The sequence below is a fragment of the Mus musculus genome, chromosome 18 (genome assembly GCF_000001635.26).
Source record: "Mus musculus strain C57BL/6J chromosome 18, GRCm38.p6 C57BL/6J".
NCBI lineage: Eukaryota > Metazoa > Chordata > Mammalia > Rodentia > Muridae > Mus > Mus musculus.
The window spans coordinates 67,751,309-68,039,666 of record NC_000084.6 but is presented as its reverse complement, the minus strand read 5'-3'; the positions used below and the strand labels follow the sequence as shown (position 1 = coordinate 68,039,666).

Sequence of the window (288,358 nt, the reverse complement as noted above, 5' to 3'; positions counted from 1 at the left end):
ATTAAGCTAACGTTTTGACATACAAAGGAACAGCCACAAATAATTCTTAGAAAGTAATACATTCTTTGTAAAAATCCAAAGACAGGCAGCCTGGTGCAGCTCATCACTCTTTTCACCATAACCTTACCTCGCCAGAGTAAACGTGCGTGTGATAGTAACCTTTACACTCTCAGAACCGTTTGCAAACAAATCCACCTACGCCATATTCAATAAGGGCACCGTGGTGTTCATGGCTGAGGATCAGCTGTCAGAGCCAAGAGCAGCAGTAACTGCTTTTAGATCCATTTCAGGCAGTTCAACAACTATGAACACGGTGAACTTGACAGGATAAGAGAGGAAAATCCCCCTCTCTAAGTGTATAGCTAGAAGAGTCCTTGGACAAAGCCAGGGAAGAGCATGCATTAGTAGGTACCATTCTAAAATGCGAACAAAAGATGCCAAAGAGTAGGGGAGAAAAATCAGTACATGGTCGGGAACCACCTGCCTTCAGAGCAGTTATTTAAAAAAAAAAAAAGACAACAGATTCCAAAACATGGCTGACCACAGATTCTAGGTCCCAGATGCAAAGAAAGAGAGGACAGAAGATAAGCAAGAACTGGATACATAGTAAGAGAAGAAAGGAGACAAGGCAAATTGAAGGGTGGAGAAAGAAAACAAGGATTTCAAAACCATGTATCTATTATTTGAGAATATCATAAATGTATAGAATGCACCGCAGTTGTTACTGTTTACCAGTTGATGGTTCCAGACGTTTTTGTTATTCTACCAACCAGACCTCTCAACAGCCATGACCACTAAATCAACATCAAAGCTGCTTTGCCTGAGTAACTCGTCTTTACTGTGCCCGGTACTAAAGAAACTTTCTGGGCATGTGAAAATCAAAGGTCTCGGACTGGTCAGCCTCACGCTGTCTCTTTGCTGACTGGCAAGATCAGCAAAGAGTCTCCTGATCTGTAAGAAAACTATCTCCACCATCTTAAAAGTGAACACACACAGAACCTCTTCTTTCTCTGCACATTGAGGCAAAAGCCAGGTCATAGTGAAAAGGTTCCATGGAGATACAAGTCATAGCTAACTGATGAGATTCAAGGCATCTGGAAGGACTTCAGGTGGGCTCTGACACTTGAAAGGAGGCTGCATAGGGAAAACAAGAAGACTCTGGCCACCACCAGCAGAACACAACCCAAGGATACAGCAAAGGGCTGGGATGAGAGGAGCTGGTGGCCATGGCTGTCTAAGACCAGATGAATTAAGCTTGCAGGAAGCATCCCTCTTGCTACGGCAGCAGGGACAGACAGGCCTAGGCTGTAAAGACTAGAAAGTTGCCCTGAATTCTCTCCACATCACATGACCTCTTGGAAAAATGCAGTAGACAGCTATTGAGAAAGACACTTGATACACCGTCTAGCCTCCACACACATGTGCACATGCCCTTGCACATATACATAGGAACACATAGACACACGTATAAATGAGAAAATTAATTTTTAAAAATGTATTCTATGAGGAACTGGAGAGACGGCCCAGCAGTGAGCAGTACATGCTGATCTTCCAGCAGACCTGGGTTCAGAGCCCAGCTCCCATATCAAGCAACTCACAACCATGTATAATTCTAGTTCCCAGGGATCTATCTCCATCTTCTAACCTCGGGGGGGGGGGGGGAGGAGTATGAGGCATGCATGTGGTGCATACAAATTCATGAACACGTGTGCTTTCACGTGCATACACACATACACACACAAAGAAATAAATCTGAAAAAAAAAGTTATTCTACCAAAAAAAAATATGTGAAAGAAAACCAAAGAGCTGGCCAACAGACAAAAATCACTCTCTACTATCATATTACCTGTGATCAAAGCCACAAACAAATGACGAAGAATAAATTTTAGAAACTTCAGAAACAACCTACCATCCAAGGAGAAAATGAAGAAAAAGAGAAAGCTGGGGAGAAGATTCGAAGAAGTAAAGGGAACCAGATGGGAAAGAAAAGAGTAGTGAGGCCATGCTTAAATATAAAATCCAGGGGGAACTGGCAATAAAGAGAAGATGACAAAAACATTTAGGAGCATAAATGTCACAGAAAAATAGATGCGCTCTACATGGACATCAGTCACAATAGATATTCAGGAAACAAGGGACAAGGCAGGAAGTTTAAGAACAAAGAAATAGAACTAAACCAAGCTACAAAGAGGAAGAACCGTGGATTACATTTTCCCCACCGTCCCACACGTTCTAGGGATCTATATCCCTACTCTACTACCTATCTATATCCCTAAACACTACCCCCCAAGTTATACATTTTGCAGAATGAGTGGTAAATACGACTCAGCATATGTATAACTGTGATCCCTAAAAGGTGACCGTGAACAACAGAAAGAAATATATTCAAGTCTACTATTCAAGAAACACTTCTTGCCGGGCAGTGGTGGTGCACACCTTTAATCCCAGCACTCAGGAGGCAGAGGCAGGCAGATTTCTGAGTTCCAGGACAGCCTGATCTACAGAGTGAGTTCCAGGACAGCCAGGGCTACACAGAGAAACCCTGTCTCGAAAAACCAAAAAAGACAGACAGACAGACAGACAGACAGACAGGAAGGAAGGAAGGAAGGAAGGAAGGAAGGAAGGAAGGAAGGAAGAAAGAAAGAAAGAAAGAAAGAAAGAAAGAAAGAAAGAAAGAAAGAAAGAAAGAAAGAGAAAAAGAAAAGAAACACTTCTTGAACAGAGACGCAACTCTACAAACTAAAAGGGTACCAAAATCTTACATGTGACTCACCAAAAGCAAGCAAGCGTGTCCTAGTAAAATTAATCTCAGCAGGGAATTTGGTTTTCCTTCTCTTTAGTAGTAGAGATCACACCCTGGGTTTCACACAAGGTAGATGTGCACACTCTACCACGGAGCTACGGCTCCAAGCCCTTGTAGAATCTTCTCATTTGCCAAGAGTATCTCACTGAATTGCCCAGGCTAGCCCTGAACTCCTCTCTTCCTCTCCTTCCCTTCCCCCTCTCTATGCAGCCCTGTCATGCCCCTAATATACAACGTTTCTGCCTCAGCCTCTAGAACAGATGAGATTATAGGTGAACATCACCACGGAATATGACTTTAAATACAAAAAAATAATAATTTCCATGGCACTTAGGCAAAAAGAAAATGAAATTAGGTGACCTGTGAGAGGGAAATGTGCTAAGCACACCTTATACTTCTTTCTAATGATAGTCTATATTATACCATAACTCAGAATATTCCTTCATAGTACTTAAAATCCCTGATCAAACTGGGAGCCAATAAACACCTAACCCTTCCCTCAAGTCCAGACACAGCAGGGATGTTGGGGCCTATGCTACAGTGGCTTCATGAGACAAGCAGAGGACGGTGCCATCAGTGAGAGTATGTGGATTCTAGTCCAGCGAAAGCTTCTTGGGCTTATTTAACTCTCTCCTCATTCGGGACCGAGCCTTAACAGAACTCCTAGGGTGTTTATCGGTGCCTACACTCCAGTTTTGTATCCCAAGTCCTTGATACTGCCAGCTTCCTGGCTTGGAAGAATGAAATTCTCTTTGTATTTTACAGCTGAGCTCTTCCCCAGTGCATTCACGATTAAAACAAAGTTTTGTCTCCCAACATGACTTTCTACCAAAGGCTCTCTATTCATGGCCTCGGATTTTTAGAAGCTACTTTCTATCTGGCTTCTTTGTTTATTCTCCTTCCAAGTCCCTTAACAACCAGCAAATACCTGGAGAGTAAAAACATCATAGAGATAAATTCCACCTCTATCCTTCTCTTGTCGGCTGAGATCCTGGTCCCTCAAGTACTAGATACCACATTTTTCTGGCTTTGCTAATTTTCTTTGTGGAAATATTAGTATATAAACCACTCTAGTTAAAAGCAGAAATAACTTTTATGGTGAACTGAATTATGGCTTTCATCTCTGGAGACTCGCAGAATCCATATAACTTCCCTTTTTGCTTAGAAGCTACTCTGAAAGCCCTTCCAGGCACTTAGTTAAATAGCAGCTGAGAGAGCAGCCCAGATAAGCAGCATTCCATTATCCCAAATCTCCACCAGGTTCTTCCCACGTGCTCCTTCCACATCCACATCCTTGTGATTTCCTGGACTTTGATCCACTTAAACTGGGCAACTCCCACTTCTGAGTTCCTCGGTTGCAGGACTTCCTTTCTGTTACAGAAAAGCTTTCCTCCTGCGCCTACCTGGCCCACACTCCCAGTCACCCCAGACAACTTTATGCTGCAAATCCATCACTACCATCAGACCTAGGCAAGGGGAAGGCCAGTGTGTGTGCTTCAAGTTTCTAAAGCATCCCTCACTTCCCTAACTCTCATATTTAAATTCTGTCAATAACAGAACCTCACTTGCAGAGGGGAAACACCAAATGCACAACCGTATTCCTGAAGTAAGCTAAGCTTTCCTTATCGGCGAACTATCTAAGTCTTCTAGGAAATGTGGCAAAATAGACTGTTGCCTACATAATGGTTTGCTGTTTGCAGATTTCCCACACTGATATATCCATCTTCGAGTGGTTCCTCCAAGTCCTCTATCACCCCATCATGAAGAAGGAAAAGAAACTCCTCAACTGTCTTTTAGGGTTCCTATTGCTGCAAAGAAACACTGAGATCAAAAGCAAGCTGGGGCGGAAAGGGTTTATGTGACACACACTTCCGTATCATAGCTCATCACGGAAAGAAGTCAGGAAAGGAGCTCAAACAGGGACCTGGAGGTAGGAGCTGTTGCAGCAGCTGTGAGGAGTGCGGTTCTGCTTGCTGGCTTGCTCAGCCTTCTTTCTTATGGAAGCCAGGATCACCAGCTCAGGAATGGCCACACCCACAACGGTCTGAGACCTCCTTTATCACTCACTAAATAAGAAACTACCTCTCAGGCCTGCCTGTAGCTGGTCTGATTGAGTGCTTTTCTCAGCTGAGACTCCCTCCTCTCTGATGACTTAGCTTGTGTCAAGTAGACGTCAAAGTAGCCAGCATGGCAACTAGAATGTAAAACGAAAAAACAAACAAAACAAAAAACAAACACAAAACACTGCCAAGTGGTTTTACTGTTAACTGTGAACAGTTGAAAAAGTCATTAAGTCTTTCCCCCAGAAAATGGAAATGTGAGGTGTACAGCCTAGGAAGATGGTGACAACACCCTCTCATGGGCTGCCAGGGTCTCCAGGGACTAAAAGCCAAAAAGCATCTACAAGAAGAGGTAAGTAGTGCCCAAGTAATTCTAGCTCCAACAGCAAAATTAAATAAGGAACTTTATAAAGCAGGAGAGGAGTCCAGAGTGCATCCCAGAGGGACTGGGTTGCTTTGGAAAGTTCCCTACTCCCAGTAAGAGGGACGCCTACAGCAGAGTGCGGTGGGAGCCAGAGAGAAAAATGAAGACTGCACACTCATCTGAGAACAGCGGTACCAGCAAAGGAAGATGCTGGGAAACCCTTCCCTTTTCAGTGCTAGGCATTCAGCATCCAGTGGAACAGCCTCAAGAAGCCACTTCCGAAAGACCACTGATAAGGCTGGGACTGTATGTAGCTCAATGGTAGACTGCTTGTCTAGAATGCTTGAAGTCCTAGATTCAATCCCCAGTACTGAAGGGTAGGGGGGCAGGGAGCAGGGGGAGATCCATTGCTGTGTCCATTGACACAGCATACCAAGACCTTCTTTGAGAAATATTGTCAAAATACTTAGAACAAGTATCAAAAGTCCATATCCTAAATCCTAGAAAAGCAACTTTGAATCAGAGCCGAAAACCTGGTAGGAGCCAGAGTCTGCAGGAAAACTTTCACACAGTGACACATACCGGACCATGGGGAGCACCATACATCAGAGATGTCAGCAGAGAGGTCAGCAGTCACAACTTGACTCCTGAAAGACTGCCCAAAGGTGTAACTGGCATCTGAGACTCCAGCTATGAAAACTGACCACTGACTAGACCCCATCTGTTTCAATCTCCCAAAGGAAAACTTATAAAGGAAAGAAATTTCACTAGACTCATAGCCCCAATGGGGTTAGAATTGATTCAGTGTAGCAAGTGTTAGAATTGATACAGTGTAGCAAGGGCATGGAGGTAGGTGCAGAAGCAGCAGATGTCTTCCTGGCCAACAAGGATAGGCTTGGAAGTTTGTCATCGTTCTTGTTACTTTTAAACAATTTCAGTTTCCTCCCTGTGATGGTGTGCATAGCTCAGCCCAGGGAGTGGCATGATTAGAAAGTGTGGCCCTGTTGGAGTAGGCGTGGCCTTGTTGGAGTGGGTGTGCCACTGTGGGTGTGGGCTTTAAGACCCTCATCCTAGCTTCCTGGAAGCCAGTATTCTGCTAGCAGCCTTCAGATGAAGATGTAAAACTCAGCTCCTCCTGCACCATGCCTGCCTGGACACTGCCATGATCCCACCTTGATGATAATGGACTGAACCTCTGAACCTGTAAGCCAGCCCCAATTAAATGTTGCCCTTATAAGAGTTGCCTTAGTCATGGTGTCTGTTCATAGCAGTAAAACCCTAACTAAGACACTTGCCTATGAAATGATAGTTTGGATAATACTATTGCTGAGATCGTGACAACTTTTACAGCCTCCAAACTAGTAAAATTGTGGCAGCCCTGACATCCTTGGTCCTCCACTACACATTTATGAACCTTTGCCTAAGAGGACCTGTGTGTGCTGGGGGACACCAAAGAGAAGCAGACATGATAAGTGAGGTCAACACATAGAGATTTGGTAAGCAGAAGTCAAATGGCCACAGGCTGAGCTGGCCGCCATTAAACTATCTGCTAACAGGTCAGAGTCCCTTAAAAGTCAATTTCCCTGGATTAACACGGCCATCCATCAATCCCATTGACAAGGCAGAGAGAGTCTTCAAAGTACAGAGAGCACTTTTGAGGGAGAGAAGATATGACACTCATCTTGGAGTTCTTAAGGCGGTGAAGGAGATGGGAACCTTGAAGATGTCTGCAGGGAGATGTTTAAATGATAGAACATGACTGCACCTCCAGATCCACACTGATGCACAGCTTACAACCAAGGACAGGACAAAAACTGAAGATGAATTTAAACCTCTTTAAAGGATCTTAGCTGGGGCCTGAATGGCTCAGGGCCTCTCCAGTGGTCTTCTTCTATACTCTGCCTGTGGTCACCTGCCTCTCCCACCCACCTGTGAGAGAGCAATGAGGAGGAGAGACAAGATAACTATCTCCATCTCTTCCCACAAAGCTATGGACACACACAAGCCAACTCCCTGGACATTATTCCAGAGCTAATATCTCCCATAGTGGTGAGCCCACCCTGCCACATATGCACACATGAAGCTGCAGAGATGACCTTTGGAGCAGGGGGAGTCGTGAAAGGCCCAGAGGTCACCAATGTGGAGTTCTGAAGGCTCATTATCACTCCATAACTGTACTTTTGCTACCATTATGAATTGTGATGCAAACATCTGTGCTTTCCGATGGTGAAAGGGTCAAGATTCACAGGGTAAGAATCACTGCTCTAAGGCGATGATGTGCCTTCCCTTCAGCACACCTGGAGACTGCAGCAGCTCTGCTAGTGCAAAGCAAGTCTGCTGGACCATCTGGCTAGACACAGAAGCCAACCCCCGTGAAAGGTAGTAAACAGGTGGCTTCCTGGTCCTTCGGGCCCTTTCTTTTCTGAGCTAGCTCCCGGATAGTTCCAAACGCCCCTTCAATGAGGATTATTGACTAACTCTAGCTGGTGATACTCTTGAACTGTTTTAGTGTCTCTCTTTATTATTAAGTCATTTTAATCATACACACACACACACACACACACACACACACACACATTAATGAGAATATCAGCCACATCACAAAATGTTTTAAGATTACAATGTAAAAGCATTCACAGGGGGCCAACAAGATGGTTCAGCCAGCCAAGGTACTTGGCTGCCAAGCCTGAGTTCAATTCCTGGAATCCATATGGAGGAGGAGAGAACTCCCAAAAAAACTGCTCTGTTACACACACACACACACACACACACACACACGATTTAAAAAAAAAAAAGCTTTAATTTTTTTCCAGAAAACAACTCCTTCCTGCCTTTAATTCATAAAATATTCCACTGCAACAGATCATAGTGTTTCTTTGAAAATCTATTCCGTTCCCTGTACTGAACCCAAGCACTGTGCATGTCAAGCACTGAGCTACACCTTTAGCCCAAACCCTCTTCTCTGATTTATCACCTAGTTACTATCCGGCCATTAGGAGATGTGTCAAAACCACTCCACACTGTATGGAGATAATTCCTTCAAGCCCTACTGATTCCCAAATTCATCTCCAGAATAACCATCTCATTTCTTGATACAAACAATTTAAAAGCAATTTAGACATTGACTTTGGTGTGGTGCTATATCTACCTCTACAGCAGATGCAGGGGTTAATGGAAGTGCTTTTCAGTAGCATCCAATTTCCATCCATCCTGGTTTGCTTTCTATTGCTGCGATAAACACTTTGACCAAAAGCAACTTGGGGAAGAAAGGGTTTATTTACTCTCATGTATCTTAAGCCGCAGTCCGCCATAAGGGGAAGTCAGGGCAGGAACTGAATTAGGAACATGGATACAGGAACTGTAGCAGAAACCTTGCCAGGACACTGCTGGCTGGCTCCTTGTCGACAGCTTGCTCAGCCTCCTTTTTTACACAACTCGCAACTACCTATCCTGGGGCAGCATGGCCCACAGTGGGCAGGGACCTCCCACATCCATCATTAGTCAAGAAATTGCCCCCACAGACTTGTGTACAGGCAAATCTGATGAAGGCAATTCCTCAAGGGTCCTCCTTCCCAGGCTGCTCTAGTCGGTGTCAAGTTGACAAAAGACTAGCCAGCACAATAATAAAATAATCCTTCCTCCATCCCCTTCTTCTCTGGCTTCAAAATGCATAAAGCAAACTCCTCTCCTCCATCAAAAAATGACATCATCAGTCAGGAAATAGAGAAGGCCACCTACGGTGCACACTTGCCTGGAAACGTTCATGGTGCTAATTTTGCACGAGGAACAGGTATGTGTTTTGTGGGTAAATGAGTGGAAAAGCAGAAACTATCATTTTCTTCCTTTTCCTCAAAGTCCTTCAAGCTCAGGAGGGAAAGGAAAACAGCTGAGACAATTAAGAAGTAATACAACAAGAGGCACTAATCATTCCTTTGAAATGCAACTTACACAAAGAAGAAATAACATTCCATACAAGACAGCCTGCCTAGGGGGTAGGCCCTAAAGCTCAGGGCCAGTGGGTGAGTGTTTTAAATAAGTGTTTACCACTGGGAAAAGTGAGTTCACCCCAGAAATAAAGAGTGACCCGAACTTGCACTTTTTTTTTTGCAACAGTTAGAATCCTGTCGGGGGCAGATCTGAATGGTTTGAAACCCTGTTCTCTCTGTTGATTGCACCTGGGTATCCCTTGAGAAAACTTGCCCTGCTGCTGCGAGCTAGCTGACTTTGGGGGAGGCAATCTTTTTCTTACACTTCCAGAAGTAGGGAATAACCGACTTTACCCTCTGCTCTATACCCAAACTAGGCTGCTGTACTAATCCAAGCAGATCTTTTTTACTGCCATCTTTTATGAAGTCTAAGTGGGTCAGGAAAACTCAGATGATCCACCTGAGGAGGTCGCCCTCGGTGAGTTCCCAATTGCATAGCTCTGATTCTTTAAGTATCTCCTTCTTGTCACTATAATATGATTTTTGTGAAGTATTTACTTTAAACGTTAACTCTTTTTATGTTCTTTAGGCATTTTCTTAGGTGTTTTTTTTTTTCTTGTGATCGATTGTTTATGAGAAGGGTTAACAGTAACTGAAAGACAGGCAGCTAGATTTAGGCAGGAGTCCCCACTAGCACGCCCCATCTGGAACTTATTGACTCAAATGACTCTACAACCTCCACCTCTCCAGCTACTGAGGACCACAGACATGTGCCACAGTGGCGAACCCAAACCTAACAAAAAAAAAAAAAAAAAGAAAAGAAAGAAAGAAAAAGAAAAGAAAAAAAAAACCTCTTATGGTTCTAATGAGCATATAAATATTCCTATGGATTTTCTCATTATTCTCCAGATGAGTCAAATGAACAGCTGAACAATCCCATGGGAATTCTGCACAAAGCAACCTCAAAATGTAGACTAGACCTCTTCCAGTCCTGAAAGTTACAGACATAATATTCTCCACATCCAGGCTAACTCACCACAAAACTCCAATGGCATCATCAGTGAGTGGTTACAGTGACTAAGACGTTGTATCCCTGTGAAATCTCCCCATAATAAACTGGGAGGAAGCACCACTCTGTCAGGGGCAATCTGCAGATAGCACTGGAGTAAATGTTATCTTGGCTGGTTAGGGCAAGGGATGGTGACACCACTGTAGAAAGACTCAACAGTCCCTCAGAGTCTGTGAAAGCCAAAACTTGAGGGATAGTAGAGCTGCTTGTGAAAGACCCATACCTCCAGGACTGCAGTCAGGACACAAGATACCCTCTCAAGTGAAGGGTGGATCTGTGGACCATTGGAGGCCCTATGAGTCACACTTGGCCATGTTACTCTAAACTATGTTCAAGTCTGTCACTTTGTGACACTGTGACGGTGAGATGGGATCACATTTGCATATATGTCCATCCATTTAATGTTCTGGCATACACGAATGATCCACTAAACTTGTGTTGATTCAGCAGTTCAGTGTAAGGATGGATGAACATATTTGAAATATAAAATAAGAACAGTTTTATTAATCTTATGTCATCCCCAGTAACAGTCATAGCTTCTAATTTCTTAGCCTTAGAGCAACTCTTTGAGGGGCAGAAGTACCATTCTCCCAGCTGTTCAGAGGAAGGGACTGATTTTTAAAACTTGACTATGACCACAAAATACCCAAGGGCAGAATCTCTGTTTCCAGAGCCTATAGCTCATAAGAAATCATTTCTTCACCGGAAGCCTAACTCTGGGAAACCTTCAAACAAAACTGTAAAAATAGGAAAAGAAAATTTTAAAGAATTCTTTAGACTTTAGTTATGTTTCTCTGACTATGCACTTCAGATGACATAAACCAAAACAAGCCGAGCCAAGCCAAACTGAAGAGCAAACCCATCTGGAAGCCGTTATCCCAGAAGGAAAGAGCAAAGGACACTCAGAAACCTTAGACTAGGAGATGAGGAATGAAGGTCAAGGCGGAAGGAAGAAGAGTCCAGCAGAAGCAAAAGGAGCCAGCCAGCTGAGGGTGGCTCACCACACCTCCTCTGGTGTGTGGTGAGCCTGCTGCTCTGAAGTTTCCACACATCCCATGAGAGCATGGCTGCCCTTTTGGACCACATTTTACTACAGAGTCAGGATGTAGGCGGCATGGTGGTCTCACTTTTGTGTATCATCACAGTGAATACAATCCTCCTTGTTCATTTTTATCTGGCTGCATGCTGAAGTCATACTACTAATATCTCTACTTTTGCTTCTTGGCCTAGGTTGCTCTTCATTGCTATGATAAAACACCATATCTAAAACAACTTGGAAAGAAAGGGTTTGTTTGGCTTGCCCATCCACCTAACAGTCCATCACTGAGGGAAATCAGGACAGGCGCCTGGAGAAGAAGAAGGTGAACAGAAAGCTGCTTACTGGCTTACTGCCCATGCCTTGGTCAGTTTGCTTTCTTATATAAAGCAGGACCACCAACCCTTTGGTGGCACCACAAACAGTGGGCTAGTCCCTTCTATATCAATAATTAATCATAAAAATCCCCCATAGACTTCTCTTTAGCCCAGTGGTTCTCAACCTGTGGGTCACGACCCTTTTGGGGTGGTCAAACAACCCTTTTGCGATGTCACCTAAGACCATCAGAAAACAGATAGTCACATGACAATTCATAACAGTAGCAAAATTACAGTTAGGAAGTTGCAACAAAATAATGTTATGGTTGGGGGTCACCACAACCTGAGGAACTGCATTAAAGAATCGCAGCATCAGGAAGGTTGAGAACCACTGCACTAGATCAATCTGATGGGGGCGCTGTCTGAGCTGAGGTTCCCTCTTCCCGGATAACTCTCTAGCTTGTGTCAAGTGGACACTATCTAAGCAGCACATCTTCAGATCATAATTCCACTGTCTCACTATTCACCTAGCTCTATGAATTGAAAGGTTACATTAGTCTATCAACTGCTTCCAGCTCAGTGAAGAAAGAAACAGAAGAAGGTAGATGCTACGGAATGAATGTTGCATGGCTTCAGTCACAAGGAGACAATATCCACTCCTTGCACTACCACCCCACCCCACCAAGCTCATTCTGAAACAGCCTGATAACTCTCAAGTAGAAAATATCCTCAGGTGAGAATTCTTTGTTCAGTTCTGAGCCCCATTTTTAATGGGGTTATTTGATTTTCTGAAGTCCACCTTCTTGAGTTCTTTATATATGTTGGATATTAGTCCCCTATCTGATTTAGGATAGGTAAAGATCCTTTCCCAATCTGTTGGTGGTCTTTTTGTCTTACTGACGGTGTCTTTTGCCTTGCAGGCTTGTACAACCACTCTGGAAATCAGTCTGGCGGTTCCTCAGAAAATTGGACATAGTACTACCGGAGGATCCAGCAATACCTCTCCTGGGCATATATCCAGAAGATGCCCCAACGGGTAAGAAGGACACATGCTCCACTATGTTCATAGCAGCCTTATTTATAATAGCCAGAAGCTGGAAAGAACCCAGATGCCCCTCAACAGAGGAATGGATACAGAAAATGTGGTACATCTACACAATGGAGTACTACTCAGCTACTAAAAAGAATGAATTTATGAAATTCCTAGCCAAATGGATGGACCTGGAGGGCATCATCCTGAGTGAGGTAACACATTCACAAAGGAACTCACACAATATGTACTCACTGATAAGTGGATATTAGCCCCAAACCTAGGATACCCAAGATATAAGATACAATTTGCTAAACACATGAAACTCAAGAAGAATGAAGACTGAAGTGTGGACACTATGCCCCTCCTTAGAATTGGGAACAAAACACCCATGGAAGGAGTTACAGAGACAAAGTTTGGAGCTGAGATGAAAGGATGGACCATGTAGAGACTGCCATATCCAGGGATCCACCCCATAATCAGCATCCAAACGCTGACACCATTGCATACACTAGCAAGATTTTATTGAAAGGACCCAGATGTAGCTGTCTCTTGTGAGACTATGCAGGGGCCTAGCAAACACAGAAGTGGATGCTCACAGTCAGCTAATGGATGGATCACAGGGCTCCCAATGGAGGAGCTAGAGAAAGTACCCAAGGAGCTAAAGGGATCTGCAACCCTATAGGTGGAACAACATTATGAACTAACCAGTACCCCGGAGCTCTTGACTCTAGCTGCATATGTATCAAAAGATGGCCTAGTCGGCCATCACTGGAAAGAGAGGCCCATTGGACACACAAACTTTATATGCCTCAGTACAGGGGAACGCCAGGGCCAAAAAGGGAGAGTGGGTGGGTAGGGGGTGGGTGGGTATGGGGGGCTTTTGGTATAGCATTGGAAATGTAAATGAGCTAAATACCTAATAAAAAATGGAAAAAAAAAGACATCACAAAAAAAAAAAAAAAAGAAAAGAAAATATCCTAAAAGTTCATGTTTGACAGTGAGATGGGAGAAGACACCTGGAAACTGTACACAGTAAAGCAGGGGGTCCTGAAGGGAGGGACAAGAAGATCCAGAGGACGATAGAGCTTGGGATTGGTCTTCACAGCTGTGTAGCTGGCAACAAAGTAAGAAAAAATGTAACAGTACACAGCATGCAACTGTGCACAGCGCTTCTCTTTGAGAGGGATTCAAGGTTCATTTAGTTACTTGGTCATTGTGTTTGCTTAAAAGACTTACAGCTAAAATAGCTACAACTTACAGACAAGCGCATCAAGTTAGTGTAGCCACAGCTGCCGAGAATACTACCAGTGCAAATAGGTAAGAGAACAGTCCCCGACACACCCCTTTTCAGGAGGAAGATAGGTGACAATCAAATGCTTTACGGATCACCCAGCGTGTGTCTCAGACCAGACTCTGAGCCTGGCTCCCAAGTCATGGAAAACACTTACTAATGGCTATCACGCCTCATGTCTAATTCAGCAATCAACATTGGCTCAAACAGTTTTCAGGCTACACCTAAATTTCCTAAAAATCTCTAAGAAAGATTATTTTCCACTTCAAAAGAGAAGTTATTACTCTGTAAGTTCTTTGACATCTTTAATGTGTAATCATTATCATGTTTAATATATAGTTATGAATACAAAATTATCTGAATGCTGAAACTGACCAGGTGTGGTGGTACACTCCTGTACTCTCAGCACTCAGGAGGCAGAAGAAGATGGGTCTCCAAGTTCCAGGCCACTCAAGGCTGCACGGTGAGACCCTGTGCCCCAGACAGTGCTGGAAAAACACCCCAGGAGGACAGCTTCGCAGTGTCAGCCCAACTATACAGGCATATACTCTGGACTTGACAATTCCGATTCTGGGAAATTATACAAAAACTATCCTTGCACATTTATGACTTGAAATTGACTAAAATAAAATACACAATTGTTTTTGTTTTATTTTAAAATCGAAAATTTGCAAATACAGTTTTCATCTGTAGAGGGCTATCTTAGTCAGTGATGTACATAAATTAAATGGGAGAAGGGAAATGAGGAGGTAGGCAGAAGTATCAGCTGCTTTTCTGTTGCTGTGATAAGACACTATGACCAAGGTGACCTATGCACAAAAAAAAAAAAAAACCAAACAAACAAACAAAAAAAAAACTGTATTTGGTTCTCATGGTTCCAAAGCTATGAAGAGTCCACGGTAGGAAGGCACAGCAGCAAGCAGCAGGCATGGTGGTAGGAACAGGAAGCTGAGAGTTCAAGTGCAAACGAGAAACATAGGAAGCAAACTCCAAGGAGGGTGAGGTTATACATGATCTCAGAGCCTGCTTGCTACAGAAAGACTGCACCACCTAAATGTGGAATTATGATAGCTAATGATATAGTTCTCTGGGTGTTGTTTGTTTACATAGCATAAATTACATAAAGAAACTCTAGAAAGACAGTTGAAAAAATAATAGCATAGTTGAAAGGAAGAAAAGGATAGCCATCGTCTTCCAAGTGAGTGCTTAGTAAGTGGGCTGAGCCGTGTGACAGTGTTACCTAAACAAAAAATAACAGAACACCATGAGATCTATTCCCCTTTCCAGACTCTATATCCAGAGGCAGAAGTTCAGAGTCCCTCTGCCCTAGAGGATTCTTTTGTCTTCTGTAACCATTTACTTTGTCTCAGACCTTAAAGAATTATTAACACCATCTCGCGACACAGAGGTTGGCAGTTCTAAACTCTCAAGTCTGCTTTCATGGCCAATGGCTTTAGGAATGGAATAGACCAGAAACTGAAACAATAGAACTCGTGTTCCTAAGCCTGCACTGAAGTGAGCCTGGGAGGCTAAGCAGCAATGAAATGGACTGGGGCCACGGGGTTTAATGAAATGAATGTGGTTGCTGAGTATATTACTCAAGGATATCCACACCTTCTCGTGTCTGCCAGAGCTCTTCCTGGTGGTCTGATGTATAACCTGTGCTGTACAAACAGACAACAGCCCATTGTTGGCCTGGGTAAGCCTATGCCTTGGAAACCACCCAAGACATAAGGCTATAATGGCCAAGCCAGACCCTGTGTCAAGATCCAGGTCTGACACACATACCAAGGGATTCACGATCTCTGAAATCTGCAGAACATGGGTAGGGTACCCTAATGATTCAACTTCCTGCTCAGGAGATCATCTTTAAAATTTCTCATCCTCCTCTTGCTCACTTTGCCCATCCAGTCATTTAAGGAGGTGACAAGGAACCAGGCTCCCTGCGTATCTAAGGTCCAACTCCTTTACCACAATGAGGAAGACTGGACCAGCGTGAAGAAGCCTAGAAGCCAGCAGAGGCATGAGACTCTCTGCACTGGGACCCATAATAAATAAATAAATAAATAAATAAATAAATAAATAAATAAATAACAAGATGACTCACCTTCCCCCAGAACACTAGATTATAAATAAATAAATAAATAAATAACAAGATGACTCACCTTCCCCCTGAACACTAGATTTGAAGAATTCCATATCAACCCTTAACATGACATAGAACTTGCACTGTACAAGATTGGGTCCAAATTCTTCCACAGAATTTTGCCTTTAAAAATTCCAGAGATAATTTCCCTTGGTGACAAACTACATGGTCCAACAGCACCTCATGTCACAGTTTTTGTATAACTGCTTGGATTCTCTGCAATCAATCTGATTCCCTCTTGACATTGTGTCTTGACACCAGGGCTGCCTGTATAAAAGATGGTTTATTCTAGAACTAAATATGAGAGTCCATGGCCCAGGAACTCAGGTCACCCCCAAATACCATGTTCCAATGTGATAGCAGCTTCAATACTTATTCATGCTATTTTTAATTTTATACAATATATTTCAATCATATTCTTTCCCCCCACACCAACTCCTTCCAGATTCTCTCCACTTAGTAATAAAGGAGCGGGAAGTGATGAATTCAGGCACTTTTTAAATGCATTGGCAGAAACATTAGGCACACAAGCAACAGCAAAGTAGAGAGGTCTGTGCTGGAAGTCTCGTGCTAGCTGACAACATTCTGAGCCTTTCTTTTGGCCACAAATTTTGGGAGAGTCCCTTCATGGTCGCCAGATAATACTGAGAAAATTGGGATCCCCTGTTGGAATTCTAACTCTCACTAATAAAATTTAAGAATGGCCACAAATATAAGTCGAAGGGAAACTCTTATTCAAGTAAAAAAAAATAAAATCCGAAAACTGCTAGGGCAGGCAACCAGTAAATCTCCGCAGCTGCCCGGAAGAGTCCAATGGAGAAGAGAAAAAGCAGCAGCAGCCACACTTTTCTGAGTTAAGCTAGCACGATGTCCAGCGACATGGTGGACAAGCAAATGGCAAGCACAATGAGGAAGCGCATAGCTAGAGCCTTATAAGCTACTACACTAGGGGACAGGAATTCTAGGAGGAAAAGTCCCATATCTCATTAAAGGGGTCATTGTACCTCTTACCATTTTAGCATGGCTTAAGGCATGCTCACCTTCCTGGGGTGATCCGTCCTGCCTGGGGGTTAGTACCTTGGACAAGTGACTGATCCACCCAACTGGAATGAGGCCTCTGCCCAGGCTAGAAATTCTATTCTCTTGACTAGGAGTTTTCCCTTAATGGTTTTTTTTACTGCTACCCTAACATTCCCACCTCTGAAAAGCTACCTTGAGATCCCTCAGGGGGCGGCTAGTATACCATTTAAGAGTACCTGTTGCTCTTACAAAAGCCCCTGGTTAATTCCCAGTACCCACGTGGTGGCTCATAACTGTCTGTAAGTCCAGTCTCACAGGGTTTGAAGGCCTCTTCTGACCTTCAGGAGCACCAAGACCATGTTTATACAAACATGCAGAAAAAGCACTTAAATGCATCATCATCATCAAAACAATGCCTCCAAAAGCTTCCTGCATCTCTGGTCTCTGGCGAGGAAAGAGTTGCAAGGGGTCCAAGAAGAGACAAGAAAAAAATCACTTTGAGGGGGTAGCTTTTTACCCTAAACTGCCTACAACACTTTTCACCTCCTGTCTCATCAGTCCCCACTCTGAGGAAGCAACCCTAACTACTGGAATGGCAATGGGGTAATGAGCAATCTGGTTTCTTCCAAGTGAATGGATATCATCATCATATAATATGGAGCAACTGGACTGCTGTAATTCACTCACTACTAGAATCTGTTGTGTATCTAACTTCTCCAATTGAGCAAGATGCAACAATACACGTACTACCCAGGCATAAGAGAGTTTTATTTTATTTGGGTTTTTTGTTAATTTCTTTTCTATGATTTGGGAGTAGGTAGGGAGACTAGTTTAAAAGACACAGCTCGTGTATCAGAAAATACCTTCCTCTTCATTAAAAGCAGTATTCAGAAAGCAAAGGGCATCTACTTCCCTTTGATGGGTATGAAAAGACTTCAGAGGATGTAGGTGATCCCTGGAATGGCTTAGCATCATCAGGGTAAGCATGGGCCAGCATTACCAGTGTGTGTGTGGACCAGTATCATCAATGTAAGCATGACGCAGCAGCAGCATCAGGGTGAGCATGGGCCAACAGCAGCATCAGGGTGAGCATGGGCCAACAGCAGCATCAGGGTGAGCATGGGCCAACAGCAGCATCAGGGTGAGCATGGGCCAACAGCAGCATCAGGGTGAGCATGGGCCAACAGCAGCATCAGGGTGAGCATGGCATGTAGTCAAACCCACTCTCAACTTAAGTTGCATCCTGCCCTTCTTGAGCTTTCACCATTGGCAACACTGGGGTTGACTGGTTGCTGGAAAGATCCAGAGAATTAGTCAGTCTCTTAAGGACTGATGACCTCAATACATCCTTCTAGAAATAAAGAACCAAATGGCTTTCCTCAGCAGCCTCAGGGCTCCTCTCACTGGGTCACTACAAGCAGCCTTCTTTCAACAGAGGCAACATCAATTTCAAAAGATGCACATGTGTGCCTTTGGCCTCCGATAGATCAGTAAATGTTTGCGTGTCAGTAATACATCTGCTAATAATGATGTAAAATGTCCCCCAAGAGTGGCACCAAAACCAAAGAAATGCTGCAGGGATTAATCTACCCCCAAATCAACCTGTGGTTCCTTAACATCTCCCTCTTCAGGTACTAGCAATCTTTCCTGCAGCAGTTGCTTTTAACAGTTTTCTCTGAAACTAAATATCATCCTAGCAAGCTGTTACTCCCCACCACAGAACTGCTGAGAACTAATAACTGAGCTCCAAACACCAGGCTTGGCAAACTCTGGCTTCAAAAAAAAAAAAAAAAATTAAAAAAAAAAACAAAACATTAATCTCATGATGACATTTTAGAGGTCTCCACAAAAAAAATCACATTTCCAAGTGAAATAAATCCAGTCCCCTAAATTAGGCTGCATTGGAACAAGGAAATAAGCAGCCAGAGCCAGCAATGAATTACACATGGCATGCTAATTACTAGTCTTATCCAGAAATAGCTGAAGACTGCAGGATTTTTGTTGTTGTTGTTGTTAAAATAACTACAGTCTTTATTCAAGGGTTGAGCAAACGCATCTGATTTACTTGCATGCTTCAGCTTCTAAACATAATCACATCTATGTGTGCTTATTTAAGAGGGAGGGAGAGAGAGAGAGAGAGAGAGAGAGAGAGAGAGAGAGAGAGAGAAAACAAACCTCAAGGGCTAGGATACAGATAGCCAGGGAAGACAATGGGTGGCCAAGAGAGAAAAGAGCCTGTAGTGTTGTTGACTGGATACATCCACCAGCATCCTCAGACATGCCGTATGAGTGTGAAGCTACATCACTGCCTGCTTCCTCTGTTGCATCCCACCCAGACTCACTGAGAAATGGGACAGAGCAAAAACGATTGCTGAACATCATCTTTAGACATCATCATCATTTTTCCCCATAGCTCAAGACTTAAAAACAGTGTTGGGGAAACATAACGGCAATAGAAAGACACTTACCCTTAGACACACTTAGAGTGCACGACTGAGAAGATGTTTTTTAGTAAAGTGCTTGCCTTGAAAGTGTAAGGACTCAGAGCTCAGATCCCCGGTACACATGTAAAACCTAGGCCAAGTGGCTCAGGCCTGTGATCCCAGCCCCAGGGAGGCAGAGATGGAGGGATCCAGCCAGTCTAGATGAATTAAAGACCGTCAGTTTCAGGAAGATGTCAAAAAAGATGGAGAACAACAGAGGAAGAGACCTAAAATTGTCCTCTACACATGTGCACACATATGCATGCACACACATGCGTGTACACACATACATTACAAAAGAAGAAAAGAGGGAGGCAGGAGGGAGCGAGGGAGAAAATCAGCTAGCGTGCAATTGTGAGGGTTTACATGAGAGCAACCATGAATAAAACGGATCCATGGATATATTTTACCACTGTCCTGGTTCCCTAGCAACAAGATGAACATCTTCCCATATGTGTGAGTTTGGCCAAAAAGATTAATATCTCAACCCTGGCGAAAGCTACAATGTGGATTACAAGGTTTCATCTGGAGTCTTAGCCCTGTTTAGAAATAACCCACATCTCATTTACTCCCCGCCGCCTCTAACATGACCCAGTTTTTCTCCATCACCACATGCCCAGGTCTCTCATTCTATAATATTCCACGGAGAAACCCTCCTCATGGTTGTTGGCCGTATCCTAAGCTCTTCTGGGATTAATGAAACTGTGGGAAAAAGAGTGTCCTTGATCAAGTAAGTTTAGAAAATTCTAGGCTAAATGACATTAAGGATTTTTTTTAATTACAGAATTGTTTCTAATAAGCTAAAAGCACATTAAGAATCTTCAAGAGACAGAGAGAGGTAATAGACATAATTAATAAGCCCCAGTGATTGGAAAGCCTTTTCTCTACCTCCTAAAATGAAGTTCCTCTGAGCACACTGGCCAGGTTCTGGGCTCACCCTCCTCTTCAGCTGGCAGCACCCACTCTGCCCAGGACATGGAAAGTGCTGAAGATACAAAAATGGAAATGATATAAATATTCCTCAAGCTACAAAGCACAGAGGATTCAGAGACACTAGAAGGCAAGCCACTCCAGCCGAGCATATGAACTAGTTGCCAACTTCCAGGTCACCATGCCATCCCTGAACCTCAGAAGTGCCTATTCAGACTTAGAAATGTCAGCTCAGAGTTGGTTTTTAAAAGGATGTTATCGCCAGCCTGTGCTTTGGCCCCATGAACATGCATCACACCAGTGGTTCTTAATGACCCTTTTACAGGGTTTGCCTATGACCATCGGAAAACACAGATATTCACATTACAATTCATAATGGTAACAAAATTAAAGTTATTAAGTAGCAATGAAAATGATTTTATGGCTGGGGGGTTGGTCATCACAACATTAGGAACTGTATTAAAGGGTTACAGCGTTAGGAAGATTGAGAATCACTGCACTATATCCACTATAATGATTCTGTTCACTGTTAATGTAACGGAGGAATCCTTGGGTAGTGGTGGCTAATAAGGATGATATAGATACCAGATCCCCCTCATTCTGCTGACACTGAAGTCCTTGGCTCATGGCTAATCCTCACGCACACTCATTCCTGCCAATGAGCAAGGTGGAAGTCCAGGCATCTACCTGCAACAGGCTCCAGGGGAGGAAGCATCCACACCACACAGGTCTCCCCTTCAGACCAGAGGTCATAGCTGATCCCATGCGTGTCACATTCCAGAGACAAAGCCAACAGAACACAGGTTGTCCCTCATCCCAGCTCCTGCAGAGGCTTGGGTCTTTACAACACCATCTGATGTTCTTTTGGAGGTTGGCCTCTTGGCTAGAGTAAAGCCACAGATGGGAAGGGACCAGTGGAATTATGGGGAAGAGGCTGCCTCTCTCTCTGCACCGTTCAGTCTTCTGTGGCCCCGCAGATTACATCTGTTCGAAATACTGTTGACCCTCCAATCAGGCCTTGCCACAGACAAGCAAAGACCTGAAGTTGAGGAGGATAGAATTCCCCAGGAGCAAAGATTTTTCAGGCAATAGACAGAGCCACGTGTCCTGTGACCAGCTGTTGTTGGTCCAAGTACAATTTCGAGCTCAAGAAATTCAATCATGTGAGTTCTAGATAAACACTGGTAGACACAGAAGCCCCTTGGTGGGAGAGTTCCTTGGTCTCAACACCTCCCCCGACCCCATGAACATTCATTCGCCCATGGAAGCAACCAGCATCATAGGATTCCTCGCATCAGAGAAGGTAATGATTCTTCTCGTGTCATAAAGCAAAGTTGCACATATACAGATGAGAGTACAAGCCAGCAAATGGTGCACGATGGAAAAGCACAGAGGACCAGACATGTTCCTGAACTACATCTCTGAGAAGAAGCTGTGATCTCTCCTGGCAGATGAAGAAAGGGCAGGTGGAAGAGACTTCCAAAGCCACGTAATGAATAAATGTTATGACCAAAGGAGCAAGCCTGAGCCTCTCACCTAGGACATTCACACATTTTCCCATAGTCGTATTACTACAACCTTGCATATATTATATATATGTATATATTAATTAATATATTACATACCATACATTGTATATTGCATATTGTATATACTATATGTTATATATTATTGGAATAAACTGAAAGCAACTGCTTAGAGAGGAAAATAATGGAATCTTGGGCGACTTCTGTCTTCCTGTCTTTTATTTTATTGTTAAGAATGTGAATTAAATAATAAATACTTCCTGAAAATCAATTTTGCATGTGTGTCAGTAAAAGTATAATTTCCATGACTTTTATTATAATCTCTTAGGAAAACAAAATGAGAGGGCAGGTGTGGTGCCTGCCTGCAATCCTGGCACTGTGGCCACTGAGGTGGGAGGAGTTATAGGTTCAAAGGCAGCCTAGACTACATGGTTCCAGGACAGCTTCGTATACAGCAAAAACCCTACCTCAAAATAATAAGGGAAGGGAGGGGGAGACACTGGAAGGAGGAGGACCATAGAGAATATGGAGGGAAGAAAAGAGGAGGGATAACCAGTGCCTGTCACTGACAGGCATGTGGCGGACAGAGTCCTAAAATGTCACGTGCTACGTCTTTAGCATTGGGTCAGAGGCTTGAGTTATGGACTTGCCAGAGTACACATCCCTGCTTTCAGACACCCTGGAGCTGTATGCAGAGATGGACCTTCTATTAGCTTGGCTCCCACAGTTACAGGAAGGGGAAGTTCTACAGTGCTATGTAACATGGCTAAGAAATAAACCTTTATGTCTGCGAGCCTATTAATGTCATGTTGCTTCTCCTTTTTTCTTTGTACATCCTTTTCCATGTATCCTTGGTTTATGTGTATGAGTATGCAGTATTGTATCATGAACACGAGGGACTCGGAAGCTGGGAGAAAGCATTGGATCCCCTGTACTGTAACAACAGGCAACGGTGCCAGACCTGGGTCCCCAGTAAGTGCTCTGAGCCATCTCTCCAGCTCTTCTTCTTCACCCTTTAGAACATGTATATATTAACTGTGTAGGGGAGGAGGCACGCGAGTCACACCACACATGGAGAAGCCATAGGATGACCTTCAGGAGTCGGTTCCCTCCTTCCACCAAGTGGGTTCCAGGGATCGAACTCAGGTCAGAAGGTTTTGCAGAGCAAGCCTCTCTGCTTTCTGAGCCGTCTCCTCAGCCCAAACTGTTTTTCTTAATTCCAGGCCTGTCTGCACAACTCCTTCATAAAGGAGGATAAAGCAATGAGTCCATAATGAGGTAAAAGATTTAACAAAACTCAATCTGGCTCCTCATAGCTGGGCTACCATGCTCTCCAGCATGCGTGGAACATCACATCCCTCTGTACCTCAGCCATTGCATTGGTAATGCTTTCAATTGAGAAGTACTTGGTAATTATTCACTGGATAAATTAGTAAGTGAATGCACAGGTTAGTATATAAACACCAACACTTGGTCTCATCTTCAGATGGCCATCTTGGTAGCAAGAGGGTTGCTGGTTTTATCACTTGGTTTTATGGAACACCACAGATTGTGCCTCAGCTGGAGAATGTGAAGATGTCTGCCAACACAGCCTGGATGGGGCAGAGTGAGCAGAGCGGAATGGTACACAACTGCACAGACATTCTCTCAAGGGGCTACTTTGCTGTGACTCAGAGGCCCAAACCCCTACCGGTCCTGGCACTTGGCTTTAGTTCCCTGTAACTTTTTATTGCCTGTAAACAGAAAATTCCTCACACTTAGTCAGTCTCAGGAAATTCAATTCCCTATGTGTCATAACAGAGCAGCGTGCAGGGCCCTTGGGCAGGACTTTTCCTCAGGCAGCCAAGATGCAGAATAGGGTCTATAGATCTGCTCATGAGTACTGGTAAGGGTGGGCCTTATGTAGACTGCGCTCTGTACATTTCTTAGTCCTACTATCCTAGAAGCAAAGATTTGATGATAAATAAACAGCAGTTGATGGACAAAAGCCCTTTCCACGTTTGATGAATTCAAATTTCTTTTTTATTTAATTTAATTTTGTTTGTTTGTTTGTTTGTTTTTCGAGACAGGGTTTCTCTGTATAGCCCTGGCTGTCCTGGAGAACTCACTTTATAGACTAGGCTGGCCTCGAACTCAGAAATCCGCCTGCCTCTGCCTCTCGAGTGCTGGGATTAAAGGCGTGTGCCACCACGTCCGGCTTAATTTTATTTTTTTACTTATTCACTTTGCATCCCATTCACTGCTCCCATCCCTGTCACCCCCCCCCCCCCTTTAATACTCTAATTTCTTAAACTGTACCAACTAGTTGATTCATTACTATGATAGCTCACTTGGTGTATTATCATCACAAAAAAATAAATAAAGAGGTAATTCATCTGCTGGTGGACAATAAAAAACTCCCTCAAAACAATCTGAATTTGTATCTTTATGAAAATGAGACTATACATATTCCAGTATAAGGATAAGGGACCCCCAAAATTATCAACAGATGAAAGAAATTATCAGTTCTGGTCAAGCAGAAATTCTGAGAGTTTCAGGATTAGCTCTCCCGGAATAACATATGGAAATACTTGGAGGAATGCTGAGTATCCTACACAAACAAAGGTTAAGCTAGAGGAGATGGCTTCAAACTCTTCAACCATAAGCTAACCTTTCTAGGCATGCAAAGTGTTAACACTTTTCTATTGAGGACAGACAGAAATGACTAGGGTTTTTGGTTTTTTTTGTTGTTGTTGGGTTGTTTTTTTTTTTTTTCTGTCTTTAAGGATCTGAAACATGTGGTCATGGGTCACTGGGAATAAGGAAACAAAGTCACCTACTCTGGTGATAATGAGAGGAACAGCTATGGCACCTGTAAAGGGGAGAGAACAGCTGTCTCCCAGGTACACACAGATAGGCAGCAGCAGGTCTTCCCCCAGGGGTGTGAATCACCCATGTCTGCCCACACATTAGACTATAAGGGACTTTATCAGAAGGACTAACACTGCAACAGCTCTGTTCAAATATCTAGGCATTGGGGCATTGGGGGCTTTAGAAACCAGAACTAAGGCTCTGTCCTTTTTTTAGTTTTTGTTTGCTTTTCAATTCAGAAGGCTCATGTTCAATGGGAAATGAGATTAAATGAATTTGATGGGCTATGTCCTGTGGAGTGTGGGATAGTAATTGCATGCCCTAAACCAAACTCTAGGATGCCCAGCAGCCACTGAACCTCTCCCATGATGCTCTAGCATTTATATGAAAGTCATGGACACAGAAATCCTTCTTCGAGTAGGAGAAACGTGATCCATTCCTAGAAGGCTGGATACCCAAGTTCAGCAAGAAAACATCCAATGAACTATAGCCCGGTCCCTTAAATATTCTCTCTACAGCAGTGCCAATGGCTCAGCACAAGTAGATCTGCAGCTGGGCAGAAATCCCGGATATGGGGATAGATGGCCTTTAAATGATTTTACCAAGGACTCACAGCCGTATTAGTTACTTGGACTGCTGTGATCACTGTTTCTGACAGAAAGAACTGAGAAAGATTGGGCTTGGTTCATGGTTTTAGAGGGTCTTGGTAGAGGAGACGAGGGTAGACTACCAGGAGCACACGGCAGAGGCTGTTCACACCATGGTAGATCGGGAGCCAAAGGAGCAAGAAGAACCAGGGATGCAGCTACAACCCTCAAGGACACACACTCCATAGTGACTTACTGAGCTAGGCTCCAGCGCCGAAATGTCCTGCAGCCTCCAAACGTAGGACCAGACAGGAAACCCATGCTCAAAGGTAAGCAAGTGGGATGCACTTCAGATTCAAACAATAACAAGCTCTCCCACTTTGTAAAGCACTTCATTCGGCCATACAGCAGTTCGTTTTTATTCATGTATCTGTGTGGTGTACACAAGTGGGGGTACGCATGTTTGCACGTATGTGTAGGTGGGTACATGTGCATCCATGTGCCTGTGAGGCCCAAGGGTGTCAGGAATCTTCCTTGATTGCTCTTTCGTCTTATTCAGTGAGACAGGGGCTCTCAACTTCAAGGTCGTCAACACAGCTAGTCTAGCTGGCCAGTTGCTGTAGAGATCTCCTATTTCCGTCTTCTTAGGCTGAAGTCACAGAGGAGCCACCATACCCACCTGGCATTTACATGGAATCCAAACTCCACCCCCTCCTGTTTGCTCTTTAACTACAGAACCAGCTTCCAGGACCCCCCAGCTGGCAATTCTTAATATTGATTTTATTTAGGCTTTCTCTACCAGTCACCCAAAGATGGAGTCAAAACCTTTCATCCCACTATAATTGAAAGATAGGCAACTCTATTGGAAAAGCTTAAACTTAATTGATTAAACAACCAAATCAACCATGCCGAACTAAATTCTACTTACGTATTTTCAAATCCTTAACTAGTTAAATGTCCCATTATCTCCTTTAATCTCTCCTAACACTGTAAACCATTGCACACAAGTTCTTGGTTAGGGTTTCTATTGCTGTGATAGAACACTATGACCAAAATCAACTTAGGGAAGGAAATGTTTATCCATGCCTCAGGTCATCACTGAAAGAAGTCAGGGCTGTACACAAAGCTGGAACCTGGAGGCAGGAGCTAAAGTAAAGGCCAGAGAGGAATGCTGCTTACTGTCTTTGCTCCCCCTGGCTTGTCAATTTACCTTTTTAGATAACCCAAGACGGCCTTCCTGGGGTGGCTCCCAGTGGGCTGAAGTCCCCAAATCAATTATCAATCAGGAAAATGCTCCACAGACTTAACTACAAGCTAATCTGATGGAGGCACTTCTCAACTGAGGTTCCCTCTTCCCAGATGACACTCACTCGTGCCAAGTCGACACAGTAACCAACGAGCACCAACGCTACAGTAGGTCTCACATATTCTCTCGCTGCCTCGTTTGTATAATAAAAATAAGATGAATAAATAAGGTAATAAGGTGAAATCATAAGATTCGGTACCTGAGATGTAAATTGCATTGGGCCCTAGAATGGAGCTCTTTTGAGGACTCAGATACTGATTAAACAGACTCTGGGCACACCTGAAACAATTACTGGATAAGGTGGAGACCGGGACCCTCACAGAGATGTGGGAAAACGCCAAGTGGTGGAACCTTCAACATCAGTGCAAAACAGGGCAGGGCTGCAGTTCCTTGTAAGACCCAATCTAAAAGCCCCAAAGCCAAAGCATCTACAACTCAGGAGAAGCTGTACTTCCACAGGACTCTAGTTCTTCTGCCAACGCTGCATATGTCTTTGCTGTTTTTAGGTGTGTTTTAAATGCTTCTAAGTAAAACATTTACATCAGTAAGCCCTCATGTTTGTTTGTGTCTCAAAGTATACAAGGAATGGCCTACTGCCAGTGTTGACAAGACTGCTATTATGACCCTGAACTCACCCGAAAGCAGTGGTATTTAAAGAGAGCTTCATAGCCAGGCAGTGGTGGCACACATCTTTAATCCCAGCACTCAAGAGGCAGAAGCAGGTGGATCTCTGTGAGGGGTTCTAGGCCAACCTGCTCAATAGAATGAGTTCTAGGACAAAGACAAGGAGAGATTCGTTTGTGATTATGATATTATACTAATTCTTTCATGGGCTTTTTCTTTCTTTCTTTTTTTCAGTTGTTCTGATTACTAATATTTCAGTAATATTACAGCCAAAGTCAGGAATTTCATCCCATCATCAACTAAGACACCCATTGTTGTAAGTCAGATACACTGTTAGTGCTAACAGCTCCAACACAGATGGCCAGAAACAGATATCAATCAAGGCCTGCCCATTACACAGAAGTGGAACAACTCTTTATTCGGATTTTTTGGCTCAGCTAATGGAAGGTATCTAAACCGAAACTGAGGTGGGAACATTTATTTGCTTTTTTTTTTTTTTTTTTTTGGCTGGGTTATATTTCACTTAAATTTAACTGGAGGGTTATCAACTACTTGCTGTAAGCTTTACTGTCTTAAAGAAACCACAAATAACAAAGTTTAACTGTAACAAATTCTTCAGTTCAGAATGTGAAACGAATATAGTTCCCATGCTGTAGTCTTCACGGAGCAATTCTCTTTGGGGAAGGTGACAGTGATGGCTGGTCATTTACCTGATGGCTTGTAGGTCTACGTGAGGTTTTATTTTTTAAAAAAATTAATAAGCTCAAGCTATTTAACAGATATGTTAGATTTCATCTCCTGGTCTCTTTTGACACCACGTTTTTAAAACAGGTTTTCCTGTATTTCATCAATGCTATCAGCATTTCTTCAACTGCACAGCCCTGACTTCTTCACCACAGCAGTCAAGGTCCAAGAAAGATATGCAAGTAAAATGTAGAGAATGGTGGCAATTCAGACCCCAGGAGAGGGAAGGAAAACGGTTCCTTACACGTCTGCTTGTAGACAAACCTCAGACACCTAGTGACAAGAAGGAGCCCCTTCTGGGCATTGTTTGTACTAATCAGCTGCGCATCAGCAAACAGCCTCCGACACAAATAAAGACCACACAGAACAAATCGTCACTCAACTAGAAAGCCTTCGTAGAAGAGACTAGTCGACATTCTTGTTTTGATTGAACTCATTTGTTATTTCCTTTATGTATATTTACGTCATTTCTCCCTCCCTCCAACCCCTTGCATGTCCTCCTCTATCAAATCCATGACCTCCTTTTCTTTGTTACTGAGAATAAATAAACACAAGCTGCTGAGTTCATCCTGGGTTGCCCATGTGTGTCTGTTTTACCAGGTGACACATGTAACCATCTCCTTGTGTTGTTACATCACACGAGCTACAATCCAATCCCTTCCATCTCCCTACCTGTCCTCTGCAATCGTGCCTATATTGTCTTCAGCTCACACTCAAGACATCTCACATCTGACATCGTTAAAATTATTTAATGATAGTCATGCCTCACGCCCGAAAGTGCTCTCTAACCACAGGGGAGACCACTGGGAGAAATTTGCTCAACATCCCCTCAAAGCCCTTCAAAGCCCAGAACTGGATAGGATACCATGGAGTTCAAGGATGCCTCCAGGTTCCCTAGGAATCAGAAATGTTATCTTTGGGATTAGGAGACGGCTCACTGGATAAAGCATGAACCACTCAAACCCAAAGATCCCTAAAACTCCTAAGAATCCAAGCAGAGTAGCTCATGTCTGCAATTCCAGTACTCACACAGAGAGACAAGATATGGAGACAGGCAGATCCCAGAGAGCCAGCTAGCTCAGTGTTGGCAACAACAAACAAGAGACTCTGCATCACAGTGGAAGACTACGAACAATATTCAAGGCTGTTCTCCGACTCACACATGCAAAACTGTGGCACGGGTATTCCCATGCTAACATCAACACACAGCACATATACATAGATTTAAAAAAAAAACAAACAAACTATTTTTAGGTTTTGCTCAATCTTCCTGCCCTTTCTGTACTGAATCCAGAGAGAACTTAGCAAACTACTTCCATCTGGAAGAATCTGTAATAATTATACAGCCTCTGGGGTGACACTTTTTGAAAGGGTGGCCCGTGTACACCACCAACAACAGGACTTTAGGAGGTCATCTTCCTTGAAGGGCACGCACGCCCAGCAAATGCCCTCACAGATGCACCAAGTGTGACTTTGCTGGGACTGCTGAGACACAGTCTGTTACAACTGGCATCAGTTGCCACAAGCAAGCGCTAAGAACCTGACCCTGGCAAAGCACATTTTACACTCCAGTGCTGCTCATCTGGGTGATACCAAGTGGGGAGGCAGGAGGGGGCAGGAAGGCAGAGAAGAAAGTACTGGAGCGTGCATGTGTGCACTGTGCCCAAAGACACCCTGCTGCAGAAACGACTTCACCCACATAGACAGACCAAACCCACGAAACCAAGTTTCCAAACTGCTGCTGAGCATCCCATAAAAAGCAGCTCTCTTTCTAACCCTCCCGCACCGTGGAAAAATACAAATGACACCAAGCAACCGAGAATCTCTGAAAGTCTTATTTTATACTCTTTCCCCACACCCACACCCAAACCTCCCCCACAAAAAAATCTTAGGTGGAAAATTTGCTAGCTTTTTTCGAAGTTTGACAATACTGTGATCATCTGACGAAGCACTTGACTGTAGAAGAAATTTGCTAAAGGCATTTTTCTGTTACAGTTGCAGTTGTCTACTTGATGAAGGAAAATAAAAAAATGTCACTTGGTAATAGAAGGGCAGAGGACTGAAGAGGCAGTTCCATTAGGGAGTGCCTGCCTTGCAAGCATGAAGACCGAAATTCAACCCCCAGAGCCATGTAAAAATTCTAAATTAAGATGTTTTAAAGGTGTCCAGGGTGGCACATGCTTATTTATAATCCCAGTGTCAAAGAGACAGAAGCGGGTGGATCCCTGGGACTGGTTGGCCAGCCAGCCCCTTCTACGTGGCAAGTACCAGTCCAGTAGAAGACCATGTCTCAAAAGAAAAGGTAGACTGTGGCTAAAGGACACTCGAGGTTGTTCTCTGGCCTCCACAAACACAAACATTATGGAACAAAATCATGGATGGAGAGAGAATAAAGCAGACAGAGAAATCCCAAGGTCTCAGGCCAGGGACAGAAGGGGCCCGTGACGTGTGACTGAAGTTCCTTCCTTCTAGCCTTCCTCTTGGCATTTCCCAGCTTTATGAGGACACACCCAGTGTTTATGAGGACACACCCAGTGTTCCTGACACCTGTGCTTCTGCTTCTCCCAGTGACACTCTTAACCGAAAGCTTCTCCCAGTGACACTCTTAACCGAAAGCCAGAGAATGAGGGATGCTACAGCCTCCTGACTCCGGTTCACAGTCCCACAGAGACTGCTACAGGGATGGACAGGCAAGAGGGTGGGGTTTCCAGACAAAGGGAGATCCTGAATGGAGCCCTGAAAGGATTCGGGAGTGGGAGTCCTCTGAGAACCCGGGAGAAGAGTGAAGAGATCTCCCCAGGCCTTCCGGTACCTTTGCTCTCACGTCCCATATAACCAACTTGGAGGATAACCCATCACTGCCCAGCTTCCCATGCAGAGAGCAAATCCCTGCAGCCTCCACAGGAATTGTCTATTCCTTCAAGTGGAGGCACCTCAGGCTCTCCTTACAACCGAGCTCCAATTGCTCTCATTCGGTCCCATTTTCACCATTTCATCCGTATCCTTCTGCACCGCAGAGATCATTTTGTACATACACATCACTTTAGCAGGCACAGATGACGAAACACAAATCTTTTTCCCAGTACGGCTGCTGGTCTTCGATCTTGATTTTTTTTTTCTTTTAACATGATCGCATGATCGCAGGAAGTTCAGGTCAGAGAAGTGCAGTGTTGAACGGAGTTGTTGGTTAATTACTGAGTGTTTCTCAAAGCGGCTCCCTGTCCTCACCATTGAGCAAGGAGCCTAAACTTATGATTTAATTAATGATGTCCCCTCCTACATCTCAGCAGCTCTGTGCTTTGCCCATTTCCTAACACCTGGCTCTAGCAAGATGCCTCGTGCAGTGTTTTAGGAAACCTGCTCAGTCCTGGGGGAAGGCAGACAGCACTTCTGTCTGTACGCCACTAGTTCCCACATGTGTATGATCCATACCCTGACAGCTGGCTAATATCACAATAGAAAATGACAACTGACATTTTACTGACCCTTTAATATGTATCAATGATGAACTAGCCATTCCAAAGATAATTCTACAAGATAAATCGCCCATAAGATAAGACAAACTGAGACTCCCGGTGACAACTTGCCCAGGGTACAGAATGAATGGACCTGGCAGGGCTGGAACTCAAGGAAACGTCTGTGCAAGCGCACTATGACCGAGGTGCGCATACCTCCGGAATCTTCAGGAAGACTGAATCTTTAAAGTATTTAACAACAACCGAAGCACAGAGAGTCAATCAAACCCACCTTCAAAGCCAAGTCCAAATAAATCCACTGCAGGCAGGACCCTCCCAGAGAAACAGAGCAGAGAGAGCAAGCGACACCTGTCCAGCGTTCTCACCACTTAGGAATGTCTCGCAGTCCAGCTGTGAGCTTTACAAGTCACAGAGCAAGTATAAATTCCAGGACAGCCAGCTGTAAGAGCCTATTTTAAAGTGTGAAAGTCCTGACAGCACCTCAGAATCAAAAGTCTGTGCTTGAGAGTGCCCGGGGAATGCTGGAGCAACATGCACTTGTGCAAGCGAGCGCGGGCAGTTCTTCAACGGCTCCCGTTGGCGGGGAGGAACACAGTTTTGTATTTAACCTAAAAGCCACATACGGTACTGTAGTCAAGAGAAAGTTTTCCATTACCAATTTTAAAGTTGCTTAAAATAGTTGACAGAATGAGGTAATCCCATATAAGGAGAGGAATCAGATAACTTATGTAATTTTCAAGAATTATTGCTACTTTTACCAAAATTTTGTAAATCAAATTTCACAGCCCTTTGGGGTATAACTCAGTGGTATGTTCACTTCCTTAGAAAACGACATGGAGACAATTTTAGGCTTGGGTGGGTGAACTTAAGGAGAATGCATGTGAAGCAAAGACAAATGTTAAACTACACTCACACTTGCACAGGCCTTGGGTGAAGACTTCCTCCTACTTTAAGCTGGTAGTAAGTGTGCCAAATTACCATAGGAAAAAAATCACCCGCATTCATTAAGTCAGCAAAAAACAAGAGACTCTCCAGCGCCGTGTTGTTCCATCCAGTTAGTAGAGAGATTGCAGCCGGGCATGGTGGTGCACGCCTTTAATCCCAGCACTCAGGAGGCAGAGGGAGGTGGATTTCTGAGTTCAAGGCCAGCCTGGTCTACAGAGTGAGTTCCAGGACAGCCAGGGCTATACAGAAAAACCCTGTCTTGAAAAACCAAAAAAAAAAAAAAAAAAAAAAAGAGAAAGAGAGAGAGAGGGGGATCGCACAAATATACGTCAGCAGCACAAACATCCACGAGAAGCTCTGGGCACTCCAAATGAACACTTGCCATCATACCCTGCAAGTCAATCCACTGAGGAAGGAACTATGCATAAACTCAACTCAACTCACCCAGAGAGAAGTGAACTGGACCCACACTGAAGTAGAATGCAGTCTGCTGAACAATACGTGATGTTTAGCACTATGGAAGGCTGAGAAAAGCCCATTTAAATTAGGGATCTGTGTAAGTGAGTGAAGAAGTACACACAATCCTTCCTCGTGCTGCAAATCAATCAGGAGCCTCACTGAAGCCCAACCGTACATTTTTTTTAAGAGCCCAGGGATGTTCTCATCAGCTAATGACATTTGACACAAGTTGTATTGAGTTGGGTTAGCACGCCAGATATCGTTCTAGACCAGCCATGCAAGCAAGCCATTGAGAAGGAGGATGGAATAAAAGAGCCCAGGGTCTGTCCTGGACCTTAGAGAGCGAGTGTGGAACTTGTTGTAAGTAATGAGCCTACCTTGTAGCAAATTTTTAAAAAGGAAAAAAGAGAGGGAGAGGGGGAAGAAAGGAAGGCAGGAGGGAAGGAATATTCTGAAACACTGTAGAACACTATAGAACTCCTAATCTTTTTGAAAATTATCAAATGTCTTCGTTTGATGCCAGGAAACATCAAATGTAGACAGCCAACTAGGCAGGATCAGAATCAATAAAATCACTTGAGAGTCAACATAACAGAGGCAAAGGACATCCTTGGGTGAAGAGCAAACAGCAGACAAACTGGAGCTTAGGGACAGACCTTGCATTCTGTAGCAACGTCCAACTCCTCCAGGGCTAGCCTTGAATCTTGCTTTACACTAAAGAATGTCTGAGTCACCAAGACATGTAGTTACCATCTACATTTTACCTCCATGTACCCCAAGTTTCAGTCACTTAGACACACAGATGGAAAACAAAGGTGACTTAAGGGCAGCCAACCACCTCGGATGGACCGGCACCATCAAACTCTATTTCACAAACATCAGAAAGAACTCAGCTCACCTCTGAACTAGGTGAAGCCTGAGGTCCGTTCTTTAAAACAGTCCAACAGGAGAACAGGGTCTTGTACTACAAATGTAGAGTCAGACGTGCTGGAAGAAATACAGAGAAATTCCATGAGTTGACTCTTGATTTCTCTCAGTTCCAAAACAAAACAAAATATTTAAGAGCTGTCACAATAAAAAGCACAAATATCAAAATAAATAAAATGAAAATGCAAACACAAACATTAAGTATTACATGGGGGGGGGGGAGATTCATAGCCAAAAATCTGGAGTGAAGGATATGCCTAAATTGGGACTTTTTTAGGCGCCATTGAGGACAGTAAGTTCTCATCTTTACATCGAAAGACACACTTGCTCCTCCAATGACAGGAAGTTTGTCTTCAATGAGAAGTCACAAATAATGGACAGTTTCTTGCTGGATCATTTTTCTTAAATTATTTTATTTACATTCCAGTTCTTGCCCCCAGTAGTCCCCCTCCAGTTCCTCATCTCATTCCTCCTCCCCCTTGCCTCTGAGAGAGTGCTCCCATTCCTCCTCCCCCTTGCCTCTGAGAGGGTGCTCCCATTCCTCCTTCCCCATGCCTCCAAGAGAGTGCTCCCACACACACCAGACCTCCCCTTTCCCTGGGGCCTCAAGTCTCTTGGGGATTAAGTTTGTCTTCTCCCATTGAAGCCAGACCAGGCAGACCTCTGCTACATATGTGCCCGGGGTGTCAGACCAGCCCATGTATGATCCTGGTTGGTGGCTCAGTCTCTGGGAGCTCCCTAGGATCTGGGTTAGTTGAGACTGCTGGTCTTCCTATGGGGTCACTCTCCCTTTCAGCTTCTTCAATCCTTCTCCTAATTCAACCACAGGGGTCCCTGACTTCAATCCAATGGTTGGGTCTAAGTATCTACATCTGTCTCAGTCAGCTGCTGGTAGGGCCTCTCTGAGGGCAGCCATGCCAGACTCCCATCTGCTCTGTCTTTGGTTACTACAGACCTCCTGGGAGGCACACAGGCCATAGAATGTGGGTGAGTTTGTCTGTAGCAGTGCCGTTGCTATTGTTTTTGTTTTTATTGTTGTTGCTGTTGTTGTATATATGTGTCTGAGTGCAGGCACAAGCATGCCATAGCATGTATGTAGCATGCATGTAACATGTATGTAACATGTATGTAACATGTATGTAACATGTATGTAGAAGTCAGATGATGATTTCCTGGAGCTTCTCTTTGCACTGTGGGATGTAGGGGCCCAACTCAGGCTCTCAGACCAAGCATCAAGTCATATGAGTGGGTCTCTCTCTCTCTCTCTCTCTTTTTCTCTCTCTCTCTCTCTGAAATACGGTCCCCCTTTATAACCTAGGGCTGGCCTCTGACTTGAGACAATTCTGTGTAGCTTGATGAAAAGACCATTTTCCTTCTTTAAAAAAAAAAAAGATTTATTTATTTATTTTTATTTATGACTACGCTGTTGCTGTCTTCAGACACACCAGAAGAGGGCATCAGATCCCATGACAGAATGTTGTGAGCCACCATGTGGTTGCTGGGAATTGAACTCAGGACCTTTGGAAGAACAGTCAGTGCTCTTAACCGCTGAGCCAACTCTCCAGCCCCCATTTTCCTTCTTAACAATCCAAATTACCTTGAGATAACTCAGCCTGCCTAATATTCCACAGGGAAAGGAGGCAAGCCTGAGGGCATCTCATTCCTTCTTGGAAATAGGTATCTAATCCTGTGTAGCAGTGAAACTCTCAACTAAGAAGACACTGTGATTGTACCCACAAGGCTGCCTGCCTTTCTGTGTCCTCCAACCTGAACGTAAAGCATCTTTACTGCTCCAGGGGTTGCCTGGTTTCCACTATCTACCATCAACACCTTTATCCCAACTTAGTGAGCATAGCTCTGTGCGATCCCATGCTAGGTGGGATCCCTGTGTCCCATTCAGTGACTTCCTGTCTTATGAAGCCATTTCAGATAAATCTCTGCCTCTGATAAAATGGGTACTTCTTAATACCCAGCCTGCCAGTACGTAGGATACACTCCATCCAAGGTAGAATAAGCAGCCATCTGTGACATTTGTGTGCCACACTGCACTCTCCAAGAGACTTGTCCCTCAAATCGTGTTCCTACCATATGTCACTCCCCAGTGTTCAACCAATGCAAAGGTATCCAGATAAAAAGTGACTGATAAAGGACATTGTGAGACTCCTTTGGAAGTCTACTCCAAATACAGGTGCCAAACCACCCTGCCTGTTATTATCTATGCCTTCCTATCCATATTGGAAATGTTCAGAATCTAGAACAGGCTACTAAGGCCTTAGTCATAGCCCCTTATATAAGATTCCTGAATTGCAACTGAAGAGTGAAAGGCTGCCTTGCTGAGGGACTGGGGCCACATGGAAAGACCTGAGGGGCCTCTAGAACCTGAGAACAGTCCTGACAGCAAGCAAGGGGACCGTGACATCAATCCTGCGGTTAGAAGAAATTTAATTCTGTCAACCATCAACAAGCTTGGAAGAAGACCTCTTGTCCATGCAAAGCACAATATGCCTAACATCTTAACTTCAGCCCTAGGAAAACTGAACAGAGCACAAGACAGCTCAGCCATGGGAACTGTGAGATAGTAAGTAAGTGCGCTGGTTTAAAACACCAAGTTTAGTATTTTAAAAAGACTATTTTGTTCGGAACTATAAAATGAATACATTTTATAACATAAATACATGAAATATATACTTACATATTAATCACATGTGTAACTCTATTGATAAGGCTCCATCGACCACGAATAAATTTTTTCTCACACGACTATGACCACCCTACAGGAAGGAACTACATTGCCAGCATCCCAAACTCATAGGAGAGCTCTAACTTACTGTTTGCATGTGTGGCTGTGTGTGTAAGTGTATATATGAGTGTAATGTGAGCAGGGATTTGCATACTGAAGCCAGAGGATAACCTTGGGTGTCATACTCAAAAAGTTGTCTGCCTCCTTTGAGACAGGTACTCTCAGTGGCCTGAAAATCACCTTAGCTTGGTGAGCCAGAGAGCCTGGAGGATCCTCTTATCTCTGCCTCCCTAGCACTGGACTCACAAGCAGCACCCATCATGCTTAGGATTTTTAGGTAGATTCTGAGGACCAAACTCAAGTCTTCGTGCTTGTGAGGCTAGCTTCTCACTCCAACAATTAGGATTAGTCAACTTCTACATAACGCAATAAGGTCATAGTACCTGAATCCATTGAATCCTTCAGAGCAGGGCTCAAAGATTCAAACTTAATTTCAAAAGAGACTGAAAGATATTTAGCCTTGAAGCTTTTGCCTGTGAACCCGAGTCAGTGCTTAGGAATGCCTCTCTGAAAGTGGCAAAGTTAAAGCGTAGAAAGAAGTAGGGGACGTTCAGGGAAGGCTGGACTCAATGCAGGGTAGGGTGCATGTATATAAACAAAGTGACAAAAGGTGCCAGACGGAGTGAAGGGGCCAATGGGGTGCACAGGGCTCACAAAGCACAGCAAGGGCAGTGGGAACAGGGAGCAGACCAGCGATGAACTAGAGTAGGGTACAGAAGAACCCACACCAAAAATCACGGGTGAGAAGTGGACCAGACTTGACCCTGGGGTAGCTTGCTCGGGTATGTGGAGACCTGCCACACACATCGGCAGCTGGGAGAATAGGCAGCTGGATCTGATTCAGGGTCTGAGTCCTCTCCGAACATTGCAACTGCCTCCATGCAAACACGGTTAACTTGAAAAGAAAAGGGGGGAAAGAAAGGAAGTGAGGTAGAAAAGGAGAAAGGAGAGAAAATCCAGATAAACTGACTTCAGATGCACAAGTCTCAGTGCAGAAACAAAAACAACACACAGAAGAAAGGCAGCATCTCCTTCAAGAATTACTGACTCCACAGTGATGGTCCCCAATGAGAGTGACTTAGAACTGTCAGACAAAGAATTCAAAGGAAGGATTACAGATAGGTTCAGAAACTCAAAGGAGGCATGAATGTACTCCAAGAACACAAAAACGAACAGCCGAATGAAATAAAGACATCAATTCAAAATATGAAAGTAGAACTCAGTAAAGGGAGAGAACTGCTAAATCAAAGCCAAAGGAAATGACGATGGAAACATGGACCTCCATCAGCCAAACACCGCTCAGTGGACAGCCTTGCCAACAGGACTAACTGATCACATGGTGAACATCGCATCAGGGTTTGAAGGCAATGTGAGAGAATTAGGTCATTAGTTCAAGGTCAATGGTGAATCTTTACATGTATACATGAACAGAATATGAGAGGGTTTGGGGACACCATGAGACCATCAATCTATGGATTATGGACATACAAGGAGGAGGCTTCCATTCCAAAAGTATAGAAACTGCTTTCAATAAAGCCAAAGAAAAAAATTTCCCGATCTAAAGAAAAAGACGTCCATCTGGGAACAATAAACATACAGAATATCAATTTTTAAAAAGATCAGAAAAAGAAACTCCCCAAGCCATAGTATAATTAAGCCACCAAAACCGAGACTAAACAAAGGTTACTGAAAGCCACAGGAGAGAGGGGCAAAGTTACACAGAAAGGCGGAGGAGTCCAACCTACAGCTGATGACGCAGAGCTAGAAGAGCACCCACCTCCCCAGACTGTCACACTTGACTGTCTATCATGACTGAAGGAGAAATAACAACTTTCCACAACCAAAATACACTGAAGGAATCTGTGACCACTAATCCACAGAGACACTGCAAAGATTCTGGACTGAAGAGACTAAACATTCCCAAAAGGCCACAGAAGAGAAGACCAGGACAGTTGGCCAAGAGGAGTTTAAGAAAACACCACAAAAGCGACAAAATGACAAGAATCAGAGCACGTCTTTCGATAATAACCCTATTAATGGCCCCAATTCCCCCCAACAAAAAGACCTAGACTAACAGAATGGATTGAAAATGGGACTCATCTTTTTGCTGCCTCCAAGAAAGGCTGCTTACCCTCAAAGTCAGACATAACCTAAGGGTAAAAATTTAGAATCCAAGCCAACGGAACAAGGAAATGAGCACGTGTTGCTATTGACAATAGCATGCAGCTATTGTCAGCTATCTGACAAAACAGACTTTAAATCAAAATTAGTCAGAAAAGATAAAGAAGGTCATTTCATGCTTACCAAGGGATCTATCGAGAAGATATTAAAATTCTAAACACGTAGACCCCAAAATTCAGGAATTCTCCATTTTACAAAGTAACTACTACCAGATGTACAGTCAAAAGCTAACCTCAGCACAGAAACAAGGGGTGACTTCAACATAACCATTTCACCAGCAGGCAGGAAACTTATACGTGGTAGTGGTGGGGAGTACAGCTAAATAATATCATAAATTGAATGTACCTAATACATATCTATAGAACATTCTGCTAAAACACTAAAAAAATAAAAAATAAAAAAATCACATTTTCTCAGCAGCACATGGATCTTTCTCCAAAACAGATCACATACTTGGGACACAAGGCAAGACGCAACAGCATAGAAAAACTGAAATAACATCCTGTGTGCATTCAGACCACAATGAGATAAAGCTAAATATCAGCAGCCAAGAAAGACTGCAGAAATGACACAAACTTGTAGAGATTAAACCACACGCTAATGAATGATAAATCACAGAAGAAATCCAGGAGGGAGTAAAGATTCCTAGAATCAGATGAAAAGGAGACAGCAAAGGCAATCCTCAGAGTACAGCTCATAGCACTGAGTGTCTACATCTGAAAACCAGAAAGAAATCCAAATAACCGACTTAATGATACAAGAACAAACCTACGCCAAAATCAACTGATGGGAAGAAGTCATTAAGATCATGGCAGAAATTAATTAAATAGAAATTAAAAATACTCAAAAAATTAAACAGTTGGTTCTTTGAAAAGATAAAGACTGGTAAACCCTTAGCCAAATTTACCAACAACAACAACAACAAAAAAAAAAAGAGATGGCATGGCACAGCATGGCAGACATTATGATACCAATAGAATTCATAAAAATCACAGAGATAACCCTATAAAAAAATCTATGTCCCACTAAACTGGAAAATCTGAAAGAAATGGATGAGTTTGTAGGAACACGTTGACCTACCAAAATTAACCCAAACATAAAATAAACAATTTAAACAGTCCTATAACCAGCAATGAGATTGACGCAGCAAATCAAAATTCCTTCAACTAAAAATTGTATAGGGCCAGGGGAATGCACTACAGAATTCGCTCAGACCTTCAAAGAATAAAATTGATAATTCTTAAATGTTTCTATAAAATAGAACAGGAAACAAAGCTTCCACCTCTTTTAACAAAGCCGGTGTTACTCTGACACCAAAACTAGATAAAGATGCTACAAATAAATAAATAAATAAATAAAAGAATAGCTCAACCTCCTGACAAAACATAGATTCAAAATTCACAATAAGATATTTTTAACAATTCAAGATCACATCAAAAACATCATCATCATTATGTTCAAACTTGGATTCATTTCAGAAATGCAGTGATGGTTCTACGTGCATAAATCAATAAATGTGATTCATCACATAACTGGACTCAAAGTTAGAGATCTCATGATTACCCAATCCTTTGACAAAATCCAACATCTTCATGATGAAAGTAATGGAGAGTCAGGGGTGGGAGGATCACATTTAACACGAAGCTATACAGAGCCAATCTATAAAACAATGCTGCCCTAAATGGGGGGGGGGGCGCTCAAAGCATCCCGCTAACACTGGTGTGCCCACTCTCCTACTTTTACTCCAATGCTTGAAGTCTTAGCTAAAACAGTAAGACAAAGAAAGGAAATAAAGGGGATACAGATAGGAAAAGGAGTAGCCCAACTTGCAGCCAATAGGATTCTAGACATGCAGAAGGACTCCACCAGGAAACTCCTCCAGCTGATAAACACATTGAGCAAAATAGCGGGATACAAAATTAACACATGAAAAATCAGTGACCTTTCTATACACCAAAGATAAACATACTGAAAAAGAGCTCCGGGAAACATCCTTTCCCATGGATTCCTTTAGCTGCCAAAGGAATAAAAGACCTGAAAATAAACCTACTCAAGGAACCAAGCCACCCCTGCAATGAAAACTTTAATAAGACACTGCAAAAAGAAACTGAGGAAGACAATGGAAGACAGAAAGATCACCCATGTTCATGGATCAGAAGAATTAATAGTGTGAACATGGTTAGCCTACCAAAAGCAATCTACAAATTCTATGCATCTCAATCTAAGTTCTGGGCCACTCTTTACAGATAAAGAAAAAAAAATCTTGGGCTGGTGAGATGGCTCAGTGGTTAAGAGCACTGACTGCTCTTCCAGAGGTCCTGAGTTCAAATTCCAGCAACCACCTGGTGACTCACAACCATCTATAAAGAAATCCGATGCCCTCTTCTGGTGTGTCTGAAGACAGCTACAGTGTACTCATATACATAAAATAAATAAATAAATCTTTAAAAAAAAAAAAGAAAAAGAAAAAAATCTTGAAATTCACATAGACACACAAAAGACTAAAGCTAGCCAAAGCCATCCTAAGAAAAGAGAATTTTGTAAGAGGTATGACCATACCCGATTTCAACTTACACTACAGGGCCACAGTAATAAACACAGCAGGAGTCTGGCACAAAAACAGATACACAGATCAATGGGATAGACAGAGGGCTCAGAAATACTAAAATACCCACAAGAGAAAAGACAGCATCATCAAAAAGTGGTCCCAGGATACAGGCTATCAACATAAAGGAGAATGAATCCCGGTTCTCACCTTTCACCCTGCACAAAACTCAACTCCCACCAACTCAAAGACCTCAGCATAAGAGATGATACTTTGAAACTGCTAGAAGAAAAAGTAGGGACTGTGCTTCAATACACAGATGCAAGTAAGGACTCTCTGAACAAGATGTTACAGGGAATTCACTGTCTTCAGTGATGTAGCCACTGGTCAGTTAACTCACACTCCAGTGACTAGCTTCCCATCTGTTCCCAATCATGTGGCCCTAGTTACACCCAGTGGGTCACAAAGTAAAAACAAAATAAAAGACATGAATGTGGCATGGAAACTCAATGGTAGAAATCGGGTGCAGTGGATCCCGGAGGAAGATAAGAGAGGGTATTTCTGTGACCAGACTATTTTGTATATACATATGAAATTATCAAAGAATATATCACTTTTTAAAAAGAACTATAACCCTGGATGGGCCCATGGCTTCAGCTACATATGTAGCAGAGGATGACCTTATCTCTCATCAATGGGAGGGGAGGCCCTTGGTCCTCTGGAGGCTTGATGCCCCAGCAAAGGGGGATGCTAGAGGGGTGAGGCAGGAGTGGGCAGATGTGAGGTGGTACATCCTCTTAGAGGCAAAGGGGATGGGGGATGGGATGAGAGTTTGCAGAGGGGAGCCCAGGAAGGGAAACAACATTTGAAATGTAAATGAATAAAATAACCATAAATAAATAAATAAAATGCTATCCCAGGAGTCCACACTTTTGCCAGATATCATCTCTGGAATTTTATTATCTAAAAGCAAAGTTAAAAATAAAAATTGCTTAAGAAAAAGTCTAAAGTAAGACTTCATGATTCACTTTCAATTATCTATTAGTATCAGTCTTTAATTCCCTCCCATTCAAAATGACAAGGTTCACTGAGGGTCAATGATCTGGTTATAATTCTACAACAAGATTCTGATACAAACTCTTGAATAGCTATTTTAAAAATCCATTCATATTTTTAAAAAAATAGATCGTTTTTAAAACTTTTAATTAAGATTTTTGTTTCAATTTGGTTTAAAAGCTGTGTTCTGGGTTGTTGAGATGATCAGTGAGTCGGGGTACTTCCTGCCAGACTGCACGACCTAAGTTCAGTCCCCAGAACCCAACAGTGTAAGGGGAGAACCAATTCCCACAAGTATCTACACATACTCACTCTGTGGTACACACCTAACCACACACACACACACACCACATAAATAAATTTTAATTAAAAAACAAAAACGTTGAATGCAGGGCCAGCAAGATGGCTCAGAGGGTAAAGTTGTTTACCACACAAGCCTGACAACCGGAATTAAATATCTGAAACCTACAATGTAAGACATTTCCTTCTGTAATGGAAGAACGGGAGAATCAACTCCCAAATACTGTGCTGTGACCGCCACATACAAACCGTGGCATGCACACACCTGCACCCACACAAAAATAATAACAAATATTTAAGTTGAATGCATTAATATTTTCAGTGCTCATTCCCCTCAAATAAAAGGTTATACTTTACTGTAAAGAAAAAGAACCATGACTAAAGTTCTATCTGTTGTAGATTTTGAAAGGCTTGATTTTAATAGCGTCAACTTTCTTCAAAAGAGTGAAAATACAAACTTCATTCATTACAGAAAAGTATCACAGTCTCCAAAACTCTATACTCGGGAACTTACTACATATTCCCAGTCTTTCATAAATCACTCAGTAAACAGGAACGTTATCCCCTCACACAGCAGGATTCTCATACCCAAGCCAAGAAAAACTAAAAACATCAGTTCCATAACACAAGGCTGAGAATTTCAACAAACTCAACTTCTTCATCCCTGCAGAATTTCAACCCTCTTGGGCCCATCTCTAGCTATAAAAATAGCAACGGCCCAGGATTAGGACCCTCTTACGCAGGAACCAGGTGGCGAGCTGGCATGGAATCAGTGCCGGGCTTACACAAAAGATGATCCATCCCAAGTCAGAACACAGACATAACACCTCCCCAGGTTTTACTGTTCCCTTCCTTCTAGCGAACACATGCCTTTTTTCATAAGCCCACAGAGCACTCTCAACACAAAACCCAGGACACTCCCAAGCAAAACGACTATGCGTGAATATTTCGTCTTTACAAAAGGAAACTTCGGTTTCAGAAGAACAGTTTGCTCAAGAGAAATAACCAGGAGACTAAGTACAGTCAGTCACAGAAGTGCTGCACCCGGAAGTGCTGCACCCGGAAGTGCTGCACCCGGAAGTGCTGCACCCGGAAGTGCTGCACCCGGAAGTGCTGCACCCGGAAGTGCTGCACCCGGAAGTGCTGGCTGGGTTCCTCATGCACAGTCCCTGCTGCTCATAGTATTTTGAGGATTCCACACGTGTCTTTCCAACAAAATAAAATAGGGTCCTATGGGGCTGATAATCTCACTAACCCCAAACCATCTTGTGAAAGACATGCTCCTGACATTGCAGGCAGGAGCTCCTCCTGTGAGAACCAAGAAACCGGCAGGGTGGGTTGGTACTCCTGAAAATTAACAGGTAGGACTTTTTCTTGCCACAAGAGGAAGACATGTGAAGGAAAGAATACAAAAGCAACAAAGAGAAGTAAGCCCCACTCCCCTTCATCTGTTTATTTCTAGGTAGTGCCTGGGACAGAACCCAGGGCTTCACACATACTAGCTAAATGCTCTGCTTCTGAAATGCACCATGACTTTGAGTTTTGTGATGGGTGAGTTTTGCTGTTTTGTGTTTGTTTTGTTCTGTTTGGTTTTTAAGACAGGGTGGCCTTTCAGAATAGCCTTGGTTAGCATGGGACTTGTTCTAAATACCAGACTAAGTCTTAAACTCACAGTGATCCTCCTGCCTCCCGAGTACTGAGGTACTGGGTTCTTGGCAGATGTGGGTGGAGGTGGGGTATGAGCTTGCCAGAGCTTATGTGGCAGTTAGAGAGTAACTTGTAGGCGTTGGTTCTCTCCTTCCATAAAGTGTGCTCCAGGGATTGAACTCCAGTTATAGGACTAAGTGGCAAGTGCCCTTATCCACCAAGCCAACCTGAAATTTCTTCTTAATTTTCTCAACATTCTCACTCCATCATTAAAGAAGAATAAAATATTTTTAAAAACAAACAACAACAACAACAAACTTGTTTTAGAGAAAGATTGAGAAGAATCCAGCAGGAGACTTCTTTCTTGCTCTGAAATGAGGTTTGTTATACCTGACAACTGTCTTATGAAGCCTTTTATGATACAATGAAGCCTTCAGACAAGAGAGCTATTTCATGAAAATTAGAACTTGGGGTGAGGGTGGGGAGGAAAAAAGCAATTTCCAGAATCGTTAGAGTTACAGGAAGAATAAGGAAAAAGAAGAGGTGTCCTTCCCCAATCCATTTTTTATTTGATGCCATTTTTTCCAGAAATATTAAAAATGAATTCTGTAACACCCTATCTCAGATACAGCACTACATGTGAATTTTGTGTCAGACACAAATGCATGTATACACCAACTTGGTTCACTGAATCCACACGTGCTAGATATTTTTGACTGAAGCATCTTCTTGAACTGGTCTAGGAAAAAAAAAAAATGCTTGCCGGCTTTCTCTCACAGGGCTGCATTGTTTCAGAGTGAACTAATGTTGAGAAATATTCATTACAGGCTCAACTTTTCTAGGGCGCACTTACACTAAGCTTTGCCTCAGGAAGAAGCTGGCAGCTGAAGAGTTCCAAGTCACACAACAGTAGGAAATACAGTAACTGCCTCCCTGCTCAGGGACCCCAGCCTAGCGCACAAGGGCATGAAAGCTGTAGTGTGACTGCACACACCCCTAGCTGACCATCCTTACTGTGATTACAGCTTGAACACCTGTTCTTAATAAAGCAAAGGCAACCATTTCATACTCTCTGATAACGTATTCTATTACTATATACATTAACATTATGTATAGATATACATTAATATACAATAAGGCTGCACTGGGCAACTAACAGACACTAACCTGATGAGGGCAAACAAGCCAGAGGCCAGATATATCACTTGTCTGACCTAGTTGAGTTTTTATCCCCAAATAGAAATGAAGGGCCTCCTCAAAGCTAAAGTGTCCCATTTTGCCCTGAGATAAGAAATAGAAAATGGCAGACACTCTCACAGGTTGTCTCTCCTGGAGCTCAGAGCACTAGACTTAGGGTCTTTCCTCTTGCCCACAAGTGCCCAGTGTCTTCAAAATATCTGACAACCATCTGGAACTGTAGCTTGGACAACCATCTTGTAGCTGGACCTATGGTGGCTAGGGCACCTCAGGCTTCATTGGCTTCAGGGGACCAGAGTGTCCTTCAAAGTATGTGAGGAACACAGAATCGGGACAGAGACCTCATGCTGCAAGCCTCTCTGACTCTCTTGCTCTCTTTGGCCAACTACAGTCTTTCATCAAGGAAAACGCAGGCCATCTACTCTATGCTTGGTTTCCTGTCTTCCTGTGCCTGTGTGGCTTTGGCACTTTATCCAGCGAAGTTCAGAAGCCCCATCCCTGAAGCCATTTAAGAGGAAAACAGAACAAAGCCACCCTCAGGTGATACCATAGCGCTGGGAAGAATTACAGCCAACATGGTACTTCCAAGTCCTTTCCCAACAGCATACAGCTGCACACCAGCTTGCAAGCAGAGACACACAGAGGCACTGCTGAGCCAGGTGTTAGGGGAACTTTAACAGAACAATGCACACAGGAGGAAGTGGGGTGTTCTTGTTCTTTTGTTTTATTAATCATAAATAATAACCAAAACAATAAAGCCTTAAAAAGATAACCTTAAAATAATAACTAAAAAGGGATGGCATCATTTAAGTGACCTTCACATCCAATCGAGAATGCTCTTGAGCAGATTACAACCTAAGACTCAAGAGCTGATGAATAGATAGCATGTCTGCTTTACAGGTCCCTCACAGGGAGAAGGACGGACGAGACCACGGTGCCTTTGGGTTCTGCCTTAAGCAATCGTGTACTTAAGTGTTCTGTGAGGTAGCACATGTATGGATCCAAAGGAGCTGGCTGAATACGGAAGATTCATTCTAGAACCTTCTCCAGTCCTGCTCACTTCTTCAGCATCCACCAACTGTCTGCACATTCCCCGCTCAGGCTCACTTGGGACTCTCCCACCAGGTCAGGTTCCACCCCCAGCATAACCATATCTCCATAGCTGGCATTCCTAGGAAGAGAAACCTCAGGAGAAGCCTCAAATACCCAGCTCCTAACACTTAAAAGGCCCAAATCTTGATCTCTTGGTAAGATAGCAGACCTGTCCTAAAATATCAGACTTCACTAGAATGAACCGTTGATCCATTAGTGATGTCTGCAAAACTCATATGTATACCCCACCCATTCATATAAGGTTATGACACTAAATACATATACAAACATACAAGCATAGAGTTTTTTAAGTTTAGGGAAACATATTTAAGCTTACAGCCTAAAAGATATTCCATCTGTGATTTACAGGTGCCTACTGCAGTGCTAGTTGTAATCTATTGAAATGACTTCCTAGTCAATATTTGACCTTCAGAGAAGGATAAGCTGTAGCCTACCTGGAAAACTTGACTTATTTCTAGGCTCATCCTGCATGATCCATGACTACTCAGAAAACAGAACTCACTCATCTATACTACCTGCATATGGATTTTTTTTTCAAATACATTTGAAACGCAATCTTCTGAAATAGCTTAACACTTTCCTGGCTTTCACAGTTTTAATAGTTTGTAAATGGTCATTCCAGTAGGCTTAGCATAAGCTCAGCTTCGCACACCAGTGAGAGCTAGTTGGACTCTACAGTGAATCGCAAGGCTCTGTGTCTCAGGAAATGTGAGGTACAGATGAGTCCCCTAACAAAGCACACTAGAGAACAGGGTAGATTGTAGGTGGGACCACCAGACTCAGCTTCCCTAGGAATGTGCATTCAAGTTCAGAGCAGCAAGAGCCTGTTTTGATAGAAGCTTGGAAGTGGTATCCATCGGCCTGCTATGTGGAGGCTCCTTGATGGGAAGGGTCATATGGGAAGAGTAGGGTGCAGAGCAGGACCGCGGTGAAGACATCAGCCCTGGAAATGACCAGGTACAAAAACCTCAAACATTCAGAGGATCAGAAAGGAGCATATATGTGGAAGACACTCTTACACAGTCAGTTGTGTTGGACTAAAGGTGTAGGTGCATTCTTTCCAGTGGTCTAGTTTGGGCTTCTACCTAGGAACATAGTGATGATGTCATTCATCATTCACACTGCCTTTACCATGTGGGGGAAATGATCATCTACCCTACTTTAGTCAACATCAGTTTCCAAATAGCCCCATATCCACCGATCACTGTAATCAAAAATAGACGCATGCATCTACTGCCTCGTTAAAGAATTCCAGAACACAACCTCTGACTGCTGAGACTAGCAAGCATGGTTTCACAAGCCAATGCTCATTTCTGTTGGGTCACAGAAGTTTGTTTGGGTTTTTGTTTGTTTGTTTCTTTCTTTCTTTCTTTTCTTTCTTTTTAATTAACAAGTTCCTTTTGTTTATACAATATTCTTAGAAACTTTCCTGGTATTTTCTACACGGGACTATGGAAAAATAACAGGGTGAAAGCCCTGCCCATCTCAGAGGCCACTGTTAGTCGACTAGAGCCTGGTCATGCTGTTCCACATGCTATAGAATCAAAAAGTGTAAAAATAAACTTCCAGAAAAGGGAATGCCTACCGGGCAGCCTCTTATCCCGGCCTTTCCATGAAGCCTTTCCTCATTCTTGCGGGTTTCATTAAGCTAAGAAGCACAGAGCACTATAAACCGGTTTGCTAGTTTAGTTTCCATACTTCCTGCCAATTTTCCACTTCTGCAAAACCAATTTCAATTAAATTTAAAAAAAAAAAAGTACAGTAAAACTCTCACAGTCTGAATTATTTGGGATGTGGGATAAGATGCCGGAATTAAAAAAAAAAAAATTGTTGGCAAATAACGTCAATGCTCATTTATTACGTTTATCCTTAAAATCACTACTTACTCTCAGACTCACTTCCTTCCCCAAGGTCTGGAAAGTTTCTAAAAGGTAGACACTGCCAAACAATTGTCCAGAGTTCAGTTATTTTCAGGCATTTGTTTTACTACCTTGTAGCTGAAGAAGTTCTCATGGAAATCCATCCAAGCCGCTGCCTGTGTTAAGGATTTACACAGATTTACAATAGAGCAGCACGTAGCTTCTAAGTCTCTTAAGGCTCTGCTCTGTTGTGTTACGTTAGCTTTAAATATACGTAAAGCCTGAAGCCAAAGGCAGGGAAGAGGGGAGAAGTCAAGGTGGGAAACCCGCAGTGACTGAAGGCAGCACTCCAGGGAAAACCAAACTCAGAGCAGAATGGGACGCTTCGGCCGCCCAGCAATACTCGAGCAACAGTAGGGCATAAAGCTGCCTGCGCCAGCCAGCGTATTAAAATACCTCCCCTCCTCGGGGTCTCCTGTATAAAACCCAGATACACAGATAAACACCAAGATGCGTCAGATTTCCAGGTCCTCCCGTGAAATCTGCCCCTCCTTGGACAGAATCGGACACTGGTGCTACTCAAATACCTGGAACTCATATGAGAAGTAAGATAGTTACAGCCGCAAGAGCTTGACACGTGATGTGGTTGGCCAACCTCCTAGTGGCAAGAGATGCTAAGGCCAAAAGGAAGAAGGGTCAAGGAAGGAGAGAAGCAAGAGGAAAGAGGATAAGATGAGCAAAGGAAAGAAAACCTAGAGATCCATGACTGGGAGGAAAGCAGAGTCCATGTTATCTCCAACCCATCACCTCATGACTGGTAGGGATGCTACCATGTGTTACTGCGAATGAAGATGTTCACTCCAGCACCACATACAATATTGGACTTAAGGGGAAATTACCTCGCCATGTCTTCTAAAATGCAAGAATTAAGAAAATTAATAAATGAACGCATTGAACTGACCACAGAACTTTAGTTTCAAAAGGGCAGCTGGTGACTCAGAGCATGTGTCCATTCACATTATATCCTAGCTGCTATTGCTAGGGAACCCCTAAAAAGTGCCGATCAATGGCCAAATGGTTTGCGGTCATCCAGTGTGACACTTACACCTCTGGCTAAAACCTCGTGGGAAAAAAAAAGAGCAAAAGATGAGAAGGAATGGAGGGAGCAGGTGAGCCCTGGGCCACTTCAGAAATGAGCCTCTGCTCAGCGCGAAGTTACATGGCAGGAGGAGCTGGGTCTGAGTGAAAACAGACAGCTGGTCTCCAGGATGGGAACGCTGCATGGAGTTGTTTTTAGAAAGTAAATTAACATACACAAGCTCTGCCCCTGGAAAACTTCACAATCCTGATAAAACTGTCCTCATTCTTCTCAGATTCCACCATAAAATGTGACAGGTGGAGTCGGTGCTGTTAGTTTTAAAATAAATAGATCAGACCACTCTTGGGATAACTGCTAATGCTGTAGGCCTGAGCTCACATGTGTGCAGGCCTACATGTGCATGCACATACATACATACATAGAAAGATAGAGAGACAAAGAGAAAGACAGACAGAGAGAGAAACAGACAGGCAGACAGACAGATGCAGTTTCAATTATCATAACTAGAGTCTCCTTGGATGATTTAAAAGTGTAGATCAAAAGAATTTAAGGGCACAGTTCTGCACACCTAACTGTATGCAGTATTTCTAATGGGTTCAGCCCTTGCAAGCAAAGCACATATTGCAAATACAGGTACTGTCTGAGAATATTTATCAACATCAACTCCACCATTTTTCTGTTGACTGTGACCGAAATATAAAGTCAAACATACAAAATTTTATTTTATGGCATGATGAGATTGCATGTAAATGTACAAAAAAAAATTGATCCAGGCAACATGAAAGATTCTTAGTCTTGTTGAGACATTTCAGCCTTTGGTATCATCTATGTATTTCCATCTATCGGGAATCCGTGACATGCCACCCTCTGAGACGAAAATGAAACCCTGAAAGTAGAAACTCCAGAGATAGGGAAGGAACAGTGTCCAGGCACAGGTCAGAGTCTGGCCATGACTGCCTAGCAGACTGAAGGAACCAAGTGTGCAGTGCTGGGCTCGCTCTGAAAGCTTTCCCACTGTAAAAGCCCTTCAGCTGCTTTCCTTCGATCTAAGATGAATATAATATAATAAGTAACATTTCAGCCACGCCCACTTCCTCCCGACTCTAGGAATAGGAACTTCATGCCGGGAAGAAAGGAGGGGAAAACACCCTCCCCGAATCTGCCCTCTTCCTCAGGCGGTCTCCAAGGTTGCCCTCTGAAGAGTGGAGAGCTTCATGTGGGGTGTGGGAAGTGCAGGCCAGGCCCTCAAGGGAGCAGCCATGAAACAGAGAAGCAGCACAGTGAGTTAAGAGGACTAGCAAAATGGCTTCTGTCTTTCTGGGTCCAGAAAAAAGAAGTAGGGAAGAGTCCTAAAAATAAATCTTTGGAGAAGATGGTGGGAAAGGACTCAAAAAAAAAGATAAACATTAAAAATAAAACACCTCAATTTAAAAAAAAAAAATGACCAAAGAATTAGAGAATTCACCAAAGAAGAAATGCAGGCAGCTAATAAACATATTCTAAAGTGTTCAACACCCTTAGCCAACAGGAAAATGTCAATTAAAACTATTTTGAGAATCCATCTCATTCCCATAAGAATGAATATTGAGAGAGAGAGAGAGAGAGAGGAGGAGGAGGAGGAGGAGGACAACAACAAGATCATCATCATCATGATTCAGGCAAGAATGTGGGGAAAAAGGAACTCTCACTGCTGGTAGGAGCATCAATTAGTGAAGCCATTATGGAAATCAGTGTGGGAGGTTCTCAAAAAGCTACCACATGACCCAGCTATACTACTACTGAGAATACATCCCAAAGACCCCACATACTAGATACCTTCTGAGCCACGTTCATTGCTGCTCTGTCCACAAGAGCTAGGAAACAGAATCAGCCGAGATGTCCCTCAACTAATGGATACGAAAATGTGGTACACATACTCTATGGAATTTTACTGAAGAGTTCAGGGGGAAGGAGGGAGCTGGAAATAACCTAAGCGACTGTAACCCAGACCCAGGAAGACAACAGATGATGCAAATCACAGCTTGGAATCTTTAGATTTGTGTGTTTAACTCGGAGTGCTTAACAAGAAGGTAGAAAGGGGCCTTTTAGAGTGGAAGGGAGGAAAGAAGCCCTCGGGGGTGGTGAACAGGCTAGCCCACTGCAATCCGAAAGCAGTGGGTGGGAATGTTGGAAGTGGAAAGGTTTAAGGGAGATGGCAATGGGCAGATGGTGAGGAAGGGCCCGGCAAGGGGAGTTAACCAGAACTAAGGATGTCTGAAAAGCAATACACAGCCTACTATTTAAAAAAAATAATACTAATAACTATTTTAAAAAGCTGGTATGTGGCATACACAGACAGCGTTGCTCCAGAAGCCATCAGTCATTAACCAAAACTGTGCCGGCTGCGGGGTCCAGCCCTGGAAAGTGTTCACAAAGGCCCCAAAGTCATGACTAATATTGATCTTGGTTGTCCTCCAAAACTTGATAATACTCTACTGTTGAAGATCCCATACACACACACATGTATAGACCACATACACACATACATACCCACACATGTATATACCACATACACATACAGTTTAAAAACAGGGAGACGACAGCCTGTCAAGAGAGCAAAGGAAGCTTGGAGGGAGAAGAGGGATAAAAGGGATCAGGGAGTGAATGTGGTTACAGTAATTTACCTATGTATGAATTTGTGGAAGAATAAAGAAAACTTTTTAAAATTTCCCCAAAGGCCTTTGTTTTTCAAGTCTAGACAGGGGTTATCCAAGGTTCAAGCTCAGTACCAATTATGTCCAAAGGGCCCAGCGGCCGCAGCACACACAGGTAGATCATACCTAACAAGTTTGGCTTCTTCTGAGGCTTAGTGTCTGGGGATGGTGTAGTAATTTGCATAAGAAATGTCCCCCAGTGTCACAGGCATTTGAACACTTGGACCTCAGTTGTTTGGGGAGGCCTGGTTGGTGCAGCCTTGCTGGAGGAAATACATCATCGGGGGCAGGCTTGGAGATTAAAAGCCCTAGCACCACTTCCAATTTGCTCTTGGCTTCCTGATCATACGTGAAAATGTAAGCTCCCAGCTTCCTGCTCTGGCCAGCATAATTGCTTCTTGCTGCCATGTTGTCTCCATTATGGCCTCTAACCTTTTGGAACCCTAAGCCAAAAATAAAGCCTTCTTTACATTCTTTTTGCTCATGGTGAGGTTTTCTATTATTTTTTTTAATTATTTTATTGTTTATGGTATGAGTGCTTTGCTTGCATACATGTCTTTGTGTGCCTGGTACCCAAGGAGCCCAGAAGAAGGCTTAAGATACCTTGGAAATGAAGTTCGATAGTTGAGAGCTTCCATGTGGGTGCTCAGTCCTGGGTCCTCTGGAAGAGCATCCAGGGCTCTTAACCACAGAGCCATCTCCCTAGTCCCAGTGCTCATGACATTTTACCACAATAATAGAAAACTAATTCAGATGGCATCTAGGAATCTGCATTTCTAACAGGTTCCTAGAATAATTCTCAAAACATACCAACCTCTGAAATTTAGGGGACTGAGCTCCTATCAGACAAAAGGAAGAGGCAGAGAAGGCAGAAATGATTCAAACATGGAGGAGAGTCGCAAGTAAGGACGGGAGGGGTCCTCAAGAGAGAGATGGGAGCCAGCAGAGGACATCACAGGAGGCTTGAGCTCTGAGCAGCTGGGCAAGAGTTCTCCAGGATTAAATGGAGTATGGCCGCCCCTAGGGGAGATGATTTCAGCAAAGTCTAACCAGCTGCCAAATAAGCAGGACCTGCTGCCAACAGGAAGAGGGTAAGAATGAGTGACAGTTCCTTCAGTGTCCTCCCATGGGGGAGGGGCATCCCCCCCCCCCCCCCCCGCCGAAATGACTGCCAGGAACCCATTCTGCCTTCCTAAACTGGATCACAGCTCAGATGAGATTTGCTTTCATTGCTCTAGAAAGACAAAGGGAGGTGGCATCTCTCGTTTCTGGAGGCCATGGAACTGCTCGTTTCTGTTCCAAATCTCAACAAAATGACAAGAAGCCCACAACAGTGTTCACCTCAGCCAGATGATATTTGTGCCACACAGCAGAGACAGCCACACTAAAAGGCAGGCAGGCTGGAAGGGCAAGGTCAGGAAGCCAGATCCTCTGTGTTACTACAGAATCGGGTGGGGGGGAGGGGGGGCAGCGGGGGGGGGGGGGAGGGAGGAGCTGGAGACTCACACCAGGCCACACAGACAGGTGTGCCCTTCACTGGTGAAGCCTGGCAATGACAAGCCACCCCTGCAGGCAAGAAGGCTGCGGAGTCTTGGAATGGGCACTTGACCAATCCGAAACGCTTTGTGTTAGGCAGCCCTGTGGGGGATTCTGACCACACTACAGTTGGAGAGCTCTGTGCTAAAAATACATTTTCTTTAAAAAAAAAAAAAAAGTCTTTTCTTAAAATAAAAATAAAACCATCCTGGAGGGACAGCCATAGCTCGAGGAGAGATGAAAGCACAGATCAGAGACAGAACCACCCCATTCAGAGGGCTGTTGCAGAGATCCAAGCAAGAAATGTGGAGAAGTGAAGGCAGTAACCAGGGGAGTGGGGAATGGAGTCATGGAAAAAAAATAAAAATAAAAATTTAGCAGTTAAAATGCAGGGCTTAGTGACATGGAGAACAGATTGTGAAGTGTGGGGGTGAGGCAGAAGAACTCCAGCCTTGTGCTTTAGACAACTCAGCTTTATATCAGGTGAAAGAAATGCGAGCTCTTATATAAGTTACCGATCAATTTGCCATCTGTCTCAAACCTGAAACGCTCAAATCTGTTTGTAAGCCAACCCAGAATCTTCCAGATTCAGGAAGACAGTATTTTAAATACTTTTATGAAACAGCACAATTATGAAACACACCCATGAGCCATCTTCCAACTACTCTTTTTCAGCGATACATCTCAGAAATAAAAATTAGTCCAGATCTAAGACTCTGGGAAGAGGAGAAAAGCTAGAGAGAAATTACTCCAGAAACCCAAAGCATGGCCATTTGCAGAGGAGTCCAAACCACACGTTAGCACCCAGTGACTGAGTGGGACGGACACACTGCAGAGTGTTCGATATGAAGTACATGTTAAAGACTTCTCTGTCCTAGAGTGTTTTTTACCTTAGTCATAGTACTGAGGATAACCGTGTGGAAAAGTCCATCTTAGTTAGCTATAGCAAGTACTTTCAAAACTATTCCTTTCTGTTTCACATAGGATGGTTTTATACTTATTAAACATGGGTGTGCCTGGTATTTGGACATTCCCTTTGAGAAAAGCAGAAAACCTCCGAGGATGTGACTCAAAAGATCTGGGAAGCCACCCAGCGTCTGGCCCCACGCTTCAACGGCTGGGAATGTAGAGCTAGCTGCATCTGGCCGCCTCACCACCACCTCAGCTACTCGGGATGTAAGAGGCTCTTTCATCCCTCTACCAGGCCTCTAAAACAGCATGCGACCAATCAGCTAGCAGAAATTCAGGGCTGGGGGAGGGGGGAATGAGTCAGGCCTTCTCTTGACCCTCATAACACCCTTGAACCCACCCTCCCACCCCCAAACACACTGTGCTATACCTAACTCCTCCTTCACAGTCCTTCCAGAGTTCCATTAGAGTTCCCCAAAACTCAAAAGTAATAATGTACTTTAGAAGAAAGGGTGTAGAAGTAGCTTCAACCCTAGGCGTACATAACACAGTAATGAGCTGTTCATAGCCAATATGGTCACTCGCTTCAAAACAAGAATGCAGCCAGGGCTGGCCATGTTTATAAGCACTAGACATTACTGATGGCTTTGAGTTTCATGGGCACTCCCATAAGGAATGTTGAAGAAATGGCTCAGTGATTAAGAGAACTGGCTGCTCTTCCAGAGGACCCTGGTTCAACCCCCAGCACCCACAAGACCACTCACAACCATCTATCAACTCCAGTCCCGAGAGATCTGACGCACTCGCCTGGCCTCTGCAGGCAACGGGCACATAAGTGGTGCCCAGAAATATATGGCAGGGAAAACTCAACATTTTCTAATTTTTATTTATTCACTTCACATCCCAATCCCAAGCCCTTCCCCTCTCCACCCTCACACACCCACTTCCAAAACTCCTTTTCTCCTCAGAGAAGGGGAGCGCCCCCGTCCCATGGGTACCAAACCCATCCTGGCACATCAAGTTACAACAGGACTAACTGAATGCTCTCCTGTTGAGGCCCAACAAGTCAGCCCAGTGAGGGTAAAAAGATCCAAAGGCAGGCAACAGAGTCACAAACAGTGCCTCCCTCGCATCGAATTGTTAGGAAACCCACATGCAGATCAAGCTGCACCATCTACTACATAAGTGTAGGGGGCTTAGGTCCAACCCAAGTATGCCCTTTGGCTGGCTGTTCAGACTCTCTGAGCCCACATAGTTGACTCTGTAGGTCTTATGGTGTCCTTGACCCCTACAGTTCTCTTAAACCGTTCCCTCCCTTGCCCACCACTCTTCCACAAGACCCTGCCCCACTTCTAAAATTTGACTGTGGGTCTCTGCATCTGTTTCCATCAGCTGCTGGATGAAGCCTCTCAGAGGAGTGTTACACTAGGCTTCTGTCTACAAACATAGTAGAATATCATTAATAGTGTCAGGGGTTGGCTCTCTCAGTCTCAAGATGGGCCAGTCACTCACCGGCTGGCCATCCCCTCAGTCTTTGCTCTATCCTTATTCCTGCCCATCTTGTGGGGAAGAAAAAAATTGGATCAAAGGTTTTGTGGGTGGATTGGTGTACCCCCTCCCTTCAGTGGGAGTCCCACCTGGCTACAGGAGGTGGCCACTATAGGCTCCATATCCCCTGCTGCTAAGAGTCTCAGCTAGGGTCACCCGCATGGACTCAGGTCTCTGACTTGTCCCAGTCCATTCCCCCACACCTGATCCCCACCCCCATTCCTCTCACCACCCTATTCCTCTCACCACCCCATTCCTCTCACCCAGTTTCCCCTCTATCTACCCCTGACGTCTATTTTATTTCCTCTTCTAAGACTCAAGCATCTTCCCTTCCACCCTCCTTGTCATGTGGTTTCTTTGCGTGTGTAGATTGTAGCATAGTTATCCTACACTTTATGGCTAATGTCCATGTATAAGTGAGCACATACCACACATGTCCTCGGTCAGGTTGATCTTTTCTAGTTCCACCCATTTGGCTTCAGATTTCATGTATCTTTGTCTTTAATTGCCGATTAGTATTCCATTGTGTAAATGAACAACATTTTCTTTACCCATTCTGCAAGCTGAGGGACAGCTAGATGGTTTCCAGTTTCTGGCTATTACAAATAAAGCTGCTGTGAGCATAGTTGTCTTAGTCAGGGTTTCTATTCCTGCAAAAACTATCATGACCAAGAAGCAAGTTGGAGAGGAAAGGGTTTATTCAGTTACACTTCCACATTGCTGTTCATGACCAAAGGATGTCAGGACTGGAACTCAAGCACGTCAGGAAGCAGAAGCCATGGAGGGATGCTGCTTACTGGCTTGCTTCCCCAGCTTGGTCAGCTTGTTCTTTTTTTGGGGGGGGAGGGGGGAGGTTCAAGACAGGGTTTCTCTGTATAGCCCTGGAACTCACTTTGTAGACCAGGCTGGCCTCGAACTCAGAAATCCACCTGCCTCTGCCTCCCAAGTGCTGGGATTAAAGGTGTGTGCCACCACCACCACCACCACCCAGCTCAGCTTGTTCACTTATAGAACCCAGGACTACCAGCCCAGGGATGGCACCACCCACAATGAGCTAAGGCCCTCCCACCTTGCTGACTAATTGAGAAAATGCCCCACAGTTGGGTCTCATGGAAGCACTTCCCAATTGAAGCTCCTGTCTCTGTGATAACTCCAGCCTGTGTCAAGTTGACACACAAAACCAGCCAATTCAGTAGTTGAGCAAGAAGTGTCCCTGTGGTATGGTAGGACATCTTTTGGGTATATGCCCAGGAGTGGTCTAACTGGATCTCAAGGTCAAACTATTCCCAATTTTCTGAGAAACCACCAAATTGATTTCCAAACTGGTAGTACAAGTTTGCACTTCCATCAGCAATAAAGAAGTGTTCCCCCTTGCTGCACCACCTCACCACCACGTGCTCGCACTTGAGGTTTTGATTTTAGCCACTCTGATGGGTAGAAGATGGACTCTCAGGATCATTTTGATTTGCATTTCCCTGACGACTAAGGACATTGAACATTGCTTTAAGTGCTTCTCAGCCATTCAAGATTGCTCTGTTGAAAATTCTGTTTAGCTCTGTACCCGATTTTTAATTGTGTTATTTGGTTTGTTAGTGTCGAATTTCTTGAGTTCTTTACATATGTTAGATATTAGCCCTCTGTCAGGCGTAGGGTTAAATGTCTTTTCCCATTCTGTAGGCTATTTGTCCTATTGACAATGTCCTTTGCCTTACAGAAGCTTTGGTTTCATGAGGCCCCAACTTCTCAATTGACTGGCCACATTTTAAACACTGAACATCACTGATGGTTTTGAGCTTTTTGAGCACTCCATAAGGAATGGCGACTTTCAAAATTCTGACGCTTCTCTCTGAACTGGACACTGGGTAGAAATAGAACAGTTTCTAACAAGAGTTACGAGTCCAATTCCAAGGCTGAGTGAACAAATAGGCTTCTCTCTAGTTCTGTGAGCCTCCCTAGGTCTATGAGTGCCTCATTGTGTATAAAGATCTTCTACTCGGAGACCACATGGTATTCTTTTCAACTTGGCAACCAGTTGAAATTTTGAATTTTTAAAAATCTTTTCTCAGAATGGAGATAAAAACCATAGGTCTCTCTCAATGTTGGGCACTGGCAGCAGCCATATCTCTTGGTCTACTCCGAGACAGGGGTGACGAACAACATTAGACATCCTGCAGTGTGCTGGACCACTAAGTCCATATTCAACCAGTTACATGTATTCAGTGCATTTCAACTTACAACAGATTTACAGGTGGGCCTGTGTAAAAAGCATCCTATGAATACAGCTGGAGTTGGGGCCACAAACCCCCAAAAGTGATAAAAGATGAAATTGTCTAAGGCTGGAATTTTTAAAATCTAACCACAAGGCTTCTCAGTCCACAAGTTAAACTAAAATAGGGTTTTTTACAAACATTTGCTGAAGTCATCTCTCTCCCAGACAGACACTCTGCTGAGCATTTTCTCAAGACTGTCTTTTCCATAGATGAAAAAAAAAATCTCAGAATACTCTGAAACTGTTCACTAGGAACCAGGAATCCAAGGCCTTGGCTCAGAAACCACATTCTTTCCTAACAAATAAAGCAAAAGAAAACTCATCCTGTAGCAAGCAGAACAGCAAGAAGCCAGCCGGAATTTTTTTTTTTTCACCAGTAAATGGACTGACTGGGAATCCTGCTACACGATACAGCAAAGCCGACTGCTACAGAGCTGCTCATCACTTCTTAACGCCTGTTGTGCTCGGGCTTCAGCCCATTAAGCCCTGAATCCACAAAGCTCTCCCGTCCGTCTGCGCTGGGCACAGAATAAAGGAAGCAGCCGTGTGCCAGGGGCAGAACGGAGAAAGCAAGCCAGGCCTTAGAACCTGGAAGAGAGGTTCCACCTCGGGCATCAGAGTGATGACCACAGGCTCGGCCTGGCCACAAGTCTGTAATCTCAGCATTAGAAGCCTGAAGGCTGTAAATTCAAGACCATCTGGGGCTACACACACATACCAAAGGCCTGCCTTTAAATTTTAAAATCGTCATAATGTATAAAGTGTACTGAAGGCAGCCCAGCCAAGGGGGGACAGTGAGGAGTTGGTTTCTACTGTGTTAGAAAAAGATTCCCAGCAGCAACAGGGTCCTCAAAATGTATCATGAACCCATTCAGCATCATGGCACCCCCATGAAAGGCTGTCTCCATGAACGTCACGGTAGACTTAGTTGAGGGTGAACCGACCATAGTGTCGTCTAAGACGGGCATCTGCAAGAAGGGAAGGGAAGGGTAAGAGAAAGAACAAGAATAAACGAATGGAAAATGAGAAGTGGGCTGAGCAGAGAAGCGCTGTACTGTAGAATCCTGCCACTCCCTACAAAGCATCATATGCCCCAGTCGCCCCCAACTTAAGCAACTTTGGCTAAGTTCAAGTCAAATCAATGCACTCAGCTATCTGCTGAAAATGAATAGAGAGGACCTGTGGAGCTAACACACATCACTTAGGACAGTATGCAACAGAACACGTTCGAAAGCCGACATCTTTTCAGCCGCTGCCCAGCCACTGTGTATTTTCTAAAGTTTACCCAGTATCATCATCCACCCACTAAAACGGGCAATTTTGTTAAAGCATAGTTTCTCTACCAAGGCTTACTGACATCTGGACCTGGATAAACCCCAGTTTATCCTGTCAGTACAGGACATCAGTACCACCCCTGGTGTCTTAGTCAGGGTTTCTATTCCTGCACAAACTATCATGACCAAGAAGCAAGTTGCGGAGGAAAGGATTTATTCAGCTTACACTTCCACACTGCTGTTCATCACCAAAGGATGTCAGGACTGGAACTCAAGCAGGTCAGGAGGCAGGAGCTGATGCAGAGGCCATGGAAGGATGTTTCTTACTGGCTTGCTTCCCCTGGCTTGCTCAGCCTGCTCTCTTATAGAACCAAGACTACCAACCAACCCTGAGATGACACCACCCACAAGGGGACCTCCCCCCTTGATCACTAATTGAGAAAATGCCTTACAGCTGGATCTCGTGGAGGCATTTCCCCAACCTAAGCTCCTTTCTCTGTGATAACTCCAGCCTGTGTCAAGTTGACACTAAACTAGCCAATACACCTGGCCTTTGCCTTCAAGATTATGACAACCAAAACTGTCTACATTGTCAAATGTCCTCTGGGGACGAGCACTCCCTAGTTGAGAACCACTGCTGGACATCACCCAGAGCCATGAAAAACATCCTACATGATTCATGTCCCACTGTCTGAGACCACAGACTTCACCCTGGACCCAGATCACCATCTTACACAGGTCTTAACCAGGTACTAGGCAGGGAAATCTGCTATACTTCGTGGGGTCTATGGTCCACCAACGATGAACTAAGAGCACCGCCCAGAGTGACACAAGTCATAAAAAACAAACAAAAAAATGAAGGGTGTGACGCTGAGTTTCTATCTGCACCATCAAAAAAAATGACTATGCCTCCAACTTATGCGGTAAAAATTGGGGTTTCTGAAGATCCTTAACAGGGACATGATTTTCAAAGCAGGATCTCTGCACAAGAGCCAGGTATTTTCGGTCCATGTAGATCTTGTCACTGATTTTAAAAAACAGACCCACAGCATACAGGCCCGAGACGGCAGAGTAGCATCTAGAGGCTGTGTGCATGCGCAGACTTCACCACTGCCTGGTTTACTAGCAACTGTGCGTTAGCTGGAAATGATCTGTGATGCTCATAAACAGCTCCGAATACAAACCATTCTCAGAGGAGGTATTAACAATTTTTTTTTCTTTACTTCTCGAGATCCCACACGAGTAATTTTCTCTTCACTCCGACAAGAGACATGCTTAAAGAAAAAGCAACAAACAACTTCAGAAATCTTTGGGCAATATTTTCCAAGTAAGTGCGCTACCATATATCAAGCGGCACTCACGGTAGTACAAATGTCTGCCAATAGCTGCACCTGCTCCACATTGCAGAGGCACCGAGGCTAGCCAACCAATTCCATTTTTTATATTTTACTTACTTGTTTTTGTTTTTTTTTTTTTTGTTTTGTTTTGTTTTGGTTTTGTTTTTTTTTTTTTTGCAGTAGTAGGTAAGGCTTTTCCGCCACTCATAGGACTCCCACTAACTGACCCTTTTCTTATAAGTGAGGCGGGGGCGGGGCTTTCTGCTCCACGTCAGCATTCATACAAGATTACAAGGTTGAGGGAGGGTTCACAGCATTATAGAAGGGAGCACTTATGGGGTGCTGCTTTGCTAGAGTTAGTGTTAAGGCTGGTTTGTAACCCGAGTATCCAAGCTGCCCTCAGTTCACACCTGCTAGCATTCATCGGATTTAAACCCAGCTGCCCCCAATAAAATGCTGATCCCAAAGCCAAGTACACTTCAGAAACCTTTCAACTGTTTTAACTCAGTCCTTCTCAAACTTTAAAGTATACAAGAATCGTCCGGGTGGGGTAGGGCTGGGAGGGGGGAGGTGTTCAAAAGCAGGTTATTGATGCAGGATCAGGAATGTGTCTCAGATTCAGTTTCCAACCTGGACCAACAAAGGCGAGCTATGATTCCAAGCAGAGAGAGCTCAGAGAAGGAAAGAAACTTAACTTTTTAAAAAACTACTTACTGCCCAGTCCGGCTTAGGTGATTCGCCTGAATTGATGATCTGTATGCATGGGAACATGGGAAAACCCCACCACGTTTGTGTTTAGGGACCTAAATTAGGAGAAGAACCATTTCCACACCTAAACAGCATGCCTCAAATATCAAGAGGGTGGACTCAAAGATAAACAGTCTATATTTGCCCAGACTTCCTGCTGCATTTGGAGCAGTTGGTCCTGAGTTAGCATATTTTAACCACAGCTCTACAGTTTTCCAAGAAAATAATTAAGTTAAAACCTTGTGTGCACACAGAACTCCTTCTCCTAGAAGAATCAAACCTCTTTAAATCAAACCTTTCCTGCCAAGAAACTCAGTTTGGTTCCTGGACGACCACTAACATTGCCAATGTCCTCAATAAGTGGCAAGTCGTTTTCTACAAGGTGACTAATTGCAAAGGGGGCATATGCTGAAAGTCGGGCCAAAAACCTAGGCTGTAAGACAGACACCAATATTCCATCACCTTTTTACAATAAAACAGTAATGAAACCTGCTCCTTCCCCCTTTATGAACAGGGACAACTACTCTGGGTACTAAGGCAGACTCAGATCCACCCTCCTCTTCCATGCCACACACGGGAGGTTCCTAGCTCTTCCTTCAGCTCCCCAATCTAATCAATCTGGCCTGAGAGGCCTGATGCAGCAGCAGTTCTCACGGCATCCCTGTCCTCCGTGGAATAGTCCACAGAGACCCTTTCCTACACAGCTCCTTTCCCATCCTAGAATGTCATTTCATGCCAAGTCCTGCAAGACCCACAGAATTCACACACAAGCACACACGTGTGCACAACTGTTCGCTTACCTTGGTTCCTCTCCAGCCATCTGACCTTGAATATTCCAGGCAAGCCTTTTGTCTAAGGCCTTTACAGAGAGTTCTTCTGGCCTAGAAATCTCAGTCTACCCATATGGGTCACTCTCTGCTCAAATGCCACCTTATTAATGAAGGTTTCCCTGACCCCTCCATAACAAACCCCATTTTTCTCAAGGGTGGAACTTTCTCCTGGCATGTTCTTGTCACCTCTCTTCTCTTCTCTTTTCTCCCCACCCCAACACAAACCTCAGCACCCAGGAAGAACTCAGCAGTACCCAGCCATCAGCCCTTGCTAGGTGTGAACATATGCAAGCAGCTCCCGAGAGGGCCTCTGCCTAGACAGTCCCGGGGCCTGGAACCTAACACAGGTTGTGTGTCTGTCTCACTCAGCTGCTCATAGGTTCAGCTACTGATCACAGACCGACCCAGCAACTATCCCCGGCAGAATCTGACACCAGATCCTTCTTCTGTGAGCAGGGACAGATGTATCCAGCCCTAGTGTCACAAAACTTAGCATCACATAGTGACAAGTTCTGCTATTGACATTTTATTTAGGATTAATTTTTTGAATTTTCTTTTTCATTTTGACAACTGACTTTGTGATGCTGCATAAACCCTGGGCTTCATTCTCGCTAGACAAGTACTCTGTCACTTAGCTGCATCCCTGCTCCCTATTTTGTTTTTCAAATGCTTATTACACTGGAGCACTTTGGCTCCTGCAGTCACCTTCGCTCTAAGAAAACTTCCTAACTCTAGAACAGTGGTGAATGGCATACAATATTGAATTTATCTGTAAGAGTAAATACTGGTCCCTGAGGTTGGAAGAGCAGCTATCGTCAAGCCGAGCTTTACCGAGATAATCAACTTATAAGGAGGAAAGCCCTGTTTGGTTCTTAGTCTCAGACAATTCATCACTGGCCCTGTTGCTATGAATCCATCCGTCACAGCAACATCATCTCCACAGAAGCAGATGATGGTGGCCTATTCATGTTACAATGACCAGGAAGCAAGAGGGGAGAGTTGTCGGAGAGACATCTCAAGGAGGTGATCTTGTTGAGTTTACTTGAGTTCAACCTCCAGAAAACACACACACACAGATGTTGTGGCATGCAACTGCCATCCTAGCAATCCCATGGTTGAGATAAGAGACGCGAGAAAAGTGGCCAGAAGCTCATGGACCAATTAGCCAATTTGAAGAAACAAGAGCTACCTTGTCTCAAAATGAAAGATTTGTGCTGGCTGGCTTTATACCAACTTGATACAAGCTAAAGTCACCTGGGAGGAAGGAACCTTATTTGAGAAAATACCTCCATAAGATCAGGCTGTAGGGCTGCCAGCCTATAGGCATTTTCATAGTGATTGATATAGGAGAACTCTGCTCATTGCACGTGAGGCCACCCAAGGCTGATGGTTCTGGGCTCTATAAGAAAGCAGGCTAAGCAAACCATGGGGAGCAAGCCAGTAAGCAGCACCCCTTCATGGCCTCTGCATCGGCTCCTGCCTCCAGGTTCCAGCCCTGTTTGAATTCCTGACTTCCTTCATTGATGAACAGCAATGTGGAAGCAGAAGCCAACTAAACATTTTTCTCCCCAACTTGCTTTAGTCACAGTGTTTTATTACAACAACACTAACACCTTATTAAGACAGTGGAGTTGAGGGATAACTCAATGGGTTAAGCACTTGGTGCACAACGGAGTCTGGACAACACTCCCACCCCCAGAACAACATAAATCCCAGCGTGCCTATGGCAAAATTGAAGGTGGAAGGAGACACAAGAACCCCTGTGAGCCTGGGTGCCAGCTGACATGAAGAACCAGCAAACAAGCAACCCTGTCTCAAACAACAGGGACGGTGAGGAGCTACACCTGAGGGCACCTCAGACCTTCATGTGGGCACCATGGCACCCACATGCATTCACACACACACACTCATGTGCACGATGAGAAGTGAAAGTGGGAGGAAGGAAAGAAAGAGGCAAAGGGAGGGACATGTCCCAGTGAGCCCTTAAAGGCTTAATCCCACTAGGCCTGCCTCCTGGATTTGTTAAACCCTGAAAGCACGTGTGCCTTTGGGGACCCAATGAGCAAGGTCTTGGAAAACCCTTTTCCTATCTTCTGGGAACTCCCTCCTCCTACTCACCAGCCCTGGCTCACCATGCTCCCTGCTCTCTCAGTTGCTCCGCCCAGGAAGTCTCTACCCTTCACCATGAAAACCTGTTCCATTCAGCTCACAGTTCTAGCACATGCATTCAGAAATCTCAGCCTCCTCATGGAGTAGATTATGGCTGGTGTTCATATCCCCCCAACCACAAGTTTGATCTCCAAGGCTTTCTCCCAGCTATGGAAGAAATTCAATATTCAGTATTAAAATAGCAATTCTGCATGTATACCCGAGTCCTCGGTTCCTTGGAACCTTCCACAGCTCCATAGCAAGCTGCCAAGCACGCACACTTCCAAGGCTTATCTCCAGGGCTGCAAGCAAAAAGGCAGGTAGAGCGGTCAACACCATCCTTCCTGGTGGAGATTTGCTGTCAAAACCTCGCCAACAGTTTGATGTTCAGAGACTCCTAAGTGTAAAGAGGCCAGGGCAGCCTTGTGACCAGAGATATTCCACTAAGGAAAGCTTGTGTTCAACTCTTTGGAAAAAGGACATACATGGAGAGCCCTGACCACTGCGCCTTTAAGGGAACACAGGAAAGATTCTTCTGCATTCTCGACTTCCGTTTTCTTTCTGAACATTCCTATTTCTACTCCGACCTCCGTTTCCCCGAAAGTTCCTCTCATGACAAATTGACTCCCATTAGTGTCACGCTTCATGATGAATCCAAAATTGAGCCTTGCCTCGGGGTACCAAACAAGCCAGAAGACAGCATTATCAGCCATCCGGATCTTAGTCACCCTCGGCTTAGGAAGCTCCCTGAGTGGGTGGGAAGGAAGAAGAGGTTTAAAGTATCACTCTTCCTAGATTTACATTGTGTTTCTGAGAAGGAGCTGAGCACATGACACACTTCTCTAAGGCGCCTAAGCACATGTTGTGTTCAGAATGGCAGAGCATGGCAAACGATCTGAGTCCCCCACAAGTGCCAGTCATACAGAAACTCCTACAAGGGCTCCAATCAGGCACCGCCTTCCTCAGATCATAACTCCTGGCAGTGTGTGGGCAAGTGTGATGCTCGACACTCAACTCCGGGGTTCAGACAGTTCACAGGCACAGAGCTCCACAGAGAACAGAGCCCAGACCCCTGGTCTACCACAGAAAATGCTTCAGATTGGGAACAGGAGGTGTGTGCCAAGCGTAAGGCAGGCCTGTACCTTGATCCCTGGGGCCCCGGTTTTCCAAGATCATGCGTCTGTCTCATGCCATCTGTTCAATGAAGCCTTGTGGTATGGCCAGTGGTTCGGAAAACTAGCAAAGGTACAAGATGCAAAATCAACAGGACAGAACAGCGCAACAGTATGGATATTGTTCTAGGAACAGGGCGCCCACTCTGCTGGGAGCTCGCAGCCAACTAGCCCTACCCAGAAACAACTCTGGACATCAAGGGACAATGACAAATGTGCCCGTTTCTAAATGGCCCACACGGGACCTCATGATGCTAATACAAACTAATGACATTTTCATCTCTCACCCTGGCTCCTGACTCCTTGCCATTCACAACAAGAGTCCTAGCAAGCCAGACACCTCAGTCAGGACCCATCCCATCTTCACACTCCTTATTTCTACTTGCAATTATCCTAATAATGACTACTGGAGATATCAAAGGCTATCTGAGGTCAGACACCAGATCAGACAAACCCTTCCCGAAAGCTTCCTACACCAATCCTAGCGCCTGCAGAATGTGCATAGTACATCACTGTTGGAGGGGTAAATGTGTATATGCATTTGAACCTTGGCAGTAATGCCACATTTGCATGAAAAAACTTAACTTATGGCAGGGAGACATTCTAATACTGGCTGGAGAAGCTAAATCCTCTGCAAACACAAATAACTCTGTGTGCGTCTGTGTGTCTGTGTGTGCGTCTGTGTGTCTGTGTGTGCGTCTGTGTGTCTGTGTGTGCGTCTGTCTCTGTGTGTGCGTCTGTCTGTGTGTGTGTGTGCGTCTGTCTGTCTGTGTGTGCGTCTGTCTGTCTATGTGTGTCTCTGTGTGTGTGTCTCCGTGTGTGTGTCTCTGTGTGTGTGTGTCTCTGTGTGTGTGTGTGTGTCTCTGTGTGTGTGTGTCTCTCTGTGTGTGTGTCTCTGTGTGTGTGTGTCTCTGTGTGTGTGTGTGTCTCTGTGTGTGTGTGTGTCTGTGTGTGTGTGTCTGTGTGTGTGTGTGTGTCTCTGTGTGTGTGTCTCTGTGTGTGTGTTTTGTCACCCACATTAAACTATCATGTAAGCTACTAACATATTTTGAAGGTCAGTGAGAAGGTCCTCTGCATTTAAATTCTGTTCAAGGTACCAGCCTCTTAAAAAAACGATCCCAAGGGACTACCAGACGAAGCCTCTGGCATCATGGTGGGAAGCAGCTTAACAATGGAAGACTGAGGCCTATTGAGAGGCTTCCAGGAGCAGCCAATAACCAGCAAAACACAAAAATGGGAACTCCTCTGAGGCAAGCATAATGTACAATGCAAAGGCAAACCCTAAAAGCTTTAGCATTCCAGAGGTAGCGTAGGACCCTGACATCTAAGGTCAGAATGTAGGCTAAGATGGTCTTTACCACTTTGACAATTCACTTTAGAATGGCTCTAATCCTCATCTCAAAAGTCCTGAGGTTATGTGGACCTGGAGAGGTATCCCCAACTACCAAGGATAACTAAATCTACCCATCGATTCAAAGGGATGAATAAAGAGAGTTTTCCAACAAACCTGCTATGTATCTCTTGCATCTGAAGCATTTTTCCTGGCAACTGCAACAGACCATGGAGGAAGACCAGACACAATTCTCATCGTCAAGTGTTCCCTCTTAGTCACTCAAGCAGGTTATCAGGGCCGATGGCCCTCAGACAATGCCTCGGCTTACAAGGCAAGACCTTACAACCTTGGCAACTCCCTCACGACGCTTACCGCTCCATGCAGTGCCCCTCTGTGGGCTCTGCTTCAGCTCCTGCCACCAGGTTTGTGTGTAGACTTCCTGCCCCATCTTTTCTTTGTGATGGACGACAAGGTAAAGTGCAATAAGCCTTTTCTCTCCGAGTTGTTTTTTTTTTTTTTTTTTGGTTGGTTGGTTTTTTTGAGGGGTTGTTATTTGGGTTTTTGTTTTGTTTTGTTTTGTTTTGTTTTTTTGGTTTGGTTTGGTTTGGTTTTGGTTTTGGTCATGGAATTTATAACAGCAGTGGAAACTCAAACTTGGAGAGTATTCTACTGCTCTAGCCACCTTGGTTCACTAAGAAGCGTGAATTGCTTAGGGCAGAAAAGTGAGATTAACCACACTTCGCAGAGGAGGACATCAGCTGGGACTCTCTCAGATTCTCTAGAGAGCTTGAGTTTTTACAACAGAGAGAAGTCAAAAATAAAGTTGTATAAACAGTAAGATGTACAATGGCTGTCTTGAGTTAGGGTTTCTACCGCTGTGATTAAACCCCATGACCAAAAAAGCAATTTGGAGGAGAACAGGTTTATTTCAGCTTATGTGTCTTGATCGTGATCCGTCACAAAGTAAAGTCAGTCGGGGCTGGAGTCAAGACACTAACCTGGTAGCAGGAACTGAAGTAGAGACCACGGGGTGTGCTGCTTACTGGCTTGCTCCTCCTCCTGGTTTGTTCAGCCTGGTTTCTTATAGCGCCCAGAACCATCAACGTAGGGTTGGCACCACCCACAGTGGGTTGGGCCTTCCCATATCAATCACTAATCAAAAAAATAAAAATAAAATAAAATACCCAACAGACTTGCCCATAGGTCAATCTTACGGAGGCATATTCTCAATCAATAGCCCTCTTCCCACATGACCCCAGCTTGTATCAAGTCGACATAAAACTAACAAGCTCTGTGACGAAATGCAGTGCCGTGTATTAGACTTCTCTAGGAACAGAAACGGGATGCTCGTGGAAAAAAACGATGAGATCTAGTCACACCTGTGCTCTTCCTCAGCACTGTCTGTAAGTGCACACTTCTTTACTGTAACAAATACACCTGGTTAGGTAAGACGTTAGGATCAGAAGTGTGGGGGTGCACAGAAAACAAGGGTTTCCTGCATTATCTCTGCAAGTCTGCTATAAACCTCGGAATTTCTGAAGGGAGATTTTTTTTCTTTTTCTTCTTCATGAGACTTATTAGTGATGAAAGAGGGAGGGGTGTATGTTTCAAAAAACACAAAAAAAAGGCGTATATATGGAAAAGATTCGTGGGGAGAGTGGGAAGTTGGCAGGGCGAGAGAATCGTTAGCATGCCTTTTATACAGTATGAAAATGTCAAAGAACAATCTTATTTTTTTTTAAAGTTCCTATAGGGATTTCTTTTTTTCAATTTTACAGCCATCCTGAAAGTATAGCCCTATATACCAGCTGCTAGCTGAGATCCTTGAATCCCTTCCTCGCTCCAACTGTCCCTCCCTTCAAAATATAAACTTATGGGTTCTCTCGCTTTGCTTACTACTAGTCCACATGTCTGTCCAATTCCATTTTTTTTCAGAACACAAGGGAACCTCCCAAGAGGTCCCTACCAAACTGCGATACCCACCAGTTGGCACATAATCCACTTGAGGACCCAAAGAACCTGTGAGCCTGTGAAAGACCTCACACCTCTCTTCAAAAGGAAGAGCAAAGTTGTGTTTTGATGATGGGTCAAGACATTTTAAGGTAGACACCTTGAGAATGAGCAAAGTTCATGGCAAGACGCAGGATATAGTCAGAATGACACAAAGCCCAGATCCTAAATGACTTTAGGATTTCAACTTCAGAGAGGGTGTGTGCTGGCAAGTGTCATGTCAACCTGGCACAGACTACAGTCATCGGAGAGGAGGGAGCCTCAATTGGGAAGATGCCCCCATACGACTGGGCTGTGGGTTAGCCTGTGGGGCATTTTCTTAATTAGTGATTGATGTGGAAGAGCCCATCCCATTGTGGATGGGGCCACCCCTGGTCTTGGTTCCCTAAGGAAAAAAAAAGACTAAGCAAGCCATGAGGAGTGAGCCAGTAAGCAGCACCCCTCCATAGCCACTGCACCAGTTCCTGCCCCCAGGTTCCTGCCCTGTTTGAGTTCCTGTCCTGGCTTCCTTCAGTGTTGGACCACAGATGTGGAAGCATAAGCCAAATAAACCATTTTCTCCCCAAATTGCCTTAGTCATGGTGCTTCATCACAGCCATAGGAACCCTAACTAGGACAGGGGAAAATATTAGTTAGCTAGATAGTGATCCGTTAGCCTTGGGAGCCTTGGAGGATAGAGCCCTCTCTCCTGGCCAGTTTTGGATATATATATATAGCTGTACATTTCCTTTGTAATACCAAAAGGAAAGCATCACTACTGCCCCCTCCTTGGGGTTTAAAACACCATGGGAGAAGAAGACAATACGAGAGCTTAGTTGAGGCTCCTTACTGGGAGGCTGCTTCCTCCGGGTCAAAACAACAGGCCCTCAGCTCCACCGCTGGCCCTGTAAGGCTGTTATCTGCTCCAAAGATTAGAACATTGGCTACTATCACCCCCTCCCTTAAGAGTTAGCCCAGCTGGACCTGTCCATCACAAAGCCGATTCACCTGAAGACATTCTAAAGCGACTGGGAGTAGAGAATAATTATCCCCATAGTGAGATAATGCAGCGTCCAGAAGTCCCTCCCCCTCTGCAGCTGCTTGCGGAACTTCTGCCATGTTTAAGTCTGGCTGCTTCTCTGAATTCTAACTCAGAAAGCATAATTTTTTTTTTTTTTTGCCTTTTTATCTTTTCAGACACCTGATGTCCCACTTCGAGTCTCTGTTGCTGTAACAAACACTGAGGAAAACCAGCTGCGGGAGGAGGCAGGGGTTTATTTATTTGGCTTACAAGTTACCGTCTATCCCTAAGGGAACCCTACAGCTGAAACTGAGACCACAAGGAGCACTGTTGCACCAGGCTGGCTTCCAGGCTCACCGCCAACTCTCTTATACAGCCCAGGCCACCTGCTTAGAGACGGTACAGCCCTCGGTAGGCTGGGTCTTCCTACATAATTAGAAATCAAGAAAATGCGCCCCCACAGGCGTGGTCACAGGCCAATCTGATGATGGCAGTTCCTGATTTCAGTGCCTTCTTCCCAGGTGTGCCAAGCTGACACCCAAGATTAGCCATCACACCTGCCAAAGGCTTAAGCGCGCTTTCCCGATAGGCTAGGCTTTCTCATTCTCTGAAGTCTTCTAACCCCTGTCCCGCTCCACTGTGCAGCTGCTTGCAGACCTCCGATGCTGAACGTGACTGCTTCCTTGGTCCCCAACTCAAAAAAGGCATGCCTTTCTCTCTTCTTCTCCCCTAGGCTAGCAGCTCGATGGTACCTCAAACTCTGGGGCCCACCCCTTCTATTCAGGAGTCCTTTCTCTTCCCTTCTCTCAAGCCCCAATTTATAATCTTATAATAAAATTCCTTCCTAAACACACCTTCCTGCTCTCTAAATTCCATTCTCTTGAGTTCATGGGACCAAAGACCTAGAAGTCACTTTGTCCTGGTGTTGTTTTTGGTGGCTGTTGATTTATCCAGGACTCTTAACACCCTCCATCTCCTCTGTGGAGATTTAAATGGTGCCCCTTCCATAGGTTCATATTAGGAACATAAGAGAAAACAGTTTGTGTGAATGGGAATAAAATCATGCTTGCAAGATGTGTTAAGGAGCCAGCCACAAGGCAGCTTCAGTATTAGTCAAGCCTAAGGCAGACAGACTCTCATATGCTAATGAAGCAACCCCAAGGTGATTCTGATATATTAATGAACCAGCCCAAATCTGTAAACCCTAAGAACATAAAACCGATGCTCCCTAAACAATACGAAACGCTGGGATTTGGGGGGTAAGCCTAGGGTGGCACTGCCATGATCCTGACAGAATCTCAAGCCTCTAGACCAATCCACACCAGCAAGGGTACTTTGAGACTGGCTACTGTGTGACTCTGGCTTGGCACCTGTTCAGGTGCCAGCACTGTTGCTCAATTCACATGAGCCCATCTATGAGCACCAGCCACAGGCTGACTTCTCAAGGACCCTCTGGAACTTCCAGCGATGCCATGTTCCCAGCTTGCCACAGCTGAGCACCTCAGAGCAGGTGTGGGTCGAGCCTGCTTCCCAAAGCACCTCCCCTGGAAGCCTGCAGCATTTTCTGCCCTACTGACCATTCCTCAGTGGGTGAGCTATCTTTTTAGATGAGGTTACCATAACCGCTATAATTGTATGGTCTTGTAAGGGATGTTTGTGTGAATAGACTGAGCATATTCAAAAGGCACATCTTCTATGAGCATCCTAGCTGGTGCACCGCATAGCCCACCAAACCATGCTCTCCAAAGCGCGTGTTTGAATATTTGGTCCCCCGATAGTGGCACTGTTCAGAGAAGTTTTTGGAACTTGTTGGTAGCGGAGCCCTGCTGGAGGAAGTCCGAGCGAGCAAGCTCTGACCCCACTTCCAATCCAATCCCTCTGTTTCCCGTGTGACTAAATGTGGACAGTCTGCTTCCTGCACCAGCACCTGTTGCCTCTCTGCCCCCACCACTACGGGCTCTCCCTTTCTCTCTGCAAGTGGTTGGAGGTGTGGTCGTCTCTCAGCTTCCTGCTCCAGACACCTGCTGCCCTGCCTCCCTACTACGGAGGACTCTCATCTCTCTGAAACTGTAAACCAAAATAACTGTTCTCATATATAAATTGCTTTTGATGGTGGTATTTTTATCCAATTTTAGAAAATTACCTAATCCATCCTCCTGACCCCATTTTTCCCATATCAACCGTCTCTAAAATGTCCCAAGAACCCCCATTCTACGGCTTTCCTCCTTGCTACCGTGTCCTTGTCATGGACCAGCGTGCTCCCTTCAGTATGGACCCATTTTACCGGCTGTTGTGGTTTAAGTGAGCAATGGCCCCCTTGGGCTCATGTCTTTGGGCATTTGTGTCCACTTGGTAGTACTGTATGGGGAGGTGGTGGAACCCCTGGGGCTTTGCCGGAGAAGTACATCATTGAGGGCAGGTGTTTTAAGGTTTTATAGTCTGTGCCACTTCCTGCTTTCTCTCTGCCTCCTGTGTGTGTATAAACTGTGGCCACCCTGCTTCCTGACTGCCACGACAGCCTCCTATCCCTATTGTCATGCCTTCCCCACCATGACGGGCTAAAGCCCCTCAATAACTCTAAGCTAAAATGAGCCCTTTCTTCCCTAACTTAAGATTTACCAGGGTCTTCTGTCACAGCAGTACAAAAGTAATGAATATACCTGGCTCGTCCTGATCTAACTAAAAGGCCACCTTTTCTTTCTTTCTTTCTTTCTTTCTTTCTTTCTTCCTTTCTTTCTTTCTTTCTTTTTTGTTTTTGTTTTTTTTGGTTTATTTTTTTGTTTTGTTTTTCGAGACAGAGTTTCTTGGTATAGCCCTAGCTGTCCTGGAACTCACTTTGTAGACCAGGCTGGCCTCAAACTCAGAAATCCGCCTGCCTCTGCCTCCCGAGTGCTGGGATTAAAGGCGTGTGCCACCACGCCCAGCTAAGGCCACCTTTTCAATAGAGCATGATTTTTGCTTTTTCTGCTGCCCAAACAACCTTACTCCTGAACTCAAAAACTAAAATGACTGGCCAGGCATAGTGGCACAGCAGCACTCTGGAGGCAGAGGAAGGTGGATCTCTGTGAGTTTGGGGCCACCCTGGTCTACACAACAAGTTCCAAGCCAGCCAGAGTTACAAGGTGAGGCACTATCTAACTGGACCTGAGAATGCTAGCCATACCCATGAGGGGCCTGCCTAATGCTGAAAGAGAAAAGCTGTTGTCTCTTCTGGGATTCGACAGCCCAGACTAAGCCTGTAATGGAGGGATTCAGCTGCTTCCAACCCCAAGGCATACAGATTCCTCTCTCCCACCAACAGGTAGCTATGGGAAGAGAGTGTCACAGTTCTTCCTTCCTAGACAGTGACTGTGACCCTCATGGGAGCAGGACCAGAAGGTGGGTTGTTATCCTTCAGCTCCTCTAAAATATTTCTGGAACCACAGCTCTCAGCGGTGAACCGAGGGTAGAAACGAGGACAGAGAGCAAGGTCCAAAGAGCCTTACACCAAGGTGGTAAAATTAGCATGTATAAAAAAACAGTTGGCAAAAAGAAAAGCTGGATGCCCCTTCCTTACCCCCCTTCAACCCCCCTGCTGGCCAACTAAAGTCAGCCACCATCCGGGTACAAATTCCAGAGCATCTGAATGTAAGCTACGACTCATTACACGACTGGGTGGAGATGTAAGATGCTGACAGACATACAAATGCATAAAGTTGCATGTATGTAGAACTACATAACACAGAGAATGCGCAAGAAAGTTACACTACGCGCATGAGCCAAATGTCCTCACTATGTGCCATAAAAGCCTCTACCCTTTCTACAGAATGGCCACTCAAGCTTCCTAAGTCCACTCGAGCCAGCTTGCTCTCTTTGAGATGTAACCTTGGTTAAGGGATTCTCTCAGTTTTGCTGTATCCAAAACAAATAAGCCAAAGGAACGTTAAAAAAAACAAACAAAACAAAACAAAAAAAAACTGTTTGAAACAGAGGCCTTAAGTCAATTCAAAATCATTTTTTTTGTTCTTCACACGCCATCCCTATATCCGTGTACAATGAATATTCACTCTATTTTAGAAATTTTCAAAAGAGGAAAAGTATAAATATGAAATTACAGACTACCAGCAACAAAATTAACCTAGCCTTAGAGGGGGAAATGGTTTACTTAGCTTGGAGTGTCCCTAAGAAGAAAGATAAGCCCTAACAACATTTCAACTTACAATCTTTCAACTTCACAATGCTGTTAAAGGATACACTGTATCTCTTTTTTTTTGGCTTTGTCTTTTCCAAGGCTAGCCATACACAGTACAAGTCTTCAGGGATGATGGCTGTTGGCGAGAAACCAATGATTGCGTGCTATGATGTTCAAGGCGCCATCACAGTAAAAGAAACATCTGTATTTATTGAACTATGAAGCCAGGGGCAAGTCTTCCTGACTGAGCCAGCCCAGTCAATCAACAGGGTCTCAAGGGAGGGAGGGAGGGTTGGAAATGAAGAAAAACAATTAGACAAAATGATCACATGACTCCAGCCAGGGCTGAGGCGGGAGCAGCTCTGTTTCCCTCCAGCCTGCTTTCATATCATTCCAGGTACATCCAAAAAGCATGGCCAGTTCTTAGAGCAAAAACAGAGTCATCAATGGAAGTAGTAAACCAGGAGGTTACATAAGATAGTAGTTAAGTAAAGTAGTTAGTACCCAACGCCCCGTGGTCACTGTTTCTACTATTCTTACCTGAACCAACTTCCTTGCCTGAACCCAGTCATGTCAGTGTCACAGAGAGCTAAGACAGACAGGAAACTCGCCCTGGAGACCAGTTTCCAAGTCACTGGCAAAATGAGAGAATTCTCTGCCACTGATCAAATTTCCTTCGTTCTCCTGCCCTGCCATAGCCCATACTCAGCTAGCCTGGCAGCTAGGAGGGCCAGGGAGTCTGCCCTTTAAGTGGCAATTGATTGACTGAAGAAAACAGATGCAGTGCCTCGCTCTCAGAAGGAGAAGCACCCACGAGCTACAACCCCTTGCCTCAGCTTCAATCAAGCTCTTTACAAAAACCTGACCACAGCCTCCAGGTAGTGGCATCCCGTACCATGATGAGTCCCAAAATCAAGAGTGCTGAGATGTATCGGTATGTGCATCCCTAGATTCCAGGGACCTCAGAGCAGAGTGGTCTCAGCACAAGCTGATGGAGTGAAGTGTCAGAAATGGCTACAGACTATCCAAACCTCCACAGGCTACCATTAACTCTGCAGTGAATGCTTAGTCGTGGATTCTGGCAATGTGGGCTATCTGATTTTACCATTCATTTTTCAAGCACTTTAATTAGCCTCTCAAAACACAGGGACCCAACCTTCATGCCAATCTCTGTTCACACACTGAATCGGTTTTTAACAAAGCATTTTTAATTTGCTCTTGAGCATCCACTCTTACATCTGTCAGTGCCTGCCTTGTAATTCCAGGGAGAGGCCATCTCCACAGAGAGGGGAGTAAGAGCTGCTCTGAGCCCTGGTCACCATTCCATGAGACTCGAGATGAGCATTTTACACATTGGTTTCGAGGTCAACCTCGAAAATCTTACTTCTCTTCACTCCCCTTGATGCAGAAATGACCTATGCTGTCTATTGTTCCTCAATTGAAAATTGCTGTCCAGATTTCCTGGGGATCTCTCAGCCACAGTAACATAGATAGAGAGCTGGGGTCAAAGATATGGGGTGGAAGCTGGGAGCTCACTCAGTGGGTAAAGTGTTCGCTGCACATGCAGAAGGACCTGAGTTCAGAATCTCAGTGTGCTGGCACAAGTCCATTACCTCAGCACTGGAGGGCATCCTCAAGCACACACTCACTCACACAGGCAAGCACACTCACACACATATGTATCCATACAACACATACACATATATGCACACATACATCTATATATACACACATGTACATATGTACACATCATATATGTGTGTACAACACATATATACATATATACATACAACATGCAAACATATATACACATATGCATATATATGCACATACACATATATAATATATACAAACACAGACACACATATGTATCCATACAACACATACATATCCATACAACACACATATATGTATGCACATATACACACATTTACATACACATATCCCTACATACACACATATATACACATGTATACACACACAACACACACACTCATATATATATATATATCCATACAACACACAGTCACACATGTACACACATACACATGTACACATATATACACACACATATATAACCACATACACACACATATATACACACACATACAACACACACATGTAAATATTCATACAAAACATATGTGTATAGCCATATAACATATACATGTATGTATCCATACAACACACACATTCACAAAAGCTGGAAGGAAGCTCAAGTCCACTGCAGCTGGGTTGACTTGGGCCCATGACTTAAACCCCCTGAGTCCCAGATTCACATTTCAAAAGTGAGGGTGGCAATAATACACATTACAGAAAACATCTGGCAAAACCTGTGTGAATATTGATTCATTTTCTGCTGTGACACATTCAGAGAAACCTGCTGGCAGCCCCCAAAGTCGACCTAACTTACACCCAGTATGAAAAAAATCTGCCCTCCTCCCTGCCCGTCTCATCTCAACTCTCCCTCATTATTTCTGTAATGAATAGATTCTCGAGAATGGCAGGGCTTGGAGGGAGTTCTGTGGTCACCCTCGTGAGCCACCTGCCCCTATCTGAGTTCCCTCTAGACTCAGAACCAAGCCTACTCACCCCAACGCTGCTTCTCTCTTTGCAGAGCTCCCAGTGATGCAAACCCTCCACTTCTCCAAAAAGAGGGTTGGGGTACCAAGTCAGTCCCTCTGCCTTCTAAGGCTCACACTTGTATGAGAAGGCGTGCCCCAATCATGTTCCAGAGACACAGACGCTGCAATTCACATGTTCATGTGTGCCTGTCTGCTTCCCCAGAAGGCATGGCTATGTTGCTAATGAGGCATATAATACAGATGTTCTTGATATTTATTAAATTGTACATTCAAGAGAGCAATTCTGTCTGTCGTAGAAGACAGAAAAATCCCAACTGTGTGGTCAGTCATGTGATCTGTTGCTCTATAACCTCTGCCAAAAGCTCAAACTCCACACAGAAACATCCAGAAAGCCTGCTGGGGCTGGGGGGCCAGGGGGGCAGTATGTGTATGTGCGCGCCCATTCATCCATCTGTGATAGAGAAGGGAGGAGGAGACACCTAAGCTTCTGGTGGCCACACTTGTAGATGTAAATGAGTATAATATTTAACCACCACATGAATCCATGTAGATCAATAAATATGCTCAAAGACTTCAAAGGTCAATTAGCAATTACAAAACCCAAAGAAAGGCATAGGCAGATGAGAAAGGAAAAAAACAAAACAAAACAAAACAAAACCGAGGGCCTTTATCTTAACATTAGGTTTGGAAATTAAGTGATAGGTTGGAGACAAATGATTGGATGCACAGACAGACAGACAGACAGGCAGGCAGGCAGGCAGGCAGGAGGGGTGATGGGGAACAGAGAGAACTTAATGTAAATCTTTAAATGATGACCCCATACTTTGTCTTAGTTTGAGATGTGTTATTCTGTCCACTCACAGAAGGTTATGAGCCAGAAGTGGGAGTGGGAGAGACAGCTTAATCCCTCACCTCTCGTTTCTCAGGGCACCCTCACACCCCAATGGCAGGAGGCTTCACAAGAGCTCTCTGACCTGATAGTGGGGAACAGGTGCAGGAGATGGGGGGAAGACACAAACTTTCTCAGTACTTTCAATATGAAAGAGCCCAGATAGGGGTGCTGAGCTGAGCAAAGGAACAAAGGTACAAGATGATAGGTGTACCAAAAAGAGGGACCTGGCAAAAAGAGGGTCCAGGTACAAAGTTCCCGGGGCCAGCAAGACAGGGAGATTATTCAGATCCAACCTTGGCGCTAATTGCTTAACAGCTGAAAGAACTAGGAACCATCGGGGTCGGAGCTGTGTGGGAGGCCAAAGCTGCTGGATATGATTTTAATAACCGCTTGGGAAAGACTTTCATTAGAGGCTAAGTAAAGAAATATGTTTTTAGTGTTTCTTACGTCTTTTTCTATATACCATGCAGACTCCATACCATATTAAGGGGCAAAATTTTATCAATCTCCATAGCATCCTAAAAAGCCCATTTCGTTAATGAAAACCATTCGTTAAGTATTTAGAGGTAGTTTTTCCTCCACCAGAAAAAAGTCTGTAAGGTTCTTGTCAGCCCTACTTTAATTAGTCACCAATCACCTGAGCACAGTTCCGGGCATAAATCAAAACACCCCTAAGAATTAAAGGCCTGTTTGCTGTAGCTTCCAAAACCAAGTCCCTCAGCAACACACGAAGGAGAGGCAGCAAAGCAAGCAGTTGGGTGGGTGGTGGCAGCAGTGCCATTGCCTGAAGCTTCCTACCAGGGAAGATTTGGAATGCTGGATGTTTTGGTGGACTTCGCTGGACATGTGGTAATAAATGGCTCTAGGAAGTCACTGCATCTAAAGACCTCCGTTCATGTAACCAAGCCCTGATGTGTAGTCAGTCACTTCTTGCTGCCTCAGCACAACACCCTGAGGAAAGCAACTTAGAGGAGAAAATGGATTCCAAAGAGGGTACAGTCAGTCCATCATGGCAGCAGTATAAGACATGCAAATAGGAAACAGGGAGATCACATCACACACACACACACACACACACACACACACACATGAAGCAGAAAGAGAAAACAGAAGTTGTAACAACCAGGTTATAAAACACTGAAGCCCAAGCTGGGCATGGTGGTTGCACACCTTTAATCTCAGCACTCAGGATCCTGAGGCAGGAGGACCTCTGTGAGTTTGAGGCCACCCTGGTTGTACTGAGTGAGTTCCAGGACAGCCAGGTCTACATAGAGAAACCCTATCTCAAATAACCTAAAGAAAACAAAAACAATCAAAGCCCATGGCAGAGATACAAGTCCTCCAAAATGCCCCACCGCCTAAAGATTCTATCATCTTCCAAAACTGCACCACCAACTTAGGGACCAAGTGTTCAAATGAGCCTGTAAGGGACAGTTTTCATTCAGACCAAATCACCTGTTAAGCTCACTTTTTCCATTTGTCCTGAGTATTTTATTATTGCCCTGACATTGGTACTTCAGTAGTTTTCACTGAATTACTTCCAGAAGGATTAAAGCTGCAGAAAGTGCTTCCCAAAGGTTCTTGTGAGAGCTGCATCCCTGAATGTTCTCCTTTGAGGGACAATGGGAACAGATGCCAGGGGAGCAGGGCTTCACTCCCAAAAGGAAATCCTAAAGGGCTGAGTTAAGATCAGGAGCCCTGCATCACCAGGGCTCTGCCGGGAGGAAGCTCTGAAGCTGCTCATCGTGGTGGCAAACAGCAGCTTTCAGCATGAAGGCCTTCACCTACTTCCCCTGCTCCACTACATGCCAAAGACATGCCTTGGGTTCCAATATAGTCATGTGAGTGTTTCCAGGCATGGCTATCTACTTCCAGGTGTGATCCCTGCCTATCTCAAGTTACAAGTAGCAAACAGGGCTGTTTTCAAAGTGATGATAAATTTCAGAATTGCTAAGACAGTGCAGAAGGAAGCCACCCTAGGGGAACACTGAATGGTTTTTGGTTTGGTGGTGGTGGTGGTTTGGTTTGGTTTGGGGGTGGGTAGGGTTTAAAGAGAAGGTTTCTCCATATAGCCGTCCTTGAACTCATCTGTAGATCAGCAGGCTGGCCTTAAACTCACAGTGATCTGACTGCCTCTGCCTCCCTAGTGCTAGGATTAAAGGTGTGTGCCACCACCACCCAGCTGAGGACACTGGATTTCGAGTAGACACAAACGATGCCAAGGAAGCATATATCAAGCATTTGGAATAGGGCTATGTTGGGTGTATCTTTGGGTCTTCATAAACTAGGATTCTTTGAGGTAGCATATGAAATAGCATAAAACACAGTCAGTTTTTTTTCCTAGATAGACATATATACATGCACAGGCATACATACATGCATCTGTGCATAACTGAGCACATGTGTGCACATGAATGCATGCACACATACACGCATACACTAGGAACAAACTCAAAGCACATAGAAGCCAGGAGCCAATACTCTTGGAACACTTAGTAGTGAAAACTGCACCTCCCAGTCTAGAGAAGCCACAGGAAGGCCAAGAGAGTCCCATGAAAGGGCTGGAGCCAAGATGGGCTCACCAGAGGGTGGGACAGTCTAAAGGCACTTCCACGACCATGCCTACAAGGACATGGGACCCTGCACTTATAGGCTGGAAGCCCCTGCTTAACCAGAGAGCTGACCATTCAGTGGGACAGGGGACATCCTGGCTGTTCCACTTGTAAGTGAACCTATGACCCTTTGCAAAACACCCCAGCTGGTATGTCCACAGACGGAATGCGTTAAGAAGTTGGCGTTTCCAATATTCTAGTCATGAAGCAATGAGTATGTCTAAAGTCCACTCTAAAACATAAAATATGTATATGTTTGTCAGTGCCTTTCATGGGCCAAGTGACAGTGAGATCCGCAATGACTGGCATGGGATGGATTGCATGGATCAGCACATTGCCACAAGGTTTCCCCACACTACCTTCTGCAAACATGTGTGTGCATTCCCAGGACCCTGATGAGGCTAGCCCTGGTGAGATGGCTACACTCACTTCCTTTGGCTCCGTGGTGTGATATCCCAGAAACAGCCTACATGCACATCACAGGGCGTCTACCACAGTGTGTAGGGATAAATCCCTGCCAGCAACAAGCTCTGAACAATGCTCTTCTCAGGACCACCCAAGACAGTCAGGGCATCTTTATCCTGTCCTTGGTCCACACAGAGGATCCAATGAAGGCTTCATAAAGGTAGAGAATAGAATATAAAAGACAGAGAGCTGGGACTGGAGAGATGGCTCAGCACTTAAGAGCATTGATTGCTCTTCCAGAGATTCTGAGTTCAAGTCCCAGCAACCACATGGTGGCTCACAACCATCTGTAATGGGATCTGATGCCCTCTTCTGGTGTGTCTGAAGACAACTAGAGCAAGCTCATAGAAGAAGGAGGAGGAGGAGGAGGAGGAGGAAAAAGAAGAAGAAGAAAGAAGAAGAAGAAGAAAGAAGAAGAAGAAGAAGAAGAAGAAGAAGAAGAAGAAGAAGAAGAAGAAGAAGAAGAAAGAAGAAGAAGGAAGAAGAAGAAGAAGGAAGAAGAAGGAAGAAGGAAGAAGAAGGAGGAGGAGGAGGAAGAGGAAGAAGAGGAAGAAGAAGAAGAAGAAGAAGAAGAAGAGGAAGAGGAAGAGGAAGAGGAAGAGGAAGAGGAAGAGGAAGAGGAAGAGGAAGAGGAAGAGGAAGAGGAAGAAGAAGAAGAAGAAGAAGAAGAAGAAGAAGAAGAAGAAGAAGGCAGAGAGCCTTTCTTAAACCACTGAAAGTCTCTCCAGGCCAGATAACCAGGACTTCCATTTGCTTAAATATAGTAATCGTTAGTACCTGTAAGTTATTCTGATTAATCAGAACCAATACTAGCTAATTTGCTAGCTAATTAGAATTTAAAGGGTACCGTTGCCATTCAGGGAAACTCATTTAGAGCTAATGAAATTCCTATAAAATATTTAGATGAAAATGGAGAGTAAGTCTGTTTAAACTTCTAAGTGGCCCCTTCAATGCTCGTTTTTCAAATCCGCACACTAAGGAGGCTAATCTCGCTGGGTTAACATTTCCGGTTGTGACTTAACACCAACACTGGGTCACCAGCAGCAGTGCCTGCCTACGTCTGGAGAACAAATGTCTCACCACAGTTGCAAGCAGCCATCTTCAAGCCAACGTTCTGATGAGAGATTCTGCAAGCCTCACAGCCAAAGCAGAGGCTGCCTATAGGCTCTGGTCAGAATGTGTCTCAACACACTCGCCCAGGGGTCAGTTTTATCAACATGTACTACCATGCTGGTAACTAACATACTAGTGTGGCCATCATTCATGGTGCAGTTGTCCTATGCAGGCCTCTCCCAGGCCATCATTATGTGGAATTTCTCTTGGCTCCTTACAGGTAATACACCTTTGACCAAAGATTTTACAGAAATATGAGGCCAAGTGGATAGAGTTTAAATTATTTCCTCTCTGATACTATCTTTCAGAGCTGGGATATATCTTATTCCACATCCTCTCACCTGTTCACCCTTTTTCTAAAGTTAAAAAAAAAAAAAAAAAAACAGCTCAGCTTATAATAGGCAGTCAGCAAAGTAAAATAGAGGTTTCCCTTTAATACTGCTTTTGTTCCATCCAAGAGCACTTCAGATTTGGAGAAACAAACAAAAACAAAACAAAATCCCCGCACAGCATGGGAGACTCCAACACTGTTCTGGCTGAGCTAAGTATGGAAACACCAACTGCCCATCATATATAAAGAGCATAAATCCAACAATGACATATTTTTGAGACTCTCTTCTGCCTCCTTTCATGATAGTTAACTTCTATCCCAGAAAACAAAAGAGAATCCCAAGCATTTCATGTCTGACCTGACATGTCCTGGCCTGAACAAGGGTAGACCATCTGGACCACGTTGTTAGAAGTTGAAGCTCCTAGTGATTCCTGGAGTGCTACACAACTCCTCAGAGCAAGCACATACCAGGCAGGGATGGTCTGAGTATAGTCCTTATCGCACGGTTTCCTTTGCAATCAGCCTCACAGAATGTGATCCTTGAAGACACAATCATTTAACTCAAGGGGGAGCCCAAGGAGCCACCAGGCTCTACCCAGCCTGTCATTGCACACACAAGATCTTAACAGCAAGTGACCTCGGGCCAATTGAAAAAACCCTCTAGACCTTACTTCTCCATTTGAAAAATAAGAGCGAACATAATACTTCCAATAAAGTAATCCAATCAATCAAAGTAAGTAACACATGGAAATAGATAGCAATGGAAGTGTGGAGGGGATTCTCAGTGGGGAAACTGAAGTCAGACAGCTTGTGTGCCCACGGTATCTAGCACAAGTTGTTCATCCTGCATGGGGACAGAGCAAGAAACTAGAGGCCACGTTCCTCGTGTGTCTTCTAACTGCTTTTCTCATTAAACAGGATCACCTCTCTTCCATTTGGCCTTAGGGATGGAAGCAAACCCATCCCCTCTGTCCCCAAGGCAATAAGAAACTGGCAGCCACTCTCCACGGGCCCACTGTCCCTAGCAACCTTCCTTGGTATCAAGCATTTGAGCTGCTGGCAGTCTCGTGTGCAAACAGCCCGTTCACGAGGGTTTCGTGGAGCCTCCTCCAGTCTGCTCACAAGAGGAGGTGGGCACGATACAGCTGAAACAAGGAATTGAAGGTCTTCTTCATTTCAGAGAAAACACTTGACGTTCCATCTCGTGGTCATGGTTATGCTGTGAGCCATGCAAATGTTACCCCACCCCACCCCCACCCCACCCCATTTTCCAGACGAGGAAATTGAACTCTGTGGTCTAAGATCACATCAAAAATGAGACCGAAGACTGCACCTATACATGAATCCTTCACAACATGTCGGATGCCTTCCCTGGGTTTCTGAGAAGACCCACCCATTTGGGGGCCCCCTTTATCCCATATCTATGACATTAGTACCACATGAGTTATTCTTCCAATACCCTAAGAGCCACAGACTGAGAGCCCCCCCACCCCCTGCTTATTTAATGCCTGAAGCCTGGCAGTCCAAGTCTGCACCCTCACCCCCAGCTCTGCCCCTCATGCCACTCTCACCCTGCTGTCTGCCACTCAGCCTAGCCATGACCCAGGCATTCCATGCCAGTCTCTAGCTCTGAACCACTTGAAATGTTCCCCAGGTTTCCCAGGCCATCTCTCTGTACCCATCTCTATTAAACATAAAGCCTAACTGAGGCATGCACAATCAATACGCTCCTGGCCAGACGATTACAACCATGTCTCCAAGTTGACCACATTGGTTCTAAGCCAGGGTCTGAAGGAAGGGAAATGACCTCATGATTTCAAGGAGCGAAGAGGCATGAAAATATCACCTCCAAGAAAACGGTATCAGTGCTTGTGCAAATGGATATCAATTCCAAGTCCAACCCTGAAATACGGCATGGACCATCTTAGACAGGGGACAGAGCTTCCAGACGGCAGACTAGCCTACCAGATCATACAGGTAACCACGGCACACAGAAGGGTTGGCCCCGAAAAAGAACTTGGAACCTTTCCCTATTACTAGATCAAAGCTAGACAGCAATCTCGAGGGAAGTATGGAATAATGATTTGACATGTAACTGTTTCCCCATCTCATAAGAAATTCTATCCCACACAAGGCTGCCCAGCTTGGCTCCAGGAGCAAGGCAGGGCCAGATGGAACCGCTCTGTGGAAAGCAAACCTTTCTACCCCCATAGCAACTTCATCCCTGCCTCCAAAACACTTAAAAAGATACACATCTAATTGTTTTCCACGATTTTTAAGAAACTGACTTTTGTTTCCACGCCCTGTACCAGGAATGTTCTCATTATAAAAACAGAAACACAAGATCTTTTTTTTAAAGGTTTTTTTGTTTTTTTTTTGTTTTTTTGTTTTTTTTTTTAGATCATCCTTAACATTACATTTCCGGAGTCTTTTTTTTTTTTTTCATTTGTTCTAAACTGCCTAGTCTGTGGTTCTTATTTTTTTTTATGATTTTTTAATTAGGTATTTTCTTCATTTACATTTCCAATGCTATCCCAAAAGTCCCCCATACCCTCCCCTCCACTCCCCTACTCACTCACTCCCACTTCTTGGCCCTGGCATTCCCCTGTACTGAGGCATATAAAGTTTGCAAGACCAAGGGGCCTCTCTTTCCAATGATGGACGACTAGGCCATCTTCTGATACATATGCAGCTAGAAACACGAGCTCTGGGGGGGTACTGGTTAGTTCATATTGTTGTTCCACCTATAGGGTTGCAGACCCCTTTAACTCCTTGGGTACTTTCTCTAGCTCCTCCATTGGGGGCCCTGTGTTCCATCCAATAGCTGACTGTGAGCATCCACTTCTGTGTTTGCTAGGCCCCGGCATAGCCTCACAAGAGACAGCTATATCAGAGTCCTTTCAGCAAAATCTTGCTAGTGTATGCAATGGTGTCAGCGTTTGGAGGCTGATTATGGGATGGATCCCCAGGTATGGCAGTCTCTAGATGGTCCATCCTTTCGTCTCAGCTCCAAACTTTGTCTCTGTAACTCCTTCCATGGGTGTTTTGTTCCCAATTCTAAGAAGGGGCAAAGTGTCCACATTTTAGTCTTCGTTCTTCTTGAGTTTCATGTGTTTTGCAGATTGTATCTTGTATCTTGGATATTCTAAGTTTCTGGGCTAATATCCACTTATCAGTGAGTACATAGCATGTGAGTTCTTTTGTGATAGGGTTACCTCACTCAGGATGATGCCTCAGGCGTCTATTTTTTAGTGTTTATGTATATTTCCTCTCAGTCTGTCTTCTGGGTGTGTGGAGTGGGGGTGAAGAGGTATAATTCAAACCAGATTCTAGCAAAGGTAAGGACAGCTCAGCCTTATTCACACCTTCTCTGCTCCAAGCAAGATTGTCTCCTGAGTGAACAGACAAAGAAATCATCTCGTCCGTGGTCACTTTTCTCCTCGGGAAGCCTGGCTAGCGCTATGGTCTAGTACACGTGGGCTGGAAAACACGTCAGTGGCTCGAACCTGAGGCTCCTTAGAACTCACCCTTCTCGGGCCCTCTTCCCCTTGTCCTGCTATGTAGTTGACTTTCACAGTCTCTCTGTTGATTTTTAAACCAAACACAACACAATAAACAAACAAACAAACAAACACACTCAGGAAATCACCTGTCATACCAGAACACAAGCACAACGCACTTAGAAAGTGAGTCAGAAATCCAGGAAATAGTCAAAGGATTAGTCTGTTTTGAAAAGATAGAAAAACAAAGAATCGTACACCTTAACCATCTCCACTTTGAACTTTTCCTGCCAACAGAGGATGTCTATAGGAAAAAAAAATACCTCCATAAGGTGATTTCTCGAACATTCATAAATCTAATTATATTTCATGGCTTGATGGATTTGCTCTAAACGTATAAACAATATTCAACTCGCCCATAATTGATAACAGAGATTTAAGTCTGAGAGAGTAGAAAAGGAAGGCAAGAGTCAATCTAGAAAAGAGTTGCTTCTTCTGATCTCTAGAAAAAAGTTTACTTTGAGGAGGAAAGTGGAAAATAAGAATTAAATGTAGGGGTTGGGAGTGGAGCTCAGTGGAAGGGGCTTCTTAGCGTGGATGAAGTCCCAAGTTCAATTCCAACCCCAGATGGAAAAAATAATGTAAGTCTAAACCTAGCCCTAGGAAGCAGGGGTGAGAGCATTGAATGGCATGTCCCCAAGTCTGTCGCTGTCACCTCTGCAGCTGTACTTTACCCCTTCCATTAGAACTTACTGTTTGCATTGAGGCCTGACCTACCCCACAGTGACAGAGGTGAGACAGCCGTGTACTCACCCCTGGCAGCCACCTAGGCATCAAAAGACAGACAGGAGTCCATGAAGGGCTCTACCTCAGCACCAGAGCTTCACCAAGCCCTGGGAGTCTTGAGGACCTTCTCTGTGCTCCTACCAAGCAAGGGCTCCTAACTCCCATGCTCTCTCTTGTCCATGTAACTAGCAATACTGAATTACTGCTGGACAACAGACAGGGCAGTGATCTGTCTGCTCTCAAGGGTTTTCTAGGAAGAGGTAACCTCCAGCATTCCATCACAGGATGCCATAGACAGGAAAAAGCACGGTAGAGAGGCCACCTTGCCAAGGTAGGACACCTGTCTGAAGGCCAGGAATATGGATACATCAAGGTTTCAGGCAGGGAAACCACAGAGGCCTGGGATAGGAACTACTTGTAAGGAACTTTGAAGGGAGGCAGCCAGGCTCCCTGGTGGAGCACACACAGGGTGTATGCTGTGAAAATTGGATTTATTCAAAGACTGAACTGCAGGGGATTAGAGATGTCAAATGTGAAGCCTGAATCACTGGGCAGGTGGAATTGCCAGTGATCAAAATGAGACAGTGAGAAACCAAAGGACAGTGGGGAGAAGACAAGGGGACATTAGAAAACACACAGGGACTCCATGGGACAATGATGGACAGGAGAGAGGTCAAAAGGATCGGCTTGAAGTGAGAATAATTTTTGTGTCTCCCTTCCCTTCCCTTCCCTTCCCTTCCCTTCCCTTCCCTTCCCTTCCCTTCCCTTCCCTTCCCTTCCCTTCCCTTCCCTTCCCTTCCCTTCCCTTCCCTTCCCTTCTCTTCCCCACTACCTTCTTTCTTCCCTCTTTCCTTTCTTCCTTCTTTGCGGAGCTGCGGACTAGACTTCAGGCCTTGTTCATTTGTGGCGAGTGCATTACCTCTGAGCCACACTCCACTCCAGTTCATTTTTGTACCCACTGGCTGAGATACTTGGAAATGAAACTACCCAGCAAGCATACCGAGGTAAGAGCTCTGAGCCTGAAAATCAGGCTTACGTAAAACATAACCACTCCAAGTTACAAAGAAAGGACTCTGCCTCCGTCTAGAAATATCTCCACACACGAATAAAGTGGAGCCCCTGTCTCCTCCTGACACTGATACCTCACAGGCAGGGTTCACTGGCCTGCCATGCTGCCGTCAGAGACCCAATACCCAAAGGTCACTTTGCCTACACACTCAAAGTGACAACCAGGTCCTTGAATGAATATGCTTCTAGAAAGAGGGTGCTAAACTCTCCAGCCTGCTTTCAAGAGTAGTTCTTAATTCTTTCCTGGCTTTAATGAGACATCCTTCTCTAACACCTCCAGGAGCAAGAAGAAATGCCCCCTTGATGTCTTACCATATCCTAGCAACAGTAAACAAGAAAGTGAGCCTTGCAGATCACAGTTGCTGCCATGTCTTCCGATCACGGGCAGTATATTTAAAGAGTAGACAAAATAACAAGTTCTCTATTATAAAGACAACCCATACCCAGCTTCTAAGCAAATGCAGAGTGCATTTCATCTGCAGTGTCCTGCAGGGCAGACCCCTTCATCGGGGGAGTCTCCCCCACCCCCTCTTTTTTTATTACAAGCCCTACACCAAACTCTCTATAGGTAACTATGAGAAAAGCTCTCTGCAGAAGTTACTCAGTACATATTGATCACACGAACTAATTACCAGCAATCAGAAAGTACTTCATTTGCCACCTAAACTATTGACCAGTGACCTCAAGCGCTTCAGCAGAAGAACCTGTCGTTGCTGTCCTCCTTGGAAACAAGGAGGGACTGACCCGAGGAAAGCCAGCACACAGGCCAGCCTTCGGACTTTATCATCAGCATGAGAGAAAGGATGGAGTCTGCTGTAACCCTCCCGACACTGAAACCTTCAGCAGCAGCTTCGTGCAGTTGCAGGAACACATTCACCAGAGGCGACAACTCCTGGGGCTTCAGGGGAAAGCGCAGAAAACCGTGGCTGCAAAACAGCAGTGTGAGAGGCTTACGCTTGTAGCCCAGGAAGGGCCCTGGGATACTTGGCAACAGCAGTCAGTGAGGAAAAGGGCATCTTACACAGCAGGATGAGCAGGGGAAAGATGCAGCAGCAGCTAGCAGTGCAAACTCTTCCAGGCCTGGACCAGGGACCAGGGCCACACAGCAGGCAGCAGGGACAGAGAACAGAAGCAGTTTTTGTCAAAAGGGGAGAGACAGAGCTGAAGGCAGCTTGTATCTCCACAGCTGAACACGCTGTACCCAGTCAGAAGCCAGAAATACGTTAGGGGATTGGGGGTGGTCGGCGGAAGAGGCTAGACTGTGGACGGAAGTCAGTGGGAAGCAAACCCAAGGAAGGTGGTGTTGCTGCCCAGCTCCCACTTCACAGCCAGCATCAGCAGGAACTCATGTTTGTCCTACGTTTTCTGTGGCCCTTTAAAGAGCTACCAACACCCTGCCCCCAGAAAGCTCTCGTTTAATGTGGAAAGGAAAGGGGAGTTCACTCAGTGGCCCTGACTCATATCTGCCCCAGGGATGTCTCTGTTCCTGATGGGCATCCTGGAGAGGCAGCTCTGGTCCTGGAGAGGGCAGCTCTGGTCCTGATGGGCATCCTGGAGAGGGCAGCTCTGGTCCTGATGGGCGTCCTGGAGAGGGCCTCACAGCCTGTTTCCTTTGCTCACACTGGTTTAACCACGTATACTTTCAAATCCAATTTCTGGTGTTTTTACCCTCCTGGCCTCTCAAAATTGCATAGACTATGTGTCTGCTCTGCCACCAACTGCAGTTCCTCAGACTTGACGGCCCTCAGGACACAGCCTATTGTGTAGCTTGGACAGTAACAAGAGATTAACTTCCAATATGGTTTTGCACATTAAAATAAAATTAAAAAAAAAAACCCTGAATTCTACTCTCAGCTAAAAGGTACACTGTAGAAGGAATGAATCTATTAATTACACTTCTATGTACACTTCATGAATTATTTTGTTCCATAAAGCCAAGGAACATAAAATTAGATGTTGTCTGTGAAAAGCTTCTAAAAGTTACGAATGTTTTGCAAATAGAAAGTATGATTATTCCCCACATGAAAGTGATCGATCTGGCTTCCTTGTGTGAACTGTATGGGGTATGAAATTTAATCATTTCAGAAAATGTGAACAGATAGACCGTCTTAAACAACCACAGTTGTCATAGTCTCAGCTCATAGTGGGAATACGGAGGTATGACCAAAGTAACTTCCACAGCAAATGTCTATTCCCAAAGACTTGGTCTTCAGAGCCGCAGGACCGGAACACAGTGGGAGGTGCACTCTGCACATGGATGTCTTTAGGTCTTGGCGGGCTTTCCCTCAAAGGCAATGGTCAGAGCACGTTTTCTTCTTTGCCTGCACTCTCTGGTTATGACATGAGCTGCTTTGTTCTACCACATGATCCCTTCCCATGATGCTCTGCTTCTCCACCAGGCCCCAAACCAATGAGACTAGAATGTCCAAAGCCCCGGGCCAAAGTGATTCTTTTCTCTTTATGGGCCAGTTATCACAGAGGTTTGCCACAGTCCAGAAAGCCAGCCAGCACTGTGGGTATACAACAGGCTCTTTTTTTTTTTTGTTTTTTTGGTCAGTCTTGATATGTATGGTTTTCGGGGTGTGGGGGGCGATTGGAAGAGCCACATCAGAGCCAGTCCTGTGTTTCTGTGGCCCCGCACCATGACACAATATGAACAATGGCCTGCCAGCTATGGTTGATGTTGACTGAACATATGCCCCTTGTCCTTGGTTAGTCTTCCAACAAAATTCCTCACCCTGTGGGCCTTTGAGAATTGGCCCATCTTTCACCTGTGGTGTTTATCAACTATAAAACCTGCATGGACCCCTCCATGCCTGGTCTATCCCGGGAATATTTTGCCCCTTCAACATCCCCAATGCTAGACTGTCTCCCGCCACACTTGTCTTGAGCGTGAATACCCACAAGTGTCCCATTCTCTTGCATCTTTCCCATGAGGCATATTCCATGAAGCCAGTGAAAGAAACATCTCTCTATGCTCCTTGCATTGAACATATGGACTGAATGTACACCCTAAAACACCCCATTCTTACAAGCTAAAACAGGGTCAGTGCTCCAAGCACAGGTAAATAATCCCGATATTTTGATGACTATTTCCTTGGGTCAACAAAGCGCTAGCCTTTCATGTTGCCTAAGCTGTGGTCACCTTGTGTCCCACTAAACAAAACTTGGGAAGGGGGGCCTTAAGTGTCCATGTGGCAAAACAATGAAACATGATTTTGAGTTGTTGGCACATAAAAGTTACAGACATGGGAGCTGGGGGTGTAGCTCAGTGCTGATGGAGCTTCGTAGAGACCATGAGTTTGTTCTCCAGAGCCTCAAAGGAAAAACAAAACTTAATAAATTAAATAATTGGGGCTGGCTCAGCAGTTAAGAGCACTGACTACTCTTCCAGAAGTCCCAAGTTCAATTCCCAGCAATCACATGGTGGCTCACAACCATCTGTAATAGGATCTGATGCCCTCTTCTGGTGTGTCTGAAGACAGCTACAGTGTACTCATATATAATAAATAAACAAATCTTTTTAAAAATAATAATAATTTGAATAATTTAAACTTCAACTCTTACATTTCAGGAGCTGTAAGCACTGATATATGTCTATGATGCCCACAGGAGACACCCACATACATTACCCTTTCCCTACATCAAGCCACATACTCCTGGCCTGTGCATTTAGTTCTTTCTTACTCCACTTCCCCATTGCCGGCCTGATGACCTCCTAACACAATGGTTCTCAACCTGTGTGGATCACAACCGTTTGTGGATCGAATGACCTCTTCACAGGGATCGCCTAACAGATACCCTGCATGTCAGATATTTACTTTACAATTCATAACAGAAGCAAAGTTACAGTTAGGAAGTAGCAACAAAAATAATTTTATGGTTGGGGGTCACCACAACACAAGGAACTACATTAAAGGGTCGCAGCATTGGGAAGGTTAAGGACCACTGTCATAAAAGTTCTGGCTTTCAATACTATTCACACTGCGGATTATACTTCAACATGTGAACAGGGTGGTGGGAGACAGTGAAGAGGGACAGTCAGAGCACAACCTTTAGCCCCTCTTAAGGTCTCCTGGCATTATCCAAAGCCTCCCTTTCTGCTGTAGTGGGGCTGTCACTACAGTGTGCGCATCTGTCTTCTATCGTTTGGGGACAGCGATATTTGCACTCTTGGTACCTAGTGCTTGGACAGAATATGAGTTCTAGAAAAATATGGGAAGATGGCAAAAGAGGACGGACTGAGGAAGCACCCACGCACACCAGCTCTGGCCCTTGCTCTCATCCATGTGCAGTGCTTTTCTGAGACTAGACTTGATTATAAGCTGGCTCATGGAACTGCCCTGAGTCGCCAGCTAATTCTTATACCATATTCCATTTACTTCTTCGTCTCTCAGTCCCCAAAGACCAGGAATTGGGCCTCTGACCACATTCCAGCTCTGGGCGGGCACTTCACAAACACTTCATATTTGGCTTAATAGCTTCCATTTAGGAAGCAATATGTACGTAATGAGCCTCTCCCAACTGGTTGCACACGCCCTATCTTAGTTGGTCCTTCCAAAATGTAAGAAATGGGCAAATGGTTATGTTGGACAACCACAAAGTAAGGCACGGAGCCTAGAGACTCCCTAGAGTCATCAAACCTCCAAGCCCTTGCTTGCCCAAGCAGGACAAGAACCCTAGGAGGATGCTCAGGAGGATGGTCAGAGATGCAGCAGGAAAAGCCCAGGGGTGGGACCTATGGGGATCTCAGGGACACAGATCTGCCTAATCCTCCACACGCACTGTGGGCAGCTACCCCAGGGCTTAATGCTCAACTCCCTGTGACAGCTCGGCTTTCTCAATGGCTCAGGCAGAGACAGCCTCATCCATCAAGACAGTGATCAATTCCTCAGTGATCGAAGTGTACCCAGGTCTTTAAAAATGGGATACATATGTTTTATTATAGTAATTAAATAATAAATTGCACTGCAGACCAAATCACAGAAAGCCCTATTAAATAATTCTACCTAAGTTTATTTCTCACCTTTATCAAAAACAAATAACACAATTTTTCTGCATTAAATATACTAATGCAAAGCTAACTATAACTACAGAGTTATAATTACTATTATAACTAGTTGGGGTTACGTTTACTAAGGCTATGATGAGACCCCATGACCAAAAGCAACTCAGGGAGAAAGGGGTTTATTTGGCTTTTGCTTCCACAGCCATAGCCCATCACTGAAGGAAGTCAGGACAGGAACTCAAACTGGGCAGGAACCTGGAGGCAGGAGCTGATGCAGAGGCCACAAAGGGGTGTTGCTTAATGGCTTGCTCCCTATGGCTTGCTGAGCCTGCTTTCTTATAGAACCCAGGACCACCAGCTTACGACACCATCCACGATGGGCTGGGCCCTCCCCTATCAATCACTAAATAAGAAAATGCCCTAGAGCTGAATCTTAACTTAAAAAAAAAAAAAACAAAAAACAAAAAAAAAAAACCTAACTTTTTTTCAGTTGAGGTTCTCTCCATTCAAATGACTCTAGCCTGTGTCAAGTTCACCTAAAACTAGCCAGAACACTGTATCTGTACAATAGCAACCACACTCAGTACCCATGAGACTAAGTATGTACCACAGGAAGGATTTGGCACTCACTGAGCCTCCAGACACACAGAAAAACACACCCTAATGTCCAACGCTCAGGCAGATGGGGCAGAGTACCTCCAGAAGCAGCCAGTCACTCTAGCTGGATTGCAGTCTGTCCTTACCATGTCTGTACTCTCTTGAACACTTCTGGGAAGGCTTCACATGAAACAGAAACTGCTTACTCAGTCCCATGGAGCCTGCCCACTGTCTACCAGGCATCAGGGCACACTGAGTCATGCCCCAGCACACACCCACAGAACAGATGACTGCTTTACACTGTGCAGGTGCCTAGGAAGACAGCTACACCACACTAATTGCAATCAGCCCTGAGATAGTGATGTCTTCCTGCCTATCCTGTATCCTTCAGCTACTGAAACAGCTACTGAAACAGTCGGCCACTCTAGGTTCCAACCTCTCGATGAAGGCTGACTTTGATTAAGCAGAACCCACTCAAATGACTTTCATTTCTTTCAAGATTTAGGAGCAGTTTGAGAGACAAGGCATTGTTGAGCATACAGGTCTGGAAGGGTTGAGACCTTTGTCCAACACTTGAGTACAAGTATGAAGAACATGAGGTGTCTTGGCAGAGGACACAAACATTGAACCCCGAGAAGCACACATCAATGGATAGATCTTAAGTCTATATCCTTAGAGGGAGACACAAGCACACTAGACCTATTGCTCTCAAAAAGTGGTCAAAGACAACTGACTGTATAAAGTATTGCATGGCTATGGCAGCAGTCAGATGTTGAATCCATGCCCTCTCCTGGCCTTCATTTCTTTACCATTACTCCAAGTGCATGCTGAGAGAGAGAGAGAGAGAGAGAGAGAGAGAGAGAGAGAGAGAGAGAATAAGAAAAGGCCAAGAGCAGTCTACTGCCATGAAATCCTATAATTATTCACATATGTACATGATAGATAGATAGATAGATAGATAGATAGATAGATAGATAGATCAGTTAGTTGATAGATAAGATAAATAGATTGATAGGTGATAGATGATAGATTAATAGGTGATATATAGATAATAGAAAGACTGATAGATGATAGATAGATAGATAGATAGATAGATAGATAGATAGATAGATGAACAAATATAAATTATTAGGCTATTAATGTACCCTTAATCTAAGTAAAATTAACTTTATATTTAAAACATCATTACATTTGCAATTAACAATTATAATAAGGTCTACACCCAGAGCTGATCCTGTGCCACAGTTCTCCATACCAAAAAGCCTTCAGGAGAGAACTGGTCTCCCAGGAGAGCTGACACACCTGTGAGCACAGTAAGACCACCACTTCTGCTCAAATTCCTGGCCCAAGAGGGACCTGCCCAGAGCCATCAGGACACAGGAACCAAAGAACAGCTGAGGACAGGATCCTTCCGGTTTCTGTCTCCATCCTAGAGCTGACCCTGTGCTACAGCTCTCCATACCCAAATTCATCCTGGAGAGAATCGGTCTCCTAGGAGTACTGACACACAGGCTCACAGGAGGGACAAGCCACTGTCAGAGACAGCAAGACCATCTAACACCAGAGATACTCAGATGACTAGAGACAAGGGAAAGAACATAAGCAACAGAAACCAAGGCTACTTGGTATCATCAGGACCCAATTTTCCCACCACAGTGAGCCCTGGATACTCCAACACACCAGAAAAGCAAGACTCTGATTTAAAAATCACTTCTCATGATGATGATAGAGGACTTTAAGAAGGACATAAATAGCTCCCTTAAAGAAATACAGGAGAATACAGGTAAACAGCTAGAAGCCCTTAAAGAATTACAGGAAAACACAACCAAACAGGTAAAAGAACTGAACAAAACCATCCAGGATCTAAAAATGGAAATAGAAACAATAAAGAAATCACAAAGGAAGACAACTCTGGAAATAGAAAACCTAGGAAAGAGATCAGGAATTATAGATATGAATATCACCAAGAGAATACAAAGGATAGAAGAGAGAATCTCAGGTACAGAAGATACTATAGAAAACATTGACAGAACAGTTAAGGAAAATGCAAAATGTAAAAAGCTCCTAACCCAAAACATTCAGGAAATCCTGGACACAATGAGAAGGATAATAGGTATAGAAAAAAATAAAGATCCCCAACTTACAGGGCCAGTAAATATCTTCAACAAAATTATAGAAAAGAAAGTCCCAAACTTAAGAAAAAGATGCCCATGAACATACAAGAAGCCTACAGAACTCCAAATAAGATGGGACCAGAATAGAAATTCCTCCCATCACATAATAATCAAAACACTAAATGCACTAAACAAAGAAAGAATATTAAAAGCACTAAGGGAAAATATCAAGTAATATATAAAGGCAGACCTATCAGAATTACAATAGACTTCTTACCAGACACTATGAAAGCTAGAAGATCCTGGGCAGGTTTCATACAGACCCTAAGAGAACACAATGCCAGCCCAGGCTACTATACCCAGCAAAACTCTCAATCACCATAGATGGAGAAAACAAGATATTCCATGACAAGACCAAATTTACACAATATCTTTCAACAAATCCAGCCCTACAAAGGATAATAGATGGAAAACGCCAACACAAGGAGGGAAACCACATCCTAGAAAAAGCAAGGAAGTAATCTTCTTTCAACAAACCCAAAAGAAGATAGCCACACAAACATAAAAATAACATCAAAAATAACAGGAAGCAACAATCACTATTCTTTAATATCTCTTAACATCAATGGACTCAATTCCCCCAATAAAAAGACATAGAATAACAGATCAGATATGTAAACAGGACCCAGCATTTCACTGCATACAGGAAACGTACGGCAGTGTCAAAGACAGACACTACCTCAGAGGAAAGGGCTGGAAAACAATTTTCCAAGCAAATGGTCCCAAGAAACAAGCTGGAGTAGCCATTCTAGTATATAATAAAATCAAATTTCAACCAAAAGTGATTAAAAGGGATAAGAAAGGACACTTCATACTCATCAAAGGAAAAATCTACCAAAAAGAACTCTCAATTCTGCACATCTATGCTCCAAATGCACAGGCACCCACATTCCTAAAAGAAACTTTACTAAAGCTCAAAGCACACATTGCACCTCACACTATAACAGTGGGAGACTTCAACACCCCACTCTCATCAATAGACAGATCATGTAAACACAAACTAAACATAGACACATTGAAACTAACACCAGTTATGAACCAAATGGATTTAACAGGTATCTATAGAACATTTCATCCTAAAAGAAAAGAATATACCTTCTTCTCAGCACCTCATGGTACCTTCTCCAAAACTGACCATATAATCAGTCACAAAACAGGCCTAACAGATAAAAGAAGAATGACATAATCCCATGCATCCTATCAGATCACCATGGACTAAGGCTGGTCTTCAATATCAACAAAAACAACAGAAAGCCTGCATACACATGGAAGCTGAACAATGCTCTAATCAATGATAACTTGGTCAAGGAAGAAATAAAGAAATAAATTAAAGGCTTTTTAGAAATTAATGAAAATGAAGGCACAACATACCCAAACTTATGGGACGCAATGAAATCAATGCTAAGAGGAAAACTCATATCTCTGAGTGCCTCCAAAAAGAAACTGGAGAGAGCATATGCTAGCAGCTTAAAAGCACACCTGAAAGCTCTAGAACAAAAAGAAGAAAATACACCCAAGAGGAGTAGATGGCAGGAAATAATAAAACTCAGGGCTGAAGTCAACCAAGTAGAAACAAAAAGAACTATACAAAGAATCAACAAAACCAGGAACTGGATCTTTGAGAAAAATCAACAAGCTAGATAAACTCTTAGCCAGACTAACCAGAAGGCACAGAGACAGTATCTAAATTAACAAAATTGGAAATGAAAAGGTGATATAACAACAGAAACTGAGGAGAATCAAAAAAATCATCAGGTCCTACTACAGAAGCCTATATTCAACAAAACTGGAAAATTAGGATGAAATGGACAATTTTCTGGACAGATACCAAATACCAAAGTTAAATCAGAATCAGATAAACCATCTAAACAGTCCCATAACCCCTAAATAAATAGAAGGAGTCATTAAAAATCTCCCAACCAAAAAAAGCCCAGGACCAGATAGGTTTAGTGCAGAGTTCTACCAGACCTTCAAAGAAGACCTAATACCAATACTCTTCAAACTATTCCACAAAATAGAAACAGAAAGAACACTACCCAATTCATCCTATGAAGCCACAATTATGCTGCATATTCTCTCTTGGAGATGGAACGGTTTCTGTCTAATCAGGAACCTGTTACAATTTCCTTTCATAGAGGACTTTATAAGAGATTTTTTTCTACTTCTATCATGTTTAATGTTCCAAATAGATTTTTAAAAGTGGTTGAGTGCATATTACTCTTAGCTTCAGAAGATAGCATGCATATTTAAGAGGCATTTAACTATTATAAATTATTTTGATGACTTAAAATATGTCAATACTGAGTTATATATTTTAAAATAAATTTTATTAGTTTAATAAAAAAATTTAACCCCCCCAAAAAAACAATTATAATAAATAGTCGGTTTTCCACCTTTAACTCAAATGATATAAACCAAGATCTTTAACAGTAAGAACAAGGAATAGAAACATTAAACTCATATTATTCTACTAACAAGCATCCAAAGATGTTGACACTGATGGTCGATGTCAACATAGCACAGTCACCCTGTAGCTCCTGCATCTTTGGGGGTGTGAGCTGCCCCACCCTTTCTGAGAACCAACTGGCCAACTTTTGGAAGACTCGAAAAAAGTCTCATTATCCATTGACTCTCCTTCAGAAAACTACTCAACATCTATATGTATTACAGAAATGTTTAAGGCAGCTGTAGTAGCTCGTACCTATAATCCCAGCACTCAGGAGGCTGAGGCAGGAGGATTTCCATGAATCTAAGCCCAACCTGGCCTACAATAGTTAAGTTCAAGGCCAGCCTGAGCTACTGAGATTTTCTTTTAATAGTTTTTCAGTAAAATATTATTTATAATGGAGAAGACTAGTATCAGTCTCGGTGCCCTAACAGAGTTCTTTTAAAATAACAACAAAACCAGAGAGAAGGGGCTAGAGGTGGGGCTCAGCAGGTAAGAGCAATTTCTCCTCTGCAACGGACCTTGAGTTCAGTTTCCAACACCCAAGTGGGTTGGCTCACAACTTCCTGTCACTCCATCTTGAAGGAATTATCTATAACTTTCTTTTAGCCTCCAAGGGTACCTGCACACATGGGAACATACTCACACACGGACACCCATATACAATATTAATAATAATTTTCTAAAGATTCATAAAGATGAATACTATAGACAATGCTCATTAAAAATGCAGAAATATTTTGGGACGATATTTAAATCACATTTTTAAATGTTCCTGATTGAGTACAATGTTTTGAAAGAAAAGGATATGCAAATTTGACATATGATTTTTGCAATCGATCAATAAAACTCTCTCTATAAGTTTATACTAAGTTAATAAACTGAACAGAATCGACTAAACTGTTTATACTGGTCAACTCTAAAGATGGTAGAATGGTAGGCAATTTCAGCCAATTTTATTTTTCTTCTCTTTTTCTGTATTTTCTATTTTCAGGAGCAAATGAACTGAGAGGGAAAAATCTTATTTCTACCCAGATACTGACAGATTCAGCTACTCTAGGACAGGCTCAAGTTCTAGGTACTCACAGTGTTACGGATATAAGGAAGACGGAGGCTAGACCAAGATAGTCACTGAGAGAGCTCTCTCCCCACCCGGAACCTTCGAGACCAGCCTGTGGACCAACACGACAGAAGCTCCAACATGCATGGCAATGAGTGGGTGCCAAGGTGCACATCGTATAGGAGCTGGCACGTATTCCATGCACCAGACTCAAGGAAACGCCTGCTGAATATTGACCTTAGAGCCCGCCTGTCCTTTCCGTGGTCATGAGAATGCTTCCAAACACAGCAAGGGCTGTTCAATCAGGCCCAATTTTATATGCACATCCCTTGTAAGCTTAAGTATTTACAGGGTGTATACACATCTCTCTGTGTGTGGCTAATTGATTGATGCCCTGTGGTGCCCAGTCCAGAATCTTCACTGCAAGTTTCTTCAAATGTAAGCCAAAGGGAAAAGTATGGTACTCCATGATTCTTCTACATAAATAGACACTTCTACATAAACAGCCTCCCCTTAGCCCCACTTGCCCTTCTGTGAGCCTGTTTTATCCCTAAGTGGGCAGTCAAGTTCCTCCAGACCACTATGGAAAGAGGAAGGTACATAGTTCTGAAGGGTATAAAAAAAGTACTAGCTAGGGGGCTTGTGCCTTCCTGTCAAGGAACTGAAGTTACAATGTAGCAAACACAAAGCCGCTGCTTGCCCTGTTCTCAGAACTGAGCCACTCTCGAGAGCCCAGACAGCAGCAGAGAGCAGAATCAGAACAAGGAGGCTACTAAGAAAACACGGAAGTTGGGGAGCGGACAGGAGGACCCTGGGCATGCTAGCAATCGAGAATCCCACTGCAATTGGCCTACCCAGAGACCAGCAGAGAAATGGCGGGGCATTCCTTCTCCAACTCTTATGGCCTCTGCTGGCGAATGCATGCCTGCCTGGGTAGCCCTTTTCCAAAGTGTCAAAGCCACAGATCGCTTAGCCCCGTGGGTCCAAGCTGTTCAGGTCTCCACTGCTTTATATGACGTTGGATAACTTTTTGACTTGCATCCATACAACTCAGCTGTGTCTGTCACAGAGCTGCTCTGGAGATTATATTAGCTTATAGATAGATGCACAGCACTTAAGAAGAGAACCCAGCAGAGAACACATGCCCATAAGTGAAATTCCGGCCATAGCGATCTGACCAAGTGCCAGGGTCCATGCAGGTCTGGCCAGGTTCAAGGAGCCCTCGGGCTTTGGCCTTAGACAGTGAACTTATACTACAGAAATGGCTGCCCTAACTCTACACACAGGTTACCAGTCCCCGGGGCACAGGCAATAAAAACAATACTGAGTTGTGCCTGTCCCAGCAACTGCCTATATCTGGAGAGCAGTGGCCGTCAAGCACACAGGAACCAGCACAGTTGGCAGCAAGCCTAACATTCTGCAAACCCCAAGGGCAGGAAGTCCACACACACCAAAGGATCCCCCACCACACCCTATGAGAAGGAAGGGCCAGCCAGAGGGGGTGGGATGGGATGGGTTATTTCCTTTTCCAAGGAAGGCTTTGAAGAGTCAGTCGCTGCAGGGCACTTAGAAACAGCGAGGCGAAGGGCACACACATGTTTCTCACACCCACCCGATTCCTGACCTTAATGTCACTTAATAAGCCAGGCCCAGAGTCCTATCTGCAAGGAGAATTGCAAATCACTTGGCCAGGGCTCCGCAGATGAGGTGGCTTTGTAATATGAGCAGTGTGTCCACTAACTAGAGCAACCATTACACCTGTCACTCTGCCAGCTGAGTTGCCAAACTGCCATGGTGAAAGTACATTATGCCCAAGGAGTGCCACCCAGCCCCCCTCCCGGGCAGCACACACTCAGCCACTGCACAGAGAACACCAGTGTAAACGGAGCTCCACTGTAGAAGACCTCAGGCTCTTAGCAGATACAAATGTATCCCTTTCCCAGGAGGAGGACCGTGGGTATGGACCAGAAGAAGACCAAAATGGAGACAGACGCCAGGGATCTAGTTAAAAAAAATAATAATAAATAATAATAATAATAATAATATAATAAGGGAGGTGGGGAACAGATATTTGGTAAATGGATTCTACCATAAAGCCCAAAATAAAAGTGTGAGACACACCCTTTTCCCCTTTAAACCAGGTCCAGTCCTGTAGGCAGCAGGCTGAGGCCTTCTGTGCAGTTATACTTCCACCAGGCCCCCAAGAAAAGCACACAGGCAGCTGGGCTGCTCAGTGGGCTTGCAGCACAAGCGTGTTGCAGACAGCAGTAATTTATTTATCCCTGTCATGGAACATTAACAATCTGTCTGGGGCTTGGCAGGCACCAACTTGCACTGTCCTATAAACTGTCTGACAAACCTAAAAGTTCCATAAAGGCGTCTCTTTTCCCAGCAGACAACAAAATATCGTTCCTCTTTAAAAGTTGTCATCTTTCCTGTTTCTTTTTTCTCTCTCTCTCTTCCTTTTCCAAAAACTAAGGAAGAGAGAGAGAGAAGAAGAAGAAAAAAAAAAAACAGCAGCGAAAGAACTTGTGCAGTCACATGTGATCTGCCGGCCATCTCAAGCACTTCGCTGTTTTCCTATAGCAAGTAAGTAAATGAATGGGGTGGGGGTGATGTGGGGTCAGCTGTGAGGCTACTGGGGTACTGAAGCAAACTCTGCAAAACAAAAATACAGTCATTAAAAATTAATAAAGGGTGTGGACATCCAGCCCCCACCTCGTTCCACTCATGGGAATTTGAGCCAGACATTCTGCGCCCTCATTAAGTGAATGCTGGCAGGCTGGCAGGGTTTTAGTGGGTTCTGGGAATGCCAATATATTAACCAGAAGACTTTTTGCAGACCCTTTAGAGTTTTTATTCTAGAAAAGTCAACCATTTGGCACAGAAGAGCCTTATTTTTGTCCAGGAAAGCTCTCGGCTGCCAATCAAGGGAGAAATTACAGCTACATCCTTCATAATTTCCAAGACCTAACTGGAAAACAAGCTTGGTGGAGAGAGAAGTCCTCAAAAAAAAAAAAAAAAGCCTAAAAAGGTCAAAGTACCATTTTTAGTGGAAATTCAATGAAAAGCAAACTATCTTTAAATCAAATGGATATGTAACAAATACAAACATTATTCTCAGTCTTCCTGTAACAGAGGAAACTCACTATTAATTGGAAATTTGAACCCAATATAACTACATCTGGGAACAGTTCAGGCAGTTGCTAGTTTCCTCTTGTTGTCCAACATGCACACAAGTAGTACATCATACATGTACACATGAGCACGTGCACACACACACACACACCAAAAAAGTGGCAGGTGCTGGGGTTATAAAATTCAAATAGTATGCAGATTCCTATTCCTATTTGTGTTGGGTGAGATTGTGTGTGTGTGTGTATGTGTGTGTGTGTGTGTACATATACATGTGCATCAACATCAGGTCTTTTTTCAATCTCTCTCCACCGTATGTTTTGAGTCAGGGTCTCTCACTGAATCTAGAGTTCACCGATTCAGCCACACTGGCTGGCTAGCAAGTCCCGAGTATCTGCCCAACTCTGTGCCTTCAACACTGGCTTCCACACGGGTACCAGAGATGTTGACTCAGGTCCCTGTACTAGCACACCAAGCATCTTACCGACTGAGCCATCTTCCCAGGCCCCCATTTTCTTATTTTAAAACTCACTTCTCCTGTGCCCTCATAATATAGGTCAAGATGGACTTCCCATCTAACAGCCCATGTTGGCGGTAAGTAACTTTGACATCAGAGAAATAGTGCCTTCTGGGAGATTTTTCTACAAAAGGGAATGCTGAAGAAGCAAGGAATGAGCACGCCAAGGAGAGATGGGGTGGGGGGGGGACCAAGAAAGGAGGGGGGAAGAGAGGGACACTGCAAGTTTGCCACCATTAACATGTAATACATGTGTCCACACGAACAACATTGAATATCTCTGATGTTTTCCAGGTTACAATGCTATGTATGCTCCTTTCACCACTGTCACTTTCTGAGCATTCCCTTCAATTCTGACCCTAAAAGAGACACATATCCTAGAGGCTCCATACGCCCAAATTCAGAAGAAAGAAGAGGGAAAACATGACCAGGATTTCTATAAAGATCTAACTCGTCTATACACTTGAAAGTATTCCTCCCCCAGAATCCTATGACCTTTGGCTTTTTATGGTAACAGGACAACCCTGGATACCACTATAAAGTGACTGACTTAATCTGGGAGACATGCACTGGGATCCAGAGTTTGGGGTCTTTTCTTGCCAGCCAGCCAGAAACTACCCACAGGGCACAGAAGTCATCCTTCCCCCTCTGCGTTCCTGCCAGGCTAGGAATCAACTCCAACAACCCGGATAAAAAAAAAAAAACAGAAAGTGACCCATGAGCCACAGGACTTCTCTGCCAGGCTGTTAAGTCAAGCAAGACTACAGCACAGCCCCAAACTGTAAACACCTCTGCAGACAGGTCCCTGCTCTAAACATGCCTGACAGGAGAACTATTCTTGGAACAATCCGAAGTTGGGGGCGGGGGGTGGGGGGGGAACGTTGGGGGGCGTGAGAAGAAACATTTGCCTGTGGATGTATATATTCTAATGAGAAGAGTGAAGAAAAAAAACTGTTGAACCTGAAATGATGTGCCAACAGATCCCCACAAAATCCCGTAAGAAGCAGCTGGCCCTGGCTGGACTCCACTGCAGGATCATGGTCATGAAAACCAAGCACCCAGGAGGATTCAAGAGATGGCCTTAAATACCTGCTGGCAAGAGTCTTTCCAACACAAATGCAAACTTACAGGAACTGGAGCCATAGACAAGGGCGGCGATCTCGTCCAGGGGTAAGAGCGGACAACTAAGAAACTAGAGAGGTTTTTCTGTTTTAACAAGAACGGTACCTACCATTCAGTAAATCTGTGACATTTACAGGTTCCAGCTCTATCTAATTCTTATCCGTGTTCTACGTTCATTGCAAAGTTAATCTGTTAAAGAATGAAGCTGTCACTGGGATGGCAGAAAGCAAATAAGAAAATTCATATACAGGTAATATTCAGACCCATTATTGTCCACATAATGACTCAAGTTTGGTACTGTTTCTCTACTGAACACAGATTCTATATTCCAAAAAGAATGTGCAAAGGCAGATTCATGATGCCAGTAAGCTGAATTTAAACTATAGAGGAAGACTGTAACTTCTTCCATACAAAATGAGGCCCTCGCTTGGTGTGTGTTCACTTCATAGAACCTTCTATGAAATCCAATACACTGTCCTGAAGGCCCAGGGTAGATACAGACAAGGGTTAAGGTTTGGGGTCACCCAATAAAAACCAATAAAAAGAGCTATTCTAAGGTGGGCCTGGCAGTACTAGCCCAGCCCAGGCCCTTACTTAATGTATCTGATGCTAGGAAGGAAAGCCAGAGGTCTCAACATGCTAGGAAAGCCACTGAAAGCTAACTCTCCACTTCAGAACTCTACTTTGAAGATCCAGTAGGGTTCACAATCTCTACCCTTCACACCCCACAATGCAGAAAAGGTCACTAATAAATATCACAGTCATAATCAACTCTAACTTTTAGTGAGGAGTTCGGGGATGTCAAGATGGCAAAAAAAAAAAAAAAAAATTAGAAAACAAAACAAAGGAAACAAACTCCAAGGAAAAGAAAAAGCCAATCAAAATAATCCGCTCTAGCTCATTAAGAGTCTCTGTGGAAAAACAAAACATGATGTTGACTGATGTAGCCACTGACACTCAGCAGTCACTCCCGTGCTGGGGCAGAAGCTAGGAAGTCCCGCTTGTTTTAACGAGTTTCTCACTGTCCTGACTGGCCAAGGAGATGCCTCTCCAGGTAACCCGGAACAGACGCGCCTGGTGCGGGCTCTTGGAATGACGCCCACCCACCATGCGTCCCTTTGGCCCTAAATCCTCTCTGCTCACCGAGAACCCACCAATTTAAAAAAAAAAAAAAAAGAAAGAAAGAAAAGAAAAGGAAAGGAAAGGAAAGGAAAGGAAAAGGAAAAGAAAAAGAAAGAATGAAAGAAGAAAGAAAAAAGTTTAAAAACAAGCAAGCAAATGCTCTCTGTGGCGCCGCAGCTAGTTAACGCACAGAGAGCCTGCTGTCTCCCGCAGCGTACTCACAGGGCGCGCCCCCAGCCGTGCCCAGACGGCACACCGGGCAGGGGTCCCGGGAAACCTCCTTCAGTCTATAGATCGCAGAGCCCACAACAAATGCAAGTGCAGGGCCCTTCGGCTGGGTGCTCTTCGCTTCCTGTTTATTCCACCGTGAGGGTCAAAGAGAAATTCAACACACGCCTGCTTCCTCCCGGCCCGGAGACCCAGCCTAAGTGTAACAGCAGCCGCCCCAGACAATCGACTTTGCCAGCCAATGCCAGGAGCCCCGGGCAGCCCGCGGCCGACGTCAAAGCGCGGGGGGGTGGGGAGGGGGGACCCGGGGAGACGGTCTGAGGTCTGGGAAGCCTGGAGCCTGAGAGCCCAGGCGCAAGGTGCAGGGGGAGCCTACGGTGCAGACTTGGGGCCGCTCCCGCGCCGCCTTCTCGCTGCTGACTTCCAGCCCCCCAAGACTGCCGTAGCTTGCATGCAGGCCTAGAAGTGCCACCGCTTGGGACAAGCACCCTTGAGCCCACCCGGGCGCTGGGTGCTGCAGGATGAAGCCACTATACAGCGGGACACTCTAGAGCACCAGGTCCCGGTCGGTGGGCAAGACTCCAGCCAGCCAACGCTCTCTCGGAGGATGGGCAGGCGCCCAGGCAGCCCTCCGCGCCCACCCGCAACACAACCTCACAGACCTGGAGCGTGGGTCTCGGGGACGCGGGGACGGGGAGAGCACTGGCCGCCCGCGCAGTCTGGCGGGCATCCCGGCCCGTCCCCCGCCACCCCTCCCCCGCCCGCTCCAGCTCAGAGGTGAACTCCGGCCAGACGCGGAGATCGCGGCGGGCGGCACTCACCTGCCGCAGCCCCTGGATGGGCGAGCGGGACCGCCCACCGCGCAGTTCGGCCACCGGCCCAGTGGGCTGCGGGGGAGGGGCAGCGCTCCGGGTGGCGCGACACGGCGCGGCGTAGCTCTTTAAGAGGGACCTGCCACCGGGCTCTCGGAGCTCCCCGCCCCCCTTTCGCCTTCTCGGGACTTGCAGCCTGTCTGGCGGCGGCCGCAGCTCCTCCCCGGCTAGCTGGGGATCCCCTCCGGCTGACGGGAAGGAGGGAGGGAGAGCGCCGGTGCTGTCGGGCTGGGGCCCCGAGTCCCGCCACCGCGCAGAGGCCGGGTCTGTCTCAACTCAGCCTCGGCCGCTCCTCCCCCGGCTCTGCGGCGAGGACCCGGCGTGCGGCCAGACGGCGGGGGCGGGGGGCGCCGCCGGGGGATGCGGCCCCGCCCAGGTGCACACACCCCACCCCCAGGCTGCGGGTCCGGGGCTCCCAGGAGGAGAGAGGGGAGGTCGCAGCACACCCGGTACCCTGAGCCCTGTAAAGAGCTTGGAACTGGGGCGTGAGACAAGCGCTCGCTGCGGGTAGGGTAGGCCACAGGAGGTTTGAGGAGTGGGTGGGCATCTACTGCTTCCCTGGCTGTGAATGCCTGCCTGCAGCAGAACTTGATCCTCTGTTCTCAGGCACACAGTAGGACCACAGGACAGTTAGTGGGAAGGGTTAAACGTCTGGGGAGCCCCCTCCTCCAGGCTGGAAAGAATCCTCTGGACTCCCCTGGTATCACGCCCTCTTCTAGGGAAATGGGTCTGGACTGGACAGTGGAGTAGATCCTTTCTCCTGGAGCTATGACCCTTTGCCCTTGAAGAAAGACCTCCAAGTTCTACAAAACTCCTGGACAGGACCTACACTGAATGCAGACAATAAATAGGTCATCGGTTCTCCGGAAGTATGAGCACTGACTCTGGTCTACCCAGCCATGTTTGATGGAGATTGCTGCCACTGCCAATTTTATTGCAGCCAACACAATTAGAGAGTTGAGTTCTCCTCCGCCGAAATTATCCTCCCTGCAGACCGTCAAGATACATGAACCCAAGTTTCAGGTTTGGTTTAACAGAGATGGAAATTATTAAAAGGGTAACAGTTTTTAACACACACACCATTCCCAGCTCATACTTTTATGATACCAGAGAGATGAATATTTTGAAACGTGCAGTTAATTTATCATCGACCTTTCCGCTAGTGGAATATTATCTTCATTCAGTTTTTCTTAAGTCTTCAGTTCTACTCAGCCATCATAGCGACCCATGTTTGCATGTGAACTGCCACAATGGACAAGCATGCGATGAGCGTTTCTCACAGATTGCTTTTACTTAATCCTCACAAAAACAGTGAGCCATTCTTCACTCTACAGATGATGTTGAGGCTGTGAAACATTTGGTGATGTGCCCCCATCCCCAAAGATAAAGGTTTAGCGTTGCTAACCGGCCCCATCAGCACCGGGTGTCGAATCCACATACTATGCTGCCACCTACCTTCAGCAGCTTTTACATCCAGCTCTGTTGAGCTCATCCCAGGCAACAACCAAGGCAGCTTGCTCCACCAGGCACTGTTCTGGCTCGCAGCCGCTCAGGTCCCAGCTAAAAGAGGAGCAACGTAAAGGGGGACGGGGCGGGGCTTGGATTCCTGTTAAATGGACAAAAGGCAACCTAGGTTCGTCTCTCCTTGTAGCTCCACACTGCATGCCCCCCACCAAACCAACTTCACTTCCAACTTTATCCCACCAGCCAGCCTCTACCTCCCTCAGTAAATCTAGTCCCCATCTTTTACAAAGGTTCTGCTTTTCGGATCAAATTATGACAGAGTTAAGTCGCTGTGTGTTTATCTCCTGTCTTAGCTGAAGACTGGAGAGAGCCTGCCTCTCTAAGCATAGTTCTCCTTAAGGGAGGGTGTCTGATTAAAAAAAAAAAAATGGTGAGCTACTGTAACAGAGACTTAACAGTAAAGAGTTCTAAATGGCCAATAAGCATGTGAAAACATGCCCAACGTTCATGGAACTCGTGAAAAAAAATGCTCACCATAATAGATAAATTTTCAAAACCTGACCTTTCTTTTATGTGAGCGTGTATGTTTAATTTTTTATTTTATTTTGTTTTATTTTAATTAACCATTCCATTCGTTTACATCTCAAATGATATCCCACTGCCCAGTTACCCCTCCACTAACTCCCCCATCCTACATCCCCCCTCCTCCCTCCCCTTTGCCTATATAAGGGTGCTCCCCCACCCACCCACCCACCCTCTCCTACCCCACCCCTCCAGCAGCCCCCTACAGTGGTGCATCAAACCTCCCAAGGGCCTCCCCTTCCATTGCTGTCAGGCAAGGCCATCCTCTGTTACATATGTATCTGAAGTCCCTCCAGGTACACTTCTTGGTTGGTGGTCTAGTCTCTGGGAGAACTGGGTGGTCAGGCCAGCCAATGTTATTCTTCCAATGGGGTTGCAATCCCCCTCTGCTCCTCTAGTCCTTCTGCCAGCTCCCTTACCAGGGTCCCTGAGCTCAGTCTGATGGTTGGCTCCAGGCATCCACATCTGCATTGGTCAGTTTCTGACCAGCCCTCCCAAGGACCCACCACACCAGAAAACCTGCCCTTTTAAATGTTAAATAAATGTATTAGAATGTACATACCAGGCAGCTCCTCCTTCAGGGTAGTTCAAGAGAAGCAAATGCAGAGGACCAAGAAAAGACAAAAGCAAGGAATGTTTTACCAGTCAGTTTGTTAAAATGCAAAAGGAAACCTGAAAACGACCCACTGTCCTAAGTGCATGAAGGATAAGTAGGTTTAGGCACTTTCATATAATCAAGGATTAAGTGCAGCACTGATAGACACAACACGGATAAATGTCCCAAATATTTACTTGACTCACAGAAGATGGGTCAAAAACAGAATACATGTGAATTGATTTGATTTAGATGATGTTCCAAAGTATAAAAAGATGATAGTTATTGATAGGAGTTAAAACACTGGGGAGATGGCTCAGTGGTTAGAGCACTCACTGTCCTTACCGAGGACCTGAGTTCAGTTCCCAGTACCCACACCACACCGAGGTTCACAACAGCCTGCACCTCTGTTCCCAGGGAGGATCCAGCACCATCTTCTGGCCTCCTGGAAAGGGATATTGAGTCCTTGGCCTCTTCTGATCACTCTCTGCCGATGGTTCTTAGCCTGTGTGTCCAGATCCCTCTGGGGTGTCACACATCAGATAGCCTGCATATCAGATATTTATATTACAATGTGTAACAGTAGCAAAATTACAGTTACGAAGTAGCAATGAAATAATTTTACAGTTGGAGTTTCACCACAACAAGAGAAACTGTGTTGAAGGGGCACAGAGTTAGGAAGGTTGAGAACCACTGCTCTTTGCTTCCAGGCCACGTCTACCACATGCTACCATGGGGTACACTGTGCCAGCAAGGCAAAAAGCAACATGTAAAGCAACTGGACCTGAATCTCTGAACCCTGGAGGTAAAAATAACCTCCTTTCCAACTGATTTTCTCAACTTTGTCATCAAAGAAATGGAAAACTACCACAAGCACCCTACTATAGCCCCAGATATCTGTCACCTTGTCCCTCTTGCCACAAAGGAGGTATTGACTCATTTGTATGCTGTGAATGAATGCTGGTGCTGACAATAGGTGAAGCTCATGTGCCAATACTATGCCTTCCTCGTGGTGTTAAATCTCCTTTCTGGTCCATGCCAACACCATGTTACTCAACCTGTCCTTTGCAGTTCCCTTGGAAGCTTCATTGAATTTTCCTTCTACCTGGTCCCAGTTAAAAAGATGGAGACATGTAAGTCTAAGGTCTGTGTCAAAGACTCCGCCCTCAGGGTTTCCATGATGTGTCTGCTTTATGACACAAAACTCAAGAACCATGTGTTTAATTTAATTTTGAATTATAAGTTGGCCATCAGTTAATATGTCAGTTAGGATAAAAATGTGAAGTAGAAAGTGCCAACAAACAATATCTCAGTGTTACTCATATGTATATATAGGCTGAGCATCATAGTTTACTAACACCATTATATCAAAAATCCCAAAGGTTACATAGCTTATAAACTAAAAAAAAATAAATAAATAAAAATATATTTCTTATAGTTCTGAAGGGTTGAAGGTTCAAGATCCAGGCACCAGCAGATTTGATGTCTACTGATGGCCTGTTCATCATAAATGACACCTACCTTCTTTGTCTTCACAAAATAGAGAAGGCTAGAAGAAATTGGCTCGCTCCCTCCAGCCTTCTGTAAGGACAGTAATACTATTCATGAGAACAAAGTCCTCATGTCCTAACAGATTCTGCAATGACTCTTCCTCTTATCATCGACACAGTGGGAATTAAGATTTCGTGTAAATTCAGAGAGACACATACTGCCAAGCCAGAACACTGACATGTTTTTGTTTATCAGAGCTTTTACTAGAATTATGCCTACAACAGTCTAGAAGAGACAGAGACAAAGACAGACAGAGACAGAGACAGAGACAGATGGACAATAATGTCTTAGTTAGGGTTTTATTGCTGTGAAGAGATACCATGACCAAGGCAACTCTTATAAAGGCAAATCTTTAATTAGGACTGGCTTACACTTTCAAAGGCTCAGTCCATTATCATCATGGTGGGAAGCATGACATTGTGCAGGCAGACATGGTGCTGGAGGAGTCAAGAGTTCTATATACTGATCCAAAGGCAGCCAGGAGGAATATTCATCCACACTGGACAGAACCTGAGCATAGAAGAGCTTAAAGCCCACCTATACAGTTCCTCCAACAAGGCCACACCTCCTCCAATAAGGCCACACGTTTTTACCTTTTCTGTATATCCTCAAATGCTCCTCTAAGATTTTGCAGACCGGAAGCCAGGGAGAAAGGCTCTCAAGCTGTTTTCTTTCTCCCACTCCAAAAGCCTTGTATCTAAGGTTTCAGAGTACAAAACAAGTTGTCTGCCTGGATGAAGAGAAGAAGAAAAAAAGAAAGAAAGAAAGAAACTACAGGAATGTGTTTGTGAAGTCAGAGAGGCTGCACGGTCATGGGTGAACGTGGAGTGATACTGGCCCTGTACCTGCACACCCTTTTATGTATAAGTGGAGCTGGCACAACGAATCAGGGCACAGTTAGTAACCACATTGCTACACATGACCTTGAGGTACCTGAATTACTCTTCTGAGCCTTTAAATATCCGGCTGGTGGGAGGCCAGAGAGTGACAACATAACAGTTATTGAAAGCAGAGTAGCTCTTCTGTGTAGCCTTTGAGGACAAAGGGCAAGCCATCGGCAGGAATGAGGGCAGCCTGTGGGATCTAGGAGAAAATTCAGGTGTCACCTAATGAGCATCATAACGATGGCTCAAAGGAACCTCACCCATGTCATCCTCGAGAACTATGCCTCTAAGAAGACCTTGGCCCCAGTAGGTACCTTGATTGCAGCCTAAGGTGGAAAAACTGAGCAGATAATCAAGCCAGGGCAGACTTCTGCAAAGCCGTGAGCTCACCACTGAGTAACGGTCTCTTAGGTCACTGACCTGGTGGCAACTCGTTTACTCAGCAATAAAGACCAATATAAAATAAGTTAGCATATAAAAATGTTGTCCAGACAAATGTTTTGTTGTGCCTCCTTGATAGTCGGTGCTTCCCTCCATCCCTCCTCCTAATCATCTCCCAAAAGGAAAAGGAAGAGAAGGTAAAGCCCTAAATATGTAACCTACAAGATGTCAGCTATAAAGACATTCAACCAGTTCCTAAATCAATTGCTATTGATTCCCAGAGCCCCGGCCTCCTCCTGCTGATAGAATGAGATTGATTCGTTTGTAGTGAGAAGTTGACCCTAGATGCAGAAAACAACACCTAAGGAAGCTCACCGTTCTTTTTAAGACCTTATGTGATTAAGCTTTCTGTTACCGTAACAAAATATCAGAGGTAATCAAGTTAACAAGACGGAAGGTTTATCTTGACTCACAGTTTTATAGATGGCCCATAATCATTTGACCTGGTGTTTCCAGGGTTTCCAGGCTGATCTGAGGCAACACATTGTGATAGGAATTTGTGGCAGAGTACTTTGTTCATGTCATGACAGACAGGAGTCAAAGAGTAGGGGAGAGACATTGGCTGTTCACAATTCGCCTGACAGGCAAAGCTTCAGTCTCTCTCTCTCTCTTTCTCTCTCTCTCTCTCTCTCTCTCTCTCTCTCTCTCTCACACACACACACACACACACACACACACACACACACACACAAAATTTCTTACCTGCCAATGGTTGCAACCTAACACAAAGGCCACTGAGAAACATTCCAGATTCAAACTATAACAGAGCCTGCAATAAAAAGGAGAAAACTGGGAATCGGAAACTTCAACTCTGTCACTACCTAAATATGTAGATGTAGGTGCATTACTTCTTCATGAGACTTGTAGCAACTAGAGTTTAAGCAAACCCCCTTCAATTCACTTAGTCACTGAAGGAGAAATAAATACATTCAGAAGCAAGGCCAATTTTTTTTTGTTGTTGTTAGTTTGTTATGTTTTTCAAGACAGAGCTATTCCTTGTAACAGCCCTGGCCATCCTGAAATTCATTTTGTAGACCAGGCTGGCCTTGAACTCACAGAGATCCTTGAGCCTGGGATTAAAAGTGTGTGCCACCACTGCCTGGCTCTGCAAGGGCCAAATCTTGTTCAGGCCAAAATTGTTAAATAGGCAATTTGTCCTCAGCTGACCGTGCTTCTCCACTGAGGCTCAAGCTGATAGCTCTGTTTTCATCAATGTTAGAATTTCCAGAGTGTTGTCCAAGAGGGTAAGCCACTCTCAGAAATGTGTGTAATTACATTCTTATCCAGTGGGTTTTCAACGTCCTCAAACACCTTTCCAAGAGCAACCCCGGCCACTAGGAAACCTTATTGAGTTTGGGGAGTTTGATCAGACATTGAGCCAAGGCCTGGGTTTTGGTGTGGTTCCTAGGAACTTGGCTTGCTGTTCTGTACAGGCAGAGAAGCTGCAATCGTCTGTCATTTGGGTCCTCCAGCTTTTCTAAGCCTGCCAGCCACAGCTTTGCCAGCCTCTCTCCATGCACTTCCCATCTCTGTCATTCTCGCCATTGTCCTCTGAACACTTACAGCTGACCAGCCCCTCTTTATACCATGACCCCTCACAGTTGGCACAATGTCATGACTGGATACTACTCTTTATACAGGTGTCTCACCTTGGTGGACATGGCAGCTTTGTTTATGCAAACATTTCCATGATTCATCTCGGGAGTCAACCTTCACCTCTAGCCACTGAAAGCCCAAAGTCCATCTTTAGGATTTTTTGTTCTTGTTGTTCACAAAAACCAAGGCACGGGGCTGGCCAGATGGCTCAGTGGGTAACTGCCACATAGGACCAGTGATCCAAGCTACTACCCAGAACCCACATAAAGGCAGAAGGAAAGAACCACCTCCACAAAGTTGGCCTCTGACCTCCACAGGGTTGACATGGCATTTGCCCATTCCCACTGTAACGACTGATCAATTGATGTAAAGAAAACATTTAGTTTTTAGAATGTCAAGGCACCCCTTAAACAACTGAGGCTGGAAGAAAATGTCTTGGCTCTGGCATTCTCTCTCTCTCTCTCTCTCTCTCTCTCTCTCTCTCTCTCTCTCTCTCCCTCCCTCCCTCTCTCTCTCTCTCCCTTTCTCTCTCTCTCTCTCTCTCTCTCTCTCTCTCTCTCTCTCTCTCTCTCTCCCTCTCTCTCTCTCTCTCTCTGTGTGTGTGTGTGTGTGTGTGTGTGTGTGTGAATTACAAGATGCTAGCCGAGGCTTCAAATAGGTTTGAGGTTTTCTTGTGATTGGTGTATGTGTGCCCATGCATGCTTATATGTATATGGTGTGTGTGTTGTGTGTGTGTGTGGTTGTGGTGGGTAGTGTGTGTTTGTGTATGTACACAAGAAGTTACTCTCAGGGGTTTCTCGGGTGCCACTCACTTTTCTGTTTTTGTTGCTTTGTTTTTGTTTTATTTTGTTTTTTGAGACAGTGTCACAGGCCTAGAGTTCCCCAAGTGACAGGCCAGTAACCACCAAGGCCCCCCATCTGTCTCCACATCCCCAATGCTGGCATTATAAGCATGTGCACAAGGTCTAGCATTTTTACATAAGTTCAGGCAATCCAACCCAGGTGCCATGTTGGCATAGCAAGCTCTTTACCAGTCCCTAAAGCCAGGTGTTAAAGAAAGTTTCCATCTTTCCACCCCTATTCCTGCTCGGCCAATCTCCACTGGGTTTGATTCTCAGCTTGGACCTCCCCGTGGGTACCTCCAGTGGCTCTAGTCTCCTCCCTGCAGACAGGTTGGCATATTCTTGTTTCAAAGCTCGAGCTATCTTGCTGCACCTTCACTCCTAGAGGGCCAAGGGCACTCCCATAGACTCTTTCATAAGAGTCTAAACCTATCAGGACACCAGAAATCTTTAGGACTTAGTTTCTTAACTGGGCTTCCTTAAAGTCAGTTCCTATCCTCACAGAGAACATGCAGGACACCTGCCACCCTACCCTGAACATCCCAGTCTCACTGGCTCAGAAGCAGGGTTGAGCCTGGTTGGTCACCAGATGGTGGGATCCAGAGCTCTCTCTGCATCTGCTCAATATTTGTCTCTCTACAAAGGTCAGGAATTCTTGGAAAGTCACTGATGCTACATTAAGGGTAGTGACCATCAAGATGAGCCTAGTATATCCGTGACTGGCAGAGAATGTTCTGTATACTGCGATTTATTGCTAAATAAAACAAAGAGTTCGTTCTAACCAAACTGTATACCAGAAAAGAATATGCCCATTTTAATACACTGGCAAACAAGTCCATAAAAAATTATGAACCCATACTTAATTCCAGATGGGAGTTAACAATTTTTACTAAACCGATATTAGCAATCTCCAAGTTATATAAACAACATAAAGAGAATTAGGGTAATCTTGAAATATTGTTAGTATTTGTGTCCTTGTAAAATTTTAGGGAGAAACGTTGACACTGTGAGGACGAAGTGACCCCACTACTAAGGGAAAGGCACATGGACAAATGGTAATCAAGTGAAACTTGTATAAACAACTTTTAAAACGAAACTGCTCTTACCCTATGACCCTGCATCTGCTTCTCGATTTTTACCCAAAGCATCCGAGGGCTTACAGTAGCTTTATTCGTAATTGCCCAAAAAAAAAAACAAAAAAAAAAAAAACAAAAAAATCCTGGAAGCGGCCAGGATTCATAGGTAAATGGGACCTAAACTATATTGCATAGGAAAACAGAATACAGAGACCGAGAGAGAAACATCACTAAGTGAAAGGACAGAATCTAGCAGGCTGTGTCTGTGCAGCTCCAAGTGTGACATTCCGGGAAAGGCGGAGCTATGAAGACAGCAAGGAGATGCGCAGGGGAAAAAAGAAGAGAAAATTTCGTGAATGCCAGAGGTCAGGACGTGGGAGGTCTGAATGGGCTGTGCCCAGAAGGCTTGTGGGCACAAAATGAAATACTATTCTAAAAGAGATAGAAGCTCCTAGATCTACGTGGATGCTGTTTGACTATAGATAAGAGTCCACCAGAAGGTTGCAATGGAGTGCAAGTGGCTGGTTGGTTACCTGGCAGTGTAGGGCCCTGGTTGGTTACCTGGCAGTGCAGGGTCATGGGGTGTGGCAGTCAGCTTTGGAACCCCCACCTGGCCTCATAAAATGACCCTCCCCTGCCAGCATCAGCCTGTGCTAATGAAAGAAGGCAGACCACTGATAACCCCACAGTGCAGTTCACTGGGCAACAAAGACCAATGCTAAACGTCCAAAACTTCCGGGGCCCACTGTTCCTTATACCTTTTCTAAATTATGAAATGTGATGTGACCATTGCATACACTAGCAAGATTTTATCGAAAGGACCCAGATGTAGCTGTCTCTTGTGAGACTATGCCGGGGCCTAGCAAACACAGAAGTGGATGCTCACAGTCAGCTATTGGATGGATCACAGGGCTCCCAATGGAGGAGCTAGAGAAAGTACCCAAGGAGCTAAAGGGATCTTGCAACCCTATAGGTGGAACAACATTATGAACTAACCAGTACCCCGCGGAGCTCTTGACTCTAGCTGCATATGTATCAAAAGATGGCCTAGTAGGCCATCACTGGAAAGAGAGGCCCATTGGTCACGCAAACTGTATATGCCCCAGTACAGGGGAACGCCAGGGCCAAAAAAATGGGAATGGGTGGGTAGGGAAGTTGGGGGGAGGGTATGGGGGACTTTTGGGATAGCATTGGAAATGTAATTGAGGAAAATATGTAATAAAAAATATTAAAGAAAAAAGAAAAAAAAGAAATGTGATGTGAAATAAAAGCGTAACAGCACCTATATCACCAGCAAATGAGAACAAGACTCGTGTTCTTGTTTTTTATTGTTTTTAACTAGCTGCGGATGCATGGTTGTATGCATTCGTGCAGTAGCAAGCCAACCGAAGGCGCCAGGTGTCCTAGAGCTGGAGTTACAAGGACTTGAACACTGAGAAAACAACTTGGGTCTTCCACAGAAGCAGTGTGCACCCTCAACCATTGAACATCTCTATATATCCTTAATTTTTCTTTTGAAAAAAAAAAAATTGAACCAGGCATGGCGACACACACCTTTAATACCTCAACTCAGAGGAAGGCAGAGGCAGGCAGATCTCTGTGAGTTCAAAGCCAGCCCGATCTACACAATGAGTTCCAGGACAGCCAAAACTTTGTAGAGAGACCCTGTCAAAAGGGGTTGGGGATGGGGAATGGGCACCTGGATAGATGGCTCAGCAGTTAAGGGCACTGGCTACTACGCCAGGAGACTTCGAGGTTCAAATCCCAGCACTCATGTGACAGCTCACAACTATCAGTAACTCCAATTCTAGGGGATCCAATGCCTTCTTCTGGTCTGTGCATGTGTCAGGCACTCACCAGACTTACTTGCGGCCCAACAAGAGGGCTACTGTGTCTGGTAACTGGACACCTAGCTAACTAATCAGTGCTAGTGAAATCATGATTATTGGAGGAGAATCTAGATCTACAACTTACTAAACCTTAACAAGTATCTATAAACATTTTTTCTTATGCCCATAGGTAAGTGTGGGCTTCACTTCTTATCAAGGAAATTTCTCTTTACAACAAAGAGACCACTACAGAAAACTACAATCAATCAATATTCAGAGTTGTAAGCCCAGTTCCAATGGCTAGATCCACAAAAATGCTTCTACCCACACCTAAGTTTAGCTCAGGGAACATTGTGGAAGAGAGGGTGGAAAGAGTGTAAGATCAGGGAGTTTGCTGTGAGGTTGCGTCCCCTAGTAACATCAGAAGCCACACCTGTAAAGTCTCACCAGCAGGACTGTCCAAATGTAAGCTGAACAAGGATGACATGTCAAGTCACACAGGGAAGAGCCCACAAAGTCTCAACCCTACACGCAGAACTACAGGCCATTGAGGAAATCTGGGAGAGAGAGAGAGGTGGTCCTCCCCAGGGGAGAGAGCACACCAACTGGTTGCCCAGTGCCAAGTGATTAGCCCTGAAAACATATATACAAGTAACACAGCATACATACAAGCAACTCAACAGGTTAGATTCGGAGCTATATGTGTATGTGCAAATACATATGTGCAAGCAATCATGAGTGATGAAAATAAACCGAGAGTCTGAAAGAGAGCGGAGAGGACATATGGGAGGATCTGGAGTGAAGAAAGAGAAGGGGGAAATGTTGTGGATAGCTCTGGAGCTAATTATATTTAATGTTAATTCCGTTCTCCTGTGAGTGGCTGTGAACGAGGAATGAGTCAGCACTCAGGTGATTTCCTGTAAACCTGCTTCCCATCTTAATTTGTAAAATAAAGGAGAGCTGCTGATTGGACAGATAAGAAGGAAGGTAGAGCAGAAGGTAGGAGGAGAAAATGGAAGAGGGAGAGGACGCAGAGGAGAAAGAAGGAAAGCAGAGTAGGAGCACATGGCCTGGAGAAACCGCAACTTCCAAGGGGTCTCATAGATGTGGAAGATGGTAGTGTAGCGGTAGATCTGCCCAATCAAGGTGCACAGCATATATTCATATTAACTGAGCTGTGTTTTCATTTGCCTGGGCATATTTGAGTTGGAGAAATGTGCTTGACACACAAAAAATAATTTTTAAAAATTGGATGAATGGAAAAATTGATGTTTGAAAAGAAAGAAAACTTCCTTAATGTAAATCTAAATGCATCAGAGCCATAATTTTGGATACTGCATGCCATGTAATTCTGAATCATTTGATAATTCACCTTAGAGCATTTAAAAAAACATATAATCAGACTAATTGCCAGCCAAGTCAGTCATCCCTCTGGGTATATAGAGTCCCAAAGTTAGCGTTCCTGTATCAGGCTATTTCAGTTTTAGGGAAATCATGACAGTGTGGAGAAATAATGACATTAAAATGCTAAAGTCAAAATTTATGCTTTAACTGGGATATTTTTTGCGTAACCACTCAACTAGATTATTGTATACCTGGTCAGTGTATGTCAGTACACATGGGTATTAATTATCATTTATTGTCCAATTTTTTATCTTAAATTATAAAATAACTTAGGAATTTATGAAAGTTAACTTAGGAACAAAGCGTTCATCAGGGTTGATTGATATTATTTTTACATTGTCTGGCAATCCACAGAAAGAGAAAAGCCTTAATTTTTAAAACCCATTTTAATCATTTTATGACAATTAAGATTGTTTAAGAAACATCTTTTTTCAAAGAAAAAAAAGAAAGAAAGAAAACGTCAAGAGCAGCTGAAATCTTTCTTTCTTCACGGGGAAGCATGGGCAAGACGTGAGCAACATATACTGTATGGCACCATTCACATATGCTAAAAACACATTCACAAACTACGAAGCCACATTTCAGATTGTTCCTGGGCAGGGAAAATGTGCAGTAAGAGCCCAGCCCACACCTGCACGCTCTATGCATTCACTAGAACATAGAATTCACTAGAACATAGAATGCCCTTTTAATTATTGGGGAGAGTTACAGGCTCATTTCAGGTAGCCCTCTACTAGAACAGCGATAAACATTCAAATAGCCCTTGCCCTGTACCACTCTCCTGTAGCCTAGAGCACCTTCTTCTGCTCCTGCTGACTCCACACTGGTGATGCGGGGATCAGAGGTATGTGTCTCTCAAGAAACAGACAAATTCATTGTCTTTCCACAGCAGACTTGAAAGTCTTTAACATTCCATGTGTCGGGTATGTTTTGCCTGCATGTATTTCTGTGTACCACCTGTGCGCCTAGTATCTGCAGAGACCAGAAAGGGGCATCAGATTCCATGGGGGTGGAATTACAGATGGTTGTGAGCTGCCATATGGGAGCTGGGAATCAAACCTTGGTCCTCTCAGAAAGTTGTCAGTGGTCTTAACCACTGAGTCATGTTTCCAGCGCCATGAGAAGGTTTTAATATGCCTATGTGCCCTACAGTCTCAGTTCATCCTAATGAATCTATATGATAGCACACTTCCTCCTCGCAAGAACAAGCCCTTTGTCAGTCTGAGCTGCGTGGTTGGTACTAGACTTATCCGCCAGATGCACAATCACTCTCCAACCTCGAAATGAAGAAAAAGGCTTCTGGTAAAATGGAAAGGCCAGAGTGGCTCAGAGCACACATGGTGTCCTCTCAACAGGGAGCCACACCTGGTTCATGCAGTGCTGGGAATCCAGCCAGGGTCTTGTGCACGCTAGGCAGGTACTCAGCAACTGAGCCTCCCCCTCCCCCTGTATACAGCCCTATGATATATGACCTGCTACGATACCTATAAGAAAGCAAGTCACAGAGAAGTCAAGTAAGTTTTTCAAGGGCACACAGCCAATATTTAAGACAATGTTATCTTTTAAACAATTGAATGACACTAAAGAAGTTTCCCCCACCCCCAGTTTTCCACTACTATACAGAGTGAGATATCAACATCCTAGAATAGATCTCCTTGTGTACGTATGAGTCTCTCTAAGGTAGACAACATAAATGGAATTTCCAGGCTGCAGTGTAACTTCCTAGTTAAAATGGCAAGCTGACCAGTGGTCAGAGATAGCCATGCCCTATTCTGTACAACTTGTGGGTGATATTTTTACTTACCTATGGAAAGGAATTCTGAAGTTGTTGTTAACTCGGGGACTTTGACATGAGATTAGCCTGGAGTATCTGGATGGACCCAAAGTAATTATGAGGGTCATAATAGGAAAGAAATATGACAATCAGAGTCACACACACACACACACACACACACATATCATATGACAATGGAAAGAGTGATTTAGGGAGACAGATGGAAGATGCTAGGAGCTAGCTTTGAATATGCAGGAGGAATCCGTGAGCTAAGAAATGTAGGCAGGTTCCAGAAGAATCAAAAAGAAAACCTAAGAGAAAACTCTAACCTTGACATGGTAATTGTTAAGTGCTCTGAAGCGTGGGATATTTTACATTATTTGTGAACTAATATATTAGCCTGGTACAGCATTTAAGATGCTGGCAGAAGACACCAACTGCAAGGTCAGGAACAAAGGATAGTGTGCTCCACAGCAACAGGACCATCAGCATCATTGCAGCAATACTCTGTATTCCATCTTCCATAGAGCAATGGGAAGTGAGCCAGCAGACACCTGCACACACAGGGGAGGTATTAAAGGAAACAAGTCCTGGACTCAAGGTCTTTGTTCTGATCAGCAAGCATGCCCGAACTTTATCTCAGCAGAAGACACCTTTAAAATGTTCTAAGTCTGCTGTTGAATACACAAATAGTCTTCAAAATGAACCTGCTCCTGAACAAAGCCATCACTGACCGACTTGCGAGACACCCTGATGTGTGAAGGTCAAGGGAGAGTCATCTCCAAACATGAGCTTACTCCTTTCTCCCCATGCTTTTTTTTAATGCTGTATATAAATTTCTTAAACCATATGGTATTGCTCTGTGTGCTTTTAAGCCCTGTATACTCTAGTTAATATGCATTTCACCTTTTCCCCTTTTATGACACTGTCAAAACTCAAGTTGATACCTAAAACTTTAGTCCACCACATTTAACCTGCAACAGTGTCTCACTGTGTAAATGTATCACAATGCATTCACCCAGTCTCCACTGGCTAACATGAAACAGAAATAAACAAACAAACACCACAGAGATTGCTCAGTGGTTAAGAGAACTTAGAATCAATTCCTAGTACCACCTGGAGACTCACAACTAGTTGTAACCTCAGTCCCAGGGGATCTGACATCCCCTTCTGGCCTCCACTGGCACTGCACACAGGTGTTGTACAGATATGTTTGCAGGCAAAACACCCATACACATAAAATAAAAATGAAGGGGGGGGGGAACCCACAATAAAGCATGAATGCAATGAAGACCCTCTTTGTAACCAAGTGTGACAGTTTTTACTAGTATCTTACTAGAATGAGATTTCTATGCCTTAAAATGCGTTCATGCTCAGTTTTAAAAACTTTTATTGACAATTATTACAAATGTGTGTGTGTGTGTGTGTGTGTGTGTGTGTGTGTACCACAGTTATAGAGGAAACTTAATCCAACAGTAAAGTTGCTCTGGCAAGGGATCACATCTAAAGATATGAGCAGTGGTGGCGCACGCCTTTAATCCCAGCAGGCGGATTTCTGAGTTCCAGGCCAGCCTGGTTTACAAAAGGCTACACAGAGAAACCCTGTCTGGAAAAAAAAAAAAAAAGATATGAGCCAGCTAGAATGCAGACACACACTGGATTACAATATAATCTGGTTGGAATACAGACACACTCTTAGTACATACCTTTAATCCCTAACAGTGAAGGTAAAGTTAGTTTGTAGAAGGAAAAAGCCATATTTGAAAGTGATATCTAACTGAGGGGCAGACAAAGTGATGAATCAGAGAAAGATTTGACAGAATGAGTCACAGATTGTATACACCCAACTCACAAAAGAACAGCAGAGGAAGAGAGGTTACTTAAGGGGGGGTGGGGGGTGGGACAGCAGTTTTACCAGAACAGTTTTACAGAAACAGGTTATAGAGAGAACAAGCTAGACACAGGTGAAGACAGAATGAGCTAGAAAATGAGAAGGGAACAGAAGATTAGAACATATTGTTAAAGTTAGTATGAATCCAGACAGAGCAATTCAGTCAGAATCCAAGAGAAGCCAGATTGAATCACTCAGCTTGAAATACTAGACTGTATGATTGTAAGGAGGATAGAAGATTCCAGGCCTAGACCTAGGGGTAGTTAGAACAGAAAAGAAAGTTCTCTAGGCTCAACCCAAGCCATTTATTCACACAGCTTGGGTATGGCTCTCATCTCATCACTTCATCTGAGGAAACAAAAGTGACATTTACATGCAGCGCACATGTAGAGATCCCAGAACAACTTTTGGGAGTCAGTTTTCTTCCATCGTGGTTCCTGGGGATTGAACTCTGGTTGTCAGGTTTGCATTCCAAGTGCTTTTAACCAAGGAGCATCTCATGGGCCCTCATCTTGCTTTTTTTCCTTAGCATAATCTTGATCAAATTAAAATTTTAGCAGCCACTATATACAGCATCATCACTCTTTCCTACCAGCAACCTTCTCTTTTTGTGTAACATTCTACTCCTGCCTATTCAATAATGGGGAATGTGTAACCTAAACCAAGGGTTTCATTGTGTGGTTCAAGGTCAGAGGAAGGACTACAAGGTTAGTTTGTTGAGAGAGATGCATCAAACGAGATTAGTAATTCTGGGTGTCTCCCTTCAGAGTGTACCTAGCACCTGTTTCTTCCTCTGCCACTGAGATGGTGTCAGTTTTTCTGTTGAGATGCCAGAGCTTTTACATTCAGACTCCATTTTAGAGAACCTGACCTAAGTTTGAACTCAGGTAGACTAACAGACCAATCTAGCATTAGTTTCCAAGTTGTCCTAGACTAACAGACCAATCTAGCATTAGTTTCCAAGTTGTCCCCCTCAACAGAACCTGAGCCTAGCTCTAGTCTCTAGGCTAATCCTCAACAGGAGCAGAGTTTCCAGGTTACACTCCCCGCCCCCAATCTCCAGGTTATTCCCCCAACAAACCTGTACATGCCCACCCCCTGCCTAATGACCACCAATGCAGAGGAGAACAGAAATTAAGTTTATGATATGACTCCCAACACCAGCCAATTATGTTAAAGGCCACAGGAGCTTTCCAATTAGATGCTTGCACATTTATTCCCCAGTTGCTGCTTTCTATAAAGCCTTGCCCCAATAGACACTTGGGGCTCCCCCACCACCAAACCTGTCCTGCATGACGGTGGTGCGTTGGGAGGGACCCGAGATAGAATAAAGAAATCCACCTTCCTCTGCCTCCTACATGCTAGGATTAAAGGCATGCGCCACCACTGCCTGGCCTGTGTGTGTTTTGAGGAATCACTAACATTTCCCTGGCACAACACTGTCAACTGTCTGCCCCCTGTAAGAACTCTGGTTGATAAAGTGTGAGAAAGCAGAGGACAGGCAAGTGACAGAGAGATGGACAAGGACAAAGAAAAGAGAGGAACCCTAGTCGTGATGCCACACACCTTTAATCCCAGTGCTCAGAGGACAGAGTCAGGCAGATGTCTGTGAGTTCAAGGCCAGCCTGGTCTATGAAGTAAGTCTCAGGACACCTAGAGCTGCACAGAGAAACCCTAACAAAAAAATTAAAAGGGGATGGGAGTGAGAGAAAAGAAAGAATGAATAGCCTTCGGGGGTTTTTTCCTCTTAAATTCTGAGAACAGACTTGGTCAAGCAAGCGAGGAAAGTGTCCCTTTGGCAGTGTACTGGCTAGTTTTGTGTCAACTTGACACAGCTGGAGTTATCACAGAGAAAGGAGCTTCAGTTGAGGAAATGCCTCCATGAGATCCAACTGTAAGGCATTTTCTCAATTAGTGATCAAGGGGGAAAGGCCCCTTGTGGGTGGGACCATCTCTGGGCTGGTAGTCTTGGGTTTTATAAGAGAGCAGGCTGAGTAAGCCAGGGGAGGCAAGCCAATGAAGTACATCCCTCCATGGCCTCTGCATCAGCTCCTGCTTCCTGACCTGCTTGAGTTCCAGTCCTGACTTCCTTTGGTGATGAACAGCAGTATGGAAGTGTAAGCCGAATAAACCCTTTCCTCCCCAACTTGCTTCTTGGTCATGATGTTTGTGCAGGAATAGAAACCCTGACTAAGACAAATTGGTACCAGCAGAGTGGGGTATTCCTGTGACAACCTGACCATGTCCTGGGGAGGACTGTGGAAGGACTTTGGAACTTTGGGCTTGAAGATCCATTCGTTGTTAAGAGCTCTGTCAGATGTTGTGTAGGAGCTTGGAAGATAATGTTGAGAACAGTGCAGAAGATGGAGGTTTGGTTTGTGAAATTTCAGAGGGAAAATTAAAGACTCTTTTCAGGGCCATTGCTGTTTTGATTGTGAAGATTCTGTAGTTCTGGTTAGCTGGGGCTGAAGAATCAGCTGTGATTAACAAGATACCAGAACTACTAAAGCAAAAACTTTGCATTACTGGGACTATTGATGCTGGTTAGCTGGAGCTAAGAAATTAGCGGTGATTAAGAAGAGACCAGCATCATTGAGGTGACATCTTCTGGGAGGTGTTTTCTGAGAGCACAGTGGCTGTGTTCCAGATATAGCCAAAGTTGTACCTTGTGCTGTGGCTGGACTTGGTAATGTGTAAGGGTCACCCAGGTGGTACTGGTTTTGAAGGCATGAAGGAGTTGAGCAGAGCAGCTGAGGATTGGCACTGTGAGAGACCATGGAAGGCCATTGGTGAAAGTGCAGCCTCAGTTGCAATTGATGGCCCAGGACTGAAGGGGTCATGCAGTGTTTTGGAGATGCCAGTACCATGAGATGACCACCAAGAGCAGCAGCAGCAGTGGAGTACAGGCATCTGGAGCCTAGAGGATGACACATGTGCTACAAAGGGCCTGGCTGGAGAAGTGACCCAAGCCCTTGGAGGAGCCCAGAAGATCGTGAGTTGGATCCCAGACATTGGACGGTTAGAGATTGACTTTTGCTTTTGATTGTGACTGTGCCCTGATATTTTCCCTCTTGAAGGAAGAAACTGTTTTAGTGGAGCCCACAGTTAAGAGACTTTTAATTGTAAAAAGACTTTGGATTTTAAAAGAGATGGATATTTTAAAGAGATTGAAATTTTAAGAATATGTAAAGGCTGTGGGACTTTTAAAGTTATTTAGATCTTGGGGATGAATAACATTGTAAGGGTTGAGGCTTACTAGTGATGTTTTTGTGTGTCAAGTTGACAAGGGGTCAATTGTACTGGCTAGTTTTGTGTCAACTTGACACAGCTGGAGTTATCACAGAGAAAGGAGCTTCAGTTGAGGAAATGCCTCCATGAGATCCAACTGTAAGGCATTTTCTCAATTAGTGATCAAGGGGGAAAGGCCCCTTGTGGGTGGGACCATCTCTGGGCTGGTAGTCTTGGGTTTTATAAGAGAGCAGGCTGAGTAAGCCAGGGGAGGCAAGCCAATGAAGTACATCCCTCCATGGCCTCTGCATCAGCTCCTGCTTCCTGACCTGCTTGAGTTCCAGTCCTGACTTCCTTTGGTGATGAACAGCAGTATGGAAGTGTAAGCCGAATAAACCCTTTCCTCCCCAACTTGCTTCTTGGTCATGATGTTTGTGCAGGAATAGAAACCCTGACTAAGACAGGCAGTATTAGGAAGGATTTGCTGCCAAAAGTTTCAAAGGATGTAAAGGGATCATGAAACCAGAATGATTCCAAGGCTACCTGCTAAAATAAGAAACGATGTAGCTTACTTTGCAAAACAAGGGTCACTATCTCCAGCCAGGGCTTTCATTCCCAACCAACAGTGTCACACAGCTTAACTCTGACTTCATCTCCAGTCTTAAGCCATTTGAAGTCCACCAGTAAAGGAAAGGTAAATAGATTAAGATGTTATTTTTAAAAAGAATTGTGTAAGGTAAGAGTGGATGGAGACGATGGTGGTGACCATGGGCTTAGCTTCTTGATGAATGGCTTAGGACTTAGTAAATAAGTAAGTACGTTTTTATTATGTACCCATCTTTGTTAATGACTTAGGTAAGTTTGCGCTGCACACATGGCCTCCAACCACCAAATGCTTGGCAGTGTGATTGGATATCAGATAGACTAAACCTGTCTGGCTATGGCTTTTTGGGGCAGGGGTGTTGGTAGACTTTTAATTACTGCTTCTATTTCACTAGGGTTATAGGCCTGTGTAAATTGCTTATCTGATCTTGATTTAACTTTAGTAAGTGGTAGGTATCAAGAAAATTATCAGTTTCTTTTAGATTTTCAAAAATTGATGGAATATAGTTTTTTAAAGTATGTCTTTATGATTCTTTGGATTTCTTCAGCACCTGTTGTTATGTCTCCCTTTTGACTCTAATTTTGTCAACTTGGAGCTTCCTCTGCCCTTTAATTAATTTGGAAAGGGTATTGATGTTCTCAAAGAACCAACTCTTTGTTTCACTGGTTCTTTATAATGTTTATATTGTTTTTCTATTTGTTTTTATTTTATTCGTGCCAGCCTTGCGTTTGCTTGTTTCTTGTCATTGACTCCCTTTGATGGGAGTGGGGTATTGTAGTCTCCCACTTACCGGTGTGTGAGGGTCAGTATATGATTTTAGCTGCAGTAGTGTTTCTTTTATGAACTCGGGTGTCTCAGTGTTTGGTGCATACATGTTAAGAATTGCAATATCCTTTTGGTGGATTGTTTTTTCCTTGATTAGTATGTAGTGTGTTTCCATATCTCCTCTGATTAGTTTTACTTTGAAGTCTGTGTTTGCTTCTTAGGTCCCTTGCTTGGAACATCTTTTTCCATCCTTTTACCTGGCAGTGATGTCTATCCTTGATGTTAGGGTGTGTTGCTTGGATGCAGCAGAAGGATGGATCCTGTTTTTTTGTTTTTTTGTTTTTTTGTTTTTTGTTTTTGTTTTTGTTTTTTGAGACAGGGTTGGATCATGGTTTTGCATCCATTCTGTTAGTCTCTATCTTTTCATTAGGGAATTGAGATCAATGAGTTATCAATGAGTACTGTTTGCTGATTCCTGTTACTTGTTGTGGTGTGTGTGGTTGTTGTCTTTTGTGTTTATGTGGGTGTTATCTTTTGTGTTTTCTTGGGTGTTAACCTCTTCAGATTGAAGTTTTCCTTCTATCACCTTCTGTTGGGATGAATTTATAGACAGATAATACTTACATTTTGTTTTATCATGAAATCTCTCTCTCTCTCTCTCTCTCTCTCTCTCTCTCTCTCTCTCTCTCTCTCTGTTGTGAATGAAAGTTTGGCTGGGTATAGTGATCTGGGCTGGCCTCTGTGGACTCTCAGAGCTTGTAGAACATCTGCCCTGGTCCTTCTGTCTTATATAGTGTCTGTTGTTAAGTAAGGTGTTATTCTAATAGGTTTGCCTTTCTCTATTACTTGGGTTTTTTTTCCCTTGCAGCATTTAATATTCTTCCTTTGTTTTGTACATTTGGTGTTTTGTTGATTATGTGATGAGGGGAATTTCTCTTCTGGTTCATTCTGTTTGGTGTTTGTGTGTTTCTTGTACCTTGATAGGCAGCTCCTTCTTTAAGTTAGGGAAATCTTCTATAATCTTGTTGAAAACTTTTTCTGGGCCTTTGATCTGGTTTTCTTTTCCTTCCCCTATCCCAATTATTGGTCTTAGATTCGGTCTTTTCATAGTGTTCCAGATTTCCTGGATGTTTCATGCCTGGAGATTTTTAGATTTAACATTTTCTTTGACCAAGGTATACACTTCTTCTATTTTGTCTTTAATTCCTATAACACTAAATCACTACAATAATGCATCACCATGGATCGCAAATATCACTGCATTAGAAAACTCCACACGGTTGTTATTTCACTCATAAACTAGAAGCATAGAATCCTAAACAATGCATACAGGTGTCTTATCACAAACATATAGTTGTGCCAGAGGAAGGGTTCCTGTGACCCCCAGGAATCAGGATTTAGAACAGCAGTGAGGTCAGGGTATGATTAGTTAGCCTCAGAAGGATGTCAGTCTTCAACCCAGGAGTCTACAGTTGTGGATACTGAGTCTCAGCTTTCCATGTGACACAGGGCAGCCCATGAGGCACTAATGGTCAAGTCGGCCAAGGTTGGTCCTCTGGGACGGGGATGGCCCAGAGACACTGTTACAGAGTCTCTTAGTTAGGGTCTTGTTGCTGTGATACACCATGACCACAGCAGTTCTTTAAAGGAAACCATTCAACTTGGAGCTGGCTTACAGTTTCAAAGGTTTAGTCCATTATCATCATGGCAGGAACCATAGCGACAGGCAGGTATAGTGCTGGAGAGGTAACTGAGAGATAGATCTACATCTTGATCTGAAGGCAGCAGGAGGAAACTGCATGCTATACTGGGTGTTACTTGAGCATATATGACCTCAAAGCCCACCCCCATAGAGACACACTTCCATACCAACTAACAGCTACTCCATATGACCAAGCATTCAAGCACATGAGTCTATGGGGGCTATACCTATTCAAACCATCACACAAGGAGTTGTGAAATTGAGACAGAATGCATATCCCAAGTAGAAGGGTTTCTGAGCTCTATGAACAGGACTCTTAGCCATAAAAACAATAGGGAAGAGAATCTAGGTTTTTTTTGGTTGACCTTGTCAAGACCTTGTTACTGGAAACAGGAAAATCTCTTTAGTCCAGAGCAGAAAATGTCTGGTCCAGTCCTCTAAAGTCAGGTATAGTGATACATTCAAAGGGGGACTGAATCTATAGTGTCACAAGATCCAGGTCAGCCTAAATTATGTACCTAAACCCTGCCTTCCCTCCTCCAAATATATATATACACATACATACATACATACATACATATATATATATATATATACACACACACACACACATGTATATATATATGTAACTAGTTTGAATGGATGAGTGGCAGATGTAATGTTGTGAACAGTATCTGATGCCCTCTCTCTCCTCTGCATCTCTCTCCTCCTTGCAGTTTAACCGACTGTGCTTTCTAGGACAAAACGCCCTTCAACATCATACTTCTAATTATCTCTTAAGATTCATGAGCAGATACTTTGATTGAGTCCCTCTGTTTTAATTAATATCATTCATAGAGGCTCAGTAAGAATCCATCTTTCTTTTTGTCAAGATATAACTGGACAAATTGGTCGTCATCAAATTGCTTGCCCTTCTGTAGAGTTACGTCTGAGTGAATTTCATTTGATTGAGTGTGACAACCATCACCGAAGGAAAAAGGTTAGACTTTGGATGCAGTATTCATGCCTCTAGGGCCTGGCCTGTGCTCAGAATTGCCACTAAAGGCTGGAAACATGTGGGGAACAGCTGGGGGTTCCTTCTGGAAATTTGCCTTGAAAGACAACACGCAGGGCGTGGGGTGCATAGAGCCATCAGAAAACAACATGCAGAAGCGCTGTGTGGGTAGCTGGGGTCTAACCCAGGTCTTCAGGCTCAATAGCAAGAATCTTCACCTGCTGGCCATCTTGGCCACCCTGACCTGCTTTACCTCATCAACTCGGATATACTTCAGGAACCATCTTCTCCATTTATGTCCTCTGTAGCCCATTGGAGAGGTTTCCTGCCATTGTGGTACATGTGGCTATTGTAAAGATAATGGGGTGTGGCTCGACCTTAGAGAGGTTCACACTCACTGACTCCACTGAGCCTTACTCCTTCCCTGGGGGCCTTGCTCTTGACCTTAAGCGTGTGCTGAAAAGAACAACCTGGGTGCTGGGGGAGACACTGTGGAACAGTGTCCCCATTCCCACTGTTACTAGTGAGAGCCATATGTATCCCTCGATGACTTCCTGGACTTGGGCACTCCCTCAGCATGTCGTTACACTCCCTCAGCATGTCGTTACAGCTGGCCAAGCTGCCAGTGGGCTTCTGACTTCTAGCTCAAGAAGAGAAATCTTTCCCTCTTTCTGCCTCCTTTTCAGACACCAGTCGACAGCCAGGGGCAAACCTGCCCTGACAGTCTGGCCATCCTGGCTCTTTTTTTTAAGATACCCCGCCCCCCATGAAGCTGCTCCCAAAAGCATCTTCCAGCTCTCTCTCTCTCTCTCTCTCTCTCTCTCTCTCTCTCTCTCTCTCTCTCTCTCTCTCTCTCTCTCCTTCAGCTCCCTGCTCCCATCAGCTGCTGAGATTCACCTCTTTTCTGCCCTGTTGTGTGTCTTTCAAGCTCTGATAAAATGTCGTATAGACTTCCTCCTGAGTGCTTTTGTTTTTATTGTTGCTTGTTTTGTTCTTTCTTTCTTTCTTTTTTTTTTTTTTTTTTTTTACTTAAAGTTTTTACTTTGAGACATCATGGGGAAAAAAATACAGGGATACACTGAAGAGAGAGACATGATCACAGAAAAAAAAAAAAAGGATAGAATAGAAGCATCGGTGCCTGTCAGCCAGTGTTGAATGTGAAGCTCTGAGAGTATGCCATGCTACAGGGGCTCAAGGGACTCCTCACCCTCTCCTTCAACAGGATCCACACCAACCTCCTCATCAACCTTCTCCAGGTCAGCCATGTCCTCATCGGCTTCAGAGAACCCCGCCCCCTTCTGCATTGCCCTCACCCACAGACCACTGCACAAAAGAACACAGGGTATATATCAGGTCAAACATACGGTCTAGGCAAGCCCAGGCTTCAGCAGTGGCTGTGGTGTTGCTCAGCCAGGTCGCTTTCAGGTACCAGACTAGAAGGCTTGTAATTAATGCCAATCTTGAAGCCAGTGTGGCACCAGTCCACAGACTGCATGTTGTGCTTAGTCTAAATGGTGACAGTGGCAGCATTGGCATCTGTGGCTACCATATCACTAAGGTGCAGCATGCAGAAAGTCATGTATTTACCACGGCAAGGGTCACATTCCACCATCGGGTTGGCTGGCTCAAAGCAGGCATTGGTGAACTCTGCTACAGAAAGCCACCCATGGTAAGATTTCTCAGCAGAGATGACAGGAAAATCTGTGGCCAGCAGGAAATGGTGCAGAGGTCACACACCAGGTTAGCCTGGAATTCCGTCAAGTCAACATGCAGGGCCACATAAGATCTGAGGGAAGCAATGACGGAAGACACAGTCTGGCTAATAAGGCTAATGTTGAGGTTAGTATAGGTTGGGTGCTCAAGATGAAGTTTCTATGACAGATATTATAGATGGCCCCTTTGCCTATCATAAAGACACCATCAGAGTGCTCCAGAGTGGCATGGGTGGTGAGGATGGAATTGTGAGGTTTAATGACATTGGCAGGAAATGGCGAGAGCAGGCCAGGCAAATGGACATCTTTCCATAATCAACAGAGAGCCCCTCCATCAGCAGGGAGGTGAACCCAGAACCAGTTCCTCTGCCAAAGCTATGGAAAACCAAGAAGCCCTGAAGCCCTGTGCATTGCTCAGCCAGCCTGCAAATTCAGTCCAAGGCAAGGCTAATAATGACTTCCTTGCCAGTTGTGTAGTAGCCACAGGCATAGTTCTGGCAGCATCTTTTTTGCCTGTAATGAGCCACTCAGGATGGAAAAGCTAGTGGTAGGTACCAGGGCGAACTTCATCAACAGGTCTATGAACGCTGCCATGGACTCATGCTTGCTAGCCGCTGTCTCACTGAAGAAGGTGCTGAGGGACTCAGCTCTAACAGCAATGGTCTTGTCACTTGGCATCTGGCCATCCAGCTGGATGCAGCGTTCTAAGCTGTGTAGCTCCTTGCGAGCACTGCCAATTTGGACTCCAGCCTGGCCAACATGGATGAAGATGCACTTACACTCTGGTTTAGGAGGTAAGAGTGAGGGACGACGTAGTTACCAGCTTCCAGTTGCCATCCCTGACAAGCTAGGGGGTGAGTAGTCAACAAGATGTTGGGGGTTTGTTTGGTTTTGTTTTATTTTTAAAGATTTATTTTTTATTATATCTAAGTACACTGTAGCTGTCTTCAGACAGCCCAGAAGAGGGCATCAGATCTCATTATAAATGGTTGTGAGCCACCACGTGGTTGCTGGGACTTGAATTCAGGACCTTTGGAAGAGCAGTCAGTGCTCTTAACCACTGAGCCATCTCTCCAGCCCGATGTTGGTTTTTCTAGTCGACATGTAGTTGCATGTCAGGGGTGGAGAGCGCATGTGCCACCGTGCACTTCTGACATTCAGAAACAGTATGTGTCAGTCCTCTCCTCCCACAGGTTGAACTCATGCCATCAGATCTGTGCAGCAAGCACCTTTGCCTACGGAGCCCTCTTGCCAGGCCCTGAGTCCATTTTTAAAATCTATTTATCAAGAGAGACTGAGAAGTAGTCACAAAAGAGAACCCAGATTCCCTGTAAAGAGCAGAAGGGAAGATATTCTAAGGAGAGACACATGGGCTCTCTCTTTGGTGATCAGACTGTTGAAATAATAGTCCTAAAGAAATTGGAACGGCCCAAGGACCTCACAGTAGGAGAAGGACGGGGCTGAGCCTACAACCAGCCCAGAGAAAGCCATCTCAGAGGAAGAAACTTCATACAGGTCTGACTTGTCAGGCCAACTTGCAGGACTAACTAAACTGAAGGCAATGATGGGTCGATGACAGGTAGGGCCACCCCTCCACAGGACATGCTTGGTTACACAGACCCCTTGCCTTCTATGTGCATCTAAACCTCATGTTGGTACCATGAAGATCTACTTGATGGGTCACAGCATCTCTGTATTTGTTCTCTTCACACTGTAGCCACCCTGAATGCATCTCCTATTCCAGCTCCTCACTATTGCTATTTTCTTTGATCAGTCTCTTGATGGGGGGGCTGAGCCCAGATTGATAAGGCTGCAGGGTCCGCCATGCTACAATAACAGTTGGAAAGTCCATTGTCCAAGCAGTTTTTCTGTTGCTGATAAACTACTCCAGCAGAAGCAGTTTATGGAAATGAAGGGCTCATCTTCTCTCACAGCTCAAGATCCAGCCTGTCTTGTTGGGGAAGTTAAGGCAGCAGAAGCTGGAAGCAGGCATCTCCCACCCACAATCGGGGGTGGGGGTGGGCAGAGATGATGCTTGAGCTTAGCTGGCCCTCTCCTTTTGATGCAGTCCGGCATCCAAGCCCAGGTCATGGTACCGCCCACTTTTAGTGTAATCCCTTAGAGACTTAACCAAAGGCCATGTAATGCTTGCCTCCTAGGTGATTCCAGGTTTTGGAAAGCAACACGAATCACCATCACGTTCATCTGACACTTCTGACCTACCAGACATCACAGCTTCCCTCCCCGGGACACTGCAGGGTCCTGGTTGCTTATTGCTGTTGTCCTACGGCTGATGACAGAGCAGTTGAGTCTCTGCCATGTTGGACTATACGTCACTGCGCTGGGAGAGGAGGCAATTCAACAGTTTACAGAATGCAGACCTTAGTAGAGAACTTTTCACTCAACCCCTTGTAAAGTGGGGACTGTCTGTACTGTGGATGTTTGGAGGACACAGAACACAAGACCTTTCTATCCCAGGAGACCTGTAGCTCCACAGACGCACACCAGAGGGAGCAAGAGATCATAAGCTCCTGAAGGAGAAGCCTGTGGGTAAGACTAAGGATACCATAAACCCATTGATAACAAGGCCCTCAAAGGTTGCAGAGCCAGCCAGCATTTCCAGCTAGACTGACCGGTAAAGGCCATTCCCTTATGAAGCTGCTCTTCAGGACTGTGACAGAGGGCTGGTTCTGTCAGATGAGTAAAGCAAACCAAAACCCAAAATAGGTGAAGTCATAGATAGACGTAGCTGAACCAAAGGAACCAATCAGCTCCCAGAAACCAACACAGACCTATGAAGTTCCTGGTAGTTCAAAATGCTAACTTCAAAAAAACACAGTGTGCGAGAGAAGATAGATGAGTCGCTCAGTAAATTAATGGGGAGATAAAGTGAGATCACTAACCCAGAGACAGAGAACATCAAAAAGAGAAGGAAATAGGAATTCATGAGCTACTGAACACAATAAGTGACGTGCAGTTTTCCCAGCACAGGAATTTCACAGGCTCATATGATCGGTAGAAGAAATCAGAAAAGTCACCGATAAGCCATTTGGGATTATTTAGAAGCAGCAACAACAAAACGAAGCAGAGGGAAGCCTAAGGAAACACCACAGTAACATCTGAGAGACCGATACGTGCCTCGTGGAAGTCTCGTACAGAAAGAGAGAGAGAAGGGACAGGAGAGTTTATTTAAAGAAATAATGCCTGAAAATTCAAATCTGAGCAAGCAAATAGACATCCAAATCCTAGAAGTTCAAAGGAGTCTGATAAGACTGAACCGGCGGGCTGGCAAGATGGCTCAACCAGTAAGAGCACTGACTGCTCTTCCAAAGGTCCCGAGTTCAAACCCCAGCAACCACATGGTGGCTCACAACCACCAGTAATGAGATCTGACACCTTCTTCTGGTGCATCTGAAGACAGCTACAGTGTACTTAGATATAATAATAAATAAATCTTTAAAAAAAAAAAAGAATGGCCTCGTTGTTATTATTAAAAAAGAAAAAAAGACTGAACTGGCAAAGGCCCGTCTATCTGATAGAGTCAAAGTTAAAGAGGCTGCCAGCAACATCGAGAAAAGGTGACCAGCCACACACAAGAGCACTAGAAGGATGCTGTCAGCAAGTCTCTGGACACAAATGTTAGAGAGGGACTGGAAAGACGGTTCATGCTGCTGTGTCGGAGGACTGAAGGTCAGACGCAGCATCCACCTGTAACTCCAGTTCCAAGGGATCCAGGGCCCTCCTTGGGTGTGGTGCACACATAATGCACAGCCATCTATGCAGACAAAGTGCCCCATACACGTGCAAAAAGAATGAAACTTTAAGAAATAAAATAAACATACAAAGGAAGGTGAAACAAAGATTTTAGAAGATAAATAAAAGAGCCGTTCTTTAACCCACAGGTCCTCTTGCCAAGCATTTCCAGAGTGCATTCAAGTTAAAATTATAGCAGTGCAGAAACATAATGATCGATCTCTCTGCTGGGCATAGATCTATGAACTAGTACAGGCTACTGTGATTCTATAGTGATGGTATATAAATATCATTTGATTCTGATTGAAAGATAACAATACAAAATAACTGTCAGTATGAAATTATGTTAAGAGGTACAAATATGGAAAGAGAGTATTTGTGGAATTTTCTTTCTTTCTTTCTTTCTTTTTTTTTTTTTTTTTTTTGAGAAGGGGTCATTGTAGCCTAGGCTGGCCACAAACTACCTGTGTAGCTAAGGATGACTTCGAACTCCTGACCTGCCTGTTTCTGCATCTCAAATCCGGGGATTACAGTCATAGGACACCAAGCCTGGCCAATTTGTGATATTGGTAGCATAGAAAAGAGAGAACAATACAGCTTTGTATGTGACAACAATTACAAACAGATTATTGTAGCTAGGAAACGTTGCACTAAATCTGGGTATTTCGTTGCAAGCCTGTAATCTGAGCACTTAAAGGCTGAGGCAGGAGAATAATAAATTTAATGTTACCTGAGCTACAAAGTAAGACCTTGTCTGAAAGCTATCATGTTAATCAGATTTCAATCTGTGCGAAATAAGCTTAAGAAGAGAAAAGGTTTAATTTGGCTTATACTTTTCAGTCCATGGTCAGTGGACTTTTGAACCTCTGGCTTTTGAACCTTTGAGGGGTCAGACTTCATAGTGGAAGCATGTGGTGGAAGACACTAGTCATCTCATGGTGCACAAGACGGAGAACAGGGAGAGTAGTGATCGCAATATCCCTTCAAAATCACAGCCTATTGGAATGAGAAACTTCCAGTGGGTCTTGCAACCTCAATATTCCGTTGCCCAACAGCTTCATGGGCTAGGGACCAAGCCTTTCACACATGGGTCTTTGAGGGACATATACAACTCACAACGGAGGTTTAATGCCATCCTCCTGATATACACAGATAAAATACCTATTGAACAAGATAAAAAAAAAAGCATACTGATATGTAAGAATCAATGCAGGGTAAGGCACAAGGAGAAGGGAAGTGAAACATAATAACTATAAAATAACAATCATATAGAAAGCACATGTTGGGACTATGTTATTACTGGGAGTGTAAGTGGATAACATCTTCAGTTAAAAGGTAGAGTGGTCGAATGGGTTATAGGAGCTATGATCCCATGAAACAGTGTCTACCGCAGACTGGCTTTAGAGAGAAGAGAATGTATGAGAGTAAAGGGCTGGAAAAATATAAACATGTGGCTGGTAGCCAAAAAAGCATGGCCATAGGAGATCAGACAAAAGGGATGTATTTTTACAGTTTCATACATATACACAATGTATTGTGATTCTATTCACCCACTACCCTCTGGTATCTCCCCTTTCTTTCCCTCTGAACTCTTTCTTCCTCTGAATTAATCCGCCAGTGTCTACACCATTGAAGAAAACGGCATTGCTTCCTATAAACATTAACAGTCAATAAATCCTCTGGTACCTCCTGTATCCATGATGGAAGGGCACAATCTTGTTCAGGTATCCACGGCTGCTGTGTGTTCCTGAACGCAACAGCCTTATCATATCTGGATCTGATATGTCATGATATTTCATGACATTCTTTTCCTCCCTCTAGCTACGAAATTAATTTTGCCCCCTCTTCTATCATGTTCCCTGGTCTCCGGGAGGGGAGAGTGATATAGACGTTCCATTTAGAGTTGAGCATCTGATGGTCACTCAGCATTGAAAGTCTTGGAATTAATCACCCCTCTCTACAAAAGGGAGCTTCCTCAGCCTAGCCTGAGAACGGCACTAGTCTATGAATATAAACATAAATCTGTAGAAGGAAGTCGGACAGTATATCTAGGGAAACATATGGGGAAACAATGGCAGTATAATCCCTACTTGGGTCCAAGATTCTCAGTCTCAGGCATTGGACCAGGTTTATGGTATCAGGCGCATATTCCCTCTTATGCACCAGGTCTCCAATGTGATCACAAATTGGTTGGTTACCCCCAATATAGTTATGCCACTATTGCACCAGTCGGCATATCATGCCTGGTGAGTCAGTATTGTAGCCAGCATAACAGCTGGATGAGACCATTGAGAGTTTGGGTTTTTTTTTTTCTCTCCAACAGTCTGAGTAGAACCTTCAGGCACTGTGAGAGCTCACAAGCAGAAAAGGAATTTCTAGCTTAGTTCCAATCTAATATATCCTTGTCCTGTGACCAAAGTTGTGTGGTATCTGCAGCAATGGGGTCTTGCTATCAAGTTTTGGTGGCCAACTAAGAGGGATGTCAATACCCTATACTGTTTTGAAGTCCACTGGGATCTCTCTGGCCAACAACTCATAAGGAGGTATCCTTCATCCTTCATCCTTCATCCTTCATCCTTCATCCTTCATCCTTCATCCTTCATCCTTCAACACTAGAGTGTTTATTTAAACGCCTATGAGATCTGGGAGCTGCATTATCCACCACTGACAGATACTACCATTTCAAACTCTTCTTATTGTTATTTTTTTCATTTAATTATGTTTTCAGTCTATAAAACTAGTAAAATTCTTTTTATGGATTTTTTTATGCCCCTTAGTTTTTGTTAGCCATCCTCTGTGCCTCTAAATTCCCCCTGCCCCAATTGCCACTCCAAACCCATTTAAACTTTCTATGCCTAGTATTTCCTTCTGCCATGTTTCCATTTCCCTTGTGTGTTGCTACCTCTTGCTCCCCCACCTACTGCCTCCCTTTCCCTCCTCCATTCCTCTTGTTTCCTAGCCTCTCTATTCACCCCAATTTAAATCTACAAATTGAAGCTAGGATCCACATATAGGAGAGAACATATGATGTTTGTCTTCTAAGCCTGTATTCTTCACATTAAATAACTTTTTCTTCCCTTCCATCAATTTTCACGAGAATTTCATTTTGCTTTATAGTTTAATAAAATTCTGTTATGTATTCGTGGAACGCTTTTATTATTCTTTCTTCAGTTGATGGACATCTAGCCGATTCTATTTTCTGTCTATCATAAATAGAGCTTCAAGGAATACAGATGAATGACTTTGTACAGAGTAAGATATAGAATCCGTTGAGCATATACTCAGGGGTGATATAGGTGGGACACACAGCAGAACTATCTTAGTGTTCTGAAAAACCTCCACATCAACTTCCATATTAATTATACCAATCTGCATTCCCACCAACAGTGAATAAGGGTTTCTTTCCCCTACTTCCTTGCCAACACGTCATTATTAAATACTCGGGGCCTCTTCAAGCAGCAAGCACTCTTAACCACTGAGCCCAATCTCCCGCCAGACTCTCATGAACCTTGAAGGAGACAAACTCAGAACCTTGTCCAAATTCAAGCAAGGATATTTAACCTCATGGTTATAATTCAGTCTTAAGTAAAAGAAAGGCAGAAGGCTCAGTTTAAAGAGGGAAAAAGAACAGTGGGAATGTCATTGTCCCAGACTATGCCTTCACGTCTGTGGCTTCGTTTTTTCAGCTGTGACAGATCAACATGAGGAAACTGCTCAGTATCTGGTGCACAGATGGGCCTCAAGACATGTAATGAATAAGTAAGCCACCACCTCCCCAGATTCTATTCAATTTCATGTCTTGGTAATTATTTTAAGCTCACTGTCTTTAAAAGTTATTCCCAAACACAATATGATAAGAATAGCTACTTTTAAATCATAGAGCAGAATGAAAACCAAAAAGGTTTTAATTTTTATGTACCTGAGTGTGCATGTGTATGTCTGAAGGGGTGTGTGTGTGTGTGTGTGTGTGTATGTGTGTGTGAGTTCATGCGTGTGTGCCTCTGTTGTTTGAACAGCGGGTAAGTTTGTCTCACATCTATGGTTGAGAAGCAGTCATCTTGTTAGTCAAATCACATACCGCTGAGACTTTGGAACCCATGTGCAGGCTTCATTGCAGACCCTTCAATGACTGCAGAAGGGTTTCACTGCCCTCTGAGGTTTAGAGAGCCTATGACCTCAGATCCAGGTCGGCCACCAGCACCTGGTACCTTCAGGAGCTGGAGTCTCTGTGTAGCTTCTTTCCCTCTTTCTCCTCCTCACCCAGATCACTCCTCACTCTGCTTCAGATCAGCTTGCAGAACTGCATGGTGGCAGCGTTCCAAAGACAGAGTGCCCCAGGGCCCACACAGCCTCCGCAGCAGCATCTCAGACCAGCCGAGCCTGGTGTCTTAGTTCAGCTTTCTATAGCTGTGAAGAGTCACCTTGACCACAGCAACTCTTATAAAGGAAAACATTGAATTGGGGCTGGCTTACAGGTTCAGAGGGTTAGTCCATTGGCATCATGGTGGGCATGGAGGCAGACATGGTACTGGAGAAGGGGCTGAGAGTTCTCTGTCTGGATTGACAGGCAGCTGGAAAAGAAAGTGAGCCACTAGGCCTGGCTTGAGCTTCTGAAACCTCAAATTCCACTCCCGCTCCCAGTGACACACTTCCTCCAACAAGGCCACACCTCCCATAATGCCACTCCAAACTCCCCATGAGACAGTCTATGGGGGCCATTTTCTTTTTTCTTTTTTTTTTTTAAGATTTATTTATTTATTATATGTAAGTACACTGTAGCTGTCTTCAGACACTCCAGAAGAGGGAGTCAGATCTCGTTAGGGATGGTTATGAGCCACCATGTGGTTGCTGGGATTTGAACTCTGGACCTTCGGAAGAGCAGTCGGGTGCTCTTACCCACTGAGCCATCTCACCAGCCCATATGGGGGCCATTTTCATTCAGTCTGCCACACTTGGCAGAACATTTTTTGTTTCTTGGCCATGCCTTGGCTTAACAGCACAGCAGCTGCGGGAAGGTCAAAATGCTGTGCTTTTAGCTAAAATGTCACCAAATAAATGGAGGAAATTTTCTTATCCTTTTCCAAAGTTCAAGGATTGAATGAGAGTGGGTGGGGAGGAAGAAGTGTGAATTAGGTTTCCAATCCTGGGAAGGTGTAAACAGAAAGTCATTCATAAAACCATACAGGTCCACAACAGATAGAAGCACTCTATCTGCCTTCTACCCTGTGCTGGTTAGTTTTTGTCAACTTGACACAAACTGGAGTCACCCAGGAAGAGAGACTCTCAATTGAGGCATGGCCTCCATCAGATTGGCTACGTCTATAGGACATTTTTATGATTGTTGTTGGCTGAGAGTGAAGGGCCCAGCACACAGTAGGCCATGTCAGCTCTAGGCAGGTATAAAGTTATACATTATACATGCCAGACCTAGGTTGTACAAGAAAGGTAGCTGAGCAAGCTTGAAGAAGCATGCCTACAAGCAGTGCTCCTCTGTGGCCTCTGCTTTGGCGCCTGCCTTGGCTTCCCTCAAAGGTGATCTGTCACCAGTAAGTCAAATAAACCTCTCCTCCCCACGGTGTTTTTGATCCAAGTGTTCAATCCCAGCAACAGAAAGCAATTAGAACACACCTGTCCTCTCACCACCGGGGACACTGTCCCCTTGACCATTGTAACTGTCCTGTTTAGCATTCTCCTTGGCTCCAGTTTGTTTTCCCTCCCTGCTCTCAAATCTGAGGTACTTGAGTGCCATAGAGAGGGTAAGATGCCCAGGTGTGCCAGACTTCTCACCGTGGGACCCCTGCAGTGTGGCCCCAAGCTAAGTTTGCTTCTGGCTTTCAGAATGAGACAGCCCCTTTCATGGAGAGATGGAAATGGGGCCTCCTGTAGGGTAGAGGCAGAGCCTTTCCCACTGAGTTCTAGGGGGTTCATCTAGAGCCTCTGTGCGCTTTTCTATGGCTCATCTGCAGTGTTTCATAGAGGCAGGACACCAGGGAGTGTTTTGGGGTCTGTTAAGTCCCAATGAACTTCAGAATACGTCAGAAAGTCAGGGCCATTTCAGGTGGACTGATAAACGCTGGAAGACTAGATAGGTACCCAGGGCACAGTCATATTCACTAGCTCTTCTACCCCAAGCAGCAAGCAGGGGTCCCCTCTTTGCGCAGAGAGGAGGGCCCTTCAGTAAAAAAAGCTGCCCCTCCTGTCTGAGCACTGCCACAAAGCCCTAAATGGGACCCCTGAGGGGTTTTGTCTGTAAAACCTACAGAGAATAAAAGCCCACAAAACTCCCAGGGGGGTTGCGCAGCAGCTCATGCCTCACGGAGGCTGTGTGTGGTTTTGACGCTCACATGAGTTCAGCCTTCCAGCTCCAAAGTAAGAAAAGGGAAGAGTGAGGCTCGCAGGGCTGAAGACTGTGATAGGAATGTGTGGATCTGAGCTGTCAGTGTGTCTGAGCTATCAGTATGTCCGGGCTGCAATTAGGATATTCACAGGAATCCACAAAAATCAAGCAAGTGGCCTAAGAGTAGCCCTTGGTGCTAAGTGGGTCTGGTTTCTCCTTTAGCTCCCACAATGGCAGGAATGGCCTGGTACAGTCAGAACCCATCTGGGTCAACGTGTCACTCGCAGCTAGGGACAGACCATTGGCCCAGGTATAGAGACCACAACTGGATCTTTTCTCGGTGAGACAGGAACCGGAAGAGATTTTATTTCTGAAAGCCTGGGCCTCTTCCTGTGACTGATTTTCACTTAACACTAGAAAATGGGTTTAATGGCTTCCTGGAGGTGGCTGGTGACAGGCTGCTATGTATAACTTTATTCTTTCTACTTACCAGTTTCTTGAAGGTCACCACCCCCCAACAAGCGTGGGGTGAAGTGTGGAGGCAGGAGCACATACCGGAGGCTTTGGCTGATCTGTTGCTCCTATGAAACTGGGAGTGCCCTACTGGGGCCTGCCAATGTCCCGCAGAGTGGTAGTTCGGGTCAATACACTGGTTTCAGCTCTCCGTAGATTGCAGGATTGCATGGTTGGCCTCATTCTGACAGCCACAGGCTGGGGCTGGAATGTCTCAAAAAAGGCCAATGCAAATGGTCTCACTGGAACTACTTATCCAGTATTCATGATAGAAAATGAGCCTCTGAATATTTATTATGAGCACTCGGCATTTTTCCCCCCTGAGAACATACAAAGATCCCGTACCACAATTATCTTGTTCCAGCCTTAAAATATTAGCTGTCACTTCTTTCATGGCCCTAGTGAAAAAAGGATAGTTCTTTCTTTAAATCTCTTTTTCCCTTTTAACACAATTACCTCCTCATTCAGGGATCGCTTTGTGGTCACCTAATCTTGCCGATTATGCTGGTGACACAGTCACAAAGCGGCATGACGGACAGCTCCCTCCGGCTGGTGACAGGGTGGCCACAACGTGGGACAGATTTGGTGGGATGAATCCCACTGCCTACAGTCTCTCCTGGGAAGGGGCAGGAAGGTATGAACAAGAAAAGGTGATGCAGCCACTTCAACCATACCCTTGGAGGGTCTTGCTTTTAACTTGAGAGCCCGAGGTGTCAGCTAGGAACAAGAACACCTGGAACGCCTGCCTGATGTCTCCACTGTTGCCTAAACAGCAAGCCCAGGGGCTGACGATTTCTCAGTCCCCTAAGGCTCATCATGTGACCTACATCTGTCAAGCTGGGTGGGCAGCTTCATATTTCCTAGCTGAGTGCCACTGGGTACAGACACTCTGTATGCAAGCAAGTCCTGGGCATACCAACACTACAGGCATACTCTGTGCAGGCATGATGCACACAGACATGGCCTATGGAAATATGCAATGTGCAGGCATACCCTGGACAGACACACTACTTATGGGCCATATCAGCAGGAGATTCTGTATATGGACTGAACCCCTCAAAGAAATAGAGTCTGATGTGTACTCTAGGCCCTGATCCCACCCCTCAGCACTGCCTTGGGTTTAGACGTTAGAAGGCCTCACTAGCTCTGTTGTACTGGCCCAGTCTCACTGATTTCCTTCATACTTTTCAGGCCACATTTACTCATTATCAGAGGGATAAGTGTGACAGTACCGAGTGTGTCAATGCCTTCCCGCAGGCAACCTTGTGTCTCGGTAGAGACGGATCCTGAAAGGAGGCTCTGCTACATTCACTCAGGTCCAGCATTAGCAGCATTCCTTGCAGGAAAGGCTCACACAGCACACAGTTTTCATTCATTCTGTCTTGGCCATGTGCACAAGGCTCCAGATAGCTTTAGGAGACAGTCCGGGATCTCTGTAGAAGGGACCTGGCCACTGCCATCACAATCAATACTCTAGAGAACAATGGTGTGAGTGTGTGTGTGTGTGTGTGTGTGTGTGAGAGAGAGAGAGAGAGAGAGAGAGAAACCTCTTCTGCTGCTTTAAGACTGACATCAGAGAGCAGAAGTGAGAGAAACTCGTCTTGCTACACAGCAGTCAGCAGCAAAGCCACTAGAGCGTGGTGGCAATTTAGTTTCCAACTAGGCAGGTACCCCGTCTCTCTTCCTGGGGTGTCTCTGGGTGGAGTTCTGTCCTTGACAGTAATCACCACTGAGCACACTCAGCCATTTCCATCTCCTGAACTACATATTAGGAGAAGAAGTGACTCTAAGAAACATGAGAATGTTCCAGACTCAGAACCAACAGTCTTAACCTTATCAATTGATGTCATTTCCACAGCCTTTCAAGAAACCTTATCAAACCAACGGGCAGCATTTAAACAATCCAGACAAACATCTCAACACCAGTGACGTGTTCTTGTTAGCTCGCTGAACACTGGCATGTTTGGAAATCTCTTGGGTCTCTTGACTACACAAAGGGTGGTTGCTATCCTTCGCCTGGCACTGGCGTTTTTGGTAGATGTCTATGGCTCCAGTTCAATGGAGTCTTTGTTGTGTCTCTGGACAGGAGAGATCCTCCTAAAACCAAAACTTCTAGGTCAGAAAAACTTAAGTTCACTTTTAAAAGGAAGAAAATGTTTTCCTTGTGAGTCACTAGGGGTGATAGTGAATGGAACCATAGTCCCACTTTCTACCTCCTTGTTTCCTGGACTCATGAATCCTAGGTATAGAAGAAACCCTATCTGTTGGATGCTGGTTAAAAGTCTACACAACCTTCTGAAGAACCCTGCCCCAGCCCCTCAAAAGGCCATTCCACTGTTCTATCAAGCTAACTGCTTCAGGATGGTGGGAAACATGGCGAGACCAGTGGGCCTACTGTTACACTTCTCTGGTTGTGGAGTGAGTTCTTTGGTCAGAAGCAATACTGTGTGGAATACCTTGACAGTAGATGAGGTGTTCTCTAAGAACACGGATGGTAGTCTTGACAAAAGCATTACATGAAGGAAAGGCACAGTCAAAACCAGAATAAGTATCTAGTTCATAGGGACAAAGCATTGTCCTTTCTACAGAGGAAGGAGTCATAAGTGGTCAGGCAGGTCACTGGCTGGTCACCCTGGGGAATGGTGGCATATCAGGGGCTCAGTGTTGGTCTCTGTTGCTGGCAGATCTGAAACTCAATAGCTGCTGGGTCAGCTTTGGTGAGTGGTGCTTCATGCTGCATAGCCTCCGTCTCCTGCTACTGTGCTCGCTTTGTTATGAGCTCATTGGACAATGCCAGGAATGGCTAGGGAAGCAAGCTGAGTGTTCACAGAATAGTCATCCTATCTACTTGATTATTGAACTCTTCCTCTGCTGAAGTTTGTGGGAAGCGGGTGTGGTCGCAGGCCCAGAGAAACCCACTTGTTTACTGCCTGGCCCGAGCATGCGCAGTGAGGCTGCATGTGTGGGCTGCCTGCCAGGCTGGACAGTTCCTCGTGATCCAAACCTATCAGCCTATCTGTGAACGACCTGAGCTCGTACCTGGAGCGTGTGTGAATTCTGATTGGATGAGGTGGGGTGGAGCTAGAAGAAGGTGAGTTGGCATGAATAGTAAGGAGTTGTTTTTAGCCCTTGCTCTAGGTAGAAGCCAGAAGTAGAATAGGAGTAGTTTAGCCCTTGCCCTAAGAAGAAGCTGCTGGGGAAGAGAGCTGTAAAAGAAAAAGCCCGAAGTAAAGACGTTGCTGTGTGAACCTGACTTGGTGTCTGTGTCGTTCCTGTCGCCGCGGGCCGGAGACTGCAGAGACCGGGACAAAGTCATCTTTTGATGAGCAGTTACATGGGACACAAGTCTCTTTACATCTTTCATCCATTTGGAGAGACCTATCCACATACTTCTTCCCCAGATAGCTTCCTCACCAATTGTCCCATCATGTCCTTTCCAAGTCCCTGGCCATCCAGTCAAAATGTTGGCTATATTCCATGAATCAATAAACACAGTAGCTATTTCTCTTTCCAAGAAAAATGTACAATCATGCACACTGCTTGATGTTTTGCCCACTGAAGATTTCCAAAGTCTTCCAGAGTTGTCCCAGAAAGGGGCTATAACAGTGCAACTGTTCATTTCTGTGATGTCTGCATATCATATCATGGAGAATCATTAGTAAGACAGGCCCTAATATTCTCTATCTCTATGATAGTCAGCCTGTCAGAGAGCACAGGGTGCTTGGAAACACAAGGTACTATAAGAGGAGTAGAAAACATAGGTATCCAGGCAACTTTTTTATGTAACTTGCTTGCTCCCTCAGGATTTGATAATGGATTGCTACTGTGAACATCCTAGTCTATGGCCTGGTAGCTCAGATAATACCCAGCTGACCATGGGCAGCTTAGGTCATATGGTAACTAACTTAGCAGCCCATTATCAAATACTCACTTTCCACTAATGCCCAATAACAGGCCAAAAGCTATCTCTCAAAGGGAGACTAGCTATCTGCAGATGATGATAGAGCCTTACTCCTAAATTCCAGGGTTCTCCACTGTGATTTACCTATAGGATCCTGACAGAAGCTCCAAACGGCATCCCTACATACCATAGACACCTCAAGTACCACTGGGACTGTTAGGTCATATGGTCCAAGTGCTAAAGAAGCCTGCGCAGCAGCCTGGACCTACTAAAGAGTCTTTTCTTGTTCCAGGCTTCAGTCAGAGCTAGCAGCTTTCTGGGTCATTTGGTGTATAGGGCAAAGTTACACTCAAAGTTAAGAATGTGCTGTCTCACTGAACCCACTAAGCAGTGTGTTTCTTCTGTGGCAACAGGAGGTTCCAAGTACAATAACTTACCCTTCAATCTAGAAGGACTATCTTCCCAGGCCCCAAAACACTGGAGTCCTAGAAATTTGTAGAGAGAATCTTCTGCGCCATGTCTGAAAACATTCACCTGTCAATAAAAAAGGTGGGACATCCAGAGGGGGGGGGTGGGAGGATTCCAGGAAAGAGTCAGGTGAGGGTGGGGGGAATGATATTCGCCTGGAACTCTGAGGAAATGATCACATAAACCTGAGGGAAAGCAGCCAGCCATGTGGCACTCATGGAATAGAATAAAAAGGATAATAAGGTAAGAGCTAGTTGAAGAACAAGCAGAAGTTTATGGCCTAAGCAATTATTAGTAAGTAATTAGTCTCAGTGTCATTATTTCAGGAAACTAGACAAGGGTGGAAAAGTCCACAGTTACAAAAATTTTACTGAGGTAGAAGAAAAGCCCTTGCATTTTTCTTGGATTAATTTCCCACATTCCAATCAAATATATGTTACCAACCAGTCCACAATGCTTGCTACCTCCTGCTCACTGGCCCAATTAGCATGATGTTGTTGTGAGGTAATTCCACCAAGAACATACAAGGCACGTTTAACGCCTAATAGAAAGTCTTTATTACTGGCTGGTGACTGCATGAGGATCTCACCCACATCAGGCAGCTCACTGTTAATTATTTACCACATCTGGAATCAGCCAGAAGCCAAAAAGCAGGAACAGAATGGGTAAGATACATAAATATATAATCTACTAATATCTATTAATAGCAATAATACAATAAATTATGTATGTATATGTGTATATATGCATATACATACATATATGTGTGTGTATATGTATATGTGTGTGTATGTATGTATGTGTGTGTGTGTGTGTGTGTGTGTGTGTGTGTGTATGGAAGAAGAGTGGTGTATAGGTCTGGTTAGTCCAACAATGGCTGTCTCCTGACAGAAAGGCCAAGCATCTGCTAATTGTTCAGTCCAAAAAGCTGGATTTCTCAGCTGGTCTTAGTCTATGTTGGAATTCTGAAGTAGGTTCTAATACTGGCAAAGGAATTCTTCAGCTAAAAAAAAAAAAAAAAAAGAACTTGCCAGCCAGAGTGAGGGCAAGCAGGCAAAAGTGCAAAGCCAAGGCTCCCTTCTTCCATGACTTTTTATGTAGGCTGCCACCAGAAGGTGTGGCCCAAACTTAGGGCAGGTCTCCCAACCTCAAATGACCCCATCAAAGGAAAAAAAACAAAAACAAAAACAAAAACAAAAACAAAAAACCTCATGTCTGTGCCCCCAGCTCCTTGGGTTTTAGTTGATTGCAGATGTGGTCAAGTTGACAACAAAAGTAGCCGTCATGCTAAGATAATGGCACCAGGTTTGAAGTGTTAACATACCCTTGATGTAAAACTTTAAAAGCACACAGCTGGCCCTGCTAGCCGAAAGCATGTTGCTTCAGGTGGTCCTGGGGAGTGAGTATTGGCAAGTGGGAGAAGCGTTTCCTAAACCAATAGCTGCATACCAAGCATCCAAAGATGTGTTCATCTGCTCAGGTAAGGACGCCACATCTGGTACACCAGCTGCAACCGGAGTCACACCTGATTAAATTAGTGACGGTCAACTCTCATTCTCCACTACACACCTGTCCTCCGCATAACCAAACAGAAGAGTTAGAGGGAGATGTTGGGACTGCAACCTGTGCATCTTTCAGTTCCTTGATAGGGGCACTGATTTCTGCAGTTCCTCCAGGGATGAGATCTTGTGTTTGGTTCATTCTTTTCCCAAGGAAAGGCTATTCCATTGGCTTCCATTTGGCCTTTCCAACCATAATCGCCCTCACCCCAGAGGTCGGGGAAACAAGATAGGGATTCTGCCAACTTCTAAGCATATCTACCCTAAATTAAACATTCTGGCACAGAGGAAATAACCACAGAACGAGTGTAGGGATCAGCTGAACCACTGTGAGTCAGACTTCAGCCAAAACTTCATCATCACTTGACTTCCGTAACCCCCTATTTTAAACAGAGGTGGCTTGCTTTTGGAGTCTCCTGAAATCAATGTCAATCCAGAACCAGTATCCAATAGACCCCAGAAAATTAGATTACTTCCTTTTCCCTAATATACAATTACCCTAGTAAAAGGACATAGACCCCTCTGGGGAAGGATGAGGGAAAGGCTAGCTGTAAAACTCTTAGGTATTTTAGAAAGAAGTTCTTTTGGGGACTCAGCCTTCCCTTCACTCAAGAGGCTCTGGGTCTGAAACTGACTCAACTCTTGGTTGACAGACTGAGAGTCCCATTGTTCTAATCAATGCAGCCTTCCTTTCTTTCAGTTATTGAGAAATTTTCCACATAGACAGATCAAACAGAAACTTAGTAGGTGTCTTACATTTTATTCCTGGAAACAGCACAGAAGCAGGATAGATGAACTCACCGGCAAGAGTGAAAGCAAGCAGGCAAACACCAAAGCTTCCTTCTTCCGTGTCCTTTAAGGGGTCCATCAACAGAAAATGTGGTTCCAGATTTATAGCATGTCTGCTAGATTCAAATAACCTGACTGAGAAAAATCCCTCACAGGTGTGCCCTGCGGCTTGGTGTTTAGTTGATTCCAGATGTAGATGGTAGCTGAGAGAAGTCATCCCAACAGCTAGGCAATCATTGTCACCCATTCAGGCTCATTGTCAGCCCTGGCTCATCTCTCCTCCAAGTGGTCTGACAAGCTGTTAGAACCTATGACGTCTCTTGTCAGGAGACAATCTGCCTCTCCAGCTGGCACCAAGCCCCTGGCGTGAAATTCCTAAGGAAATTCCAGTAGTTACAACAGTGTGATAGTCAAAGAAAGGGACACAGAGACTCTTTAGAGTGTCTTCATTCCTGTCAGGATGGTAACTGGCCTTGAAAAAACAGATGGGTGGGAGTTGGTCAGGCAGAAATGGGACATGGAGAGAGAGAGAGAGAGAGAGAGAGAGAGAGAGAGAGAGAGAGAGAGAGAAGAAGAAGAAGAAGAAGGAGGAGGAGGAGGAGGAGGAGGAGGAGGAAGAGGAGGAGGAGGAGGAAGAGGAAGAAGAAGAAGAAGAAGAAGAAGAGGAGGAGGAGGAGGAGGAGAAGGGGGGAGGGAGGGAGAGAGAGAGAGAGAGAGAGAGAGAGAGAGAGAGAGAGAGAGAACTGTAGAGCTTAATTTCATAGAAGAGTTTTATAATGTCCCAGTAGAGGAAAACACTTTGGTGGTGGCAAGATTACATTGTTGCCAGCTGGGTTAGAAACATTAACCAAGGTGAAGCGCTTGACTGCACAGAGAAGCTCCTCTGGTTAAGGCCTTTGTTTATGAATAGAAATATGTTTACAAGGCAGTTGATGCTGTATCAATTTAGGTAACCAAAACTCCGTTCTCCTGTAGGGATTCGCACTGCCCAGTAATAGGGTTTCTTTGGCTGACTTTGCAGGTCCCAGATGTGAATTCCCTCCTGCAGAGCGGCCTCAAACCCAATCAGAGAATGGTTGTGATTGAATAAAGGAAAAAAAGACCAGTAAGAAACTTAGATACTGATTTTCTTTTTCAGTGATTTACTTAAAGCACTGCTTGTACTGTCTATTTGCTAAGCATAACTTCACTTGCCACCTGGAACAAAACGACCCAGAGAAACTGCTGAACCATGGGTCACTGCCTTTAACAGCACATGGGCTTCTCTAAAACCCACCTTGTGGTTTTAGAGTATGAAACGAGAATTGAAAAGAAGCCTTTCAGGAGTTGTTCTGGCTTCGGTCCTCCATGACATCTCCCCCCTTCCACTCACCTTTGTGATGGAACGTTTCTGGAGAAATCTCCTTCACTAAGTAAGACCACACATTTTGCAGAAAAGCCACTGCTCCAGGGCCTCGTGGACCAGAAGGTCTGTGGAACTGGGAAGCTCATTTCTCCCAAATGATTTCCAGGGTCCCTTTCCAGCGAGCAAGGGGACAGTGAGACCCAGGTCTAGTAAAAGAAGACTAGACCATGTTGGCTGTCCAGACACAGTAAGAATCCTGAGGGAGAGCTGGCGGGATGGCTCAGCGGTTTACAGCACTGGCTGCTCTTCCAGAGGATCCAGGTTCAATTCCTGGCACCCACGTGGCAGCTCAAACTTATCTGTAACTCCAGTTCCAGGGGATCTGATGCCCTCACACAGACAGACACCAGTGAGCATAAAATAAAAATAAATTATTAAAAAAAAAAAAAAAAAAAGAGGGGCTGGTGAGATGGCTCAGTGGGTAAGAGCACCTGACTGCTCTTCCGAAGGTCCGGAGTTCAAATCCCAGCAACCACATGGTGGCTCACAACCATCCGTAACGAGATCTGACTCCCTCTTCTGGAGTGTCTGAAGACAGCTACAGTGTACTTACATATAATAAATAAATAAATCTTTAAAAAAAAAAAAAAGAATCCTGAGGGAGATGGGAAGATCCAGCAGGGGCTTGATCACCCCAGAGGACATTGCCTCTGAATCCTGGATGGAATAACTGAGGTGGCACTGACCTCAAATTTAATTAATTAATTAATTAATAAAAGAGGAAGAGGAACAGCGGCAGTAACTTCAAAGGGACACCTAAGCACTGGCATCAGTCTCAAAAAAAAAAAATAGATGAGGGATTTTAAAATGAAAATGTATAACTTTTGAATAAATGGTAGATGCATGTATAAATTCCTGTAATGGTCCCACAGCTCAGTGGCTATGGCATCTGACGGGGCCTCAACCTGCAGGTTCATTTCACCTGAACCCGCACTCACCTCTGGTAATAGATGACTGAGCATAGGGATTTGTGGGGGGAGCCTAAGGTAAGACCTCTTACATTGCCACGAAGCAGCCAGGCAATGGGGGCACTCACTTGAGGTAGAAGCTGGCCTTTTGGACCCCATCCAATGCACCATACAGTGCTTGGTGTATATAAACTCCCCAACTCCTGGTTAGGGAACACTTCTCGAGTGGTGTGCACTGTACAGATGTGAGACCCACATAGTTCTATAAATCATGCCCAACAACAAGAGGAAGCACTGCTGATTATGAAATAATGAAGCCCCCCAAATTAAGACTCGCTGTGAAACTGGCCTTCCTTCCATGTTGCCTGGCCATCTGAGGCTACCTACAGCTCTGACCGTCTGAGAAGTCTGTGTGGGATGCATGGTGTCTCTTGGCCCAACACCCTTCAGGATGGCTTTGCCGTATCGGCTGCTAAGACCAAGCAGTGGACAACAACTTGCCTGGCAGGTTGGTGCACTGGATTACAAAGTGTAGTGAGTATTTTGGTTCCCTTAAACAATACAGATATGTTATGGGACTATGTTTTTATTTGAATCCGAGGTGTGGGATATGGGGCTGCCTCTCATTGTCCACAGCAGCTGATTATGATTTGTCTCGTGCTCTGGCAGGGGCGTGATTCTGCCAGCTGAAGATAGTTTACATTTGGAAGTCTTGGGACTCTTCAGAGGATATAGAAATGCCAGTGCACCAAGAGGCTGTAGCCCATGGTGTTCCAGCTGTGGATCCCCCTGCTGCTCTGGCTCCTGTTGCGGTGAATCCAGCTTTTGCTATTTGCTGGATTGCTGGATTACTGTTTTGTGGTTGGAGATATTCTAATGACCAAGATTTAACTTGCCCCAAGGAACTTGAAGGCCCTAAATAGGAGGAAGTTGTCTAAAGAGATCTGTGTCCTCTTTCCACTCTAACCTTCTTTCTTTCTTTTTCTTTTTTCTTTTTGGTTTTTCGAGACAGGGTTTCTCTGTGTAGCCCTGGCTGTCCTGGAACTCACTCTGTAGACCAGGCTGGCCTTGAACTCAGAAATCCACCTGCCTCTGCCTCCCAAGTGCTGGGATTAAAGGCGTGCACCACCGCTGCCTGGCTTAACCTTCTTTCTTGTCTACCTAGTATTGAGGGTGTTGAAAGGGTATGAATGGGAGTGTAGAAGGGTGGTAGATAAAAGAACCCAATAAAGTAGCCAAAAGAATGGTTACAACAGGGTTCACAGCTGGATAAGACTACTGGTGCTTCCTCCCTCCCCCAACAGCAGTCTGCACAGCACCCTTCTAGAATTAGGAGAGTCGTCAACTGGGAGAGAGACTCCAGCTCATGATCAAGGTATGTACTATCTTCAACAGTAGGATTTAGTTAGCTAGTTCTAAAGGGCAAGCGAGAGGAACATCACGAGACTGTGTTGTTTTGGGGTGCTCTATAGTCTCCCTGCCCAAACTATAAAGAGGTATGATATGCATGGCACCAGGATTTTCATTTAATAACATATGGCTTCTGAGAGTAACATTATCTGGCCATGCGAACATCTCCTTTCTAAATCAATTTTTTTTAGTTTATTTTTTAATTGGCCTACAAAATATGTTTCAATGTTTTTTTTAAACCTTCAATTTGGCTTTACCCTCCTCGCACGCCCACTGCTTACCTTCCCAACCCCTTACCCTACCCCTGTTTAAACATTCTCAGCCCCTCTACTTTCCTATCACCTCTGCTATCCTCCCTCCCTGAAGGCATCCTTTCTAGTTTCCCCTGGTTGCTCAGCTCGCAGCCTATACCTTTTGTATATAGTCCAGGCCTACCTGCTTAAAGATGATACCACCCAGAGTGGACTGGACTCTTATATCAATTAGCGATCAAGAAAACGTCCTCACATTTAACCACAGGCCAGTCTGATGGAGGCAATTCCTCAACTGATCTTTTCCTATACCTAGCCACAGTAGGTGTGTAGCCGGGAAAGGTATAGCTGGGCTATGGTAGTGCTGTGTCTAGCTTTAAGAGCCTTCGCATCGACGGATACAGTGACTTTCAGGAAACATCTAAGATCACATGAAGAGGAAAAAAAGGATGCTGTGTGGGAGAACAGATCAAGGAAGACCTCCTCTCCCCCCCCCCCCCCCCCGAAGCAAACACATGAGCCTGGAGCCCAGCGAGATGAAGACTGGACTGTGGACACAGGGACAACAGAAAAGGCCTGGCAGCAGCTTCCAGAAGGAAAAGCCACCAGGAACTGCTGCCCCTACTCTGACAGGCTGTTATTGCTTCAGCAGTGGGGACAGACAGGCTCAGGAATCAACTGTTCCTATCAACCGCTCTGAGAACCCAAACATCATGTTTCTAAGACAGTGAGGCATAAGAAGAAGGAGATGGTCTAAGGAGGCAGAGACACTTGTAAAGTGTTCCACGGGTTTTTCTTTTTCTCCTCCTGAGTATAGCAGAAGGCAAAGCAGTAGTTCTACAGAAACAAACAGCACAAACCCTTAAGAAATGAAGGCCCAGGGGGAACATTACAAAACATGCACTATTCTTAGCATCTCTAAAACTGAATGTGGCCAAATGCCCACACAAATGTCACATCCATGACATAAAATCTACAACTGGCTTAACTTGTTGAAAACTCTTTGCAGAGACTCAAGTGTGGCAGTACATGCCCTTAATCCCAGCACTTGGGAGGCGAAGGCAGGTGGATGCCCGTGAATTCCAGGCCAGCCTGGTCTACACAGTGAGTTCTAGAGACACTGCCTCAAAAACCAAAACAACAAAACTAAAACAAATTTTCCAAACCCCCTTCCCCTCTACCCTTTCTTCTTTCACCGGTTCTCACTGCATCTCAGGTTGGCCTCTCACCCTCTTGCTTCAGGTTCTCAGTGCCAGCCTTACAGGCATCAGTTACCACATCTGGTTTTGCATGTCTGATCTCTAAGCAAGAGAAAAATGAGAACGCAAAAGCAGAGATTCGATTTTCTATCAAATTCACAATCATGCCTTTTAACTGTCCTTGTGTGTAAGCTGTCTGGGAAACTTCATCCAAGCTTAAAAATGCTACCCAGCCGAGATCCCAGGGCCACAACAACAGCAACACCTATGCTGAGGGCTATGTGTTCCACTTCCCAGAAGGCCGCATGCTCAGGGCATGCCCCAGTGACTAGCCAGAAAGCAGTCACTCACCTTCACCTCCTGGGTGGCATGCTGCCTTCCTGACCTCATATGCCCAGCTCCTTAACCACTCCCAACCCCTTTCCATCCCCTGTGAATGCCACAGAATTTGCCTTATCCTATGGCAAGTACATGACTACAAAGGTCATGCCCAAACTGGATCCAGGAGCAACTGTCCTGCCCAGCACTGAATACGGCGAACAGGAAACAAGCAAGCTTTCCCACCATCTCTAAACAGACTAGTAAGACTATCTCAACGGCCAGCTAACAGACAGAGGCTGTGCAACACAGAAGAAACCAGAAAAGACTCTGAAGACTCTTCTTGGGAACAATCAGGACGATAAAGCAATATTCTCATTTTTATAATGTGGCATCACATTATAAAATACAAAAAGGACAAGTTCAATTTAAATATCAACTTTATTTGTAAATACACCATATCAAAACATATGCCACATTTATTCAGAATGTCATAATCAATGTAAAAATAGAACTTCTCCCTTGTAAATGTTAATACTGTGAGCTAGGTACATGATATTTAGTGAGGGCTTCAGAAATAAATTCTTTATAAAACAAATCTATAATTTATACACATTGAATTTATCGTACAAAATATATACAACAGCATAATTTTGGTGTAGAAAAATGAGATTGCCAAAATATAAGCAGGTCATTTACACAATATGTATTCTAGTTAACTTTTTCCAAGGGATTCACCGATTAGTCGAATAGCAATACTCTTGCCTTCATCTGTTTGGATCACAAGTAAAGCTTCAAATCTGCCCACTGCCTCTGGTCTGAAGTGCACCGGGATGTGGATATAATGTCGGGCCCTGTGGAGGAGGACATGGGAAGATGAGCAGTGACATTGGCCATCAGCTGCCTGCCCCAGCACAACGCTGGCACAGCACAGGCTCCATCCAAGAACCATTTTGCTTCTCTGCATCCATATACAAACTTAAGCCACTATCTACCTACAGCTCTACCTATATAAAAATCCTGGCTTTCCCAGAAGAGGGAAAACCAAAGTGTGGATGCTTCAGTTCTTAGAATGGGGAACAAAATACTCACAGGAGGAAATATGGAGACAGAGTGTGGAGCAGAGCCGGCCATCCAGAGATCACCCCACCTGGTGATCCATCCCATCTAGTTGCCAAACCCTGACACTATTGTGGATGCTGGCAAGTGCTTACTGACAGGAGCCTGATATGGCTGTCTCCTGAGAGGTTCTTCCAAAATACAGAGGAGGAAGCTTGAAGCCAAACATTGGGCTGAGCGTGGGGTTCCCAGTGGAGGAGTTGGAGAAGAGACTAAAGGAGCTGAGGGGCTTTGCAGCCCTATGGGGGGAGCAACAGTGTCAACAGGCCAGATCCCCAGAGCTCCCAGGGACTAGACCACCAACCAAAGAATACACATGGAGTGACCCATGGCGCTGGCCACATGTGTGGCAGAAGATGACCTTGTTGGACATCAGTGGGAGGAGATGCCCTTGGGCCTGAGGTTGTTCGATGCCCCAGTGTAGGGGAATACCAGAGCCGGAAGGCAGGAGTGGGTGGGTGGGTGGGGGAACACCCTTATAAAGGCAGTGGGAGAGGGCATGGGATGGGGGTTTCCTGAGGGGAGAACATTTGAAATATAAATAAAGAAAATATCCAATAAGAAAATTAAATTTATTCGTTAATTAAAAAAAAAACTCCTGGCTTTACTTAATTCAGGTACCATACTATACTGTAAAAAAAAAAAAAATACAATGGCTACCATTCTTATCAACATTACTGTGTAAGTTTGCTCTAAAATCTGAATAAAAAATTATTCTTGAAGCTTTTTTTAGATATATAGACTGGCAAAGAGGGCCTATGTTAAAGAGCAACATTAACAGAGGCGTGTCTTGTCCATAAAACTGCCCCTGGATATACTTTATGGCTATAGTGAATGATCTTTCTATACGTTACGCACAGCCTGCCCATATGTAGTCAGCAACGTTGGTGTAATCACTACAAGTCAAAGCGAGTAGCTTTTAGACTCTCCCTTATGGCACGGGTCCTAGTCCCTCCTCAGAGGGACGCATTTGAAGTCTGGTGATCAGAAGCAGCTACACTCTTACTAACACGTCCAAGTGTTACTTTGTTACTGAACACTGTTACCAATGTTTTCTAATGAAACCCAACACTGGCTTTCAGATGCAGAAGAGCATCCCAGGCTGGAAAGATGGCTCAGTGGTTAGGAGCACTGGCTGCTCCTGCACCAATCCCAGAGGACTTAATGCCCTCTTGTGGATTAGCTGGTACCGGGCACACAGGTTACACATATATACACGCAGGCAAGGATTCATACACAGAAAATACAAATAAATCTTTTCAGAAAGCAGGAAAGAACTAGCTACTGAAAAATTGTTTGCTTATTTTCATGTGTGGTGAACCCCTTCCCCTACATACACATGATTAAAAATAAAATGATCTTTAAAAATCAAAACAAAAAAGATATACTCTCTTGAGTTTCTAAGTTTCTTTAGCTGCGGTAAATGTGATTCCACTGAGATGGCTAACACTGCCATCACTGAAGAGACAACGCCTGTGAGGGAGACCGCACAAATCATGCACAGCGCCAACCCTGGGCCGCGGTCCTGGACTGCACGATAAGCAAGCGCCCTGAGCACCAGTGCTGTTCTTGCTTGTGGCTTCCTGGCTGTGGCTGCAATGTGACTAACTACCTCACCTTCTTCCTGCCTCTGTGACCTTCCTGCCACAGTGGGACAAACTGTGAGATGAAGTAAGCCCTTCTTTCTTAGGTTGCTTTTTTGTTAGGTATCTTTTCTCTTCTTTTTTTTTCTTTTTTTTTTTTTTTCTCGAGACAGGATTTCTCTGTATAGCCCTGGCTGTCCTGGAACTCACTCTGTAGACCAGGCTGGCCTCGAACTCAGAAATCCACCTGCCTCTGCCTCCCAAGTGCTGGGATTAAAGGCATGTGCCACCACTGCCTGGCTGTTAAGTATTTTTTCATTTCTTCATAGAAAGGTAACAAACACCAAGACTGTACACAAAAGTAGGTTCAACTTAAGACAACATTCTCTCACTGGAAAGAGAGGCCCATTGGACTTGCAAACTTTATATGCCCCAGTACAGGGGAACGCCAGGGCCAAAAAGTGGGAGTGGGTGGGAGGGTATGGGGGACTTTTGGGATAGCATTGGAACATTCTCTAGCTCTAAGGCAAGAAGTCTACAAACTCATGTCAATAATAACATCTACTTTTTTCACCTGTGTAACAATGCGCACCTTTCTTTTTCAGGGACAGAGTTTTATTATGGAGTCCAGGACAGTTTCCAAGTGCTCCACTCTCAGGGTGCAGAAATTGCAGGTGTGTGCCACCCTAACTGTCTACACTTTCTACACGTTTTTTTAAAAAAACTATTTACTCCATTTCTATAAGTACACTGTACCTATCTTCATCAGAAGAGGGCGTCGGATCCCAGTACAGATGGTTGTATAACCAGTGCTCTTAACCGCTGAGCCATCTTTTGTCAACTGAGTAAAATGCTATCTCAAACAAACATATATAAAAATTGAGATGAAGCAAAACATATGAAATAATCTGACATTTCAATTATCAAAATCACATCTGAATTTAGGTGCTGTCAATATTTAACAAATGCATAATGTCACAAACATTCTCTACCACCAACAGACTGAATGCTGTGGCCCTACCCCCAAAACTTGTCTTAGACCTGGTCATTTTCTGGCTTACACCTGTAATGGCTCAAAAACAAAACAAACAGCAAAACCCCAAATCATTAACTTCCTAGTAAAAAGAGCACAGAGTCTAGACTTAAGAGTGCCCAGTGGTGCCTGAAGGGAGACAACTGGGAAACATAACAATGACTGTCCCTAAGTCACTGCACCGTTCCTGTGTCACTCAGTGAAAATAACCTGGTGACCTCAGTCCCGACTGAGGAGAGCAACACTGAGCAGGGACAGCTACGAGGCAGCCCTGGACTGCTAAGCTCTATCTGCTGTGGACACAGCGAGCAAAAGGGATCCACCAGACTGTCAAGTGGCCCACACAGAGCCATGACAGACGCTAAGCAGGATTCTTCCATTGCTTGGCTACTTGTGAGAGTGAGCAGATAGGCTCACTGTGTCTCCAATGAAGAAAGGAAGCTACAGAGAGACTTCTCCTGTCCTTAGTCCTGTCCCCCTGCCCTCGGAAGCACAGCAACTCTTGCCACACTCACCTCAAAGTGTACTTGGAGTGTCTAATGTGGAAAGGTTCTCTGGGGCTCAAAAACTTCAGCTGGAAATTAAAAGGGAACACATTGTAACAGTAGGAAAATTTGAAATTTGTCATATATAAAACTTGGCTTGACTTTAAGGATTCACTGAGTAAATTTAGGTTCAACTAAAAAAAAATTAGAGACTCATAACAGAAACACAGTTAAAGAGTTTTAACATGAATTTTCTCTATTTTGATAAAGTAAATGTTATCTAGAAATGTACTGTGTAGCAGGATATAAGAAAAAAAGTTAAAAATTTTAAATTTGATTTTCAAATTAAAAACCATGAATTGCAAATAAAATTCTTTTCAAATACAGACAGCATTAAAGCATTTTTAAAAATGCATTACAACTGAAATATACAGAATATATCTCTAGTCATTAAGAAAATAATCTTTTGAATCCTACATAATATTTTCAACTTACTGCATGAGTGGAAAAAGAATTATTTCTCAAATTGATTTTCAGTGTCCTGGATTCCCCAAGTTTGGTTGGCAGGAACGTGTAGACATCCTTTGGGGCATATACTCCATGATGGCTCGAGTTGAGCTGCCTGCTTTGGGAAGAGGTTTACAAAAACAATTACCAAGTCTGTAACTACAGTGTTCCATGCACTGTACAGTGCGGGCGACAGTGCAGCTCACAGACTCCTCTGGCTTATCTAATCATGTGGACGATGCCACTGGAGGCTCTTCAGGCGGGCTGGGTTAGGGGCACTGTGAAGGTGACTTCTTTCCCATGTTTGCTTCAGTTCTTTGTCACCTGGAGCAATCCTATTTCCATGGGCTGTTCTGAGTTGTCCACAGATGCTGACCTTCTGAGAACCTTGGCTTTCTGAGTAGAAATGAGGGTGCTGCTGCCTGTTTCAGTCCTGATTCTATATACTGACCTGCCAATCTGTTCTCTAACCACTCTCTGGACTTCACTTCAGAACTGCTAGCATGACAATCCCAGGCAGCTGTCTGTCAGTATTTCCTGCTTACTTCCTCAGTATTTTTCAGGCTATGATCAAACTTACCAGTGTAAAGGCAGGACTGTCAGGGCCCCGCCACTGAAAACTGTGGAGGTGAGACTAAGGCAACCCACCATCACCCTACCCTCAACTTTAGCATCTATGGGCATCATCAGAGCTCAAAGAATATGAGAGGAACAGATTAAGTGGACAGTAGGAAAAGGATGCTCTCTATAAAGCGTTCTAATTCTTTAAAACAAAATGCATTATTGCTACATTAGAAGACAGATGACCAAATTTATATATTAAACTTAGTGGGTTTTAGCAGACCGCCTTCTAAAAATTTTCTTCTAGAAATAAATTAGACTCAATTATTTATCTCTCTTAAGATTTTCATTGGATATGATAATTAGTACCATTAGAACAGTATAAATTAATGATATAAAAACTACTTTTAAAAATGTTAAGAATATACTTTCAGGGCTGGAGAGATGGCTCAGTAGTTAAGAGTACTTCCTGCGCTGACAGAGGACACAAGATCGTCTTCAGAGAGAACATGGTAGTTCACAACTGTCTGTGACTCCAGCACTAGGGGATCTGATGCCTTATTCTGGATTCCAAGAACACCTGCACTTAAGTGGTATATACGCACACAAGCACACACTCATCAAATAAAAATAACATGACTCTTAGAAAAATGATGATCATGTACTTTCAATCTGGGCATGCTCGTGGGAGGTGCAGGTGGGAGATGAGAAGTTTCACATCATCAGCAGCAGTAAATGCAGGTTAGCCTGGCCAAAATAAACAAACAAACAAACAAACATCTACTTTCTTAAGGGTTTGGTTGTTTTTACTTGTGTGCCTGGGCTGACACTTACAGCAGTTCTAACTGCCCAGTAAGGGCACTGGGCTAGACTCCAGTTCCCCGAAAAAGCAGCCAGTGCTCTTAACTGCTGAGCCATCTCTCCAGCCCCAGAATCTACTTTCATACTCTTAGAGAAATATAAAACAGCACAATCATTTTGGGAAAACTATTTGTCAACTTGCTTTAAAGTTAAAATATGCTTATCATGTGATCCAGCAATTTGAGATAGTAATTAGTTATTTTTATTCAAAATTAATAAAAACATTTATTCTTTAAAACGTACAGAAAGACAGGCATAGTAACTAACCATGCCTTTAGTTTCTGCACTCAGGAGGCTGAGGCAGGTGCATCTCTGTTAGTTCAAGGATGGCCAGACCTATATAATGAGACCTTGACTCAATGCCCCCCCAAAAGAAATATGCATAAAATAATGATCATAGTACTTTAGTTCATAGTATTCCAAAATTATAGGATACCCAAATGTCAATGGAAAAATATAGTTCACAAAGAGAACGTTAAACAATACAAAAGAATAGCTGTGTATGCTCAACAGCACCAGCGAATCACAGGAGGTGTAATGCTGAAGGCGGCAGACACAAAGACGGGCATGCTTGTGAAGCTAAAGCAAACTTCATCCTACGGAACAGAAGCCAGACCAGAACACATTTGACTTCCAAAGGATACATTAGAGCTTTTCAGAGGAGAGACACTATCTTGGTGAAGAATGGAAGTGACTCTTATACGTACAAAGGTATGCTAGTGCCACATCAGTATCTCATCGACATGCACACAGTCTCAAGATGGACACAGTCTACATACATACCCAGGCGTGTGAGCAGCTGTCTCAGACACAGCGCGCCTCCGGGATGTGACTGCGGTATCTACTTTAATGAGGGCATCTCTGGAGGAGCATGAGTCTTCAGGGTCATTCTCTGCTCTGATGCTCTGGTTAAGAAAACAAAACAAAACAAACACAAAGTGGGAGGAGAAAAGGAGAATACTCCAGAAAGAACAAAGACATTTCCTCATGAGAATTTCATTATTAAAACAAAAACAAACAAACAAACAAAAAACTGTAAAGACATGATTATTTTTAAATCCTGCAAACTCTGTTCTGTATACTGTCTAGTTTTGCTGCCCCCAATGCAAATGCCCATACACATACATACACATAGACAGTTACTTACATAGTTAGGTCAACCATGGTTTATGTGGAGTTTAGACAACAGAGACTGCAAAGACAGCAACTAATAAAGTCTGAGAAGAATCTTAAAGCATGAGTGAGGCCACGCCACATATCAGCGAAAGCTGAAACCGTATCAGGGGATAACTGTGTATTTTGAGATGTTTTTTCATTTAGGGTTTTAATAGACACATACTTGCTTATTGTATCCAGGAGAATACTCACCTGGCCAGAGAGCTGGAATCTCAATGTATGTTTCATGTGAGGTTCTTTAGCAGGGTGGCACTCAACATCCCAAAACTGGGCATAATTCCCTTTGTCTCTGGGCAAAAATATGATGGAGACCTACAAAACACACAAGGCAAGGCATACAGGCCCCAACTTTACACACAGATTAGGAATTCAAAGTTTAGTGTGAACCAAGTAAAGTAACAAATGTTTTTACATTGGCTAGTTTTCTCTCTGAAAAAATTTGATTTGAGGGCTAGAGACGGCTCGGTGGTTAAGAGCACTGGCTGCTCTTCTAGAGAAGCCAGGTTTGAACCTCAGCACTCACAGGATGGCTCACAACCGTCTGTAGCTCTAGTTCTAAGGGAGTCAATGCCCTCTTCTGGCTTCCTCAGGCACTGCATGGGTGTGGTACACAGACAAAAAATTTATACACATAAACTAATAACTTTAAAGAAGGATTTGAATAATCTTATCACTACTATGATATATCTAAAATATACTTCCGTTAAAGCTGTATATAACATTTCCCTCAAATGTGCAGTATATGCATTTATGGAGGAATGGAGCGTTACAATATTAGAGCTATGTCACACAGATCCTGGAGAAAATCCCACCAGGAAACCAATCTCCTCTTTCAACCTCATCAATGAGGCCTTCTCAGAGAGACATGAGAACAGAGGAAGGTGAGGGTCACCAGCCAATAGAGCAAATGGCACTAAACTGTAATAGCTCATACAGTAAGTCATCAGAGTGCTAGCTTGTCAGAATTAGCTGCCCTGCTCACACAGCTTAGCTACACTCAACCTGAACATGTACAACCTGTGAATGCTCCACTAAAGGACTGAAGGGCTAAAGGGCCCCCAGTGGCAATTCTGGTTGGTGACAACAGGAGAAAAGCTCCCACCGGTGATCAGAGGTCTGTAGCATTATCCAGGGCCCAAGAAACCTAGGTGTGAAGACAACTGGACCTTTACAGCAGCAACCATAAACCCCTGCTTCTCATACAAGGAGTGTCCAACTGCAGCCCACAGTCATAATTGACTAGATGGGCCCCAGCAACCAACAAACAGAGCCACCACTTTCTAACAGTCAGGTATTAATTATTTCCCTACAGCTGCTGAGGCAGCAAGGGAAATGAAGCACAAAACAAACAAACACACACCCAGCTGCTACTGAACCCATGTAAGATAACACCAAAGCAATAGGCTATGTTTGATAGCCTTATCTGTGAAAGGTCCCAGTGTCATTGCCGTGGTGACTAGAATGAAGCAAAATCCCATTAAACAAAAGCTGACAGGAGCCCCAAGTGCAAGTGAAGTGGGGAAACAGACTGCCCCCAATGAGTGAAGGTCAGTCTGCTCTCTGAGGAGATTAACACAACAAAATGGCTCCTGATAGAGTAAGTGAAAGCAGCCCCTCTCTCCACAAAGGTCATTAGCCACCCACAGCTGAGGAAAACTTGGGGTCCCCCTTTGACAGTTAAATATCTGCTTCTTTCCACTTCAGTGGCAGAGAATGGAGCCTACTGACCTAGTTGAGTATACCCTTGAGTGTTGCTAAGCTCTCTTGCCCCTCCTGGGTTTGATGGGAAAGCAGAGCTCGAGAGAGACAGATATATGGGTTAGACTGTCTGAGGGGGAAGAGAAGGAAACCCGTAAATCCTGGCTCCCAGCCAGCATCCACTCAGCCTGCTCTGCAGCCAGGAAAGAAAACTACCTTCAAGACAGATCCATTGGTAGCTTGCTACAGCAGCAGCTTCTGCTTCAAGTAAGGCACTCACTGGAACTCCTAATGGTCTGCCTTCAAGGAGTCAACCTACAGCTGTAAGTAGGGGAACTTATTCTTACCCCAGACCCAAAGATGCAAACAGGAATCCATTTCTGCACCTGTCTATAGCCTTCAAGATCTGCCAGAAAGACAAGAGGCTGCTATAACCTATTTTCTGCAGACTTGCTCTGCAAGGAACTGCTCTTGGTTGGCATCCTGAGATGCTCTGAAGGCTTCAAGCTGTAACATTTGCTGATAGTCTCTGAGCTGGCACCCTGTGTAGGGCAAAGCGCTGTCCTCTACAAATAAAGCCCCCGCCATTTTCCCTCCACTGCCCACTCCATTCTTGGATATCTTGGGACAAGAAAACTCACCATCTCACTATAACAGCGTGACAATATTTTAAAGTAGTACTTTATAAAGCCAGTGATTAAAAGTTGTCTTTACCAAAGAAATCAGTTAGTAACAGTGATCACCAGTGACTCAGCGTCTAACACAGTATAAAGAGATTTATTTATTTATTTATTTATTTATTTAATGTAAGTACACTGTAGCTGTCCTCAGACACTCCAGGTTGCTGGGATTTGAACTCCTGACCTTCGGAAGAGCAGTCGGGTGCTCTTACCCACTGAGCCATCTCACCAGCCCCACAGTATAAAGAGAACCCAGATTCTGAGAGCTTAGAGGGAAAACAGAACAGACCCAGATGAGAACACCCAGTCCCAGGCCAGGAAATTAAACACTTAATGAAACAGAGGGGGAGCAAGCATGAAAAGAATAACATCCTACTCAGGTACAAAACAGGCCATTTGTCTAGAACCAGGAAATGTCAGGCCCCTTAAAAATTAAACTCAAAGCAAAACAAAGTGGGGGGGGGGGGCAGCATCACTGTGCATCACACACTCAATACGCATCCTGAAAACCTCCACACTTATTACCTCAGTCAGCCTTTATATCACACTGACCAATACTTCAAAAGATTATTGACACTACTGATACTTTTCAATCATGCAACTGCCCAGGAGTTACCCTATATTCCTACTTAGTAACTTCCAATACTCCAGGCTAAATGGTGGGATTGTTTCTTTGGTATATTGTCAGTGTCCTATCCAGAGGGAAAGTGTATCTGTTCACATTTCACTAAGAAAAGTCACACAACAGTAAAAAACAAAATAAAAAAATACCATGGTGCTTACATTTCTAAGAAAGCAAACATAAACACACACACACACACACACACACACACACACACACACACACACACACACACACAAAGTGAGAAGTCCTGGCTCTCTACCCACAGTGAGTGCAGCATTAAGACCTCCTCAGAGAGGCTTCTTTGGACAGTGGACAGTGGTTAACGCTGAAACTCACAAATGGTCAAAGTGCGGGGACAAGTACCAAGGGAGTTCGCAGTCACAAATGGGACTTCTGTACAACCACCCTGTCTAGGTTCAGAGACCATATATGGGAAGATATATATTCTGATCTGGGAAGAGAGAGTTCAGAGGATGAAACCCAAACAGTGTCTTCTGGACATGACAGGGCTGCTGAGTCCATGAGCTCACAGCAGGGCTGTGACAGTGAAAATCCCACTCCACTCGCAGGTAGCTCTCAGCACCTGATGCTTGTGGCTCAAAACACTAAGCTCTCAGCTCCTGCTGCAGCATGGCTGCCTGCCTACTGCCATGCTCCCTGCCCTGATAGCCATAAACGCTAACCCTTTGTAAGCCCTCAATAAACTCCTAAGTTGCTTTGGTCACAGTGTCTTATCACAACAATAGAGAAGAAACTAAGACAGCAGGCCTGCCTGCCTTGGAACTCACTAAATAGAACAGGCTGCCTCAAATTTAGATCCACCTGTTTCTGCCTCCAAGTGTTGGGATTAAAAGTATGTGCAACTATGTGCAGCAGCCATTTGAGTTTATCCACAAGTATATATCCAGAAGTACAATTGCTAAGGCATATTGAAATTCTATGTTTAGTTTAAGAATTGTCAAACTTTACTTATATGACTATACCATATTATAATACATTCCCAACAGCAACACATGAGAATTCTAGTTTCTATATGCTTATTAAAACTACTGCTTTTTTTTTGTTTGTTTTTAAGATCACATCTTAAACATTTTAGTAGACTAGCAAGTGACAGCTCATTTCTGACTTTGATTGTATTTTACTAATAACTAGCAATTCTAAGCATTTTGAATTAATGGAGAAACATCTATTTGAATCCTTGGCTCATTTTAGAAATTGAATCATTTGTCTAAGGCACGTTAAATATTCTAAATGCAAGTTCTTTGTTAAATACATGATTTTCAAATGATTTCTCCCACCTTGAGGATCTTTCCATTTTATGGATGGAGTTGTTTGGATGCATAAGTATTACTAATTTTAACAAGTCACCCTTCTTTGACACCTTGACTGGTGTCATATGAAGACTTGCTGTATGTATCTTCTGAGGGCTTTATACTTTGCCTTGACATTTTATATCTCAGACCATCTGAGCTAACTTCCTGTATCGTCGCTGCGGTTTGCATGTGTAATGTCCGTCAGTCTCACATTTGGACACTGGTGCCCAGTTGGTGGTGCTGTCTGCAACCTTTAGGAACTTTGAGTCTAACTGAAGGAAATGGATCCCTGGGACTAAGCCTTGATGTGTTATAGCTCAGCCACTTCCTGTTCACCCTGTGCTTCTCATTCTGCTAAGAAGTGGGGCAACGGGGAGTCCTCTCCTCCATAAAGGGCTGGATCCCCTCAAACTGTGAGCCAGAACACACTTCCAGCCCTCAGGCTGCTGCTTGCCAAGTATTTTGTCACTGCAATGAGCAAAGTAACTAATGCTGTGGCGACCAGTGAGGCCCACGTTTGACCTGCGCAGATCATGTCATCCAACTGTCATTTGCTGTATTTCTCCACTATGTCTCAGTTCCCTAATTAAGAATATTAGCTGAGTACAGACATGAGGGCTGAGTTCTCTGCCCTAGTCACTGTGTTCAGAGGGTACTTTGAGGTTTGAAACTGAGGACTGAGTCCTACCCACGGGACTCTTCTCATGAACGTTAGGACCACTCTGCCAACTTAAAACAAAGTTAACAGGAAACAACAGTGTATGAACACGGAGAAGTAAAAAGGTCAGATAGGAACACACAATCAGTAAGTAAATGCTTAGACTCAGAGATACTGACACTGACACACACACACACACACACACACACACACACACACACACACACTCTTTTCCTGCTTATTTGTGATATAATACATAACATATTGGTACCATCTTCCCACACCCTGGTTTACGCCAATATCAGCTTTTCTATTAACTATGAAATTTTCTATTAATCTCAAGATAGGTTTAGTACCATCAATGATGGACTGTCAGTATGTCAAGTGTAAGTGAAACTAAGAAACTGCCCTGAAGATCAGTGACTCAGCACAAGTGTTACATTGTGGCTGCAATTAACTGATCCTAAATAAATCTGGAAGAGCCTGGAGTTCCTGTCCTGTAACTTTCTAACCATGCATACAACATCAAATGGATACCAGGTTAATTATGGAGCCCTTTATTCTAATTCTGAGATGACAAAGTTCCAAGGCCTTCCTTCAACTAACTTTCTCTGTTATCAGCGTATATAAAATTCTATAGCATTTACCTATTTGCTATGAAATGAGTATTTTTTAAAAAGCAACTTTTCTGAAAAGTAAAAAGTAAAAACAATTAAACCCACAAATAAAACAGAAACAGCAGGAAGTATTCCTAACCACTGATCTATTTCTCCAGGCCTCTGGCTAGGGTTTTGAGTAAAACTATGTATGTAACAATAATGGGGGCTGGAGAGATGGCTCAGAGGTTAAGAGCACTGACTGCTCTTCCAGAGGTCCTGAGTTCAAATCCCAACAACCACATGGTGGCTCACAACCATCCATAATAGGATCCAGTGCTCTCTTCTGGTGTGTCTGAAGACAGCTTCAGTGTACTCATATACATAAAATAAATCTTTTTAAAAAATTAAAATAAATAAATAAATAAATAAATAACAATAATGAGAAAGAAATCATGAATCTGAAAAAGAATAAGGAGTAATGGGAGGCTTTGGAGGGAGGAGGGGAAGGCGGAAACGGTGTAACTATTAAAATCTCAAAATAAAAAAGAAATAATTTGGGCTGGAGAGATGGCTCAGTGGTTAAGAGCAGTGACTGCTCTTCCGAAGGTCCTGAGTTCAAATTCCAGCAACCACATGGTGGCTCACAACCATCTGTAATGAGATCTGATACCCTCTTCTGGTGCATCTGAAGACAGCTACAGTGTACTTAGATATAATAATAAATAAATCTTTAAAAAAAAAAAAAAGAAAGAAATTTAAAAATCATACTTTGAAAATAAAAGTTCACAATAGTGGGAAGGTTTTGCTACCCATGAAAATATACTGGAAACTAGACTGTGACTGTTGAATTTCAATGGCTATGGCTGGTAGACAGCACTACTGTTGATGAGTGAGGTTTGACTTTATAACACCAGCAGCTGCTGCCCTTATCACCAAGCCCTGTACTGTTTAGCTGACACTTCTCTGGAAGCAGACGCCCTGCCACAACACAACAGAAGGTGCTTGTACCGAGCAGACCTCCTCTCCAATGGAAAGCTGGTCTGAAGGAGACAAACTCAAGTGACGAGGTCACATGATTCATTCCTGGCAGAATAATATCTCACTCTTACCAGCTGTCTATAAAATTCCAGAACTCACCTTTTGGATTCCATGGCCTTCTAGTGTGCCAGAAATGGGAGAACATCTGAAGGTTGTGTAGGTAGCTCGAAAAACATCTTCAGTTTCATCAACTCCCTGGGAAATAATTGTTTAAAATAATTAATGGCTATTTAATTGACTGTTTGCCCCAAATATCCGGAGCTCCCTGCTAAATGTGCAGTTTAATACTACTGCAAAACTAAATCATTTTTGCAATATATCCAGTAACTGTCTACCTCAACTGTGTCACAGGCAGGCATAGTAGCAAACACCTTTGATCCCAGCACTTAGGAGCAGAGGCAGGAGGATCTCTATGAATTTAAGGCAGTCTAGTATACATAGTTCTAGGCCAGGCAAGATTACATAGAACACTTGTTGTAAAAAAGAAAACAAAAACAAAAACTAAAAAACCAACAACAAACAGTGTCACAAAATACTGAACCACACAAATGACAAGCTGTTCTCTCTGGGCAGTAGCGCTGGAAGAGCTGTACAGCAGGTGGCATGGGGACAAGCACAGCAGTGACTCAGCCCACCTGCAGCAGCTCCCGAGGGTCGACACAGGACAGACACAACAACAAGTCAACACCAAGCACAGTGCACATGGAAGGAAGCAGTGTGTGCACGCAGGCACTATAAAGCCCTCAACATTTCTCAAATGAAATTATTTCAGATAAAAATCAGGACTAGGAAAATTAAATGGAGTAAGCACTTTGTTTTGCATTTTTAAATTCATTTTCCAAGTTGATTCTCAGAATTATCTGGTGAAAAAGACTGGGTACACACCATCTCCACCTACAGAAAAACACAAGTGAGTGAACTGGTGGCACACACAACCAAGATGCCAACCTGCACTTGCATTCGGGGTCTGAAACAGCTCAGAGTCTCAACAGCAGGATGACTGACCTTGACATACGGGGGTGCAAAAGATGACAGGTGCCACTTTACATCTGTGGGGCCACAATTCTCCAGTTCCAGATAGTTCTCTGAAAAGAAAAAAAAAAGTACCACTTGACTCTGAGAGGTTAGTGACAAGCAGTTCTGTGACAAACTTCATGACCTTACAGTCCAGTGGAAACTACAAAATTTTCTAAAGAATTAGATGTGTCAGATATCCTGTATTTGGATTTTTTCAAAAGCACAATGCAAAGGCTGAAGGGCTGAAACATGAAAGCACAATTAAATGGACTAGGACAGGTGTCCATGACGCACATGGTCAGACTGGAGGAGAAGCAGGGTCTGTCCTGGGTCCAACACCTCTACAAACTCATCACCTGAGCACACAGCAAGCACCAGCCACAGTTTACAAGCAGTGTTCAGGGAAAGTACAGGGGAGGGGGAAGGGGGCAGGGGCAGCAGAGTACAGGGCATCAGTGGGCCCAGAGCTCAGGTGACAAACTCCAGAAGCTGGGTTACAGGAGTAGCACACTGTGGGCTCACTGAAAGGAGCTTACAAAGGAGGAGAAACGGGAGGCAAGCAAAGGCCAGGGCCAGGAAGAGTCCTGAAAGAGCAGACTAGACAGGCAGAACCCAGAACCACATTTCCTTTGTAAGAGTTGCTGTGGTTATGGTGTCTCTTCACAGCAATACAACCCTAACTAAGACACCCATCTCACTTCCTCAACTACTAGGTCAGAGATCTGGTTGGAACAGGATAGTAATGACCATCTAATGAAACCTAAATGCACAGTTATTAGAGCCCGAGCTTCGATTTAAGACTGTGTTTTCAAATCCACCCCATTATTGAAATGACTGCCAATGGCCCCATGATGCTCTTCTTAAGTAGGAGTAAAATTCGTACTTATTAACTCAAGGTGGCCTTTCAGCATAAGGGGCAAAAAGTATAGTTCAGCAGGAAAGCACTACCATGTGTGATGCCCTGGCTTTGATCTCCAGCATATGAAAACAGTTGAATACTTAAAACAAAACAAAAGAAAAAAAAAAAAACCCAAAAAACTAAAAACAAAACACCAGACTGCATGCAGCGACTGCCATCTGACACGACTGCCATCTGACCCACCTGAGGTTCTACCAGGTTCTGTTGGAGGAAAAATCACTGTCTTGCTTCTAATTTCAACTTTTGTGGAAGGTGGTTTTGTTATTAGTTTTGTCAAACGACTAATGGAAGGCTCGGGTGCAGGGGCAAGAATTCCAGATGTACCGGAGGAGGGCAAGTGAGGTAAAGGTTCTTGAGTCAAATCTTCTCGAATTTGAACTTTTACAATTTTCTGAAATGAACCAAATGAGTAAGACACAGATGTAGCTACCAGTTTAAAAGGCACATTCTGGTTTTTAAATTATGGTAAAGAAATTCCAAACAAATAAAACAATGAGGAATTTAGAAATTAAAGTTTATTCAGACTCTTTGGCTCTATTTCCGCTCTCAGCAGTAGCCTTTCTTCCCTCCCTCCCTCCCTTCTACTATCCCTCCCTGCATTCATGTGCTATGTATGTGCGAGTGTACACATACATATATGTGCCGTAGCACTCATGTGGAGCCTGCAGGGACTCTCCTGCCTCTGCCTCCTTGCTCCTGTGGGCTCATGGGGGATAAGCAGATGCCCACTCCTGTGTCTGGCTTGCCCTAGGATCTCAGCTCTGAACTCAGGTCTGACGCTTAAAAGGCAAATACTTTACCCAGTAAGCCATCCCCCAGGCCTCCCTCCTCCCTTACTTTTTGATTTAAAAGAAAAGAGTTATCAGGCTCTTACTTTCTATCACTTGCCTCCCAAGAAAACTGTTCGGATCACAAAGGGCACAATTCTGTACTAAGTGCTCTGAGAATACCTACAAGGGTTTCATTTGACATCTGATTTTTTTTTTTTTTTGAGACAGGGTTTCTCTGTGTAGCCCTGGCTGTCCTGGAACTCACTTTGTAGACCAGGCTGGCCTCGAACTCAGAAATCCACCTGCCTCTGCCTCCCAAGTGCTGGGATTAAAGGCAAGCGCCACCACTGCCCGGCTCTCATTTGACATCTGAAATGTAATAGTTGATAAGGATTGTGACATACCTTCTGTCCGTTATCACAGTGTATGTAGATCAAACCAGTCCATGGGCACACTGACTCTTTTGTGGACACGGAAAAATTAGGACTCACGAGAATTTGTATTTTACTCCTTAAAGAAAAAGTAATAATGCACACTGAGAATATTCTTTACTTTTACAGTAGTAATGACAAAAGCGAGAAATACTGTTGGGGGGGATAAAAAAAAAGAAATACTGTTCTGCCAATAGCCAATCATTTCCTGTGGCTAGGGAAAAAACAACAAACAAACAAACAAACAAACAAAAAAACAACCCAGAGAATGTGGTTTTCTCTCTCCTTAATTTCCTGACGCAATTCTTCCGGCCTCAATATCTAACAATGACAAACAGAAAGCAAACTGACACAAATCCTCAGCCCAGAAGAAAACTCACTGGAATACAAACCACTGAACAGAAATACTATCTCAGAATCAACTCCATACTACACAGACCCTGAGCCAACTTTCCAGTAAACTGAAAGAAAATGTGAAAGAGTGTGTGTGTGTGCTGATAAAACCAGTTATTGATCTCTGTTCTCAATTTCTCTTCCAGGACCATGTATGCTAAGGTAAGTTTAAATGAAAAGATCAGACTTATGTCTATGAAAAATCACACATGGCAAAATAGCATGGCAAAATTATTTTCCATTGCTAGTAGTCAATACACGGGGCCCACGGTCATCTGTAAAGTAACTGTTTCACCATCCCCCTTTCTGTTTCCTCATTGGTGGCAAAGGCCTGCTGCGTGTGCTCAGCACTCCGTGCCAGCTGAGTTGGTTGCTTTACTCCACAAATACGCTGGGTACCCTTGTTCTTACATCAGCTCAGAGCATTAGTCCCGCAAACTCTACAAATACTCAGTCATACTGTTGCAAATGTAAATGAACTGTGTTGTTCTTCTGCAATGCTGATAATTACAAATACTGAGCACCTTGGATCTATGGGAGAGATCTATGCTAACCAGATAAAATCCTGAGAAAGCTGCAGAGCTGTGGCTTTCATCTTGTCCAGAATCAGGCTGTGTACAGAGAGTACCCGAGTAGGCATAGCTGAAAGACCCCATCTTAGAACATTTTATGTAGAAAATTATAAGCTAGGTTGTGGCTTAAACATGTTACAAATCAGAAAGTTCTGGCCGAAAATGTCTTCAGAAAAAGAAAACAAAAATAAACAACAACAAAAAAAAAAACAAACAACAAAATGGAATGCACATGTCAAACCAAGGAGACAGAAGGCAAACCAGCCAGGCTTTACAAGAGACTGCCGACCCCATCACATACCTGGCTTTATTTCCTACACTGTGAATATGTTAGCGGAGTAGTGTGTCAGAAACACTTTGATATCTTCTATTTCGGGGTCCCTTTACCACAATAGAGCACTCCACCTCGCTACGTGTATGATCTACTCCAGGTAAAAGGAGCGATTCTTAACTGTGTGTTACAAAACCACACGTGAACTTTGTTGGCACAAAGCAAACTTCTACTGAATTACTTTATTTGCTTGTTTGTGCAGTGCTGGGAACAGAAACCAAGTCCTTATACCTGCTAGGCTAGAGCTCTAAGACAGAGCTATCCATTAACCCAGAACAAAATGATATAAGGTGAGTTGGTGTTTTAGTTGGGACAAGGAAAGCAATCAATGGGAGTGGGAACAGAAGAGAAATATGATCAAAATACATGTGTGTTAATACACATGAAAATGTTTATACTCATGACATATAACTAATACATTATTTTAAAAGGTCTCCAAAAATCTGGGCATGGTGGTACACACCTTTATTCCAAGCATTCTGAGGCAGAGGCAGAGAGATCTCTGAGTTTGAGGACAGCCTCATCTACAGAGCAAATGACAGCTAGGCCTACACTGATAAACCCTGTCCCCCAAAAAACTAAACTAAAATGAAATAAAATAAAATAAAATAAAAAGCCTCCATGATGGCATTTGAATAAAACACAGAAGAAAAGAAAAAACATACTTACTCTGGCATGATACATCCATGTTGTGGTGTGACTGTCAGGCAATGTGCAGGCCAGTACAGCTCAAATTTCAGTAAAATAACAGAATTATTTATAATTTGGAAACATCCAGTTTTTGCCAAATCACCTATTGTATCAGACAAATAACATTAATTGCATTTAGCCATAATGAAAAAGATACATGTTAGTAACAGTAACTCTAAGTTCCTGAGTAAATGCGCTTGTATAATAGTTTGTTTGTTTGTTTGGTTGGTTGGTTGGTTGGTTTTTCGAGACAGGGTTTCTCTGTATAGCCCTGGCTGTTCTGGAACTCACTTTGTAGACCAGGCTGGCCTCGAACTCAGAAATCCACCTGCCTCTGCCTCCCGAGTGCTGGGATTAAAGGCGTGTGCCACCATGCCTGGCATAATAGTTTGCTTTACTTTTCTCAACAGTTCAATTGTAGGAATTTTGAGTCTATGTTAAAGTAGGTCTTTCTGATAACCTGGAAACTAGAAAGACACTGGCTACACTAAACCAGGTTAGAGGGACTATAAACTTGAAAATGCTCTCATCTGATTTCACTGTGGGAAACACACATGTACAGTTTTTCCCTACTCTGAACCCACAGTATCAGTGTTAAGTCAATAAGCAGCAAGCAGAATTCCTTAGGTGGAGTAACAACCATCTGTCAGGTCTCAGAGGTGGGGCCAGTCTAAAGTGAGCCACGACGCAGAGATGCAGACCTCACTCCTAACTCTAAATGCATTTCTGAGAAGTTCTTACCAAAATACTCACAAGAGGAAGGAGCCACCAGAATCAAGTGTTCTGGATGGACAGCCCAGCCTTCTTCAGAGGCTGCTGTGTCCTGGGCTGGGTGGGCAGACTGTGAGAGAAAAGGAGGGCCTTGAGGGCCTTTAACCGGTAAAACATCCAACAGGACATTGCCACTTTGTTTTCCAGAAGTTTTAGAGTCACTGGAGAAATTACTTAAAAACAGAAACGTGAGAAAGATACATTAAAATATTAGCAAATCTAAATGTTTCACATTTTTATATCATTGCTTTATAAAATAAAAATTATGACAGGTGTAAAAGGGTATGATATACCACATGTATTTCAGTAAATACAAAGTCTCCATGTTTTTTATATACTTAAAAGTATTTTGGGCTGGAGAGATGGCTCAGCGGTTAAGAGCATTGACTGCTCTTCCAGAGGTCCTGAGTTCAAATCCCAGCAACCATATGGTGGCTCCCAACCATCTGTAATGAGATCTGATGCCCTCTTCTGGTCTGTCTGAAGACAGCTACAGTGTACTTACATATAATAAATAAATAAATAAATAAATAATTTTTAAAAAAGTGTTTTATAGGGCTTAGGATGTAGCTCTGACAGGGTGGTCACCAAGCATAACAAGCCCTGGGACTTGACCCTAGCATTACAGGAGAAAAGACAGAGAATTCAAAAACAAAAATAAACAAAACAGTGTGAGCTACAGAGTACATGTGTAACTTTAATCAAACAAGTTGGTGATTTCCATCTTGTTTTCAGCCTGATTTCTGTATCTTAAATCTCTTTTACTGGAAAAATGGCCCAATAGAAAGAAAAACAAAATTCACTAAGCATGGTGGTACATGCCTTTAACTGCAACACTTTGGGGCAGAGACAGGTAGTTCTCAGTGAAGGAGGCCCAAATAGGCATACCCCGGCCAGCAAGAACTACAGTCAGACTTTGTCAGAGAAAGAACAAAGAAAAAAAGAAGAAAGAGAGGGGGAAGGAGGGAAAGAAAGAGGGGGAAAAAAGAAAAACCAAATTACTTTTTAACATGTGTGTATGTGTTTGTGTGTGTGTGTGTGTGTGTGTGTGTGTGTGTGTGTGTGTACATCTGCACAGTGATAACTGGTTTCACACAGTGACACCAAAATCCATAAAACAGCAAAGTCTTCTGTAAAACCATGAATACAGTCATGGAAGACTCTCTATTCTCTAGTAAGTCTTGTATCACAAAGGCACAAAGCACAGCTGAAGTTTTATTGTGCAGTGTCTCGAAATTCTTCCTGACACATGGAACCCAGCTCTATTTCCAATCAACACCAAACAGAAAATCAGAGGGGAACCTCCTGCCTCCCTTCTTATTTGGAGACTGGGAGACTGAGTGAAACCTTAAGGCAAAAGAGGACAATGAGGTTAATTGAAGAAAAATATGTAATTATGGGAAGGATATACTATAGTGTTAGATAGGAATTGGAGGCACTGACATAAACTCATTTGCTTTTTTCTTTTTGACATATAAAAGACATATTTCTGCACAAACCCATGCACTTCTTAGCTTTTTCACTATAACAGCATGGGCACATGCAGTGCCATTCCTGGATTTGCAATGTTATTCTCTAAAAAAAGGAACTTCTAGGAGAATGGGCATTGTAAACCTGGGCCAGGGATGTCAGATAAACCCTGATTCTCTTGCTGTGCTAGTGAGTTAAGAAAACACGTGAGGAGGGTGGAAGATCCATCAGAAGAAATAATGAGGCAGAAGGAGATGGGGAAAAAGGTCACACTGACTCTACAAGCCACCTGTCGTTAGTAAGTAGCCAGCAAAGTCTGCTTACAGTGCACACTCAGCTAATAGACACTGACTATGAAAAGAGAGGGTAAAAAGAAACATCTTTGGCTACCTGACAGGATTAACATCAATCAGGCAACAATTACAGAGGTAAAAAAAAAATGTGATAACGAAATAATTTATCATATCTGAATATTTGTTCAAAGAAACTGATTTTGTAGTGGAGAACCAGAGACACTGTTTTAACCAAGTGATAGAAGCATTGCTACTGCTGACAAGGGGGCACATACTTCTAATCCCAGCACCCAGGAGGCAAAGACGGTAAGTCTCTGGGAGTTTGAGGCCAGCCTGGTTAATACATGAGAAAACAAAAACCAAAACCACCAGGACAGGTCTATGCCACCTGTGAAAATGCACAGAAATAAAATTAAACTGTGTCATTTCTGTGAATTTGCAAACTAAAAAGCCATTCATAGGGAAATGGCCAGCAGAGGGCTGTAAACTATTTCTCTATTTTACTAGGAATACTCAGCAAAAGAGAGATGACCTGGGCAGACCTGGTAATCCCACGGCCAGGACATTAATGCCTTTGTCTACGGGATGCTTCTAGTAGCGTGTTTAGTAGTACTAACTTTATACAACTGTCTGTGGGAGAGAAATCTGAAATTCATGAGCCTGTGGGATATCCCTTTTTAAATTATTGTATAAATTAATTAATAACCAAACTATAAAACAAAACTTTCATGTTTGAAATAGCTCTCTTCTGCCACACACTGCTGGACACAGAGAACCTGTATTAAACTAGACTAGTTTCAACATAAAAAGTATCTAGTAAGCACCAAAGACAATCTCAAACTTGATCTAAAATTACAATCTCAAACTTGATCTCAACTTATCAGCAAAATTTTAGTATGGAGCTCTGTTGGCTGAGGTTCTGACTTAATGACCCATTCATATCTCATCTATGAACGGTAAAGAAGGATAGACACTGTTCGTTACTGAGAGACAAGTCATCAAAATACAAAATAATCTTGGATTCTAGACAAGAGACAAAGTTCTTCTTTCACTGTGGAGAGCTTTATACTAACACTCAAAGATGTATGAACAGATCCAGGCACTGGGGGTATCTTGATGTCAAATGTCCTTATTCTGATAGGTTAATTATAGGAGTCATATTAGCACCTTAGGGTTCCTCATTCCTAAAATTCACTGTAATGTAACTAAGACAAAAATCTCTATAAATAAAAAATGGCAACAAAGTGTGGTAAAATGCTAACAAGTAGGATATCTGAGGACTGGGTTTTTCAAAAATAGTCTACACTATTTTCAAACTTGCCCAGGAATTTTAAACAATTTCAAATTAAGGTGAACACCCCAGAGAAAGTAACATGGCCTAGAGGGGAGAAGATGGACTGCAAGATGAATCAGTCATGGAGTCAGGGGAAAGGTTGTTTGTTTTACCTTTTGGATTCAGCACTGGAGGAAGGCTGAAGAAATTCTCGGCTACAAATGGTACCTCTGAATTCTCCAATTACTGACAGGGTAATTTTCCGCATGCTTCCATAGAAGAGCTCAATGTCATTAGGCCGCTGAGGAAGATCACACACTGCAAAAAACCAACCCTTTCAAACACATAAATCCTCACACAATCATGGCACTGACAAACAGCCGCACTATCTCCTTAGGTCTGGGTAGGAAGTACCTCAGTTATTATACCACTGACTGGGAGAGACCTTCTACCATCAGAGATGACAAAATCTGAACCAAAATGTAAACCATCATCTTTGCCACTCTGGGCCCTCTGTAAGTTAATGGACTTCTCCGAGCCTTAGTTTTCCTTAGCTATCTGGAACAGTAGCGATGTTCTATCTCAGAGGTACTGTGAACAGTTTCCAAGATACATGGTGAGAAGGCACCATTCTCCTTCTTCAGGTTAGCTAAATTTCCAGAGTGACACTTTGAGGTAGGTATTATGAGGTACATATTTAAAAGGAGGAATCTGAGGCACAAAAAGGTTAAGGGCAAGTTTCACAGTTAAGCAAATCTAGAAACTAATCACTAAATATTTCTAGATTAATAAAAGTGTGTACATCATGAACATTTTATGTTAGGCTACATATATATATATATACATACATATATATATGTGTGTGTGTGTGTGTGTGTTTGTGTGTGTGTGTATGAAACTTTAGAGTGTATTTTTCATTTGATCATTCATTAAAAGCTATGTATTTTAAATGAAATTCATAAACTAACAGCAAATTGTTTTGTTTTTCCTGAGTCAGAATCTCATGTAGCCTAGATTGGTCTTGTACTTCTGACCCTCTAACGCCACTCCCCAATGCTTGCAAGACAATCATTTATCACAATGCCACGCAGTAAATTTAAATTTATAACAACTATGCTATGACTATAAATTATGAGGATAGGTTATTTATTACCCACTTTGTAAGAGACCAAGGCAAGTATTTATAATAGTGATTATGTCCAAACAGATGTCACTAACATAATCACAGAGTTCTGCAACCTTCTCACAGGCACCCATCAACACAACCAGATGGGACTGTGTCTATTCGCACCACAGAACACCTCAATGTACACCGTATTCTGATGTCCAGAAAGCTGGTCAAAGTCCCAACTCACATCACCTTAGATGAGTGATCTTGAAAGTTATTTGCCAAAACATCTCTTCTCACCACACATTTCTTCAGTTTCTGGACAAGGAGCTACCCTGAAGCTTTGTTCCTCATCCTGGTCCATCTTCTTCATTGTGTCTACATTTCTTGTTCTTCAATTATTATTCAACAGTCAACTCATTCTCAGTGACTGGCCCTTTCTCTGTGCCTCCCCATTTTACGGCATAAAAAATATGTATGCATTTCTACAGAGTTTGTATGTCTTAGTACATTTATTCCGTGTGGATAATTAAACACAATTAAACATCTGAATGTTCCTCTCAAGTGAGACTAAGAATCCAGGCTAGTGCTCTGAATGTCTATCTAGGATTTTTTTTTTTTTTTTTTTGGACACCACTACATCTCTAAACACCATCATGAAGCCTAAAACAATATGAACCTGAGTGTAATAATGGCCCACATCCTTCTTCCATTTATGAGCCTGAGATCTGATTCTTTACCGATATCTAAAATATTTATAAAGCAAAACAACTCTCCCATCTTCCATCTGATTTGCAAAACAACTCTTACAGATAACAAACCAGAAGGAAACTGAAACTCACTGATGTGGTTTGTTCAAAGTCAGAAGCTCAGACTCAGAAGGACACCATATCCAAAGGAAAGTCCTTCCTGTTCTCACTCCATGCCTAGCTAACACCACAAGCCACCCAAACATCAAGGCTGTCACACTCTCACCTTCATCAATGAGAGGCTCATCCTGAAATGCCTCCGTGAAGTCGATGTGCTGTAGCACACTGTGTTCTGGAAGGATCTGCTTTAGGATTCCTGGTGTATGCATCTGAGCTCTGCCAGAAAACATTTTTATTCACTTGATGTACAACGTGACCTAAACCAGATTTTAATTACTTGGCAAACCCCACTAACAGCAGGATACATTCACACATAGATCATAGATCTTAAGTAATAAAATGAGTACTGTTCAGAGCCAAATCTGCTTTAGAGCTTAAATGGTAGTGGAATCATTAATTAATAGTAGTAGCAAAGTAGGGGCTCTTTAATGTAAGAGTAGAAAGAGAATTGGATTCTTTCCAGGGCTTATCTTGTCATTATTTGTGACAATTTGGTCAAAGAACTTGCCTCAGTGAGGAGAAAAGAACAATAAAAAACTGTTTATGGAAATATTTAAGTAACCACTTAACTACTATAAAAATAGGCACCTTCCAAAGAATCTTTACAGTGAGAAATAAACTATTAAAGGTCTCTGTAATTCTCAGATGTCCACAAACAAAGGAAATTTCAGTACGTAAGTCTATGGTAAATAGAAGTTATGAAACAATACACTGGGGTTGTTTGTTTGTTTTTTTTCTTTTTATGTTTCAGTATAGAGAAGGGGAAAAAGGAAATGTGACTATGTCCTGTCTCCAAATTATTCTAAAATAAGTAAGAAGCTGGGTTTAACAGGCTTGGTAGTAAACACCTGTAATCACAACACTCAAGGTGGTAGAGGCAGGTGAATCTCTATGAGTTCAAAGCCAGCCTGGTGTATACAGGACAGACAGGGCTATGTAGAGAGACCCTGTCTCAAAAAAAGAAAAGAAAAGATAAAAAACAAAAACAAGACCGGGCTTGGTGGTGCAAGCCTTTAATCCCAGCACTCGGGAGGCAGAGGCAGGCGGATTTCTGAGTTCGAGGCCAGCCTGGTCTACAAAGTGAGTTCCAGGACAGTCAGGGCTATACAGAGAAACCCTGTCTCGAAAAACCAAAAAAACAAAAAAGGAAGCCAGCTTCAAAGCATCACAGAGTAGTCATTCATCGCTCTCAACGTGAGTTTGAGTTTTATCTATCTTGTATTAGCCCTAAAACCTCCATTTTGCAACAAGAAGCATCCAGAACTTAACACATAATAATGCATCAATATTTTAATCATACTTGACCTAGAAAAATATTCCACTTTCCAACTCTATATATTAAATCACATAAATATTGGATATATCAAATTTTATAAAGTATCTATAAAGTAAACCATTCACACATTTCTAAAATATAATGATCCTTTCTAGTAACTTATAGCCTTCCTAGAAATGTTAATTGTATTAATTTTACATATTAAAAGTAATCATGTAGGTTTAAACTGGGGTAGGAAAAGCATGATGTAGTATGCTCTAAGTATGTAGGAGCAGTGTGAAGCATGATGGGCCTATTGGATAAGGGAAAAGCATCCATATGTCAAGAAAGAAGTCAGAATGTAGAAAACACATTTATGTTTCTTCCAAGTATCTCAACTCACATGATGCCAACTTACAAGCCACACAAATTTTAACAATGTTTCTCTTTATCTGTCCTCTGACTGATAAATAGTGAGGTGTGTTCACCAGTCAGCTCCCAACATTGTCTATGGCAAGTTCTACCTGCGATACTGCTGTCTGGAGATTTCATCACCACCAAACATGTAGACAGTTAACAGCTCTGTTGCAGGTTTTTCGCCATTCTTTCTGCTTGATGGAGTGTACACTAAAGTAATATGCTGGTACAACAAAAAAAGAAAAGCAGGAATATGAATATTCAGTATTTTTCCTTAGTAAATTATCTCACTCTGGATAAACAGTCCTACGATACTAAGGAGACCACAGACAGAACACTTGTACACTCAGAAGGCAGAAACTGGCCAGTCTCTGAGGACAAGGCCAGCCTGGTCAACAGTTCCAGGATAGCCTGGGCTATACAGAGAAACTCCCATAAGGAAAGGGAAAGGGAAAAAGGGAAAAAGGGAAAAAGGGGAAAAGGGAAAAAGGGAAAAAGGGAAAAAGGGTAAAAGGGAAAAAGGGAAAAAGGGAAAAAGGGAAAAAGGGAAAAAGGGAAAAAGGGGAAAAGGGAAAAGGGGAAAAAGGGAAAAGGGAAAGGAAAAGAAAGGAAAAGGAAAGGAAAAGGAAAAGGAAAGGGGAAAGGAAAAGGAAAAGGAAAAGGAAAAAGGAAAGGAAATAATAAATAAATATGTACAGCAGCTCTCCCAGAAAGACTAGAGTCTTCTATTCCACACTCCCTCCCAGCACGATTTTATACTTGGCCATAAAATACTAATATTAATCAAAATATAACTTTATTTTTTAAGGCAGATATTGTATACTTACTTCTTGGGTTCTTTCCTTAAGTACAAATTTATCTGGAAAAATCCTCAATACTTTAGGATCCAGCAAAACTTTTCTTTGAGACTCTTTAAAACATACTGCTCTAACAAAGGCTGCTCTGGAGCCAGTGTTGCGAATAGAAAAAACAACTTTACTTTCTTTGCCAGGAATTAAGTCATTCATTGTTATCAAGTAACTGTCAGATAATTTCTTAACATCTTCTAAAATAAGATTACTTGTTCCTCCATATCCAGACAATGGTATCTAAAAAATAAAAAATATACACATCCCCAATTATTTTTATATAACAAAGCAGAAAATTTAATTACAGCCAAAAGACAACATAGATTTAATACAATTAACGTTTCTAGTGTTTGCATCCTTGAGCTAGCAATGACAGGTATGTGCATGTGTATAGACATTTGTAAAGGAAATACAAACAGCACTTCCATTAACCTTCTGCCTGCATACAGAACAGTCATTTCCTGTTACATAACTCAAGCTTAAGCAAAGAACAATAATATGCTTCACCTAACAAATGAGTGCAAGCATAGCTATACTAGTAATACTGTAACTTATTGTGAAATGCCTAAAGACATAAATGTGCTGGTAAGCGGTCAACTGTGATAAAACTGTGGAATGTAAGTGGTATTTTTGCAACTTCTCTGTAATTCAGAAACTTTTCATAATAGAAAACTTTAGGAGAAATATAATTATCTCCTTTCTCCAAATTATTCTACAGTAATTAAGAAGCTGTGCTCGGTGGTACACACCTGTAATCACAGCACTCAGGGAGGCAAAGGCAGGTGAATCAATGAGTTCAAAGCCAGCCTGGTCTACACAGGACAGCCAGGGCTATGCCATCATCGCAGTGTTTTGCAAGAGCTACTGTCAGAGAGAAGCCCGCAAACACAACTAAACTGACGACTGATACTCAAAACTCCAGGCAAGCGAGCGAGCGAACTGGAATCCTGAAACTGAAGCCAGGTTTGAGAGATACTTGCTGCAGTTTTCAACAGGAGCTGGGCCTTCTAAACAAGGAGGGCCTACAGATACCTTCTTTATAATGGAAGTAAGGAAAGAAAGCATTTACCTTGCTGTAAAGTAACTTTCTATGCTGGTCAACAGGCATCTCTAAAACTTACTTTTCACAGGTTCCAAATAGTCCATGGAGAACATGGAAAATTCAACAATTGATTTTGATTTGCCTTATGCACCTACCTAATCGAAACCACACATAACACTAAAGCTTGCACCAGGAGAAGACGTGGAAAAAAGAGGTGCCATCTCTGAAGCAGACTGCAGCGCCTTGCTAGACAGTCAATTTGCTGGCACACTGAGCTTGGACACCCAGCTTGAGAACTGTAAGGAGTAAATGTTTCAGAATTATCAGGTGTGGGGCTAGAGAGATGGCTCAGCAGTTAAGAGCACTGGCTGCTCTTCCAGAGGACCAAGGTTCAATTCCCAGCACCATGTGGAGGCTCACAGCAGTCTGTAACTCTAGTTCCAGGAGATGCCTCGCCCTCTTCTGGCATCCACAGGCACTGTACACACATGGTTCAGAGACATGCAGGCAAAACATTCCTACACATAACATAATAAAATAATTATCTAGCTTGTGGTATTTGTTGTTTATAATGGACCAAACGGGCTAAGACAATATTTTGCTGAGTTGACTAGTTCTGTTTGCTGAGTTAACATGGATACTGTTAGGTATGTTTCAAATTTCTCAAGCAGAAATGAAACTTTAAAAGCATTAGGATTGCTTTTTATATGAACCTCACAATGGTTGCTTATAGTGACTTGATAATTGTTCGATAATTTTTAAAAAAATCTATAACTTAGAAAAATCAGAATACATAATTTACCACAATATTAAAGCAATGGTTATAACTTCATGGAAGAAAAAAAGCAGTACACTCCTCTTACCATAAACTTAATGCCTGGCTGAGATCGACTTCCAAGTTGCTTGATTTCAAGTTTAGCCAACATGCAAGATAATCGAGTAGGTGCAAATAACACAGAGATTACAAAGTCCTCCCCTGGGCAAATCCTGATCTCACAATTGCTGGTCAGCCGCTCTTCTGAGCCAAAAGTGTTCTGAATCTGCAATTGAAAAACAATCACTGTATAAACTCACACACTAGCACAGATGGAACACGCACAAATACAAACTCTTACAGGCCATTAGGAGCGCTGCTAATGCAGAGGACCCAGTTTAGTTCCCAGTGCCTACATGGGACTCCCAAGCCTCTGTAAGTCCAGTCCCAGAGAATCTGACACCTTCTTCTGAACTCTATGGACATCAGGTATACACATGTTGCATAAACATACATGCAGGCAAAACACTCATACATGTAAGACAAAATTTAAAAATCTTTAAAATCTATAAACAAACAAAAAAGAGTTGGTCTGAATATGGAGACAGCCTAGTCATAGAGCGCTTACCTAGCAGTTATAAGACCCTGGGTTCCATCCCCAGGACTGCAAAAAAAAATAGATATAAAAGTACTTGGTCTGGGTTCAGTGCAGTGGTATATACCTATAATCAGCGTTTGGGAGGCAGAGGCAGGTAGATCACTGTAAGTTCAAGGCCAGGCTGGTCTACATATCGAATCCCAGCCAGCCAGAGCTACATAGTGAGAGCAATCTAGACACATTAAACAACAAATGGTCTGCATATATTGAGTGTTCTGTACTCATAAAAAACAACAAACAGAAGCCAAAACATATGTAGTGGTGCAGGCCTGTGGGAGCCAGTAGGATCATGAATTTTAGGCCAGCATTGGCTATACAGTGAAACCCTGCTGCATAAACAAAACAAAATGGTTTTTAAAAAAGTGTTTAAATCAGACAAAACAAAGATCAGAGTACAAACCTGAAAGCAATCCTGATCTTGTCCTTTGATAAATAGTCGCAAATTTTGGGCTGTAGTTGTAGAACTGTTTCTTAAAGCTAGTTTCTGGAGCCTAAAAACAATTACATATTTTAACTTTCTTTTTTTTCTATGGATACTGCTACAGTGACAAACACAAAGCCAACTAAACCTGACCATGGTGTGTAAAGATAGGATGATTGTACATGTCACTTTAATAGACTAGATCATCTCTCCACAATTATGGGATTTGTTTCTTAAAACATAAAGCTCATCTTATTAAGGTTCATCTTAACAAGGGAAGGGTTTTAGTTTAGTATCTCTGATTTATTCATTATATACACACACACACATATACACACACATACACGAATATACACACACACACACATATATATAGTGTAGAATATATACATTCTATACTATATATTTGTGTATATTTTACATATATATTTTTACAGTGTAGAATATGTAGATAATCTACACTGTAAAAAGTCTATCGACGCTACTGGAGAAAAGTCTCAGGTCTTTAATAGAGCTGCAATTCTTTGCTCAGTCTTGCTTTCAGAGAAACGAGCGGTCAGAGCTACCAGGCTTTATTTGTACAACATGGCCTTTCAGCAGTATGTTGAATTCACTCTACTTTTTAAAGACATTAGAATGTAAGTGGATATATAAATAGCAGGTTGCTAGTATGAAAAACCCTGCGTCTTTGAAATTATTTCCTCTCTTCACTTACTACAAAATAAATGTAGAGATCCCTGTTGTGCTCAAGAAAGGAAAACCACTATCACTTAACGTGAAGTCTGTTCTAAGTATCACATCTAAGTATCAACTGGACTGTGATCTCCCTGAACAAGATACAGTGCCTTTATTATCTTCTTTCTTACTTTCCATAAAGGAGCTCTCATACTCTTAAGACTCAGAGCCTAAAAAATTAAAGGCACTTTGAGATGCATTTTAAAAATCAGACATAAATTTTTATAATTTTTTTTAAATTTTGATTCATCATTAAGAAGATTAAGCAAATATATTAGTTTTACCTCAAATCTAAAAAGAATAATACAGTCATATTTAACATCTGAGAAAATAACATTAGAGAATTAGACAACAGAATCTCAGTCCTCTTAGCTGGTTGTGTGAATACTCACTGTGTCCTGCCGAGAGGGATGCCACCCCAAGTCAGAAACTGCTTATTGGACAGTATCAGTGGAATATCTGAGCAGTGAGGCCCAGGTGGCAGAGGTTTACTCCCAGAAGAAATGACTTCACCTCGTAACACCACTTCATACTGAGGTCCTAACGGCTGCACAAATATTATCAGGATCCTATCCAGAGAAGAAAAGAGGAGTCGAGTGTCCCATAGTCAGCTTTTTACAGCCTATCCAATCCCTTTGTCCAAGCAACTGAGTTTGTGATGAAAACAGTGTATGTTCCCCAAAAGCGTATGTTCCAGGGGAAAGACCACACAAAAGTGATAATCCCAATAAGGTCTGCATGGCAGCACAAGAGACGTTTCTTGAGGAATTTGGCAAGAGTTGACAGCAGCACGGTTGAGGACAAGCACTTGAGGCACAAGTACTTAACTAGTGACCCCTTTTCCACAGGATTCTAGTAATAAACTCCCCAGACATGGGCATTCTGTACTCCACCCTGGAGAGAAGCAGTGTGTGTGTCTCTGTGGGTACTTCTGAGGCATATACTAAGCTGGCTCCACATAGTCAAGTTCAAACACAAACAACAATGATATTCTGACTGAAAATTACTAATAAATTAGAGGTCAAAGTCACAGGTCCTGAAGGAGACCTGGGAAGAATTATAAAGCAATAAATAAAAAGCCAAAGTAAAGAATTTTCGGAGCTATATTATTATTTTTGTCAAAGTATACCAGAAATAGAAATTTTAAACTTTGATTTAGTTGGTTTAAGAGAACCATTGTACTGACAAAATAAAAAAGACGGGCAGTGAGATTATTCCGTGGGGAAAAGCACTTGCTACATAAACCTAAGGACTTGAATCTGGTCCCAAAGCCTGTGGTGGAAGGAGAAACAACGGCTGAAAGCTGTCCTCTGATCCACACACGCACCATGGCAGTGATGCCCATACCACACACATCATACTAACAACAGTGAGAATATAAATTACTATGTGTGTGCATATATCTTGTGTGTGTCTATATAAATTACATATGTGTACATAGACTATACGTGCATGTTCTTACACACACACAGACAAAAGGAGTTACTGAAAAGATTAAAGCGCAGCTGTATGACTTAAAGCATGTATTAGGTGACATACCTGCACATGAGTGAAAAACTGATAAGCAATTTAGCAAAAATAAACATTTTCCCGTTACCTTTCCTCACAGGCTTTGGAATCCTTTGGTGTAAAGGAAATTGTAACTTCATGTTCTTCTCCAGGTCTAAGAAACAAACTCTCTGGGTCCACTGAAAACTGACTTCCTTGCTCAGCGACCTAAGCAATTACAAAACCACAATGTAACTCAGGCAAGCAAACTCTCCCTCGGGTGTCCTTGTATTGTGTTGTGTGCCTTTGCTATTTTTTAGATTTTTTTTTTCCTTCAAGCTCACCTTAAACTCAAAGATCCACCTGCCTCTCTGTCCGCCTCTGCCTCCCAAGTACTGAGATAAAGGCATGTGCTGCCGCCACTGCCCAGCTATTTTTAGATTTTAAATTTATGTACGTAAGTGCTTTTCCATCATGTATCCATGTGCACCAGGGTACATGCAGTGCCCACAGAGGCCACAAGAAAGCGTGAGATTCCTGAGAACTGGAGAGAAGTGTGAGCTGCCATGAAGGTGCTGGGAACAAAATTGGATCCTCTGAAAGAGCAGCAGATGCTTTTAACTACTGAGCCGTCTCCCCAGCACCTCATGTGTCCTCCTTATTAACCAGGCTATGCTGCTGCTCTTTCTGCTTGCTCTTTACAATCCTAACTTGTCTTACTGGATTTCTTTCCTCCTCCCTCCTCCCTTTCCTCCTGCCTCCTACCCCATCTCCAATGCTGACAGCCAGCCTTCACTCACCTAAGGATCTCAGAAATAAAACCATATACACAGACTGTTCTTTTCTAACAATCACGGATGCCACACAAACTTCTCAGCAACTATTCAGGAATTCCTATAGTCAAGCATTAGGCTTCAGCATTAACCGTCACATATACTTCAGGGTAGTGTGACTCAATTTACAACACTGGTGGCAATTCGTAGCTTAGTTCTCCGAGCATCCTGACAAGGTTGCCCACAGAACGGCCATTGGAAAGAAAGTAAGGGACGCAAATGCTACGGTACTTTTGCAGACATTCTTACCTTGATATCTAGATGAACTTCAATATTCCCAGCATTTTTCAAAGGCAAGGGATGCTTTGTTGAGGAATTCACATCAGCCAACAAATACACAGTCTACAGGGAAATGCATTCAAAAAGCTGTCACAGCTAAATACATAGTCTACAACAAATGCACAGTCTACAGGGAAATGCATTCAAAAAGCTGTCACAACTAAAGGAATCAACCTGGACACAAGAGTATAAGAGCAGAGAGGAGATGAGGCTACCTGCAAATCCCGAGGGGCATGGATCCTAGCTACTCCTGCTCGTGCTCGGAGGGCCACGCTTCTCAGAACAGGAATAGGGTTTGGGCTGTCCACTTCTATATCCACTCTGGCCAAGAATTCTTCTGCTGAGCCTAGAATTTCTATAAAAGTTGACTTTAGTTCAGTAAACAGATCCCAAATCTCACCAGTCATCCACAAGCATGTCTTTAGGGATCCACAGAAAATTCAGGAACCAGAGAAATGGCTTAGTGGGTAAAAGCAATTGCCATGCAAGTCTGATGACCTGAGTATGATTCTCAGAACCCATATAAAGGTAGAAGGAGAAAAACAAACAATGTCACACAACTGTTCACTGACCTTCACACACATGCCCACAGACATACACAGTATTAATACAGTAAACAAATTAAAAAGAAACCTCAGTTAAGGCTTTTAAAACAATCTGTACTGGCTGGTTTTGTGTGTCAACCTGACACAAGCTGGAGTTATCAGAGAAAGGAGCCTCAGTTAAGGAAATGCCTCCATGAGATCCAGCTGTAAGGCATTTCCTTAATTCGTGATGAGGGGAGAGGAGAGCAGACAATTGTGAATGGTGTGAATGGTGCCATCCTATGAGAAGGCATGCTGAGCAAGCCTGGGGGAGTTGGGGGGTGAGGGAGATCAGTCCAGTAAGAGCATCCCTCCATGGACTCTGCATCAGCTCCTGCCCCCAGGTTCCTGCCTATGTGAGTTCTAGTCCTGACTTCCTTTGGTGATGAACAGCAATGTAGAAGTGTAAGCTGAATAAACCCTTTCCTCCCCAACTTGCTTCTTGGTCATGGTGTTTGATTTCAGCAATAGAAACCCTAGGTATGACTAGAGAGATAAGTGGAGAGGAAATGAGTATTCTTCAGCTCTCACTTAGGTTTGACCCAAAATATCATGCCATCTTCCCCATTTTCCAAACAACATAAAATTCTTGGCAATAGCTTAAAATACTGTCATTTTCATTAACAAAGTAAACTGTAAATTTGAAGTTAAATTATAGGATAATCTCCCCCCCCCACACACACACACAAAAGTATGATACCTGAAGTGAGGAGTTTCTTTGGGCTATGGAAAATAACCCAAACTACCAGAAATTCTGGATCCTATAAAATGAAAAACAAAATTTTAGTGTATATTAAGACTGAAATCCCAATGAGCTAAAAGTAGTTTGAAACTTGTTCTTCGCTCCTAAGCCAGTTTTGTTTTTAAACTGATTCAACTTACCTTTCCGTCGTAACTGGCAGGCATCACGTGACTGACTACGGACGGGGCTGCTAGCTGAGCAGTAATGTCAGCATGCGGAGCAGCTTTCAGAGACACATGGATGGGCTCTTTGGAAAACGTGAAACAGCGCCAGGCTACGGCATTCTGTTCAGGACACAAAGTCAGTTCAGCAAAGGCAGAGCAGTACAGGTGTGACCAGGCTCTCAGCAGTATAATTTACTTTTACAAGGAAAAATTAACCAAGAATATTAGCACTGCCTATAATTTCAAATCAATATACTCTGTAGGTAGTCCCTAACTCGAGGTTAGTACTTACAGCATTAATAATCAATCTGATTGGCACAGTAGCATGTGTCCTATTTATTAACTTGAGTGGGAGAGCTTTCCAGCCTGCATAGGTCAAGTCACCAAAATCCAGAACACCTTTCTTTTCTGTTTCTACCTAAGTATGAAGAAATAACTGAGTGAGAAAAGCAATATATTACTAATGAATTCTCTTACCTACTGCTTCTTTTAGCCACAGTTAAGAGTCAGCATAAACTTAGACCTAAGTTTTCCCATTCTATTGTCCTTTTTATTTTATTATTATGTACAGAACTAAGAGTTAAAGTCTTCTTTTAAAGAAGGCTACATATCCAAGTATACTACAGAATAAGGCAAAGTGGCTACTGCTACTCTGAAAAGACTATTAGATCATAAGATGGAACCAACATTTTATAAACATAAATCTCCTTTTAACTAGTTCTACCATTAGATTAACTCCTTAGTTCTTTTCTCAACTTCATAAGATCTTGGTATACTTCAGATTCAGTCTGATACAAACAGAGTATTTAAAATGATATCAATTTAAAATGATAGATACATCAAAAGTTAAAAATGGAGCCGGGTTTGGTGGCGCACACCTTTAATCCCAGCACTTGAGAGGCAGAGGCAGGTGAGTTTGAGGCCAGCCTGGTCTACAGAGTGAGTTCCAGGACAGCCAGGGCTACACAGAGAAACCCTGTCTCAAAAAACAAAACAAAAACAAACACAAAAACAAACACAAACAAACAAAAAAAGTTAAAAATGAGTGTATATGGTGTAATCAACTGATTTGTCTTTAGCATTAGAGAACAACCTACAAATTGGGTGAGATTTTACACAATATTTAAAATGTATAAACTTTTATAGTTTATGGAACTACAAGGAAATAAAAGATATATCAGCACATGGGAGCTGAATTCCACAATGAACAATGAAGGTCAAGAAGTCCAAGACAGTTGAGGTTCGACACTCTCCAAAAGGTAGTATGTTTTAGGCTCCTGTGGATAGGGCAAAACTGGAATAAAATGTAAACACCATAAAGTCCTGAAATTCAGTGTCCTTTCTAGGTATACTGCTTTTAAAACCACCTGAAAATTCTGTCCTGATGTTCAAAAAACAACAGGGAACCTTCCCAGGGATGGGTACATTTCAAAAGACTGTTTGCAGCTGAGACGTACAGAGCCTTTCACACCTTCTTTGCATTTCCACAACATGCTCTTGGGATAATAAAGACGCATGAAAATGAAGGGAAAAAAATTGGCTGAATTTTAAAGAGACATTGTAGCAAAAAGATGTTAAAAGAAATTGGAATCCAAACAAAAGAGAAATGGCAGAAAGATCAGCCCTGGTCAAGTCAGACTTTAAACAAAAGGGATGAAAGAACCGCCCATTTTCAGTGCCAGCTTCTAAGACAGCAACTCACAAGGCCTAGTGTGCACTGACTTGCACCTACCTGCAGTCCTTCTCAAAGTTCACACACATTGACACTGGCATTCCTGAGCTTGCCAGGTGAGGACAGGAGGCCCCTTAGTTTAGGACCCAACACAGCCACACAATGCAAAGTAACCACTGATGGAAGCCACTGGTGACAATGGCATGGAAACCTGAAATACTGTGCAGTCATCACTTTTCCCATCTGCTAGAAAATGCAAGCTGCTCAAGGGCAAGTCCAGGCCTCACACAGCGGGATGCACTGACCTGCAGGAAACTACAAGCATTCTCTCGGGGCTTCTTAACAGCATCTCAACTGTTTGTGAAGGCAAAAATTGAGATGTTTGTAGACATTTCTGGTTGTTACAACTAGGGAAAGGGACAGTAACTGGTTTCTAATGGGCAGTGGTCAGGGAGAAAGCTGTGCATTCTACATTGCCCAAGGCAGGCCCCTTGTATCAATAGTTTTAAAAGTTGAAAACCTAGACCTAGCAAATGGCAAACACAGCAGAGCGGATGGAGTTCTTAAGACCATGTCCAAGTTCATTTCCTTCTCTAACAGAATAAACTGCTGAATTTATTCCCGTTGAAAGCATGAAGTATGGAAAGTCTCTGAAGTCTCTTCAGTCCAATCTCTCAAGAAGGCCGCCTGGCCCTTCATTCACCCTCCACACCTCTGGCTTTAACTATAAGTCACTATGTCTTTGCACAATTAAGTGATAAATGACAAATTAACCAAGAGCCCTGCATTTCAACAGGTACATCACCTAATTAATGGTTATTATCCCAACATGGGACGACGAAAGAGGGGAGGAAGAGGAAGAAAGGAACCACTGGAACTTTGCTAAGTATGTATACAAAAGAAATCATAGAAAAATAGCTTAATGTTATACTCTAGGATCCTTTTAGTAAGTCTATTCATAGTTCCTATTTAAACAAACCAAAACAGTAGTTTCAAACCTTGGAATAAGAAAATAGGGCTTAATGAAGTGCATGTCTTTAATCCCAGTATTAGTGAGGCAGAGGCAGGTAGATATTTAGGCCATCTTGGTCTATGAAATAAGCGTCTGTATTTAAGAAAAAAAAAAGGAAGGAAGGAAGAAAGGAAGGAAGAGAGGGAGAGAGGGATGGAGAGAGGGAGGGACTAAGATTTAGCTTGAAACACTGTGACAAATCTGCCCACAAATTCTTCCACTACTAAAGCATCAGCAAGTGAGACTCATTTACAAATAGTTACCTCGATAACAGGGGTTTCAGCAATGGCAGTGAGAGTAACTCTGCTTCCCAGAGCCTCTGCCTGCCCTACCGTGTCAGCATCTGCTGAAAACAACCAAGAAGCAACACTGAACGTGCATCTGAAAATCCCAGAACTTGTGGGGATAAAAAGAATTTTTATCTCTTCTGTAGCTTGAGGTCTTATCACAACTTTATTCTTGAAAACTAAACAGGTCTGTGTTGAAAGATCCACCTGTAAAGAGACCATGGAAGTATGTTAGAAATGGATTTACCTTTCAAGGTTAATCATCTAGTTTAAGATTCTTTTTCAGTCCAACTATGAAATCTAGATGTTCATTACATGTTTAAAAAAAAAACTCTTGTAACTCATTACTTGAAGGATATAATAAGTCCAAAAACAAAAAGCTTTTTGAGGCTGGTAAGAACTTGTAGGTAACAGGTAATTAATACCAAACTTAACAACTTGAGTTTGACCCTGGAACTCATAAGGTAAAGGAGAACCAATGTCTACAAGCTGACCTCTGACCTCCACACCTGTACTACGGTATGCATATACCCACCCGAATCTATACGTGAAAACTAATCCATTCTCACTACATTCTCTCTCACTACGTAAGAACTACACCCACTCCTTTACTCCTCTGAAAAGACCACCCACACAGAAGTCATTCTCAGCCCGGAAGCCTGTCTAGGATAGGATTCTAGTTCTACAAGCTGTGTCAACTCTCACCTTCCACCTACAATGCCGTCTGCCAGTTATTTTATTTTATCTCATTAAATGATCTGGTTACAGATGAGGAAGTGAGGAAAGTAAGAGACAGAATGCAGATGTGATAGTTAATGCTGTCAACTACAAAAGTGCCCTAGCAGGTGGGCGGGTCTCTGGATGGCCTGAGGAGATTGCCTTCATTTCTTCATTTGCTGTGGGAGGACCCACACTGAAGGTGGTGCCTCTCCCTGTCTGCGATTCTGGACTACATGTGAAAGAGAGTTGAGTGGCAGCATGCATCCAGTGCTCCTCACTTGCACATTATGAATATGATGCAGCCAGCTACTTCAAGCTCCTACTGCCCTGACTGCTGCCATGATGGACCATACCCTTGGACTGTGAACCAAAATAAACCCTTTCTCTACTAAGTTGTTCTAGTCAAGAGTATTTTACCAACATAGAGACAATATTATTTACCAGGTAAATAAGGTTAGTGAGAAGAAAAAGGGAGAAAACCCACCCAGTGTTGGCTGGCAAGTAGCAGTAACAAAGTCTGCACACGTCACAGCAGGACTTGCTGACCCTGTTCCCACCCTCCTACCCACAACTTAGACATCAGAGTGAAGAAAGATTTATCATCTCTTCAGAGCAGCTGGAGTTGGTTATTGTGAGGTCCTTGTTAGACATTAAAGCTACTCTTTCCATGGATTTCAAAAGTTCATATGAGAAAATTAACAGATATATTAGTGATATTCCTGTAACCAAATGAAGATTAGGCCCAAATAAGTGCCTTAGTTCTTATCTTTCCTTTCTTGATACATTACAATAGTTTATAGTCAATAGTGCTCTATTTCTAAGCACCCAGGGATTAAAATAATAGTGTAAAGGCAAATTAACATGAGTTTATAGATGAGAAATAATGATTAATAAGTATTAGAACTGATGAAAAATGTAAAATATATTTAGATGTCTTACAATGTAAATGCTGTTACAACAGGGGGCTTAAAAAAGACTGTGAGCCAGGCAGTGGTGGTGCACGCCTTTAATCCCAGCACTTGGAAGGCAGAGGCAGGTGGATTTCTGAGTTCCAGGCCAGCCTGGTCTACAAAGTGAGTTAAAGGACAGCCAGGGCTACACAGAGAAACCCTGTCTCGAAACAACAAAACAAAACAAAAAAAAGACCACGATCCAAAATTGTTCATTTAGGTTCATTCAAGTTCTATGTGAGCAACAAAGATATAAAGGGCGAGGGGGTGGGGTGGGAAGCTGGGTATAATAATGCCTGCATATTAAATCCTAGCACACTTTGGAGGTGGAAATCAGGTGCTCAAAAGTCTAAAGTCATCCTTGGGTACTTGGCAAGTCTGAGCTGGCCAGAGATACATGACCTAGCCTCACAACAAACAAACAAAATGAATTAACTGCTATCTGCACTGGCTCTGTACATACCCACCATTTATAAACAGGAAATAAGAGACTCATATTTGTATTTCAATGTGTGTTAGAGAGACGGGAACAGTACAGACATAAGCAAGGGAGTGAAAAGGCCAGGCAAGGTGGTATATATGTATTAACTATCCTAGCACTTGGAAGGTAAACACTAGAGGATAACCACAAAAAAACCATGGGCAGTCTGATATACATAGCAAGCTGCAGGCCAGGTAGGGCTACATAGGTAGTCTGTTCAAAAATAAAAAAAGAAACAAAAGCAAAAGGAGGCCAGTAGGATGACTCTGTGAGTAGAGGCTCTTGAGCTCACACTCACAATGTGGCCACCCATGCAATAGCGGCGGCATGACTGCTAGCAGGGAATAACCACTGTCAGACTGAAACTGAGACCCCTTAATAAAAGGAAATCCACACCAGGTACTGTAAGCCAGATAAACTCATTAGGATGGAGGTCCTAAGCCCTCCTGGGAGAACTCACTACACTGTTTAGCTTGGCTAAACATGGGACCAAACTACACGCTAAATATTCAGGTTTAAAACCCAGAGACAAATGTTACCTTCAGCCTTACTCGGGGAAACTTTTCTTTGCAGAAAACTGTGACGAATGCAAAGATTCATGGCTGTTCAAGGTGCTCAGAATAAAAGATAGCTGAGTTCTCAGCCCTAAACAGAAAGACATTTATATCAACCCCTCTAAGGTTCTGGGAACCTCATAAAAGAGGAAGCATGAAAAAAAAATGGTAACCGGTGGGAAGAAAGGCTGAAAACTACTGTCTTCTAGGCATGCCGCTGCAAACCTGACCAGCTGAGGTTGCCTGAACTGGGCCTGCTGCATAAGACTGGCTACCAAGGCCAATCATGAATTGGGGAGGGAGGTCTTCATGGGGTCCTCCTTTCCCTGCTCAACTATTATTGGCTACCCATAGATTCACATATCCTTAGCTGTATACCCAGCCATGAGCTTTACACATACATATCAATAGATAGTTCTAAACCTGTGGTCACAAGCCATTCGGCTAACACCAGTGAATCACACACAAACAAAAATGAATATAGGAAAGGAACTTGCAAGGGGAAAGAGAATGACAACGTGAGAGGAAGACAAGAGAAGGAGGGTAAACAGTGACCAGGGTGGATAATGGACATGTAGAATCATATATCAAAGAGTTTAATACTTAAAAAAACAAACAAACAAACAAACAAACTTCAAAAGGGGGGCTAGAGAGATGTCTCATGGCTAAGAACACTCCTGCCATAGATTGGAGTTCAGGTCTCTGCACCCACATAAGTGCTAAAAGCTGTCTATAACTCATGGTCCAAAGGATCTGAAACCCTCTTCTGTCCTCTGTGAGAAATGCAGAGTTTTGGTGCACAGACAGACAGACAGACAAAGCACTCATATGCATAAAAATAAATAAACCTTAAAAAAACTTTCAAAAGAAAAATGTAATCACTTAGAAAAAGGGAGAGAAGAGGGGTGGCTTTGGAGTAGTTAGGGAGACATGGGCTACAATACATAGTCTGTATGTACGGCCAAAGGACACCAAAGGACAAGTCATTAACATGCGTAGAGAGAAACTCTTTTTTTTTTTTTTTTTTTTTTGGTTTTTTCGAGACAGGGTTTCTCTGTGTAGCCCTGACTGACCTGGAACTCACTTTGTAGACCAGGTTGGCCTCGAACTCAGAAATCCGCCTGCCTCTGCCACCAGAGTGCTGAGATTAAAGGCGTGTGCCACCACGCCCGGCTGAGAGAAACTCTTATAAGTAACACCTATCAATAAAAAAGCTGATGGCCAATGAGCTGAGGAGTGGCAGGAAGAGTGAGGCTTCTGGGAAAGAGTGAGATGGAGGTAAGCCTGCAGGGGACTGAGCTCAGGAGAGATGAGACAGAGACTGAGGAAGCAGTGGGTCAGGGCTGAAGGAGCGGTAACTAGCCATGCTAAGACTTACAAGAGTTTAAATGGGTCAAATAAGTTACGCGTGGGTCAGGGAACGAGCCAAAGCTATGGCCTAGGCATTTAATAATAAATAATTAGTCTCAGAGTTGTCGTTACGGGAACAGGAACTGGGAGGAAAAATGGATTCATTTATTTTTAACCAAAGTACAACAGTGAAGCCCAATGAGAAGACAGGAAACTCACCTTCTCACCATTCACCCAGATACTGAGAACTCTGATGCTGACTTGCAGCCAGTGGTCAGTGGGGTTGAGGACACTAAGGAGGGTCTGTGAAGCAATGCCTACACAGCAAGCGTGAGGGAACCTCAGCTCCTCGGGCACTCTGGCATTCCCTGCATGGAGGAAGACAGATGCAAGTTACACTAAACCTCTGACTACAAGCACCAACGGTTAAAAGGAAGCGGTTACACAGGATTCCTGATTTTACCCAAGAGCTACAGAATAAATGCCCCAAGGGTCAGAATCCTTGACACAAAAGGTCACAGTGGACGTTACTAACAACACAGGCTGTTGTACAGCTTTGGGAAGAAGAACGCAACACAAGTAAAACTAAGCAAACTCAGTGAGTGTACAGAGACAGCTCTTTGTGTCCATCAGTCTGGCCCTTTCTCCCTCCCAGGTTTTAAGGCACTGACAGGTGAGGAGGAGCTCCAGAGGCTCTGCTTCCAGTGAGCCTGGCTACAGCGGCTTCCCAGAGCTGTCTGTACCTCTGTCCCTCTCCTGTCACGCGGGTGGGCTGTATGCACACTCTCCAGCTCCACAGAGCCAATGTCTGCCATTAGTAGAGGAGGCTGTGGACGAGAGAGAGCCCTGCTCCTCACTACCATCATGTCACACTCATGAGGAACCAGTGGAGGGTAACTCATTCTGGGAAACCGTCCTAAAGAGGACATTTCCTAATTAGGAGAATAGCAAAATCTAGAACAGAGGAAAAAAAAAAAAAAAAAAAAAACCACAGGGACAAGACCTAGGAAGCTACCAGCACACAATTTACTGTTGTCCTAAGCCAACTTCAGTAACCCCTTCATAGAAACATTCTGAAGCTCTCAATAAAAGACGAAGGAAGAGCTTATTATAAGAGATAACCCAAAATAAACTGTGTGATACATGCCTACATGCCTATAACCCTATCACTTGGGAGGTGGAGACACAAAGATCAAAAGCTCAAGGTCATTTTCCCTACATAGCAAGTGTAAGGTCAACCTGACATCCTGTGTCTTTAAATAGGGAAAAACAACTAACTAAAGGGAGGGGGCTGGAGAGCTGGCTGCTCAACAACAAGGACCTAAGTCAGATCCCAGCATGCAGGTCAGGCAGCTCACAACCACGTGCAACTCCAGCTCCAAAGGATCCGCTACCCTCTTGTAGCCTCTGTAGGCACTTGCACATGTGTGTGTGCATACATGTGCACATGTGTGTGTGCATACACTCATAAACACACACACACATAAATAAATCTTAAAGGTTAAAAAAAATTAAAGAAATTAATTCCGAACACCATTGCTTTAGAAAAAAAAAAAAAAACCTCGCTTTGTGGACCCATTTGAAAAGAAATCAACTTTTAGGTAGTAACAACAAGCAGTACTAGAGAAGAAAATGCATCTTACCAAACGCAGGCATCATCCCTGAGTCCCGTGGCTCAGTTTCACAGTTTGTAACCATAGGAAATGGCTTTGCTGTACTAAGCAAGTTCTGGGGTGCAGCAGTAGAGCACAGGTTGTAAAGAGAAGAGGGAGCCATCAATCCAGAGGCAAGACTTGGTCCTAAGTACAGCCCAGAAGCCACAAGCTCTGGTGCAGCAGCAGGATACGGAGAATACCCTGAAATCCCACAGACCTGCATGCCTGCATGGCACTGTGACAAGGTGGCATTCCCAGATGGGGCGCCAGGAGCTATGTATAGAGAGTGCCCAGTCCAGAGGGCAGGACACACAGCAGGCTGGTTCATCACCTTAGCAACAGAAGCATGAGCTGAAATGTGGGGTGCAGGATTGTGCTGGGTTCCAGAGGCACCCGGATTAGGAACCTGGCTGCTAGCTTCACTGCTGGCAGCTGACAGACGAGTAGATGATAATCTTTGACCTTGATCCACAGTCTTCTGGATCAACTCAGGGAGGTTCGGTACAGCTGGCCCAGACCGGTGGTTTAGAGCTGGCTTGTCCAGGAGAGCTTGGCCAATCAGGTCCTGCTCACTGGAGCCAGATGTTGAATCCATCATCTTACCAGCTTCCAAGGGTTCCCTACTTTCGGAAGAAATATCTTGACTGGATGTAAAGTTAGGTTCTCCATCTTCAAATCCGGTCCTCAGAGAAGGAGTTTCTCTCATGTTTGCTAAACCAGATTTACTCTGGATAACCCAGGGCATGGATACTTTTTCTGCATTCTGACCTGGAATTTTGTCTCTTGGTTTTTCCACAGCTTGTTCCCTTGGTGGAGTAGGACTGGCTCGGACAATTGTGGTACTCAGCTCACTGGTGAGATCACTCTGAATGTGACAAATTGTTTCTTTAATAATCCATTAAAGAATTAAACAAAATATAACAGATTCAAACACTGCTGGTATAAATCTCAATGTGAAATCTACATGGTCTCCTGAAACACAGAGTGTACAAAGAAAAATATCTGCAAATATAAAATGCAGGCTTACACAAGTAAACTGCATCTATTGTTTTATAAAAAGCCTTACAGCAGGAAGGAAGTAAAAGATGCATACCAATTACATATAAAACACTGACAAGGGCTGGTGAGATGGCTCAGTGGGTAAGAGCACCCGACTGCTCTTCCGAAGGTCAGGAGTTCAAATCCCAGCAACCACATGGTGGCTCACAACCATCCATAACGAGATCTGACTCCCTCTTCTGGAGTGTCTGAGGACAGCTATAGTGTACTTACATATAATAAATAAATAAATAAATCTTAAAAAAAAAAAAAAACAAAAAAAAAAAAAACACTGACAAAGAACCAAAGTCATCTAACATTTTTCAAATTAGGGATTCTCTGTTAACTTTATAAAATAATATAACTTAATAAAGAGTAAGGGGCACAGAAACTCAGAATACCCAAGATACAATCTGCAAAACACATGAAACTCAAGAAGAAGGAAGACCAAAGTGTGGATACTTTGATCCTTCTTAGAAAGGGGAACAAAATCCCCATAGAAGGAGTTACAGAGACAAAGTCCAGAGCAGACACCGAAGGAATGACCTTTCAGAGACTGCCCCACCTGGGAATCCATCCCATAAACAACTACCAAACCCAGACACTAGGCAGATGCCAACATGAGCCTGCTGACAGGAGCCTGATATAGCTGTCTCCTGTGAGGCTATGCCAGTGCCTGGCAAATATAAAAGTGGATGCTCGCCGGGCATGGTGGCGCACGCACACCTTTAATCCCAGCACTTGGGAGGCAGAGGCAGGCGGATTTCTGAGTTCGAGGCCAGCCTGGTCTACAGAGTGAGTTCCAGGACAGCCAGGGCTACACAGAGAAACCCTGTCTCGAAAAACCAAAAAAAAAAAAAAAAAAAAAAAGTGGATGCTCACAGTAATTTATTGGAGGGAACACGGGGCCCCCAATGGAGGAGCTAGAGAAAGCGCCCAAGGAGCTGAAGGGGTTTGCAGCCCTATAGGTGGACCAACAATATGAACTAACCAGTACCCCGAGCTCCCAGGGACTAAACTACCAACCAAAAAGTACACATGGTAGGACTCATGGCTCCAGCTGGACATGTAGCAGAGGATGGTCTAGTTGGCCATCAATGGGAGGAGAGTCCCTTGGTCCTGTGAAGGTTCTATGCCCCAGTATAGGGAGTGGGTGGGTTGGGGAGCAGGGGGGAGGGAGGCTAGGAGATTTTCAGAGAGGAAACTAGGAAAGGGGATAACATTTGAAACGTAAATAAAGAAAATATCTAATTAAAGAAAAATAAATTTAAAAAAAAAAAGATTAAGGGGCAGACAAGCTACCAAACAATATAGACAGGGTGCTGGGATGAATACAAAGCCAGCACCCAGGCCCTCCCTTACCTATCATCTGTCTACACTATAATATGCTTCAAGAGTTAAACATCCTAATTTGTGCGCACACTAAGCCTTCTCTAATTTGCTGGCTATAGAATGATTATTTTTTATTATTTCCTCATAATGTACAACCTGAGGAATAAGAGCTATAGATCTGCAAGACGAACAGTCTAAAACTAATCCCCAGGCACACATTTAACTCTCCCTTACTACTTTTGGTTGCACTGGAAATTACTCCCAAGCCAAAGCTTTAAAAACAAAGATATAAAGAGAGACCAGATTACTGGTCAATTACTAATAGTATCAAAAAAAAATATGTCCTCGTGGATTAAATTACTACGTGATAAGCACTGACTTCACACCACAAGCCTTCACAAAGGTGAAAATGATGTGAGTAGAGAGGGCTAGCAATCTAAGAAAGTAGCAGAGAGGTTGCCAGGCCCCATCATTTAGCAGTTAAACACTGTTTGAGAAAAGAGACTCAGGGAACAGGGGACAGGAATGGATTATTTAAACTAAAGATATATATCAAAAGTGCATGGAATCCTACTGCTTTGTAAGCTAATTAAAAATGTAAGCTTATTTTAAAAGGAGTTTGACTGCATGGGTGAACAAAGCTTTCTCTAGAAGATAAGGGTTTGAAAATTCCAGTGCTAGGTTAGAATCCCTTCCTATGAGCTAACAGTCAGGGAGACACTAAAGATCCCCAAAACAACACGGCTACTGCCACTGCTTTTGGCTGCTCACCATAACTAGATGGTAAGAACCTATTACTGAAGACACAACACACTTTGGTTGCAGAGCATAGGGAAATCAAGCTAGACCTGACCTAGAAACTTCCTCCCTGTTGAAAGATGTTATGCCAATCCCAGGAGAAAGTCATCAAGCTTGCACAGTGGGGATCCTATCTGCGACAACACTGATCTACCAAGACAGAAGAACTCATGGGGCAATAGTGGCCTAACAGTTATTGGGTTAACTAAATGCTTTCTAACTGCATCTGAGGGCTGCTCCAAGGGAAGGAAGTCAGACCTGATATTGTAATCCTGGTCAAAAGCCCGTGGCTAGGGAGGTCACAGACCCTAAGGGAACCTACTACTAGTGTTTTGCTAAAAGGACATGTTGTCAAAGTGCCTCCTAAATATTTATGTTTACAGCTGTAGATCAATGCTGCTCTCAATCTCGGTCAAATATACTTCTTTTGAAGTGGGCAGGAGCCAATGTAGAGACATAGGTACAAATACATACACATATTAATTCATTCTAAAGACACAGAACAGCAACACAAAAGTTGAACAGTCTGAGTCAAGCATCACTACTTCCTTTGGTCTCAAAGCCTTATTAAAGAGACAGTCCAAGTGCCACCCACCTTGTGGTCCTCTGAGCTTTCATCAGCAGCTGTGACAGGAAAGGTATTTTCCTGCTCAGATACGTAAGTCAGCCTGCTCATGTCAGCATGGGAACATGCCAACTGAGACAACTCACTCTCTAAGTGGGGTCTCTGGTGGTAAGCTGAATCAAGAGACTCCAGAACACATCTGAAAGAAAAATGCAAGGATGGTGTTAGATTTGTCTAAGCAAAGGCCACTCCTGTCTATCCACAAGCTTGAGGAAACTCACCCACAAACTTACTATCTTTAATTAAAAAGATCAGTTATATTCCTGCTATTGACCTAGCTGGTGAGATACCATTGAAGAAAAGGTTGCCTCAGTTTCATTAGTAAATACCAATACAGACAGGTAACAGCTGTTATTCATTCAGTAAAAAAGGATTAGCCGGGCGCACACCTGCACTCGGCAGAGGCAGAGAGGCAGAGAGGCAGAGAGGCAGAGGCAGGCGGATTTCTGAGTTCGAGGCCAGCCTGGTCTACACAGTGAGTTCCAGGACAGCCAGGGCTATACAGAGAAACCCTGTCTCGAAAAAACAAACAACAACAACAACCAAAAAAAAAAAAAAAAAAAATCCAGGGGGCTAAAGAGATGGCTCAGAGGTTAAGAGCACTGACTGCTCTTCTGAAGGTCCTGAATTCAAATCCCCACAACCACATGGTGGCTCACAACCATTCATAACGAGACCTGGCGCCCTCTTCTGGAGTGTCTGAAGACAGCTACGGTGTACTTACATATAATAAACAAATAAATCTTAAAAAAAAAAAAAATCCAATGGATGAACCTAAGAATGTGGCACAGTTGTAGACCATGCTTAAAAAACAAACAAACAAACAAACAAACAAAAAAAACAAAAACAAAATGTGGGTATCTATTACTAGGATCCATACAAAATAAAATAAATAAATAAAAAAGTAAAATGATAAAGCAGCCTTTGTTATGAAACCCACATCTATTTAACACACACACACACACACAACACACACACACGCACGCACACACACACACACACACACACACACACACACGCACACACACGCACACACACACACGCGCACGCACGCACACACACACACACACACACACACACACGCACGCACACACACACACACACACACACACACGCACGCACGCACACACACGCGCACGCACACACACACACACACACACACACACACACGCACGCACGCACACACACGCGCACGCACACACACACACACACACGCACGCACGCACACACACGCGCACGCACACACACACTGGTGTTACTTTTAGCTTATTCTGTTCTTCATCAGCCACATCAGAGCCATTAGCCCAGATCTGGAAAGAAAAGGAGAAAGCTGACCAAGCAGAGCTAGGGAGGTCTTGCTTCGATGGCTCAGCAAGTAAAGGAAAGGTGCTGCCGCCAACCCCTACAAGCTGGTTTGATTCCCTCAGGACTCACATGGTAGGAGGAGAAAACCAGCCTCTACAGATGGTCCTCTGATTCCCTACACACACTGAGCCATGTGCACCTCATGAATGTGCATACAGTCACCACATACCCACAGATAAGTGCAATTTAAAAATTTTTAAATGTATTCCACAAATGTATCATGAGAATTCCCTCCTAAGGGCAGAAGGAAATGAGTTAAGAGGCCAGCCTGGTCCTCAGAGGGAGTTCTAGGACAGCCAGGGCATAAAGAAACTTTGTCTCATAAATAAATAAATAAATAAATAAATAAATAAATAAATAAATAAATAAATAGAAAACAAGATAGTAAAACACAAATGATATACTAAACATTACTAGAAAAACTGAATAAGCCACGAAAGTCCCTGTTCTAGTTAGCATTAAACTGTCAACTTGACACAGTCTAGAATGACCTAAAAACAGTCTTATTGATCTTTATTGGGTTGGTATGTGAGCATGTCTGTGAGGAATTGCCCTCACTATCTTAAGTGGCACCGTCCCTAGGTATGGACTGAGTAACAAGGCTAGCTTAGCATGACTCTTGCAGCAAGCAGCCTTGAGTTCCTGCCCTGACTTCCCTCAGTGATGGACTGCAACCTAGCTAGCAGTGCAAGCTGGAATACACTTTTTCCTCACTGGGGAAATGGCTCAGTGGGTAAAGTGCTTGTAGGTTCCTGAGGAACTGAGTTTGAAACCCCAGCACCCATAGAAAAAAATACAACAACAATGAAAACACACAAAAAACCCACCAGGTATGGATGGTATGTATCAGCAATGCTGTATGGGGAATGGACAGGAGGAACCTAAGGGGCCTGCAGTAGGCGTCATCAAAAACCCTTTCTCAGTATAAACTAAGGTGGGGAAACACCTGAAGTAAAGAAACTCAAAGTACTTTAGGTACTAACTTTAATAAACAAAACTAAAAATTGGAATTCTTTTCTTTTTGATTTTTTTATAATTTAATTTTCCTATACATAGTATAAATTTTTGAATTAATAATTAATAGGGATTGATCTGATCAAAACACGTTATATGCCTTTATGAAATTCTCAAATAATAGAAATAAATAAGGCTGAGTTAAGCACTTACCCTGCGAAGTTTCCAGAAATTTCACTGGGAGAAGAATGACTGAGTGGTGACAGCCTGAAGCTCTCCTCGTCTTGAAAGCCAGATCTACCACTCTCAGGAGAGGCAGTTTTCAAATCTAGGAGAAGGGGTATTCTCCATTAAGAAGAGAAAACACCACCAAACAACAATCCCACACATCTGCAATATGATCAGCTACTATACTTACCAACACTTTTAGGTAAGACCACAAGACCGTCTTCAAAGGTGACGTGCTTGTCACTGCTGCTTGTCTCGCTGACACACTCTTTCTTCCTTCCATGGTCTCGGTTATCTTGTATTTCCTCACACTGTTCTACGATGCTAAAGGAAGGTACTCTGGGGTTCCTCAGTAGTGAGTCACTCCTGGACGCTGCAATGGAAACTGAGGCAGCTTTCTCACTGTTCCGCACATCCAGTAAAGTGTCAACAGAGGGTGGCATCCTCCCCATGGCTGAGTTTCTATTCTCTCTCGTGCTTGTGAGGACTGAATCTGAGGAGGCTATTGTTCTAAGGGATTCTTGAGTATCACTCTCTATATTTTCTGCACAGAAAATAGCAGCTGTAGTTTCTTCTGCTTCCCTTGAATTAGTAGCACAAACGTTCACCATACTCCTGTCTTGAACAGTCTGCCGTTCGGGCGAACATAAATCCCACATGTCAGATGTGCCTGCTCTTGAAAGGGGCTCTCGTGCACCTTCACAGCTACTAAATTCTGTTTTTGTAAGGTATTTCTCCATATCAAATGCATTGGATCTATTACTTTTTTCTAAATCATTAAGTAAGACATGAGAGATGTTTGGACAGTCCTCTTGTGTCCCATCATCCTGAAAAGGCTTGCTTCTTCCCTTATTTCTGAGTGCTTTCATCATGGTAACAAGCTGGGCAGGATCAGTGCTCACTGACACGTCTGCGAAGGCGGAAGCAATGGTGCTTATTCTAAGTACAGAATCTTCACCACCAGACAGTGTGTTCTTATATTCCTGAAGCTTGTTATTACTACAGAGAGTGTCCTAGAAGTAAGAAACTTGAATTAAATTAACTCACTCTACATACAAGGACATGTACAAAGTAGTTTAATCTTTATTTAGTGTATGTAGTCTTCTCTTATCCAAAAACTATGTTCCAAGGCGGCATACCAAGCTATATATATGCTTACCCCTAGACAATATACAAACTTATGATAAAACTTTAAAAATTTATAAATTAGGCACAGCAAGACATAATGGGAACTACAGTATAAAACTGAGATGGGCCCAAGAGCAAAAACTATAAACAACTACGGTAAACACATACCAAAACATGTACCTCTAGTGACAACAGGATGGGTAATGCTAACTTCCTGCTGAGAGTAACTGGAACCCAACAGCTTATGGAAAAGCAACCCATTTGCTCAGTGTGCTGGCACGGATCTATAATCTCAGCACTTGGAATGAACAGGCAGGAGGCCAGTTCAGTCATCCTCAGTTACACAGTAAGTTTGCGGCCAATCTGGGCTACGTGAGAGACTGTCTCAAACAAACAAGCAAATAGGAAGGGAGGGAGGGAGGGAGGGAGGGAGGGAGGGAGGGAGGGAGGGAGGGAAGGATGGATGGATTACAGAGTGGAAAGAAGAAAGTTAGTTTTATTAAACATTATTTAATCAAGGAGACAGGTTATAGTTTCTTGGATAACTGCTAATATAGAAAAAATGTATGAAATTAATAGAAAAAAACTTCATATAACATACAATCCAAAAGAATACCAATAAATAAACAAAGCAAGCTCAGAGGAAACAAGCAATAGATAGAAAGGATTCAAACAGATTCTCGGACTAGTATTCCACTAAAGAAAAGGACAAAAGCTATAAAACTGATTCTTTTTTAAAAATCTTTTCCTCTGTTCTTAAATGAAAAAAAACATTCAAAATGAGAGTAAGAAAAAATTAAAAGTAAAGGGCTGGCAAAATGTCTCAGTGAGCAAAGACAGTTGCCTCCAAGCCTGATGAGCTAAACAAATTCAATACCTGGAGACCAACATGGCACAGGGCAGGAGAGAACGCACTCCGGCAAGTTGTCCTCTGACCTTACATGCATATGAACACAAGCAAACAAATGTATTATGCTTGACTATAAAAAAAATTATGGGTAAAATACAGCATGACAACCCTAAGGAAAAAAGTTTGTATTTACGTGGCTGATAGCAATCTTAGGAGTAAAAGAACAACAGGAACAGAAGGAGATGCGTAGAATGGTAGAGTTGACCAGGCAGACAATTTTGATTTGTATGAACCTAAACTACAACCTCAAAAAATTTAAAGTAAAAATAGACTGAAAATGAAAACCAGATAAACAGGCTGGCAAGATGGCTCAGCGGGTAAGAGTATTGACTGCTCCTCCAAAGGTCCTGAGTTCAAATCCCAGCAACCACATGTGGCTCACAACCATCTGTACAGTTACAGTGTACTCATATAGATAAAGTAATAAATCTTTAAAAAAAAAAAAGAAAACAGATAAATATAGTCAAAGTGGATGTTGTCAAAACCTAAGTAACTGAAGGACTATAGCACAATAATTTTAAGATGCAACCAACTGTCATTCTTATTTAGCATTAATGAAACAAAGGCAGCAAAAGCAGGCATCTCCTTCAAGGGAACAAAATGCATTTTCAAAGACTGGACAAATCCACACACACTGAAGATGTCTTAATAAAATAAATGACTAAAGGCAAAAATCTTGAAACAAAACAAGCAACATAAAACCAATTACTTTAAAATCTGGAAAACTGGACCGGAAAGACAGCTCGGTGATAAGAGCATGAACTTCTGACAAAAGACCTGAGCTCATTCCACACCATGTCAAGTGGTTCACAACTGCTCACAATCCCAAAGTCCAGGGGGTAGGTACCCACACACATATGTCCAGACCCTACCCTCAACATACACGTAATTTAAAAAATAAATAATTTAAAATAGTAGAAATAAAATTAAAAATCTAGAATATCTTATAAATGCTTGAAAACCTAATTAAGTTTTTTTCAAAATATGTTGAACAGGGATGGGGCTATCAATCAGTAGACGAATACTTGCCTAAGAATGTGTGGAGCCAGGGGTTCACTTCTCAGCACAACCAAAATGGGAAGGAGGAAGGGACGGAGAGAGGGAGAGAAAAGCTTTGATACAGGTGGGTTGGGAAGGATGAAGCAAGGAAACTGAATAAAGAAAGCATGATATATCAGAACACGGAATGAAAGACGAAACACAGATGCAGCAGAAGCTGTGCTCTAGGAAAATTCATCCTACTAGGTAAGTGCTCATCCGAGGAAAATACTGGGGAAAGACAGAAAGAATTCAGTGAGAAACAACCAGTGAGCTACACATTCATCTTACAAAGTCAGGGGACACAAAGAGGAGCTCAAGCAGTCTAAGCTACAGAACAACAACTTTTCCTAAAAACAAATTAATAATAAAATGCCGGCTAGTTGGCACACATCTCTAATCCCTGCAGTAGGGAGGCTGAGATAGTCTTGATGAGATCAAGAGCAGCCTGGTTCTCATAGTGAGTTCTAGGATAGTCTGAAGTACATAGTGAAAATTTGCCTAATCATAAAATATAGAGGAAAACTACAATGATTATAAAATGTTCGTGGGTTAGAAGATTCTATTATAGAAATGTGGATTTTACTGTTCTATAGATTAAATTAATCTCATTAAAAGCACACAGTTGCTGATGGGTTAGTTCTTTGGTATATTAAAACTGTATGAAGGGGGCTGGAGAGATGGCTCAGCAGTTAAAAGCACTGCTCTTCCAGAGGTCCTGAGTTCAATTCCCAGCAACCACATGGTGGCTCACAACCATCTGTAATGAGATCTGACGCCCTCTTCTGGTGTGCATGAAGATAGAGACCATGTACTCATATACATTAAATAAATTTAAAAAAAAACTGTATGAAAATGATTTTAGTATATACCAAAGCAACAATAGTACACATCAAAGCAACAATATGAGTGACATAACACAGAAAAAAATTATTATCTTGCATATCTGACTTATGAAAAAGTCAACCCACTGGTGAAATAAAGAAAGCATGAAGTAATTAAATGAACAATAGTAGATACTACTGAGTGAAAAGGCTGAGGCTGGAAAGCTGAGTAAGCAGTTAAGAGCACTGGCTACTCTTTCAGAAGACCCAGGTTCAATTTCCAGCACCCACATGACAGCTCACAACCATCTGTACCTCCAGTTCCAGGAAATCTGACTTCCTCACACCAATAAAATACCTCATAAAATAAAATTAAAGAAGTAATTTAAAAATAAAAAACGTGAAAAGGCTAATAAGCCAGGCATGGTGGATCCCACATGACATCACAGCATCAGGGAGGCTGAGACAGGAAGACTCACAGAAGTTCAAACCCAGCCTGGACAACAGAGTTCATCCAAGTCTAACTAGAGCTATACAGTGAGACCCTATCTTGAAGAAAAAAAGGGGGTCGGGGGGACAAGTCACAGACTGAAAGGAAATAGGTAAAACTTTCATGACCTACCAAAAGATATAAGGAAATCCATGAAATGGAACTTCACAAAGAAACTACCTAAAAGACCAATAAAAGTATAAAAGTACTTAACTTCATTAGCAATCAGAAGAATACAAATCAAAACAAAGAAGTCCCACTACAGAGCTACTCAAAAGGTATAAAAAAAATACCACTCTGTGAGGAGAGGTCATATGTCAACACAAATCATTACAGACCACTGGGAGGCAACTATATTGGTGTAGCTGCTCCAAAAACTATTCTAAAGGAACCTCAGTGTAAGTCACGAACCTTATGTGTGAACCATCAGTTGCACTCAACAGAGACACGCACAGGACAGGGGTGGTGGAGTGGGTCAGCCGACAAGGCACAGGCACTAGACTGTTCCAGCATATCAAATAGCCTAAGCATTCACTAACACTCATAGAACACAACACAACACAACACACTAAGGAAAATGGCTGACTACACAGTCCTTTAGCAAGAAAAGGTAAAGCAAAAAAAGCCAAAGAAAAAGAATGCATGCTGCATGTCTTTTATACAAAGTTAAAAACAGGTAAGAATTATAGTATTGTAATACTATAACTAGTATTACTAGTTACTACTAATGCTCTGGTAATAAGTACGGTTTAAAAGAATCTTTTTAAAAAGAATTCTGAATTATTGACAATATTCTCTATTTTTTTTCATTCTTTTTTTTCTTTTCATGATTCTGGAGGTAAACACTGACCGTCTGTCTTGGCCAAGTGAAGAGGAACATCAGACGGGAAGAAACAAGGGTGGATGTACATGCCTCAGTGTTCTTCTCCATCGGGGACACACAAACTGGGATAATGCATTCACTCTAAGTCTTATACATTCTTCTATATGTACATTATAAATTATTTTTTAAATATTTCTCATTTAAAGGACACTGTAACAAAACTGAAGCCAGAAAAATACGGGCATACATTTTCCACAGATGACCTTGGTCCATCTTATTTGAAAACCATTGCAAGATAATCTAAGACACCCTTTAGGGAGAGCTTGAGCTACCTCTGTCTGGTTTCTGCTGGCAGTTAGTGTAATGTCATCTTCATCCACCTGGGAATTTCTCTGCAGTTCTTCAGCCTTGAGCATAACCGATCCTTCACTTAGCTGTACCTGGGACTGTTCATTTAAGTCTCCTATAGGAAATAAACAATATTCAACTTAAAGGCATGTAGTTACCCTTTGGAAACAACCTGATAAGGAAGTACAGTCCAAATGATTAAATGCCAAGGGGAAAAAAGTATCTTTGTACTGTAAATGTTGAGTTGTCCTCAGTAAGAATGTTTAATTGACAGACATTTGGACAAAGGACAGGTTCTGAAGGAAGTCTGTGGATTTATATCTCCCCTAAATTATTTATGTAAACTAATTTAATATATTTGGGCTTCAAAACTTGATTTCAAAATTATATACTTCTTCAGAGTAATAAAAATGAACTACAACAGGCTTTTTATCCTTCATCCTGTACTGAAGCACAGGCATATCCTGGGGTGTAGAGATGGTTCAGTGGTTAAAAAGCGCTGGCTGCTCTTCCAGAGAACCTGGAGTGAATCCTCAGAGACCACCCAGCAGCTCTGTAGGCACTAGGTAGGCATGAGCATGGTGCATAGATACACAGAGACAAAATACTCAGGTACATACAATAAAATAATTTAAAAAAAAGAATGGGGCACTATTATGCAACTTCATAATTATGCAGCAAAAGATACTGGATTAGCAAAAAGGTACAGTTCGGTAAAGTTCAGTAACTTAGCTAGCAAAGAAAGTCTGACCTAAAATATCTCCTATTAGTTGAGAGTGGTAGCACACACCTTTAGGATCTCTGAGTGCAAGCCAGCCTGGTCTACAGAGTGAGTCCAGGTGAGCCAGGGATACACAGAGAAACCCTGTCTCAAGAAAGGAAAAAAAAATTCTATAGATATTGCAGGAATGTTATATGTATTCTACTTTAAATTTCAAAGCATCTCTAATTTCTATTATTCCATAACAGTAATAATTTGATAAGCCAGATTTAACTAGGTCATTTTAAATTATTCACATTTGCTATAGTAGTTTATAAAAAAACTTAGGTGGATTTTATCTCTCTTCTCTACTTTCAGTTGAAAAGGAAATGTGAGTGCCGGGCAGTGGTGGCGCATGCCTTTGATCCCGGCACTTGGGAGGCAGAGGCAGGCGGATTTCTGAGTTCGAGGCCAGCCTGGTCTACAGAGTAAGTTCCAGGACAGCCAGGGCTGCACAGAGAAACCCTGCCTTGAAAAAAAAAAAACAAAAAAACAAAAAAAACAACAAAAAGAAAAAAGAAAGAAAAAGAAAAGAGAGAAAAGAAAAGAAAAGGAAAGGAAAGAGAAGAAAAGGTGAAAAAAAAAATCCACCTCTCCCACCCATGTGGAGATCTTATAAAGCAACACTGTGTACATCTTCACGCAGAGAACATGATCTCACAATTACAAAGTTAAGTCAACAGATCCTTGAAGTCTTCCATTTAATCCACTACCTGAAGAGAAACCACGGTAAGGCTGAGTTGCTTCTTTCTCCAAATCACTTCTTGACAAATCAGATTTTATTAACGCAACAGGTTCTCTCTCCTCTGGTGATCTAATAAAATAACCAAATGATGGCTGCAAAAATAATTAAACACAAATTAGTTTTCCTTAATTTCCAACCACTTTGAAAAGCTCTAGATTACTTTATCTACTACTACTAAAACATCCAAATGACTTCATTCTTGCCATTTAACTTCAAAAATCTAGAGGCAAACTTTAAAAGTCCATCTAGAAGCTTTGAGCTGGTTACCGGTGATAGCACCTGTCTGCTCGTGGAAAGACCTGGGCACCACATCCAACATGGGGAGAAGAGATGCCACAGACAAAACCTTTTGCTTCTTCAGTGACAGCTACCGTTTAATCACTGTAACTGATGTTAAGTAAGCCTTCCTAAAAAGTCAAAATCAAGTCAGAAGGGGCACTTCAGTAAGTGTTACGGACACTCACTGTTTATTGGCGTTGTTCTGAATGGGGGCTGGTAAAAATGTTGTAGAATTTAAAGAATGCCTATCTTGCTCTGTAGATTAATCTGAAGAAAACGCCTTGAGAGGAAATATACTCCCACTGACTTTCGTTAAGTTTCAGAAAGATCTAGGTTCAAGGAACTTACTAAAGAGAACTGAATTTGCACTTTCATGAACTGAATTTACATGACTTTCGTATCGCACACAGATCTAAAATGACTTAAGATTCTAGTTGATATTCATTTGGAAGTTTCTTCCCAGGATCCAGTAAGCTGAATATATGAAACTTCACAATACCAAAACAAAACCTCTGAGTCAGATCTCTTAGGAATTCCTAAGATCTAATGCTATGTTCATCTATTTAGGAAGGAATTCAGAAAGCCATGCATGGCTTGTAATCCCAACACTCACTTAGGAGGCAAAGACAAGTCTATGACTTCAAGGCCAGCTTGCTCTACAATTTTCAGATTAGCCAGAGCTAGCTACATCCCCTATATTAAAAAAAAGAAAGAAAGAAAAGAAAAGAGAAAGAAAAGAAAAAAAAAGAGTTCAGAGCACACAAGTACAATTGAACACAGAGTAAGATGAGACGAGAAAACTACAAGTTCAAGGCCAGCCTGGGCTACAAAGTGAGATACTATCTGAAAAACAAGACAATACAAAAGGAATGGTTATTTTTCCATTTCTTTCATAGTCTCTAAAACCCCAATCTACCTCTTTCAAGCATTTCATTTTTTAATTCACTACATGGATCAGATGGTTCAAAAGCATGGTTTCATGTTTAGGTTCTGAGGGGCTAGATAGAGAAATGGCTCCGTAGTTAAAATGTATACTGCCTGTAACTCCAGCCCCAGGGTGTGACACCGCCTTCTGGCCCCTACAGGCACTATATGGATGTACACAAATCCATACACACAGACACATGCATATACACATAATTTTTTCAAATTAATTCAGGGACTGGAGAGATGGCTCAACAGTTAAAAGAACTGACTGACTGCTCTTCCAGAGGACCCAGGTTCAATTTCCAGCACCCTACATGATGGCTCTGTTCACAAGTTCACGTAACTTTAACTCTAAGGGATCTAACTTCCATGAGCACCATGCAAGTGCACTGTGCACATACACATATAAAGCAAAATTCTCATAAACATAAAATAAATAAATCTTCCTTAAAATGTTTTATGTTCTACTTAAGTTGAAGAAACTGATGTCATTACATTGTGCCATAGTTGGCCAGGGCCTATGCACTAAGGACCTAGAGAGCAGTGTGGCACTCCTGGAAGGTGGTGGAACTTTAGGAGGATAGAAGGACATTCTATCACTGAGTGCATGCCCTTGAAGGGGACATGAGGACGCCAGCCACTTCCTTCCTTGTCTCTCTCTCCCTGCTCTGCCCTCTTTGCTCTGCTGTCTCTTTTCCTTCTTTTTTCTCCCCTCCCGCATCCCTAGCTCCCTCCTAGCTGCCATGAGGTACAGTTTCCTCAGCCACACTCCAGCTATGATGTAAAGTGCTGACTCAGGCTCAAAACAACAAAGCCAAACCACCATGGAGTGAAACCATAACTCAAAATAAGCCCTACTTTCTTTAAATGAATCTTAGCCATTGTACTACCGTCTTACTAGGAAGCTAACACATGCTCTTAGTGAATTCAGCTTTAATAAACACTCTGTAATATACATTTAACAAATTATGTTGCAACTCAAGTTCCCTGTGTAGAATAAATCTTAAATCCTTACAACTTCCTGTTACAATAGGTCCTCCTTGTCCCCACCCTTCACTGACTTGACTGTCTCTTCTCCCTGACTAAGCCTCGGCTGTCTGTTCCTCTGTGTCTTACTGGCTTTCACCACGATGCAGGCTCCTGGCAAAGGGAGTGGCAATGTGGAATTGAACCTAAGCAACACGACCAAGCTACTCACTCCAAGTCCTTCCCGGAAGTTCAACTGAGATACCACCAATCTCCTACCCCACTTATCCTCACCCTGGCCCCTCACATTAGCTCTTTCTGCCTTCGATGAACCACTTGATACCTGTTCTCTGGGCCTCACACACATGGTTTTCCTTTACCAGGAACACTGTTCCTCTGGATCTCTGGATGGCTGCCTCTTTGTTCCGTGTCATCCCCTCAGACAGGATTCTAAACAGCAGAGTGAAGCAGCTTTCTGCTCAGGCATTCCTTATAATGCTTACCACTACATGAACTGCTTGCATTTTAAAAATCTATGTAACTATCACTTTTTAAAAATCAAAACATTCTAACATTTTAAAACATCTTATAGATGGATAGAATAAATGAATCCTAGAATTCTTCCTACCAATTGACCATGATACCAAAAGTTACTTAGTGCATACCTGTGTTGACTACTTTACACGTAGCAAAATGTTTCAACCTTACAAAAATCCCACAAAGAGCACTACACTTTAGAAATGGAGAAATTAGACACAGAAGATAAACTGTCCAGTGCCATAGAGCTGGTTTAAAGGCAGAACCAGAACTGAAACCAGGTCTGACTGACCACAAATCCTAAGCTTTTAACCACTATTCTGCCAGGCTCCCATTCTGCCTATGCCTTAAAGTTGCTATACTCTAAATAGACCATCATAACATTCTAAGTAAAAGAAACCTGGGATTGTGCCTGTCCCCACAAAAACTCATGTTGAGGTTTGGTCCCCAAGATTGTGAGATGGGGGCTGGCGAGATGGCTCAGTGGTTAAGAGCTCCAACTGCTCTTCCGAAGGTCCCGAGTTCAAATCCCAGCAACCACATGGTGGCTCACAACCATCTGTAACGAAATTTGATGCCCTCTTCTGGAGTATCTGAGGACAGCTACAGTGTACTTACATATAATAAATAAATAAATCTTTAAAAAAAAAAAAAAAAAAAAAAAAAGATTGTGAGATGGTAGGATCTCTCAGGGGCTTATGCTCTAAGAGAGATGTACCCTCAGGAAAACATTAGGGGAGGGTGCAGTGAAAGTGGTCAAGTAAAGGGAAAAGAGGGTTATTTAAAGTAAGTATGGTTCTCTTCGATTTCTCTTACACACATCTCTTTCACACGGACCATTTCCCCACCCACTAAGAGTTGCTACAACAGCTTATCCAGTCTTGGGTCTTGTGGTCCAGCACCACACATGGACATGAGTGACTCTACCATTTTCATACTTACTCTTTTCACATCCTTACCACCACCAAGGCAACCAAGAGCTTCAGATCTTTCTGCAAAGAACTCTCCTAATGAAAGGCGTAGATAACTGCCATTGTCTTTATCAAAATCTGATGTGCCAAGTGATTTTCTCAATAAATGGTAATTAACTGTCGCTACCCAGGAATTATCACCAAGTGCCACTGGAGTGTTCTGAACATCTATTTTTTCATCCTAGAAAAAGATAAAGTTATTGTTTCTTTTTTTGTTTTTTCCTCAAAAAGGCTTCTCCTTGTTTTTCTAATGTGTGAAAGTAAAAATAAAAGAAATAGGAAAACTTAAAAACTAGCTTTTTCAAAATGTGGTACAAAACATTTAGATAAACTTAAGAATGAATAACTACTAAAGTCTACAGAAGAACTCATTTTTGTATACCGGTTACAATATGTACTGTCTGAATAAGTTACTTAAACACTAACTGTCACAAAGTAGAATATACACATCTTTACCACACACAATAGGATTACCTTCTGTAAACCGTATTATTTTAAAACACAAAGAGATCCATGGAAATTTTAGAAACAATTTTAAGTAAATTAAAGATAAGCTTAGGGGCTAGAGAAATGGCTCGGTGATCAAGAGTGTGAACTATTTCCTATAGAGGATCCCAAGACCATTGCCAGTACCCACATGTATCCGATGGTTCATAGTTGCTTGTAATTATAGCTCCAGAGAGATCTGGTACTGTTGGCCTCTGCAGTGACCTACTTCTGCATACATTCACATAACTAAAAGTAATTTTATTTAATTCTTTTTTAAAAAATTTAAGCCACTAGTCTGACAATGACAACATCTCCTTGGACCCCAGGACACATGGTAGAAGAAGAAAATCAACTCCCAAAAGTTGTTCTTTAACCTCTATACATGTGCCAGCACACACATGCTGGCCCTAAACATCCCTACCACAGGCACACAATAAATAAACAAGTACAGACCTTTAAAAATAAAGATAGACCAGCCGGGCGTGGTGGCGCATGCCTTTAATCCCAGCACTCAGGAGGCAGAGGCAGGTGGATTTCTGAGTTCAAAGCCAGCCTGGTCTACAAAGTGAGTTCCAGGACAGCCAGGGCTATACAGAGAAACCCTGTCTCAAAAAAACAAAAAATAAAATAAAAAATAAAGATACAGTAACTGTACTGTTGTTATGTACAGCACTGGAAATGAAGGGCAGGGTTTTATATACCAGGCAACTGCTATGCCTGTAATCTACATTCCCTTACAAAGATATATTTTAGTCTATCAGTTTTCAGCTAGTAAGTTTTTAGCTAGTAACTTAGAACAAAAGAGTTAAAGTTGCCATCCCATGAAAAAAAAAAGTGAAGTGATTCTAGACTAACTGCTTGGGGAAGTTTTTTATCTAAATTTAAATTAATACAAGAAAAATTTAAATTTAGGTAGGAACAAGTAATTTCAGACCTGTATAAATGGATGTTCTTTATTGAATTCTTCTTCATCTTTTGCAATTAAGTCCAATGCGTCAGCTTAAAGGAAAACAAGTTTATATAATTACACTCATGTCAGCACACACAAAAAGCAAATTTAAAAAATGAAATGATAGGAAAACACTTTGTCATGGGGACAGGTGCACACGTGGGGGAGGTGCACCTCTGCAGGTGTGCCTGTCAGCTAGAGAGGCCACAAGTCACCTGCAGGTGTCTTCCTCTAGTGCTCTAAGTCTTGTTTCTGAGCTGACATTCTCCTCTTTAGGATGCTGTCAATCCCCTAGCATCTTCCCGCTTTACCCCAGCACTCACTGGGTTGTAAAGTGCATACCACTGCCACCTTCCGATCCCAGCTTTTACATGAATACTGGGAATCAGAATGCAGGCCTCATGCTTGTACAGCAAGCATTTTTATCCATTACACAACTCCCTAGTTCACGAAATACAAATATTTTAAAGTGTGTAAAACTTCCATTCACATGATTTATACAATTATATTAAGTATGTAAGATTGTCAAATTTCCATTAAAATGCACAATACTCTGACTGGTTTCAGTTGTAAAAATTTGCCCTAGTTGATTTGTGAAAAGTATTTAAACATAATTCCAACTGAGTACAAGCATGATACCATGTGCCTATAGTCCCAGCCATTCAGGAAGCTGAGGTAGGGGAATCATTTGAGCCCAGGGGCATAAGACCAACTTGTTAATAGCATAATCATATAAGAAAAATATAATCATATATAAATCATAATCATATAAGTATAAATCATAATAATATTTTTTAAATCCATAAGAAAAATTCCAGACTCAGGCAATGGCTAAGTGGGTAAAGCACTTTCCATGTAAGCAGGAAGACCTAAGTTCAAATCCTAAATACCCATATAAAAGCCAGCACAGTAGCACACATGCCTATAACCCCTGTGTCCTGCAGGAATACAGGAGAATCTGGAAGCTCATGGGCCACCTCAGCAGTGAATAAGAAGATAAGAGAAAACTTTATCTAAAAGAAAAAAAAAAAGAAAAGAAAAGGAAAGGTAAAGGTGAGGGCAAACATCTGGAAGGAAGGAAGGAAGGAAGGAAGGAAGGGAAAGAGAGAGAAAGAATGAATAAATCCGTCTAGAGCTGGGGAGATGGCTCAGTGGTTAGCACCATGTACTACTCTTCCAGGGGACCAGAGTTCAATCCTCTATCAGGTGACTCACAGTCACCTCTAACTCCAGCTTCAAATGAGATCCAATGCCTCTATAGGCACCTGCGCTCATGTGTACATACTTATACAGACATACATATAATTTTAAAAATAACATAAATCTTTAAAAAAGAAGAAAAAGAAAGCAAGCTGTTTGTGTATACTCAAGCTTTTTATCTGACTGAAAAGCCTCTCTACAAGTTAGTTACAAAGATGACTGCTAGAATTCCCATCTACTTGTGTGGTCAGAAACGTACCAGACTCACAGAGTCCCACACCCCAAAACAAACAAGAAACAGGCATTCAGTCCTGTCCTATCTGACCTTAAAGATCCTCATGATCACCTTTGCTCTCACAGGGGACCTGGGCGGGGGCTGGGGGGGCCTGATCACACATCCTAGTCTCTGGGCCAAAGAGAAGAAGGAGCCACAGCACTAGAGTGCAGAACTCTACCTGAAGGGGATTTTAAAACACACATGAGACCAGGGTCTGGCCTGCTACTTCAAGATTGTGAAGAAAGGGGAAGATTCAAGAAAGGTGAAGAGTGAACCAGAAAAGAAAGTCCTTTTATGACCCAAACAAGGATATTGCCCTCTCATGTGTCCACAAAGGACTAATTAGAGTCAAACTATCCTTTCGGTCAAGTAGACAGTCTCATGTTAACAACCTGAGGTACAAATAGAACAGGCAAAATTCTTCCAGTCAGGAAAATCAGAGTGCAAAACACAGCTCAGGAATTCTACTACACGAACAATGCTAAGTATGTGTCTGCGGAAGCAGTCACCGGAACAGAGGACCTATGACTGAACATCAGGAACCACGAAGCCCCCAAAATTGGATGCAAAATAGTATAATCTATACAGGCATGTTTCTGTGAATCTACAACTAAAGAGCTAAAAACACTATGGTAAAATGTGAAAGCAGCAACCAACCAAATCGAACAGCCAAGGAAGGATGGGGAGGAAACTCTGCCCATAGGAGGATAGCACAGATGAACCCTGATTCGCTTGTGAGTTACCACCATGCAGTGTTTACTCCATTGGCCTGGTCCCTCAAATACCATTATACTTCAAAGTACTTTTCCTAAGGAATCGCCCACTTAATCTGCAATGCTCTAGTGTTGCCTTTTGTTTTGGTTTGTTTTTTTGTTTTGTTTTGTTTTTTTTCGAGACAGGGTTTCTCTGTGTAGCCCTGGCTATCCTGGAGCTCACTCTGTAGACTAGGCTGGCCTGGAACTCAGAAATCCACCTGCCTCTGCCTCTCAAGTGCTTGGATTAAAGGTGTGTGCCACCACCGCCCAGCTAGTGTTAACTTTTCTACCCCTCAAAAATCAGCCATGGACATTAAGGAAGAAGAGTTTCAGACTTTTAGAAAAAATAAATCTAATTATCAGCTAACCTAAAATAATAATCTTGTCATTTGTCACCTGACTTCTTCACTGGTTAAACACTAAAGCAGGCCCCTGTTTCCCCCTCAAGTTTACTTGTTAGAACAACAAACAGAAGTAATGTAAAACCTCATCTGTGTCTCCTTCTACCACACCCTATAACTGTTGGCTGCATCCTTTGTAGAAAAGAATTTACAGAAGGCAATTGTATTTATATGACTGACCAATACAAGCCAACTAGATTCAAAACATCATCATAAACAATGAGTCTGGCACAATAAAAGTAGTTATCTCCATACTTACAACCAGATCTGAAGTCTTCATTCATTTCATTATTTGGAGACATCTGTAAATCTTGTTGATCAATAAAAGATGTGTAGTAGGCAAGGTCAGTGACCCATCTTCCGTCCTCACTTTTGTAGACGACATTCTGTGAGAGCTCTCCTTCTAAAGGGTAAATTCAAAATCCACTGATTGATGCATGGAACAAGTAACTTAACAATGGTGCACAAGTCTGCTCAAAATCAGTTTAACAAAGAAAAACCCACTTCCCCAAAAAGAGAAATACCTCTGATGGCACCAACATAAGCTTACCCTCCAGTGTGTAAGAATGGGGTGTAATGGGGGAGAGGAAGGGACAACTGCACTAGCTGTCTGCTTAACTTTATTATTTCTGAGCAACAATCATGAAATATTAGTATATTTTTAAATCTTTTAAAACCCATAATAACATAGGGAGGAAGTCATGGGGTCCTCTTCTACACAGGGGATCCTCTGGCATTCAAGGGCTGATAGGGGGAAGAGAAAATTTTCTTTAGTAATGGAATTACTAGGGAGTTATTGATACTCCAGAGGACAGGCTTCCAACCATGCTTACTGGCTCCAATTAAACCCAAGGAACACAAAACAAAAACAAACAAGACACGAAGGTGGGACGGGGACTTGGTGGGGAGGAGTTTGTGGGTGAAGAGGGCAAGGGAGGGATGAATGTGACCACAATGTATGACATGGTTGTTTAGCCTGAGGCTTTAGTGGGAGTGGGACTGACTCTGACTCCTTTGCTTGCCTTTGGGAGCCTTTTCCTCTTGTGGTTTGCCCTATCCAGCCCTGATATGAAGGAAGGTTTGTGCACAGTATTGTACCTTCTTTTTTTTTTTTTTTTTTTTTTTTTGGTTTTTCAAGACAGGGTTTCTCTGTGTAGCCTGGCTGTCCTGGAACTCACTCTGTAGACCAGGCTAGCCTCAAACTCAGAAATCCGCCTGCCTCTGCCTCCCAAGTGCTGGGATCAAAGGTGTGCGCCACCACACCCAGCTAGAATTGTACCTTCTTATACCATGCTCAGCTGACATCCCTGTTGGGCTGCTCTTTTCTGAAGGGAAATGAGAAGTTGATCTGAAGGAGGTGGTTAGGAGGATGAAGGGAGGAGAGGCTGTGGCCAGAAAATATTGTTTATGAATAAAAAGAAAACTGTTAAAGAGTATTTTTTTAATTCATAAAAACATTTAAATACTTCAACATAAATAATCAGAGAGTTCTATGTGGAAGCTTAGCCTAAACATCTCACACACTTCTTTAATTCTATTTAAAATTAAATAGTCTACTTACTGTCACTAGTCTTTGAATCGGACTCATAAAGTCCACATGCTCTCCTTTCAGAAGTTGGTGACCAAAGCGTATCAGGAGAATTAATTCCATTGTCACCATTAGTCTTCGAAGATGCAGCAATGTCTCCATCTTTTTGAATAAACACTGTAGGAGTCTCTGTATTTAAACATCTATCCACGTTCGGAACTGTTTCTAAATCTGAAGCAAAATGCTTATTTTGGTGAGGAGATTCTGAATCCTGTTTGATATAGTCAGCTGGGTCAAAGCCGTCTTCTGTTTCTGTGCTGTGACGATAAGTAGATCTGAGGGTCTCATCCACAGCACACAGCCTCTTCACCACAATCTCCTCTCCTCCACATCCCTTTAAGAGTTATTAAAGGAACAATAGTAAGCTTTGTTTTTCCCACTCATCTTGACATTTAATGAACAAAGCAATGCAACTACTATAAAATGCTTATTATATAAATAAATGGCCTATATAGTATTCAGTATATCCTGGACTATGTATGAGCTAAGCAGTTTACCAAAACCCAAGTTTAAAATGTGCTCAGGCTCAAGTCTATTCACAGATGAACTGTGAGGATACCAAGTTTTCATCTTGGTTATTAGAATTTAAAAAATAAGATAAAGGAGAGAAGGGTATTCGTGGCATGACCGTGCTAATGTGCCTTATCAGCTGAGGCCCAGATGAACTAGACGAATCCAGAAGCCTTTCATGCCTTTAAAGAAGATGGTGTCTGCCGATAACTGTCAGAAAGCATCAACGTAAGAGGCCCAGGACCAAAGCACCCAAGATTCGGCATCTTGTCACTTACCAACTTGTCCTACAACTCGAACACCAATGCACTGCTCTGAAGAAACAACATACTAAGAAAAGGGAGGAGAAGGCAGCAGAGCAAGAAAGTGAAGAAAGCCAAGGAAAGACACCAGGAACCAGCTGCCAAGAGATGGATGCTACTCTCCTTATTCTGAGAGCAGTCAAAAGTAAATCTCTAAGACTAACAAAGAAATGATCAGACCTTAAAAAAAAAAATGTGGTCATAGCAATTACACACATCAACAGACTTACAAACCAAAAGCACAAAAGCAGCCCTCTCTGTCCATCACATCACAAGACAAAACTGTAAGTTACACATTTGTAATTACCAATAAAAGTCTCTACAAAAGCAAGCCCATTAGTGTGACAAGCTGCATAAAACTAGTATAAGTGAAAGCCTTCAAGTGAGCCAGGCAGCAGGGTGATACATGCCTTTAATTCCATCATTCAAGAGGCAGGGGTAGGTGGATCTCTGAGTTCAAGACCAGCCTAGTCTAAATTGTAAATTCCAAGACATCCAGGACTACAAAAGAAAAAAAAAGAAGCCTTCCAGTGAAGGACTGCATCTCCTCAAACCACCTGCCAAAATAGCCCTTCTTTAAGCTGCTTTGTTAAGTCTAGGGGGCAAGTTATTTTTTATCTCATGTACATTGGTGTCTTGCCTGCATGTATGTCTATATGAGGGTACTAGTTACAGTTTTAAGCTGCCATGTGCGTGCTGGGAATTGAACCTGGGTCCTCTGGAAGAACAGCCAGCGCTCTTAAACCACTGAGCCATCCCTCTAGACCCCTAGGGGGCAAGTTATTAATACAGCCTTGGATTGGTAAGTCGATTTCAGTCTAGGAAAGGGAAGGAGGGGAAGAGAGCCAGGCTAGACAAACACATACAAATACTCAGACAAAAAAGGTGAGTCAGAAATGCCTACCATGTTTCAAGACAGGAAAAACCAGGTGGCATCAGAACAAAGAGAAAAGTCTTAATATGAAAACATCCTTGAGCAAGGTAAAAAACAAGTGTTTGCTTATGGTTTCTTATTTGTTTCTTTTTAATTTTGTTTTTAGACAGGTTCCCATGTATCCCACGCAGGTGTGAACTCAGCTATACAGTTGAGTCAACTTTCAAGTCCCAACCCTCTTGCCTCTACCCAAATGCAGGAAATAAATGCATAGACCACCACACCCAGCTATGTGTTTTACTAAATGACTACATATTAAGCTAAAGAACTTTTCAAATGAACAAGGAAATGCATGACAGCACACGTTTAAAGCCAAGAAAATGTATACACTTGTATAATCATGAAGTCAATAATATATACAATCAAACACAAACCATAGGAATAGTAATTTTATATTTTTTCCATATTTTTCAGAGGTCAACAATTTTCTTCTGAAAATCTGGTATCATACAAACGTGAGATTACTAGGAAGTTAAATAAAATGTTCATCAACTTACTCTGCTTTGATTTGGAACAATATCCTTCAAATTGTGTGCCGCTTCCTTCTCATTTCTCCAGGCATGAGAATAAAGTGACATCACATTATCTACCTGCATTTTATTATCGACAGTACCTACACAGCCACCTAAAATAAGGAGAAGTGGTTAATGGAGCAATGTCAAAGTCTAGGTAGTCTAATGCAGTAGCTGTCTTCTTAGCTGTATCCATCTGACGTATTCTGCAGGTTGGAAGCAAGGGAAAACAAGCATCATACGGGATGGACATGGGATGGACACATGGGATGGACATGGGATGGACATAGGAAGACCGGGAGCATACAGAGAACTGATCTCTCATTCTCCAAGGTCTGAATAGGATACAATCACTTAAAACGGCCACCCAAGAACATACTACTGAATTTCTACGAGTACCAATTCACGCAGACATGATTACAATTATTTCTAGTGTCTTTATACGCAGAACTGTTAAAATTAATGACGACAGCAGTTTCACATTAACATATAAAACAAAACCATTCTAACAAATTTAACCAGGAGGTAACTGACCTCTTGCTCAGACATTAAAAACTCTTTTCAAAGGTTTTAGGCTAAAGATTCGAAAGGAAAAGGAAAATAAACTGAAAACTAATCACACCAAAGTTTTTTTTTCCCTGAAAAGGTAAAATCAAACCCAAATTAAGAATAAAGGAGAGCCAGACACAGAGGCTCATTCCTAAACTTTCAGTAGTCAGTAGTCTAAGGCTGAAAGACTGCAACCTGGAGTGCACAGTAAAACCCAGGCTAGCCTAGGTTACTATATGAAGTCTTGTATCAAACAAACCAAAAAAGGAGGAAAAAAAAAAAATCACATTTCAACACTTACTAGTTCCCGGCGGACAACCATGGCCTCCCTCAGACTCTGTGTGAGCAGTAGGAGAATTTCCTGAGGTGCATGCATCATGAGGAAGCCGAGGACTGTTATTTTCTGATTGAAACTCACAGTTTAAGATACTGTCTTCATTTGCCTGTTAAGAAAGTATCTGCTTTTAAATTAAAAGAGAACATTTTGAGGAAAACAGAGTGTCTGCCTTACTGAGGGGTGCTACTTAGACAATAAGAAAAAAACCAGAGCCGGGCGTCGTGGCGCATGCCTTTAATCCCAGCACTTGGGAGGCAGAGGCAGGCGGATTTCTGAGTTCGAGGCCAGCCTGGTCTACAGAGTGAGTTCCAGGACAGCCATGGGAAAAGAGAGAAACCCTGTCTCGAAAAACAAAACAAAACCAAAAAAAAAGTAAAAGAAAAAAATCAGGAAAACCACCCTGGCAAACACCAGCGGAGTGCTTGATTCCAAGAGGCTTCAGTAACTAAGCTAAGCAACAGTTTGTTAGGACTTGCTGGAGACAGGATGTTTACAAGGCTTTGCTGTGTCATCCCACAGATGACTTAATCACGAAGAAAAATCCCCTGCATAAGAGACATGAGCAACATTACCAAAGAGCAGCCGGGGAGAGCCAACGTCAAACAGAAGGCTGGCAGAAGCACAGATGCATCCACTGCCGTGAGGCGGGGCTTACACAGCAGCCGGTCCTAGCCAACTTAATCAGGTGGAAAATGGATCACTAAAGTTCTTGCCAAATGTCTAACTATTCTAACTAAGGGACACACTGATCAGAAGGTCCACATTACCAGTCTACAAAACAAAGAGCCTAAATTGTATAAAATGCTTAATGCATGAACAAATTGCAAGCTAAAATAAAGAAATCCAACAACCACAGGTGGATTAAACTATGAATCACAAACAGTAAAAATAAAGAATATTTTAGAGATAACTGAGCAAGTTTGAATATGGTCATTAATTTAAACCAATGTATCAGGGACTGGAGAGATGGGTCAGTGGTGAGAAGCTAGTCTCAAGAGTTTGGGTTTGGTTCTAGCACCCATATAGTTGCTCACAACCATTTGTAATTGCAATCTCAAGAGATCTGACACCCTACTCTGGCCTCTTAGGGCACCAGGCATGCAAGCAGTCTAGGCATACATGCAAGTAAAACATCCATATGCATAAATTTTATATCTTAATTTTAAACTACTGTATCAAAGGTATATAACAGCATGTGGCTATGTTGGAAAATGTTCTTATTCATTGGTGACAAATTTTAGTGTATAGTCATAAATCATTTGCAATTTGTTTTCAAATGATCCAGAGAGAAAAAAAAGCTATGGCAACAAAATGATAATTGCTTAATGAAGACAAAGGATGCCGACTGCCTACGCTTTCCTCATTATCCGACCTTCTTGCATGGAGCCCATGCTGGCCTTGAAGTCCGAATCCTCCTGAACCAGCGACTCAAGGGCTGGCTTCTTAACCTCCTCTTTTACTTTCATAAGGGAGACGAAAGGGAGAGGAAATAGAGAAGACAGTCCTTTTTTTTTTTTTGTGGTTTTTTTCAAGACAGGGTTTCTTTGTATATCCCTGGCTGTCCTGGAACTCACTCTGTAGACCAGGCTGGCCTCGAACTCAGAAATTCGCCTGCCTCTGCCTCCCAAGTGCTGGGATTAAAGGCATGCGCTACCACGCCCAGCTGAAAGTCCATTTTTTCATCCATTTGAAGTCCACAGGAAAGCCATAGACTTAAGTCTATAACATTAACATGGAATGAACCAGGTGTAGTGGCAGGACACTCATCCTAGCAACTGGGGAGACGGAGGAGTTCCAGGTGAGTTGTAGACCAGCCTGGTCTACATGAAACCATAGCTCAAAACAAAACAACAACATAAAAAAATCTAATAAGACAGTGATTTACAAGGTCAAATTTCTTTATAAACACAAACAAAAACCAAAACCAAAGACTAGAACACACTTGACTGGCATCACTTACGGGGAACTTAAAATCATCTGCTGGCGACTCCTGTCCTCCTGCTTCATACATCATCCCTGGAATGGCTAGTTGCTCAAAATATGCTTCTAAATGATCATCATAAAATTCTTCATCATTAATATCATCATCTATTGATAAAGTAGAATGAAAAATAAGGTAGGTTTTTCAAGTAAAAACTGAACTCCACATAATTTTTAATCATAAAGGCTGATAAAACATGGCAGGGCAGTGGATGACATAATTTTACTTTTATGCAAAGCATAAGAAAACTATCATAAAGCCAGAAGAGGTATACCTATAAATTCCTAGCACTTAGAATGTAGGAACTGGTCTGGAAAGATGGCTCAGTAGTTAAGAGCACTCCAGAGGACCCAGGTTCAATTTCCAGCACCCACATGGCAGCTCACAACTATTTGTAACTTCTGGTCCAGGGGATCTGACACCCTTAAACACTCATACATGCAGGCAAAACACTAATGTAAATTAAATAATAAATGGAAGGAAGGAAGGAAGGAAGGAAGGAAGGAAGGAAAAGGAAAAGAGAAGAGAGGGGAGGAGGAGAGGAAAAGAAAAGGAAAAAGAAAAGAAGAAAAAGAGGAGAGGAGGGGAGGGGAGGGCAAGGGAGGGGAGGGGGAGGGGGAAGGAGGAAGGGGGAGGGGGAGGGGGAGGGGGGAAGGGAAAGGGGAAGGGGAGGGGAAGGGGAAGGGAAGAGAGCTGGAGAGATGGCTCAGAGGTTAAGAGCACTGACTGCTCTTCCAATGGTCCTGAGTTCAATTCCCAGCAGCCACGTTGGGTCACAACCATCTGTAATGGGATCTGATGCCCTCTTCTGGTATGTCTGAAGGTACAGTGTACTCATATGCATAAAATAAATAAACATATTTGGGGGGGGGAAGAAATCAGGGAAAGGGGGAGGATTAAGGACACAACTTAATGGTCAAGTGCCTGTCTAACATACAGGAGGTCTAGCACTGAAGACCCAGGACCACAGAAGAAACAAGAAAACAGACAGAAAGAGATTGACTGATTTAGTTAACTGTGACACAGAAGATCCTGAACTCAAGGCCAGTATGACATTTCCTCTTACTAATTAAACAAAAATAATGCCTTTAACGCCAAGACAGAGGCAGGCAGATAGATGTCTATGAGTTTCTGGGCTGCATAATCTACCTAGGGAGTCCTAGACCAGCCTACACAGTGAAACCACAAAGAAGTAAAACGATAAATCTTGCTGCTCAGAATAGTCAAGAAAAAAAGCCAGTCATGATGGCACACGCTTTTAATCCACTCAGGAGGCACTCAGGAGGCAGAAACAGGTGAATCTCTGTGAGTTCAAGGCTACATCCTGGTAACAAGGCTGTTACACAGAGAAAACCCTATCTCAAAACAAAACAAAACAAAACAAAACAAAACAAAGCAAGTCAAGAGAGTCTTGTTACAGGTAGAAGGAAACGACAAAGAAGACAATGACGAAAAGTGTACTAACTATTGCAATACAGACACAAAGTGAGGTGGCAAGGGAAAGGCTGAGAGCATCACTCATTCTGTAGTACCAGAGGAACTGTCCAAGTTTGTCAGTGTTAACAGTTTTTCATTGTCTAATAAGCTGGTATGGCTGAAATCACGGTTTGGATTCACGGCTTCGAAATGCTTCTTAGGATCAGGCATGGCAATCTAAAAGGAAACAAATGGTACACGGCTATAAAGAAGACCAACTATTTAAACTGCAGTACAGTTAATAAATGAAAACTACAGGCTAGTCAATGAAGAACTCCATTTTGCATGGAGTAGTAGCATCCCTTCCTGTCCTACTCTACTTCCCTGCTCCACCTTAAAACGCAGGACACTATCGAACTGCCTCCACAGCTTACAAATCCAGTAACATGGTCAACATACCTCACAACTGAATTTGGGCAATACAAGGCTTGCTACAGGAAGTGAATACACTACAAAAGCTGTAATAAATATTCTTTTTTTTTGGGGGGGGGGGGAATACAGGGTTTCTCTGTATAGCCCTGGCTGTCCTGGAACTCACTTTGTAGACCAAGCTGGCCTCCAACTCAGAAATTCGCCTGCCTCTGCCTCCCGAGTGCTGGGACCAAGGGTGTGCGTGCGACACCACGCCCAGCTGGAATAAATATTCTTAATCCAAGCAATCTTTCCTATCATTATTTAGAACTACCTATTTCTCTTCTCTCAGACCCAAGGTCCAGCTAACACCAAAGGGCATGCGCAGTTTACCACACACAGTCACGTCCCAGAATGAAAAGTTAACACTTCCTTGTCCATGGATACCAGTTTAAGAGTTGACTGCAAAACGTGCCTAATTTTGAGATAAGAACCATTGCATGTCAATGGGATTTTACATTAATACAGGATGGGCTCAGCTAGTGCAATAAATACATAAGATACAGGTTAGTGCCATAACTATCATTTTTTTATTATTTTTTGAGGCAGGGTCTCACTATGTGGTAAGCTTGGAACTTGATATGTAGAACAAGCATGAAGTTGTAGAGATCTGCCTGCCTCTGCCCCTCTGCCCCTCTGCCCCTCTGCCCCTCTGCCCCTGCCTCTGGAGTGTTGGGATCAAAGGTGTCCACGACGACATCTAGACAGAACTATATTTGAATCTCCACATTACCAGAGGAAAACTACTCCTTTGTTTTTAAGGCAGAAGGTGATAAGTGTTTCAACCTGATAGAAGTTAGACTCACCTAGGAGGTAGGTCTCTGGGGTTTTGTTTTGTTTTTTTCAAGTGTGATGATGCACACCTTTAATCCCAGCTCTCAGGAGGCAGAGGCAGGCCGGATTTCTGAGTTCGAGGCCAGCCTGGTCTACAAAGTGAGTTCCAGGACAGCCAGGGCTATACAGAGAAACCCTGTCTCTAAAAATCAAAGATTTATTATTATAAGTAAGTACACTGTGGCTGTCTTCAGAAAAACCAGAAGAGGGCGTCAGATCTTATCACCAGTGGTTGTAAGCCACCATGTGGTTGCTGAGAATTGAACTCAGGACTTCCGGGAGAGCAGTGTTCTTACCCACTGAGCCAACTCACCAGCCCAGTTATCTGCTCTTAAGGACCTTGATTAATAAATTGCAGAAGGACCCACCTCCTGTAGGTGGCACCACTCCCTAAGCAGGGGATCCAAAATAGTATAGAAATCCCAGCGCTCTTGAGACAGAGGCAACCTACATAGTGAGTTCCAGGACAGCCAAGGCCTCACAGAGACACCTTGTCTCCAAAAACAAAACAACAAAAACCCTAGAGAAAGCAACGTGAGCAGGAGCATGCATGCACTCACTGGTCTCTGCTCCTGATTATGGATCTGATGCAATCAGCTCACTCAAGCTCCTGCTACTGTCAATCCCCAGTTATAACGGACTGTAATGTGGAACTGTGGACTCAAATAAAATCTTTCTCCCCCTCATTTTAAAAGGGTATTTTTATCACAGCAGCAGGAAGAGAAACTAAGACACAGAGTCTTCCCATATAGCCCAAGCTAGCTTCAAATCCACAGCAATTTTCACACCCCAGCCTCCCAAGTGCTAGGAAGATTGGAATATACCACCAAGCACTGCTTACTAAATTTCCATGTTTACTGTAAAAGTTCTGTTATGTACCAGCTTCTATAGTGTGTTCTCGTTCGTTCTCTCTCTCTCTCTCTCTCTCTCTCTCTCTCTCTCTCTCTCTCTCATCATGTGTGTGTGTGTGTGTGTTTAATATAAATGTTTCTTCCGACATAGCAGGGTGTGTAACATAAACTCTTCCTCCATTCCCGCACCCAGGAATGGATAATGATGAAAACTTACTTTGTGCTCTTCATGATTTGTTAATAATAAATAATATTATTTGATAATAATAAAAACTTACATTGTGCTCTTCATGATTTGTCCATGATTTTAAGTGGAAATCAAGAGCTGAATCTGTTAAAGAAACAAAAACAAAAAAATGAAGGCACAGATTATTTTTCAATCTAATCATATTTAAAAGTGACAAATAAAAGAACTAAACATTTTTTATCTTGAAACAGAATAGATAGTACAGGATGATAATACAAGAATCCATCCCTGCCCACCAGGAGTCAAAGACTTGGAATCTCCAGGCCTACAGCAATGCAACCAGCCAAATGTGGACAGAAACCAGGAACTACAATAAATCCTTTCTCCAACTAAGGTTTTCCAGAAACTTGTCTTATTAGGCTGGGCAGAGGTGGCGCACACCTTTGATCCCAGCACTCGGGAGGCAGAGGCAGGCGGATTCCTGAGTTCGAGGCCAGCCTGGTCTATGAAGTGAGTTCTAGGACAGCCAGGGCTACACAGAGAAACCCTGTCTCAAAAAAAACAAAACAAAAACAAACAAAACAAAAACAAACAAACAAAAACAAGTCTTATTAGTATATATCTTATTAGTATATATCCTAGTCTATTTTATTGTTTTAAGTCCTGTCAAACTCATTTCCAAAACAGGTCACCATTTCCTTTCTCTCTCTTCATTGTTGTTGTTTTGATTGGTTTGCTTTTGTTTTTGTGTTTTTGAGACAGGGCCTCTCACTATGGAGTCCTGGCTGTTCTGGAAGCTAAGCGTTATAGACTCTCTGGCCTCAAACGCAGAGACTCCCCTGACCCTGCTTCCTCATGCTGTGATTACAGTGTGTGCTACCACACCTAGCCACCATTTTCCATTTCTACCATCAAAGTTTGAGTTTCAGTTTCTGTAACTCTTGAACAATGTTTGCTGTTTTTTCCTTTTTTTGTTTTTTGTTTTGATTCTATGTGACTGTCTATCTGTATGTCTGGGCACCACATCTGCAGTCCCCTCAGACATCAGAAGAGGCGCTGGGCCTCTTTAAAGTGGAGTTGTGGGTGGGTGTGAGCTGCCAGGGAAGTAGGAGGAATCAATCTGGGTCCCTGGGAGAACAGCAAGTGCTCCTAACCCCCGAGTCACCTCTCAGACCCGTCTATCTCTGTGATGTGTCTATTTTGGGTATGAAGCAGTATCTCATGGTTTTGCTTGCTTTTTTCTTATGACTCATGCTATGAAAAATCTGTGTGTTTACTGGACCTTGCATACAAATTTCTACAGAGAACTGTCTACTCAAACCCTTTGCATATTTCTCTTTTCAATATTAAAGTTCTTTATATATTTTTAGTACTAGTACCTTGTATATATAATATGTAATTAATATATACAGAAAATAATTTAAATAAATAAACTATAATGTAATTATATACAGAAAAATATCTTTCCATTTTTGGTTGTTTTGTCACTTTCTTGACAGCTTGCAAGTGTAGCTGATACTAATCTGTTCTATTTTCATAGATAATTGAAAATTTACATCAGGAGAAACACAAACATACCTAAAAATTATCCAAACTATAAATGTATATTACTCATCAACCTTCTAACACTCAATCATGGTATTATAAGTACTGAATTATACCTCCAATTTATATCATTGCTATAGCAAACCAAAAGTATATAGTTTTCAATTTCTGGTTTTGAGTTCTTTCACAAAGGGAAAGAACAAGTTGTGGGAGGAGAGGAAACATAGGTGTGGTGAGACACATCTGCAATCCTGGCATTCAGGAAACTGAAGCAGGAGGATTGCTTTAAGTTATTGCTAGCCTTGGCTACATAGCAAGGTACAAAGCCAGTCAGAGTACATAGCAAAATTGTCTTCAAAAAACACAAGTGGCACCAGGCAGTGGTGGCACACACCTTTAATACCAGCACTCAGGGGGCAGAGGCAGGTGGATTTCTGAGTTCAAGACCAGCCTGGTCTACAAAGTGAGTTCCAAGAAAGCCAGGGCTATACATGGAAACCCTGTCTCGAGGAAAAAAAAAAAAACAAACAAACAAAAAAAAACAAAAAACAAAACCCACAAAGGGGCACAAGGAAAGAAAAGTAGAAAGAATTAAGAGTATCACACAGGAGCCACAAGCAGGAGAATCCTGTAATTGCTGACAACACTTCACACTTTGACAGAGCCTCACACTTTGTAGCTTTCCTACTTTATCTATCTATTTTAAAATAAAATTTAAAAAAGTATAAAATTTTTTTAAAAAAAAGTATAAACTTGATTGTCTAAGAAATAATAATTTATTTTAGAATTTCTAATTTATCCATTATATTAATACAAAAATCTGGTGGGAGGAAAAGTGAGGAATATTAGCAGTGGAGTCTTTGTAATGAACAGAACAGTGGGGGCTGGAGAGATGGCTCAGCAGTTAAGAGCACTGACTGCTCTTCCAGAGGTCCTGATTCAAATCCTAGCAACCACATGGTGGCTCACAACCATCTGTAATGGGATCTGATGCCCCTCTTCTGGAGTGTCTGAACACAGCTACAGTGTACTTACATATAATAAATAAATCTTTGAAAAAAAAATAAAAAATAAACAGGACAGTGCTTCACTTACCAACAGCATGGTTCCCAAGACAAAGGAAATTCATCAAGAAAGCTCTACAAAAGCCCGTGACAAACCAAAACACTGCTTACCACAGGATAAAAGCAGAAGACAGATACCAAGCAAAGGACAGGGAAATTAAAACCATTAAAATGTATACATGAAATAATTTCTAACACTCCATACCTGGTACCTGTTGCAGAGGAGAAACTCCACCCAGAAGGCTCTGGCCCTGAACAGACGCAGCGTTAGCTTGCTTCTCTTCTGCTCTTGGTTTCATGAGAGCATGTGACAAATCTGGACTTTCTATGTAGTTCTTTTTCCTTAGAGCAGAACTTTTTGAGGGAGTAAAATTATGATAAAAATTTTAGTTACCTTTAGGTAAATCTATAAAAATACCTGTCATTGAGTTCTGTACTCTATCTTCGTAGAAATGCATTCTGGGGACTGGATAAGTATGTGGGCTTCTGTGGCACAGAGTTCCCCAGCTCCAAAGAGAATAATCACCATCACCCTGCCTCTCATGAGAAAAAAAAATGTTTTTTTTCTTTACACTTAAGTATTATGCCTAGAAGACAGACTTCCCTTTCTTCTCTCTCTCTTACTTATTTTGTTGTTGTTGTTGTTGTTGCTGTTTTCAAGATAGGTTTTCTGTATGTAGCCCTGGCTGTCCTGGAGACTCTGCAGACCAGGTTAGAACCCAGAGAGCCACATGCCTTTGCCTCCCAAGTGCGCCACAAACACCTAGCTAAAAACCTAGCTATTCCTAACAATGAGTTATACTTTCAGATACTAGACCAGCGTTCGCCAAGACAACAAAATCTCTGAATTAATAAAGGTTTTGTAGTTATTTGTTTTTGTTATGATAGAGGGTCTCACTGGGTTCTTGGTTGCCCTTGAATTTACATAAAGGCCTGGCTAGCCTGGACCTTTGATATTCCTGCTTCTACCTGGGATTATAGTATGCCAACATGACCGGGAAATAAAGTATCTTAGTCAGGGTTTCTATGCCTGCACAAACATCATGACCAAGAAGCAAGTTGGGGAGGGAAGGGTTTATTCAGCTTACTCTTCCACATTGCTGTTCATCACTAAAGGAAGTCAGGACTGGAACTCAAGCAGATCAGGATGCAGGAGCTGATGCAGAGGCCATGGAGGGATGTTTCTTACTGGCTTGCTTTCTTATAGAACCCAGGACTACCAGTCCAGGGATGGTACCACCCTCAATGGGCCCTCTTGCCCTTGATCACTAATTGAGAAAATGCCTGACAGCTGGATCTCATGGAGCCATTTCCCCAACTGAAGCTCCTTTCTCTGAGATAACTCCAGCTGTGTCGACTTCTTGCGTGCGCTCAACTGGCCAGGAAGAACACCGCTGCAACAGGATCCTTCTGCACACGTTTATTCAGTCCTGTTTCTTCTTTCTCTATATCTCCCTTGTTTATATCTCCCACTAATAATAATCCTCTCACTAACCCGGGCCTCTCACTCTTATATACGCTCAGTTCCCATCCACGCACAGCAGGCCACGCCACGACCTCACCAGGCACGCAGCTTCAGCTAATTAGGGCAGCAGGGGCATATCTCCATCAAAATGGATTCACCGGTATCCTGGTACACCTGCACAGCTCTCAAGATGTTTGTGGCTTATATGAGGAAGTCAGGTGCAAGTCATACGACTTAGCTGCAGTCCCTGGCGCCTTTGGGACTGCCGCCACACCCGCTCCTCACATCGACACAAAACCAGCCAGGACATAAAGGTTTCACAAGCTGTATTTCTACTCCTGCCTCTCTTCTCATACCTAACTTTCTATAATTTCATATTCAGATGAAAATGTTTTTTGTTAATAGCAATTTTCCTTCTGATAGAGACCAAGGGCCAAGCTTAAATAAATTCAATAAGGAGATCAACAAAAACAAAACAAAACCATGAGCTTCAAGTTAAAGAGGTAACGACCCTGCCATGCTGCCATACACAGCCTTTGCCCTAGCTACAATTTACTTCCTATTCTTCTCTACCCCCCTTTATTAAAGCTGTCATGTATCAAATACCTCTAGCTTAAACCAAAGCACACTCATACATAATACAGGGAAATCTCACTTTAATAAAAGAGCACAGGGGTAAAAATACTGTAAACGACATAAAAGTCTCAAATGAGTAAACAAATAGAAAAACAAATAATTTCTTTTTCTTTTTTTTTTTTTTTTTTTTGGTTTTCGAGACAGGGTTTCTCTGTGTAGCTCTTAGCCCTGGCTGTCCTGGAACTCACTTTGTAGACCAGGCTGGCCTCGAAACTCAGAAACCCACCTGTCTCTGCCTCCCAAGCGCTGGGACTAAAGGCGTGCGCCACCACACCCGGCTTAAATAATTTCTAAAAAGAAAACATGTTTATAACGTCTATCAAGAGGCAATTTACAATATAAATGAAAGTAATGAATAATGTCTTAGCTCATTCAACCTTGCCAATAGTAAAATGCAGAGTTAAACAGAAACCTTCAAGACTGTCTACACTAAAACCACCAAGAACGTCAAGTCAAGCTTTAGTTTTAGAGATTCTGGTTTTTCAGAATCCGTGTATGCACACAAATGTATAAATTATTTTTACCTCTAAAATGAAAGATCAAAAATCATACTAGGCCAGCAAGATGAATCAATAGATAAAAGTTATTTGCCACCAAACCTATTTCCCAGGACCAGTACAGTGGAAAGAAAAAATAGACTCCAGTAATAGACTCTCACATCCACACATGTGCCATGGCATGTTTCCATGATCAAGCACACATGTCCATCACACACACACACCCTCCCCTGCAATGTAATATTTAAAAAAAAAAAAGAAAGAAATGAAAAGGGAAGAGAATGTAATCAGCATCTGTCTCTTCTCTAGTTAACAGATAATTACCATTGTCATCTTAACAACTGCCAGTATTTTTACTTTTTTCAATGACTGTTTCATTTACAATCAGAAAAAAGAAAATTTAAAGGCTAAAAATGTAGTTAAGAGAGATGTACAGAAAGATCTTTCTTACAGACACTAAGAAGTAATAATCAAAGACAAAATCATCCATTTTCCCCAAGTCTAAGGCAAGAACTCACTCATCACCCTGAAAGCTGAGTCGTAATCTTTCTCTTGGCTCAGGGTTGTCACTCTGGCAACTGGGAGATGATGCAGAAGGAACTGAAAACCTCTCTTCAATTAAGTATGATTCCTGGACATCAGGACACCTACACAAAATTGTTAGAATTTAAATTCCTTACAATTAAAACGCTGCTGGGAGAACAGTATAGGACTGTCAATAGAGCACTTGCCCACTATGCATAAAACTCTGGGTTTGATCCCAACACTACACACTCTGGGCATGGTAGGAGAGGCTTATTCATAATTCCATGTAGAAACAGGAAGATCAGAAATTCAAAGTCATCTTGAGCTACAGTAAATGTGAGGCCAGGCTGGTCTACTTGAGACCTGTCTCAAAATTAACTAATGTCATAGGGCTAAAAAATAAAACTAACCGCCATCAAATAAAAAAAAACACAGAAGCCCCAGTGTTACCATAACCCCTTTATCCCAAAGGTCAAAATGCTATCCCTCATTAAATTATTACATTGGAAGGTGTTCAATAGTGTCAGATATTTAACTACAATCAGAATTGACACACTTCGAAGATCATACATGAAACCATGTGTACAAAGTACATATATCACATGTGGACTAATAGAAATAAAATGTACTAAGCCAAACATGTACTTGGTTATAAAACTAGACTAAGAAATATTAAAATAAAATAAAATAAAGTAAAAGATGGTTTGGTTCCTAAAAATAAGAAACTTGATCTGGGCGAGGTGGCCCACACCTTTAATCCCAGCACTCAGGAGGCAGAGGCAGGCGGATTTCTGAGTTCGAGGCCAGCCTGGTCTACAGAGTGAGTTCCAGGACAGCCAGGGCTATACAGAGAAACCCTGTCTCGAAAATAAATAAATAAATAAATAAATAAATAAATAAATAAATAAATAAATAAATAAAAATAAGAAACTTGATCTGAGTAACTTAAAATTATTTGAATACAAGATAATTCATAATCATAGAGCAAGGGCTGGGGGGACATAAGGGTAAAGTGCTTGCTTAGCGCGCACACGGCCCAGGGATCAAGCCGTAATACTAGGGAAAGAAACACAAAAATCAGAAGCATTGAATAAGCTTAGCTAGCAGGGAAGGGCAACCACACAAACCTAGGGAAGCAGGAAACTGACTGAAATGAAGGAAAAAAGGAAAACAAGATGCAATGACTGCCACAATCGCAGGATAAGAGAATAGCAGTTATCCAGAGAGAAGCACTAGGAGCCAGAGGCCTAAGACACCCCACACTCTACCCTCTCAGTATACTGCAGGGTTTGTACACCTGAAAAAAAAATATTTGTTCAAGTGAGTCTTACCTGTTGTCAGTGCTGGGTCTGCTCCTGGCAAGTGTAGAAACAGCAATGGGCAAGCCAAAATTTGATGAAAGAGTGACATTTCCCAAAACCTCACTATTACCAAGTAGTGAATTGGCTAAAAAGCTTGGAAATGACTCTTCTGCTATTCCTCGGAAATCTTCCATCTCACTACAACAACAGCATTTGAAAAATAAGTTGAATATTTTATTACCATAACATCTTTCAACAATTAAAAGAACAATGTCTCTTTAAAAAAAAAAAAAAACAAAAAAACAAAAACAAGATTTTTGTAACATCAATAAGAATGGTTACTAACACACACTCTAACTAAAGTAAGCCTCAGACCCCCTGGCCACCTCACAATTAAGAACACACACCCCAAACACTAAACTTACCTTCTTATAACCAACAGAGCACACAAATACAAGTTGGATCTACCCACTGTGGTGGTTTGAATAGGAATGGCCCCTCACAGACTCTTGTGTTTGAATGCTTGGTCTTTAGGGAGTGGCATAGTTAGGAGGTGTGGCCTTATTGGAGGAAGTGTGTCACTGTTGAGGCGAGTTTTGATGTCTCATATGCTTAAGCTAGACCTGGAATGTCTGTGTCCCTCTGCTGCCTGTAGATCAAGATGTAGAACTCTCAGCTCCTTCTCCAGCACCATGTCTGCCTGCATGCTGCCATGCTTCCCACCATGATGATAATGGACTAAACCTCTGAACTGCAAGCCAGCCCCAATTAAATATTTTCTTTTATAAGAGTTGTCATGGGCTGGTGAGATGGCTCAGTGGGTAAGAGCACCTGACTGCTCTTCCGAAGGTCCAGAGTTCAAATCCCAGCAACCACATGGTGGCTCACAACCATCTGTAACAAGATCTGACGCCCTCTTCTGGTGTGTCTGAAGACAGCTACAGTGTACTTACATGTAATAAATAAATAAATCTTTAAAAAAAAAAAAAAAAAAGAGTTGTCATGATCATGGTGCCTCTAAGACACCCATGGTTTAGTGGAGGAAGGAATATGAAGAATCACAAACTTAACTAGTAAGAAAAGCAAAGACAGTATAAAACTAATGACTTTTAGGGTAAGTTTACAATTCTGGTATTGAGAGCTGGTGAGATGGCTCAGTGGCAGAGATGCTTGCCGTCAAGCCCAATGACCTAAGTTTAATCCCACACAGTGGAAGGAGATAATCAACTCCCATAAGTTGTCCCCAGATAGGACAACAAAGGAGCTGTGGCATACATGGGTACCTCTGATGATTCTAATTCCTCCTGCTATATCAGTTATCAACTTCTTATGTTTCTAATTTCAAATGCCTCTCTAGAGCTGAGACCCAGTACTTACTCCCAGCACATGTTGTCCATTACATTTTGAGCCACTGCTCAAGGGTTCCAACTATCCTGCCTAAGTCTAGCCTTTATATGCTAGCAATCTAGGAGGCTGAGACAAGACTGCCTCAGGTTTCAGACCAGCCTGGGCTACATAGCCAGTACCATGCCAGAAGAAAGAAGGTCCTATATTAAAGGTTTTTGTTTGTTTGTTTGTTTTTTTATGCAAACTAACTAAAAACACAAGCCTGAGAACCTGAGATGGATCTCTAGGACCCATATAATGGGAGGAGAGAGGTTATCCTCTCTCCCACAGGTTATCCTCTGGCAATGTGTATGCACACATGTAATGATAACAAATTTCCAAAGCTAACCAAAACAAAAAACCCCATCCATGCATAAAACACATACATTTCTAAAACATTCCTGGGCTGGAGAGATGGCTCAGCAGTTAAGAGCACTGACTGCTCTTCCAAAGATCCCAAGTTCAAATCCCAGCAACCACATGGTGGCTCACAACCATCTGTAACAAGATCTGACGCCCTCTTCTGGTGTGTCTGAAGACAACTACAGTGCACTTATATAATAAATAAATCTTTAAAAAAAAAAATCCTAAATAGGAAATCGCACAAATTTCCCTTAGCATTCCATTATCCACCATGTATTGTGAAGAAAATACAATGTTATTTATTATTCTATTGTATTTTAAACAAGTAGCCACCTATGCAATGTCTCCTGCTGTTTTTTTAAAGGAGTATAGTGGCTTCAATTTTCACACATTGATTTACTTGTATTTAATGAATCACATTCATGGGTACATAAAAGATTACTTCCTGTAGTCACTACAGGCCTATGTACTTAGTTACACACATACATTTTAAAAGTACACGCTGTACAACCAGAAACACTGAATTGCCAGCAATCGTCATATAACTATTGGCACCCTGTGACACATGTCAAAATTGGGTAGCCATTTCGTATATAACTTTTTAAAACTTACTGTGAAGTTCGCCCACAACGCTGAAATCTGAAGAAAAAGTTGGTTCGGTCGAAATGAAAATACCAGAAGCATGTCTTCAAAAGGGTAAGTGCGAACGAATGCACTGTCCTATAGACAGCTGGCCTCCAAACGACTGTGTCAGAAGGGACCTCATGTTTCACGACACAAAGTCTGAAATCGAGAGCAGAGCAGATGGAGGGGGGAGAGTAAAATCAGTCTATCATTTTGCATTAGCCGTTAGGGGTAAGTGTGCAGGAAGCTTAGCAGACACTGATTGACATAAGAACCCTCCCCTCAGAGCGAACAAAAATGTTACTTCCTGAAGCAGAGTCAGGCAACAGGACAGGACCACCCACCACCATACAGCAAAGCAGGCGCCAGAGCACTTTGCAAGAAGAAAACACCACAGAGCTCAGAGGCCTTGGGAAGTGAGCAATCCCTAGCCGGACCGGAGGGAACAAGGATGCGGCCGCTCCAAAGCCCGGGCAGGGAGCCTGGGCCACACGCCGGCGCCTGATCTCACAGAGCAGCCCAGCCTCCGGCCCGTGTCCCCACCAGGCCGGGCAGTCACCGCCGCCGCCTAGGAGCCACAGCCTTGCCCTCTCCCCCGAGTCCACCGCATCGACGACCCCTCCTCACCCGGCCACGACCCCCAAGATCCGCCAGCCACGAGCGCCAGGAAAACGTCCGCTAAAGGGGCGGATCCGCGGCGCGGCAGTGCGCGTGCGCGCGCCCCGGAGGCCCGCGAGCTCTCCCTCCAGTAGGAAGCGAGGGCGTGGCCTCTGAGCCCGCCCGGGATTGGGCTAGGCTCGGGGAAGAGGCGGGCAGAAGCCTGTGATTGGTAAGAACCGCGTGTTCCTGGATTTGAAGGCCCGAAGCCGCGCAGTTTAGATGGGAGAAACCTTCCCGTAGGCGCCGTTGTGAAAACCATGGGATTCATTCCTCAGTGTGAGATCTCCCCAAAGGTCCGTAAGTCGCCTCTCCCCACTAGGCTGGTTTTTTTTTTTGTTTTAATTTTCCTATCGCCGGTGGACTCATAGCTTCACGGTTTGCTTTTAACAAATCATTCCTTGGGGTACACACGTCACGAAAGTTAGCTACACCTAATCGCCTGGGAGAAAGCTGGGACCAACAGGGGGAAATTTATTTCCTTAACTGCCATTCTTCCAAATCACACAAACCCCATCACCGTCTTTGCTCCGTACAAGTTTTGTTTACAAGTTTTGTTTGTTTGTTTGTTTGTTTGTTTTGGGGTGGTTCGAGACAGGGCTGTCCTGGAACTCACTCTGTAGACCAGGCTGGCCTCGAACTCAGAAATCCGCCTGCCTCTGACTCCCAAGTGCTGAGATTAAAGGCGTGCGCCACCACCGCCCGGCTCCGCACAAATTTTATCTGAAAAATGTATCGAGTCTGTCTTAAAACGTAACCGTCTCAAAGGGGAAAGGACTCCTTCTCTTCCTAAACAAACTCCTTACCTTCAACAGCTTTTGAATGTCTATTTAAAAACACTTAGCTGGGCGTAGGAGCACACGCCTTTAATCCCAGCGCTTGGGAGGCAGAGGCAGGCGGATTTCTGAGTTCGAGGCCAGCCTGGTCTACAGAGTGAGTTCCAGGACAATACAGAGAAACCCTGTTTTGAAAAAAACAAACAAACAAACAAAGAAAACTGAGACTGTTTACAAAGGAAAAAAAAAAAACCTATCTTCCACTCTGCTGTCCACCTGTCCCCTTCTCATATTTTTTCCCTTTTGTGATAATTGTATGTCACATCCAATGAAAACCCAAAATCAAACAAAAACTTAACAAACCCTCTGCTATAGGGCTCAAAGCAATCTATACAAACTACCCTTCTTTCACAAAGATCTTAACCCAATTGGAGGTGAGCTGTGCAATGGGGTTGAAGAGTTCCTTTGTGTCATTCACTCTGTATCCCTGGGTTCCCAATGCAAGAACGATCCACAATCCTCAAGTCACTAGAACTTATCCTAAAACACTCAGCAACCTGTTGATTCTCCAGAGATGGACCAAAGTCTATGCAAGCAATTTTTTTAAGACTTATTTTAGGTATGTGAGTACAATGTCACTTTCTTCGGACACACCAGAAGAGGGCATTAAATCTCATTACTGATGGCTGTGAGTCACCATCATAGCCACCAGTGGTTGCTGAGAATTGAACTCAGGACGTCTGGAAGACCAGTCAGCACTTTTAACCTCTGAGCCATCTCTCCACCCCCTCAAGGCAGCTCTTTGGTTTTTGACAGGGTTTGTCTTTATAGCCCTGGCTGTCCTGGAACTCACTCTGTAGACCAGGCTGGCCTCGAACTCAGAAATCCGCCTGCCTTTGCCTCCCAAGTGCTGGGATTAAAGGCATACGCCACAAACCGCCCGGCCCAAGCCTGAATGAACTCTTAAGGCTAAACTGCCTATATGTAAACCAAGTCTTCCTGGTCTTGGTTATGTGCCTTCATTTGTAAAATGGGGATAACTGGGGCCTTCAATTCACACACCCAAGAAAGCACCGCCCACTCGACAGATCAGTGCTCCTACTGTCTTAGCCTGTACCTTACCTTACTTTGCCAACTAGAAAGAAAGACTGAAATTCCCAATGTAGTCTGCAAGGCATTTTTAGAACTTAGCCAATAGAGGCCCTACAACCAGTAGTGCCTTCCAAAGAAACAGAAGTGAAACCCATCCAAAACATAAACAGGACAGCTCCAGTCCCAAATGCTGTCAGTGGACTGCCTCAGCCCAGTATCCAATCTCAGTTACAGAATATGAATTCAGAGTAATCTCACTTTAAATATCATGTGTAGTAAGAATTTTGGATTCTTTAAAGGTCCAGGTATGTGAATATCTTTGTTTTAACCCCGGGTGTGGGATAAGAGGCTGCTTCACAGCAGGTGGCTGGTTTGCCTCTTTCACCAGCAGGGGTGTGCTGTATGCTAGCTGCACATAGTTTAGTTCTCAGGAGTCTGGAGAGGGTATGAGAGAGGCTGTGGAGGCTGCTGCTCCTGGCTACTGTTGTGCCTTGGCATTTGTTTGTAAGCAAACCAATGAGAAGCGGGAGATGCTAAGATTGGACTGCCCCCTCACACCACCACCAAACCCAGTGCCCCAGTCAGCAGGAAGTTGTCAAGAGGTCTAGATCCCCTTTCCCCTTGTAACCTTTCCCTCCTACCTAGTGTCTGGGATTGGAAGCGAGGTAGAGGTAGACTAACCCAATAAAATAGCTTTATTAAAAAAAAATATATACCAATCAACAGTCGTGTTCCCTGAAAACAGCCCTATTTCTCCACCTTAGCCAACCTGTGAGAATGCCACATCCCTTCCACATTCTCCCAGCTAAGGCAAGTCAGTGGTTTTAAGTCAGTAGTGCAATCGTGACTATAAAGCAGAGTCCCTGTTATTCACTATACTACACAAGTGTTTTCTCTCACTAAAATGCATCTGCAGGCTGACTGATCACCTTTTTTATTTTTCATATATCCTCTAGCGTACACCATTAGTATACTGGACATGCTAGCTAAGAAATACTCACTACATTAAGTTGGAGAATGGTCGGTCTCAAAGTCTCATTCTAACTCTGTAATAGAGCCACTGAAATCTCGAAGACATAAACTGTTAATTCTGAGAATTATCACAGCATCCCAAGTGCTGGAATTACAGACATGCACCACCATGTCTGACTTATTTGGCATTAAACACAACTCAAATATTTAATTAAACTAAGATCCCTTCTATCTAGTCTTTATCCTCTCCAAGTTAAGATGTTCTATAAATAATGTTTTAACAATGTCACCAGTATAAAAAAAATGTACATGCACATATGAAATGCTTCTTAAAACATCTCTTTGGCCACCAAACCCAGACACTATTGCATATGCCAGAAAGATTTTGCTGAAGGGACCCTATTATAGCTGTCTCGTATGAGGTTATGCAAGTGCCTGGCAAATACACAAGTGGATGCTCACAGTCATCTATAAGATGGAACACAGGGCCCCAATGGAGAAGCTAGAGAAAGCACCCAAGGAGCTGAAGGGGTCTGCAACCCTATAGGTGGAACAACAATATGAACAAACCAGTACCCCCAGAGCTGGAATCTCTAGCTGCATATGTAGCAGAAGATGGCCCCTAGTCAGCCATCACTGGGAAGAGAGGCCCCTTGGTATTGCAAACTTTATATGCCCCAGTACAGGGGAATGCCAAGGCCAAGAAGCGGGAGTGGGTGAGTAGGTGAGCATGGTGGAGGGAGGGTATAGGGAACTTTTGGGATAGCATTTGAAATGTATATAAAGAAAATATCTAATAAAAAAGAAAGTAACATACATTAAAAAACATACATCTCTTTGGGCTGGAGTGTTTAAGAGTGCCTGCTACTCTAGCTGAGAACCCAAGTTAGGCTCCCAGCTCCACTGTCCATCAGCTCACAACTGCCCAGCTCCAGAGAATCTGACGCCCTCTTCTGGACTCCAAGAGCACCTGCATTCATTCATGCACGTACCCAAACACAGACATAATTAAAATACAATTTTTAGAGAAGATAACCTTTTGCCTTAACAATTCAAAAGAAATGGTCAAAATAAGATTACTAGCTCCACTGTTTTAAAAAAGCTTGATTTCTAACTTCATCTACAAAATAATGCTGAGTTGGGCATGGTGGTGCATGTCTATAATCTCAGCATTCAGGAGGCAGAGGCAGGCAAATCTCAAGAACCAGCCTGGTGTACACAGTGAGTTCCAAGACCAAGGCTATGTAGAACGCCTGCTTCAAAAAGAACTAATAATGATAACAATGCTGAGTAATGAGACTGAAAACACTTGTCAGTTCTCAATGTTAATTTGCATGTTGACATTCTATCTTTAATGACATTCTTATTTATTTTATGTTAGTGTTTGTGTGTAAACTCACTCTCAATGAGATATTTGTGTGGAGTCAGAGAACTGCCTGCAGGGGTTGGTTCTTTCCTACCACCATGTGTGTGGTTTCTAGAGTGAACTCGGGTGGTCAGGTCTGGTGGCAGGCATCTTTACCCACTGAGCCATCTCACCTGGCACTGTACTTTTTAAGTGTAAGACTTGCTTATCCCCTGAGGTTGTTCTGGCTTGTGTTTTCTTGTGTTTGGTTTTGTTTTGTGACATGGGAAAAGGACGCCATGTCTAAATTATCTTAAAGTGCATCCATTTTAGCCAGGTATGGGGACAAGCCTGTAATCCCAGGGAGGTAAATGTAGGTTATGTGAGGAGCTCAAGACTGTGCTAGGCTACATATTCACCTCCAGGTCAGCCTATACAGACTCTCAAAACCCAAGTACATGTGGCTTTTTTATAAGACAACAGATTCACATTTTTAAAAATATTTTTATTAAATAACCTACTTGGAGGATAATTACAAAATCCTTAAGTATTAATTCCCAGTAGTGAAAGGCATTTTCCTTTAAAAAAAGAAAAAAAAGACAAAAATATCCTTATGATTTGCTGCTTTATACACAGGAATGATTTATTTTACAGTCATCTGTAACATCAGCGTATAAAATTCAAAACATTTCTTAATGTCTGAAGTCCAGAGTGAAGTTCACAATGATACGCTCTCCTATGAAGCTACCTATCAACAGACAAACCTGAACTCTATGGTAACAACTCCACACAGAATTTACAAGGCAGGCACTTTGAATCAGATACTGGGAATCTTTCACAGTTAATATTGCTTTTTCTGAAGCTCCTCTCATCAAAGGTAACCAACTAGTGAAGCCAAGGCTTCCTTGTGCAGAAGTACAAAAAAAGGTTTGGTTTCAAACACTTGAGTTGTGATACATGCAAGACATGCCCTAAATAAGAAGGATCTTCTAAAAGAAAATGAAGAAACCAAAAAGCAGCCCAGAATAAAAGCATTTACAAGCATCTGGATAAGGCCTTTACGTCAGTATTTTACACCCCTTCATTCTCAGGTAAGGGGTTAAGAGGCCGAGAGAGGTATCCTCTGCGAGGGTGAGGATACTGGAGGTTGGCATCGCAAGAGTGCTCTAGCAGAGGAGCAGGAGGAGGAAGGAGCTGGGCACAACTGGACCATCTTGATCCAGCCCGTGGGGAATCCAGAGGGGGAAAGAAATACCTGAAATAATGAAGACAGGAACAAAACACCAAAACAAAAACAACAGAGGGGAAAGGAGGGAGGGAAACAGAAGAAAAAGAGAAAAGCAGTAAATACAAAGAGAACCAAAGAAGAGAAAACATGCTGGAAGGAAGGAAAAAAAGCTTGTATATTCATGCCACAACCGATAGAACAACAGTACAAATCAAGACTTGCACTTGAATCAAGGTTGCTTAAGAAGTATAAAAGTTTGAAAAAAAATACAATATGTTAAAGTTAAAATGCCCCCCCAAATTACCAGTACCTATGTTACAGAGACATTCATTTTATAAATGTGAAGCCTTGTCTAATCCCATCTGATTCTTTCATTTACATTGCTTTCCACTGTCAGCAGTCCTGCATGTGCTGCAGCGGCAGGCACACCTCCTAGGTGCGTACATGATACTGAGAACCAACTCCAATAAACTACACGGGAAAGCTGGTCATGCCACAGGCTTTGAAAAATACAACCATTGGACAGCCTTAGTTTCCTGCAAAAAACTTAGAATAGCTACAGAATTTTGGTGCAAAAAAGGCTCATAGAATTATATCTACCATCTTATAACTTACCCGTAATATGTATGCAGTTTAGTCAATAAAAAGGTGTATAACTTTGTCATCAAAGTCAAAAGTGTCAAAAGACAGGAACTCATTGAAACAACACATTAAAAATCCTGAGACATGGAATTTCAATTGCATGCACATTTTCTGAAAAATGTCAACTTATGTTTCCAAATTGTCTTAAAAGAAACGAAGATGTGTAGGATCATACCATAAACATTCATGCATATATTAGAAACATCCATCTTTGTAATGGGTATGAGATGAAAACTTAGAAGTGTTTCCACTTCTAAACTAGCAAATGCTAATGTGCTGCTTGGCTACAAACCATTGTATAGACTGTGGTGCCAGGTTACTAGTATTTTTAATTACAAGAAAAAGTCGTTGTGTGGATAATATCACCTGTAAAGTGGTTGTGTGGATAATATCACCTGTAAAGTCATTGTGTGGATAATATCACCTGTAAAGTCGTTGTGTGGATAATATCACCTATAGAGCAATTCTACAAAAGGTAAACACATTACCACTCAAAACAATCTTTAAGAAAATATTTATTCGATTTTCAAATTAAAATTATAAAAACTCATCATTTTAGCTTATTGTTTTAGAAAATAAAAGACATATTCCTATATTCTCCAAACGGAATAAAATTATATTTTCCCTCCTCCCAAATGCTTATGAGGATAATAGCAATGCTTTCCCAAGTTAGTCTCCAGAACATCCCAAAAAATTGTTTTGGTGATGATGTGTCAACAAAAAGCCTTTCCATTTATAGTGTCAGGAGGCTGACTAGTACAAAAGTTATATACACTGTCACTTTAAAGGCCTTTTGGACTGTGTGTAGTAGTGAACGGGCTGCTGGTGCATCTTGGAAGAGATCAAACGGCGCTGGGGAAGGGGAAAAGGAGTTGATTTCCATTCCTGTGTGCATGCAACAAGCAGCAAAACAGCAAAGTTACTCCAGCTAGCTTGTACTCAGCTGTGCTTTCTGTTAAAGGACACAACACAAACGGAGAAGGAGAATGCATCACAGATCTAACATAGATGGTTATTGGCACAATAAGAAAACAGATCAAAGCTATTTATGGAAGAAAATAACACAGAACTAAAGCTGTAACCTAAAACCAGATTTTTAAAAATTAACTCTACTATGCTTTCCTTCATAAAATAATTTGTTCTTCTCCATAGTAACTGGAAACACTTTCTATAGTTGCAAATACTTAAAACCTCAAAATCAAACAGCAAAATTTCTTGATTAAGAAATAGGTTACAATAGGGTAACACAGAGCCATTTTAAAGTGGAATTTTGAAGTTTCCCAACCTCTATTCCAAATTATACTCAAAGGCATATTTTAAATTTTTTATATTGCAAATTTACATATTTGAAATATGAATGACAAAAACTGACTCTAGATTATGTCAAATTTTGTTTTAAATGTATGCAGAAGAGCCTAAACTTCAAAATCTTGTATTTTACCACTATTATACACACTATTATACACACAAAAGACCAATCATTTCACACACTGGTCTCACAAAGCTGTAGTTATGGACTTTATTTAAAATTTCAATGTGATTTGATACAAAGCCTACCCAAGAGGCACTAAAAACATCCGAATATTTATCTAAGAGTCAGCTCTATTAAACAACATCTCCTTTCACTGCTGCAGAAAAGAACACAGAATCATAAAACGACTAACATTTTTACTGACCACTGAATTCCAGAATATAATTCAATGGACTTAAAAAACTGTCCATACTATAACCAAGGAAGCCACTAAATACAGACAAGAGTGAAATTCCAAGAGTAAGTGTCACAATTATTGGTGAATTACTTTATTCCATCTTAAAATTCACCTTTTAGTATGACTACCAGGAGAGGTGGCTCAGCAATTAAGGGCCCTGGCTGCTCTTGCAAAGGACCCAGGTTTGATTCTGAGCACCCACATGGTGGCTCACATGAATCCGTAACTCCACTTCCAAAACACTTGACTCTTTGGCCTCCCCAAACATTGCACACATTATGGAGCAGAGATATACAAGCAGGTAAAACACCCTACACATAAAAAGTGTGCATGGGGGCAGGGAAGGAGGTTTCTAGTTTTTCCCACAGAAGAGCCTACCTGCTAGCAGAAGTTCCATTTAATGAATTTTGAAGATTTGGAATATTTGAGCTCAGTGAAGGATTTGAGTTTCCCAGCTGAGAACTCCCATTTACTGGGCTCCCGTTACCTTTCAAAATACCAGTACACTTCCAATTGTCCATGTAATTAGCTGAAAGAAAAAAAGCCAAATGTATTAACATGACTAATATTTATCCATATAAATACATATCTTCTCCTACAGGAAATGAGACAAAGTATGGGCTACATTTTTTAAAATATTTGTGTATAATGTATGCCTGTATTCCCATTCATGTCCATATGCACTTGCACAAACATGCACGTGGAAGCCAGATGTTGACCCTGGATGGCTCTCTTCCCCTTGGGCTCCCCATCTTGGTTTTTGAGGTAAAGTCTCTCTCTGAACATATAGTTCACCAATTTAACCACACCAGCTGCCGGGATAGCTGTAAAAACCTTATTGCTTAAGCTCCCTTGAACTAGGATTACAACTGCACACTACTAGGCCTGGGTTCCGCATAGGTGCTGAGGAGCTGAGCTCCGGTCCTCACGCTTTTACAGCAAGCTCTCTTTTTGTATTTGTTGTTTTTGTTTTTTTTCAAGACAGGGTTTTTCTGTGTAGCCTTGGCTGTCCTGGAACTCACTCTGTAGACCAGGCTGGCCTCAAACTCAGAAATCAGCCTGCCTCTGCCTCCCAAGTGCTGGGATTAAAAGCATGCACCACTTGGGAGGCCAACAAACAAACAAAACCAAAGCATGTACCACCTCTGCCTGGCTACAGCAAGCTCTTTACCAACTGAGCCATCTCCACAGCTCCAGCCAGCTACATTTACTTCTAGATAAGTACAATCTTTAGAAGAAATACATTAAGGTTTTCAAAGAATTACTAATTTAAACCAGCCAAGATGACTCATACTTGAGGCAGAAGAATTGGTCTCAGTTTGGGGCTAACCCTGGGCCACACAGTGAGTTCCAGATCAGCCTAAGCTACAGAATAAGACCCTGTATCAAAAACAATTAGCTGTTTAAAAACCATGAAAGCTTTTTACTATTTCCTTCTTTCAGAGACGATTCGATGTGACAATTATCTAAGCTCAGAGATAAAGAAGTTACTATCTGGGCTGGAATAATAATTCACTCAGTGAAGTGCTTGACTTGCAGCCACGTGGACTGGAGTCAGTGACAGAATCAACCAGGTACAGTGGTATGCCCTTGTGATCCCAGCAACAGACTATCAGGGACAGACCAATCCCTGGGGCTCAACAGCTGACCAGCCAGCCTAGCCTAGCCTACTTGGTGAGTTTCCAGGCAAGAAAGACCTTGTCTCACACACAAAGGTGAGTCATAACTGAAGAACAATACCCAAGAGTGTCCTCTGACCTCTGCAAACACAAGTTAATACCAAAACAAAGTCTTTAAAAGAAATAAACCCAAATGCTTTGGCTTTCTTACAATTAATCTAAATAAGGATTGGAGCTGTCTTCTTGGCTATGCACATTACGTGGCACTGTGTAGATTATGCTCAGAGATGTGTACTGATAAGAAAACTTCTGCATAACAGTTTAGTGGTTCATCCAGCATGGTCTCATTCTTTGAATGCAAAACTGAAGTCAGTAAATCAAAGTTAAAGAGCCTAATGGGAAACAACGAGACTAAAAAGGACAGAAGTCCTTAAAATCAAATTGAGGATAGGAAAGTTTGGGCTGGTCCTACTGAATATACTGTAAGACTGAAAATGGGAGGCCATCAAGGCTTATCCAAACTGTATTTTATGAAGCAAAAACTGAGGGCAAAAGACCCACTGCAGTTGTATAGCTGATGCTCAGAATGGAGTCAGCCACTGTGATGCTACAGGCATCAAAGGCACTGTCCACTGATTGTACCAAGTCCCCTCAGTGTAGCACAAGAAACTCACAATCAGAAAAGATGATGGATTTAGTCTTTGAGTGAGAGACAGAAAGTGTGTGCATGTGTGCGTGTGCGAGTGTTTTATTTCAGCGTGTGCCACAGCACCCTTGCAGAGGTTAATTTCAGCTGTCAGCCCCCATTTCCACCTTGTTTATAAGGACTCTACTGGTTTTTTTCACTGACCTATGTGTACCAGATAAAGGACCCTAGGCTTCTTAGAAGTCTCCTCTCTCTCCGCCCCCAGTTCCCTAAAGGAGCAGGGGGTTGAAGACACTCACACTCATGTCCTTACTCAAGGGAGGCAAATACTTTTACCAAAGACAAACGGAGGCCTCTCCAGGGTTTAATAAAGCAGTTACCCACATTAGCTTTTCCTGGAGATACCCCATGTTCTAATTAGTTTTAAAACTGGCTTTCTTCCACATAGAAATAAAACAATTCAATTGGCCATTAATTCTATGAACTAGGTTATCTGATATTCAAAACAGTACAAATATAGCACAATTATTTTAAACAATATTAAAAAGAAATTTAAAAATATATTTCAGAGTTTATACTTTTAAGTAAAAAGTAACTATAAGGAACAACTACCCCTCTGTTAAACTTTACCTTTCCACAACCTAACACAGCCGTCATCTCCTGAAGACGCCAGGACTGTCCCTGTTATGTTCCAACTCACCCTCCAGACCTGAGAATTATGATTATCAAACTGAGCCACAATATGGATTTCAAATTTTGTTGGACCACCAGAGGAAGTAAGTTCTTTCCTAAAAAAAGATTTTAAAAGTTTTCAAAAAGTGTTTTCTGTGCATATGTACTCATACATAAACACACATTTGAAGTAAGAAATACAAATAAATACACTTAACATATTCTTTCCTGATGCCCACTCCCCCACTCCCTACTCAACCTTCGGACTACTTGAACATCATTCCATTTGACTTCTCCAAAATCTGGACTTAACTTCACCCCACAGATAATACTCAGTGCCTCTTTTTTTGGGGGAGGGGGAGAAGAAGAAACAAAAGAGCACATTACTCTCTCAAACAAGGTTCAGAATCTAACAGATGTTACATTTTACAAGACAGAGTAGCAGAAAGAAAGCATAGAATCAAGGAACTGAAACAATTCAAACTAAACCCTCACTCCAAAAAGCCACATAAAACAATCACAAGAGGACTCTGTCTGCAGACCTGTGCCTTTACTGTTCTCTACAAAGGAAGAGAAGCAGAAGGAAAGAGTACTTTCAAATTCCTCATTTTCCTACAACTTACCTCAGAGGTTTTAATGTGAAAATTCTTACATCTTTGGTTGCTACTGCCAGGATGTGGAAAGATCTTCCCAAATTTGGAGCAAACGCGATATCATGGACGGGGTCTGTGACTGTCATAAGAGTCTCAGCTTTCGCATATTTCCTAATTCAAAGAAAAAGGAATTAAAATTTTCAGAAATAAAACTCACAAAACTTGAGGCTGGAGCGATGGCTCAGGGTTAAGAGCACTGGCTGTATCCAGTGCCACAGCTGGATTCCCAACACCTACTTCAGGGGGTTCACACCTGCCTGTAACTCCAGCTTCAAGAGATCTAAATGTTGTTCTCTGGCCTCTGCAGGCACCAGCAGATAGGTGACATGTACTCACGTATACACATGTAAATGAACAAGTATAAATCTTAAAATAGAAAGTTTCAACCAGGCTTGGTGGCATACCGCTTTAAGCCCAGCACTGTGGAGGCAGAGAGGCAGGAAAACCTTCTATGAGCTCCAGGCCCACCAGAACTATGTACATTTCAAAATAAATGAATAACTAATTTTTTCTTTTAAATGTCAGAAACGTGAAAAAGTTCATCAACATATCTCAATGTTTCTCAGAAAATGCTTGCCTTTTGGGGGCACTCAATAGTGGCCCCCAAATGACTTAACTCATAGGCCCAAACTGGAATAACCTTATTCCAAAAAAAAAAAAAGTTTTTTATTTATCTATTCCTTATTCATTATCACTAGAGTAGGACTGACTCTAAAATTCAATGCCCTTAGATAAGACAAAACAGGATAAACAGGGCAGTGGTAGCCCACGCCTTTAATCCCAGCATTAGGGTAGCAGAGGTAAGTGGATCTCCAAGTTTGAGGCTAGCGTAGTCTCCCGAGTAAGTTCCAGGACAGTCAGGGCTACACAAAGTAAATGTTTCTAAGAAAAAACAGAGTGAAAAAATACAAAGCAGGGGAGATGCCTAGAATGGCTGCCACAGCCCAGGATTCTGGGCTCAATCGCTGGAAGAGCCAGCAAAGAGCACAGCCAAGAAAGAGCACAGCCAGGCCAACAACTGGATTTCAGAGCTCTGGCCTCCATGGACAGATCACTAATAGGTAAAGAAAAAAATTCTGTCGGATTGGCCCAAGAACCAAAATAAGGCCCAGTCTGCTCCTTTACAATTTAAGTGTATCTTAAAATACTTAATCAAAACTTATCTAAAATAAAGTCTCGGTTTGGACTGGAAAAAAGGTTCATCCGTTAAGAGCACTGACTGCTCCTCCAGAGGTCCTGAGTTCAATTCCCAACAACTACATGGTGGCTCACAACCACCCATAATGAGATCTGATGCCCTCTTCTGGTGTGTCTAAAGACAGCTACAGTGTACTCATATATACATAAAATAAGTAAATAATCTTTAAAAAAAAGATTTTATTTATGTAGAAACCCTGTCTTGGAAAAAAAACCACCAAGTATAAATAGCACAGAACTTGGAATCTCTCAGGAAACAGTGAATCAGGTAACAGTGAATCCCGTACAACGCAGACAATAAAGGACAGCCGTTTAAGACGTAAACACAATTTGGAACAAAGCAGTACTGACCTGGTATTTTCATTGTATTCAAAAATCTGAACCTTGGCCATTGAATTTGGACTGCTATCATCACTTCCCACAGCGATCATGGGGGGATGAGCACGAGAGCTAGGAAGGAAGGCAAACACTTATGTAATACAATAAGCTGCTGGCTTAACAGGATTCAGACCTGGACTCCAGGAGACAGACAACCTACAAGTGCCTGGCCTCCCCATCACATCTGGATGTTCACCACAGCCCTGCCGCACTACATGTTTGTGTGAGCACCTCACACACTGTCCCTCACGACTGCTTCTCAAGAAGCGCTTCTTCTAAACAAGGGCATTCCAACAGTTAACACTGGGAAAAAACTAAACTAGAGCTTTGTTACTAAAGCATCACATAATTAGATCCACTAATCTAAACAGAAAACTTGATAAGCTACAAAGAACTATGGTGAGAGAGTATATCTATAATAAATATTCACATAACCTGGCTGCTAAGGTTCAGAGTCAACTAGAGCTCACAGACAAAATATCTATACCCATGTTAATATTTATAGAACCCAAACATTATAAATATTCATCATGTATTTATAACAATGTAACAGAATTGAATAGAAAGAAGTCTCAGCATGAAACAGGGGCAAAATAAGCTCATTCATTCTCTACATCTCTCGCCTCTTCCAGGTTATCAAGACAGAATTTCTCTGTGTAGCCCTGGCTGTCCTGGAACTCACACTGTAGACCAGGCTGGCCTCAAACTCAGAAATCCACCTGCCTCTGCCTCTCTGCCTCTGCCCCTCTACTTCTGCCTCTGCCACCGGAGTGCTGGGATTAGATGCTTGCACCACCATCACTTGGCTAATTTTCTCCTTTGTAAGAGAGGAATCATTGAGACTATATAGATGGCAACCAGGTTAAGAGCACTGGCTGCTCTTCCAGAAGACCTGGGTTTGACTCCCAGCACCACATACATGGTGGCTCTCGGTGGTCTACTACTCCAGTTCCAGAGAGTCTAAAGCCCTCTCTGGCTTCCACAGACACTGCGTGATGGCAGTGTAAAGACATAAACAGGAGAAATACCGATATACATAAAATAAAAATTCTTTACGTTTTTAAAAATTTAAAAGAGGAATCATATAATCTAAGAACTAATCACTAAGTACAGATAAATTTAAAACTTCAGTTACCAGCATAACAACTAAAGATTACCACAAATAACATATATACCAGTCATATTCCGCTATCAGTGCATATAAACAGTTAAAATCTAAGAGAGCAAGAATAATCATCTAGTATGTAACAGTGGCTACCAGAATTAAAAGCTAGACTATAAGCTACTGACAGCATTTCCTTTCAGAAAAGAGAACTTTCGGGTTTGATTTCTACTCTTCTAGTTATTTGCATATTTTCTTACCAAGTAATTAAAATAAATAATAAATAAAAAGCAATCATGGACTGGGCGGTGGTGGAGCATGCCTTTAACCCCAGCACTCGGGAGGCAGAGGCAGAGGCAGGCGGATTTCTAAGTTTCGAGGCCAGCCTGGTCTACAGAGTTAGTTCCAGGACAGCCAGGGCTACACAGAGAAACCCTGTCTTGAACAACCAAAAAAAAAAAAAAAAAATTGATAAACAGGAATAACGAAGGGACAGACATGATGACCAACACTCAAGAGGGTGAAGCAGGAAAGTTCAACACCAGAGCTGGCTGGTTACACAGCAAGTTCTATACCAGCATAGTCAATAAGATAAGGATCTTTCCAATCAGTACATTAATTAATTGATTAAGGGATTCACTAATTGGATGCTTTAAAATAAATTATATACTAAAATGTGAAGAAATGATCACAAAGTATTTTTCTGTGAGAAAAAGATCCTTGAGGAAAATGGCTGAGTTCTATGCATGACTGAGTATAGTCTGTCTTCTTGGGTTGGTATGTATCTGGTTATTTGCACAGAGCTGTCTCCGAAAAATATCCTAACTTATTTTTATATACATAGAAAATTTGTCAGAAGTTCTCACCAAACGGTTGATAATGAATGGGTTCCTCCATTTTATGGAGCTAGGAAAGTGGAAACTGTCTTCTGGATAATATTATCTAATTACAAAAAGCATCTGAGAAATTCAAGCAGTAAATTCTTAGCTTGCAACCTGCCCTGGCCACTTTAGAAGGCCGCGCTTACCTGGAAGGGTTCCAGGAAATGCAGCTGCAGCACAGCTTACACGAGACCTCGTGCTGCAGAGACCACTGGCTGAGGTTCATCACATCGGGAGCCTCGTAGACCCTTACTATACCATCTGCTGAACAGGTGGCCAACATCAGACCCATATGTTTGGGAGCAAATTTCACATCAGTAACAGAGGTTCTGCTGTCCACTAGAGTTGTCCTCTTCACCTGGAAAGAAAAATACAATTTAAACCATACATGAAAAGGACTGTGATGGATCTGAAGAGGCAGTGTGTTAGATTCACAGGCAACTCTGCCATTCATTATGTTTTCATTCTTGCATCAGAAATGTAAAGCCACTCTTGATCTCTATTTCCAGTGAAGCACTTTGCATATACAATCTCTAAATAAATTAATGAATACTTATGACTGTAAGAGAGAGAAAGGGGGCTGGCGAGATGGCACCGACTGCTCTTCCAAAGGTCCTGAGTTCAAATCCCAGCACCCACATAGTGGCTCAGAACCTTCTGTAATGAGATCTGATGCCCTCTTCTGGTATGTCTGAAGACAGCTACAGTGTACTTACATATAACAATAAATAAATAAATAAATAAATAAATAAATAAATAAATATTTTAAAAAGAAAAAGAAATTGAAAGGAAAATAAAACACTTCATACAATAAACTGGAACGTCTTATACTCTAGTTTATTTAATTCTCTACTTTGAGAGTCGAGGAACATGAGCAGCACACAGGCTAACGATCAACTGAGGTAGAGTTTAAAGCAGACAAAGGAGGGGAAGCTTGGAATAGTGCAGCTCCGTGACTGACAGTGCATGAAGCCTTGGAAGGACTACAAATCAGAAGCCTAAAACTCTACACTCAACTACTGTACAAAATCATATAAAATACACAAATACACAAAATCTGGTGCAAAGAAAACCCTATGGGCTCCCCATTGGAACAAGGAAAAGCCTGGTTACCAGTGTGAGCCAAGCCAAAGTGAAATGAACAGGAGAGAATATGGGAAGAAGAGCAAGGAGCTAATCTCACCCAGTGACTCTGTCCTCGAAGTTTATCGTTTGATTCTCCCACTATTTCTTCCCATACAGCTGCTGTTCGGTCAAAAGAACAGGAAGCCAAAACTTGTCCAAATTCAGGATGAGCCCACGTCACACGCCATACAGATCCACTATGTGTCTGTTTGAAAAGCAAAACTGATTTTACTCACTTCACACATACCATTTTACTTGGGAAAATAATAGAACACAAGTAGTTTTACTTCAGTAAGACAAGAAAGACACAATGTAACATTTAAATAAAAAGTTAATTTCTAAAAACCTAGAACTTTTGTAAGATATTTAGGATAGTAGACTTCTGGACTTGTACTTATTATTTATTCTTTTCATATGTATGAGTGTTCTGTCCACACGTACACCTATATGCCAGAAGACAGCATCCAATCCCTTAGTAGATGGCATGAGCCATCATGTGACCTCTGGACAAACAGTCTTCTTAACTGCTGAGCTATCTCATCAACCCCTAGAGTTGGTATTCTTTTTAAATTAATTTTTATCTTATTTTGAATAAGACCTCCTGCTCTTCCAGAGGTCCTCAGTTCAAATCTCAGCAACTACTCAGTGGCTTACAACCATCTGTAATGGGATTCGATGCTTTCTTCTGCCGTGTCTGAAAACAGCTACAATGTACTTACATATAATAAATCTTTAAAAAAAAAAATTGTTGTCAGGCAGGCATTGGTGGCACACACCTTTAATCCCAGCACTTGGGAGGCAGAGGTAAGTGGATTTCTGAGTTCAAGGCTAGTCTGGTCTACAGAGTGAGTTCCAGGACAGCCAGGGCTACACAGAGAAACCCTGTCTTGAAGAAAAAAGAAAGAATTGTTTCTGAGACCTGTAACTTCTACAAGACAGTATCACAACAAAAAGCAAACCGCCCACTTCTCATCTGTTCATCTAATCTTCTGGGCTCCACCTTTAATTCTGACTTTTAAAAGCTATCAACTGGACTGGAGAGATGGCTCAGTGGTTAAGAGCACCGCCTGTTCTCTGTGATTCTGAAGGTCCTGTGTTCAAATTTCAGGAACCACATGGTGACTCACAACCATCCGTAATGAGATCTGATGCCCTCTCCTAGGATGTCTGAAAACAGCTGCAGTGTACTTACATACAATTACTTTAAAAAAAAAGCTATCAACTAAAAGACACACTGTGCTACATATTTGATTAGCCAAGTGTTAGATTCTTATTTTAACTAAAGAATGAGGTCTGCACAAAGATGTCACCACAATTTTTAAAAAATTCAATAATCAGGCATGGTGGCATATGCCTTTAATCCAGGCAGGTCCATCTCTGTGAACAAGGCCAGCCTTGTCTACACAGCAAATACTAGACCAACCAGGGTTTAAAAGCAAGATCCTTTCTCTCTCTCTTTTTTTTTTTTTTTTTTTTTTTTTGAGACAGGGTTTCTCTGTGTAGCCCTGGCTGTTCTGGAGCTCACTTTGTAGACCAGGCTGGCCTCGAACTCAGAAATCCGCCTGCCTCTGCCTCCCGAGTGCTGGGATTAAATGCGTGCGCCAACACGCCCGGCGCAAGATCCTTTCTCAAAAATTAAATTATGAAGCCAAGTGTGGTGGAAGGTGCTTGTACTCTTAGCAGATGGAAGACAGATATAAACAGGACAGCCTGCTTGATTTACACTGCAAGCTCCAATCTCAAACAAACATAACAAACTTTTAAATCACCATCCCTTAATCAACACAGAATATTTACTGGATGTTTCTAAATAGCCTTCCAAGTCACAGGACAATACTAAACTGAGACAGGCGCTTCTTTTGCACATGGCATGTTGATGTACATAATAGGAAGCTGAGAAAGAACTACTACTGCAAGTTCAGAATAGCCTGGGCTACAGAGCAAGACCCTGGCTCAAAGAAACAACTGGGGATCTGTGGAACAGCTTAGTCAGTAAAACGTTTGCCATGCAAGCATGACTTTCTATTTTTGATACAGAGCTGCAAAATGTGTGGGGACTTTAACCCATCTATTCCTACCATAGACCCAAAGCAAAAATTGGTTAATTAGCCTACCCTATCATTTACACGGTGGCTCATAACCATCTGTAATGGGATTTGATGCCCTCTTCTGGCTCGTCTGAAGACAGCTACAAGTGTGTTTATTTATAATAAATCTTTGGGCCAGAGCGAGCCAGGCTGACTGGAACAAGCAGGGTTGACCGGAACAAGCAGAGGTCCTAAATTCAATTCCCAACAACCAGATGAAGGCACAACTATCCGTACAGCTACAGTGTGTACTCATATACAAAAAATAAATCTTTAAAAAAAAGAAAAGAGAAAAGATGAAGACATACATAAAACACAACATGGATGAAACTAAAAAGTACGCTACTGGAAACTAGCCAGGTACAAAGGACTATATCTACACTATTACAGTGCTATGTGTCTCTTCTTAGGGGTATCCAGTAGAATTCTATCCAGTGGATTCTATCCATGTCTAGCTGAGCAGACCAGTGACTTTGCTTGGGTTACTTACAGGAGTATGAGAGTGGGTTAGCACAGAAAGATAACTGTATCACCAAGCCCCCCATCAGCCTGGCTGATCACTGCATGCCACCTTCAGTCAACCTCCTACCTTGTCTATATAGAAACACCCAAGACCAAGGTCAGCTTCAACGGAGGGTGTGCTGACTCTTTCCCAGCTCTTTCTAAGAAAGAATATTAACAGCTCTACAGCCTTCTGTATTAGCATAGAGTCAGCCATCACTGTGCTATCTACTCATTCCCTTACTGTGACTACAGGGCCAGGGTATTCTGGAAGTCACCAAGGCAACTCGGCTTTGTGACGGCAATAGTCATGTGAGGCCAGGAGAAAATAGCACTGCTACAAACTATGGTCACATAACAAATACTCAGAAACTGCTTTTGCGAAAAATTATGGATTCCGGGACTGGAAAGATGGCTCAGCAGTTAAGAGTACTGACTGCTCTTCTTCCAGAGGTCTTGAGTTCAAATCTCAGCAACCACATGGTGGCTCATAACCATCTGTAATAAGATCTGATGCCCTCTTCTGGTGTGTATCAAGACAGCTAAGGTATACTCATATATAATAAATAGATAAATCTTTAAAAACAAAAATTTTTTTTTAAAAATTATGGATTCCTCAGAGGTCCACAAGGTAACTGAACAGAGGATGGAAAAACTGGCATCTCTGCCTTCGTCTGAATAGGTCAAGCTCTAACAAGAGCAACAAGCAACAGCTCTACACAGGCATGCTAAGTCACTGAAAGGAGTATCTGTCTAGTTCATCTGATCCCCCTGTCAAGGCTGAAGCCATGGAAAGAAATCTGTCCTCAGTGAACCTGTGTCATGTTGGGTTATGAAAATACCAACCATTCCAGGACAGACCACCCCACGCCCCTTTAGGACAATCAATTATCAGTAAGTATAAGGCAGAAGTATACATTCTGTGAGGACCAGGCTGAGGAGGAAACAGATTGATCTTCAAGCAATGACAGTCCTAAGGGCCTCTTTAGACCAATTTTTGAAACTTAAGAAAAGATAATGATTTAAATCTAAAACTCATGTTAGTACCTGAAAGTCATAGTTGGGGCCACCGAGCTGCAAATCGTGTGACCTACAAGCGACCTATCTGCAAGATAGTATTAGAGCAATAGTGGCAAACCTACTGTGGAAGAAACCAACACTTTCTAACTGACTCGACACTGCTAAGATGGCCAAGAACCTACGCCTAGGTGGGTCACTTACAGCTACGATTCTGACAAAGGATCTTAACACTAAAGTGACTCCTAATAACAGACTGCTATGCCCATAGATCAGAGCCTTGCTCAACCCTCAACAGAGAAGCTGCTTCTTGCAGTAGATGGGAATTAACGAGACCCACAACTGGACAATGTGCACCCACAACGGACTCTGGGGCACTCAGTCCTACATGGGACGTTTTCATCAAAGCGTCCCTTCAAGGCTAAGGCTCTGTACCGAAGATTTGAACAGCCAGAAGTGATAGACGACACCAAGCAAACAGGGACTTCTAGAACAGGAGCGATGCACATACGAACTCATACACTAAGGAGCATACAGGGGTTCAAGCCAGAAGGGTCCCAGGCTGAGGGAGAGAAATGGACACAGGGTCCCACCTCTAAACAAGACATTATCTATAACTGATACCTGTTAACAAAGGAAAAATCCGTTTTCTTCAGTGGAGTCTCACTGTGGATATCAACCACACCTCAGGCAGCCCCATGTACAGGAGCAGTTGGCCAACACAAAGACCTCCATGGACAGTTTATGAAGTTTTTGTTTTCTTTTGGCATTTTTTTTTTTTGTCTTAGAGTCTTTTGCTTGTTCTAATTTTTATTTTTGTGGTTTTATGGATTTTTTTGTTTTTGTTTGAGAAAGAACATAAAGTTGGGTGGGCAGTAAGAGGAAGGGAAAAAACATGAACTATGCTCAAACCCTAGAGGTAGTTATTGCAGAATGATACAAAAATACTATTTTCCACTCTATGGTTTTGTTTTGAGACAGGGTCTCACTCTGTATCCAAGCTGGCCTCTAACTCACGGCAATCTCCAGCGTCAGCCTCCCAAGGCACTGAGATTCCATGCCTGGCCAGAACTACAAATATTCTTATTATCAAATTTACTATTACTCTTATAACAAAACAGTAATTAAAAAAACAGGAACTATATTTCAGGAAAACACTGTATCAGGTTTATCATTTTCTCAAAGATGAACACCAAATTATTAATACCAAAATAGCAAACATTTCAATTTTCTCAAACCATGTAAAAATAAACACTAACCTTCCAGCTAGCTGTACAATGCCAGTCTCCGCTCTCGCTCTTATCCCACACCTGTAAGAAAACAAAGGTAACTGAGTGTGGACACAAGGGACCCTCAGTTCCACAAAGGACGCACCAGTGAGGGAGCACTCGCCCTCAGGCTGACAGTCAGTGAAAACCAAACTGAGCTCAGACAAAGGCAACCATATTCCCCACTTCTTCCTCCTGCCACCCCTTCCTCCCAGCCCTGGTACTGCCATTAGGGGCTAGTGGTGTAATGAAGACTAAGCCCAAAGTCCCATGCAGAGACTTTGCAAAGTCAAATGCTCTACTGAGAACTCTGACTAATGAAAACACTGTTCCTAGCAGTTTAGGTTCCTCTATCAGATAGAACATTTTTTACCAACCAATCAATATATAATCTTTTTTAGTGTGTATTTCTGTTTAAAAACACCTGATTTGACATAAACTGGCCATTCATCAACACCTAACTCACAGCCTGTAATCATGCCTGAAGGGCACGGATCTGACACAAGCCACACCACACCTTGCTTGTGCTTCAACAATAGAAAGCATTTCAGTACTGCCCCTGGAAACCATTTTTAGCCTTGGAGCTCACCAACAGAAAGGATAAGAAAATAAATGCACAGCTCCTACCTTCTTACGCTCTTGCCTCTCTCTCTTGCTCCCTTACTCCCAATTCCCTTCCCCCTCTCCACGTGGCCATGGCCGGTCCCCATTTCTCTACTCTCTCCTCCTCTCTGCCTTTCTCTGTCTCTACTACCCTCTTAACTCCCCTCCCCATGCCCTGAATAACTGTAGCACTAAGTGGATTGTGAAAAAGAATTTGCTTACAGCATGAACCAAATACAAAGGAAGTCATCCTGTTCCATCTAAGCCAGGAAAACGTAACCAGGAGACTTATGCAGACAGGAAAAGAAGTGCTTGAATACAGTGTCAATCTAGAAGTGAAAATCTTCTACAGATACACTGCAGCCTACATTTCTGTAACTGATTGCAGAAGCACAGTGGGGCCAAGCTTGGTGGCATAACCTTTAATCCTAACTCCTGGGGGACAGAAGCAGATGGAGCTCTAAGTTCCAAGCCAGCCTAGTCTAGACCAGATTGGGGTGGGGTGAGGGGGGCTGCACACAGTGGCTATTCACTTTGAGGTAACAAATTGTAATGAGGTAAAATGAAATAAAATAAAATAGCAGCAACCAGTCTCATAGATAGATGTCTCAGCATATAAGAGTACTCAGTGTTCTTCTACCAGGACCCAGGTTCAATTCTCAGCACCCTCCACCATCTTCTGACCTCTGGAGGCACTGGAGGGACAGATACATGTGCAAGTATTCATCCATTCACACAAAATAATAAAATTAAACAAGATAACATTTATCAGTGGTATGTAAAACAAAGCTAAAGTAAAATATTCAATAAAAACACCAAGAAAATCATAGACTATAAAAAACTTCTAATTTAATCTATCAAAAATGTATTAAGAACTAGTTACTAAGAAAAATGTAACAATATTGGGAGAGAAAGTAATTCATCACAAAAAGCTTACACACACACACACACACACAGAGACATTCAATGAAGAGGTTAGAAAGATGGCTCAGCAATTAAGAACACTTACTGCTCTTGTAGTGGACCCTGGTTCAGTTCTCAGCACCCACATATGGCTCACAACTGCCTGAAACTCCAAGGGATCAGTTCCTTCTGACCTCATACAGGCACACATACATGCACATATACAAATAATGAACCTTATAAAGTCAGCACAGGCATTCAACTATCCCAGAATGAACTTGACAAAAATCTGTTTGTTTTGTTTTGTTTCACTATGTAGTCCTGGAACTCACTCTGTTAACCAAGCTGGTCTCTACCTCTTGAGTGCTAGGATTAAAGGCATACACCACCACCTCCCAGCCTTTTGTTTTTAAGACAGGGTCTCTCTACATAGTGCTGACTGTCCTGGAACCCACTATGTAGACCACACTGGCCTGGAACTAATCCAACTACCCCAGCCTCCCAGGAGCTGGGATTAAAGGCGTGTGCTACCACATCCAGCTTGAGGACATTCTTTAAAAGTAAAAAAACATTCAAAGAACGGAGAAGATTGGTAAATACAGTGAGTTGTTCAGATAGCAAGGAACTTACTAGTTACTTTTTTTAAAGAATCATTTACATGTGTAAGTGTGCATGCACGCTGAGTGAAGATCACAGAGAAGCCAGAAGGCAGCACTGGTGCACGGGATCTACTGGAGCCGCAGTTACAGATGGTTGTGAGCCGCGGACTATTAGTGCTGAGAGCCAAGCTTAGTTCATCTCAAGAGGATACTCACTCTTAATCATGAAGCTATCTCTCCAGCTCCACAGTAACTTTTTCCTAAAAGAAAGTCTATCATTTACACAGATTTTTTAAAAAAGTGTGTATAAACACAAACCTCTTGAGTAAGATAAAGTACTAAAGTAGTGGAGTAGTGGCCCACACCTCTAATCCCAGCCCTTGGGTCTCTGAGTTCCAGGACAATCTATTCCACATAGGGAGTTCCAAGACAGCCTGAGCTACGATGTAGTATCAAAAAAGAAAAAAGAAAAGAAAATGTACTCTGGACAACCTGACTGCCCTTAATCCAAACACCAACTATATAGAACTCTCCCACAAGTCCAGAGAAAAGTGTCCATGACTACACCTGACTGCAATCCTGAAGGCACAGCTCCAGCCCAGCTGCCGGCACTTTTTACTCTCTCACAAGCTTTGAGGAACTCTGGAGGACCGTCAACCATTTCCACCAGGCAATTCCACCTAGTGACCTAGCAGGGACTGCTGTAACAGGTGCTAAAAGGTTGAGGGCTAAGTGGCTCAAAGACCACTTTCTCTGGTTCTCCAAGCAGGCTACTCAGGCTCACTAAGTCAGTCAGCTGTAGGTCATCCCTCCTAATGTGATATAGGCCTCATAAAAGGCTTGAGAGATGTCTTTTTCTTTTTCAATAGCGTGAACAGAGCGAGCACACAAAATCACCTGCAGAGATGCCAGAGGGGTGACTACAGCAGAAGCAGCAGAGACGAGCAATCCTGCGACCAAGCTGTGAAAGCCACAGGCAGTTTGGTAGCCTGACAGCTAAAGTAGCCCCTTCACTGGTTGTCTGTGCACGGAAGCAAGCATCGAAATGCAGAAGTACGTTCTCTCCCAATATTGCTGTATTACCTTAGTAAATACCATTCCTAAAGGCTATAATTTGATGTCTGCTACATAAATCAGCTGCACTCCTTGGCCAACAAAGGACCCAGGATCGGTTCTCCCAACAAGATGGATCACAATCTTAACTCCCTCTTCTGACCCGCAAAGACACCAGGTAGTGCACCTTCATACACGCAGACAGAACACTCACACGAATAAGTCTTTGAAATTGTGGGGTTAGGGGAGTGGCCTCGTTCCTGGTGGCGCACATATTTAATCACACCACTCTCGGCAGAGGCAGGCAGATCACTTGGGGATACAGGACTGAGACCCTGTCTCCCAAAAAAAAAAAAAAAAAAAAAAAAAAAAAAAAAAACATCGTAGCACATTCAACGCACACTTGTGATAACCATCTTCAGAGACCACTTGAACATGAACAAGAATTAAAACCTGGTGTCCAGCTATTTTGGCGTTGTGAAGGAGTTCAGACTTGGAACCCCAGCGTGGTGAAACTGAGACTGGAGGACTACAGCCGGGTCTAGAGTCTAAGATAATCTCAGAAAACGTGTGTGTGTGTGACTGGCGTGTATTAGCCCTTCAGGGCATCCCATGTGTCCTGGGCAGAGGAACACAGGCGAGGCCCACAGGAATGACACACACAGCGCCAGAGGAAAAAGAACCCCAAAGTCCGCACAAGCGCGACAGCCGCGGCCCACGCCGCAGGCCCAGCATGCGCGTGCGCTTAGCGAGCGCCCCAGGCCGAGAGCCGCACCGCGCAGGCGCGGTAGGAAGACGCCGCGAGCGCGGGAGGCCGTGACCCCACAATCCGCCGGCGGGGAGGGCTCTCGCCGCTTCCGGCGTGGCGGCGTCGGCGGCTGCGGCTCGCACGCGCCTCGGTCCGGGCTAATCCCTTCTGCGCCGCCTCCCTCCCCTCCCGGCCGGGCAGCGGCGAGTGCCGCGCGCACCTTGACGCTCTGATCGCTGGAGCAGGTGGCCATCCGGCGCCCGTGGAAGTCGAAAGACACATCGTGGATGAGGTCCTTGTGGTCCGCCGCGATGCTGCGCGCCACAAACATGGCCGCCGCCGTCTGCCGGGCCCGCCTCCGAGAGGGCGGCGGTGCGGCCCGCAGCCCCCGGACCACCGCGGAGGCACGTACGGCACGTCGGCCCTCGCCTGCCCGCCCGCGTCGGCCCCGGCGCGCCACGCCCCGAGGGACACGCCCTGCGCGGGCGGAGCCTGCGTCCGGACCTCGCTGCAGCAGCAGACGAAGCTGGGAGACGGAGGATGGAAAAGTGAAAGCACCTTCCGGGGTCAGCCTGGGGGTGTGCGCCTCCGAAAACACGTGATCCGTGCACAGAGCTAGTAGACACTTCCCGCAGCCAATTTGAGTGGGTGGTTCAACCGCGTAACCAGAGCTTCTTAGGAATGATGGGGACGCCCAAAGTTGTGGCTTAGGGAGTCCCGCTCAGCGAGTGCAAAGTCCGCCCGAAGGATGAAATTGAAGAGGAGTGGAGAACCTGAAGCAGCAGTCAGTGATGAAAGATGGCACAAGTACAGCAGGCTCAAGGGTGTCAGCAAAACAGAATGTGGAAAAAGACTTTCTAGAAAGTCACCTGGGGTGATGGCAAGACCCAGAAGGATATCCAATATTTACTTGAATGGAGCCAGTCTTTAATGGAGAAGTAAGTAAAACAAACAAAAATAGCCTGCAAAGAGAAACGTGTGAAGGAAAGTGCTCAAATCAGGAGAGTCAGTCAAACTCGGGAAGTGGTGGAACATTCATTCTACAAGGGTTTTAGGTGAGAGAGAGGTTGTCTGTCTAACTCCCACGAGATCAAACTCTTGACTTTGGTTCCATGAGCGCCAGGATACACTTGGTGCACAGACATATATATAGGTGAAACATGCATACAGAGAAAAATAAGGATGTTTAAAGAATGGGAATCGTTTTAAAAGGCAGACTTTAAAGGGTCTCAAAATAACTGGACCCACTTGTTCCCTGATGGAATTGTACAGAGACCTGCAGAGACCGATAGTGAAATGATCTTACCAGTCTTGAGTTTTCCTTACTCATCTTTAAATTAATAAACTCTGGGGCATGGCTTGAATGACTCACCACCTTTATTTTAGTTCCAGCTCCAGAGAATCTGAAACATCTGGATTCCTTGAGGATCTTCACTCTTCCTGCACACAACAGATAAACATACACACAGAGACATAAATAAAAGTAATCCTTTCTGAGATTTTATTCCTATTTTAGAGGTAGAGCCCAGGTCCATCAGCTGTGTGTAAAACTAATAACTATTCATTAATTCCCAGAAACAAAACACACTATAATAAAAAAGTACAATTAAGTCTATACTTTTAAAAGTAAACATTTATGAAAGCTGTTTATCATTTTTTAGAGATGTATTTATTTTTATATGTAAGAGTGGATTGCCTTCGTGTTTGTAGTATAGCATGTATATGCAGTACCTGTAGAGACTAGAAGAGATTGTTGAATCTCCTAGAACTGGAGTTATACAGGGTGTGAGCTGCCTGGTGGGTACTGGGAGCCCAACCCAGGTCCTCTGCAAAAGCAGCCAGTAACCTTAACTGCTGAGCCATTGTTCTAACTCCTCAAAGCCAAGTTTAAAGACAGTAAACATTTACTGAAAGTAGAATATGGAATAGAAGGAATAGAACTTTTAGAAAATCAGACCTGCTGGGCAGAGGTGGTACTCTTCTTTAATCCCAGCACTCATAAGGCTGAGGCAGGAGATCTCTGTGAGTTCAAGGCCAGGCTGGTCTCAGAGTGAATTCCAGGACTACACAGAGAAACCCTTTCTCGAGAAAAAAAGAAAGAAAAGAAAAGAAAAAGCAGACATAAGTTTTTAAATCACAGGCAGGTATATGCATTATTGTTAGAGTCAGTGAACCTACAGTGAGACCATAAACAACAGCATCCTAGTCTGTAATTGACATTAGGGCTCATCCTTGGCATATATTCTATAGGTTTGAAACAAAAAATGGCTTGTATCAATCATTGCAAAATCATACAGAATAGTTTCATTATCCTAAAAATCCTATGCTACTAGAAACCACTCCCTGTTCATCAACCCTTCCACATGTGATGCTGTCTCCAGCCATGCCTGCCGAAGTGTGGCTTGATATTGTGCAGGCCTTGTGCAGACAGTCACAGCTGTTTCCCATTCATGAGAGCAATGTCCAGAAAACAGTTTCACTGCAGTCCTCCCCATACCTGGCTCCTGCAATCTCTCCATCCCCTCTTCTGGGATGTATCCTGAGACTTGGAAGAGAGGACGAGATTACCGCTGCCCTGTTTATGGCTGAGCATGCCACAGATAATTATTCTCTGCACCGTGACCAGTTGTGAATCTCTGTATTAAGCCCCATACTCAGTAAAAAAAGAAGCTTCCCTGGCAAGGACTGAAAACAGCATTAGTCTATGGGTATGTCAATTCAGCAAAAGAATACTAGCCCATTGGCTGATGGTTTCCCCAGCAATGGTCTCCCACCCCATTTTATACACTAGGCATGAGTTCCCTCCTGTGGAGCAGGCCATAAATCCAATCAGAAAGCAGTGTGTTACCCGGTAACATTTATGCCACTATTGCAACCACAGGTATATCTTGCCAGACCAGTAATTAGTATAGCTTGCGGGCCTCACAGCTAGGTAAGACTATTAGTTTTTCTTCCATAGCAGCCCATATAGCACCTTCTAGTAGTACCCAGCAGGGGAGAAGTCTGCCATTCAGCTAACAGCTTGATTTTTCCAGGCCTTGTGACCAAAATGATGTCTTCAGCAATAGAGTCTTAACCATCATCAGCATTCCGGCAGGCAGTTAAAAGTAGTGCCATGTATTGTTTTAAGGATCTCTGAGACACCTGTAATTTTACATATATATTTTTAATGTCACTGTATTGTTTTTGCTCATTAAGCTTCAACAGTGACTCCCTTAGATAGATAAATTTAAAAAACAATTTGAAATTGATGTTATATATATATAAACATCCAGTCAGAAGGACAGATTTCAAATTGAGACTCTGAAACACATACACACAAAAGTTTCAAAGGTGTTGGAGGAGCTCATTAAAATAAAGAGAACAATTCTGGGTGTGGGGATGCATCCCTGTATATCCAGCAGCACTCAGAAGGCGGAGGAGGGGCTGCAGAGATGGCTCAGTGGTTAAGAGCACTGACTGCTCTTCCAGTGATCGTGAATTCAGTTCCCAGCAACTACGTGGTAGCTCACAACCATCTGTAATGGGATCCGATGCCTTCTAGTGTGCATCTGAAGACAGCTACAGTGTACTCATATGAATAAAATAAGTAAATGCGTGCTTTAAGCAGCTACTGGAATCACTTTTTAAAAGAAAGAAAAGAAGATGGAGGCAGAAAGAATACAGATTCAGGGCTATAAGCAGATCTTATCTAGAATCAAAAACAAAAAGAGCAAAAGTCTAACAGGACACTATCCAGGTGTGTAAGTGTGGGATACTGCTCTCTACCTTCAGGCTGGAAGAATGGAAGTAGTTTTATCCCCTGGTGCACTGCTGACATTGTCCCTCAAGGTAGCAATAGCCGCAGCAGTCAAAATCTTTGAAGTAAATGTTGACACGGTGACTCACACTAATCCTAACATTTTGGGAAAGTGAAATGATAGAATTGCTATCAGTTGGAGGCCAGGATGGGCTATAGAGTGAGACACTCTAGTACATCCTCAAAAATCCAGAGACACAGCCGGGCATGGTGGCGCACACCTTTAATCCCAGCACTCGGGAGGCAGAGGCAGGCAGATTTCTGAGTTTGAGGCCAGCCTGGTCTACAAAGTGAGTTCCAGGACAGCCAAGACTACACAGAGAAACCCTGTCTCGGGAAAAAAAAAAAAAAAAATCCAGAGACACAATATAACACATTCTCCAAACAAAGAATCCACAAACTACAAGCATGTGCAAGTCTTGCAGTTTCTGCTGTTCCCACTTTCCCACTCAGAAATGAACACTACTGCAGCTGTTGACCCCTTCCTGGGGTGAGGAGCAAGGCTCATGGTAGAGTGTAGAGCCATAACAAGATAGGACCTTGGGTTCATAGACACACACGAGCGCACACACACACCCTGCTCCTGGGAGCAGGAAGCTGGGCTCCTTCTTTACCAACACTACTTTATAGCCTTCTAAGAATCAGATAGGAAGTCAAGGTTTCATTGTTCCTCCCACATCCCAGTCCCCTCCCAGTCCCCTCCAAGCTGAAACAAAGAAAGGAAAAGAAGAGCAGCTAGCCAGGGGCGGCGCACGCCTTTAGCCCCAGCACTTGGGAGGCAGAGGCAAGCTGATTTCTGAGTTCAAGGCCAGCCTGTTCTACAGAGTGAGTTCCAGGACAGCCAGAGATACACAGAGAAACCCTGTCTCGAAAAACCAAGAAAAGAAAAAAGAAAAAAGAGCAGCTAAGAGCCTAAGAACCTAGCTAGGCGATTGGCATTTCCAGTTGTCTGTATGGCAGGAAGGAAGAGAAATGAAATCCTGTGTGTCCAAGAAATGTACTCTTCTGTGGCAGAGGATACAGAAAAAGAAAAAAAAAAAGGAAGCTAACCCCCTAACTGATAAACCTGTTATTCCTCTCTGTGTTAGCTTCAGTGTCAATGCAAAACACAGCTGTTGTTCCAAAACCTTAGAGTAGGCTACAGCCCCAGCTCAGGACTTGGTGGAAGCCAGTGGTATTCTAAGCTAGTGCTTTACCTGACAGTCAAAAAAGGCACCTGGGCAGAGGCAGAGGCAAGTGGGAGATAGCTGGTAGCTACAATGGAAAGGGGCCAAAGACAGCCTGAGGGAGTTTTTGTCTACTCTGGCCTGCAACTTTCCAGCTCCCCACAGTCACACAGGTCTCATTAGTCTGAAGAATCTCCAATGCAAGTGGAGAATGCTGTCCTGTTCATCATTGAAAATCTTCAGTTCACCTCTGATAGTTCACAAGTGGGTTGGGGAGGTTTGATTGTTTGGGGACTGGTTTGGTTTGGTTTGCTTTGCTTTGCTTTGCTTTGGTTTCCGAGACAGGGATTCTCTGTGGAGCCCTGGCTGTCCTGGAACTCACTCTTTGAACCAGGCTGGCCTTGAACTCAGATCCACCAGCCTCTGCCTCCCAAGTACTGGGATTGAAGGCATGCGCCACCACCATGAGGCTTCACAGTGCTGCAGTTGGGATTTTTGGCTCTGTGGGGGGTTTTGGTTTTGATTTTGGTTTTGGTTTTGGTTTTGGTTTTGGTTTTGGTTTTGGTTTTGGTTTTCCAGACAGGGTTTCTGTGTAGCCCTGGCTGTCCTGGAATTCACTCTGTAGACCAGGCTGGCCTCAAACTCAGAAATCCACCTGCCTCTGCCTCCCAAGTGCTGGGATTAAAGGTGTGTGCCCCCACCTCCGGCTTGGCTCTGTGTTTTGTTTTGTTTTTGTTTATTTTTTGTTTTTTTGTTTTTTTTTAGGTATTGTCTTCATTTACATTTCCAGTGCTATATCCCAAAAGTCCCCCATACCCTCCCACCCCACTCCCCTACCCACCCATTCCCACTTCTTGGCCCTGGCGTTCACCTATACTGAGGTATATAAAGTTTGCATGACCAATGGGCCTCTCTTTCCACTGATGGTCAACTAGGCCATCTTCTGATACATATGCAGCTAGAGGCACGAGCTCCGGGGGGTACTGGTTAGTTCATATTGTTGTTCCACCTAGTGGGTTGCAGATCCCTTTAGCTCCTTGGGTACTTTCTCTAGCTCGGCTCTGTGTTTTTAAAGACTCTTGGTTGTTCTGTTTCCCATTTTCCCCTCACTGCCAACTCTCCCCCTCCCTCTTTTTGGGGGCAGGCAGTTTGTTCTTTTCTTTTTAAAAAACCAGTCATTTCACCAAGGTTTCAGAAGTTGCCCATAGAGTTACAAACAGCAGGCAGGCCTTTAGCCCAGCGCTCAGAAGGCAGAGGCAGGCGGATCTCTGAGGTGGACTACATTTCCAGGAGAGAAGAGGGACTCTTCACCGCAGTTATGACACAAACGACTGGGCCTGGTGGTGCAAGCCTTTAAGCCCTCCAGGGGCAGAGACAGACAGAGCTTTGGAAATTCAAGGCCAGCCTGATCAACACAGCTGATCAGCAAGGACCACATAGAAAAACCCTCTCAAAATCAAACAAACAAACAAGAATGCCTGCACCAGAAATCCTGCCAAGGTGCCTAGTTTCCCAGACTCCACAGTCATGTCCCTTTAAAATGTCTCTTAAGACAGACATCTAGCTAGGACTATAGCTCTCCTATTTAATTTTTCTGGAAAATTCTGCCTCAACTAGTCTCGATGCTTTTTTTACACTCTATAAATTTAAATGTAGTGTAAATTTCCAACCTGTCTTTTTGATGAGGATCATCCACCCCCCACCCCCACCCCTACCCCCACCCCCACCCCCCTTTCTCACGGGTCCATCCAGGGCTCTGGAGTGCCCTCGCTGACAGCAGCCGGTAGGTGGCACCAAAGCATCTGATACAGAACTGTGAGCCTCAGTAACTGCAGCCTTAGGGATTTATGTGATCCCTGCCGATTTCCATGGCCTGTGAGAGTAGATAGTTTCATTAGACTGGAATCTTTACATCTCCAAGTTCCACATCGGCTTTCTCAATAAATTCAAAGTGCCTCTTGATGACTTGATGATAAGAACAGCCTTCTTCTCCTCACTTAGAGCTGAAAGTCAGCTGTGGTAGGTGGAGAGGACCAACCACCTGGAAGGCTCTGAGATCATCCTCTTGGCAGAACTGGTAAGCATTGATGCAGCTGAGATTTTAGTACACATACTGTCCTGCTCCCCCTGTGGCTTGGGGACTTTGCATATCTGTTGATGGAGGAATAAGCCCGCCCACGCTTGTGTTCCTGCTCCTATTCTTTCCAGGAGTGTGACATCTTGCCCTGGCTTAAGGGAAACACACTATTGTTGCCAAGGCTGGTTGCTATGCTCTTCTTCAGAACTGAGGGCTAAATCCAGCTAGGCTCACACATGCCAAACAAAACTGCTATATGTACCACTGAGCTGAACCCCTGTATCTTCTTGTGAGATAAGGTCTCACTAAGTTTGCCCAGGCTGGAAGCCAGTCTGGTCTACAGAGTGTGTTCCAGGGCAGCCAGGGCTACACAGAGAAACCCTGTCTGGGAAAGAAAAAAAAAAAAAAAAGATTGCCCTTGAACTTGCCCTATAGCACAGGTAGGCCTTGAACTTTTGCTTCCCTTACCTCGGCATCCAAGGTCGCTAAGATTACGTGCTTTTGTTACCACTTTGATTGCTATCCTTTGTATGAAGTATATTAACCTACAGTGATTAGATTTTACACATTTTACCTGTCCTGTCAGTTTAAATAATACAAGTAACTTTGTGGTAGGTAACATCCATAAAATTATGGTTAAAGCCTTTGATAGAAATATATAGATAGTTTTTCTTTACAAAAAAAAAAATGCTTTGATCCGGGCAGTGGTGTCGCACACCTTTAATCTCAGCACTTGGAAGGCAGAGGCAGGCAGATTTCTGCGTTCAGGGTCAACCTGGTCTACAGAGTGAGTTCCAGGTCAGAGGTATACAGAAAAACCCTATTTCGAAAAAAAAAAATGCTTTGAATATGGGGCCTCTAATTTGCTATGCAATCATACATGGCTTCAGACTTTTAGTCAAGTAGTAAGACTACACAACTCCTAGTTTATACAGGGCTGGGGATCGAGCCTGAGGCTGGTGCATGCTAGGCAAACACTGTACCAACTGAGGGAAAGCCCCAGTGCTGAGATTTCTTTTAACTTTGCTGTCTTCAGATTTTCTTGCAAAGGTAATCTAGAATAGAGTGTAGGGGGAAGCCATATCTGAATGTAGAACTGTGAGACACTCATGGATGCCCTTCTTACGGGATAGGCAAGGTACATATAGGATCCCATGCTTGTGGAAGGTTTGACAGGGAAGAGAGAGATGAGCTCTGCAGCAGAGGGGCTAGCAAAAGAGCATCCTTCAGGCTTTTGAAGTGAACCTAGGTCCTTAGCCAGGCTTCAACCTGAAGCCCTAAGGATTTCCCTGGAGCTCAAGTGAGACATTTGAGAGCTGTGTCCCTTCATGCCCGAGGAGGCTGCTGTGAAACAAGTGTGTTCCTGATCCTGAGTTCTGAATAGAGCAGAAGGGAGAAGAGGACATGGGGTGGCTGCTGGGAGGGCTATAGTGTGGGCCGAACAGAGGGAAACCACAGGGTCAGTGGCCAGGGAGAGAGGGAGCTGAAGGGCTTGGTTTCTCTCCTCAGAGGGGATCAGAGGGCCTTGTTGATTTGAGTTTTTAGAGGGGCATATGGGGTAGCTCAGAGGTAGTCCTTGCAGGGGACTTGAGTTCAGTTCTGGTATCCATGGTGGGCAGCCCACTACTGCCTGTAAATGCAACTCCATAGGGGATCAAACACCTCTGGTCTTCACAAGTATCTGTGCTCACATGCGTCTAATCTAACTGTGCCACCTACATACACACACACACACATACACACACACACACACACACACACACACAGAGGCACACACAGGCACATAATTAAAAAGAGTAAAAGTAATGTGTTTTTGATACAGTGTCTTGCTTGTGTGGCACTGTTTGTCCTGGTACTTATTAGGTACCAACCAGGCTGGCATCGAACTCACAGAGACCTGCCTGCTTCTCAAGTGCTAGGACTAAAGGCATGAGACACCACAATCAACAATAACAATGAATCTTTTTTTTTTTCTTTTTCTTTTTTTTTCTTTTTTTTTTTTTTTTTTTTTTTTTTTTTTTTTTTTTTTTAGGTTTTTCAAGACAGGGTTTCTCTGTATAGCCCTGGCTGTCCTGGAACTCACTTTGTAGACCAGGCTGGCTTCGAACTCAGAAATCCGCCTGCCTCTGCCTCCCGACTGCTGGGATTAAAGGCAGTGCGCCACCACGCCTGGCTACAATGAATCTTTTAAAAAGGGTAAATGTTACAGGCCTGAGTCATTTGCTGTGACTGAGAATGAGAAAAGGGCAGATCTTCCCCAATGACTCTTCCAGAACTGTTATTTCCCATGGAGGTTGGGGTCATACATAAAGTCACAACAGAACCCAGGCAGTGGTGGCACATGTCTATAATCCCATCACTCAGGAGGCAAACACAAGTGGATCACTGGAAATTCAAGTCCAGCCTGGTCTACAGAGCTCATTCAAGGACACCCAGAACAGAGACACCTTGATTTAAAAAACCAAAATAAATAAATATAAATAATAAAAGTCATAATAGAACCAGTATGCTGGTGAATACTGCAGTCCTAGTGCCCACAGGGGATGGCAGGATTGCAGGCCCAAGACAGCCCTACGTGATACCCTATCTCAAAAAACAGACTCAGAAGCAACATTATAAAAACAGTGGTAAAGTCACAGCCGATTTTAAGTTAATTATTAATTTATTTTGCAGTGCTGAGGTTGACGCTCTGGGGATGTACTCTACCACTGATGTTTACCACCATGGTCCTAACAGGTTTTCACAGGCAGATGGGCCTCTGCAATGGGCGGTAAAATAATGTCTTAGCTGAAGTCCAGGGCTCCTCAGCTGAAGATGCATTTCAGGGTTCTGCCTTCTCCTAAGGGACTCAGTTGACTTTCCAGGAAGAAGTCTGTCACTTGGGAGCAAGTAAACTATTAACAACACAGGACAGTCATGGACTTTGGGCAAGAAATCTGTGTGGCAGGACTGGGGGGGGGTGCAGATGTGGTCCAGTGGGAAGAAGAGGCCATTGAACAAGACCAGGGACAAGGCACTGTCAGGCCCCGGAGCTGCTGCTTACTGTGGTGACTAAGGACCCAAGCACTGCCTGCGCCGTCAGCTGTGACCTTTATGTCAAGAGTTCACTATTTAAAGCCAGATATGATGGTACGTTTTCCCTGTAACCCCAGCACTTGGGGGTGTGGGTCAAAGGCCAGACAGGAGTCAAGCACAAGTTCAAAGATTTCCAATTCAAGGCCAGCCTGGGCTATTCCCAAAACTCCATCTCAAAAATAGCAAACAAAGGATTTAGCCCTTAGGTCTCACATAACTGAAAACAGCTAAGTTGTTTAGACTGGCCTGGCTTGGCTTGGCTTGGCTTGGCTTTGTGCTGAGTATGCTGAGGGGTGAATGCTATAGGCGAGACAGCACACTAAGTTCAAGGCTGGGCACCTGAGTTTCCACTGCATAGATCAAGTACAGTAAGCCCCCACACAGCGAACAGTTGACAACAGCTATAACAAAAGTAAAGTTCCCATAGAGGACGAGCAGCAGAGAAGTAATATATTCTTTGCCCACAACACAGTAAACTCTCAAAAGGTGCTTGGAAAGAGGGGGTATACATGCTGGGTCCTACTGGTTGCTGTCCTCCTCCTGTCCTACAGTAAGCAAGGACAACACAGGGCTCCACAAACAGTGCTCACCACCATGGTGACTAACATTTGTACTCCCTCTCTCCATGGTAACAGGGGAATCACTGTTCTCAAGTCCTCGTGCGGTGATGGGACTTGTTGTCCTGGGACCTGAGAAAGGAAATTGAGTTCTCAGATAATGCAATGTACCACCCCAGGGCCTTGCTATTTGGGACAACTGATGTGTGATGTCAGAGTCTAGGGAGAGAGAATATTTTTTTGTAGGTCACTTCTAAGACTTAGTGTGACATGAAAGATGAAACTTTCTCAGCCCTTTGATTTCCAATTTCTGTGATGGAGGGTGAATGAATGCTCTCACTAACATCTGGGAAAGTACGTTTTCAACAGCACTGAGTGGTAGGATGTGGAAGGCTCTCCAAATGTCTACACCCAACCCCCTGAACCCACAAACAGGTTACCTTTCATGATAAATGAACTTTAAAGAAATGATTCACTGGGCAGTAGTGGTACACGCCTTTAATCCCAGCACTTGGAGGCAGAGGCAGGCAGATTTCTGAGTTCAAGGCCAGCCTGGTCTACAGAGTGAGTTCCAGGACAGTCAGGGCTATACAGAGAAACCCTGTCTCAGGAAAAAAAAAAAGAAAAAGAAATGATTGAGTTGATGAGGGATGGCTCAGTGGTTAAGAGCACTGACTGCTCTTCTAGAGGTCCTGAATTCAATTCCCAGAAACCACATGGTGGCTCACAACCATCTGTAATAGAATCCAATGCCGCCTTCTGGTGTGTCTGAAGACATCAACAGTGTGCTCATATACATAAAATAAATAAATCTTTAAAAACGTTTTTAAGAAATAATTAAGATCTTGAGGTGGACCAGGCAGTGGTGGCGCACACCTTTAATCAAAGCACAGAAGAAGCAGAGGCAGGCCGATCTCTGCGTTTCAGGGCTAGCCTGATCTACAAAGCGAGTTCCAGGACAGCCTGGACCTGGGAGAAGCAGAAACTGACCAGGCTACCCTGGAAGAAGCTTAGACCAACTGAGGCCCCTGGAAAGGACGCTCTCCAACCCGTTGCACTGCCTGCAGACTGTGCCCAGTGCTCCAGGTCCCCAGGTCCCCAGTGAGCTGGGGTGGGCTCTGGTGATACAGCTGTCACCTCTGCTCCTGTAGTTAACCCCTCACTCATATTCCTGTAAGTGACCTGTCTTACTCAGTGTTCTCTTGCTGTGAAGAGGTACCATAAGCAAGGCAACCCATTTTTTTTAAAAAAAAATTTAAATTAGGGCTTGCTTAGTTTCAAAAATGTAGTTCATTATCATCATGACAGGAAGCATGGCAGACACAGTAGTTGAGGGCTCTACATCTGGATCCACAGTCAGCCGGAGAAAGCCTCTCTTCTGAAATCTCAAAGCCCACCCATAGTGACACACTTCCTTCAACAAGGTCACGCCTCCTAATCCTTTCAAATAGTGGAGCTCCCTGTGGATCAAGCATTTAAAACTTTGAGTCTATGGGGGCCATTCTTACTCAAACCCCTACACAACCCCAATCAAACTCATTGGTTCACCGAGTTGGACTTTGGAGCAATCAGTACTTTGGTCTGCTGTAGGTTCCCTCTCTGGGTGAGTAGACGTGTGTGTTGCAATTTCCCAAGGAAAAGTTGTATCACACACCACCCATGCTTCAGGGCCAGAGGCAAATCCTGCCTGCTTTCTGTTACACGTGGAAGGTGGAATGCTAAGCCTTGTGGCTCACGCCTTTAATCTCTGTACCCGTGAAGCAAAAAAACAGGTGGAGCCCTGTGAGTTCCAGGTGAGACAGGACAACGTAATGAGGCCCCACAAAAAAGATTGTGTGTCTCTCTGTGTGTGTGTATGTATGTTTGTGTTAGTGTATGTGTATATGTCTGTATATGTGTGTTTGTGTAAGTATGTGTATATGTGTATGCATGTGTGAGTGCATGTGTGTGTGTGTATGTATGTGTGTGGATAATGTTAGGAACAAGCAAAAGAAGCATATTCTAAGTACTAACTAAGTTCAAGGTCCCAGGCCCTAAGGGAGCTGGGGACTTCCCTGAAGCTGAACAGCTTCTGTTGTAAACAGCTGGCTGAGTCCAGACATCTCAGGGACAACTTGTAAAGAGACAGTTCTCGGAGTCTAGCCCTCGCAAGGACAGTTTCTCCATCTTCTTGTCAGGGTCAAAGAAGTTCATGTTCCCAGGTCTAGGAGCCTATCCCACTTCTCCAAATGTTTTAATTGTCTATTAGCCAGTAACGAATAAAGAAATTGTTGTTATCTGAACCAAGGTGCGTAAGTTATAAAGGTATATAACCAATTGCCCACTATGCCCTAACTGACTATGTACAACTTACCCAGCCCTTTGTTCACTTATCATTTTAAAATTCCGGGCCAGAGTCCAGGAGAGGACCTGGCTGTAAAAGCTGAGTTAAGGACCTGGAAGCCTGGTGCCCTGGATACAGCCCAGTCTCCAACGAGCAGTCCCTTCCTTAACTCAATGTCAAACTAGAGCTGGATAACACTGCCGCTACCCCGGCTCCCCCGGCTTTGTGTTTTCATACTTTAAAAACATTGTACAAAACCCCCTTTGGGGAGTTGGTTCAGATCCTGAACTGGCCACCCCCCCCCCAACTCCACCCCCCCCCCCAGCACTCAGAAGAGAAAAATTCTCAGGAAATTTAAGCTGTCGGCCAGTTCCCGAAGTGAGTTTTCTTGGCTTCCACCAGAACCCCAACAGTGATAAAGTATAAAAAGGCCTGTGATAAGAGAAGATTTTCAAATCTGTGTGACGTGAATGCAGAAGGCAGGACTGAAAACTACAGGTGGGGAGGGGGAAGAAAGGAGAGGGAGTTTGAGGCCGGAAGTTAGGCAAGGATTGTGGGAAAAGATCATGAAAAAGAAGAAAGTGCCACATGAATGTGAAAATGATGCAATAAAACCATTTACTTTTATGATAACCTTTTTTGTTTTGTTTTGTTTTTTGAGACAGGGTTTCTCTGTGTAGCCCTGGCTGTCCTGGAACTCACTCTGTAGACTAGGCTGGCTTTGAACTCAGAAATTCGCCTGCCTCTGACTCTCAAGTGCTGGGATTAAAGGCATGCGCCACCATTGCCCGGCTTTATGATAACTTTTAACAATAATAACTAAAGAAAAAAGATAATCCACAGCCTAATCACCATAATTCTGTAATCAGAGCAAACCATGAATACTTTCATGTATTTGTTTTAGATAAATGCACTTTATAATTGTGAAGGCCTGGGTCACGGCTATCTAGCCAGCCATTTTATGCTGTTATTACTGTTACAAGGAAACTTTCTCTTGTGTTGTTCCTGGGAAGCTCTCTCGTGTCCGAGTTGATTGCATACTCTGTTATCTTCTATGCTTTAGTGTTCTTGGAAACCAATCGCAATAGAGGTCAGTTAGAACTGCTTTGTATAGTTAGCCACAATGTGCTTGGACCCGAACCAACTGCCCAGCAGCACTTCCTGTTCCCATGTGTGAGCTTCTATGGGCTTTGTCTTTATAAGCTGCCCCTGAGATGGACCCCAACATAAAGAGAGTCACATGCACCTAAACATGAAGCCATTTAAAATAAGACTTCCATTTTGAATGGGGGTTGAGTAAAGTTTTAAGTTTCTGAAACCTCCCTGGGAATTGACATTCTACTTGACAGAAAGAGATATATGTTTGTGGGCAACTAACATACTGTTTGGCAAGTTGGGACATGAATGCTAGACAAGTCAAGTTGACCCACCACACTTAAGTAACCCAACCAATGAGAACAAGACAACTTTACAACAAAGATGTGTTCCTAAGGAAATTCCCTATCCCTAAATCCTGATTGGTGAAATAATTTGGCACAGATGTTTGTGGATTTCAGAGCTCTGTAGGTTTCTGGCTCAGGGTTGCAATCAGCTCTAGAGTCTAGTCTACGTTCTTGATCAATCAGTCCTGGGGCAAATGCTCAATACACTATTCCTGACTAGTCAGTTGCCACTCAGGTTGGTAGTTTGTGAGCCAACTCATGGACCCCAATGATAATAATTTTATTAAGAAAATATGCATGGGCCAGGCAGTGGTGGCACACGCCTTTAATCCCAGAACTCAGAGGCAGAGACAGGCAGATCTCTGAATTCGAGGCCAAAAACAAAAGCCAATGGGCACAAACCTATAACCCTTATAATCCCAGGAACAGAGAGGCTGTACCAGGAGGATCTCAAGATTAAATTGAACTTGGGCTACACAGAGACACCTCCTATCAGGAGAACCAAAGCCAGAAGAAAGAAGAGGATGAGGAGGGGGAAGAGGAGGAAGAGGAGAAGGAGGAGGAGGAGGAGGAGAAGGAGGAGGAGGAGGAGGAGGAGGAGGAGGAGGAGGAGGAGGAGAAGGAGAAGGAGAAGGAGAAAGAGAAGGAGAAAGAAGAGAAGAAGAAGAAGAAGAAGAAGAAGAAGAAGAAGAAGAAGAAGAAGAAGAGGAAGAGGAAGAGGAAGAGGAAGAGGAAGAGGAAGAGGAGAAGGAGAAAGAAAAGGAGAAGAAGAAAATGAAACATTCTATGGCCAGTGCTGTGTTCTTGTATGGTGATGTAGGCAGCGATCCAAGTACTACACCATTATTAATGAATCAACAAGTCTTAGGTTTTACTCTATTGTCATATGCTGCTGACACCTGACCATTTAGACATTGTTTCTCAGAGCCAGTGAGATGCTTAGTAGGTAAAGGGGCTTGCTGCCAAGGCCTTGAGTACCTAAATTCAATCCCCAGAACCCACATGGTAGAAGGAGGGAACTCACCCACACCCACACCCCACCTTGTTCTGTATTCTGCACGGGCATATCAAGGCACATGAGCACACAATATATATTAAGTGTCTGTAAAACTTTAGAGGCTGGTGTTCAGTGAGGCAGCAGCAATACAGTGGTGGGTCTTGCTGGCTGGCAAACCACCGTCCACACACCTTTAGATGTATGCTACTTTTCTCAGGAGTAAGCAGGTTGAACACAGCTAAGTCAAAAGGATCTTGTATTCGAACACATTTTCTGCTAATGTTACCATGAATTTGGCCTGTTTGACCCAGTGGAGTTTCAACCCATCTTAGGGTTTCTACTACTGTGAAGAGACACCGTGACCACCGTGACCACTCTTACAAGAAAACATTCAATTGAGGGCTGGCTCACGATTTCATTGGTTTAGTCCATTATCATCATGGCAGAAAGCATGGCAGCATGCAGTCAGACACAGTGCTGGAGAAGGAGCTGCAAATTCTACATCTAGATCCACAGGCAGCAGGAAGAGAATGCAACACTGGGCAGGCTTGAGCATCTGAAACATCAGAGCCCACCCACTTAGTGACACAATTCCTCCAGCAGAGCCACACCTATTCCAACAAGGCCACACCTCCAACAACACTGCTTCCTATAAGCCTATGGGGGCCATTTTCTTTCCTTTACTTTTTTTCACATAATATTTCTATTGATTCTCTGGAAGTGTCACATCATGCACCCTGATCATAATCCCTTTCCAGCCCTACCATGTCCACCACCCCTCCTTGTGACCTACCCCTGTTGTGCATGTTCAAGAACCGCAAAAGACCACCAAGGAGCCAACTCAAATTTTGTTGTATTAGGACCTTTTTATTCAAGCTTGAGCTTGGACCACACCACCATCTCTGATGCAGCAGGACAGGAGGGTGTAGCCCAGAACCCAGTTTCAAGCAAGCATTTATAGAGATGAGCAAACAAGCAAGGGGGTTTCTAGCCTGGCACACGTCTGACTGGGGGACTATTATGGAATCTTGTTGCCCTTTAAATAACTGGCTGGTGCTGGGAGCCAAACCAAACACGTAACTTCTGTCTTCCTTCTGATTGGTGGTTGTTAGGGAGTGAAGTGTCAGGGGCAGGCTTGCAACCTGGAAACTGGTGTTAGATGCAAGTTTGTTGGGGAATAACCTGGAAACTGGTGCTAGACACAGGTCTGTTGTGGAGTATCTTAGAAACTCATACTAGAGAGTTCAACCCTAGGTCAGGTTCTCTAAATAGAGTCTGAAACCAAGATCTGGTCTCTCACGCCGCTCCCCACAAAGAAGTAAAAAATAAAAATATGTACAACTCCACACTTTGCATTATCTATATACTCAATGGAGCATGGTTTAACCCTCAGTGGCCTGCCCCTTAAATAGAACCAAGTCCCTCCCATCTTGTTCCTCTTCCAGGAGCCATCAGTTGTGGAGAGCTACTTTTCAGCATCCCTGGCACACTGGACATCCCTTTAATCCAAGCATTTGGGAGGCAGAGGCAGGCAGAGATCCCTGAGTTCCAGGACAACCTGGTCTACAGAGTGAATTCCGGGACAGCCAGGACTACTATGAGAAACCTTGTCTTGGAAAAGCAAAAAACAAAACAAAACAACAGCAAAACAGTTCTCTTCAGTGACTGTTGCTTTTTATTTTGGAGGGTGTTTAGGGTGTGGGTAGGAATTGTCGAAAAAAGCCTTCCAGGTCTCTCCCTCTCAACTGTGCACCTGCAGTCATTGATACCACAACAAAAGTAGTAGCCTCCTTGATCTTCACAGTCAGTGGAGCAGAGATCAAGGGTCACCTCACGGCTTCTAGTGATAGCACAGATCATGACCATGGCTCTACTGCATGACCTAGACAAGGCCCTCCCAGGCTGCCTGGACCACAAACATCAACATGGCTTCAGATGGCAGCACAGACAACAGACATCACGTGGCCCTTGCTGGTCACCTGGACCCTAGACATCAACACAGACCCCAGCTGTACTAGGGCCTTGGATCCAGACATGGCCCTTAGCAAGAACCAAGACATCACCATTGACTCTGGTGGCATCATAGGCCACTCATGTCAAGAGGGCCCTATTGGGGGCCATTTTCATGCAAACTACCACACAAACCCCACTCTAATCCATTTTATATTTTAGGACAGAATGCCGAAGAACTTCCCTTCCCTGTGTGCATTGGCCAAAACTAGTTAGTACCAAGATGACTGCCAAAGTGATACCAGCCAGCTTCTAACTTCTTTACAATCCCATCTGCCTGGTAAATGACACCCATTCAAATGCCACAAGACTACACAGTTGCCTTGGCCGTGACAGGATAAAACCCAAAAGGAGATAGAAGTAAGTGCTGCCTGAATTCCTAGATGTGGCCCATTCTCAGAAAGCCTGCAGATACTCTTCTTCGCTAAGAGCCTACCCCTCCCATTCATTTCTTTTGCCTATAACTTCTCAACCCCCAAAGATGAGAAGTTGATATTTGAGTTTATCTCAGACTTGGTATCTGAGAATAAAATCTGGTTTTGCTGTAAAACCGGCATTTGTTATTGTTTCCCACAACTCTAAATACACATAAAAAGATCCAGTTTGGGGACAAAAGCTGGCAACACTAACACTCAAGAGAGTTATTGGAGAAGCATTTGAGCATTTGTTTCTTTGGTCAGTTGAGGTTTTGGTTTTGGAAACTAATCACCAGGCCATTACCTAGGCTGTCCTTGAATCTGAGGCAGTTCTTCGTAATGGCACGTACTCAGGTTACAGGCCAGGCATATGTCACCAAGTCAGCTTGAAGTAGCCCATCCCTTAAACTCCTGCGGAGGGTGAAGAAGGAACAAAGAGCTAATGTAGACATACGACTGCTAGCCTCAGGGTTGGATTATCTTTAGGGAATAGATAGTAGGACTCTTGTTCTGGATTCTGTCACTTTGTCCTCAGGATCATACTCAATGCCTCAGTCCTGTGACTGACTTTCTTCCTTCCTTCCTTCCTTCCTTCCTTCCTTCCTTCCTTCCTTCCTTCCTTCCTTCCTTCCTTCCCTTCCTTCCCTTCCTTCCCTCCCTTCCTTCCCTTCCCTTCCCTTCCCTTCTCTTCCCTTCCCTTCCCTTCCCCTTCCCTTCCTTCCTTCCTTCCTTCCTTCCTTCCTTCCTTCCTTCCTTCCTTCCTTCCTTCCATACTTTATGTGCATTGGTGTTTTGACTGCAGATGTTTCTGTGTGAGTCTGTCAGATATTGGAGTTAAGACACTTGTGAGATGACCTGTGGGTGCTGCCAATTGAACCCAGGTCATCTGGAAGAGCAGTCGGTCGGGAGCCATCTCTCCAGTTCCAATCCTATGATTTCTGTAGAGGGAATTTGGCCCAGACCCAGATCAGAGTGTACGAGGTAGATATGGTTAAGGGTTTATTAGGAAGTAAACGAGAGCATTTTGAGGTAAGAGTTGTTGCCAGCCAGTGGGCTTGATTAGGTTCGATTTCTCTGCCAGTTAAAGAATTAAAAGGCAGGAAAAATCTCAACTTATCACAAGTAGCAGCAGGGGAGATCTCACATGTAGTAGTCAGAAACAGTCCAGCAATGGCATGCTTTGGTTAGGGTGAAGAAACACACACACAAACCTTCAGTTCCCCACCTAGTCCCAGCCTACTGCCTGGGGATTAGAGACCTAGCTGTAGGCTTTTTCTGTGAAACTCCCTCTGTCCTTAAAAGGACAGGCTCTTCTCTTCAGCCCAGTATGCTTTGAGTCTCTTCAGAGACCTCACCATGGTGTCTGTCTCTGGTGCTAGGACCTAAATTCTCCTTGGAGCCTGCTGCTCAATGTTGCTTCTCTATCTGTCCATCCGTGTTAGGGATGGACACACACAGAAAGACTCTTTGAAGCCGGGCATGGTGGCACATGCCTTTAATCCCAGCACTCGGGAGGCAGAGGCAGGCAGATTTCTGAGTTCGAGGCCAGCCTGGTCTACAAAGTGAGTTCCAGGACAGCCAGGGCTATACAGAGAAACCTTGTCTCAAAAAAAACCAAAAAAACAAAAACAAAAACAAAAAAAAACAAACAAACAAAAAAAAAAACAAGACACTTTGAAGCCTGCCAGGAGCTGGAAGTCTGGCCTCCTGGAGGACCAATGCTTTAAAGGTCTTTGTGAGGCTTCCTCCTCAAATATATGGTTGGTTGGTTTGAACAAAGATAGGGAGACTGGTAGGCCTGCAGTTTTAGGGACTCAAGCTGCCCTTAAGTCTTTGAACTGGAGGCAGGGTAGGGGCAGTCTCTGCAAGGAGAAAAGACCTGGGCTTTAAACCTATGTCTTCAGACAGGAGTGTGAGGGAGAAACCGGAAGCTTGCTGTCTTCATTATCTATCTAGGCCTGGCCCCTCTTTTTATCTGTTTGCCTATCAGGGATCCATCTAGCTTCTAGTCCCCCCCCTCCCCAAGAGTAGATAATGAGCACGGAGACCATTGTGCTAATCTAGATTTTAGACAGGATTTATGCTATCTCAAAAGCCTCTAGAATAGATAACGTCCCCTGAGGAGGGGTGAAGTGGAAAGTCAGTTGGATGGTTTTTCTGGGGCAAACATGTGAGGGAACATTTCGTTAAAGTAGACAGAGGTGTGAAAGGCTAAGTAAGGCAGGCTTGTGAAGGAAGGTTTCCCTGAAGCAGACACAGGAGAGAGGATGTTCTGCTAAAGTAAGCACTTGAAAGGACACGTGATGAAGGATTCTTTGCTAACAGCAGCAGCAGCAGCAGCAGCAGCAACAGCAACAACAACAACAACAACAACAACAACAACAACGCATGTGTTGGTCCATCTTACATTGTGTAGTTGAGCACAAACAGTTGTTGCTGTTTCCAAGGACTTGCACTGATTGGAGGCCCATACTGAGGCAAGGCACATGGCAGACATGTGATGTCTGGAGGATATAAATAGGACTCCATGGAGACAGCACTTGGTTCTCTGATACACAGCTGGCTGTGCAACGCTTGTGAGTCTCAAGTCTTCTCTGATCTTTGCTTCCCTGAGAGAGGCACAGTGGAGAACTTCTCCAGGTGTTTCTGTGGTTCCCTCCTTCTGACTCCTCTCTGTGAGGTTTAGTCATCTCTGTTGCTAACCTGACTCTAACGAACTGCTGGTGTCTCCATGAAGTGTTTGGGAGTAAATGGAGCTGCTGCTGCCTGCTAACCTGTGAACTGAACTGCTGATTTCCAGGCAATACAGATGGGAGTTGCTCCACAGAACCTTTCTAAACAAATCCATTTCCCCATATCCTTTCCTTCCCACTACCTCTGGTGACTGGTGGGCTACAAGGAAGGTTAAAGTTTTTTAAGAACCATCATTAAAGATAGGTCTTACCAGGACAGCCAGGGCTACACAGAGAAACCCTGTCTCAAAAAAATAAAAATAAAAATAAAAAAATAAAAATAGAATTAAAAAAAATTAAAGTCACAGAGGGGCATTTTCCTGTCCAGGTGATTGAGTTGAGAGACCCTTTGGATTGACTCTTAACAGAAAGGACAATGGAATGACCTTGCTCTTTTCCAAAAACAAAAATGACTCCAGCTAGGACTTCAGGGAAATTCAGAATGTTTCCAGCCAGGGACTGATTACAGCTAAATTCCTGGGGTGTTGTTTGTTGGTTGGTTGGTTGGTTTTGTTTTGTTTAAAGTTAGAGTGGCCGGGCGTGGTGGCACACGCCTTTAATCCCAGCACTCGGGAGGCAGAGGCAGGTGGATTTCTGAGTTCGAGGCCAGCCTGGTCTACAAAGTGAGTTCCAGGATAGCCAGGGCTATACAGAGAATCCCTGTCTTGAAAAACCAAATAAATAAATAAATAAATAAATAAAGTTAGAGTGGAGCCTTGGCTTCACATTAGCTCTGTCTTTCTCATATACTGACAGACACCCTGCTAGGACATTAAAGACAGGATTTCTCACTGTGGAAGTAGAGTTTACATCCAAGGATTTTGTTTGTATGTGTGTTTGTTTGTTCTTAAAGCAGGATCTCACGTATGTAGCTCTGGCTGGACTGGAGCTCACAAATATAGAACAGGCTGGTCTCAAACTCCTAGAGATCCACCTGTCTCTGCTTCCCCAGCGAAGGGATTAAAGGTGTGCACCACCACAAGGGTGGTGGGTATTGATGGTAATGAGGAAATTGATGCCACAAACCTTCAGTTCCCCACCTAATCCCAGCCTACTGCCTGGGGATTAGAGACCTAGCTGTAGGCTTTTTCTGTGAAACTCCCTCTGTCCTCAAAAGGACAGGCTCTTCTCATCAGCCCAGTGTACTTTGAGTCCCTTCAGAGACCTCACCATGGTGTCTGTCTCTGGTGCTAGGACCTAAATTCTCCTTGGAGCCTGCTGCTCAATGTTGCTTCTCTATCTGTCCATCCGTGTTAGGGTCCCAGGGGCAGTCTCGGAGCAGAGCGCTCTCTCTCTCTCTCTCTCTCTCTCTCTCTCTCTCTCTCTCTCTTTCTCTCTCTCTTCCTCTCTCTCTCTCTCTCTCTCTCTCTCTCTCTCTCCTCCCTCTTCCCTCCCTCCCCCATCTCCTCAATATGGCCATGCTGAATAAGTCCTTTTCCGCTTTTTAACTATTAATTTGGCTCAATTAAACTGGCTTGTGGAGGCACTTCCTGTGATTACGAAGTCTAATAACAATGACAGCTTGAGAGGTGTGGGCTACATAGAGTAGTCTGTGATAGCCTGGGGCATGGCATAAGATCCTGTCTCAAAAAGATCCTGAGTTCAAATCCCAGCAACCTCATGGTGGCTCACAACCATCTGTAATGGGATCTGATACCCTCTTCTGAAGGCAGCTACAGTGTACCCCGATATATAGAATAAAAATTTTAAAAAGATACAGAATTTGGTGTTTCTTATGTAATTTGGGGAGAGGGGTCAGGACAGTATTTATCTATGTAGCTCTCGCTGTCTTGGAACTCACTCTGTAGGCAGGCTGGCCTCAAACTCATAGAGATCTGCCTGCCTTAGCATCCCAAGTGTTGGAATTAAAGGTGTGCACCACCACTGCCTAGCTGGACACCATTTTTGGTCATACTAAGCACAATGTTATACAAGTAGAAAGATTAGAAGGCAGACAGGAAGCCGAGCATGGTGGCGCATGCCTTTAAACCCAGCCCTTGGGAGGCAGAGGCAGGCAGATTTCTGAGTTCGAGGCCAGCCTGGTCTACAGAGTGAGTTCCAGGACAGCCAGGGCTACACGGAGAAACCCTGTCTGGAGAAAACAAAACAAACAAACAAAAAGGCAGACAGGAACACCATACCTTTAGCATGGATTTTTCTCTATAAAATATTAGATAAATTTTTTAAAAAAGGAGCACTTTGAAAATACAGTTAAAATACTGAACCTAAAAGTGCCCACCTCACTTAGCAGCCATCAAATGGAGAGCTAAAGAGGCAGGGGAGGAGTTGATAGCAAGGTGGGGAAACGTAACTGACTTAAGGTCCGGCTCTGTGGGGAGGGAAGGAGAACCTGAATCTGGACTCCTCTCCATCTTTACAGCAGGGAAGACGTGGTTTGTTCAATCCCCAGAGGTTTCTCCCGCATTAAGATGCTCCTGGATATAACCAGAACACCACCGGGCTGCAAGAGGACTATCTGTCAGGCAATTATTGAGTATTTTCCGAAAGTGATGCTGCCATGCAAAATGTTTTAAAATAAATTGAATGTACTCTTCCATTTGGAGATGAGGAGACACATATCACTTGGTTTTATTTAATAATGATTTAGATGATGGCAAGAAAAAGAAAGTAAATTCAAATTAGATTATTGACTCTCATGATCATAAAACAGGAGTCCAACAAGAATAGCCAACAGAGACTTGTCTACCTGAATGTGTCTCAATTGTTTTAAAATTACATGAAAAATGCATACCAGCAACGATCTGGGATGAATGGACACGCTGGCATTGTTATTTATGAAGTCCTTGTAGGATCCAGAACTTCCCAGTGAACCATCGTGAAGTCATTTTTCTCCAGTGATGCTGGAGGATGATGTAATGGAATCTTCCGCACCGCTCTAATCCCTGCCCATTAGTGCTGCACCCTAGATGGATGCTTTCCAGGCAGCACATAGAACTTACTAATAATAACTCAATATCCATTGAGTATCCTGTAGCAATAATGAAAGTAGACCCAAAACTAAACCTACATATATTTGCATGACCCATCTATTATCTTATTCAAGTTCTCATATTGAAGTATGGGTGTTTTTAATGTGGAAGCTCTATTTATACTATAGGTGGAAGATTAAGTGAAAGGGACACTTTATCATCTGCTGAAGTTTATCTCAGGCAAGAGATTCAAAATAAAAATTTCTGCATATTCCCAACATAATATTCCCATCTCTGCCTATTGTTATAGCTTCTCTTTTCTGGATTGAAACATCTACTCCTAGAGCCAGGTCTCTTAAGTCTCAGAAAGTAAACTAACAAGTCTCAGGAAGTTCCTGAAGCTTACACGAGCACAAGGATCCTCCCCAAGGCTATACAAGTTGTAACAATTATGAGAGGAGACTCTAGTCGGTCATACTGACTACAGAGAGTGCCAGGGATGCAGCCT

At 43.3% G+C, this 288,358-nt stretch overlaps 3 protein-coding genes, 4 long non-coding RNA genes and 1 pseudogene across 22 annotated transcripts in view; 4 read left to right on the top strand and 4 right to left on the bottom strand.

The window, feature by feature from the left end:
- Ldlrad4 (low density lipoprotein receptor class A domain containing 4) overlaps positions 1–107,393 on the bottom strand; it is a 328,277-nt gene extending 220,884 nt beyond the window's left edge. The window contains exons 1-3 of one of the 9 annotated variants that reach the window (XM_030250537.1): positions 106,279–107,393; positions 33,894–33,982; positions 20,437–20,533 (exon numbers count right to left, since the gene is read on the bottom strand). The gene's annotated coding sequence lies outside the window, so the exon portion shown is untranslated. The other 8 variants (XM_030250536.1, XM_030250538.1, XM_006526085.4 and 5 more) reach the window with 8 other exon arrangements.
- Gm52336 lies at positions 43,970–45,513 on the top strand. The gene is made up of 3 exons (XR_003952592.1): positions 43,970–44,165; positions 44,267–44,355; positions 45,279–45,513. It is a non-coding gene; the product is annotated as a predicted gene, 52336 (long non-coding RNA).
- On the bottom strand, positions 130,742–132,040 carry Gm8887 (predicted gene 8887; annotated as a pseudogene).
- Positions 154,497–239,613, bottom strand: Cep192 (centrosomal protein 192). 6 transcript variants are annotated; one of them, XM_006526241.3, is made up of 46 exons: positions 239,481–239,613; positions 238,842–239,012; positions 236,511–236,678; positions 235,173–235,301; positions 232,262–232,410; positions 229,539–229,591; positions 227,221–227,341; positions 225,668–225,795; positions 223,672–223,813; positions 222,807–222,934; positions 220,537–220,897; positions 219,235–219,378; positions 216,328–216,392; positions 214,876–215,085; positions 211,193–211,316; positions 209,704–209,834; positions 204,349–205,171; positions 204,144–204,258; positions 201,582–201,750; positions 197,807–198,683; positions 196,383–196,531; positions 192,085–192,315; positions 189,430–189,555; positions 189,114–189,257; positions 188,932–188,992; positions 187,863–188,002; positions 187,618–187,710; positions 186,645–186,763; positions 185,440–185,616; positions 184,292–184,382; positions 183,343–183,519; positions 181,417–181,677; positions 180,697–180,812; positions 179,024–179,133; positions 177,114–177,258; positions 173,887–174,077; positions 173,113–173,236; positions 171,121–171,226; positions 170,130–170,337; positions 169,016–169,095; positions 168,110–168,205; positions 161,592–161,711; positions 161,007–161,128; positions 158,790–158,919; positions 158,325–158,383; positions 154,497–154,928 (listed from the first exon to the last, which is right to left on the bottom strand). In XM_006526241.3, the coding sequence occupies exons 3-46, from the start codon at positions 236,672–236,674 to the stop codon at positions 154,790–154,792; spliced, it is 7,548 nt and encodes a 2,515-aa protein (XP_006526304.1). In that variant the 5' UTR covers positions 236,675–236,678; positions 238,842–239,012; positions 239,481–239,613; the 3' UTR covers positions 154,497–154,789. The 6 variants fall into 6 exon arrangements, with proteins under 6 accessions (XP_006526304.1, XP_006526305.1, NP_081832.1 ...); XM_006526242.3 differs by having other exon boundaries at positions 236,511–236,681; positions 239,481–239,574; NM_027556.1 differs by having other exon boundaries at positions 158,790–158,916; positions 239,481–239,560.
- Positions 239,614–239,723: 110 nt separating this feature from the next.
- Positions 239,724–263,634, top strand: 4930549G23Rik (RIKEN cDNA 4930549G23 gene). Its single transcript, NR_045376.1, has 4 exons — positions 239,724–239,806; positions 248,718–248,848; positions 250,190–250,315; positions 263,395–263,634. It is a non-coding gene; the product is annotated as an RIKEN cDNA 4930549G23 gene (long non-coding RNA).
- Seh1l (SEH1-like (S. cerevisiae) lies at positions 244,180–264,791 on the bottom strand. 3 transcript variants are annotated; one of them, NM_001039088.1, is made up of 9 exons: positions 264,547–264,791; positions 260,412–260,462; positions 255,606–255,752; positions 254,569–254,780; positions 252,413–252,511; positions 250,835–250,975; positions 250,170–250,327; positions 247,653–247,803; positions 244,180–246,517 (listed from the first exon to the last, which is right to left on the bottom strand). In NM_001039088.1, the coding sequence occupies exons 1-9, from the start codon at positions 264,655–264,657 to the stop codon at positions 246,505–246,507; spliced, it is 1,083 nt and encodes a 360-aa protein (NP_001034177.1). In that variant the 5' UTR covers positions 264,658–264,791; the 3' UTR covers positions 244,180–246,504. The 3 variants fall into 3 exon arrangements, with proteins under 3 accessions (NP_001034177.1, NP_001347863.1, NP_082388.1); NM_001360934.1 differs by having other exon boundaries at positions 244,180–244,950; NM_028112.2 differs by lacking the exon at positions 244,180–246,517 and having other exon boundaries at positions 247,074–247,803.
- Positions 263,976–266,992, top strand: Gm26910. Its single transcript, XR_386302.3, has 2 exons — positions 263,976–265,264; positions 265,713–266,992. It is a non-coding gene; the product is annotated as a predicted gene, 26910 (long non-coding RNA).
- Positions 266,993–271,007: 4,015 nt separating this feature from the next.
- On the top strand, positions 271,008–277,956 carry Gm46626. Its single transcript, XR_001782452.1, has 2 exons — positions 271,008–271,368; positions 274,042–277,956. It is a non-coding gene; the product is annotated as a predicted gene, 46626 (long non-coding RNA).
- The last annotated feature ends 10,402 nt before the right edge of the window (positions 277,957–288,358 follow it).

What these genes read in the sequence shown, in the direction of transcription:
- Cep192 (XM_006526241.3), bottom strand. Translation starts at nt 236,674, where the DNA reads ATGGAAGATTTCCGAGGAATAGCAGAAGAGTCATTTCCAAGCTTTTTA. An exon ending in TCCAGACAGCAGTATCGCAG is followed by an intron (nt 179,134 to 180,696) that starts GTAGAACTTGCC and finishes GTTTTCTGGCAG; the next exon opens with AGCTCAGATGCATACACCAG. An exon ending in TTGCACCCCCGTATGTCAAG is followed by an intron (nt 168,206 to 169,015) that starts GTCAGTCATCCT and finishes ATTATTTCCCAG; the next exon opens with GGAGTTGATGAAACTGAAGA.
- Seh1l (NM_001360934.1), bottom strand. Translation starts at nt 264,657, where the DNA reads ATGTTTGTGGCGCGCAGCATCGCGGCGGACCACAAGGACCTCATCCAC. An exon ending in TTCGAGGACAGAGTCACTGG is followed by an intron (nt 254,781 to 255,605) that starts GTGAGATTAGCT and finishes TTTTCTTTCCAG; the next exon opens with GTGAAGAGGACAACTCTAGT. An exon ending in ATTTCCTGGAACCCTTCCAG is followed by an intron (nt 252,512 to 254,568) that starts GTAAGCGCGGCC and finishes CTTCCTTCCTAG; the next exon opens with CTCTCGTGCTCATCCCCCCA.